Source organism: Brassica napus, chromosome C7 (genome assembly GCF_020379485.1).
Source record: "Brassica napus cultivar Da-Ae chromosome C7, Da-Ae, whole genome shotgun sequence".
Classification (NCBI taxonomy): Eukaryota; Viridiplantae; Streptophyta; class Magnoliopsida; order Brassicales; family Brassicaceae; genus Brassica; species Brassica napus.
The window spans coordinates 17,607,284-17,895,641 of NC_063450.1; the positions used below are offsets into that span (position 1 = coordinate 17,607,284).

A 288,358-nucleotide genomic window follows, 5' to 3' on the forward strand; every position below is an offset into this window, starting at 1 on the left:
CAAGGAATGTCCAGTTGAGTTCAAGAGTATTTTATAACTTAGCCTGGATGGCAGAGCATGTCGTGCCATTTGTCAAAGGCTTCTTTGAACTCTTTGGAAAAGTGAGTTGGGGTATTAATCCTCAATCATATTTATCTTGGCACAATAAAGGCATATAAATATAGTTTCTTATCAAACAACAGTTTGAATAAGATAATGATCATGAACTCAAAGCAATTCATTTTATTAATGATGTCGTGTATAAAGCAAAGTATCAAAGCAATTCATGAAACATAAACTCAGGAAACATGAAAATGAGAATGTCAAAAGACAATTATATAATATGGCCTTCACAATGCATGTGTTGCCATATGGCGCTCAACTTCAGCTTCATCAGCTATAGGAGGCCTCATCTCATTATTCTTTAGCTCAATGTATCTTTTCTGAAGCTTGTCAAATCTGTTGATGGTATCTTTGATTTTCTGCTTTCTTTGTTCAGAAGCCAAAAGATATGACAAAAGGTCATTATAAGTGGTGAACTTCTTAGCCGTGTGTAACAACAGCACATCCTTTGGATGGAATGTGGAGTAGGTCTTATATAATAAAGAATAATGTGTTATCCTTTCACCACATAGTTCAAGACTATAAACAATATCCATCAGAGCAGAATTATTTTTGTCCACGGATTCAAAATCCTGGAATCTGAGGATCTTCCATTCATGGTTGGCCTTTTGCCACGATACCGGTTTGAACCTTTTCCTTAACTGTAACCAAAGGTCACAAGGATCCTCAACATGGAGATACATGTCTCTTAGTTCCTCAGTGAGATGATAACGAATAATCGTTATAGCTCTATGCCTTTCACTGTCAATGATATCATTGTACTCATTGATGCATTGTCCGAGTCCTCTGGATCTCAGGGCAACAAGAGTATTCTTTACCCATTGTAGGTAATTATCTCCAGAGAGATTTAGGGCAGAGTAATCTGAGGGTTCAAATCTCGACATCTGAATATTTAACGAGTAATTCAAGCACTCAGAATTCTATGTAAGCAATAGAATAAATCAATGTATATGATTTCAATAAGGCTTTCCCCCAAATCATATAATCTATTTGCTTAAGCAATCTTAGTATGAGAATGATCAATTGATCATTTCATCTAGTAATCCTTTTAATTATAATTCAAATTAGATTGATTATATATATAGGGTATTAAGGCTCTTTAGAATTTGAATAAGGATCAATCATCATTTTATTAAATGAGATCAAGCAAGATGGATGACATCAAGCAAATGCATTGATCAAGAAATAGCTGAATGCATGTTCAGAACTAAGCATTGGACTTGAACAATCTATATGTGATTCCTAATGCATGAGGATATTTGGTTTTCAAAGATCATAAAGCAAAAACCGATTCCTTCCCCCTTTTACAGGGTAAACCAAGACAATTTTTTTTTTATAATTTTCAGGATATGTCTAGAACAAATTCAATTAAATTTTCAATCAATTTGGTTTCAAGGCAGATTTATTATTTCAATTAAAGCAAACATGCTTAGTTTAAACAATAACCGATTTAATCTAATTAGATGCAAGCAATATGAATCAATTAGATGCAAGCAATATGAATCAATTAAATTTTAATTTAAATGCACCATGATCAGAATAGTCAATGATATGCAAGCATGCATGATCGGTTTTAACAAAATGACAATCGGATGCATGGAAAAAGGTTGGTTCAAAATAATCCAAGTTTGATCTAATGATTTACTAATCTAATAGATGCTATCAGGTATGCATATAAGACCAGTATATAATTCAATCATCACAAAATCAGTCTTCAAGGATGGTTTTAGATCAAGATTAATTTAACAAGCAACTATGTGATCAATGTTCAGTATATGATTTAATCATCACAAAATCCGGTTTTAAGGTTGGTATTAGATCAAGATAAATTTATATCATTTGTTCAAACTATAATGAACCGATTTCAAGGCCGGTTAAGATATAGATAAATTTTGACAAACAATAATGTGATCAAATGATATCAAACCAGAATTTATTTTATCTTATGACATATTAATTTAAATCAAGACTATAAGTTATAATATTTAAAATACTACCTAGTCAAAGATATGCATTTATTAAAATCAAATATGCATTTATAAAAATTAAATATGCATTTATAAAATCAGAAAAGTTTTTAAAATTTTATCAGTTACAAAAACAAACATCAATGGTCAAAGATATGCATTGATTAAGATTTATTTCGATTTTATTTGGTTTGACTGATTTTCAAAGAATCTGGCCGAATATGGCTCAGGATGTTTTTGATTGTTTTGAATTTTGGATTTGCTGGTTGAGAAAACCAAGCAAGAAGGATTTAGGGGATTCATATGTATAATGACCATCAAGATACATATTTAGATTTAAGGATTTTGATGGTGAGGTTTTTGATGGCCGGCTTATTCATCCTGCTAGAATAGCTGGTGATGCGGATGATCAAAGGGTTTGATTATGGGTTTTGATCCTTTAGACAATCCGGATTTAAGGTCGGATCAAATAGGAGAAAAAGGGAGAGCCGATTTAAAGGCTTATGATTTATGATTTTCTCTAATATTTTTTATGATTCAAATAGTTCTTAGAAACAAGATTCATATAGATCTTAGATTATTAATAAGTTTTATAAGTTTTTAGAGATTCTTAGATCTTTAGAGATTCAAATAATTTTAGAATAAAAATTCATATAGATCTTAGATTCAAGATTAATATTTGAGATAATTTTAGATCTATAGATTTTTATAAGTTTTAGGATTCATATAGATCCAAGATTCAGATATATGATGTTCTTAGATCTTTAGGTTTTGATTAGTTTACTTTTTACACTACAAGGATTCTGAATGGACCACCGTGAGAGAGAGAGAGTGATCCGCGGATTGAGGTGGTTGAGAGAGAGGTGGAGGAGCTGGCCGGAAAACCGTGAGAGGGATAGACTTGGCCGGCGGAGCAAGGCTGAGGGCCGGAAGAGATGGCCGGAAAAGAGATGATCGCCAGCGGATGAGATTGCTCAGGTGGAGAGAGTCTCGTGCTGATAACGTGTTAAGATTTGAGAGAAAATTTGTGAGAATGTGTTGTATATTTCTTATTGCTTACACCACTATATATAGTGGTTCATACAAGGTGGAGTCAAAGGGAGAATTGATTACAAAGATACTCTACATAGTGACATGGTCAAACTCATAAAGACTAAGGTTGAATGGGTCTTCAATGTGGCTGGATGTAAACCCCTAATGAACTCTAGTCTTGAACTTGTATGGTCTAGGTTATGGACCATCCACTTCATGATTCGTAACATTTTTTTATATTGTTTTCAATAGTTCAAAATTATATTTACCATTTTCATTTACTCAGTTTTATTTGTTATTTATTTCGGTGGTTACAAGTAAAAGTGTTTTACTACTACTTTCTGAATAAGTCGACGTCTCACTTTGGATTTGACAACTAGGTGTGATTGTGTGATCTGATCGCATTCGACTTCGCTCCACACTTATCCACTTGAGTGATATCGTTTACATTGTTTCCAGTATCGGAATTTCATTTTTCACTGATACTTAGGTTTTGGGGCATATTTAAAAGCAACAACTGAAACATACTAACAAACATCCAACCATACGATTACAAAGATATTAATCATACTTTTACAAACATCATTAACCACAAACATTACTAACCATACAATTACAAACATCATCAACCATAGTTATACAAACATCATTACCCATACCATCACAGTATTTTACTTTATTAAAATACGAGAAAGCAATATAAGGATTCAAATAACTATTGCATATATGTATCGATCTCTTTGAAATATTTCTCACCGCTCTAGGTTTCAGTCCGTTCGGGTCCGATCTGATTATCGTGATCGTTACCGGCTCTGATTCTTCCCTCGCCTTCGCTATGCATTTCCATATAATCCCACTAAGAATCTCGAACACATCTCCGTTCGCCGGAAAGTTTGTTTTTATATTATTGACCGTTACATTGAAGGAGTGTGTTGTCATTTTGCAGTTATTTGGAGCGACCCAGAGATCTCCAACCGGGCCAACCCGTTTGACGGAAACTGGTTCCTTGCCCGAAGAATTCGGGTTTCGAAAAACTCTTTCCCAGTCAGAGGTTTTTGGGGCAGTGATCTCTTCACCAGCTAAAGCCCGAGTCCATAAGTTGAAGATGTGAGAAAGAGACAATGGATCTCCCATGATATGAGCCCAGCTCAAGCCTAATGCTACTCCACCGCACTTAAATCGGGTTATCTACGGCAAGAAAACCGGATTAATATTAAGCCAATGTTTCTTTTCTTATTTTTCTTATCGAAGGAGATAAGACAATGTTTTCGATGTTTTACTAGGTGGTTGGTCCGCACACCCCTGTGCGGGCAAAAAAATGTATCCAAAACTTGAAAAGAAATTATTAGTGTTTAATTTTAGAATTTTCAAATTTTAATATAGTCACTATGTTAAATTTTGTTGTATATGTTGTAATTGTATATTTTTGGTGACATGTTATAATTAATATATTTATGTTTTTGTGAAAAAACAATGACATTTAAAAACTATAAGATAACATTTGAAATATAATCCATAACAAATATATATAAAAATGCAGAATTCATGATAGGAAAAATATCCAATAGAAACTGCAAAAAATGATTGAATTTTGTAAATAATGGTATAAAACAGTTAGAAATATTTTTTCCCAAAATTTTATTGAATAAAAAATGAAATTTACGTACCATTATCGAAATATTTTGAAAACCAGTTTGTAGTTGCCATTCATTGTCTTTGCCTGTGATATTTACATGTTAATAGAAGCAAATATCAATATCAATTAATGTTTTTTAGAAATTATTGAATAAAATTTGTATATTAAATATTTTTTTTTATAATTTCATTTAACATATTATAAAATATTTAAATAACACAAAACTTATGTGTATTATCACTACAAGAAAACATATTTTTTACTAGGGCAGTATTCGTTGTAAATTCGTCGTAAACGGGGTGTTACGACGAATTAATGTTGATAGACGTTTCGTTGTTAAACGTCCGTCGTAACGGAGGTTTCGTCGTAAACGACTCGTTACGTTTACGACGAAATATATTCCTCGTAAAGCGCAGGGAAAGGATTCGTCGTAAACGCCACGTAAGACTTCGTCGTAAAGCCCACGTAATTATTTCGATGTAAAGCACACGTAAATACTTTCGTTGTAAATCACTCGTAAACATTTCGATGTAAAATCCTCGTAAATATTTCGATGTTAATCACTCGTAAACATTCGATGTAAACTCCATGTAATGTTTACGAGGAGTTTACATCGTTTCTTATTATATTATTATTAATTAGTATATAATAGATTTTAATTTATATTTAATATTCAGAATTTAAAATAATTTAAATTTTAAAACAAAATATGAAATTGGAAAACATATTTTAAAAAGTCATATAATAATATTTAAATTCATAATACAAACAGAAAAAAAAACTACATATTGTCGAAGTAGTTGGTGGGGTTGCTCGGCTGTTGACGGGTTGGATCGGACTCTTGGGGATCTCGTGGTGGCATTCCAAGAGCGGCTCGTCTCTCACTCAACATTCTCTGCATAACCGGGTTTCCCACGGCCATCACGTCTAGCAAATCCTCAAGAGAGTCTAAACGAACCTGCTGGCTATCCATTTGAGCCTTCATCTGAGCAGTCTCTTCATCCCGTCTCGAAGTGTATGACGAAGTTGCCCTTGCAACTTCGTTAACAGAGCCTATACCGACTATCCGTCCCTTCTTTTTAGGAGCCACCTATAAAATCAAAACATATATTAATATAGTTAATTATGTTAAAATATTTAAAATAATGTAAACTAAAATTTTAAGTTACCTCTTCGAAGATTCTGTCGACCTCTTGGGTGGACAATGTGACTGGTAATCCATCGGGAGACTCCTGGGTTAGTTGCGTCTCCCGTTCTTCAATCCGACCAGCCACTGTTCGGAAGAGTTTCTCAGATGCAGGATCCACAAAAACTCCGTCGGATGTGGCGTGAGCCATCTTGAATAGGTCAGACAGAGAAGGTAAGACTCCTGTCTTCTCGAACTACAAAAAAAATTAAATTAAATATTATAAATTATATTAATTGAATATTTTAAAATATATATTTAAAACAAAACTTACAGCTTCTAGACGGACTCCTGCATGAGGTTTTTGTCCGGTTCTGTGAAGCATGGGCAAATGACCATCTTTATCCTTCGTCCTTCGAGAAGCCGAGCACGAATTGGCCTTTCTGATCGAAGAGTGGTGCTCCCAATAGGCGATGAGGCCATCCCACACATCCGTCGTGAGCTCAGTGGGCTTTCCCTCATACCCGTAGATCTCCCACTTGTCCTTCCAATCAGAGACTGTGTTGCAGAGGCGTATCTTTGCCTTTGCAACGAATTCCGCCTTCACCCTCTCGGTGATTCCCAAAGACCAATGTCAATTTTGCTGAAACATAAAAATTTTGAAAAAATTACAATTAATAATAAATATTAAAAATATATATATATATATATTAAAAGTGAAAATTTAATTAAATTTAAAAATCTTACCGCAAAACATTTAAACCACGTGATCTTAACGTGATTTGGTGTCTTGCTCCAGTTCGGGTATGCCCCGTCGTAGTAACCCTTAATCGTCGCCGAAACGCTCCGGCTAACACGGTTGTTAGCCCCAAACCTGGAAAAAAACAATTTAACCGTTACAAAATAAAAATTAATTAAATTTTAAAGTAATAAAAATTAATAACTTACCAATAAGTTCCTCGGGGTCTATCGTGGTCTAGAACATCCAAACCCTCCCGTCCAGGCTGGGCCAGCAAATCCTCCACCGTATATCTCGCGAAGGGAGCATATGAAGGCACACGCAAATCCGGATGAACTGCACCTTCTGGGACAGGCTCAGGTGCAACCGCTGGAGGAGGAGGTGGAGGCATCTGCGGTGGAAGAGGAGGACTCGAAAAAACTCTCTGAGAAGTCTGAGAGTCTGGAACTGCATCGGAAGACGATGGACCAGAAGAAGATGTACCGGAACCATCGCCAAACAACTGGGTATAAGTAGGTGCTGCTGGTTTCCTTCTAGGAGCCATCTAAAAAAAATTTAAATAAATTTAATCAATTATGACGACATAATTAAAAAATTATTCCGTAACCTAACTAATCACCTAAACTATAGGATTCCGTCATCTAACTAATCACCTAAACTAATTATCTAAATAATCACCTAAACTAATTACCTAACTAATTAATAACCTAAACTAACTTTAAAAAAAAAAAAAAAAAAAAAGGAGGGAAGAGAATGTACCTTAGGGAGAGGAGAGGAGTTTGGGAGGAATGGACGAGGCAGCCTCGTCTCGGCGTCCCAATATGTAGAAAATGATTCGTCGTAAACGCGACGTAACATTACGACGAAGTTACCAGGCCCGCGTCTTTTCATTTACGACGAAGTTACCAGGCCCGCGTTTTTCGATTTATAACGAAATTACGTCGAAACATCGGTTTACGACGAATTTACAAGGCCCACGTTTACGACGAAGTTACCAGGCCCGCGTTTTACGATGAATTTACAAGGCCCACGATTTACGACGAAATTACGTGGAATAGATAAACATTTACGACGATTTTACAACGCTTAACCCTAAACACCGAGAATGAAATCCCTAAACCCCAAAGTCACATATCATCTAACATCATATCTCTTCTTCTCTACTACTTTGTGCTCTTTCTCCAACTTAAACTCTAAAACCCTAAAACTACAAATCTTTCTCCAACTTAAACTCTAAAACCCTAAAACTCCAAATAATTTTTTTAAAATTAACACAAATACATATTATATAAAACAACATTTGTTACACATACATTAGGATGGTAAAAAAACAATATTTCTTTAAACATACGTTACAATAGAGAAATACAACATCAGAGACATATAGTACATCACTCTAAATCGTTTTCGTTCTCATCAATATTACATCACTCTAAATCGTTTTCGTTCTCATCACTATCATTACAATCATCATCGTCGCTTCTCTCGAACTCGTCTTCACGTGCTTCATCTGTCGCATCTTCGGGAATATCTTCATATTGAAAGTTTTGCGGGTCGATCAAAAGGATTTCATCAGTTGGTTGTTCTGGTACCTCAACTTCATTGATAGCGTCTTCTTCTTGCAAGGGCGGTTCTTCTCCAGCGACAATGCGTCCACGAGGTGTAATTTTGATAGCAGCTAACCAGTTTATCCCGGAAGTTCGAAGCCGAGGATAAGGAAGGAAGCTTACTTGTTCGGCTTGTGAAGCTAAAATGAAAGGCTCAAATTTGTTGTATCTTCTCCCAAAATTGACATCCACAACACCAAATTTGTTATACCGAATCCCTCGGTTCACAACAGGATCGAACCATTCACATTTGAAGAGGACGCATTTTAGCTTCAATAACCCCGGAAATTTCACTTCAATAATCTCCTGCAAGATCCCGTAAAAGTCCGTTTCACCTTTCACACATATTCCGTAGTTACTCGTTGCCAGATGTCTCCCATACTCGTATGTGTGAAAGGTAAATCCTCGTGTGAAATACATAGGTGATGTGGTGACCTTTGCAACTGGACCTTGAACCAATTCGTGAAACCATACGAGATAATAAGGATCATCATAATCAACCTGCAAAAAGCAGTTATTCTTAATTAATATTGAAGTATCAAAACACTTACTTAATTAATCAATGTATGAGATATATTACGTACCTGTGATTTTAACCACTTGACAAAGTGCTTATCTTTACGTGTGTCCACATCAGTTGCAGATATTCCTGGTATTGCTTCTTCAACTTGAGATACAAACATGCTGCAAATTAAACAAATAATCAAGTCATACATAATTAACTGCAATTCATATAATTAACATTCACAAAAATATTTACCACATCCTTTGGTACGGTACCCTATTCTTGCGTCTGATGGATGTGCAACCTCACCATCTCTCTGGACATGTTCCGCATGCCACCTCATCGATGCAGCAGTCCTCTCAGATTGATATAATCTTTTCAATCTGTCTGTAATTAGTAGGTACCACATCCTTTGGTATGGTACCCTATTCCTCCCACGGCCTTGCGGTTTGAATCGTGGTTTTTTGCAGAATCGACACTCTTCTAACTAGTCATCTTCTTTCCAGTAGATCATGCAGTTGTCGATGCAAACATCAATCATCTCCGAAGGCAACCCAAGTCTATAAACCAATTTCTGAATCTCATAATAAGATTCAGCAGGCACGTTGTCTTCTGGCAAATCCTCTTTAAACAACTCCGCCCATGCATCCATGCAATTCTCAGGTAAATTATGATCCGTTTTAATATTCATCATCCTAGCTGCTAGAGACAATTTAGAGAGACCTTCTCTACAACCAGTGTAGATTGGTTGATTTGCAGCATCTAGCATTTCATAAAACCTTTTGCATCCAAATTAGGTTCTTCTACATTTCCAGTTCCATCAGCTATTGTTGTAGTTGTTTCTAAAAATGCATCACTAATCATATCTTGAACCCTATCATGATCTACCATTTGCTCATGATCTTGATGATAATTATATTCATTATGCAAATGATTCGGTTCTTCACTATGATGACCATCCTCAAAATTATTATTACTACTACTAGCTTCATTTCCCCCATAACCCTCTCCATGTTGATACCAAATGTATTACTGTGGTGTAAATCCTCTGTTTACTAAATGCTTCCATACAGTTTCACTACGTGCAAATTTTGAATTCTTGCATTTCCGACAGGGGCAGAACATCTTACCGCTTTCCTGTGTGATCGGTGTACAGCCCGCCTGGTGCATGAATGTCTCTAGCCCGCTCAGAAATGCGTTCGTCACCCTCCCGTCGGAATCTTTGTGCAAATACATCCAACTCCGTAACTCGTAAATACTACCGCCACCGGCCATTTTTTTCTTAGATTTTTTTTTGAAATCTTTTTTTTTCTGATTTTTTTTTCGGATTTTTTTTCTCCCGTTTGTGTGTTGTGAGGAAGAGAGTTGTGGGAAATGACATATATATAGAGAAATTTTCGAGTTGGGTAGTTGAAATATAACAACGATTTTACAAGGAATATTTTACATGGTTTTAACATATTATTTACAACGACTTTACGACGAAATTAGGTAAGTTAAAGCACATTGAATACACGTTTTCACCTAAATATAGCGGTAACATGCTTCGTTGTAATGTCGATGTAATGATTACGACGTATTTCTCATTCCACGTACATTCGTCGTAAACTTACATGGAGTTTACGACGAAATCAGTTCGTCGTAAATTTACATGACGTTTACGACGAAAGTTAGATTCTTCGTAATTTCATTGTAAAGACCATGTAAATTTACGACGAAATATTTTCGTCGTAAATGTTCGTTGTTATGGGCACGTTTTCTTGTAGTGTATATACCTTTCCACTCCCTGATAGAAGCAAACCTGATAACACAAATGATCATTGTGGACTTGTTACTCGTAGTGCAATCATATACTTGTTTAGCATGATGATCCCACAAAATATACATCATCTTGAAATTACCTTGTAAACAAAATTTAAGTTGATAAACATTATATACATGTTTTGCTCGCTAAAATGTTTGATACATTACATAAGTTTACTTCTGGCCACGTAACTCAATCATGAGCTTTGTGTTATCTTTTCATTTGAATAAGAGTTTGCTATTTGGCTAATAATATCTACATAACAATAAAGAGAAGTCAAACAAACACAAATAAAAAACCTGAAAGAATAGACGGACATTACAATTGGAAGTTAAAATCTAACTCCGTATATTCTAATCTATGAAAACTGATTTTTCAATCATTTTATGAAAATTATTATTGCATGCTAAATGGAACATAAATTGAGTTACCAACCAACCAAGTAGGTCTTATCTGTGGCGGACGCAGGTAATAACGTACGTGCCCCCATCTAATTTTTATTTTTCCTTCAATAATTAGTACCAGCTTAAGAAATGCCCTGCAACTCTAGAACTAGACATACCGAAAAAAATGTCATGTGCCCCCATCTAATTATGATGCTGCGTCGGCCCCTGGGTCTTATCAAGCTTTCTTCGGATGGAAAATCATCAGCGTTTCAAAGAAATGTTGTTTGAAAGAATTCGATTTTGTAACTATGTGTGTTTGTGCGATAATCTCCAACAACATGATTCACTTTGAAAAAGTGTGCGACCTTTGCAGCCAGATGGTCTTCATATTTCATTTTTTTTGTAAAAAAATTGTCTTCATATTTCTTGATGAGGTTTAAGTCAACTAAAGTATGAATTCTTGTTCCCTAATTGAGAATTCAAAAAATATATATGAGTTAGTCGAAACATGATAGAATACCATGAAATGTCTAGTAGAATTAATAGCTATGAAAAATAACAATTTTGATTATATTTCATTAAAAACAAAAATCAAACGAAACTGAGTAAAACAAAATGACACACTATTAACAAACAAACGAAAGTAGTAATAATCATTACTTGATTTTTTGACGTAATCATTCGTAAGCGAATGATCCTAACTTCCACACGCCATGTATTTTACACGGTCTAACAACGTGGTCTTGGCCTAGTGATAAATGAGTTCCAGCTGTAGCTTCTGTCCTGTGTTCAATTTTTCTTGGCCACCTATAGACTTCTTAAGTGGTAAGAAAATCCGGATTTCTGTGGACCTCTTGGTGAATATTCATTTGGCCTAAAATGCTTTTGAGATCACACCAAGGTTATAAAAAAAGTATTTTACATGGTTTTAAATCTTTACAAAAGACACACATGTTCTTGAGGGTTGAAGCATTGCCATTGGTTTTTATAAAATAGATATATCGATCGTAAGTGTAAACTCACATTATGAGTAACACCCTTATATACGCAAACCAATACGTGGGAAAGTTATTAGGAGAATATGTATATGACTTATACGTTAACTTGGAAATATTTTTCATAATAAATCATGAAACAATTTAAAGAAAGATATTTTGGTTGGGCTGAACTGTAAAAATTTAGCTTTAAAATTAGGGTTGTAGGTGTTTTGATTGTAGCTGTAAATTTGATGCTGTAGATTTTTTGCACAGATTTTTGCTGTAATTATGGTGAATGTAACTGGCTGTAATTTTATCAAAATAAAACACGATTGGCAATATATTAGATAAGATGTATCTGTAAATTTCTGGCTATAGTATTTTAATGTAATATATAAAAAACTTTTATGTTATTAAAAACCCCAAAACTTAATAATTTATAATTAAAAACCATTTAATGATAATTAATAATAAAATTACTATCTAAATAATAATAAATTTTACTTATGAAAATTAAAAACTTTAGACCAATCAAATTATAAGAAATTTTTCCAAATCTATTGTATGAATGACACGTCAGCAGAAATCAATTAAGTGACTTCTCAATTAATATATAGGAGGATTCTTACTCTTTTTACTTCTTTCACTGAATGAGCATCGTTTTTTTTCATGCAACTATAGATTTTGTAAATATTATTTTTTTCATGCAACTATATTTTTGTAAATATTTATTAAAATTCATATGTTATATTTAAATTAGTAAGTTTCACTCTGATTTATAAATTTTATATCGATTTTCAAATCAATTATATAAAAGAATAAGACTATCTATGTATTGGTTTCTGTTCGAGACCTACATTGATTACCCAATACCCATAAAAATTCTTTAAAAGTATGTCTACCAAAATCCATGATAGACTGATATAAAATAAAAACTCATTTACAATATTTTAGGGTTAATATTACAAATCTATAAATTTTCATTCGAATTTGAATTTTTGTATTTTTAAAAATAAATAATTATAAATTTAATTAGTACATAAATTAGTGATTACTTCCATTTTTATTCGAGATATGCAGAAAGTTGGATAATTTTGGAAAGAAAATGTCTATATTGATCAAGTGCTAGGCTATTTCCGGAGGTCGATAGTGGGTGGGAAGGCTTTGAATGTTAAAACACTATTAACCGTAGACTACAAGAAAACATGTGCACATTGAGGAAAGTTTACGACAATTTGGGTCATGAGTTACAATGAAAAAACCGTAATCGTCTAAATCCGAAGTAACTTTAAAAGAAAAGTATTTTGACGTAAAATGGTTGTAAAGTAACTACCATTGTACGACAAGAGTGTTTACAATTCATTATTGATGAATGTACGAGTGAAAGAAATATTTTAGGTGGAAATATGTTTGTAGTAGGCTATACTAAAAAAATTGTCGTAAATTAGTTGTTATAAAGATGTAAAATACTTATTAAACTATTCGTTGTTAATCATTTGTTAAATTCTTACCTACCAGAGCCGCTATTGGACCACCCCACTCGGTACAGTGTTCCACTTCCCGTATGACGAGGGATGAGGACTGTCATTTGTCGATGATTCACACTTTCGGTCAGACACCCCACACCAGTTTTCGTCTACATATTGTAACTGATTTCAATAGATTTGTATACGTTGTTTTAACTTTATTTTAACTTTCAATCTATTTTAGGCTGCAAAGGAAGGAGAACTACTATATATTTTCCTCACTTTTTGAGGCTGCACACAAGGCATACACCCATGTTTTCATGGATCCTAGGTTAGAAAATATCCACAACGACAACATTGCTCAGATTGAAGCGAGTCAGACTCAGTTGACGCAATAGTTTCCGGACAGATTATCCGTCCATTTCTCCACACAATAGATGGACAAGATTTTTGAGGAGGCAATATACTAATTATATTCTATATATATTTATTTAAATTAAATTTTTTTTATTTAATTTAAACTAATATTTTATTTTTGTTTTTTTTTGAAAAAGAAAGACATTGGGAATAGGATCCGTTAATGATGTCTCGAGGGAGACATCATCTTATTCCTAGAAATGGGATGAGGAATCCTCTCAGATGCAGGCTGATTTGGATGCTACTAAAGCTTGCTTGAAATCCGTCAAGGCCTCTTTGACATGTTGCCCTCGGAAACCCAGTTTTCCAGCGAATGTTCCTGCTTAGGTGGCCCAAATTTGGGATTCCAGATCCACCACCCTTGGGACTACAGATCCACCACCCTGTACCATGGAGGTGGCGGATTTAGAGAAAAGAGTCGACGTTAGCTGCTTAGAGCTATTTGACGAGCTCAACCTTAGCTTATTTTGCATTCCAGATTCTTATAAATATTTTTGTTTTTTTTAATTATAAATTTAAATATTATTTATAAATGTTTTAGTTTTTATAAATTTTATTTGATTTTAGAATTTTATAAATATTTTAAATTTAGTAAAATTTTAAAATAAATTTGGATAACCTAAGTAAAGTTGTAGGTAGGTTTACAACTAATTTACGAGGTCAATCATGTTAATTACTCATAACCATTTTAGAGAAATTGTTAAAAATACCACATTCATAGTACTATTTTTCATGTTTATACTAACAAAGAACGGGAAGTGGAGAGTCTGCATAGACTTCACGGACCTCAATAAGTCCTGTCCAAAGGACCCCTTCCCGCTACCTCATATCGACAAGCTGGTGGACGCCACCGCGGGGCATCAGCTGATGACTTTCATGGACGCGTTTGTGGGAACCGAAATTCGCACTGTCAATTTCCGTTTAAATTAGGAAACTAGGAAAACACTAATTTCTTAGCGGTCCCGGATCTCTGCGGGGCCAACGACAAGTGACCAAATAGATGCGGAAAATATGAAAAGATAACAAAACGAATTTAGAGAAAATAGTAGATCTTATTTCGAATCCGCGTAAGAGCGTTACGATCATTACAAGAGATTATAAAAGCTTTGGCCGCGAAGGCTGTCAGCGAGTTACCTAGTTCCGGCGACCTAAAACCTTAAACCTAGTTGAGTCGCAGCTCGATAACAAAAGACGAAAAAGATACAAAAATGGTTTTTGATTGATTTCAGACTGGACCTTATTAAAGGCTGCCTACGTACCCATTTCGAGGATCAAGCCGAACGTAGTTCAATTGATAGAGCTGGAAAAGAGATCGAACTGCCTGGGCGAGTTCGTCTAATAATTGAGTGCCAGTCATAGAAACCGAACTTGTCGAGAAGATAGCCTAAAGTTTCTAAGTGCAGAGAATTCTGAGTCTAAAAGAGTTTCCCCTCATGCATCTCGTCTAGGACTCCTTATATACTCCTCCAGGGTCGGTTTATGCTTTACCCCTTCTACCCTTAAGCCATCATAGCTCAAAAATGGAGATATTCAATTTTTCTCGATCTTCATGATTATCTTCGGAAACTTGACATTTATCCGCAGAAACTTGACATTTATCTTGTCTTACGAACCAAGCATAAACCGTCATAGGGTTTATGGGCTTTTGGTTAGGAAATCGTAAGTGGGCTTCGAGTCGCGTTTTAAGTCTCTTTGGGCCGTCTTTCGACTCGAAACGTTTATTACGGTTTCTTCGATAAAAACAAACTTCCCGCGGTTTTTATCGTAAAGTTTGACTGATGACTCCGATCGATAAGGAACAAGGAATGGTTAAACTGTGGCCTACGGGAGATATCATTAGACGAGAATGCATGGATTCGTGTCGTATCGACGTTTTGGGAGAGTTCGGTCGCTAGCTTGGCTTGTGGGTGGTCCGATGACCATACTTGAGCTTGTCTGTGGCTGATTTGGATACGTGTCCGTTGCCTTCAGAAAATCAGTATTTAGTGGTTCGATTGAGATTGGAACAAGATTTTACCGCAAGGCTCTTTGTAAAGATTCTTTTTACGAAGAATAACTTTCGCAAAAAATGTTCACGTTGATTTTTACGGAGATTTGGACATTAACTTCGTCGTATCCGTTTTGACCCTAACAATAAGCCCCCCAGCCCGTTAGAATCGTGGATCGTTGATGAGATTCTAGCGTGCGGTTAGGCGAGTTAGGCAAGATAGGTATGTTGGACGAAGTTCGTATCCGAAGATTCGCAGACAAACATTGACGAAGTGCATATAAAGAAACATTTTTTTTTTTTTTTAATTGTGGCTGCGCCTTATAAAGGCTGCCTACGTACCCTTGTCGAAGGGATCAAGCCTTTCGTAGTTCGTCTTGGAGTTAAGATGCTTACGATCTGTTTTCCAATGAGACATTTACGGTTTAGTTATGTGTCATGTAGAGATTATCAGGCATGTTGCTGTTGATGGCATTTTATATCGGACCTTTGTCGGCCTTGAAAATACCCTTGTTGGCTGTTTGCTTTGGCCAAGTGTGGCCGTATTTATGTTTTCAGGACTGAAAGCGTGTGGTTTCGAATCCCAGCCGCTTTGCGACTTTTTTAATAAATTGTGTTTCGCGTTTTAAGAACATGTTTGTATTCGTTCGATTGTAGAGGGAAGATTATGATTTGTCATCTCATATCTAACTCTTTGTAGATCGTTATATTCACTGTTCGTTTTAGATGAGAATGTACGAAAAGTTTGCTTTTCGGAACTTCATGAACATTGGAATACAAGTGAAGAGAAATATTTTGGGATCTCGTATCTTTTGATATCATGCCTAGAGATGTTAGAGACCAGTGTGCTGGGTTTAGGGCAAGACCTAGGCTTACTTCTGGTTTTAGGGGGTGCGATGACTAATTCGGCTTACGTATCCCGTTACAGTTTCAACCTGATTCCATACCAATTTAAAGTCCGCAATAGGTTCTCGGCTTTTACGACTTGTATGGTTGGAACTGAGCATCTCTCCAAGGACAATTTCTAAGTCTCCTGGAAGTACTGACCAAAATTTTAGATTTCTTTTATAGCGCTATTACCCTTGTGTCGGGTGTATGAGAGATATCTCTACGAGATGGCTAAGTCTGTTTAGAACTGTTAAGAGTTTGTTGTGATCAGCAACAAACTTATTGGTAGATATTACCGTTTTTTAATCTTCACAAAGGATACATGTTTTAAGAGGGTGTTAGTGCATATAATTGTTTGGTCCTCCAAGATGGTGTTTTTATCGAGGAAGGTATTTTTGTCGAAAAATGTTTTTTCAAGCGTCTGCGACGTCTCGCAATGCTGAAGATTGGTTTCTCTTTCGTATGCCGTCGTGCTCGAAATGTTAGCGGGCTTGAAAATGTTATGCGGTATTGTAAGGGTTAAGTCTTAACCCTGCGTTTGAGAAACATTTTGGTTTGTCTACGGATGTTCGCAGCCAAAATTGTTGTTCCTGTTTGGATTTGATTTGCGATCGAGGAGTTAAGACCAAGGGGTCGCGTAAATTTGTCCCCGGAAAGAGGCATCCTCCTATATTGTGCTTTACGAGGTGTTGGCCTTCCGAGATTTCTTTTGTGTATATTTGAGGATGTTTCGTATAGCTATAGGAGCTCTGTTACGAGTTTTCCTTACATGCCGCATTTTACGAGTAAAACACAGCGGGCTTAAAGTGAATCGTAGTATATGGAACTTGGTCGATTTTTGACAAGTTTAACCTTTCCGTTAACTGTTTGGTTGTTAGAACTGAGTTTTGTTATGACGAATTTACCGTATGATTCCCGTTTCTGGGTCATACGATAATTGTTTGTGTAATCGTTACTTGGCGTTTCAAGACAAATTGCGGATTACCATTTAGCCGTCAAGTTATTGGAGCGGTGGTCGCTCAATTGTTTTGGTTTTGCATGAAGGCCGTGCTCAGATTTATAGCCAAGGACGTTGTTGGTAAAGGATTAAACCATGGCACTTTTGTGTTAACACCAAAGCCGTGTTAGTTTACGATTTTTCCTTAAAGGGATGCCAAATTCTGGTTCGGGCTTTACGGGAAGGCGTAGTTAGTCGAGGGCCAAAGGGCGTTTGTCGAGATTGATAGGCCAAGTAAGCCAGAGCTTTCATGTTTTAAGATGGCCCATGGGTGTAGAAAACGATCTTTGCTTTAGGTTTCAGTTATACGACGAATATTTCGTATAAGGTTTCCTTTAGTCAAATGAAAATTGTTTCCTTTTTATCCGAGGGAGACGAAGCCAAAGAGTCTCGACCCAGAACCCCTGCAGAGTCAGTTTCGAGGTTATTTCCTGCTTGGATATATCTGAGGGAAGTGAAACGTAGAAGTCAACGCTCTACGTTGATAGTAAATCGGATATGTCAAAGTAGTGATGTTTCCGCAGATTTTACGGGACGCGTTTCTGCTTTGTTTTCGATATTTGGTGAGATTTCCTTGGAATCACTCATGGAGTTTTACCAAAGGTTATTTTTTTATGATCTAGTTGTGAGAAATTTTTTCGATGCTTTTCCGTGACTTACCAGGTTCAACAGAAACTGAAAGTAATGCTGGTGGTTGAAGATTTTCTCGTATAATTTTTGACTTTTATACGAAACTCATTTTATTTAAGTCGAAAGGGTCTTCCAGACTTTGGCTAATCGTCGAGTTTTAGTTTGATATTGGTACAGGTTTTCTAAACGCATGATCGCGATAAGAGGTGCTGTATAGTCCTCGAGATTATTTTTGTGATGTTTTAGATATGTTGTTGGCGTTTAGACAAATCGTAGATTGTCGTTTGCCTATTGGGACGATTTTATTGAGGCATCCGATTACCTAAGTGTTTTCTGCCTATCGCTGCGAGAATTTACTTTGTCAAAAGCATTTTTTTTTATGCCGAGGCAAAAAGTTTTTTGAAGTAAGGGAGTATGCGAGTATAGTATATGTACCTACTCCCTCCCTTTTTTTCAAGGAATAGAATGACCGACAATCCGGGTCGGCTTGAAGACGACACTAGGATTGCGACTTGGTGGTTTTCAGGTTGACAACTTGGAATATGTCAGTTTTTAAGAAAGTTGCTAGGAACGAATCGATTTTCAGACGATGTGCGTGTCTCTAGTTCTTTTTTTTTGGGAAGCGAGCTAAGTATGCGTGGCAATCATTTCTCGTTTTTGCGAGAGTTTAGATCGGTTAGCAAGATCTGCCAGAGAAATTAAAGAGAAATAGGAAAAATTGCCTATGACTTAGTTCACTAGACTATCCACCTAAGTTTTAAGTTCCCTAAAATTCTATGGCAGTCTCAAAAGCATTTTATTGCTTAGTACCTTCCTAAGAAAATTCCAAGTTTGATCTTAAAACAAGTCGGACATACCTTAGTGTTCTCGGAGATGCAGTTTTGTCTCTTCTCAGTTTTGCTTGCTTATTTCCCCTTCCTCTTCTCGTGTATGTTCGCCATTTTCGATATTGGTGTTTATCCTTTGAAACTTGACATTTATCTTCCGAACTTGACTGTTATTTTCTCCTTAGATACGATGTCAATTTTCAAAAAAGATTCAACGTAATCGTATAGTTGAGGCGGCTAAGGTGTTAAGTTAACCGTTGCCGTTTTATACGTTTAATTTGAATTCATGCGAGAAAACAAGTCTTTGCAGTTTTTTATCGTAAAGTTTCAGTGGTAACTCCAATCGATACGACACAAGAGACGTTTCGATCGAGATTGGAAGGAGAACGCAAAGATGGAGGTAAGGGCGAGTAGGAGCAAGCCAAGGAGTTTAGACGAGTCTTACTTGTTTTCGTTGTAAAATCTCAACGGAAAATCTGATTGAGACGAAACCAAAAGCGTTTCGATCGGGATTCAAAAGAGAACGCAAAGGAGGATCTTTTTGAGGCCTGACAGGTCGCTATGTAGCGAGTTGGAGGTCTGACAGGTCACTATGTAGCGAGTAGGAGCAAGCCAAGAAGTTTAGATGAGTTTAACTTGTTTTCGTCGTAAAATCTCAACAGAAATTCCAATTGAGACGAAACAAAAAGCGTTTCGATGAGGATTCAAAAGAGAACGCAAAGGAGGACCTTTTTGAGGCCTTACAGGTTGCTATGTAGCGACCTGGTTTGGGCACTGGCAGGTCTAACTCGAGTTTTGATGATACGTTGATGCGGTCATTTCGTAAATGCTGCCAATTTTTCTACGAAAGTCTCATCATAAATATTGACTCTTTTCACTTTGCAAATGACGTTCCATTAAACATTTTCGAGTTTAATTTTACAAAAGCTGTTTCGGAAAATATTGTCAAACTTTTATGAAAGTTATTCCGCAAAATGTCATTATTTTATTTTTACGAAAGCTGTATAAAAAATGTTCTTGAGTTTAATTTTATGAATGATGTTTCGTAAAATGTTATCGAGTTCAGATTGACAAAAGCAGTCTCGTAAAATGTTGTCAAGATTAATTTTACGAAAGTTATTCCGCAAAACTATTATGAGTTTAATTTTATGAAAGCTGTTTCGTTAACATGTTTTCGAGTTCAGATTGACGAAAGCTGTCTCGTAAAATGTTGTCAAGCTTAATTTAGAAAAAGGTATTCCACAAAACTAATATGAGTTTAATTTTACGAAAGCTGTTTCGTAAACATGTTTTCGAGTTCGGCTGTGGAAGAGCCCATTTTTGGAAAAGTAATGTTTTGCGGCTCTTCTGCAACTTTAGTTTCTGGGTTCAAGTACCATAAACTTTGGCTGTGACGACCTTAATTTATTGCGACTCAACTTAATCAGAAATTTTCTCGTTTTCTGCAGGATTGATCCGAGGAAGTTCTGAGTAATTTTTCCGTAATAAGCTCGAATTCGACGATTTATGTTACCATGGAAGCGACTCTTAAGTATTTTATGAAACCTTAGGTTTCAGAAAATGTTTTAGCAGTGAGGGAAACGATCTCGCGTTTTGCTTTGTTTCGTCTCCGTCAACCGTTTTCAGGTTTCGAATGATTTTTAAGAAATCAACTTTGTTTCTCCGAAAGTTATCAAGAAGAAGTACAGCCATGGGGGTTGCGTACTCGATTTCATGTTATTCTTCTTTCTGCGAGTAATCTAAGGTTTTTCCGCGAGTAACCTAGGGTTTTTCCGCAGTTTTTGGGAGAACAAGTTTTATTTTTCCGAAAAGTTTTTGGAAAATGTATTTTGGTCAAACCCTAACATGCTGAGATTTCTCCCACTCGGTAATAAGAAGAACTTTACGGGGTTGTATAGATTTTAGTGTTGCCCTTTGTGTTTAGAGGGAGAAATCGCTAGCTCGTTTTAGTGCTCTTCTTTTGGCGGAAGGTCGCCACTAAGTTTTCAATTTTGTTGAACACTACGGCGTTTCCGTAAGCGTTGGCCATAGGATCAGGCAGTGCTGCGTGTTTGTCTTTCATATATCCAGACACCGTTTCGATCAAGCCTTTTGTCGCCATGAGTAAGAGTAATCCGTAACCCCCCCTCCTTCTAGCGCCAAACTGTGGGAACCGAAATTCGCACTGTTGATTTCCATTTAAATTAGGAAACTAAGAAAACCCTAATTTCCCAGAGATCCGGAGCTAACGACAAGTGACCAAATAGATGCGGAAAATATGAAAAGATAACAAAACGAATTTAGAGAAAACAGTAGATCTTATTTCGAATCCGCGTAAGAGCGTTACGATCATTACAAGAGATTATAAAAGCTTTGGCCGCAAAGGCTGTCAGCGAGTTACCTAGTTCCGACGACCTAAAACCTTAAACCTAGTTGAATCGCAGCTCGATAACAAAAGACGAAAAAGATACAAAAAAGGTTTTTGATTGATTTCAAACTGAACCTTATTAAAGGCTGCCTACGTACACCTTTCGAGGATCAGCCGAACGTAGTTCAATTGATAGAGCTGGACAAGAGATAGAACTGCCTGGGCGAGTGATAGACCATGGATTTTACAAACTTTTTGCGATGGTTTGTAAGTGTTTTAATATATATTTACTACTATATAGAGTCTATTTAGAGTGTTTACAGGTTCAGGTACGTTCTAGGGAAATATGGTGATTTTGGAGCCTTTTGAGGTGTAGAACTGCACAGACGCATCAGATGTTTAGCTATGGATGGAGACCTTCCCCCCGTTTGACATAAGATAGAGATTTGAGTTAGCTTTCCAATGCCACCGGTTTGAGGCCAGTCAGCATCATGTAGCAGAAGTTATGCCCGTTTTACTGAAGAGTTGTCAGTCTGTCACGCAAGAGGAAGCTGTCGAGGAGATGAATGACTGTCGATCGATGTTGCAGCATTGGTGTCGATCGACAGTGATGCTAGAATATGGGCTGAGCATATTTTATGACCACTGAAGCCCATAATCAACCCCAAATTACCAGAATACCCTTGAACGACCAGAAACCCTATTTTACTATTTCTAAGCCATTGTTGACGGCTATGCTTCATACTATTCTAGAGAGAGAGAGCTTAGGATTGGAGAGAGAGATCTGTACACCTTGAGAGAGGGAAGATCTTCAACTCCCGTTGTTTTTACTCTATTTTGTTTTCATTTATCTATTGAGTATTATTCAGACCATCATAACTATGTGCTTTATGAATATGTCAGAGTAGTCCTTGCTGTTAGGTTTAGGTTTCTCAATAGGTTGATACATGTAATACTGAATTAAACTGTTGCTAGGGTGTTTAGAAATATAGTTCTTCATCTAGTTGCTCTTAAAGCTAAGTTTAGGATTGATCACCCTTAAAACTTAGATCTTAAGATCAATTGAGATATTGCTTGACTCAATCCCTGAAAAATAACTAGTATGATCTAACTGACTAGATACAGACGAGAGTTAATCAAGTGAGTTAGAGAATACAAATCAAACCTGTCCGTAAAGATTTCTGGAAGAAGTATCGATCGACGCAGTGATAGCCCTGTCGATCGATATTTTGAAAGGTGTATCGATCGATATTCTTTAAGTGTTTTAATATATATTTACGACTATATAGAGTCTATTTAGAGTATTTACAGGTTCATGTACGTTCTGGAGAAATATAGTGATTTTGGAGCCTTTTGAGTGCAGAGCTGCACAGACGCATCATATGTTTAGCTATGGATGGAGACCTTCCCACCGTTAGATTGAGTCCATCTTTTGACACAAGATAGAGCTTTGAGATAGCTTTCCATCACCACCGGTTTGAGGTCAATCAACATCCTGTAGCAGAAGTTGTGTTCATGAGTCTTATAAAAATGTTTATAAAAGAGTTTTATTGAGTCAAGAAGGAGATAATGAACTTATTAGATTTTTGCTTGTTATCTAACCACTCTTTAGCACCATTCTAGATATACTGATTTCAGATAGTACTAAAGATACTAAAGTGGATCAACCTGTCAACTATTCACACTTGCTAAGATTGTTGAAGGAACCAAAGCTGACCTCCAATACTAAACCTGACACAACTGTTTGTGTCATGTCCCCGATCCTAGATAGGATCGGCTGGACGGGCCATGGTGCGGGGAGACGCACCAGTCAGGTCATTGGACCTTGAGACAAGCGTATCATGGCCCTAAATGAAGGTTAAGGGCATCAGTCAGCTGAGACTTAACCAGGATAGGATGGAAACAAGGTTAAAGGAGTTGAGTGAGTGTTTAGGCAGCTGGACGAGTGTTGGTTTGAGTTCAATCAGCTCGGTTCAGCTGGTATTCAGTTCACTAAGATCTATTCAGCTCACGGGAGCTGGTAGACTAGCTCACTCAGCTGGGAACAACTGGAGGTCAGCTCAATCCGGTGAACGGTGCATTTTGGTTCGGATCAGTGTGGACGAGTCTGGGACGGTTACTGGGCGAGCCGATGGTCCGGGTATGGGATGGTTCGACCAAATTGGTCTTAGGCTTGGGACAGGGAGTGGACAAGTTTCCAGAGTGTGAGCTGGGGCTCAGTGATCGAATTGTCAAAGGAAGAAAGGGGGAGAAACCGCCAATGGGCGGTTATGGTACGGTTATGGGGCGGTTTTGGGAAGAAGGGGATCTGATTCTTGGTAACTGCTACCCCAGGCGGTTGGGGACAGTTTAACTCGTCCTCTCTCTCTCTTTTCTACCATTCTGGTCGATTTTATTCATCTGGACACAGAGAAAAACACAGTAAAAATTCAAGAGAGAAAGAGAGACACAAACCTTGGATTGACCGATTTGATCCAAGTGATTGTTCTTGAGTGTTCGTGGTGTGTTTGGGCGTGTGATCAAGAGGATGGATTTGAGACAGAAAGACAAGGAGAAGGCAAAGGAGAAAGAGAAGGAAGTCGCCCCTGGAGACCGAACTCCTAAGGTGAGAGGTGTGGCCAAGAGTAACCGGACAAGGCCGCGGATGATAGCCGTGTGAGTCTGGCCGGTTTGGATCGATTGGTCACTCCTTACTCTGACTTCTTCTACTCTGTTTTCTTCATGTATATTGTATTAGGAATTGTTTTATGATGTTACAGGGAAGAATCTATTGATCTTAAGGCCTTGGCCTGATCAAATCCCCATGAAAGTCCCTTGTTCTTGTGTGGGCTGATCATGGCCGAGATCACTATGATCTGAGCCGGTTCTTTTGAATCTGATTATGGGAATATTTTTCTTCTGAATTGTCATGAATTATCATGAATTTTATTTGGTATTTGGATCTCTTTTTAAAGGGGTCAGATTTGATGATTGTTCTTGTCTAGATTGGATCCGACCATGCAATGTGAACTGATTCTTGTTTTTGTAATCTAACTTTGTGATTGTGTGTTTGTCTGTGTTGGATCCAGGACCAGAAATGAACCGTGGTAAGGGAAAAGCACCATGAGGACCGCGGCCATGGGAAGATGTGTGGTGATTGGGTTGATTCGGAAAATTGTATAATTATTGTAGTCTATTGTGCAACTTGTGAACTTATGCGATTCTAGTGTGTGATCTATTTATTAGGATGATGAATGATGTATGAACCTTGGTTATTATCTATGAAATATCTATTTGCCTTAGTAGAATGTTGGAACCTCAAAACTCTGAAAAAGACTTAGAATTATTTAACACTGGAACTTGAATATGTACATGAAACTGGTTGCATTGTTTGGTGAGGCCGCGGTCTGGTTGGATTGGAGAATCCATGATCGGGTCTTACAAGTTGGTATCAGAGCTGGGGATCAGCTCAACTCAGCTGGACTGAGTGTTCAAGTCATGGGCAGTTGGGCCGGGTCTGGACAGTGGTCGGGCCATATGGGTGACCCGTGTGTGCCGATGGGCTGGTGGGCTCTTGGGATTGACCAGAAGCATGGGCAATCCGTGTGGGCTTGCTTTGGACATGTCCAGGAGTGGTTTGACAGTTCCAGGACGTCTGGTAACTGCCAGAGACGAAAGGGTGTGATCTGGACCATTGATTAAATCAATGGCCAGGATTGAAACCGAAGGGATGCAATGGTTAAAAAGTAACCACCCCTTCTCCTATATAAGGAAGGCAAGTCCGTGCCTTTGCAGGCACGCCAGGGATTACTTCTACACCCTGAAACACAAAGAAACACAGAGAAAAGATAGAGAGTTGGTCGGATTCCCAATCCAAGACCCATGGTTGTGTGAAGGCCATAAAGAGGCAGTTTTGGGAGATATCAAGAGGGGAAATTATGAACGACTTTCTGGTGGCTTTGATCCGTGATGTTATCACCCAAAGCATCCTCCAGGGCCTGAGAACACACGCAAATGGTGAGGAAAGAAGGTAGATGACCGGAACTCATTCCCAAAGGCCAAGACAGCCTTAAGGGCAGATGTGTGTAGAAAGGCAGTTTCATGGGCACTGAAGGGGGAAGTGATGGACGACCCTGTGATGATGTTTGATCATGGATGATCACATCCTGGGCTTCCTCTGTGTCTTGGAAACACACGCATATAACCAGGAGAGAAGGGAGAAGGCCAGACTCCACTCTTACAGGCCAAGACAGCCTTGAAGGTAGATGCAGTGTAGAAAGTGGTTTCATGGGAGTTCCATGGAAGGGAGGATGGGTGCGACCCATGAATGGAACTTATCAATACTGGAAGTATATGATAAGGATTGATAGAGGCGTGCACTGGAGGAGCATGGCCGAACATAACAAGGAATGGCACATGATCTAATCAGATCATGTATAAGGTAACCAGTTTTATGATTACCTTTTGAATTACAATTCTGTTGACTGTGGAATTGATCATGGCCAAGTATGGCACATCCTTGAGGAATATATATATTATGAATGATTATGGTGTAGTCTGTTGGATCAGACTTGATGACACTGAACCATGGCTTGGCCGGTTCAGAAGAACCCTCCATGGCCTTGGTTTGGCAGCTAAGTCCGGATCTCCTACTTCCTGATGGATTTATGGAGATCTGACTTTGGAATCCTATTAGTGGTGAATTATCATGAATTATCATGGTATTTGGGGATTTTTATCTGATTGAGTTCGAGATGGTCAAGGTGGCCGGTGGGGCTGTTCTAGGTCAAGATCCATAGGATCGAGATCGGTTCTTGGAATTCTGACTTGACCATTCTCTTAGTTAAGATTTATCATGAATTATCATGAATCCTAATGAGTTTTTAGGGATTGATTTAGAGATGGTCCCTTGGACCGGTTTGGCTGATTTTGGCCGAGATCTATGGGATGGAGGCCGGTTTTGGGAAATCTGTTTGGACCATTCTCTTAGTTATGATTTATCATGAATTGTCATGAATTTTAATTGATTTTTGGAGCAAGTTTGCTTGGGGTCGAAATTGCACCTGAGGGCATATTGGGGTCAGATCCTTGTGTTAGGATATCTGATCATATGTTTGTGTGCTGGAACATATTGTCACTTATGATATTGATCATAAGGAATTGCTGGTTATCAACCTTGGTGTTGGTAAGGCAGGCCGTGTGTGATCTGATCATGGGCAAGGATGGACGACCTGATCCTTGGATGATGGATCAAGGTGTCTGATCTGATTGATCAAAGGATGCACCGGTGGTAAGAGCGACACTAATCAGGTTCAGTGGGACATGGTTCCATGACTGATTAGGAAGTATGAAGACTCATCAGTTCTGAGTAATGTGGGGTGGTTGGTTGATTGACTCAGGATCTGATGGGCATTGTTAGTCCATGAGCTGGACTTGGTATCGTAAGTTGATAAGGCAAAAAGGATGTGGGACAGTGCATGAGCCGGTAAGGGCCAGATGCATGTCCTTAGCTGTTTGAAGACTTCTCAAGGGTTATTTATGTCTGTGGGGATGGTTGGCTGAATGACTAAGTACCCAAGGGAAGAGTTTATGCAGGTGTAAAGGAGCTGGACGCAGTATATGGCAGCTGGCCATAGCTCGGTCCTAGCTCAGTTCGAGTGTGACAGCTCGATCAGCTGGTTTATTAGTTCATTCAGCTAGAGTAGCTGGGCCGATGAGCTAACAAGCTCCGTGGATGTGGCAAAGGCATGATCTAGCAATGTTGCATAGATCTAGATAGAATGGCTTAGGGGAACGGAACCTTTGATTGTATGACTTGGTCTAGGTTCAGGATCGACCTTGGAGCTAGCTGGCAGTTGTGTTTACTGACCAGTAGCTGAGGTGATCTGACCAGACAAGTGTTAGATTGGATTTAGTCCAACGGATGATAGATGTTATTCCGCTGTGCATAAGTTGAAATGATCTAAGCTAGGGAATGACTAAGGTAGTCTTGAGCTAAGATCTGAGTTAGCCCTCGCCTATGGGCGATATTTTTAAATAAAGGGCAAAATTTTTAGAGGTTCGGTCCGGGTATGGAATGAGCGACGTGAGGCATCGACCGCGGCCTAGTAGGCCGGGATCGGGTCTTACAGTTTGTCTTGGGGCTTGGTATACATGGGATCAGATTCTTCAAACAAGTCTGGAAGGTAAAGCTTTGTGTAGATTTATCATCTTTTCTCTCTCTATTTCGACCCTAGATTTACAGGTAGAGATATTTATTTTCAAAAAAAAAAAAAAAAGAAGAAGGAAAGAAAAAGAAAAAAAAAAAATATATATATATATATTTAATAGGTGTTAGTTAGGTGGAATTCGAACATGACTTGGTGGCTACAACCATTAAGGCTTGCTTCATAAGGATTCCAACAAAAAGAATTCGAACGGGACTTGGTGGCGGCAATCATCAAGGTTCGATTCATATGACTTCTTGGATATAGGTCAAAAAGAAGTGAACATGACTTGGTGGCAACCACCATTAAGGCTTGATTCATGGAAGCCTGTCCAATCTTGGTCAATGATCCTGCGATGGAAGCAGACTTTGACTAAAGAGAGAAATTAGTAGAGAGAAAAGATAAGAACTAACTTTTACCTGCAGATCCAGATACTTGTTTGAAAATTCTTGCATCCTGTGATCGATACTCCCAAAGTAAAGCCTGCACTTTTATTTATGCTAAGAAATGAGGTTGGTAGAGGGGAATGTCAGACATGATTTGCTAAGTTGTTGGCTAGGTGAATTTGGTTGCTAAGCTAGAATATTGTATAATGTGCTTTTGTGATTAGGACCTCTTAGATGTGGATTGCAATATTGTAGAGGTGATGATTCTAAGTTTTAAATCATGTGAGTCCCTGTTGAGGACAAGCAAAAGGGTAAGTCTGGGGGAGTTGATATACCATGGATTTTACCCACTTTTAGCCATTATATATAAGTGTTTTAATATATATTAACGATTATATAGAGTCTATTTAGAGTATTTACAGGTTCAAGTACGTTCTGGAGAAATATGGTGATTTTGAAGTCTTTTGAGTGCAGAGCTGCACAGACGAATCATATGTTTAGCTATGGATGGAGACTTTTCCACCGTTAGATTGAGCCCATATTTTTACACACGATAGAACGTTAAGTTAGCTTTCCATCGCCACCGGTTTGAGGTCAATCAGCATCCTGTAGCAGAAGTTGTGCCTGTTTTACTGAAGAGTGGTCAGTCTGCCTCGCGAGAGGAAGCTGTCGAGGAATTCAAGCACTGTCGATCGATATTGCATCACTGGTGTCGGTCGAAAGTGATCCCAGGAAACAGGACAAGCCTGATTCGTGACCAGTTTAGGCCCAGAAGTCACCACATATTACCAATATACCCCTGGACGACCTGAAACCCTATTTTACTGTTTTCTAAGCCATTGTTGATGGCTATGCTTCATACTATTCTTGAGAGAGAGAGCTTAGGATTGGAGAGAGATATCTGTACACCTTGAGAGAGGGAATATCTTGAACTCTTTTGTTTCTTACTCTATTCTATTTTTATTTATCTATTGAGTATTATTAGACCATCATAACCATGTCTTTTATAAATATGTCTGAGTAATCTTACTGTTAGATTTAGGTTTCTCATAAGGTTTATATATGTATTGCTATTTGAATTTTTGTTAGGGTGATTTAGTTAGTTTTTCATCTAGTTGTTCTTACCACTAAGCTTAGGGTTGATAAACCCTAAAACTTAGATCTTAGGATTAATTGAGATCAAACCATTGCTTGACTCAATACCTGAAATTAACTAGTATGATCTAGCTGACTAGATACAAACGAGAGTTGGTCTAGTGAGTTAGATAATATAAATCAAACCCATCCGTAAAGCTTTCTGGAAGAAGTATCGATCGACACAGCGATAGCCGTGTCGATCGATATTGTGAAAGGTGTATCGATCGATATTCATAAAGAATTATCAATCGACACTTTCTCGTGATTAACATACGAGAGTTGAAATCCGAGATCCAGATCAGATAATCAGATTGATTATATCTTAAGTTTGAATTCAAGAATAATTAATATCAATAAACCCCTAAAAACCCAAATTAAGTTTTACTTATCATACCTGAGAATATACATGAATCTAGCTATTTCTCCCAATTGTTAACAACCTCAAAACAAATCAATCGAGCAATAAACTTGCTCACCACTCCATTTACTGCTTTAAAACTTATAAACCATTTAATATAGATTTATTTCAAGACCATAATCTATTGTGTAATCCTAGAGTCTCTGTGGATTCGATCCTTAAGTACTACATCCGAACCTCTTATTTGAGAGAGTAATTCACTTCTTAGGGTAATTTGTGTGATATCAAATTTGGCGCCGTTGCCGGGGACTCTTTCTTATTACCATTAGATTAAGTTTAGAATTTAGTCTAGATTTTGTTACTGAATATGCTTAAGTTTTTCATCTTTCCCTGCTGACACAGGTACTTGAGATGGAAGACATGAATTTCGGCCCGGAATCGATCAACTCTCAGACAACAACATCGAGCGACGGGTCGACACCAAAATCGATCGACGCTCAGACAACAACATCGAGCGACGGGTGGACCGAAAAGTCGATCGACACTCCGCTACCAATATCGGTCGACGCCATCCTGCCGGAAGCAAGTAAGTATGTTCTTACCTGTTTCAATAATGAAAAAGTAGTTCTAGGAGATCAAAAAGGTCGAGTATGCATGCATCAAACCAAATTAATTATAGACATATGGCTCCAATTCCAATCGGAGTAGCTGTTGTTTTGAATGCTCTAATTCCTATTGGAGATTTCAACAGACCTGATCGGTTCTACACTAACAGGTCTGTTATCCATCCTCCAGAAATTCAAAGAGAAGACTTTGAACTGAAACCTAAATATTTCTCTCTAGTAAGTCAGCACCCCTTTCATGATCTTCCTCATGAAAACCCCATACACTATATCAAAGCACTTAAGGACTTTGTGTCTAACATCAACGTGCCTGGAGTCTCTGAAGACTACCTATTTTGCAAACTCTTCCGGCACTCACTTGCTGGAGATGCGAGGCACTGGCTGAAACAATTGCAGCCAGGATCTTTGACTTGCTGGAGTGACATCAAAAGCGTCTTCCTCAACAACTTCTTCGATGATGCACGAACCGAGGAATTTAGGAATAAGATCCATAATTTTTCTCAAGGCACCACTGAAGCTTTTAAGGCTTCTTGGTTGAGATTCAGAGCCTACCAGCGAGACTGCCCACACCATGGTTTTCCCAAAATCCAGCTACTTAATATTTTCTTCAGAGGCCTCGTCTGGACATACCAGGCGACTTTGGACGCTGCGAGTCAAGGGAACTTCAAAACCAAGACACCTGAAGAAGCTACGAGGCTCATTGAAAATGTGGCGTCTAGCACTAGTACCGAGAAGACTAATCTCGAGAGGAGGAAGATGGCCGAGAATTTGAATGGAGATCGGATATCTGAGGTGAAAGAAACATCAGATTCAGCTCATGTTTTTGTGATTGGAGATGAGCAAGTTCGGTTTACCAATGAGAGTCAGGCCTTGCTACGTGAAGGAGATGGAGAAGAGCATGTGACCTCATCGATGAAACTGGCTTTCGCAAACAAAGACTTGCCGATCAGCAGCGAAATATGAGCTTCACAAGGACCTACGAGGCAGGACAGACTAATAGGAGCAAGCTGGAATCTATGATTGGCCAAGTTCTAAAACGCCAGCAGAAAATGAGTGCAGTTCTCGATGAAAGATTCGATTCCGTATATTCTAATTTACATGATAAGTTTGAAACTTTGAGTGACCATGTCAAGAAATTGGATGGACAAGTTGCGCATAACGCTGGGTTTGTCAAAAGGGATGAAGGATTCCTTCCTGGAAAAACTGACACCAACCCGAGTCGCCAAGTTTGCACTGTGTTACTAAGAAGCGGAAAACGCCTTTCCCCGAGACCTGTAGAAATTACTTCTGCAGGAAAACCCCCTGAAACTGAAAAGGAAACGGTTAACCTCGATGAAGAAGAGGAGGAGTCGGAAGAAGATGTGGAAATCAATCGACAAGAAGGGAATAATGTCGATCGATCGACTACGGTAAATATCGATCGACAAGAAGGGAATAATGCCGATCGACCGACTACGGTAAATATCGATCGACAGAATGAAAAAAATGTCGATCGACACTCGACTCCTGCCACGCCGGCGTTAGAGAGAGTGTATAGGACTTTGCCACCCTTTCCTCCTAACAAGATGCAAACTGAGCGAGAACTGGATAAAACGATCTGCAAGAAAGCGTTCGATAAAATCATGTTGGAAATGCCACTCAGTGATGCCATAAAAATATTATCTTCGATTAAGAAATATGTAAAAGACATGGTATCCAACAACTTCCCAGCTGCTGAACACAGCGTCATGATGGTTTCAGAGGAAGTAAGTGCAATAATCCAAGGCGAAACCACAATCAAGAGACCTGATCCGGGTGGTTTTGTTCTAGATTGCAACATACGAGATAAGAGTTTTCCTCGATCCCTTTGTGACCTAGGATCCAGCGTGAATCTCATGCCACACTCTGTCGCGATATCCCTGGGATACGATGAATTCAAACCCACCAAAATAACTTTGGTTCTTGCTGATAGATCCGTTAGAGTACCTGAGGGAGTACCAGATGACGTGCCGATAAGAATTAACGACTGTCACGTACCAACGGATTTCATTGTGCTGAAATACCAGAATGAACCAAAAGATCCCCTCATCTTAGGTAGACCATTTCTAGCTACCGCTGGTGCAATCATCGACGTCAAGGAAGGTCAGATATGTTTAAACATTGGAAACATTTCAATGACCTTCGATATGGAAAAACTGATAAAACAACTTTTAATCGATAAACAAGCCTCTTACGTGGACGATATCTCTGAGTTGGCTGGAGAATCCTTCATAGACCTATGCTCAGATGATCCCCTGAAAAAAATGCTCACATCTACCAAAGAGGAAACATTTAGCATCGACATCAGAGCTGATGAATACACGCGATTAATGGATGCAAATATAGAAATAGCAAACGTCGATGACTTAGAGGATGACGCTTCGGAAATCAACGTCGATCGATATTTAACGAAAGCTGTCGATCGACAACCATCCTCCTTAGGAATGGGAACCTGAAAAAACACCAAAGATTGAGTTAAAGCAACTACCCGCTGGACTCAAATATGCTTTTCTCTATAAAAATTCATACCCCGTAATCGTAAACTCCAACCTGACAAATGGAGAACTTGCGTTGTTATTAAATAAACTGCGCAAATATGGGAAAGCCCTCGGATACTCTCTCGAGGATATTCCTGGCATCTCACCAGATCTGTGCATGCATCAGATCCACCTAGAGGACGATTCCAAATCGTCAGTGGAACATCAAAGAAGGCTAAACCTGAACTTGAAAGAAGTTGTTAAGAAGGAAATTATCAAACTTCGTGATGCTGGAATCATCTACCGAATTTCGGATAGCAATTGGGTGAGCCCCGTGCATGTTGTACCTAAGAAAGGCGGAATTACAGTGGTTAAGAGTGATAATGACGAACTCATTCCCACGCGAACTGTCACTGGACATCGAATGTGTATCGATTATAGGAAGCTAAATGCTGCCACCAGAAAAGATCACTTTCCCTTACCCTTCATTGATCAAATGTTGGAAAGATTGGCAAATCACCAATACTACTGTTTTCTTGACGGATACTCTAGATTTTTCCAAATCCTTATACATCCTGACGATCAAGAAAAGACAAACTTTACATGCCCTTACGGAACATTCGCATACCGCAGAATGCCATTCGGTCTTTGTAATGCCCCCGCCACTTTCCAACGATGCATGATATCAATCTTTACTGGTATGATAGAAGATTTCATGGAAGTCTTCATGGACGATTTCTCAGTATATGGATCCAGTTTCAAAAACTGTCTCGATAGCCTGTGTAAAGTTTTGGCAAGATGTGAAGAAAAGAACCTCCTTCTAAATTGGAAAAAATGCCACTTCATGGTTAACGATGGAATCGTCCTAGGACATAAAGTGTCCGCTGCTGGTATAGAAGTAGATCGAGCAAAAATTGAAGTATCGATCGGTCTGCCGGCACCCACAAACGTAAAAGACGTGATAAGTTTTCTCAGACATGCCAAATTTTACAGGAGGTTCATACAAGACTTTAGCAAAATCGCTAGACCTCTCACCTCCCTCCTCTGTAAAGAAGTTAAATTCGACTTCACACCAGAATGCGTAAAGTCTTTTGAGGAAATAAAGAAAGCCTTGATAACCGCCCCCATCGTACAAGCTCCTAACTGGAATCTTCCTTTCGAAATCATGTGCTATGCGAGCGATTTCGCTGTAGGAGCAGTTCTGGGCCAAAGGAAAGACAAAAAGCTACATACAGTTTATTATGCCAGTCGAACTCTCGACGAAGCACAAAGAAATTACACAACAACAGAAAAAGAACTGCTCGCCGTGGTTTATGCATTCGAAAAATTCCGCCAATACCTGGTCGGTTCGCGAGTCATCGTCCATACTGACCACACTGCAATTAAATATCTGATGCAAAAGAAAGATGCGAAACCGCGCCTCATGCGATGGATCCTTATACTTCAAGAATTCGACATTGAGATTAAAGATAAAAGAGGAGTAGAAAACGGAGTTGCAGGTCATATTTCCCGGATAAGAATAGAAAACGACGTCCCTATCGATGACTTCTTACCAACTGAAAACGTTTATCAAACGGATTCATTCATCGGGAATGTATGTCTCGCTTCCGAGGACCTGTCGATCGACGACAACGATGCTATGTCGATCGATTACGACAGTACCAGGTCGATCGATGACGACGACAGTACCAGGTCGATCGATGATGACGACAGTATGTCGATCGATGATGACGACAGTATGTCGATCGACACTTCAGATGATCTAAGCAAAGACACAAATTCCAAAACCCTCACTTTAGATATAAGAGTTAATGTCGCGTACAAATAGCTACACCCTCACCATGATTCCCCCGTAGATGAAAGTCTGCATCGGGAAGGGCACACATTCGAAAAAGGTTTAAAGAATAGACCTTGGTACGCTGATATAGTAAACTATCTAGCTGCTGACGTAGAACCCGAAGAGCTAAGAGGTTATACAAGGAAGAAGTTTTTAAGAGAAGTTAGGTGATATCACTGGGACGAGCCATATCTCTAAAACAATTGCTCTGACGGGATATATAGACGTTGCGTCGCCGAAACTGAAATCCCTGATATCTTATTCCAATGCCATGGATCCGACTACGCTGGATATTTTGCAACCTTTAAAACGGTGTCAAAAATCCTTCAGGCTGGATTCTGGTGGCCGCCCATGTTTCGCGATGCTCATGCATTCATAGCACAATGCGACAGATGCCAACGAAGGGGAAAAATCCGTAAAAGACATGAAATGGAACATAAGTCTATTCTAGAGGTTGAAGTCTTTGATTATTGGGGAATAGATTTCATGGGTCCTTTCCCTTCTTCGTACGGGAACAAATACATACTAGTCGCTGTTGATTATGTATCAAAATGGGTCGAAGCAGTAGCTTCCCCGACAAATGACGCATCTGTAGTTATCAAGCTTTTCAAGAGCATTATTTTTCCAAGATTTGGAGTTCCTAGAATAGTCATAAGCAACAGTGGCTCCCATTTTATTAACAAGGTTTTTGACGGATTACTCCGGAAGAATTGAGTTCACCACAGAGTTGCTACGCCCTACCATCCGCAGACGAGTGGACAAGTAGAAGTCTCAAATCGACAGATCAAAGAAATCTTAGAAAAGACCGAGGGAACTTCTAGGAAAGATTGGTCTAGAAAATTGGACAATGCACTTTGGGCCTACCGAACTGCATACAAAACCCCACTAGGAACAACCCCATATTACCTACTCTATGGAAAATCCTGTCACTTACCGGTTGAGCTAGAATATAAGGCAGCTTGGGCTATAAAATTATTAAATTTCGACATCAAACCAGCTGTCGAAAGGTGACTAATGCAGCTTAACGAGCTGGATGAAATAAGACACTTAGCCTATGAGAGTTCAAAGATCTATAAAGAGAAAATGAAAGCATGTCATGATAAAAAGATCATCTCCAGGCACTTCGAACCAAATGATCAAGTGCTGTTATATAACTCTCGGCTTACGCTGTTTCCCGGAAAACTATGATCTTGTTGGTCAGGTCCTTTCACTATTGTGGATGTCAAACATTATGGAGCCATCACACTTATAAACAATAAAGGAGAAGAATTTACAGTGAATGGTCAACGAGTGAAACACTATTGGGCTAAACCACCAATTAGCAGGCCTTTAAACTTAGGCCTTCTTCCTGATAATAACACATATCGGACCTCGAGTCGAGCTCAAGACTTAAAATAAGCGCTGAATGGGAGGCAACCCATTTCTAGTTTTAGGATATTTAGGATTTAGTAAAAAAAAAAACAAAAAAAAAAACCAAGTATACAATTATAAAATCGACCGATGAGAGCATGTTGATATCGATCGACAGTACATCACCTGCAGCGACCGATGATAACTCCTTTCCATCGATCGACACTTAAGCCGGTCAGGTATATCGTTCTAACTTGTTAAATTGTGTATTTATGATTATTTCTCACCATAACTCCGACTAGATATACACTGGGGACAGTGTAATTTAAGTCTGGGGGGATGTTTACTGATATTAGTGTGTTCATGAGTCTTATAAAAATGTTTATAAAAGAGTTTTATTGAGTCAAGAAGGAGATAATGAACTTATTAGATTTTTGCTTGTTATCTAACCACTCTTTAGCACCATTCTAGACTTACTGATTTCAGATAGTACTAAAGATACTAAAGTGGATCAACCTGTCAACTATTCACACTTGCTAAGATTGTTTGAAGGAACCAAAGCTGACCTCCAACACTAAACCTGACACAACTGCTTGTCTTGGGGCTTGGTATACATGGGATCGGCTCTTCAAACAAGTATGGAAGGTAAAGCCTTGTGTAGATTTATCATTTTTTCTCTCTCTATTTTGACCCTAGATTTATATGTAGAGATATTTATTTAAAAAAAAAAAAAAAAAAAGAAGAAAGAAAGAAAGAAAAAGAAAAAAAAAAAAAAAAATATATATATATATATATATAATAGGTGTTAGTTAGGTGGAATCCGAACAGGACTTGGTGGCTACAACCATTAAGGCTTGCTTCATAAGGATTCCAACAAAAAGAATTTGAACGGGACTTGGTGGCGGCAATCATCAAGATTCGATTCATATGAATTCTTGGATATAGGTCAAAAAGAAGTGAACATGACTTGGTGGCAACCACCATTAAGGCTTGATTCATGGAAGTCTATCCAATCTTGGTCAATGATCCTGTGATGGAACCAGACTTTGACTAAAGAGAGAAATTAGTAGAGAGAAAAAATAAGAACTAACTTTTACCTGCAGATCCAGATACTTGTTTGAAAATTCTTGCATCCTGTGATCGATACTCCCAAGGTAAAACCTGCACTTTTATTTATGCTAAGAAACGAGGTTGGTAGAGGGGAATGTCAGACAGGATTTGCTAAGTTGTTGGCTAGGTGAATTTGGTTGCTAAGCTAGGATATTGTATAATGTGCTTTTGTGATTAAGACCTTTTTGATGTGGATTAAAATATTGTAGAGGTGATGATCTAAGTTTTAAATAATGTGAGTCCCTGCTATTTTCAAACTTCTTTCAGAGAGACTGCCCATTTGTTTTGCTTGAGGACAAGCAAAAGGGTAAGTCTGGGGGAGTTGATATACCATGAATTTCACCCACTTTTATCCATGGTATATAAGTTTTTTAATATATATTTACGACTATATAGAGTCTATTTAGAGTATTTACAGGTTCATGTACGTTCTGGAGAAATATGGTGATTTTGGAGCCTTTTGAGTGCAGAGCTGCACATACGCATCATATGTTTAGCTATGGATGGAGACTTTCCCACCGTTAGATTGAGCCCATATTTTGACACCAGATAAAACTTTGAGTTAGCTTTGCATCTCCACTGGTTTTCTGTCAATGAGCATCCTGTAGCAGAATTTGTGCCTGTTTTACTGAAGAGTGGACAGTCTGCCTCGCGAGAGGAAGCTGTCGAGAAATTGAAGGACATGTAACTGGCATATCTCCTAAACCATTACTCCTTTTGGTATGAAACCAATTCTCTGGGTGCTCTGGTTTGGTTGAGAATCTATAGCAACTGGTTTCACGGTTAAATTCCTCATGGTTGCAAAGATATCCTTCTTTGAGTGCACCTATGTCGCTGCTGGCTCCAATGTAGCTTGTATGGTTGATATCATGAGATGGTGGTTCAGATACTGACTTGAGGTCCTCATCATTATTGTAGTCCTAAGCTAACAAAGGCTAGATCACAAGGAAACAAGATTTGTCAAGATTGAATGGGTCGATTGTCGCCACAAAGGGTTGCGGAAGTATCCCTTTGATAAGACCAGAAGCCTGCGCCTATGTGAATCCACACTAAGACAGAGACCTACACTTGTATCCTAGAATGAATCCACAAACTAAGGAGACAAGCAAACGAACAAGAAATCTAAAGGAATCCACCTAAAGACTAATTGAACAAAACAAAGACAAACTTTGTAAACTGAATAATACTTTATTAATTTCGTGCAAGGGTAATTTACAAATGAGACTTAGCTCAGTTTAAATAGAAAAGAACACAAATGCCTAAAATAATAACTTGGAAAGAAATAATAAGTGAAAAACTAGCCGTTGGACTAAGTTGGTGCAGAATCTATCCATGTATGGAAGTTTTCTTCTCTCCTTGTATCTTGTGAGTTTGGGCAGAAAGAAATGCATCCTTGGGATCTGCTTTGATGTCTGGATAGTCTCTAAGTCGTGCCTGAACAGAAGGGGAAAGAGCCGTTGGTCTTCAATAACTCCAAGTGTGAATGCATCCATGTAAGGTAAGTTGACAAATAAGGGATTCACCTTGATTCTGTAGCTGCCGGTGCATGTTAGAAACTCTCCAACTGCTCTTAGATGTAAAGAATAATCTCCTGGTTTCCACACATGAGTTTGAATTGCACACTCCTTAAGCAAAGAATTACTTTCCTTAATTAGAACCAGTTCGGATGCAGTGTAGATAGTCTGACTTGTAACTGGCATATCTCCTAAACCATTACTCCTTTTGGTATGAAACCAATTCTCTGCGTGCTCTGGTTGGGTTGAGAATCTATAGCAACTGGTTTCACGGTTAAATTCCTCATGGTTGCAAAGATATCCTTCTTTGAGTGCACCTATGTCGCTGCTGGCTCCAATGTAGCTTGTATGGTTGATCTCATGAGTTGGTGGTCCAGCTACTGACTTGAGGTCCTCATCAATGAGGTCCCAAAAACAGTTTGTTCGCGTGAACGTGTTAATCACTGCCACCTCCCTACGCTCGTCTGAAATCTCATATATCTCGTTGAGCTTGTCAAGCGAGAGGGAGCAGAACTTGCCGTCGGCCATGAACGAGAAGAAACATTTCTCATATCTTGGCTTGGAAGGGTCGTCGTACCCGATTTCAGCTGTAGCAAGCACTTGCCGGACAAGGTCGGGTTAGAGCTCGTGTGTTCGGTAGCCGAGAGGAGAAATCCCCATGGTGTGGAGTGTTTCGAACACATCGGTGTCGAGCCCAAGGGAGACAAGGGTGTCCGCATGACCGAAAAGAATGGGCAGGATCTCGATGTGGAGGAGTGAGTTGTACCGTTTCGCCGATTCCTTATCTCATCCCTCACAGTTGAAATCGAGGAGCATCGGGTCGTCGATATTGATCGGCTGACCCTGTTGGCCCTGACGCGTCCATGGGTATGAAGCCGGAGCATTGTGGTTTTGAGGTGGTACGTAGTTCTCGCGGGTGATCTTCGGGATTTTAACCGACTTTTGGTTGGTCCGTGGAGGCATCTGCAAAACATAACAAGCGGTTGTGGATTAGTACAGTACGTGGGTTGTCTAGAAAAGGATGGAATCGTACCCATTCGCAATTAAACTCAAGTCAATTCAATTTCCAAACAACCCAACTATAACATTAAGAATAATGACCCGCGATTCACCATAAACTTAAACCATTCAGCGAATCAATCAACAAACTCAAGTGAAACCTCATTATCTAGGCGGGCGAACAGTCGGATTATATTTCCAATTCAAAGTCAAATCTAAAAACAAGGCGGTTCATATTCCTTTCAGTTTTGATTTTTCTACCTTTCACGCAACCTAGGATGTGTTCATTCAAGGATGTTGCTAACAAATAGCGATTGAGAGTGCAAGAAGAAGAAAAAAGAGAGAACCACAAATCGCGATTTGCATGCGCGATTGTGGGAAATGTCGATTTGTTTCCTTGGTCGGTTGAGAGAGATGACTGCAAAAACAGAATAAACTCGAAATTCCAGGGAGTTAGAACCAAAAAGTGTGACAATTGAGTGAGAGGTTAAAGAGTTTGGCCTAGGGTTCTTTCCTTAAGGGAGAGGAGTTTGCGGCGAGTGGGGAAGTGGGGTGGGTTAGCCTTAAATAGGCAAACCCTAACCGCTTCCTCTTCTTCTTTTTTCTATATTTTTTGGGTCCAAAGACTTACCTGGGGGAACAGCTGTTCTCCAGCGAGAACAATCTACGGATTGTTCCTCCGGGAAACCTCAGTTTTCTTTTTCCTGAAACAAAATTTCAAAACAAACTACAGAAAAATTGAAAGGAAAAACATATTTACACTTACCAGTGGGTTGCCTCCCACCAACCGCTCGATTTAATTCACTAGCTTGACTTTGGGTAGCCAATTAGGCTGTGGAGGGATCACATAAGGGAATTTCTTCAGCTTCTGCGATTGTTGTTTCAGCAAGGTATGGCTTGAGACGCTGACCATTAACAACAAATTCTCCTCCGTTTGTGTCCAGCAACACTACTGGTCCATATGTCCGGACCTCCTTGATAGTAAACGGCCCAGACCATCTTGATTTCAGCTTCCCAGGGAACAGCTTCAGCCTGGAGTTGAAGAGCAAGACCTGATCATTCGATTCAAAGCTTCTGCTGATGATCCGCTTGTCATGATATGCCTTGGTCTTTTCCTTGTAGATCTTTGTGCTCTCATAAGCCAGGTGCCTGATCTCTTCTAGCTCGTGAATCTGGATGGAACGCCTCTCCTTGGCCAATTTGATATCGAAGTTGAGCAGTTTGACAGTCCATGCCGCCTTGTACTCCAGTTCCACAGGTAGATGACACGCCTTGCCATAGACCAGGTGATATGGAGTGGTCCCGACTGGTGTCTGGTAGGCTGTTCTGTAAGCACATAGTGCATCATCTAATTTGAGAGACCAATCCTTGCGTTTAGTTCCGACTGTTTTCTGCAGGATGCTCTAGATCTCTCTATTAGACACGTCCACTTCGCCACTTGTTTGAGGATGATATGTGGTCGTTACCTTATGCTTGACACCTTTCTTCTTCAAGAGGCCTTGGAAGACCTTGTTAATTAAGTGAATGCCTCCATCACTTATGACCACTCTAGGTACTCCAAACCTTGGAAAGATGATGGTTTTGAACATCTTGGTCACAACACATGCGTCATTAATGGGGCTGGCGATTGCCTCCACCCATTTTGAAACATAATCCACTGCCACTAGGATGTACTCGTTCTTATATGAGGGTGAGAATGGTCCCATGAAGTATATCCCCCAACAGTCGAATACCTCGATCTCGAGTATGAAGTTTTAAGGCATCTCGTTCCTCTTGCTGATGTTCCCTTGTCTTTGGCACGAATTGCACTCGGAGATTAAAGCTTGAGCATCACGGAACATTGTGGGCCACCAGAAACAGGGTTGCAAGACCTTGGAGACGGTCTTGAATGCTGCAAAGCGTCCGACATAAGAGGAACCATGGCAGTGATATAGGATCCCTGGAATCTCAGTTTCCAGAACACATCGTTGGAACACTCCATCCTTGTAGTGTCGATACAGGAACGGTTCATCCCAGAAGTAGAGTTTTGCATCCCTCAGAAACTTCCTCTTCTCATTACCCGTAAACTCAACTGGTTTCTTCTCCGCAGCTAAAAAAATATCTATCTCGGCAAACCAAGGTAGGTTGGAATATCTCTTCTAGATCACAGCAACGAAGTGTTCCTGGTCTGTGGAACAGTCTGCGGAACAGTCTGTGGAACACTCTACGGAACAGTCTGTGGCAAGGGTATCCAGTCTGTTCTCGACATACAAACCAATCACGTAGACTTGTTCTTCAGGGAGACTGTCGTCGAGAGCAGTCTCTTCGTCTATTTTCATTCTTGACAGATGATCCGCGACTCCATTCCCAATCCCCTTCTTATCCTTGATCTCAAGATCAAATTCCTGGAGTAGAAGGATCCATCGGAGTAGGCGTGGTTTGGCATCTTTCTTTGTCAGTAAGTACCTCAGAGCCGCGTGATATGTGTGCACTATCACTTTAGAACCTACGAGGTAGGACCTAAATTTCTCAAACGCATAGACAATGGCTAAAAGCTCCTTCTCGATCGTGGCATATCGACATTGGGTTTCATCCATTGTCCTGCTCGCGTAGTAGATCACATGCAGTTTCTTATCTTTCCACTGTCCCAGCACAGCTCCCACTGCGAAATCACTCGCATCTGTCATGATCTCGAAAGGTAAGTCCCAATCTGGAGGCTGAACGACTGGTGCACTGCTCAAGGACCCTTTTTTGTGTGGAAGGCAGTCAAGCAATCGCTATCGCTATCGAACTCGAATTTGGTGTCCTTGCAGAGCAGCCTAGTGAGTGGTCTTGCGATCATTGAGAAGTCCTTGATGAACCTGCTGTAGAAACCGGCATGCCCCAAGAAGCTTCTGATTCCCTTGACTGATGTTGGTGGTTGCATGCTCATCATCACCTCAATCTTTGCCTTGTCAACCTCGATTCCCATCTCGGAGATCTTGTGTCTGAGAACAATCCCATCCTTGACCATGTAGTGGCACTTCTCCCAGTTGAGCACCAGGTCTTTCTCCTCGCATCGTTGCAATACCCTGCAAAAATTTTTCAAACAGACAGAAAAAGAGCTTCCATAGACACTAAAGTCATCTATGAAAACCTCCATTATGTCCTCAATCAGATCAGTAAAAATGGACATCAAGCAACGTTGAAAGGTCGCAGGAGCATTGCACAAGCCAAACGGCATCCTCCTGTAGGCAAACGTGCCATATGGGCATGTGAACGTTGTCTTCTCCTGATCATCTGGGTGGATGGGAATCTGAAAGAAACCTGAATAACCATCTACAAAGCAGTAGTAGGGGTGGTTAGCCAATCTTTCAAGCATTTTATCAATGAAAGGGAATGGAAAGTGATCCTTGCGAGTCATGCAACGTTCAATTTGCGAAAATCAATTCACATGTGATGTCCAGTGACAGTTCTAGTAAGGATCAATTCATTCTTTTTGTTTGTTATAACAGTTATTCCACCTTTCTTAGGAACTACATGAATAGGGCTAACCCAGTTGCTATCAGAGATGACATAAATCACACCAGCCTCTTGAAGTTTCATTATCTTTTTCTTTACAACATCCTTTAGATTCGGATTTAACATCCTCTGATGTTCTATAGAAGTCATTGATTCATCTTCTAGATGTATCCTATACATGCATAGATCAGGTGAAATGCCATGAATGTCAGCTAGAGAATATCCTACTGCCTTACGATACTTTCTTAGCTAATACAAAAGTTTACCAGTTTCCACATTGTTCAGTTCAGAGTTCACAATAACAGGATAGGTTGAATTTGGTCCCAAGAATGCGTACATGAGCCCCGTAGGGAGGGATTTGAGCTCTCTCTTTGGAGCTTTAAGTTCGCTCCATGAATCGTCAAGTTGTGTGTTCGGCATAGTTGTTCTCTTCGGAACAGCTGCTTCGGTTATACTCCTCTAATTGCTCTCGTCATTCCCCCTACACTTAGATAAGCGACCATCTTTTCCATGCTCCTGGCAAAGTCAAGCATCTTGTCGTACTTATCCGCGTCCACACTCATGACGTTGTGCTCAGTCTCAGCTCGGGTTAGAGCCAGTTCGAGTAGGTCATCGATCAAGATTTCCTCAATCATTCCCTCTTGAGGGGATAGCGCCTGATTTTCGCCTTCAACTGTGTAGGTCTGTGCATCTATCATTGGTTTCTTCTGCAGCTTGTTCATCTCAGCAGCTTGATAAATCCTCCCTTGTCGAACATCAATAATCGCACCAGCCGTGCACAAGAAAGGTCGACCCAGGATGAGTGGATCTCTTGGTTCTTCGTCAACCTCCAGAACCACAAAAATATGTCGGAACAAAGGTGTTCCCCACTCGGACATGGAGATCTTCAAGAATACCCACCGGTGACTTTACTGATCTGTCAGCGAACACCAGAGAGATTCTTGTTGGCTTGAAGTCTGTGAATCCCAGTCGTTTTGCCACGGAGTATGGCACGAGGTTGACACTAGAACACGGTACGGAACCTCTAGCATCTTCTTTCACTTTGTCTCCTCCCGATCCTTGCGAGATGTCTTTGCTGGAACAGGGTATGGAACCTTTGGGGTGTATTTGCGCGAAGGAACAGGCTCGACAGGTGTAGCGACATGGGTTGGATCAGTCTCAGCAGGTTGTTCCTGTTCCTCGTCAGATAGAGGAACTGCTTCAGATCGTGGCTGCTCGCCCTCCTTTTGCTTGCCCTTCTCCGCCGCTGATAATTTCTTAGGGACTGCATCCGGCAGTGTTCTTCCACTCCTTAGTGCTACGGCACTGCATTCCTTAGGATTCTTATCGGTCTTTCCATGTAGAGTACCTTTCTGTCTCTTGGCGCTCTCGGCTGTCTGCGTGATCTGAACGTCCATCTGATGCATATGGCTAGCTACATTGTCGTATTTGGTACTCAGGTCATTGAACATGTGGTTCATCCTGGAGTTGATGTCTGTGGTGACCTGATTCAATGCTTTCCCTTGAATTTGTTGACCCTGGAGCAACTGCTGCATCATCGTCGCTAGACCCTTCATCTCGTCTTGTGGAGCAGTTGTTGGCGAAGGAGCGGCTTGTTGAGCAGTCTGCTGCTGTTGGTTCTGGAACTGGTTTTGCTGCGCCTGGCTCAGGACATATGTTCTTCCTTGGTATGGTTTCTGATAACCGATGTTCTGTCCTTGACTGTTATGCGCATTGTCAACCGGTTTGTCCGACTTAGGATACGCAAAGAGGTGAGGGTTGTTCCTCACGTTGGGGTTCGGGTGGTAGTTCTTGTTCTGCCATCCTTGTCCATTGACGTAGCTTACTTCTTGCTGATCTTCCATGGTATTGTCCCCTTCAGGTGTGACATCTGAAGCATTGTTCTCTGATGCGGCTTCCTCCATGATGAACACTTGGCTCTGATTACCCTTCAACAGCTGGTCAACCTTTGCCGCTATATCGTCTATGCTGTTTACGCTCTTGCAGTGATTGTTCTCCTTGTTCTTGTTGAGTGAGCTTGACGCCATATTTTCGATCAGTGCGAATGCGCCTGTTGTTGTTTGAGTCATGAAATCTCCATTGCTCGAGGAATCAAGAGCATTACGAAACTCATAACTCACTCCATCATAGAACACTTCCAGCATGTAGTCATCCTCAAACCCATGGTGAGGGCATTCCCTTCGGTACTCCTTGTAACGCTCCCAAGCATCATAGAAAGGCTCGTCGGTCTTTTGCTTGAAATTAGAGATTTTATGCCTCAGAGCTGCGGTTTTCGTCTTCGTGTAGAAGTGGCTTAAGAACGCTGCTCTGACTTATTCCCATGTAGTAAGTATACCAGTCGGGAGAGAGGCTAGCCAACGAGCTGCTTTCCCATCAAGAGAGAATGGGAACAAGGTGCATTTGACGTAGTCTGGTGGCACTCCATTCGCGCGAGAGAAGTTGCAAACTCTCTCAAAGTTCTCGATGTGGTCCAAAGGAATTTCAGCTGTGAGGCCGTTGAACACTTTTTTCTGCACCAGGCCGATCAAAGCAGGTTTGATCTCATAATCCTGTCGAGTGCAGGGAGGGGGGTTGATGGCGGAGCGAGTGGTAGGGAAGTTCCGCGGAAGGTTCCGCTCTCCGATGGGAGCGCCCTGTTGCTCAGCTTGCTGAGCAGCAACTTCAGCCGCTGCTTGGCGAGCAGCTTCTTGTGTGTTGATGGTATGTTGCATCTGATGCATCTGTTGTTGCATGAGCGCCATTGCAGCCGTGAGATCATTCTGGCCTCCTTGATCATCCATTGTGATATTAGTGGGCCGCGGTTATTGATGGTTATGTCTTTCTAATCTTGTGAGCTCTTCATTGCTTAGCGTGAATAATTGTCCTTGTGCGTTGCTCCGAATATGTCTACTGGTCATGCACCTGGATCATTTGCTGCAACAAAGAGAGGAAAGCAAGTTAGATATTTTAGACTAAGTATAGAACTGAAAAATAAAGGTAAGTATCTGGTCTCCGTCGTAACGACGCCAAAATTTGATACACTAAAACTGAACTTTTCCTACTATCAAGTTAACAGTGGTAATTGTAGCATTTAAGATTCAATCCAGAGGACCAGTTTACACTTTATTCTTATGAGTTTTCAACTTAGCTCAAACTAAAAGTGGGGTTTGAATTTAGGTGGTAACGTGCCAGTAAAGTAAATTATTGCAGAGAGGAAATTCAATATTAAAGAGAAGCCAATATAGGGTTTCTCATCGGGTGTTGATGCTGAACCAAAAATTTATTCAAGCGCAATGTAACACAATCTAGAACACGGATCACTCAAGTAGAACAGCCCACTGTCGTTGTGCTGCTCCCTTTGCGGTTCGATCTTGACGCCTAAACTATCGTTTGGATCAAGAATCGACTGCAAGCAATAGAGATCAAGTCCGATAGGTTCACCGAGCACTCTAATATCTACTTTCGCTGACTAGAGATGCGCGGCCATTCACTCAATATCAAGTAATCTACTACACGGTTGTTGGGATTCATCAGTGGCTACGTCAGAGAATCCGTCAGGGACTGCATCAGGATTTGGTGATGGAAATTAAACAAAATTGAGTAACTTAAACCAAGACAAAGACGTCATGTCAGGAAAAGGAAATGTCACTTTTATGGAGATATGGAAGTCGGCAGGATCCTGGAAATATTACTTTCATTGAGTTATGGAAGTTGCAAGTATTTTAGAATATTTCCTAATAGGTTTATGGAAAGGGGCAAATTCCCTAATCCGACTAGGTTAACCTAATAGACTCCTACTATATAAGAGGAGCTCGTGTGTACTCTTTCTCAAAGACGTCAAGAAAAGACCTAGCTTGATTTTTGAGCTTTGGTTGTGAGAGAAAGAGAGGTTCTATATTCTTTGTACTTGAGATTATAGTGGATTGCCTCTTGCCAGGCCCCAGTGGACGTAACCATTCTAGGTGAACCACTGGGTACACAATTTCTTGTGTCCATCTTCTATCTATTCCGCATTCTTCTTCCTATCTCCATTATTCTACAAACTCAACTTTCTTACTTACGTCGTCGAGTTCGTCAGAGAGTTTGTGTGTTTGATTCTAGTTCGTGAGTCAAACAGTTTTCGCCGTTGTGGTTCAACAAAGTGGTATCAGAGCCTTGGTTGGTGTCGTTTTTAATGGCGAAGTCAAGAATTGAAGTGGAGCGTTTTGATGGGAAGGGTGACTTCTCGTTGTGGAAGAAGAGGATCCTTGCGCATCTGTCTGTCCTTGGTTTAAAGGATGTGTTAGAAGAGTTTACGTCACCTTCTGAGTCACTGATGAGGAAGGATGAAGATGAAGATGTATTCAGGGAGAGGTTGCTGAAAGAGGAAGCCGAAAGGCTTGAAAGATCAGAGAAGGAGATGAATCTGATCATTCTCAATGTTGGAGATCATGTGCTAAGAAGATCGAATTGTGTATGTCAGCTGCTTCTACATGGTATACACTGGAGAGGTTATATCTTTCGAGGACTCTGCCGAATAGAATTCACTTCCAGCACAAACTCTATATCTTCAAGATGGTCGATACTCGGAGTATGGATGAGAATATCGATGACTTCTTGAAGATTGTCTCTCACTTGTCAAGCGTGAATGTAACAGTGTCAGAGGAGGTACAAGCGATTCTGCTCCTGAATTCACTTCCTTCACGGCTCAACTCTCTCAAGGAAACGCTTAAGTACGGCAAGGATACATTGTCGTTGGAAGAGGTGACAAGTGCAGCAAGGTCTAAAGATCAGGATCTGAAGTCCTCTACGGCTTCACATGATAGTGGTGAAGGATATTATGCTAGAGGAAGGACTGAGAAGAGGGATCCTGTGAGGAAAGAAAAGGGCAAGTCTAGATCGATCTCAGGGTCTAGGATAACTTGCTGGTTCTGCAAGAAGCAGGGGCACACTAAGGGGGAGTGCTACGCCTACAAGAAGAAGTATGGCGGAGGAGAAGACGAAGCTGAAGCAGCCGTTATGATAGATCGTGAATCAGCGGATGATCCACTGTTGGTAGCAGATACGTGGCATCATGATAAGTGGGTGATTGATTCTGGATGCTCCTACCACATGACGTGTAGGAGAGATTGGTTTCACATGTTTGAAGAGTTGGCTTCAGGACAAGTTCTTCTTGGTAACGTTTGCGCGATTGGAGTGCAAGGGATTGGTACAATCAACATCAAAGCTTATGGTGTTTATGTCAAGATGCTCACAAATGTCAGGTATATTTCGGAATTAAGAAGGAACCTGATATCTACTGGAACCTTGGATGTGTTAGGCTTTGTGCATACTGGTGGACATGGGAAGACTAGGTTTTACAAGCATGGTAAACTAGCTCTTCAAGGAATCTTGTCTGGGTCATTGTACATGTTAGATGATGAGACTGTGTCAGGTGAAGTAAACAGCGGTTTCAGGAAGAAACCATCTATGGATGCAGTCTTGTGGCATAGACGTCTTGGGCACATGAGTATGAAGAATCTACAGATTCTTGCCCGGAGAGGGGCGATCGATAAGAGGAAGATTGGAGTTTTGGAGTTCTGTGAGAGCTGTGTGATGGGGAAGCAGAAGAGGTTGAGCTTCAACATCGGAAGACATGATACAGGTGAAGCTCTCAAGTATGTACATGCTGATTTATGGAGATCTCCAAATGTGACGCCAAGTCTGTCAGGGAAGCAATATTTCCTATCTATTATCGATGATTATACAAGGAGAGGCCTTTAGTAAATTCTGTGAATGGAAGAAGTTGGTGGAGAATCAAGTCAAGAAGAAGGTGTGTTGTCTTAGAACAGACAATGGACTTGAATTCTGCAACACAGAGTTTGACAACTTCTGTAAGCACCATGGAATTCAGAGACATAGGACTTGTGCATATACACCACAGCAGAACGGTGCAGCTGAATGTATGAACAAGACTCTGATGGAGAAGGTGAGGTGCCTTCTGGTTGAGTCGGTCTAGAGGAACAATTATGGGCTGAAGCAGTGTCTACGTCAGCGTATGTGACAAACAAGAGTCCATCTTCTGCAATAGATGGGAACATTCCGGAGGAACTTTGTTTGGGAAAGAAGCCTAGTTATCTGCACCTAAGAAGATTTGGATCTGTGGTATACATCCATGCGGATCAAGGAAAGCTGCCAGAGCTAAAAAGAGAATCTTCATCAGCTATCCATCAGGTGTGAACGGATACAAGGTTTGGCTTCTTGAAGAGAAGAAGTGTGTTATAAGCAGGAATGTGTTATTTGCAGAAGATAAAGTCTACAAGGGTTTGAGTGTCTGTGAGGTTAAAGCAGATGTCACAGAGAAGCTAAGAAGTCAGACTGTGCCGGGAGAAACAGCAGGATCTGCGTCAGGACCGGAAGTTGAACCTTCAGGTGGAGCTGTTGACAAAAAGTTGAAGTAGCTGTTGAAGCAGATGATGAACAAGGTGAAAGTCTTGAAGGATATCAGCTAGCAAGGGATAGAGTTCGGAGAAGAATAGTGCCACCTGCACGGTACTCTGACTCGGAGGATATAGCAGCGTTTGCGCTATATGTAGCTGATGACGTATGTGCCGAGGAACCTCAAGACTATCATGGAGCGATGAAAAACAAAGAGAGAAGGCAGTGGGATGAAGCATGTAGTGAAGAGATGACTTCACTGGATAAGAACCAAACCTGGAAGCTTGTGAGAAAGCCTAGTAAGCGTAAGGTGATAGGCTGCAAGTGGGTCTTTAAGTTGAAGTCTGGTATACCTGGTGTTGAGAAGCCTAGATTCAAGGCTCGGTTAGTTGCTAAGGGATACTCTCAAAGGGAGGGTATTGACTATCAAGATGTGTTTTCACCCGTCGTGAAACATGTGTCCATAAGGTTCTTGTTGTCAATTACAGTGAATCAGGATTTGGAGCTTGAGCAACTTGATGTAAAGACTGCGTTTCTTCATGGTACACTTGAAGAAAAGATTTACATGGAGCAACCAGAGGGATTTCAGGTTAAACGGAAAGAGGATCACGTTTGTCTACTTCAGAAGGCTCTTTATGGACTAAAGCAGGGACCAAGACAATGGAACATCAGTTTGTGGTTAGTCATGGATTTGTGAAGAGTGAATATGATCACTGTGTCTTCATCAAGAAGTTAACCAATGGTACATATATCTATCTACTGTTATATGTGGATGATATGTTGGTTGGGTCAAAGGATGCGGTAGAGATCATGAAGGTGAAGCAGCTACTCAGCAGCAGATTTGAGATGAAGGACTTGGGTCCAGCAGGACGAATTTTGGGAATGGATATTGAGAGAGATCGTGTGAAGGGGATTTTGACACTATCTCAATCTGGTTATATCAGGAAGGTTCTCAAGGTATTCAACATGGATGAGTCAAAGAGTGTGTCAACGCCTGTTGGTGCACATTTCAAATTGTCTGCCTTAGACGATGCTGAAGCAGAGACATGTATGGAGGATATTCCATATGCTAATGCTATTGGAAGCATAATGTATGCTATGATAGGCACGAGGTGTGATCTGGGATATGCATTGGGGTTGGTTAGTAGGTTTATGAGTAAGCCTGGGATGGTTCATTGGACTGCGGTTAAGTGGGTATTAAGGTACCTGAAGGGAACACAAGATGTGAAACTATGCTTCAGGAAGAATGAGGTATTTAAGGTTGAAGGTTTCTGTGATTCTGATTTTGCGTCAGATCTGGACAAGAGAAGGTCGATCTCAGGTTATGTTTTCATGGCTGGTGGTAATACAATTGTGGGAACCAAAATTCGCACTGTCGATTTCCGTTTAAATAAGGAAACTAGGAAAATCCTAATTTCCCAGAGGTCCCGGATATCTGCTAATACCACACGCCAAGCAATCAGAACACAATAATAACAACGATAAAGTATAAGAAATCGAAAAGAGAGCAAAGTAGATCTTATTCCGAATTCGCGTTTGAGCGTTACAACAAGGTAAGAGCCTGGGCTACGAGAGCTGTCGGCGAGATTCCTAGTTCTAAAACCCTAAGACGGCAATAACCTAGTTGAGTCGCAGCTCGAATAACAAAAACGGAAATATGCCTAAATCGCTCTAAGTGCTAAGTTTGCTGTGAAAAGTCCTCTCCTCATGCCTCTCGCCTAGGAATCCTTATATACTGGCTCCAAGGTCGGTTTACGCTTTTCCCCTTCTGCCCTTAAGCCGCCATAGCATAAAAATGGAGATATTCCATTTTTTCCGATCTTCGTAATTATCTTCAAAATTTCATATTTATCCGCGGAAACTTGACATTTATCTTTCTTTGCGAACCAGGCGTAAACCGTCAAGCGGCTTACAGGATGTTGGTTAGGAAATCGTAAGTTGGGTTTCGATTCATGTCTTACGTCCCTTTGGGCCGTCTTCTGACTCGAAGCATTTGTTATGGCTTCTTTCGATAAAGAACGAACTTTCCGCGGTTTTTACGGTAAAGTTTGATCGATAACTTAGAATGGCGGGGAATCGTGAAATGGGTTCGCTACGGTCTTCGGGAGATAGCATCGAAGGGTAGATGAGAATGCATGGACTAATGTCGTATCGATGTTTCGGAAGAGCTCGGTCGCTACGTAGCGACCAAACTTTGGTTCGAGCTCGGTCGCTACGTAGCGACCGAGCAGAAAATGTGTTCGGTTATTGCCTAGCGACCCTCTTCGAGCTCTTGTCCGATGACTCGTGTTTCTTCCACAAAACTTTTCGTAAAGAAGAATCTATTTCGAAGAAGTATTTGTCGAAGAAGGTTTCTACGTTTTCTTCTTGGGGATTTTGACGTTAACTTTGTTGCAACCGTTTTCGACCCCAACGGTTAGCCCCCCAGCTCGTTAGAGTCGAGACTCTTGCGGGCGGTTTGACGATTTCGGCGAAGTTAGGCGTATTGAACGAAGTTTACTTCAATCTCCGCGGAAGAGAATTCTCGAGAAAATGTTTATTAAAAAATATAAAATTCCGAGCCCATACTTCTATAAGTATTGAGCTCTTGTCTTTCATTTGCTTTACACCTTCCCTTCTTCAAACCTTTAAAAACTCTCTAGCTCCAAATCTCTTGTTTTTAACATGTCTTCTTCCCATGGTGACAAGCGAAGTTCCAATGTGGAGATGGGCGAGGCTACATCTCCGGTGCCGATTCCGACTTCTCTGGTCGAAGCGCCGGCTTGCGTTGCTGATCATCACTCCTTCCGAGAGAAATTAGTTCGTCGCCAAGCCGAGAAAGAACAGGTTCGAGCTGGCGCCGAGTTACCATCCTCTTCTGCACTGGCCGTTGCTCCGGGTCATGGGACCGAGGGCGTAACTCCGCGAGATACGGGAACTCTCGCAGGCTCGGTCGTTCCGGATGCTTCGGCTTTACCTGCTGGATCGTCCACGACTCTGATTCTCGTTTAAGATAAGGAGAGGGCTGCTGACTTTATGCCACCTCCTCCGGCCAGGAAGGAGATCGTTCTAGTGCTGCACGCTCCTAGTGTTGTTCCGGTTACTCAGCCTAAGGGCCGGAAGAGGAAGTTTACCAAGGGCGGTGACGGGGAATCTTCGCAGCAAGGAGGCTCGAGCATAGCATCGTGTCGTTGTTATATATTTTTTCTAAAAGACAAAGAATCCCTAACTTTCTTCTCGTTTCGCAGTTCGTGTCGTTGATCGACGGGATGATCAGCGAGTGCGGTTCTGAGACCAGTTGTCTTTGCCGGGGAGTTGTTGGAACTTCAGGGTAGATGGTCCGAAACCGAGGCCATGCTGACGGCTGTCAAAGATTCTCACTCCGTGAAAGTGTCGAAACTTGAGGTCGCGATTGGGGAGCTCGAGAGGGACCTCGGGAAGACGGCGAGTTCATTGCTTAAGGAGAAGAAAGCCAGGAAGGCCAAATCTTCGGAGGTGCGTTGTCTTCAGCGTCAGATCGTGGACGATGCAGGAATAGTGAGCCGCGTGATTCGAGAGGCCAAGGACGCTCTTCGTTCTAAGTTCCAAGCTTGCTTGGCGAAGATCTCTGCCTTTCTAGGCTCTCTCGAATGCATTGGAACAGGGATTTAGCCTTGGCGACGATCGAGGGCGGGATGGCAGTGGTTCAATCGTTCCAAAGTGAGACTCCTCCGACCTTAGAGGCCGAAGAGGCCCGACTGTACGGCTGCAAGGGAGATTTGGCAGTCGTGGATGGAGATTTTGATCTCATCCTTGCTGACCTGAAATCCGCGTGCTTCCTTCCGACGTGTTCAGAAGGCCCAGGGGGAAGGATCCGGTACTCGGAGGTGACGCGGCTCTAGGTTTAGATGAGGCGACGGGTGAAGAGGGAGCGTGAGCTCTGAGGATGACTTTGGTTAGATCTCTTGTGGGAGATTTTTTTTATGTTTGATGTTTCAGCCTTAAATGGCCTCATTTCGTGTTTCGGGACTGGCCGTATGTGGCTTTGAATCCCCGCCGCTCTGCGGCTTTTTATGACAAGATGGTCGAGTTGCATTTTTCATAAGCTTACGTATGGCGTGGAAGAAGGGTGATGAGTTGTCATCTCATATCCTTTTTTGATGTGAAATGTTTTGTTCGAGATCTGTTTCGAGTGTTTTTCCGCGATATATCGACTTCGCGGGATATCAGAAGATGTCGAATATAAACATAGAGCCATGGTTTTGGGATCTCGTATCTTTTGGATATCATGCCTTGAGATGTTAGAGACCAGTGCGCTGGGTTTAGGGCAAGACCTAGGTTTACTTTCGGTTTAAGATTTTATGCGGTGACTAGCCGGCTATCGATTTATCTGTCGCGATTTTAACCTGATTCGTACCGGTTTAAAATCCGCGATAGGTTCTCGGCTTATATGACTTGTTAGATACGAATCGAGCATCTCTCCGGAGACAATTTTTAAGCCAACCGGAAGTGCTGGACCAAAATTTCGGGTTTCTTTTATAGCGCTATTATCCTTGTGTCGGATGTACGAGAGTCATCTTCGTGAGATGGATATGTCTGTTTAGGACGTTCAAGAGTTCGATGTGATCAGCACCGAACTTGGCGGCAAATGCCGTCGTTTAGAGTTTTTGCGCAAGATATGTGTTAAAATATTAATCATTTTTTACGGAGTGTCCGTCTTCGTCGTTCGGAAGAAGTAACCTCGAGGCATCTCTCACGACGTCTCGCGATACCAATGGCTGCTTTTCCCTAAAGGCTGATTTATTTTCGAATATCGAAAATGTTTCGCGGATAAAAGATAATTTGCTTGGTTAAGATATGCTGGAAACATCGAAGGCGTGGTCGGATGTTTTCGAGTTTGAGAGTATACGAGTATACGTGTATACGTATCCACTTCCCCCTTTTTGATTAGGGGGGACAGCTGAACTTGCCTTTCGACAAACTGCCTACGTACTCCTTATGGAGATCAAGCCGTCTCGTAGTTCGGTGATATGTAAACATATGTTAAAGTAGCATTGTTTCTGTGGGTTTCACGAGAAACGTTTCTGCTGTGATTTTGATCCTAGGTGAAAGTTGCTTGGACTTACTCATGGAGTGTTGCCGAAGTTTATTTCATTATGATCTAGTCGCAGAACGTTTTTCATAGGTTTTATGAAAGGATTCTCATGACACATTCGTTTCTGGAACGAATTGGTCGACCAGAGGTGGATCTAGCCACCATCGGGAGGAAAGCATCTCTTTGTGCACGATGCTACATCTTTTCTCGAGTTTTCTTCGTCACAAATGTTTTCGATGCTTTTCCGTGACTCACTTGGTACAACGGAAACTGAAAGAAATGCTTTGGTGATTGAAGATTTCTCGTAGAAATTTTTAAACGAAACTGGCTTTCTAAAACTGGAAAGTGCTTCAATACTTTGGCTAATCGTCGAGTTTCAGTTTGATATTGGTATATGTTTCTTGTACGCATGAGTGCGACAAGAAATGATGTATAGTCTTTGAGATTATCTTCATGATCGTCTCGATATGTTGCTAGCGTTTAGACGAATTTTAGATTGTCGTTTGCCTATTTGAGACAATTTGCTTTGACAAAATCGTTTTCTTGACGATTTGCAATAGTTTTTGAAGTTTGGGAGTATACGAGTATAGTATACGTACCTACTCCTCTTTTTTCTCTTTTTTTTTTTTTTACGAAAGAAAACAGTTGAACCGATACTTTGAAGGGTTGTGTACGTTTCTTCTTCTAAGGTTTGAAATGATCAATAATCCTGGACGATTTAAAGACGACGCTTGGACTGTGATTTGGTTTGTTTTCACTTTGATGACTTGGAATATGTCGGTTCCGAGAAAATTGCTAGAACCGAATCGGTTTTAATACGACGTTCATGTCTCTCGTTTTTTCTCTCTTTAGGAAGCGAGCTTGATATGCGTGGCGATCGTTTCTCGATTTTCGGAGAGTTTAGATCGGTTTGCAAGATCTGGCTAAACAGTTATAGAACGATATATCGAGACAAGAAAAATTGCCTAAGACTTAGTTCGCTAGACTATCCACCTAGGTTTTACGTTCCCTGAAGTTCTATGGCAGTCTCAAAGGCGTTTTTATTTCTTAGTAATTTCCTACGAAAATTCCAAGTCTGATTTCAAAAATTTCAAGTCGGAAATACCTTAGTTCTCTCGAAGACGCAGTTTTGCCTCTTCTCAGTTTTGCTTGCTTATTTCCCATTCCTCTTCTCGTGTATGTTCACCATTTTCAATATTGGTCTTTATCCTTTAAACTTGACATTTATCTTCCGAACTTGGCTGTTATCTTCTCCATAGATACGACGTTAATTTTTATAAAAAGGTTCAACGTAATCGTATAGTTGAGGCGGCTAAGGTGTTAAGTTAACCGTTGCCATTTTATACGATTAATCTGAATCCAAGCGAGAAAACAAGTCTTTGCGGGTTTTTTTTTTATCGTAAAGTTTCAATGGTAACTCCAATCAAGACGAAACAAGAGACGTTTCGATCAATAGTTTAAGGAGAACACAAAGATGGAGGTAAGAGCGAGTAGGAGCAAGCGAAAGAGTTTAGACGAGTCTTACTTGTTTTTGTCGTAAAATCTCAACTGAAACTCCGATTGAGACGAAACGAAAAGCGTTTCGATGAGGATTCAAAAGAGAACCTAAAGGAGGATCTTTCTGAGGCCTGACAGGTCGCTATGTAGCAAGTGAAGGTCTGACAGGTCGCTACGTAGCGAGTGGAAGCAAGCCAAGAAGAGTCGTACCTATTTTCGTCGTAAAATCTCAACGGAAACTCCGATTGAGACGAAACGAAAAGCGTTTCGATGAGGATTCAAAAGAGAACCCAAAGGAGGACCTTTCTGAGGCCTGACAGGTCGCTATGTAGCGAGTGAAGGTCTGACAGGTCGCTACGTAGCGAGTGGAAGCAAGCCAAGAAGAGTCCTACTTGTTTTCGTCGTCAAATCTCAACGGAAGCTCCGATTGAGACGAAACGAAAAGCGTTTCGATGAGGATTCAAAAGAGAACCCAAAGGAGGACCTTTCTGAGGCCTGACAGGTCGCTATGTAGCGAGTGAATGTCTGACATGTCGCTACGTAGCGAGTGGAAGCAAGCCAAGAAGAGTCCTACTTGTTTTCGTCGTAAAATCTCAACAGAAACTCCGATTGAGACGAAACAAAAAGCGTTTCGATGAGGATTCAAACGAGAACGCAAAGGAGGACCTTTCTGAGGCCTTGCAGGTCGCTACGTAGCGAGTGGAGAGTTGGCTTGAGCTCGGTCGCTACGTAGCGACCGAGCCGTGTGCGTGCTCGGTCGCTACGTAGCGACGAGCCGTGTGCGTGCTCGGTCGCTACGTAGCGACGAGCCGTGTGCGTGCTCGGTCGCTACGTAGCGACGAGCCGTGTGCGTGCTCGGTCGCTACGTAGCGACGAGCCGTGTGCGTGCTCGGTCGCTACGTAGCGACCGAGCTGTGTGCGTGCTCGGTCGCTACGTAGCGACCGAGCCTTGTGCGTGCTCGGTCGCTACGTAGCGACCGAGCTTGGCTAGAGCTCGATCGCGACGTAGCGACCGAGCTGTGTAATCGATTTGCTGCGCTTCCTTTTCCCACGATTAACCTAGGGGTTTTCTGCGGTTTTTGGGAGAACAAGTTTTACCTTCCAAAAAAGTTTTCGGAAAACGTATTTTGGTAAAACCCTTACGCATTGAAACTTCTTTAGCTCGGAAATGAGCCAAACTTACGGGATTTGATAAAATTTATCATTTTCCTTTATGTTTAGACAGAGAAATCGCAAGCTCGTTTCGTAGCACTTCCTGTTGGCGAAAAGTCGCGGCTAGGTTTTTTTTCTGATTTTTTTTTAGGCACTATGGCGTTTGCGTAATCGTTGGCCATAGGCGCAGTGGCGGCTGGGGTTGTCTTACCAGCGTTGTTGCGAACTGTGATTTTGTCTTTCTTGTTTCCAGACATTGTTTTGATCAAGTGGCTGAGAGTTAGATTGATCCGTACCTCCCCTCCTTCTAGCGCCGAACTGTGGGAACCAAAATTCGCACTGTCGATTTCCGTTTAAATAAGAAAACTAGGAAAACCCTAATTTTCTAGAGGTCCCGGATATCTGCTAATACCACACGCCAAGCAATCAGAACACAATAATGACAACGATAAAGTATAAGAAATCGAAAAGAGAGCAAAGTAGATCTTATTCCAAATTCGCGTTTGAGCATTACAACAAGGTAAGAGCCTGGGCTACGAGAGCTGTCGGCGAGAATCCTAGTTCTAAAACCCTAAGATGGCAATAACCTAGTTGAGTTGCAGCTCGACTAACAAAAACGGAAATATACCTAAATCGCTCTAAGTGCTAAGTTTGCTGTGAAAAGTCCTCTCCTCATGCCTCTCGCCTAGGACTCCTTATATACTGGCTCCAAGGTCGGTTTACGCTTTTCCCCTTCTGCCCTTAAGCCGCCATAGCATAAAAATGGAGATATTTCATTTTTTCCGATCTTCGTAATTATCTTCAAAATTTCGTATTTATCCGTGGAAACTTGACATTTATCTTTCTTTGCGAACTAGGCGTAAACCGTCATGCGGCTTACGGGATGTTGGTTAAGGAATCGTAAGTTGGGCTTCGAGTCATGTCTTAGGTCCCTTTGAGCCGTCTTCCGACTCGAAGCGTTTGTTATGGCTTCTTTCGATAAAAAATGAACTTTCCGCGGTTTTTACGGTAAAGTTTGATCGATAACTTAGAATGGCGGGGAATCGTGAAATGGGTTCGCTACGGTCTTCTGGAGATAGCATTGAAGGGTAGACAAGAACGCATGGACTAATGTCGTATCGATGTTTCGGAAGAGCTCGGTCGCTACGTAGCGACCGAGCGCTCGATCGCTACGTAGCGACCGAACTTTGGTTCGATCTCGGTCGCTACGTAGAGACCGAGCTCCTGCTCGAGCTCGGTCGCTACGTAGCGACCGAGCGGAACATGTGTTCGGTTGTTGCGTAGCGACCCTCTTCGAGCTCTTTTCCGATGACTCGTGTTTCTTCCGCAAAGCTTTTCGTAAAGAAGAATCTATTTCGAAGAAGTATTTGTCGAAGACGGTTTCTACGTTTTCTTCTTCGGGGATTTTGACGTTAACTTTGTTGCAACCGTTTTCGACCCCAACAACAATCAGCTGGAGATCAAGTCTACAAAGTGTAGTGGCTCTGTCAACGACTGAAACATAGTATATGGCACTGGTTGGAGAGGTCAAAGAAGGAATGTGGTTAAGGGGCTTAGCGGAGGATCTTGGATACAAGCAAGACACGGTAGAGATCTCGTGTGACTCTCAAAGTGCATTGTGTCTAGCCAAGAACAATGTGTATCATGAGAGGACTAAGCACATCAGCGGAAAGATGCACTTCATCAGGGATATTATCGCTCAAGGTGATGTAAGTGTGAAGAAGATCTGTACTTCTAAGAATCCTGCTGATATATTAACCAAGGTTGTTCCGGTTAAGAAGTTTGAGGAAGCGGTTGACTTCCTTGGGATGTCCGAACACTGAGGAGCATTCGGCATCGCCTGGGAAAGCACGATTTTGATTAACCATAGTAGTGGATCATGTTTGATGTCATCAAGGTGGAGTTTGTTGGGATTCATCAGTGGCTACATCAGAAAATCTGTCAGGGACTGCGTCAGAATTTGGTGATGGAAATCAAACAAGATTGAGTAACTAAAACCAAGACAAGGACGTCATGTTAGGAAAAGGAAATGTCACTTTTATGGAGATATGGAAGTCGGCAGGATCCTGAAAATATTACTTTCATTGAGATATGGAAGTTGCAAGTATTTTGGAATATTTCCTAATAGGTTTATGGAAAGGGGCGAATGCCCTAATCCGACTAGGTTAACCTACTAGACTCCTACTATATAAGAGGAGCTCGTGTGTACTCTTTCTCAAAGACGTCAAGAAAAGACCTAGCTTGGTTTGTGAGCTTTGGTTGTGAGAGAAAGAGAGGTTCTATATTCTTTGTACTTGAGATTATAGTGGATTGCCTCTTGCCACGCCCCAGTGGACGTAACCATTCTAGGTGAACCACTGGGTAAACAATTTCTTGTGTCCATCTTCTATCTATTCCACATTCTTCTTCTTATCTCCATTATTCTACAAACTCAACTTTCTTACTTACGTCGTCGAGTTCGTCAGAGAGTGTATCAGAGAGTTTGTGTGTTTGATTCTAGTTCGTGAGTCAAACAGTTTTCGCCGTTGTGGCTCAACAATGGTTAATGAGCAGATTCAACCTAAGATCTAGCAGTAAGTGATCAGGTTATAACTAGCATTAAGAACATAGATGAACAAAGACACAATATGGTCGCTTATTTATGTTTAGCTTTTGCGATCAACACCCTAGAATCCTATATGAGCTAGGCAACTACTCAGCTATAATACAAGATGAACCAGAGATAATAACTGAATAATACTGCATATAAATCTAAAGAGAAATCAATAGGGTTCAGGATAATCTTCTCGGTGAAGAAGAGAAGCCGTCTCCCTTACAATAGCATTATCCAATAATAGGTCTTAGTTTTCTTGCAAAACTAGCGTAATCAAAATAAAGATAGGGATGGCTTTTTTTAATGGAGGCGCCCTCGACTTCAGAGGAAAGAATAGGTGATTAGGGCAAATCTTTGAAAGATATGGAAACTTCCATAAATGTCGGGAACAATCGCTTGGCTGCTCCTAGTGGGATCAACCGTCAGATTGCTCCGCTTGATTGTTCCGCCGGGAGAGACTCCAATTCTTCCTCCTTTCTTCACGCTTCTTCCTTCAGCTCTTTAGTCTACTCCAGACCTGAAATGACTCTAAAAGGACTGGACTAACTCAATAAAACATTGAAAACAAGTTAAAAAGCATATACACAATGGTGTCAAAAACACCATATATCACGGATCCAATCGATATGACAGATCATCGGTTCACATGGATAATATGGTATATATGGAAAGGAAGAAACTATAAGTTATACAATAGTACTAGGTAGTAATCCGCGCTATGCGCGGAGTTAAATAGTTTATTAGATTATTTTTGTATGTTGTACTAAGGGACTTGTTGTAAAGTTTTTTTTCTCGGGATGAGCATTCATATATCTGTTCGGATTCAGCTAATCTACTCGGATTTCAGACTTTTAAGGTTAGAAATTTAAATCGTATTCGTATATTTACAAGTTTTGGTTTAGATTTGGTTCGAATCATTGTGGGTTTAGTTCGAAATTTAGTTCAGATACCTATTCTAATTATGTATTTTTTAACAAAAATCCAAATATACTTAATATTAAAATAAATAATAGAAAACTTAAAATTGAACAATGTAAGATTAAATATTTAAATTTACATAAAATAGTTCAATTTAAATATTTTGATGAAGAACAAATAAATATTTTTTGTATTTTGAACATTTTCTGTTATTTTTAGATATTTACTTGTGACTATATTGATGATTTTTATATATTTTCATATTTTTGAATATCTAATAGATATAATTTTTTTTTAAAATAACGTATTTAAATATATAATTGTGATTTAGATATTTTTGGTATCCAAAATATTTTAGTTTGGATTAGTTCGGATCTGGTTATCTGGATATTGAACTTTTATATTCATCTGAGTACTTAATCAGTTTTATTTTGTGTTTAGTATTGCTTTCAAATCTTGTTCAGTTTGTTTCTTTGGATCTAGATGTTTTACCGAGACTTATTTTCTTCTACTAATATAAAGCAAAATAAAATAAATGTAAAATAAATATTCTTGGTTTATTTAACATACATAATTATTGGAATATACTTTAAAAATACCAATAAAAATTGTTGAGAATTGTGTCAATATTTTTGAATATGTTGCAAAATTGACGTAGCCTAAAACAAATAAAATGTATTTTATTACAAAAAAATCTTGGTAAATATAATAAAAACACGATACAATAGAGTTAAAAATAATAGTTGCCTGGAAAATAATGTAATCTATTCACCCAACATTTGAATTTTTTTTTTTAATCGATTTCACAAATTTTCTTTTCTTTAAAACTTTTCTGATTTCTAATTTTTTTTTTGCAATCTGATTATCTTTCTAATTTTTGGTCTGATATGAAAACCCCATAAAAAAAAATAATATTTGATTTAACTAAAGATCCAACTTTGTGTGTAGTATTTTTTACCTCAATTTTCATAATTCATAACCAGTCACAATTATTTATTGTCTTTGTGTACAGAAACCTCAACCATGGGTAAGACGAAACTTTCAATTCCTAAAAATATTCTCATTCCAGCATTTTAGTTGATGTGAATCTCAATCATTTTTTTAATTTATTTCTTTGAAAATGATATTATTCAGTAGTTGTACGGAGATAACTTCAGTTCACTAATACAAATGTTAAAAATGCAAAAACAAAAAAAAATATCTGATTTAAAAAATTAGTGTGAACACATTAATTTGTCTGTGGTAGAATTAAAAAAAAATGATGTGAACGCATTAATAGTTAAATGATTGTGAGGCTGACACGCCAGCATATTCAAATTAAAATTAATGTGAGGCTGTCACGTTTCCAATGTAGTGCAAAAGCATTAAATGACAATGCTTCTATTTTACTACATAGAGGATAGATCCGGATCCAAAGGATATTTTGAATTTAGTAGAAACACATTATACTCTTTGGACATATATTCAATTATTGGTATATGACAAGGAGAACTAAAATAGAGAACTGGAGGGTGCATATAGGGCACAAGCAGAACCACATAAAGGAATATGGTGTCACATAGATGGGTTCTGGAAGGAAACCGATAAATTCACAAGTCTAGGATATTATTGTACGGTGGAAGGACTTTATGGGCTGATGGGGGCAGAGAATGTGCGCATACATTCCCAGTTACATTCAAAGATGGAAGTGCTCATCTAAACTATAGAATGTATGATTCCTTCGTCAATTTGGTGAAGATGGTTTCAGCACTAGAAAAACGGTCCATGCGTGATGTTGCAAAGAAAATTCTACTCCTTTGACATTTAACATTTACCAAGAGCAACCAATCAGGAGTGGACCCACGTTATGCCTATAGGAATCACTTGACACCACAAATATATTAAAAAAAAAAATTGTAAGTTGTTATAAATAATTGAATGCGGCTTATTTGGTTGGAGTGTATAGTGAACCCACAGAACATGGGATCGAATCTACCATGTGACCTTTTCATCTTAATTTGACCTCTCAGAAAAATTTTCCTTGGATTCGCCATTGCAACCATTACTAAAAATTAGTAAGAAGTGGTAAAAGTCGGTTGCCATATTGTGTTCACATAGACATGGAGTTGCCAGTTTGGATTTCAAAATCTATTTTGGATTTATACATGTTGGGATCCATTTTGCAATAAAACAAAAAAAGATACTCACTTGGGTGTCCTTTGAACATGGGAAAAGATTGTTGCCAAAAAAAAAAAAAGAACATGGGAAAAGTCAAGCTCTTGGCTTAAACCTAAATATCACATTAGGATTTTTTTAACTTTTTCTTTAGATCTATCACATCATGTTTTATTTTACAGTTTACACCTGATGATATCTTAGTTCTTATTCTATATGTTGAAACCGTATTTGTAAACATTAACATCAAAGCTGTACGATATGTTATATGCATGGTTATGATGATTAGTCAAGAGTATTCCTTGGGTGGTTGGCATCGAAAAGGGGAGTTGATTGTCTTTACTACACCAACCATCTTAGTACTGGAAGTTCTAGCAACTGGTAGGTAGGTAAATAAAAATTAACTATCTCATTCATATTAATTAGATAATAGATTGCGGATCTGTCTCTTGCGTCTTGGTGTGGAAAAGATCCCAGTGTATCAATAATCTCTCTGATTATCTGGATCAGGTTTGATCCTAATCTCAAGCTCTCCACCATCTGGAAGCAAAGAAGACTATGTTACACTCTCTAAGAATTATCCAAAGCATCACTTGCATTACTAGATCCGGACACATTCAGGTTGTACACACCTTAACCATACCAAATATTTAGTTTTCTTATTTTGGAAAAAATATTGATGACAGTTGCTTACGAAACTAAAAATACTAGGGGAAAGCGAAGAATGCATTAGGTGGCACAAGTGGTGTGGTAATGGAAGAAAACAGCAACTAATTTGAACACAAAACAGCGTTTAACAGATGAAAGATGAAACAACATAGAATAACCGAACAACTTATGACATAAAACAAAAATATCAAAGATAGAATGACCAATCACATGAGTAACCATCCTCCTTGTTAGTAGAGAAGGGCCTATAGGCTATCGTCCACCTAAAAACATCCACATCAGCTCGCTCTCCAACATCTCGACATAATGGCCTTTGGATTCCACCAAAAACTTTTATCGAATTCACAAGTGACTCAATAGAACTCAGTGCGGCGCTATCAGGCAGCTCAACAGAGGCCACAACGTTATTTCTCGATTTCAAACTGTCAAGAACCCTGCGCAGCTGACTTTGGGGGGTATGTTTGGCAATTACAACAAAATTTAATGGTTCACGAAACTTCAATGTTGCGATATCAATTAGCTCTATAGGAAATTTGATAGCACCAGAAATTTTACCCCTGAAAAGAGTGAGATGTAAGCAGTTACATACATATAATACGGTTATGAGGTACTCACCGTATATTCCGGCACTGCAAAGGTCATAACTTTGGTCGTCACCGTACGCCCTGATCTCAATCAACCACCAAGGAAAGCCCAACCGATGAAGAACTGATTTGATATTATCGATAACCTCAAGAGGAGCGACACCTTCAGGGATTGGGTAGTCGTCCATGTTCCAGAAGACAAATGTCTTATTCTCTGACGAACAATAGGTTAACCATTAATTTAACTATGACAGATCGATTAATAGATGAAATTTGAAGAAACAATTTCGGGAGAGAGATCTTACTGGAGAAATATTTGACCTCGAATAACTGCCCTTCCTCTTTGACCACAGTATCAAGCTCTGTGAAAAGGGACAAGGCATAAACGAATTACGAAATTAAGATACAAAAATCATTATTTAACAGATCTATTAAGAGATGGAGAGAGGTCTTACCTGATATCTTGGGTTCGCCCATGGAGAAACTTGGTGACTCTCTCGCTAAATTAGGGTTATATCGCCGATGAGAGAGAGAGATCTATCATTTGTGCCCTTGGATCTCAAAAGATGAAATTAAACGGGTTTCATCTGTGCCATATTCAACCGTTGAATCTTTGGGGATTTTTGCATCGTTCTCATCTTTTTCTTTGAAAAAATAAAAAAATAAAAAATACAATCTTTAATAATTGATACAATTTGCGCAACAATTTTGAATAAAAACAATTTGAAATCTATACTAATTGGTTGATTGTTTGTGCTGCGAAACAAAAGAATATAATCTGTATGTTTCTGTATTATTCATAATCATAAAGAGTCATTTATATATAAAAAATTACAAAGAGATAAAAGTAAATACTACAAATATGAAAAGTTTAGAATATGAAAATAGTATAAATCATAAATCAAAAGGAAAAGGGAAACTAAGATTTTCTCTCTCTAGCCGCCGACTCTCTCTCTCTAGGGCGTGGCCGTCTCTCTCTCTCTCTCTCTAGATGGGCCGGTTATGGACCGGGTGATATCTTATGTATTTGCATAGTTTTAGCAATCATTTTAGTTCTCAATTTGTCCATTTAGATGCATTTAGAGTAGATTTAGATGCATTGCATATACATTTGTCTCTATTAGGTGATGGAGATGCTATTTGGTGAGTTTGGAACCTTTGGAGATGGTTTAGAGACAAGAATGGTGATTTTGGTTCACAAGACGAGGTCCCAACTGTCCCAGCGGCCAAGCCAAACCACTGGGAAAATGCACACGCCCCTGCCCCATATGTACTTGTTGCAGCGGCCAAATGACATGTCGAAAGCCAGCTGCGACACTTAGAAAAATCTGCACTTCTGTTTTTACCAACTTTTTACCCAAATTATCTTGGGTCAGCCCAAGCTTGTTGGGTCGACCCAGCTCGTTTTTAGACCACTATAAATACTTTTTAGACTTAATTTTAGAGGTTATCTTATTTTCTACCTAATCACAAAAGAACTTTTAGGTGAAAGATCCTATCTTGATCATTTCTCTCTTGTGATTGCTTGATTATCTTGCTCTCTTATCATGTTTAACCTTGAATCATCCATGGTTTTGGGGTTATTCATGTCTATTAGTGAGTAGACTAATCTTGGATTCATGGGCTAGGGTGATTAAGGGTGATTAGAGAAGATCTAGGGTGTTTAGTGTTAGATCCACTTGTTTCCTTGCTTGTTGAGGGTTCTCAATGCTATTTTAGTCTTGATCATACTAAAATAGATCTCTAGGCATTTCCTACCCACAAGGTGTATGATGAAATGCCTAAACCAACTCTTCAATGCTTTTAGCTTGCTTTACCTAAGGGATTAGTTGCTAAAGGAGTTAAGATTGCTATTAGACTTGTTCTCCATGTTTGCTTTAGTAACATTCAACCTAAGGGATTAGATGCTTGAGTTGCTTTAGCAAAAGAACATTCATCTAGGGATAGAGCTTGTTTAGCTTAGTGTCTAGGCATAAGGAAAGTGTTTGATTGCTAGCTTGCCACCCTTAGATTGGATCTACATCACCCAAGATCAAATGCCTAGTCCCATGAGTCCTCTTGCTTCATATTGAGAAAAGAAAGATCATTACTTTATTGCATTAGCTTATTAGTTCTTAGTTCATACCATCTTTAAAACCGGATTGCACAAACCGGATTGCACTTAGCTTAAGCATGAACTTGCATTCCCTTTGCTTTAGAATCACTTAGAACTGGTTCGACAATCTTTTATACTACATTGATTTGATCTTGGACCCTTGAAAAGTCTTGCATCACCGGGCCGGTTTTGGACATCTACAATATGATTTATAACACTCCCCCTTGGATGCCATAACCATACGGAGTTTGTAATACGCTTTAGATGTTGCCTCATTAAAACCTTACCAGGAAAACCCAATGGGACAAAACCATGGTGAAGGAAAAGAGTACAACACGTATTACTCCCCCTGTTCTGAACATCACTGAATGTCTTTCAGTCTACGCATCACAATCTGATGCGTGAGCTTCCTGAATGTGTAGGTCGGAAGTGATTTGGTGAACAGGTCGGCTGAGTTGTTGCTGGAACGCCTGCTTTCTGTAGATCGTGTGTGAAGAAGAACTTAGGCAATATGTGCTTCGTCCTGTCTCCTTTGATGTAGCCGTCCTTGAGCTGAGCAATGCATGCTGCATTGTCCTCATACATCACGATTGGTTCATCTCTCCTTTCGGTCATCCCATAATCAACTCGGAAATGGTTGGTCATGGACCGTAACCATACACACTCACGGCTGGCCTCATGAATGGCCAAGATCTCCAAATGGTTAGATGATGTGGCCGCGATTCATGGAACGCCATGATATGGTCGTACCACCATGAGTAAAGACGTAGCCGGTCTGTGATCGAGCATTGTGTGGATCCTAAAGATAACCTGCATCAGCAAAGCCAACTAACCCTTTTTTGTTATGGTTAATATAAAACAAACCCAAGTCTTTCGTTCCTTGCAGGTAATGAAGAACATGTTTAATCCCGTTCCAGTGCCTTTGGGTTGGACAAGAGCTAAACCTAGCTAATAGGTTCACGGCAAAACATATATCTGGTCGTGTATGACTAGCCAGATACATCAAAGTTCCTATGGCACTGAGATATGGCACTGAGATATGGCCTAGGACATTACAAGAAAACATGACTTTAACGACTACAGTATTAGTAGCCTATTGATCGTAATATAGGCTTTACGACCAAAAAGCTTCGAAAAACGATTGGTCGTTAGAAGCTGGTCGTAAATAATTATTCGAGGCACATTGGTCGTAAAGTTACGACTAAAAACTTTAGTCATAAAGCAGACGTAAATGTACGACTAAGTAAATTGGTCGTAAGTTCAACGTAAAAGTATTAGTCGTACATGTGACGCACATTTACGTCTCGCAAATTAGATGTATATAGGTCGTAACCTTACGACCAATTTGCTTCTATGTCGATGTTTATTTGTCGTAATATACGACTACTTTACATCGACGTTAGATGTTCATTGGTCGTAAATTAAGCCTTCTATTTATTTATTTTAGAATTTTGTATTTGATTACGAATTTAATATATTAATTAAAATCAAATATTTAAATTTATTTTGATTTTAATTTTTAAAATTTGATAAAATTAAAAGAATATATCTAACATTCAGAAACATAATAGTATCCATAATATAAAACATTCATAATACTAATTAACTAAAACCGAAAAAACTAAGTGTCAAGGTTTATTTCGTCAAAGAGACCGGAGCTATGCTCATCCGCACGTCGCTCTAAATCTGCCTGCTTTGCCGGAGTGGGCTCGGGGAAAAAGCTCGGACGTAGAAACTGCCACCTAGAGGCAAGAGCCGGGTTGATGTTTGGGGTTGTCTCTATCATCAAATCGAACATAATTGCCATAAATGCAAATTTGTCCCTGTGGTCAGCTATGACTTCTTTGGCCACAGTCAAATCCCTACGGAGAGAAGATTCTTCTTCCATTCTTGCAGCGTGTTCAGCTCTTGCCCTCGGGACATCGTTGACAGACCCGATCCCGATAATATGTACCCTTTTCTTCGGGGCAAACTTCAATTAATAAATAGATATTTAATTAGTACATATGTAAAACTAACTTAAAGAATAAAAAATGTAAATAAACATATATATTTAAGAGATCAAAATTTTAACATGCTCAAAATTTTTGTCTTGTTCGACGGTGGACAGCTGGCCGGTGCACCTTCCGGATTTTGTTGCGACAACTGAGTCTGGACCTCCTGGATGCGAGCCTCAACAGTGTTGTAGATCCTCTCTGCTCGAGGATGCGAGAAGGTGACATCAGAATGCTGGTGTGTCATCTTGTAAATTCGGGCCAGAGATGGTGGTGCTCCTTCTTGGGCAGCCTGTATAAAAAAAAAATTAAATTAAACTCACGCATTAAATAAATATTCAATTAATATATATTTAATAAAAATTAAGAAAGATCGAAGACTTACAATTTGTAGTGCCCTCCCAACGTGTGGAATCTGTCCGGAAGTATGAGGTACTAGCAGGTTACCATCATCATCGCGGGTCAACCGAACCGTAGAGCAAGTGAGAGACCTCTGAACTGACTTCGGCAAATTCCAATAAGCCTTCAAGCCCTTCCAAACGTCATTGCTGAGGTATGCTTCTTTTTCGTCGTCCCCCAAAACCCTCCACTTCTCCTTCCAATCACCAACAATGTTCTTTAGGCGAGCCATCGCCTTTTTGTAGAACTCTTCCTTCACCTTTTCGTTGACAGCAATGGACCAATCCCATTTTTGCTACAATAAAAAAAATTAAATTAAATAAATAATTATTTTTAAAATAAACAATAAAAAAAGATATTTAAAACTAACCGCGAAGCACTTGAACCAAGTCCTCCAAACGTGGTCAGGTGTAAGAGACCAGTTCGGATGCGCTTCCCGGAAGTTTGTCCTGATGATATCTCCAACGCTCTCTCCCTCACAATTGTCCGTCGAAAACCTAAAAATTTTGAAATAATACATATATTTAGAGCAATTGTATAATTAGTATATTTAAATGCAATTAAAACTTTAATAAATTAAAAATTACCAGTAAGTGTGGGGTGGTCGATCTGGGTTTATGATTCGTAAACCTTCTCGTCCCGGCATCTGGAGAAGGTCTTCCACTATATATCTTGCATATGGTGCATTCGGTGGCACCATCAAATCTGGATGAACAAATGCAGGAGCCGGAGCAGCTGCGGGAGCCGGAGCTGCTGCAGGAGCCGGAGCTGCTGCAGGAGCCGGAGCTGCTGCAGGAGCCGGAGCTGCTGCAGGAGCCGGAGCTGCTGCAGGAGCCAGAGCTGCTGCAGGAGCCGGAGCAGCTTCGGGTGCGGTGGACTGCTGCTGAGGATGGTGTGGAAGATGATGCTGCTCATTCCGAGGCTGCTGTGGAGGCTCAACGTACTGGGGAAAGAATTAAGCAGGGTTATCGAACCGCGGATAGTAAGCTTCAGGGTCATATGCCTGTGGAGGCACATACAGATCGGCATATTGGCTATCAGGCACATTCTCTTGGCCGGATGCAGTGCCGGAAGTAGAAGCCGATGGATCCGACTGTGGAAGAAAGTTACTCGCGTAAGAGTTTCTAGGCGTAATGTTCCTAATTCTCTGTCTACCGCTAGCCATAGCAATATCGTCAATCTGAAAAAACAAACATAAAAGATACATGGTTATAAACAATTCAAATTTATTATATAAATATAATCTAAACCTATTCTAATTTGATCATAATCTAACTTCATCCTAATATAATTACATCCTAAACTAATTCCAAACCTAAACTAATTCCAAACCTAAACTAACTAACCACCTAAATCTTAAAAAAAAAACCTAGAGAGAGATGGGAGGTCGTTGTTAGAGAGAGGGTAATGAGCAACTAAATGGCTTCGCGAGGTCTGCGTATATATAGAGTTTTGCTGTTAGTCGTAAATTCGTTGTAAATGTATGACCAATGAGAGACGAGCAGTCGTAAATAAGTCGTAAGTTTACGACTAATGGGGGACCAAGATTAATAACGACCAATGAGAGACTACTTTCTTTCTTTTTTACGACCAATCAAATACTAGTGGTCGTAAATAAGTTGTACATTTATGACCAATAAGGGACGCACTCTTTACGACTAATTAGGGATTACCGTTGAAAATTTGAATAAAAAAAGAAGAGAAGAAAGATACCTAGAAACACAGGTGGAAAGAGACAAAGCGAAACCTACGTAAAACATACGTAAGTCTCGCCTTGTCTCCAACTACATGTTTTCTAGGATCTTTCTTCTCCTTCTTTTTTTATTCAAATCTTTATGAGGAAATTGGTTTGGAATTGTGTTTGATTTGGGGAGCAAACTGGTGAGCTTTTATAGGAAACTGCCGGAGGCTTTACGACTAATAAGCGTCGTCTCGTTTTCATTTAGTCGTAAATTAGAAGTAGGTAACGACTAATTAGCTTCGTTATCTTTTAGACTAGTTGTAACGGAGCCGTAATTTTCGACTACTTAGCTTCGATACCTTTTATATTAGTCAAATATTAGTAGTAGTTAACGACTACTTAGCTTCGTTATCTTTTAGACTAGTCGTAAGAGAGTAGTAATTTACGACTACTTAGCTTTGTTATCTTTTAGACTCGTCGTAAAAGAGTCGTAATTTACGACTAATTAGCTTCGATTTTTGTTTTAACCCTAAAACCGAAACCCCAAATCCCAAATCACAAACATCATAAGTTATACACTTCCAAACCCCAAACCCCAAACCTCAAACATCCTAATTGAACAAACATGATCGGATAAGTTATATAAATATTATATGTAATACAAAGTGTTTAATAATACAATAGAAACTCGATCACTCATCATCAGAAACATCATCCACTTCATCGTTTTTTTAAAATTCATCTTCGTGGGCTTCGTCTGTTGCATCGTCTGGAATTTCTTCATATCCCTGGTTGTATGGATCAACAAGTAAGATATCATTTGTAGCTTGCTCTGGTACTTCTACTTCATTTACGGCATCTTCTTGTAAAGGTGGTTGTTCATCAGTCAAGACTCGACCCCGAGGTGTAACATTTATAGCGGCTAACCAAGATATTCCAGATTGTCTAATCCTCAGATATGGAATAAAACAAACTTGGTCTGCCTGAGATGCCAATATGTAGGGTTCAAATTTGTTGTACCTCCGTGTAGCATTTATATCAACAACTCCAAACTTGCTATACTAAACACCTCTATTGACGGTGGGGTCAAACCAGTCACATTTGAAGAGAACGCATTTCAGCTTCACTAGGCCGGGGAACTCTACTTCGATGATCTCTTGTAAGATTCCATAGAAATCAGTTTCACCTTTCACACATACTCCATAGTTCATTGTTGCTCGCCGACTTCCATATCCGTAAGTGTGAAAAGTGTAGCCTCGTGTGAAATACATTGATGTTGTGGTGACCTTAGCGACCGGACCTTGTATCATTTCATGAAACCACTGAGGATAGAATGGATCATCATAATCAACCTAGATCATCAACATATATATATATATATAACTTCATAATCAACCTTAAATATTATATTGTGATGTGTATACCCGCGTTTTCAACCACTTCACAAAATGTGGGTCTTTCCTTTTGTTGAGATCATTGGTTGATATCCCTGGTATAGCTTCTTCGACTTGGGCAACGAAATCGCTGTTTTATGCCAATATATATATCATTAAATAGTATTATATATATATATATATATATGTGTGTGTGTGGTAAAAATATGTAACGGCCAAATTAATTTTAATTACCATTCAAATGCCTCAATCTCCTCGCAGTTAAGAAGTATATATGTGTGGGCACTATGAGCATCATCTTCATTCGACCACCAAACTTCTTTCAATTTTCCACCTAGATGTCCAATTTGACAGAATATGTCTGGAACATCTTCAACAATATATGTCGGCATAACACCACCATCATCATGTCTGCTCGTAGTCGTTTTCCGTGTTCGGACTTGGGACCCAAAGTAGTACGACGTGAAGTGAGATGTTTCCTCATTTAAACTCCCAGCAACTATTGAACCTTCCACCCTAGCCAGATTTTTGGCTTTCCCTTTCAAATATTTCATGGCTCGCTCGTGAGGATACATCCATCCGTTATGAGCAGGTCCACGAAGCAATACCTCGTACGGAAGGTGGACAACTAAATGTTCCATGATGTCAAAAAATGACGGAGGAAAAAATCTTCTCCAAGTTGCACATCAAGATCGGGATATTCTCATCAAGTTGTCTGATGACATCTACAGTTAAGGTGCTTGCGCTAAGATCTTTGAAAAAATTTCTGATGCCTGCAAATGTACAAGCCAGCGTAAGATACTTTTCATAAGTTTTTTTCCAAGAAGAAGTAATAATAACTTTATTTGTTACCTGCAAGTGCCTCGTGAACATTTTTTGGAAGCAACTCCGCAAATGCAAATGGTAGAAGTCGTTGCATAAACACATGTTAGTCATGGCTCTTCATCCCTGAAAACTTATGTCCCTGCTGTTCAACACATCTTGATAGATTTGAAACATATCCATCAGAAATTTACACATCTGATGCCACCTACTTGAACAACGCTGCTTTTGCTTCTGCTGACAATCTGAAAATGGGAACCGGAATTTTCCCATCGTTTCTAATATGCAGCTCAATCCTAGAACATAATGCAGGCAAATCCAACCTTGAGTTCTTGTTATCTTTTGTCTTCCCGGGGATGTTCAACAATGTATTGATGATGTTGTCAAATAAGTTATTCTCTATATGCATAACATCAAGATTGTGGCGTAGAAGTAGATTTTTCCAATATGGAAGTTCCCAAATTATACTCTTCTTGTGCCAATTATGCTGTGTCCCGTAACCAGCAGACATATTTGCAGTAGTTTGCCAATTACCCCATTTCTTGACTGTGTCTTGTGCACCATAGTAATCAATATCCTTCTCGATTTCCTCTCCAGATAAATATGGCGGAGCGGTGTCTCATACAACTCTTTTTGACCGAAACAATTTCTTGTTCCTTCGGTACGGATGATTAATGGGAAGAAATCTCCGATGACAATCAAACCAGGACGTCTTCCTACCATTTTTCAGCTGAAATGCGTCTGTGCTTCCCATAAAATAAGGACAAGATAGTCTTCCATGCGTCGTCCAACCTGACAACATCCCGTATGCAGGAAAGTCACTAATGGTCCACAAAAGAACTGCTCGCATTGTAAAGTTTGTTCTCGTTGAACAATCATATGTCTGCACGCCTGTTGACCATAATTCCTTCAATTCTTCTATCAAAGGCTGTAGAAAAACATCAAGGGACCACTTCGGATGCTTTGGCCCAGGTATCAATATACTCATGAAAAGCAATCCTTTCCCATACACATCACTGGTGGAAGGTTGTATGGCGTTAAGAAAACTGGCCAAAGCGAATATTGTCTTCCAGACATTCCAAATGGACTAAAGCCATCTGTGCAGAGCCCAAGATAAACGTTGCGGGGGTTGCTTGCAAAATCAGGGTACACCGAATTCAAGTGTTTCCACGCTTTTGCATCAGAGGGATGATTGATCTCGCCTTCCTTCTGAGTATGTTCTGCATGCCATCTCATCGATGCTGCCGTCTTTTTAGATTGATATAATCTCTTCAGTCTATCCTTGATAGGTAAGTACCACATCCGCTGGTACTGCCACGTCCTTGCGGTTTACATCATGGCTTCTTGCAAAATTTACACTCTAACAATGCTGCATTTTTTCCCCAGTATATCATACAGTTGTCTATACACACATCAATCATCTCCAAAGGTAAACCAAGGCTATGAACCAGTTTCTGAATCTCATAATAAGATTCAGCACGCTGATTATCTTCAGGCAAATACTCTTTAAACAACTCAGCCCATGCATCCATACAAACTTCAGGTAAGTTATGATCAGTTTTGATATTCATCATCCTAGCTGCCAATGATAATTTAGAAAGACCTACTCTACAACCTTCATAAATTGGCTCATTAGCTGCTGCTAGCATCTCATAAAATCTTTTTGCATCCAAATTAGGCCCCTCTATATTTTCTACCTCCTCTATTACTGATCTTGTTTCACGAAATGCATCTGTAACCATATCATACATCCTATCATGATCTACCATATGATCCTCTTGAAGGTTAAAACTTTCAGAAGGTAAATGTGGTTCCTCTCTATTACGAACATTTTCAACCTGATTACTACTACTAGCTTCATTCCTATTATCAGCTTCTTCGTGGTTAAACCAGATATAGTAATGTGGAGTAAATCCTCTATTTACTATATGTTTCCAAACCGTTTTACTAGCAGCAAACTTGGTATTGTTGCATTTACGACAGAGACAAAACATTTTACCCGTTTCTAGTGTGAGAGACGACTGTCCGGCGTGGTACATGAACAACTCTGCTCCGTTGAGAAATTCTTCTGTTACTCTTCCGCTTGAATCTTTATGCGCATACATCCAACTCCAAAGCTCATAGATATTTCTAGACATTTTTTTTCTTACTCTTTCCCGTTTTTTTTTGTCTATTTTAAGAATGAGGGAGAAGATCATATTTATAGGGAAATTTTGATTTTGGGTTTACAACGAATTTACGTTTGATAATAACGTAACCACCAATGTGCAACTGCATTCCTCGTAAATTGGTCGTTAATCAGATGGTACAGCGTCGATGTTTCTTAGTCATACATTTACGACTACTTTACGACTACATGAAAGTGTAGTCGTAAATGAGAAGTTAATTTACGACCAATTTGCGACGAAAACTACTAGTAGCAAAATTACGTCTAAATTACGACGAACATTCATGTAGTCGTAACTTAGTCGTAAAGTCGAAGGTAATGTACGACTACACATTTGTAGTCGTAAATCATAGTCGTTACTCCCACGTTTTCTTGTAGTGGGACATCTTCATCGTCCATCTTAAGACGGAACGGATCAGTGTCCAGGCCGAGAGACCTCACGACCATGGGGCTCGACAATGGGTGAGACTCAGTCATATTAAATCTCTTGAGTACTTTTTCTGTATATGCCATTTGATGCACAAGGATTCCATCTCTTATGTACTCAAGCCGTAATCCCAAACAGAACTTTGTTTGTCCAAGATCTTTCATCTTGAATTCTTTCTTAAGATATTCAACTGTTTGGGAGATCTCTCCAGAGGTTCATAGGATATTCAAATCATCAACATACACTGCTATAATCACAAAGCTCTGGCCGAATTTCTTTATGAATATGCAAGGGCTGATCGGATCATTCTTATATCCTTCTTTCACTAGGTACTCACTTAGTCTATTGTACCACATTCGACCTGATTGTTTCAGTCCATAAAGTGACTTATTCAACTTTATACAATGTTGTTCTCGAGAACTCGATTTGTTTTTCAACTCTATACCCTATGGTACTTTCATATAAATCTCATTATCCAGTGGCCCATATAAGTATGCAGTTACAACATCCATTAACCGCAAGTCTAATTTCTCTCTTATGGCCAGACTTATCAGGAAACTAAAAATAGTAGCATCCACCATAGGATATTATGTCTCCTCATAATCTATTCCTGGTCTCTGTGAGAATCCTTGTGCAACAAGCTGTGCTTTATATCTAACGACTTCTCCATGTTCGTTTCTCTTTCCTCACAAAGACCCACTTATAGCCGACTGGTTTAACATCATATGGTGTCCGGACTATTGGTCCAAAGACATCTCTCTTCTTTAAAGAGTTTAACTCCACATTTATAGCTTCTTTCCATTTGATCTAATCTGATCGTTGAGTGCACTCATAAATGGACGTGGGTTCTTGATCCTCGTTTAGATCCATAAGTTCAAGTGCTACCTTGTATGCAAATATATCATCAATGTCGACATTCTTTCTGTTCCATTGTATCCCAGACAAGACATAATTTATTGAGATCTCATTATTATCAGGACTTTCAGTACCTTGAATCTTGGCGTCCCAAGAATCAGTATTAGGCACATAAGGTTTAACGGCCATGTCTACGGCCTTAGGTTCGGCCACAGCCATCTCTCGTGTTTCAGGATCAGCCGCGGCCGTGTCTAGGGTTTCGGCCTCAGATGCACCTTTCTTTGTTTTCCGAGGGTTCTTATCTTTGGAACCTATTGGTCTACCACATTTCAGACGTGTTCTAGACTCTGTAGCAATTTGATTGTGTCCCTCTTAAACATCAATACTAATTGGTGCATTAGTAGCTGGTATATATGACTTAGTCACTCTTTTCGGGTCAGCAAAGGAATCTGACAATTGATTAGTTAGCTTTTGTAAATGTATAATCTTTTTGACTTCTAAATCACATTCCTGAGTCCGAGGATCTTGCCAAGATAAGGATGTTTGATTCCATGTAATTTCTTTTACCAGCTTACTATTCTCTCCCCCTGATGTTGGATGTTCGGATTCATCAAAGTGACAATCCGCATACCTGGCCTTAAACAAATCGCCCGTAGTTGGCTCAAGGTATTTTATAATCGTGGGAGAATCATATCCAACATATATCCCCATCCTCCTTTGAGGTCTCATCTTTGTTCTCTGTGGTGGTGCAATTGGCACATAGACGGCACAACCAAATGTCTTAAGATGAGATATGTCTGGCTCATGACCCGTAAGCAATTGTAATGGGGAATATCTGTGTTCACTAGACGGTCTTATACGAATCAGTTCGGCCGCGTGCAAGACCGCGTGTCTCCAAGCTGAGATCGGAAGTCTCGACCTCATAAGCAATGGTCGAGCTATTAGCTGAATTTGTTTTATGATTGATTCGGCAAGGCCGTTCTGTGTATGTAAATGTGCCACAGGGTGTTCCACACTTACCCCCATGGACATACAGTAATCATTAAACGTTTGGGACGTGAACTCACCAGCATTATCAAGACGTATAGTCTTTAAAGGAAAGTATGGAAAGTGTGCTCTCAACCGAATGATCTGAGCCAACAATCTCGCAAATGCCAAGTTACGAGTTGACAGGAGACAGACGTGCGACCATCTCGTGGATGCATCAATCAAGACCATGTAATACCTAAACGTCCCACAAGGTGGGTGTATTGGTCCACAGATGTCTCCTTGTATTCTTTCCAGAAAGTTTATTGTTTCCTTAGTCACTTTGCCTAGTGATGGCCTAACAATGAGTTTCCTTTGTGAACATGCCACACATGTTAGATTCTTAGGGACAACTCGTTTTTCTTTCAAAGGATGGTCGTTTGTATTCAAAATCAACTTTCGCATCATGGTCGAACCGGGATGACCAAGCCGGTCGTGCCAGAGAGTAAAATTCTCGGTGGCCACACGGTTTATATGGCATTGGCCTCAATCATTCTGACCTTAGCATAGTAAAGTCCAGTAGAGAGCGCATGTATAGTTTCTAGGACTTTGTTATGGCCTTGGCCGATCTCAATGATCTGAAGGAACTCTTTGTTTCCTTTGCCCTTAGTCTCAATATGAAAACCATTCATTAGAATGTCTTTAAAGCTCTATAGGCTTCTCTTAGAGCTGGGTGAATACAATGCATCAGATATCTCTAGATGCGTACCCTTGGGCAACAGGATGTTAGCCTGGCCGTAGCCCTCTATGAGACTGGCTATACCCGTAATAGTATTGATATTGGCGTTTTTTATTGTTAGGTTTAGGAAATATCTTTTGTCTCTTAAGATTGTGTGGCTTGACCCACTGTCCACAACGAGTACATCCATATCATCTTTCATTCTTCAAGAACAAGATAGAATGATACTTTAGAGACTTTTAAATCAAAAACTTTCATTCATTAAGTTATAAAATAAGTTCAAAGAAATCAAAACATAGAAAACACAAAGCAAAAAACAAAAAAACATAGATGGCCGAAATCAACATTGATCTTTTAAGCAATCAGACGTTTCATACTCCATGAGATTGTCTTGTTCATGATTGAAATCATCTTCACCATCTTGATAAGTCATATGAGCTTCAGGATTCTTCCCTTTCAAACCCTCTTGGTAGAGGTCAACGAGATGTTTGGGAGTCCTACATGTCTTAGCCCAATGATTACCCATACCACATCTATGGCACACAGATTTGGTCGAGTTTTGTGGCTTGAAAGATGTACCACGGCCTCGGCCATGACCACGGCCTCCATAAGAGTTTCCTTGGCCACAGCCATATGAGTTGCCTCGGCCTCGACCAAACGAGTTTCGGCCTCGACCAAACGAGTTTCGGCCTCGACCACCACGTCCATGCCATTTTCCACGACCACGGCCGTGTTGACTATCACTCTGGACATGGTTCGACTCTTTCTTATCCTCTACGGTCGCTTGTGCCTCAGGTAATGGGGTTGCTCCAGGAGGTCTCAATTCACTGTTCCTCATCAACAGCTCATTGTTTTGCTCACCTAGCAATAAACAAGAGATCAGATTTTCATAAGTCTCGAAGCCCTTCTCACGGTACTGTTGTTGTAACAACACATTGCTTGTGTGGAAGGTGGACAAGGTTTTCTCAAGCATATCCTTATCCGTTATATCCTCACCATACAGTTTCAACTTTGAAACTATCTTAAACAGGGCCGAGTTATACTCGTCCACGGACTTGAAGTCATAGATTCTGAGATTTCTCCAATCATATATATCCTTTGGTAATAACACCGTTCTCTGGTGATCATATCTCGTTTTCAACTCTATCCAAAGGTCTAGAAGATTCTCAATAGTCAAGTACTGATCTTTGAGACTCTCAATAAGATGATGACGTATAATTAATATCGCTCAGTTTGTAGTTTTTAAGGTAAATTTTGGTTTTTGAATTTCCACAATCTATTTTTTAACCAATTATGATTTTGGCAAAGTAACTTTCCTATTTTTTAGAGAAACTAGTTTTGATTCATTTTACCCTTTTCTACTTGGAAACAAAAAAATCTCTTTATTTTTTGTTTCTCACGAGCAAAAACCAAAAAAATATTTTTTTTTTATTTTTTAAAAATATTATTAATTTTAGATAAATAATGTAGTATATAAGACATACACTTATCATTCTACAAAGCCAACAAAACAAACGTAACACAACATCGCTTTTCTAAGCAATTGGAGTTATATCTTCACTACTTATTGAAAAAATTAAAGTTTAATTAAGATAAGTTAATTCATTAATGTTTTAATCAATATTTTTTTGTACCATAAATTTTATAGAAATTAATTTAAAGTTTAGATCATTAATTAAAGTTGTTAACTAAAGCATAATATTTTGTCACACTTTAATTACTTCTGTGTTTTAAAATATTTTCTATTAATTTTAATGTAAAATATTTTAATAAAGTTTATTTTTTGCCATTTAAAAAAATATAATTAAATTTTAGTTTATTGATAAAATAGAACTATTATTATGTACTATACCATATGTGCAGACTTATATTTGCCACAATTTTGCATCATTCTCATCTTTTTCTTTAATAAATATATTAAAAGTGAATATTTAGGGTTTAAGATTTAGGGTTTAAGATTTAGGGTTTAGTGTTTTGTTAAGGGCGCTAAAAATATTTTTTAATATTTTTTTGCAACTAGTACTATTTTTTATTTATTTCTATTTTTGTTTTTTAAAAATCATGATATAAATTGATAGTATTTTATCTTTTTTAAAAAATATACTGAATATAAAATAGCTAATTCCTATTGGTTTGTGAACGTACAGTTTATCCTAGGGAGTGAACTCAAAAATAACTATTTTCCCAATGGATTGACATCTAATAAATTATTCTTATCTTTTTTTTCAGAGTTGTTGTTAATGTGTCTCACGGATATAAATACAAAACAGATGTAGGAGGGGAGTAAGAAGAACAAAATAACAGTATTTGTGATTTTATGGACCAATAATAAATTATTTTTCGTTGTCAAAAAAAAAAAATTTATTCTTCTACACCAACCATTTTAAACCTTCGGCCATAAATGTTGGTACATACGACATTAACTGAATAAAAAAATTTAAGGGTCGAAACTTGCTCTTTAATCCATACGCTTACATATTTGATTATAAAGTTCCTACAATAATTCATATCATATAAAATAGCAAATATGTGATCAAAAATTCAGAATAAATGCCATATATAACTGACATATCTTTGAAGTGATGAGCAAGAATACATGTTAACCAAGATAAAAGTACATAACTGATATATTTGTACTTAATGAGATTTGCATTCACGGGAGTATATAAACAGTTTAATTTTTATGGTAGCAAATCTTATATTGTATAGCTTATTAGGAATAACCAAAATTTGAATACAATAGGTATTCCCTTCTGTTGCCTAACAATTTCTCTTAGATCAAGCGTGGGTAGCTACTCCTAATTGCTAGATTAAAGCGTATAGAACGTTGTACTTGGGTTGACATTGAATGTAGTATAAACGATGATTAATACTTGCGTTAACATTGAAATCTGCTTTAGAAGTTATATCAAGCCTTTTCCCACACTGATGTAGAGTACCTTCTCCGTTGGAGATCAGACCATCGCCCTGTTCTTGTTAGAATTAAATCCAAGGAGTCGACGGGTCGGAGAAGCTTTAAGTTCGATAAGAAATGGTTGGGAAATGATCACTACAAGAAAACAGCGACATACTGAGGGAAAAAATCGTCGGTATGTCGTCGAAATAACGTTATTCCGACGACATACCGACGAAACATTTCCTCGGAAATAACTCCTCGGAAATAACTCCTCAGAAATTCAATTTTCCTCGGAAATCCCTCAGAATTTTCCGACGGAATTCCGAGGAAACTCCGAGGACCACCAGTTCGTCGGAAAGCTCCTCGGAATATACAGAGGGAGAACGTCCTCGGAATTTACCTCGGAAGTTCCGACGAAATGTTCCTCGGAATTTTCATCGGGAAATTCCGAGGAACAAGTCCCTCGGTATATTCCGAGGAATGAATCCCTCGGTATATTCCGAGGAACATGTCCCTCGGTATATTCCGAGGGTTCATTTCCTCAGAATTTGAACCCTCGGAAAATTCCGAGGAACTAGTCCCTCGGTATATTCTGAGGGTTCATTTCCTCGGAATTTAAAAAAAATTAATTTTTTTTAAAAGAATAAAATTTTTGAAATTTAAATTCAAAAATATAAAATTAAAATTAAAATTGAAATCATATTAGTTAATATTCAAAGTTGTACAAATAAAAATAAAACATTTAGAGTTTTAGAAAAAAAAAAAACTACGGGTCTGGCACGTCCGGGAACACCTCATTAGGGTACATCCTCTGCATCATCTCCATCATTTGCTGGTTCAACCTCCTCTGTGCCTCATAGCCCGCCTGTTGAGCCGCCATCTGGGTCTCCAACAAAGATATGCGATCATCCTTGTCCTTCAACTGAGCCGTAAGTACTTCTGGATCAACAAAGGGCGGTGGTGCAGAAGAAGGAGGAACCGACCGGGTGCGACGACCCAAACCGACCAAACGTCCCTTCTTCTTTGGAACCGACTGAAATAGAAAATAGCCAAATTTAAATCAAGAAATTAATGAATTGAACTTAAAAAAAAAAACTTACGGATTCAACGATTTCGTTGATTCGAAACCGGGACAAGTTGGTCGAAGCCGTCTAAGCGTCATCCTCGGTTTGAAGCTGAGACACTTCGTCCTGCACCTGAGTTTGGACCAAGGTGACCACTTCCCTCACAAGACCGTCATCTATCTGGCCGGTCTTCTTGTTGGTATACGCCCTCTTCATTAGGGCGAGATCATCAACCGGCTCGCCATCATTTTCTTCCGCCTTGAAAAAAACATAAATTAAAGAAACATTAGAAATTAGAAGAATTGCACAAAAAAATAAAATTTCAAAACTTAAATAATTGAAGAAAAAACGACTGAACTTACCATGCGATCTCCCAGAGAGGCAATAGATTGAGCACCCAAGTTATGGTTGAAGACGCCCTTCCCTTTACGGTCGCTCCTGCGGTTGGTGGAGTTGGTGGAAGAAGTTTCTTTCGTCTCTTCCTTATCCCAATGCGCACACAACTCCGTCCAGACCGTGTTGTTTATCGACTTTGGGACCTTTTAATAAAAAAAAAAGAAAATAGTTAAATAATTAAAAATCGTTTAATAGATTAAAAACAAACCTTGTTGATTTCCCACTTCTTCTTCCACTCGTGGATCTGCTTCCCATAGTTGTCCATAACTTTATGGACGAAGTGGTGATAGATAAAGAGCGTCTCATCGGAATTCCAGTTGAATTCTTGCTGAAAAAAAAAACACAATTAGTAGAAAATTTATATTAAAGATTAAAAATATAAGTAAAAAATTAGAATACTTACCGCAAACTGACGAAACCACAGATGCTGCTTGTCGGTAGGGAAGTCAGTGAAAGTTGGATGTCCCTTGTCGAGGGCCGAGTACATCATACGGTTGATCCATGCGCTGATCCCGTTCCCGGATCGGTTGAACCTAATAAAAACAATAAACGGTTAATAATGAATCAAATTTTAATGAAAAAAAAATGTTTAATTACCATGTTTGACCCCGTCCATCTGGATACGGGGTGAGATAGGAAAGATGGTCACGACCGGGCTGTCGAACCAACTCCGCAACACTCATCACTTCCAGAGGACCCGGAGGAGCAGGAGCGGGAGCAGCAGCGGGAGCGAGAGGAGCAGCAGCGGGAGCGAGAGGAGCAGCAGCGGGAGCGAGAGGAGCAGGAGCGGGTGCAGCAGAGGGAGATGTATGGTAGGAGCTGTGGGTCGAAGGGGAATCCTGAAAATGGCTGGAATCCCGAGACTGGCTCCCCGTACCACCAAGACCACAACGCTGTCGAGGCCAGGTCTGATCATCATGAGACCTGTAAATTACAAAAAAAATATTTAATAAATATAGAAATATAGAAATTAATTTTTTTTAAAAAAAAAATCCCAAATAATAGTTTTTAATCACAAAAAAAGTTTTATAGATATTAAAAATAGTTTTAATAAATAAAAAATAGTTTAATAATTACAAAAATAGTTTTAATAAATAAAAAATAGTTTAATAATTACAAAAAATAGTTTTAATAATATTAAAAATGTTTAATAAATATAGAAATTTATATTACATATATATACATAAAAATGTTTTGTAAAATCCAAAAAATCAAATTTATATACAAAAAACGTTTTGTAAAATCCAAAAAATCGAATTTATATACAAAAATCGTTTTGTAAAATACAAAAATCGAATTTATATACAAAAATCGATTTTATAAATACAAAAAAAATAAAACAAATTATAAAAAAATTCTAAATCAATTCAACAAAACAAATTATTCAACCAAATCACAATTCTAAACCAATTATACAACCAAATCACAATCCTAACCAATCACCCTAACAAAAATCTATCAAATCTACACAAAAACCTAACAAATAGAACCTAAGAGAGTGGGATAGGGTCCTTACATGATTTGTGTAAGAGAAGGGGGAGATCGCCGGAGATATCGTCGGAGAGAAGGGGGAAATCGCCGGAGAGGAGAGAGGAGCCGCGCAGAGGAAGAAGAGAGAAATGGGGAAAAAGAAGCGGCTCGTGGTTACAAAACCTAGGGTCCGACGGATAGTATCCGTCGGAATTTCAATTTCAATTTTCGCGAAATATTTGCCCGGTTAAATGAAAATATTCCGAGGAAATTCCGACGGATACTTAAATATCCCTCGGAATTCCGTCGGAATATTCCGAGGAAATACCGAGGAACTAGTGTTTGGGGTTTCAAAACATCAATTTTTTTTTTTGCCGTATTTCATTTCTTATACAATTGTAATGCATACCATTGAGGATTCTTTGTATAGATGATCATAAACCATGAAATAACAAATTTCAAAACGAATTGAAAGGATTCCCTTTACTGTTCATTAAAGTGTATAAGTGTTTCTCTTATGTTGTGGGGATTTCGTTCATACAATCGGAAAAGTGTTTATTATAGGGTAAGAAACAAATATTTGACTTCATAATCAGTCTAAGACACTTAATAAGGGTTATATAAGTGTTATTCAAACCGAAAAACGTTGTTTTCGGTTTAAAAACCTATTTCCTCGGAATTTCCTCAGAATTTCCTCGGAATATTCCGAGGGAATTCTGAGGAAACCCTTATCTTCCTCGGAATTCCGTCGGAATATTCCGAGGAAATACCGAGGAACTAGTGTTTGGGGTTTCAAAACATCAATTTTTTTTGCCGTATTTCATTTCTTATACAATTGTAATGCATACCATTAAGGATTCTTTGTATAGATGATCATAAACCAAGGAATAACAAATTTCAAAACGAATTGAAAGTATTCCCTTTACCGTTCATTAAAGTGTATAAGTGTTTCTCTTATGTTGTGGGGATTTCGTTCATACAATCGGAAAAGTGTTTATTATAGGGTAAGGAACAAATTTTTGACTTCATAATCAGTCTAAGACACTAAATAAGGGTTATATAAGTGTTATTCAAACCGCAAAACGTTGTTTTTGGTTTAAAAACCCTATTTCCTCGGAATTTCCTCGGAATATTCCGAGGGAATTCCGAGGAAACCCTTATCTTCCTCGGAATTCCGTCGGAATATTCCGAGGAAATACCGAGGAACTAGTGTTTGGGGTTTCTAAACATCAATTTTTTTTGCCGTATTTCATTTCTTATACAATTGTAATGCATACCATTGAGGATTCTTTGTATAGATGATCATAAACCATGGAATAACAAATTTCAAAACGAATTGAAAGTATTTTCTTTACCGTTCATTAAAGTGTATAAGTGTTTCTCTTATGTTGTGGGGATTTCGTTCATACAATCGGAAAAGTGTTTATTATAGGGTAAGGAACAAATTTTTGACTTCATAATCAGTCTACGACACTTAATAAGGGTTATATAAGTGTTATTCAAACCGCAAAACGTTATTTTCAGTTTTAAAACCCTATTTCCTCGGAATTTCGTCGGAATATCTATTAAAAAAAAAAAAAAGTCGATGCTAGTGTGTTTTCGAGTCATCATCACCAGATGAATCTGAATCTGGATCTTGGTGAAACTCTCCAATCACTGGTTCATCCTCTACGTGAACGACGGCTTCCTCTCCGAAGTCGGTTAAATCGACTACAAGGCCAACTCCAGCTAAATCTTCTGCTGCACTTAAGTTGTCGGATGTGCTTGGTTGTAGTGGGTCTTCCAGCTCAGAACTTCCCTGAACTCGGCCTCTCGGGTTGAGTCTTGTAACAGTAACCCATGGATCATCTCTGTTCCTTACCCGGGGGTACTTGATATAACAAACCTGTAACATTTAAAAAATTATTAGTAAAATTATAAATTAATACACATGATGATGAATCATTCTAAATAATTAACATTTAATTACCTGATCGGCCTGAGAAGCAAGAATGAAAGGATCATAATATTGCAGCTTTCGCCTCAAATTTACTGATGTAACACCAAATGAATCTGTTCTCACACCTCAATCTAGAGTGTTGTCATGCCAATCACAATAGAAAACAGTACAGCGCAATCCAACCATGCCCAAATACTTGATTTCCAAAATCTAACGTATGTTTCCGTAGTATACATCATCTCCTGATGCAGAACAAACGCCAGCATCATAAGTTGTACTCGAACGTCTCCTCTTCTGAGTTATGAATGCATATCCTCGAGTACAAAATCTCGGATATGACTTCACAACAAATTTTGGTCCAACGACCATCTCGCGTATATGGGAAAAGGAGCCCTACCATTCTCATCGACATGAAGTTCTGAACGAGCACATATATCGACTAAATCCAGTCTTGACTTCAAATTATCCTTTGTTTTACCTTGAACATTAAGGATCGTGTTCATGAGATTGTCAAAAAAATTCTTCTCAATATGCATGACATCTAAATTATGCCTTAGCAGATGATCCTCCCAGTATGGCAGATCCCAGAAAATACTTTTTTTTTTGTGCCAGTTATGTAGGTCTCCAACAGCATCTACCGGAAAACGCTCATGTCCACCGACGTCTGGCGTCCTTTCTGCACCAAAATCTCTTAGTTGTGTCTTCAAATCTTTCCCACAAATTTCCGGAGGTGGACTGTCAAACACCCTCTTGTTCTTCATAAACAAATTCCTACTCCTACGATATGGATGATCAGGTGGTAGGAATCTCCTGTGACAGTCAAACCAACACGTTTTCCTTCCGTGTTTTAGTTGGAAAGCATCAGTGTTATCTTGACAATATGGACATGATAGCCTTCCATGCGTTGTCCATCCAGATAACATACCATATGCTGGAAAATCACTTATTGTCCACATTAGTACTGCCCGCATTTGAAAGTTTTCTTTACACGAAATATTGTATGTTTCAGCACCTTGAGCCCATAGTTGTTGCAACTCATATATTAGTGGCTGAAGAAACACATCAAGTGATCTCTTAGGATGCTCTTGTCCGGGAACGAGAATCGAGAGAAACAAAAACTCTCGTCGCAAGCACAAGTTTGGGGGTAGGTTGTATGGTGTAAGAATGACGGGCCATAGAGAATACTGTCTTCCACTCTTGCCAAACGGGCTGAAACCATCAGTACATAATCCAAGGTAGACATTTCTTCTCTCATACGCAAAGTCGGGATACTTTGATTGGAAATGCTTTCACGCTTTTGCATCTGAAGGATGTCTGATCTCACCATCTGTTGAGTGCTCTGCATGCCATCTCATTGGTTGCGCTGTGCGTTCAGACATATACAACCTCTGCAACTTTTCCGTCAAAGGCAAATACCACATCCTTTTATATGGCACTGGAACTCTTCCACTCGTATCTTTATAACGAAGCTTTCCACAAAATTTGCATGTAACCCGCTGTTCATCCGCACTCCAATAAATCATGCAGTTGTCGCTGCATACATCTATTACCTGATACGATAAACCAAGACCAGCTACGAGTTTCTGAACCTCGTAGTATGAACCAGGAGCTACATTATCCTCGGGTAGAATACCTTTTACAAAATCAGCAATCGCATCCACACAGTCTTCAGCCAAATTATAATCTGTTTTAATGCCCATCAATCTTGTAGCAGATGATAAAGCTGAATGACCATCTCTGCAACCTCCGTACAATGGTTGCTTTCCAGCATCCAACATATCATAAAATCTCCTAGCTTGTGCATTGGGTAAATCTTCCCCTCTAAAATGATCATTTACCATCTGCTCAGTACCTACACCATAATCTACATCCGTTCTAATTGGTTCTTCTAATCTAACCGCTGGTTGAGGTTCGCTAGTACTACCATGTTCACAATCAGTTTCCCCATGATGATACCAAATTTTGTAACTTCGTGTAAACCCACTCAAATATAGATGAGTCCAAACATCCCACTCTTTAATAGCCTTTCTATTTTTACAATTAGAGCAAGGACATCTTAACATACATGTTTTTGCTTCCGGTTGTCGGTGAACTAACCCCATGAATTCGGTAATACCTCGTTGGTATTCTTCCGTAAGCAATCTCGTGTTCGGATCCAAATGAGGTCGATCGATCCAAGAACGAAAATAATTTGAAGAATACATGTTTTTTATGAATCAAATTCGTGTGTAAAGAGAGTAAGAGGGAGGATGAAGATATGGAGTGAATGAAGAGGAAGAGGGGTGCTTGTATTTATAGTTGAAATCCTGCCGACAGACCGAAGAAATTCGGACGGAATTCCGACGGAAACGGCTAGTTCGTTGGAATTTCCTCGGAATTTTTAAAATCCTCCAACGGCTCTCTAACGGCTATAATATATCCTCGGAATTCATCGGTTTTTTCCGAGGAATACGTTTTTCCTCGGTTTTCCATAAGAATATTCTGACGGATTAGTATTTCCTCGGAATTCCGTCGGTATATTCTGAGGAAACCAAATTTTGTGTTTCCTCGGAATTTCCTCGGAAATTCCTCGGGATATTCCGAGGATTTCATTTTACGTCGGAATGTCCGTCAGAATACCGATGTTTTCTTGTAGTGGATGGCTTCTCTTCAACTGTGAAACAAGGATGGAGTCTAAACGAACCTTTGGAACCGACATACCTACATAACAAGATCTGTCGCTGTAGAAAAGCCATAGCAAGATGGAAGAATAGAAACCCGTCAAATAACCTAAAGATGATCGAAAATCTGAAGATCGAGCTAGACAGAGCCCAAAATGATGACACTATGCCAACATAAGAGGAATTGGAGTTGAAATGGAAGTTATGCGAAGCTTACCGGGAAGAAGAATTCTTCTGGAAACAAAAAAAAGTCGTACCATTTGGCTCAGGGAGGGAGATAGAAACACCAAGTATTTCCATGCCAAGACGAAGCAACACAGAGCTCGTAACCGTATAATAAAGCTTTTGGATTCGCTTGGCAATTGGGTGGAGACGGAAGATGGAATCGAAAAGGTAGCCACATATTACTTCGCAGACCTGTTCACGGCCTCAGCACCGGGTGATCTTGAGGAAGCCTTTCGGTTTATTACTGATATCACTCAAATTACCCTAAGGAGTAAATTTACTCTCTCAAATAAGAGGTTCAATTGTAGTACTTAGGGATCGAATCCACAAGGAGCTAGGGAACCTAATAAATCTAATTGGATTTGTTAAGTAAGGTGGTTTAATGATTTAAATGTAAAGTTGCAGTTGTTTGAGCAAGTAATTGCTCGATTGATTGGTTGAGGTTTTGGTGCTTAAAAGGAAATAGCTAGACTTAGGGTTTTTATTCAAGAAATTCGAAATTATAATCCTATAGATGCCTAACAAGTTGCATGCATGATATTGTAGAGCTCAACACTTATAAACGAACCATTAGGCTCTCGCTTTCTAGTTTGATCTATTAACCAGTGTCGATCGATAATTCTATATGAATATCGATCGATTCACTATTCGAAACGTCAACCGATTATTCTATTTGAATATCGATCGACGCTATTGGTCAAGCGTTAATGCGCGGGTTGAATGTGCTCACTAAGCTCACTAGATCAGCTCTCGCCTTACTATTGCAAGAAACTTAGCTCAATTATAATGGTTTCAGGATGTGATTAAAGCTATCACTTATATCCAACAATCCTAGGGCAAGTTCTAGGTAGCTAATCTAGAATTAGGCATTAATGAAAATCCTAATGATTAACATCACAACTTAACAATCTATAGTTGGGGCTAATCCCTCCTAACCTATTTAAACCCTAAAATCTAACATGAGAACTACTCAGACATTGCTAAGCAATTCATAACAGTAATAAGGTATGAAAACTTCATTAGAATAGTAAATAGATATTAATGGAGTTCTAATCACAAATATAACTTTGGATCTTCTCTCCAATCTATCAAAATCCTAGAAAACTTTTGCTGTGAAAATAGTAAAACAAGAAAGCACACTTTGCCAAGCACACTTTGCCTCTAACATGTTGGCAAAGCTTATATAATTAGGTTAAAACTCGTTAGGGGTAATCTTGTAAATTGGTGAAAACTTGGGCTTCAAGTCGGCTGTGACCAAACGGACTTTCTGCGCGCTTCGCTGTCGATCAATGTCAATATAGGAACATCGATCGATTATTCCTCTTCAATATCGACCGATGGTCGAGCTCGATGGTCATCTCGGGTGCTTGCTCCAAATATCTCCAAAATGCTCCAAAATCAACACTTATCTCCAAATCACTTCTGATCCTATAAATATACTAAATAGACTCTATAATATAATAATTAATAGTTAAAACACTTATAAACCATGAGTAAAAGTGGGTCAAATCCATGATCTATCAACTACCCCACACATACCCTTTGTCTTGTCTTCATGCAAAACAAACATGCAGTCTCTCTAAAAAGAAGTTTGAAAACAACATGTATTCACATGATTTAAAAATTAGAATCATCACCTCTGCAATATTGCAATCCACATCCAAAACGTCCTAATCACAAAAGCACATTATACCATATCCTACCTTAGCAACCAAATTCATCTAGCCAACAACTTAGTAAATCTTGTTTGACATTCTCCTCTACCAACCTCATTTTTTAGCATAAATAAAAGTGATGGCTTTACCTTGGGGGTATCGATCACATGATGCAAGGACTTTCAAACAAGTATCTGGACCTGCAGGTAAACATTTGTTCTTATCCTCTCTCTCTACTAATTTTCTCTCTCAGTCAAAGTCTGCTTATATTTGCAAGATCATTGACCAAGATTGGACAGGCTTCCATAAATCAAGCCTTAATGGTGGTTTCCACCAAGTCTTGTTCACTTCGTTTTGACTTATATCCTAAGATTATTTGTGAAGCAAGCCTTAATGGTTGTAGCCACCAAGCTCTGTTCTAATCCTTAACCTATAGAATTCTTATGAAGCAATTATTAATGGTTGTAGCCACATCCAGTTCGAATCCCTTCCTAATAAATCTCTAATAGATATATATATATATTTTAATATCTATCTATATTTCAAAAATAGAGAGAGAGAGGGTGATAAATCTATCTACACAAGGCTTTACCTTCCAGACTTGTTTGAAGAATCTGATCCCATGTATACAAAGCCGCAAGACAAATAATTGTGGCAAGTTTAGTGTTGGAGGTCAGCTTTGGTTCCTTCAAACAATCTCAGCAAGTATGAATAGTTGACAGGTTGATCAACTTTAGTATCTTTAGTACTATCTTCAAGCAGTAAGTCTAAAATGGTGCTAAAGAGTGGTTAGATAACAAGCAAAAATCTAATAAATTCATTATCCACTTCTTGCTCAATAAAATCTTTTTTTTTTTGAAAACATTTCAATAAGACTCATAAATAAACTACTATCAATAAACCTCCCCTCAGACTTAAACTACAATGTCACTAGTGTAAATTCAGTCGGAGTTATGGTGATAAGGACTCAATGTAACAAGTTAGAACAATATACCAGACCAGAATAGATGTCAACCGATGTTAGGATGTTGATATCGGACCCGGCAAGTGAAGCTATATCGATATGTCGGCAGTGTCTCGTCGGTCGATACTCACGGCAATCGTCTACTCGGATCTATTTTTTTTTTTATGTTTATGACCTGCAATAAGTAAAAACCAATTTCAATACTAGATAAATAAAAACCAATATCAATATTACCTAATAGTGGGTTGCCTCCCACTCAGCGCTTTGTTATAGTCAAGTAGCTTAACTTTGGAGGTGATTTGGCTAGTAGTGTTGAAAAATCGAACTTGTTGGAAAACAAGTGTCTATCTATTCTCTGCGCTTGTTGAACCATGTACCAGTGAAGTCTCGCATTGCTTCATCCCCTATGCGCCATTTTTCCATCATTGTTGCAGTTGTGTTTTCCATCTTCTACAATCTATCTCCAAGACTCTCAAGGTTGAACTGATGTCTTCTGGGTGTAGTGTAAGTGTCAGCTGAGATCTCCTCTCCATGGTAATGTGTGTCAGACATATCTGATGTCACCTTTGGTACTAGCCGTCCTCGGTTTGTAGCATCGTCGACCGATGTCTGTCTACAAATGTCGGTCGATTTGTTATTGCGTCTTTCGATCGATGCGGATGCTTCTCCACTATTTCCCCTTGTATAGCTTCAATCTTTGAAGTCAAAGCACTAATGCTAAGATTCATTGGGAAATAGTGTCATCACATCTCCTATCAAGCCTCTCTTCCGTAGTTTCCAGAGCTCTGTAGATCCCTTCTACCAACTGATCTATCTCTTCCTTGGTGTGAAGATCTTGCTGAGACTTCATCGTATGTGAGTATGGTGGATTTTCGTTGACCAATGCTGGTAAGAGGTGGTCGATCGATTTTGGTAAGTGAATATCGATCGATGCTTGTTGACTTATGTTGATCGATGTAGGGTGAGAAACGTCGGTCGCACGCTAAATTCTGGCTGTGTATTGCTTCATCTCTTCCATGCATGTAGTCAACCAACCGATTCTATCATTCAGTGGATGGTAGACACCATCATGCTTCATATGGAAATCACCTTCATACTTCTCTTGGGCTCCACATACTCCATAGAACATCTCATTAATCTCGTCCTTGGTGTAGATCTCTGGTACCAGCTTGGTTTGTGTGAATGAGCTAGCATGTTCTAGAAGACATATGTAGCTGTGCTCATCTCTCGAAGCTCTTTCCATTAGCTTTATGATCTCCTCCTTAGACACATTAATGATGTGTCCATCCACATCTCTTCCATATCCCTGATCATCTCTGTAGACTTCATACTCATCTTTCTCTTCCCAGTAGAATTTTTTGGTTCCAAAAAGGTCAAAAGCTCTTCTGCCGAATTTTGAATGTTTGTCGATCGACGGTGGGATGTTAACATCGAACGTTTCTACTTTGCTCTGTCGATCGAATCATATATCTCTATGTCGATCGCCGCTCGTCTGTCTGTTTCACTGATTCGGCTGGAGCTAGTTCCTTTTCCATAGGCTTCTGCAAGAAGTGAATTTGTTTCCACTTGTGCCTGAATTTCTGGTCTTAGAGGGCAAAATTTGTAGACTAGAATTCCTTTATTTTTGTACTCTTGATCATACAAATCATTGCGAGTCTCAGGTGGTGCATCGTTTACTGCCATGAAGGGATTATAGTAGTCGTTCTCCCAATCTTCTGGACTACTGTCGACCGATTATTTCTTTGGTGTGTCGCTCGATTTCTGTTGGGCACTGTCGATCGATGTTGCAGTGTGAGTTTCGCTCGACGCCGAGTATTCTGTCTCGTACTCCGCTCCACAGTGGCAAGCTGCAATGATTCCTGGATCATTAATTCTTCTGGAGGACGTTTGTGGCTTCTTGACTGGAATAGGGTTGTAATAGGTATGAGGGTGTATGAGCGTCAAGCACAACTGATTGGATTGCAGGTTACACACTGCTCCTACTGTTAACAAGAAAGCTCTCCCAAGTAATAGAGACGAGTTCCAGTTTAGCTTGATATCCAAGACATGGAAGTCAACTGGAATTAGGGCATTACAAATCTGCACCTCTATGTCTCACACAATCCCTCCTGAGTTTTTCTGAGAACAATCCACAAAAGTGAAAAATTCCTTGGAGGACTCCACCTGCAGACCCAGATGGTCTGCCATAACCCTAGGTACGATGCTGACTGATGCTCATGTGTCGCACAAGGCATGTGGGAACTCAATGCCCTTCGCCGTACATGGTATTGAAATTGCCCAGGATCACTCTTCTTCTTAAGTGTAATCCTCTTCCTCATCTTTTCTCTAGCTTCACAAAACATTCTCTTGATGTCTTCCTCAATCTCCCTTTTTTCTCTGAAGAACATCCACAATCTGTGGGTAAAATAGGCTTCCTCGAATGGTTTTTCTAAAGGAATCCTGAAAACTCTTTTTCGGAAACTTTCCTTTTCCTTTTCATTAGCCCCACTCTTCAGATGTTTCTTCACTTTTTCCTTTCTTTTCCTTAGGGTTCTTCCCGTAGGAACCCTATCAACTTCTAACGGATCTTCTCCATCATCTTAAGCTATCCTAACAAAAGATTTGGGTTTGGGTCTTAGTGCATTAAGACGTGCAACATCTATCTTTGGCATGTACACTCGGTACGTAAGAGGTGCTCGTTGATCGATGGACGCTGGAGGTTGTCGATCGATGTCGGCATCCGTTTGTCAATCGATGTCGGCATCTGTTTGTCAATCGATGGGAGTATCATCCTGGCGATCGATTCTTACGATGAGTAAACAGGGCTGGGCAGATGTTGGTGTTTTGATGCGAACTCCTCGTGAGTCAGAATCCTCATGGCATTGCAAGATGCGATTGACTCCGTAGGTGTCATCGATCGATGCTCTGGAGATCCTGTCGATCGATTTGAATTGACATCCGTCGATCGATGTTCAAAGTCTGGCGTCGATCGACACCAGTGCGATCTGCCGAAACTCATCATACTTTCTACTTCAAAATCTCCTTCTTGCAGCTTCTGTTCCTTCACCATCTTCCAGAAATCATCCCCAATGATGGCATTCACGTGGTGCTTCATCACATCATCTACTACCCCTCTTGTCAAGGCTTCATGCTTCTTAACACCTTCTCATGTCTGAACAACCTGCATCTCCAGCTTCTTCACATGAGTACTCAAAGTTTCAAACTTTGTGTTCAGGTTGGTATAGACAGAATCAATCTTCCCATTGAAGTCCACTGTCATGCGCTGTTGTCCCTCAAGAACCCTATCAAGCATCTCTTCAATCTTGCTCTCTTAAGTTGGCGGCAGTGGCGTCTGGTAGTAGGAATTTCCATAACTTCTGTTGTTGTTGTAGTTGTTGTTGTAGGGTTTCTGGTGTTGTGAACTCTGGTTGAAATTACCCTTATTTTCATAGGAGTTTCTGTTTCCACCCTGGTTTCCAGAACCTGGAATCCAGTTCCACCAATGAAGTTCACCTCTTCTTCTTCCTCTGCTCTACCATCTGTGTGTACAGCCTCTGCATCTTCAACCAAATAGACCTGCTTCCTGAGAAGCTTGTGAACACTGTCTAGCTTTGCCTTCACTTCATCCATCTGATCATTCCCAAGGATGGTGGCAGACCTCTTCCTCTCAAAGTCAGTGTTCTTGGTGCTGCTGCTAGATGCTAAGTTCTCAATGACTTTCACAGGCTCCTCTGGATTTCTGGTGTTGAAGTTCCCATTGCTGGAAGCATCAAGAGCCATTTGGTACTGCACCGCGATGCCTCTGTAGAAAGTACTGAGCAGTTGTACTTCATTGAATCCATGGTGTGGACAGTCTCTCTGATAAGACTTGAATCTGATCCGAGAGCTTCTGAATGATTCTGCAGGCTCCTGAATGAATGTAGCAATCTTGCTCCTCAAGTCTTCAGCAAGTGCTTCATCAAAGAAATTGCATAAGAATGCATTTTTTATGTCGCTCCAAGATGTGAGAGATCCTGGTGCTAACTGATAGACCATGGATTTGACCTACTTTTACCCATGGTTTATATGTGTTTTTACTAATAATTATTATATTATAGAGTATACTTACTATATTTATAAGATCATGAGTGATTTGGAGATATGTGACGATTTTGGAGCATTTTGGAGATATTTAGAGCAAGCACCCGAGATGACCACCGAGCTCGACAATCGGTCGATATTGAAGAGAAGTAATCGATCGATGTTAACATTGTGATGTCGATCGATAGCGAAGCCGGCAGAAAGCCCGTTTTGTCACAAACGACATGAAGCCCAAGTCTTCACCAATTTACAAGATTACCCCTGACGAGTTTTAACCTAACTATATAAGCTTTGCCACCATGTTAGAGGCAAATTGTGCTTTATTATTTTACTAGTTTTACAGCAAAGGTTTTCTAGGATTTTGATAGATTGGAGAGAAGATCCAAAGTTATGTTTGTGATTGGAACTCCATTGATATCTATTTACTATTCTAATGCAATTTTTATACCTAATTGATGTCATGAATTGCTTAGGCATGTCTGAGTAGTTCTTCTGTTAGATTTTAGGGTTTAAATAGGTTAGGAGGGATTAGCCCCAACTAAAGATTGCTGAGTTGTGATAATCATCTTTATGATTGTTATTTAATGCTCGTATCTAGATTAGCTACCTAGAACCTGCCCTTGGATTCAATTGATAAAAGCAAGAGCTTTAATCTTATCCTGAAAACATTCTAATAGAGCTTTGTTTCTTGCTATGAGCAAGGCGAGAGCTGATCTAGTGAGCTTAGTAAGCTATTATTCAACCCACGCATAAAGCTTAACTAGAGCACGTCGATCGATATCACACTTGAATAATCAATCGACAGGGCAAAAGGTGCATCGATCGATATCCCTATAGGATTATCTATCGACACTTTCTATTGATCAAAATACGACTGTTGAGATCAATAGATCTAGTTAATAGACGAGACCAAACATTGCGAACGCTGATGGACTTTTTGATCAAGTAGTTAAGCTTTACATTATCATGCAAGCAACTCATTAGGCATCTGTAGGATTATAATCCCAACTTTCCTGAATAAAATCCCTAAGTCTAGTTATTTCTTTAATAAGCACCAAAACCTCAACCAATGAATTCAGCAAATACTTTGCTTGATTTCTAAATTCCTATTTACATTTAAAACCGTTAAAACATCCGACTTGACAAATCATATTAGATTTCATAGGTTTCCTAGCTCCATGTGAATTTTATCCCTGAGTACTACAACTCAACCTCTTATTTGAGAGAGTATAAATCACTCATTAGGGTAATTTGAGTGGTATCAAATTTGGCGCCGTTGCCGGGGAGCTTTGATCCCCTGTTTAATTTAATATTTGTTGAGTTTTGACATAAAAATTTTTCTTGGATTTTCAGGTACATGCCCAGCAGTACCAGAAGCAACATGGAAACCCAACTACTATTCTCACCAGATCCTGCAAGTTTGGAGCGTACAATTCGCAAAGAAGCACGCTCCTCATCGATCGACAACAACACCAGTTCGTCGCTCGATTTCGCTCAACCACCGTCGACCCAGACACAAGTCCCGTCGACCGATACTCGCTCACCACCATCGACCGAAGACACTCATCTTCCATCGACCGACATCCTCCATCCGATATCGATTGATAATCCTGACACGACATCGATTGATACTGAACCGCGAGACATGGTTGCTACTCTGATACTTGTACGAGACAAAAATGGGGACCTGGATGACCAGGAAGGTCATCTGCGTAATGCAGCAGGTAAGAGGATAGACGCTCAGGGGGCTGCAATCCTTGAGTCTGATGAAGCTGCACAACCTAAGACGTTGGCGGACTACAACCGTCCAGATCAGTTCTACACCAACAGATCAGCCATTCGTCCTCCCACTATTTAGAGGGATTATGAGCTGAAGGCGCAATACTACACCCTCGTGGGACAGATACCCTACCATGAATTATCTCACGAGCATCCTGTGGACCATCTAGAGAGGTTCGAGGATCTGATTTCTGCTATTAAAGTCAAGGGAGTCCCTGAAGATTACCTTTTATGCAAACTCTTCAAGTTCTCACTTTCTGGAGAAGCTTTGCACTGGTTTAAGCAGCTACCACCAGGATCTCTCACATCCTGGAGCGATATCAAGAATGCATTCCTATGCAATTACTTTGATGAAGCACGCGCTGAAGACTTGAGGAGCAAGATTGCTACATTCACTCAGAAGCCTGCAGAATCATTCAAAGGCTCTTGGATCAGATTCAAGTCTTATGAGAGAGACTGTCCACACCATGGATTCAATGAAGTACATCTGCTCAGTACTTTCTACAGAGGCATCATGGTGCAGTACCAGATGGCTCTTAATGCTTCCAGCAATGGGAACTTCAACACCAGGAATCCAGGAGAGGCAGTAAAGGTCATTGAAAACCTAGCATCTAGCAACAGCACCAAGAACACTGATTTTGAGAGGAGGAAGTCTGCCACCATTCTTGGGAATGATCAGATGGATGAGGTAAAGGCAAAGCTGGACAGTGTTCACAAGCTTCTCAGAAAGTAAGTCTGCTTGGTCGAAGATGCAGAAGCTGTAGAGATAGAGGGTAGAGAAGAAGAAGAAGAAGTGAACTTCATTTGTGGAACAGGTTTCCAAGGGTCTGGAAACCAGTGTGGAAACAGAAATTCCTATGGAAATAGGGGAAATTTCAACCAGAGTTCGCAGTACCAGAAACCCTACAACAACAATAGGAATTTTTGAAGTTTCTACTACCAGAAGCCACCGCCGCCTACTCAGGAGAGCAAGATTGAGGAGATGCTTGAGAGGGTTCTTGAGACACAGCAGCGCATGATAGTGGACTTCAATGGAAAGATTGACTCCATCTACACCAACCTGTACACAAAGTTTGACAATTTGAGCACTCATGTGAAGAAGTTGGAGACACAAGTTGTTCAGACAGGAGAAGCTCTTAAGAGGCAGAAAGCCTTAACAAGAGGGGTAGGAGATGATGTGATGAAACACCACGTGAATGCCATCATTGAGGATGATTTCTGGCAAGTGGTGAAGAAGGAGAAGCTGCAGGAAGGAGATTTCGAAGTAGACAGCCTGATGAGCTTCGGCGGATCGCACTGGTGTCGATCAACGTCCGACCATGCAAATTGATCGACAAACCCCAGTCCGAATCGATCGACAGGATCTCCAGAGAATCGATCGATGACACTAACGGAGTCATCCGCATCTTGCAATGCCGTGAGGATTCTGACTCACGAGGAGTTCGCAGCAAAACACCCACATCCGCCCAGCCCTGACAATGTATGAATCGCTCGACAAGCTGACACCTCCATCGATCGACATGGAGAACCAACTTTCGATCGACAAATGGATGTCGACATCGATCGACAACCTCCAGCTCCCACCGATCGATGAGCACCTATTACGTACCGAATGCAGATGCCGAAGATAGATGTGGCACGTCTGAATGCACTCAGGCCCAAACCTAAACCTTCAGAAAACCCACAAAAGACCGTCAGTACACCTTCAGATGATGGAGAGGATTCGATGGAAATCGATAGAGTTCCTATGGGAAAAAACCCTATGGAAAAGAAAAGGAAAAGTGGAGAAGCATCTGAGGAAGGGGGGCCAATGATAAGGAAAAGGAAAGTTTTCAGAAGAGAATTTTCAGGATTCCTATAGATAAGACATTCTAGGATGCTTATTACACTCACAAATTGTGGATGTTCTTCAGAGAGACAAGGGAGAAAGAAGAAGACATCAGAAGAATGTTCTGTGAAGCTAGAGAAAAGATGAGGAAGAGGATTACACTGAAGAAGAAGAGCGATCATGGGCAGTTTGCAATACCATGCACAATGAAGGGTATTGAATTCCAATATGCTTTGTGCGACACAGGAGCAATCAGTCAGCATCCTACCTAGGGTTATGGCAGACCATCTGGTTCTGCAGGTGGAGCTTTCCAACGAGCTGTTCACTTTTGTGGACTGCTCTCAGAAGAATTCAGGAGGGATTGTGAAAGACCTAGAGGAGCAGATAGGTAATGCCCTAGTTCCAGTTGATTTCCATGTCCTAGACATCAAGTTAAACTGGAACTCTTCTCTATTGCTTGTGAGAGCCTTCTTGTCAACAGTAGGAGCAGTGTGCAACTTGCAAACCAACCAGTTGTGTCTAACATTCATAGATCCTGATACCCAGTATGACCCCATTCCAGTCAAGAAGTCACAGACGCTCTCCAGATGAATCAATGATCCAGGAATCATTGCAGCTTACCACTGTGGAGTGGAATACGAGACAGATTACTCGGCATCGATCGAAACTCACACAACAACGTCGATCGAAACTCACACAGCAACATCGATCGACAATAGCCATCATATATCGACCGACAGACGACATAAAGAATCGATCGACAGTAGTCCAGACGATAGGGATAACGACTACTACAACCCAATTATGGTAGTAAATGATGCACCAGCAGAAATCCCCAATGATCTGTATGATGAAAAGCAACTCAACATGCAGAAACACAATGAAATCTGTCACGGAGATGCTACTTGGGGAAGAACACGAACAAGCCATTCGATCGACAGAGTAATCCGCCCATCGATCGACACTCATCACCAACAATCGATCGACATCAGCAATGCAACATCAATCGACAACCGTCCAATACCAAAAGCCACTGTAAGAGTAAAAGATAAACTTGATGACGAGTATCTAATTCCAGACGAATTTGGTATTTTCAGGGACCCAGATGGCTATGCAAGAGCAATAAACGGCCGCACCCTACACGTATCTTGAGAAGACATCACAGATATACTTCAGACAGCCAATGGCGCAGACAATCTGTTCATGCATCACCGCAGCAATCCAGAACAGAAGGTTACAAAGGATTTTTATGACACAGCTGGTGGCATAGACAACATCTTTACACATAAATCTCGCCATCCTAGTCGACCATCGATCGACGTTACCGTCCCAGTATCGGTCGACAGACATCACGAGTTCGACAGAAGAGCTTTTGATCTCTATGGTAACTGAAAGTTCTCCTGGGAAGAAATGACGAGTATGGAATCTAAAGAGATGATCAGGGATGTGCAAGAGGCATGGATGGTCACATAATCGGTATATCTAAGGTGAACATCAGAAAACTTTTGGCAAGAGCTTCGGAAGATGAGCCAAGCTAGATATGTCTTCCTGAGCATGCTACTTTTTTCACACAGACCAAGCTGGTACCAGAGATCTACACCAAGGATGAGATCAATGAGATGTTCTATGGAGTCTGTGGAGAACAAGAGAACAACAAAGAAGCCTTTCAGATGAAGCTTGATGGTGTCTACCATCCACTAAACGATACCATCGGTTGGTTAACCACTTGCATGGAGGAGATGAGGCAAGACATAGCCAGAATTCAGAAAGCAACCGAAGCTTCTCGCTAGACATCGATCGACAGACGTCATCATGCATCGATCGATTGTCGCTCACCAACATCGATCGACCCACGCTTACCGGCATTGATCGACATCATTCCTCCACACACACATCCGATGCAGCCACCACGGAACTTTCACACTAGAGAAGAGATAGATCAGTTGGTAGAAGAGATCTGCAGAGTTCTGGAAACTACAGACGAGAGGCTTGATAGGAGATGTGATGACGTCTACTTCCCAATGGATCTTAGCATTAGTGCTTTAACCTCCAAGATTGAAGAGATGAAAAGGGAATTAGTGGAGATTCAGAGTTACATTGCCCGTCGACCAGAAGCATCCGCATCGATCGACAGATGCAACAACAAATCAACTGACATTCATCAACGGACATCAGTCGATGAAGCTACAAACCGAGGCCGACTAGTACCAAAGGTGAAATCAGACATGTCTGACACACATCACCATGGAGAGGAGATCTCAGCTGACACGTAGGCCACACTTAGAAGACTTCAGTTTAACATTGAGAATCTTGAAGAGAAATTGCAGAGAATGGAAAACACAACTGCAACAATGAAGGAAAAATGACGCAGAGGAGATGAAGCAACTGGTACATGGTTCAACAAGCGCAAGGAAGAGATGGACACTTGTTTTCCAACAAGTTCCAGTTTTCAACATTACTAGCCCAATCACCTCCAAAGTCAAGCTATACGACTATAACAAAGCGCTGAGTGGGAGGCAACCTAGTATTAGGTAATATTTATCTAGTTTTTATTGATATACTATTTAAGTTGGTTTTTCATTATTGCAGGTTAAAAAAAGATCTAAGTAGACGATTGCTGTGCGTATCGACCGACGAGACACTGTCGACATCGATCGACATTGACGAACCTGCCTCGACCGACATCAACAACCCTACATCGGTCGACATCCATTCCGGTCTGGTATATCGTTCTAACTTGTTAAATTGAGTCCATATGATTTATTTCTCACCATAACTCCTATTGAATTTACACTGGGAACAGTATAGTTTAAGTCTGGGGGGAGGTCTAGTGATAGTTATCTATTTATGAGTCTTATTAAAAAAAATGTTTTTCAAAAAGTTTTATTGAGTCAAGAAGGGGATAATGAACTTATAGATTTTGCTTGTTATCTAACCACTCTTTAGCACCATTCTAGATTTACTGATTGCAAATAGTACTAAAGATACTAAAGTGGATCAACCTATCAACTATTCACACTTGCTGAGATTGTCTGAAGGAACCAAAGCTGACCTCCAACACTAAACTTGACACAACTGCTTGTCTTGGGGCTTGGTATACATGGGATCGGATTCTTCAAACAAGTCTGGAAGGTAAAGCCTTGTGTAGATAGATTAATCACCCTTTCTCTCTCCATTTTCGAAATTATAGATAGATATAAAAAAAATAGTTTCTATAATATTAGATCTATTAGAGATTTATTAGGTGGAATCCGAACATGACTAGGTGGCTACAACCATTAAGGCTTGCTTCATAAGGATTCCAACAGAAAAAGAATTCGAACGAGACTTGGTGGCGGCAATTTTCAAGGCTCGATTCATATGAATTCTTGGATATAGGTCAAAAAGAAGTGAACAGGACTTAGTGGCAACCACCATTAAGTCTTGATTCATGGAAGCCTGTCCAATCTAAGTCAATAATCTTGCAAATAAAAGCAGATTTTGACTAAGAGAAAAAATTAGTACAGAGAGAGGATAGGAATAATATTTACCTGCAGGTCCAGCTACTTGTTTGAAAATTCTTGCATCCTGTGATCGATACCCCCAAGGTAAAGCCTGCACTTTTATTTATGCTAAGAATGAGGTTGGTAGAGGGGAATGTCAAATAAGATTTGCTAAGTTGTTGGCTAGATGAAATTGGTTGCTAAGCTAGGATATGGTATGATGTGCTTTTGTGATTATGACTATTTAGATGTGGATGCAATATTGTAGAGGTTAAAGATTCTAAGTTTTAAATCATGCGAGTCCCTGCTGTTTTCAAACCTCTCTAAGAGAGACTACCTGTCTGTTTTGCTTGAGGACAAGAAAAAGGGTAAGTCTGGGGGAGTTAATAGACCATGGATTTGACCTACTTTTACCCATGGTTTTATAGGTGTTTTTACTAATAATGATTATATTATAGAGTCTATTTACTATATTTATAAGATCATGAGTGATTTGGAAAGAAGTGATGATTTTGGAGCATTTTGGAGATATTTAGAGCAAGCACCCGAGATGACCATCGAGCTCGACAATCGGTCTATATTGAAGAGAAGTAATCGGTCGATTTTAACATTGTGATGTCGATCTATAGCGAAGCGCGCAGAAAGTCCGTTTTTTCACAGCTGACTTGAAACCCAAGTCTTCACCAATTTACAAGATTACCCCTGACGAGTGTTAACCTAACTATATAAGCTTTGCCACCATGTTAGAGGCAAAGTGTGCTTTATTATTTTACTAGTTTTACAGCAAAGGTTTTCTAGGATTTTGACAGATTGGAGAGAAGATCCAAAGTTATATTTGTGATTGAAACTCCATTGATATCTATTTACTATTCTAATGCAGTTTTTATACCTAATTGCTGTCATGAATTGCTTAGCCATGTCTGATTAGTTCTTCTGTTAGATTTTAGGGTTTAAATAAGTTAGGAGGGATTAGCCCCAACTATAGATTGCTGAGTTGTGATAATCATCTTTAGGATTGTGATTTAATTCCCGTATCTAGACTAGCTACCTAGAACCTGCCCTTGGATTCGATTGATAAAAGCGAGAGCTTTAATCTCATCCTGAAAACATTCTAATAGAGCTATGTTTCTTGCTATGAGCAAGGCGAGAGCTGATCTAGTGAGCTTAGTAAGCTATTATTCAACCCGCGCATAAAGCTTGACTAGAGCGCGTCGATCGATATCATACTTGAATAATCGATCGACGGGGCGAAAGGTGCATCGATCGATATGCATTGATCGATATCCCTATAGGATTATCGATCGACACTTTCTATTGATCAAAATACGATAGTTGAGATTAATAGATCTAGTTAATAGACGAGTCCAAACATTGTGAACGCTGATGGACTTGTTGATCAAGTAGTTGAGCTTTACATTATTACGCAAGCAACTCATTAGGCATCTGTAAGATTGTAATCCCAACTTTCCTGAATAAAAACCCTAAGTCTAGCTATTTCCTTAATAAGCACCAAAACCTCAACCAATCAATTGAGCAAATACTTTGCTTGATTTCTAAATTGCTATTTACATTTAAAACCGTTAAAACATCCAACTTGACAAATCATATTAGATTTCTTAGGTTCCCTAGCTCCATGTGAATTCGATCCCTAAGTACTACAACTCGACCTCTTATTTGAGAGAGTATAAATCACTACTTAGAGTGATTTGAGTGGTATCACTAACTGCTTAAGCCAATGCAAAGCATCTCTAGGAAGTGAGTACTTGAAGAGCTTGCATAGGAGGTAGTCTTCAGAGACTCCCTCAACTTTAATAGGAGATATCAGATCCTCGAACCTCTCCAGATGGTATCTGGTCCATAGGATGCTCGTGAGATAACCCATAGTAGGGTGTCTGTCCCACGAGTGTGTAGTACTGCGGATTCAACTCGAAATCCCTCTGAATAATTGGAGGACAAATGGCTGATCTGTTGGCGTAGAAATGATATGTACGGTTGTAGTCCGCCAACGTTTTGGGTCGAGCAGCCTCTACAGGTAGAGTAGTGCCTTTAGCATTAGTAGCAAACTCAAAGATTGCAGCCCCCTGAGCATATATCCTCTGACCTGCTGCATTACGCAGATGACCTTCCTGGTCATGCAGGTCTCCTCTCTCATCACGTACAAGAATCAATGTCGCAACCATGTCTTCCGGCTCAGTATCGATCAATGTTTGGACTGAAGAATCGATCGATGTTGGTCGACGGAAGACGAGTGTCTTCGGTCGATGGTGGTGAGCGAGTATCGGTCGACGAGACTAGTGCCTGGGTCAACGGTGATTGACGGAAATCGAGCGGCGAACAAGTGTTGCTGTCGATCGATGAGGAACGTGCTTCTTTGCGGATTGAACGCTCCAAACTTGCAGGATCTGGTGAGAACATCAGTTGAGTTTCCTTGTTGCTTCTGATACTGCTGGGCATGTACCTGAAAAACCAAGAAAACATTTTATGTCAGAAACTTAACAAAATTAGATCGAATAGGTGATCAAATCTCCCCGGCAACGGCGCCAAATTTGATACCACTCAAATTACCATAAGGAGTGAATTTAGTCTCTCAAATAAAAGGTTCAATTGTAGAACTTAGGGATCGAATCCACAAGGAGCTAGGAAACCTAATAAATCTAATTGGATTTGTTAAGTAAGGTGGTTTTATGATTTAAATGTAAAGTTGCAATTGTTTGAGCAACTAATTGCTCGATTGATTGGTTGAAGTTTTGGTGCTTAAAAGGAAATATCTAGACTTATGGTTTTTATTCAAGAAATTCGGAATTATAATCCTATAGATGCCTAACAAGTTGCATGAATGATATTGTAGAGCTCAACACTTATAAACGAACCACTAGGCTCTCGCTTTCTAGGTTCATCTATTGACCAGTGTTGATCGATGATACACTAAAATTGGATCTTTTTACTATCAAGTTAACAGTGTAGTTGTAATATGTTTATACTACAAAAAATATGGGTATTGGCAGCAGTTCGCGGTAGCACGAATTCACTAACTGTTACTAAAAGTGTAAAAAATCAGAGCACAACTCTATCGTAGCATTAAAATCGTGCTACGGAAGATTTTCATTAAGCAAAAACCGAAAAATCACTATTCTGTATAGCTAGAATGTCATTTTGGAGGCGAAAACACTTGGCAAATTTTCATTCTGGCACCGAAATATTTCATTTTGATAAAAATAATAATTTTTTTTGCCTAAGTCAGGGTATTCTTTCAAAAAAAAAAAAAATAATAATTCATTTTCTTTGTCTTCTTCTTCGTTGTTTACTTCAATCTCTCTGTTCATCCTCCATCTTCTACTTCAGTTTGGTTTTTTCTTTTCATCTTATTCATCCCAATCGAAGAAACCACATAAGGATGGGATCTCGTCTTTCCCAAACTCCTCCATTTTGCACTCTGTATATCAATCATCATCGTCTCCACCAAACCCTAAACCACGATCTCTCCTTGAACGACGATTACGTCTCATAATCATCTCCGCAAGACCTCGCAAACCCCTCAATTTCACTCCTTCGTGCGTCTCCTCAGATCCCAACGCCTCTGATTCGATAAAGAGAGACGAATGCACCAGTAGCCATGGCTGAACAGGTTCTGTTTCTTCTTTCTCTGTCTCTTTGTTTATATACTTCTTACAAATATTCTCATCCTCTTCTCTCTCTTGCAGGCTGAGACAGCTTTTCTTAAGCAACCCAAGGTCGTCTTAAGGTAAGAAGAAGAAAAAAGAATGAAGCTTTATCATTTTGCTTTACGAATTGGTCCTTCTGATGACGATTATGTGTGTGTTTCAGCTAGAAGATATCTGGGAAAGGAAAGAAACATGTTAGAGGTGGAAACCGTTTCTGGAAGAACATTGGTTTGGGTTTCCAGACTCCCCGTGACGCCATTGAAGGTTTGATGTAGATTTACCTCTGTTCGTTTCTCTCCGCTCTTCTATATTTCATTCATGTGCATGCACAATTGTGTTTGTGTGACTAGGTCGTCAATGAGGTATTTCAGAATAGGCGTAAAATTCTCTACTTTCAGTTTTGATGAGTAAGACTGAGACTCCAGGAACTGATGTTCAAAGAAGAGGTCACAGTTAAGCTTGTGAGTGATTCGATAGATAAAGACTCCAACTTTTCTTTTTTGTTCAACTGCATTGCTTCCTGCAACTTTTGCGTCCAGTGTAAGAACCTTCGCTGATGTTGCAATGTTGTTCCCTTCTTTCTTAGTTTTCAATTCTGCTAGGTAGTTAAAAGTCTCTGCCTTTGCTCTGTTCTTGGCTAAAGTTTGTCTTTTTGCCTTGTTCTTGGCTAAAGTTATACTTTTTTCCCTGTTTTTGTTACCATCTCTATGCTCTATGTTACAATTTTAAGTCTGACTTTGGCAATCACAGGAAGAAAAAAGAAGTTTAGTTTGATCAAGATGAAGCCTCTCATTCTTAGCTAAAGTTAACTTAATGATCATTCTTCTGTTCCAAACTAGGTTCCGCTAGTTGTTATTGTTTTTGTCTCAGTTTTTAACCAAGCATGTGTTCTTATAGACAGATGAGCTTAAAGCAGTTGGAGTTGATGAAGTGGTTCTGGCCATCAATTACCAACCAGAAGTGATGCTTAACTTTTTGAAAGACTTTGAAGCAAAGCTTGAAATCAAAATCACTTGCTCACAAGAGACTGAGCGTATGGGTACGATTGAGTCCAGCTTGGGAAATATTAAGGAAGTTATTAGTCTTTATATATGTTGGTATATTTGTTAACTTATGAATTATTTTGGCCGTATGTATATTTCGCGGATGGTAGTTAGTGAATGTAGTGGTTGCCTTGGAGATGCAGGGGAAGTCCGATTGCCATTGATATTATTATGGCATTTGTAGTTTTTATATGTTGGAGCACTTCTGGTTTCTAATGAGTAATGAGCAAGATTATGTTTAAAATGGTCAATGAAAATTTATTTTAGTTATTTACTTACTGATAATAATTAACCATAAAATCCAAAGATAACACAAAAGTAATATCGTAAAAAAGAAAATCCAACACTAATAATAAATCTAACAAAAATAATAATTTTTTTACTTCATGTTCTAAACCCTAAACATTCCCTAAACCCTGAATTTATCTTTTAACTCCAACCTCTATTTTTAAACATTAAAATCATTGTTTACATAAAATATGATATTTTAAAATGTATAGTCTATGAAAATAATTAAGTTTTAAGAGTTGTGATTAAAGTTTTAGGTTTCAACCCTAGCCCCTACGCTAAACCTTAAAACTTCAATATTTTGATAGTATAACTTAAATCTTAAATTTAAACTAAAATTAAATCTTTTTCAATGTACGGTCTCAAATTTAAATTAAATCTTAAATCTACACCCTAAATCTAATAACCTAAACCCTAAACCACACACCTCAAAACACTATATTCCAAACCATACACTCATTAATCATCTTGTTAATTTTATATCATTAGTTTTATTTAGCTTAAATTTGTTTATTTAAATTTCAAATCTAATCATTTTGTTAATCTTATATCATTAAATGAAACCTAAATTTCAAACACTAATCTTAAATCTACAACCTAAATTTAATACCCTAAACTCCAAACTTAAACCTTACATACAGAGTCATAAATCTAAAATTTTCAAATTTATAATATAAATTTTACACTTAAACTCCATTATATTCTAAAACTCAAAATATAAAATTAATTATAAATCTTAACCCTTAACCCTAAATCACTTACCTCATATTAACATATATCATAAAACATCAAATTTTAAATTTTAAATAGATTATAATTCCTATAAGATAAATATATCACTCCAAATTATACATAATATTTCAAATTATAAATTTGCAAAATAAAGTCAAATCACCAAGTAATAAATAACAAAATACAAAATAAAATAAATATTCTCATTTAAATTTTATTATTTAAATATTTTAATCAATCACAAATCCAAAAATTCAAATACTAAATTTATATTTATATTTATAATTTTAAATTATGATATCAAATTATTTAAAGTTTAAATAAGTTTTATAACAACTATAAATTAATAGAGAGATAATTGGTATTGGTTTTTGGGAAAATTGCCAAATATGACTCACAACTTGATTTCAAACACAAAAGTAAATCCAAACTTGAATCAAATGCAAAAGTAACTTAAAAGGCTATTGAAATTACAACCAACCCCTTGTGAACAAACAAAAAACCGAAATTTTTTTACGTTTCTAACCCCGTAAGTCGTCTGGACTAGTTCTACTTAGAAATAATTTAAAATTTTTGTAAAAAATATTTTGATAAGTGAAAAATTGAAATCATGTAATTAACATATGTTTTAAGAGATATAAATTAAGATATAACAAAAGTTAATTGTTTTCAACATAGATGAGTGAAAGTAGTGAGTCATGATATTCTTTGGTTTAGGTTTTGCCAACATATGTTGTAGTATTGTATGTGTTCTTAGAGTTAGATTTTGGAATGCATAAATGTTTTTTTGAAAACTTTTAAATTTACCTAAGTGTGTTTATTCCTGTGTATAGTAAACACTATTTAAGTATAACTACGGGTTTATAACGTGGTTAGTTAGTTAATTTAGTCAATTTAGTTTAGGGGTTAAATTTAGGGTCTGGGACGACTTACTAGTAAGTCGTCTGATGTACAGTATTCAACAGACGACTTACTAGTAAGTCGTCCAAACCGGACCAAACCTTTAATTTTACAATGTACTTTTAAATATAACCGGATTATTTACCGGCCATATATAAGGTGTTTTTTTTTCACTGTTTATCGAAAATCAGAAAACCCTAAAGCCGTTTCTCTCAAAGGCGATTTCCGTTGATTCTCTCTAATCCATCGTTCTCATCGTTCTCACCGCCGGTTATCTCTCCGCCGTTATCACCGTCGTTCTCACCACCGTTCTCACAGCTGCTTCCTCTATTTAAGATCCGAGAGGAAACCCTAGCGCGCATTATCTCAGAGGCGTCTCGTTGAACTCCGCCGCCGGTAAGTTATATCTCTTACTGTCGAGTCATTGATTGAAGAACAGATGAACATAAAACTGGAAGTCTTGGAAGACTTATATTTAAGTCGTCTGGAAAGTCATCCAGTTGGAAGACTTTCCAGACGACTTAAATATAAGTCTTTCAGCTGGAAAACTTGCCAGACGACTTAATTATAAGTCTTTGATTGTTTGAGATGGTTGTCTTTGATTGTTTTGCAGGCAAAAAAATGGAGATGCCAGAACTCCCCCGTAGGATATATACATTAGGGGAAGAGCCCCCCCCGCAGTGCATAGCATTTCGTATCATACTTGTTGGACGTTGCATGCTGCTTTAAAGAAAGCTCTTCATGATGACGAATATGAAGAGCTGAAGGAGTCGAAGTTGGGAGTTTTCATCAAGTTCCAAGAACTGGGATTTGATTGGGCTTCAAGGCTGGTTCACTACATGCTCGGTTTCCAGCTGGACATAAAGAAGAAGTATGAGCTGTGGAGTCTCGTTGGTCCAGAACCTACAAGGTTTTCACTGTTAGAGTTTGAAAACCTCACTGGTCTAAACTGCGAGTACATCGAGGACCTTGAGAGACCTCACTCTGTTGTTACAAAGGAGTTGACTTCTTTTTGGGAGATGCTGGGCCATCTACTCAGGAGATAATAGCAGCACTTGAGAGATGCGAAGGGTGGTCTCGGTATGATCGCAAGCGGCTCGCGTACCTTGTCATCTTCACTGGATACATTGAAGGGAGAAAGTATTCAACCCCTACACGGGTTAGTCTGGCAAGGCTAGTGATGGAGCTAGAACGGTTTGAGAATTATCCATGGGGGAGAGTTGCGTTTAAGGTGCTGATGGACTCTGTGAAGGGCAGAGATATTTCGGGTTGTTACACTATTAATGGGTTTGCGCAAGCTCTCCAGGTCTGGGTGTACACAGCTCTTCCAGAATTGGGTGCTACTTTTGGTAATCCTCTCCCAAACAATCCGTCTCCACCGATACTGGCTTACAAGGGTCGCAAAGGACGCAGACAGTTTAAAGAGGCTATCCTCAGTCAGGTATTTACTTCAATTTGGACGACTTCGCAGAAGACTTATAATTAAGCCGTCTGATAAGTCTTCCAATTAGACGACTTAGTAGAAGACTTATAATTAAGTCGTCTGGAAAGTCTTCCAGCTGGATGACTTAGTAGAAGCCTTATAATTAAGTCGTCTGGGAAGACTATCCAGACTACTTAATTATAAGTCTTCTACTAAGTCTTCCAGCTGGAAGACTTTCCAGACGACTTAATTATAAGTCGTCTACTAAGTCGTCTGGTTAAGTCGTCTACTAAGTCGTCCAGCTGGAAGACTTTCCAGACGACTTAATTATAAGTCGTCTGTGAAGTCTTTTCTTTCCATCTTTTTTAATCCGTCAAATATCTAAGTTCGTATCTTCTATTTACTGCAGACTAGGGTGATCAACTTTGTTCAGAAGGACACGGGTGAAATGTTTCCAGAATGGGAGTTTGATGTTGAGGACACGCTCGCGGAGAACATAATTAAACTCATGTTTGTGAAGAAACCGTGGAAGTGGACCATGGATTGCTGGGAAGTCACCGGTACTTGGGTCAATACAAAGCCGGCGGTTGTGAGTCCAGCGAAGAAAAAGGTAGTGAAGGAAGACAGTCCAAGACCTCAGAACAAAGCTCGTAAAGAGGCACCTGCAGAAGCTAGTGAAGAGGCAGCTGCAGAGGCTAGTGAAGAGGCAGCTGCAGAGGCTAGTGAAGAGGTGACTACGACTGTTGGTGGGTTGACCAAAGAGGATATTAAAACCTTGTTCAAGGACATAGCTGATGCCATGAGGGAAGGGTTTGAGACGTGCCTTAAGGAGATCAAGTATCTGTCGGAAAGGGTGGAAGCTATGGAAAAGAAGGTTGGTATCACCACAAAACGGAAAAGGACATCACCTCAAACACTACCTCTCCACCTAAACCGACGCTCGAACCCGGGGTTAGTAACGAATCCTCTCCCAACAAGAGATTGACTAGACAAAGTCTTAAGAATAAGAACTGAAAAGTTGCATTTGCTTTGTTTCTTGTATGTCAGAACATGTGTGCTTTGTTTATAGTGTATGGATTTTATATATGTATTTTGTTTCATGTTTGAAGACACTCATTGGTTATTATTGTTTGAAATGGATCTTTGGTTATTATTGTATAAACACATCTTGTATATTGCAGAGTGAAAGTGTTAATGGGACGAACGCGGGAAGGAAGAGCTTGGCGGAGGATAAAGGTCCAGATGTGCCCGCAGCTGTGCCCGCAGATGCTAGTTCCTCGAAAGATAAAGCTCCAGAACCGAGCCTTGTTCTATTGGAAAAAAATCAACCCACTGTTTCGGATTTACAGAAGAGGGATGCTAGATATCAGGAAAAGAGGGATGCTGCTTTGGCACTTTGCCGTGCAAAGATTGATCGAACAAGGAAACTTGCTGCTTCACAGCAATCTCCTTATACGACAAACAGCACGGCCAGAGTGATCATTTCAAACAGAAAGCTTTATCCAGGCTATAATCCTTTTGCACCAATTGACAAGAAGAAGTTGAAGGAGCTCGCTGATTGGTTGAAAACTTGTCCGTAAGTGTTTGCTTTTCTCATAATAGCTTGTTTTTCCCATAATAGCTTGCTTTAGTCTACCAAAACTGATTGCTTTTCAACATTTTGTGTTTACAATCATTATAGAACAGCTCTCGATAAAAAACCACGTAAAAGTAGAACTTGGTGGTATCAAATCCTTCGAACCTCCTTAGAGTGGCTGGAGGACTATGTAAGTCTTCTGCTATGACTTAGATGACTTACTGATAAGTCGCCTACGTAGAAGACTTACCAGTAAGTCGTCTGATATCTTCTGACTTGTACTCTATTTTATATGCAGCATATTGATGCTTGGATTAATGTGCTGAGGAGGAGGTACGACGCTAACCCACAACATTTCAGGAGCGAGAGAATGTGCTTCCTTGATCATCTCTTTGCTCAGCAATGGAGATTCTACTTCAAAGATTTTAAGGACTCGGAGCCCGATCAGAACGGTTTAGGAAGAAGACTCCCTGGTGGGGCGTTGAATTATTATGCAGGCACTATACCATCATTTTGCCAATCAAACAAGGTTTGGGGGACGGATATTGATGATATGTATACGCCAGTGAACTTCGCCGACACTCATTGGATTGCTATGTGGATATCGATCCCTAAGAGGCACATAGTCGTCTTTGACAGCATTTGTTCCAGTATCTCCCCAGAAGAACTCGATGTGGTAATGGAGCCTTTTCTCTACATGGTTCCTTATCTGCTTGTTGAGTGCGCTTCCTCAGACGAACAACGTGCCCAATACAGCCTGGAGCCATTCACATATGAGAGACCGACCAATATACCTCCGGCCCGAGCTGGTGATTGTGGCGTGTACACTCTAAAGTACATTGAATGTCATGCTCTTGGGATAGAGTTTATTAAAAAAGAATTTGCTAAGGCCAACGGGAAGAGTATGAGGGATAAGATGGCAGTGGATATATTTCAAGAGCTTCCTGACGCGCATGAGTTCGAAAACAAGGACATGGATGACAACCTGGATGCGTATGACGGGTGATTAACATGCCACGTTAGATTATTTTGTATGATAGATTAGGCTGATGTGTGTATTTGAACTTGATACCTATTTTGTATTTGAGCTTGATCCCTATTTTGTAACTATATGCTGTGAAGTCTTCTGAGCAATGACCTTTTGTAACTATATTTCGGATAATATAAAGGGCAAGACCATCTCAAATTTGTTTGGTAGTGCAATTTGACAAAGAAGTTGACACAGATAAGTTCATAACACAAATGTTTAGTACATAGACTGAACATTGGACGACTTAATTGAAGGTCTTCTGGACGACTTAATTGAAGGTCTTCTGGAAGACTAAACACTGAACGACTAACTTGAAGGTCTTCTGGAAGAAAAAACCTTGGACGACTAACTGGACGACCTTCTGGACGACTAACTTGAAGGTCTTCTGGAAGAAAAAACTCTGGACGACTAACTGGACGACCTTCTGGACGACTTAATTGAATGTCTTCTAGAAGACTAATCACTGGACGACTAACTTGAAGGTCTTCTGGAAGAAAAAACCCTGGACGACTAACTGGACGACCTTCTGGACGACTTAATTGAAGGTCTTCTGGAAGACTAATCACTGGATGACTTACATTGTGGTTTCGTATAGCTAGTTTCCTTGCATTTTGAGCATATATAAACCCTGTGTTGCTTCCGGGGTTTGCGTCCTCTCATCCTGGATAGCTCCAACCAAGATTGCCATCTTGATTTCTTCTGTCTTCCCAGACCACGCTTTACATCCGGAGGAAAGCATGTGCGTTCCTCAACTTGTTGTCCAACACAAGGATATATATTCTCTGAGTATCCTGCAAACAGAAAATCCATTGAGTACACTGGACATACAAGTGTGGAGATATGCAAACCAGCAGATGTTCCAGCAGCTATAGCATGAGAGCAAGGTATTTTTTTCCACTGCATAGACACCACAATCACACTTTCCATGTTCCAAATCAACCACACAGTCCATTTTCCCACCTTTCACAAAGAATCGCCATCCATCAATTGGTTGTACCGTCATCGTATCCGCTATCTCCGATCGAACAGCAAGCAAGTACTCAACACCTCGACTATGTTGAGTAGGGAGACTCAAAGCATCTTCTCTCCTTTTCCAAAACCACTTTCCTAGCTTCTCCCTTATGAACTCCAACAGGAACTGAACCAGAAATCCTTTAGCTCGCTTCAGAGCGGAATTAATAGATTCAGCGATGTTGCTTGTCTTTAGGTTGTACCTGTCCCCCTGACAATAAACCCTTGACCATAGGCTGACGTCGGCATTCTCCAAATACGTTGCAAGGTCCGGGTTTGTACTCCGTATCTCAGCCATGTACCAGTCAAAATCTGAAACGTATGAGCATAAGCAGGGCCTTTCATCAAGTACAAGAGATGTTTCCCTTTATACTTTTTGACAATGTTATCTTGAAGGTGATAATAACATATTCCTCGGGTTGCCCAAGGAAACACCTTATCACACGCACTTTTAATGGCCGCGTGCCGGTCAGAGACTATCACCAGAGGCTGCTCATAAGATACACAACTAGCCAATTTTGTGAAAAACCATTCCCAAGAAGGTTCATCTTCAGCATCTACGATCCCAAAAGCCAATGGAAATATATGAAAATTCCCATCTTGTGCGGCTGCAACTAACATAACACTGTGGGAATCGAAATTCGCACTGTCGATTTCCGTTTAAATAAGGAAAGTAGGAGAACCCTAATTTCCCAAAGGTCCCGGATATATGCTAATACCACACGCCAAGCAATTAGAACACGAAACGAGAACAGTAATAAAATAAGAAATCGAAAAAGAGAGCAAGATAGTTCTTATTCCGAATCTGCGTTTGAGCGTTTACAACAAGGTAAGTGCCTGGGCTACGAGAGCTGTCGGCGAGATTCCTAGTTCTAAAACCCTAAGACGGTAAAAACCTAATTGAGTCGCAGCTCGAAAAACAAAAACGGAAAATTGCCTAAAATCGCTCTAAGTGCTAAGTTTGTTGTGTCAAAAAATCCTCCTCCATGCCTCTCGCCTAGGACCCCTTATATACTGGCTCCAAGGTCGGTTTACGCTTTTCCTCTTCTGCCCTTAAGCCGCCATAGCATAAAAATGGAGGTATTCCATTTTGTCCGATCTTCGTAATTATCTTCAAAATTTCGTATTTATCCGCGGAAACTTGACATTTATCTTCCCTTGCGAACCAAACGTAAACCGACATGCGGTTTATAGGCTGTTGGTTAAGAAAATCGTAAGTTGGGCCTCGAGTCATGTCTTAGGTCCCTTTGGGCCGTCTTTCGACTCGAAGCGTTTATTTCGGCTTCTTTCGATAAAGAATCAACTTCCGTAGTTTTTACGGTAAAGTTTGATTGATAACTTAGAAATGGCGGGGAATGTGAGATGGGTTCGCTACGGTATTCGGGAGATAGCATCGAAGGGTAGACGAGAATGATGTCGTATCGACGTTTCGGAAGAGCTCGGCCGCTACGTAGCGACCGATCTTTGGTACATAGCGACCGAGCGGAGCACGTGTTTGGTCGCTGCGTAACGATCCTTCTCGAGCTCTTGTCCGATGATTCGCGTTTCTTCCACAAAGGTTTTTGTAAAGAAGAATCTATTTCGAAAAAGTATTTGTCGAAGAAGTTTTCTACGTTTTTCTTCTTCGGGGATTTGGACGTTAACTTCGTCGTAACCATTTTTGACCCCAACAAACACCTCCATACTTCCCATTTAGGTGAATCCCATCCACCACAATGACCCTTCTCTGATACTTAAAACCTTTGATAGAATCTCCAAAAGAGAGAAATATATACTTAAATCTATTGATAGAATCAAGTTCTATAGCCGTGATAGAATCGAGATTTGCTAAGGAGATTTGCTCGAGATATGATGGCAGACGCGAATACCCATCTTCTGCTGATCCTCTCACCAATGTTTGTGCATATAAAAGTGCTCTGTATGAAGTGGTGTAATCAAGCGTCATGCCAAACATGTTCTTCATTGCATCAGTAATATGCTGTGGATTTAACCCATCAATGATTCCAACACGATCAATGAAAAGCCTACCAACATACTTCAGAGTACAGTGTCTCTGTTGAGCAAGTCGGTCTCCCACTGAGCATGTATGTTTTCCCACATACTTTGTTACCCAAAACGTGTTTGTCCCATGTTTCACACTTGCTCTGACCTTCCATTGACAACCACTAACCGGACATGTTGTCACAAGGAGAGTTTTCGTTGACTTGTATATTCTGAAGGAGAACCTAAACTTCACTGCTGTCAACCGCAGCTCTGAAAGTAGTGCATCCTTGCTAACAAAACTCTGGTTGACATAGATACTGTTACCATTCAATCTTCCTCCTTCAATCTTTTTGACATCTTCAAAATACATATCATCATCTTCCTCATCCTCATCTTCAACCTTTCCATAAACACTGTAATCCTCACCATTCTCGTCTGCTCCAGCAACAATAGAGATACCAGCATCCTCTTCCCCATCGTCCTCCTCCCCATCATGATTTTCATCTTCAACCAAATCATCATCATCATCTTCAAAACATTCATCAGCTTCATCAGCTTCATCATCTTCTTCCCTGAACTCTGAAACCGTTTCCACCTTGCTACGACTTGATACACAAAGCCGTACTCCATGCGTTTTGGTTATCTCGAGCAAGTTTCGAACTTGTCTATCACTTGTAACATGAATAGGAGGGGTGTCTGGAGCCTGCATCATTTCTGCTGGTAATGAGTAGGTTATCTCCACAGATTATGTGCTCATGTCCAGGTTATAATCTTCTTGAGCCATTGCAAGAAGTTCAGCATGTGTCGAACCTTCCCCCAAGAAAATGATTCTCGCACCTTTGAAATTATCAACCACAAAATCCCAACGGCAATCTTTCAACAACCATTCTCCATACACTGCATGTAACTGACGCATCATCTACAAAAATTCAAAATAAAACACATAAGTAAACATAGAGAAAATGAAAGTTTACTAAACATTGATGCAGACGACATACCAGTAAGTCGTCAGACTTACCAGTAAGTCGTCCAAACAGGTCGTTTTTGCAATTGAATTTTAAATAGGACGACTTATAAGTAAGTCGTCCAGCTTTGTTTGTTAAAAAAAAAAACCTAGACGACTTACCAGTAAGCCGTCTAGGATAAACAAGTTAGTTTTGCATTTGACCCAATTGTGTCAGATTTGACTTTTTCTGGACGACTTATCAGTAAGCCGTCTCCGGGAAAACAAAAATTTCAATATTTTATTAAAGCTAGACGACTTATTTGTAAGTCTTCTCAGGTTAGTTTGCAATTCAAAAAAGAAACTTAAATATTTAACTTTACCCAGACGACTTACTTGAAAGTCGTCCAGGCAGACGACGTACGAGAAAGTCGTCAAAGATAAGCAAGGTTTGACCATAATCTAGGAAATAAATCTGGACGACTTTGCTTATCCTGGACGACTTTCAAGTAAGTTGTCCAGATTTAATAAAATATTGAAATTTTTGTTTTCCCAGAGACGACTTACTGGTAAGCCGTCCAGGAAAATTCAAATATCTGACACAATTCGGTCAAATGCAAAACTAACTCATTTATCCTAGACGACTTATCAGTAAGTTGTCTAGGATATTAACTAAATTTTTTTTAACAAACAAAGATTACGACTTAAAAGTAAGTCGTCCGTTTGACCAGAAGACTTACCCGTAAGTCTTCTACAGCCAGACTACTTACAGGTAAGTCTTCTACACGAACAGATCTGGAAAAAATTTCAATTTCATACCTTAAACTAGTGAGATGACTTCCTTAGCACATAGAGTCTTCTCCAACCAGCCATAATCTCAAACGAAAGTAACCCACCAAGAATAGTATGCTTGAATGGCTCTATCAACTTTAAAAAATTTTGAATCAAAGCTTGAGTTTTTTGGATGAATATGGAGGCAAAGTGAAAGAGATGTTGTTTTTAGTTCATAACAAGTGAGAAAGAGAGAGTGTAAATCGATTTTAGGTGCATTAAGAGCTTCAAATTGGTTGTTCATGGTGGTTGGGGTATTGATGACAATGGCAATCTTGTAATTACTTGAAGATGACGAGGGTGAGAGAGTGAAAATGTCATTTTCGTAAAAAAAATAAAAAAAATTTGATGGCATGTTCGTGAATATTATGAACTTGTGGGGTGAATAGGACAAAAGAAAAATCCAAGAAAAGCATGGGTTTGTTTTAGGTTTGACTTTGAGTTTTGAGTCAATATTGCAAAAAGCCCTTGTTTTTTTAGAGCCATTGATTTTGATTTAGATCAAAAGCCCAAAATCATTTTGTCTATCTATCCTCGCACTTTCTTCCTATTCGTCAATTTGTTTATGGCATGGACCATTGTTCACAACCATTCATTAACTTCTATCCAACGGATAAAATTAAACATATTTAATATTATTTTTGTTTTTTTCTTCTTCCTCCTTTTCTCGTTTCTGGTTTCTCAGATCTCTCTCCTCTTCTCTTCTCTCTCACGACATTGCATCTATACACTTGGATCAGATGCCGAGACCACACCATGTACGTTTGAGGAAATCGAAAGCCCTGATTTCAGAGACTTGAAGGTGATATGGCTAAACTTTTAGTCCGTGATTTGATGATTCTTCATCAGAATTTCCTGTTTTTTTTAAGGGGTTTCTCTGAATCTGTCTTGTAGTTATGATGTGAAGTGCCAAATTTGGATTGTCTCCCTGTCTGAAACTGTTGATGAAAGTTTGAATCTTTTTCTGTTTTTGTTTTGAAAACTGGGTTTCAAGGAAGAACGAGATGATGAAGATGAAGAACAGCCGGAGATGGAGAGAAGAGGCGGAGGCAGAGGAATAAGCAACGGCGGATGTGGTCGAGCCGAGCAAGAAGAAGAAGAAAAAAGGCGGAGAAGGAGAGCAGACAGAGACGCAAGGAGGAGGAGGATGAAGTAGGAAGATGACGAGCAGATCGAACGGTGGTGGTCTCGGCGTCAACGACGAGTGCGGCGGAGATTGAAGAAGAACGTGGTTTAGTTAGGTTTAGTTAGGTTTGGTTAGGGTTAGTTAATAAACCAGATTTGTATGTAAACCGGTTTTTGTAATAAACCAATACATTTGTAAACCAAAATTTTAATAATAAATAATTTTATTCACAAACCAATTATATTAGAATTTTATTTTATTTTTAAACGTGGTTTAGTTAGGTTTGGTTAGGGTTAGTTAATAAACCGGATTTGTATGTAAACTGGTTTTTGTTATAAACCAATACATTTGTAAACCAAAATTTTAATAATAAATAATTTTATTTACAAACCAATTATATTAGAATTTTATTTTATTTTTAAACATAGCTTTATATTTATGTCATTATAACATATTTTACAGCTTTATAAAAACGTCATGAAAAAATACATTGTAGCACTAAACAAATGCTATAAAAGGACTAATCAAGAGCAGACGTTAAATGCTATAATATGTCTATTTATTATAGCACATGATAAAACGCTGCAATAAGTGGGAGGTCTATTGTAGCTGCGGCTGTCACGGCGTTGTTCTAAACGCTACGAAAACCCTATAATAGCATATTTCAGGTGCTACTAATATCGATTTTTCTTGTAGTGTTAGGTTCAATTCTATAGGACCAGTTCACACTTTATCTTTATGGGATCAGAATTAAGCTAAAACGAATTAGGGGTTTGAAAAGATGTAAATAACGTAAGGAACAAGTAACAAGATTAGGTTGTTTTCGAATTGATTAAAAGCGGTAGTCTAGGGTTTCTTTTCAGGCAAGGAGTTCGCGAACCAGGCAATTATTCAAGTTCAGTTTATAACTAGTCTAAACTCGGATCACTCAAGTTAAATCAACCCAGTCTCGTGGTATCGATTCCTTTGCAGGTCGGTCTTGATGCCTAAACTCTCGTTTGAATCAAGACGCGACAGCAAGCCTTAGAGATCAAGTCCGATGTGTTCACAATACACCCTAATATCTACTCTCGCTGACTAGGGATGCAAAGCTCATTCAAATCATATCAGATTATCAATCAACGATTAGCTAAATCGATTAACCCTAATTCATGCACTAAGTGATCGGTTCAATGCAAGCAATAAGAACTGATATGAATGTAGACAATTTTAAGATGACTTATCTATGCTCAGTTTACGAATCCAACACCCTAGAACCCTAAACTAACTCGGTGATTACTCAGACATAACACAAGAACAGAGAAGCATGATTTTTGAATAATACTGCATATAATATATCAAAAAAATCAGAGGGTTCAGGATAATCTTCTCTATGAGATAGATGAGGCCTTCTCCCTTACAAGTAGCAATCGCTAAAATCAAAGCTCTCAGGTCTTTTCTTGCGTAAAAAACTAAGGTAGGTCTAAAATAATAAATAGGAAACTATATATATAGGAGCCACATGCGGCTATAGGAAAGAAATAGGAAATCTAGGGAAAATCCCGAAATAATTGGAAACTTCCTTTTTATTCTATGTCGCTGGAATATGCACTCAGGCTGCTCCGCTTGGCTGTTCCGCGCAAAAGACTTCAAATCATACTTTTCTCTCTTCTTTTCCTCTAGCTGGTCCATTTCCCATCCAATGCAATTCTAGACATGTTATGACTCGAAGGAGACTAAAAAGACTCGATAAAACCTTGAAAACTATTAGTAAAACATACATATAATGTGCCAAAAACACAATATATCAACTCCCCCAGACTTAGATCCTTGTTTGTCTTAAAAAAAAATCAAGTACCAAAAACCGAGAGAAAGGTTTGAAAGTGTGGGAACTCGCCTATTCTCAGCAACCATACAATAACCACGAATCTCTGAACCATATAAGCAGTTTAGCTAAAACGATACATCCTTACCAAGAACCCCACTGACTGCTGTTCAAAATCGGCTCCATACTCTGTATCTCATACCTGCCAAAGTTAAAACCTTCCAGACAAAACTCCTTATATTCAATTAAGAGTAGTGTGAGCTTCTCATCATAGGCATTAGGTAGGGTAACGGTCTAGGTATGAAACAGGCTTTTTGTGTTTAAGTGGAGCTAATCAGTGTTTAGTGGTTACCAAATTTCGTAGAGGATGCAGGATATCGCGCAAAATTGCAAGAGGATAGATCCATTGATGTCCACAGCCTCTACACGTTTTTGCATGTTCTTCTTTAGGAACAGTCGCTCTGATCTGCATGGTTCTCATCTCTTCTCTTTATGATCCTTCTATTTTACCAGTTGCGTCTATCTTTCCTTTGGAATCTTCTCCTTCTTCATCACCTTATTCTCAAGTACAATAAGCTAAAGTTTTTTTTCCCTGATACATAGGTGATGGTGACGAAGCAGGATGTAACAATTGTGATAACGTCATGCCACTAGAGTTCTTGACCTCACATTCATTCTTGTCTCTCTCCTTTTCATAGTTAGATCATCGGCGGCGGAGCGGCTGCTCCATGTGCTTCCGCCTATTCTTCAGCAGAAACTTCGGTTGCATCAACGAGTGAGAGACTGTGTCGATACCTTCCTCTCCGACCCTTTTGTACATATCTGCACATAAGATACTGAATAACAAATGCACGAGTGCGGAACAAAGGCTTTAGGGTTTTAAGGTGGGTACTAGCTAAAGATGAGCTATGTGGGAACCGAAATTCGCACTGTCGATTTATGTTTAAATTAGGAAATTAGGAGAACCCTAGTTCCCCAGAGGTCCCGGATATCTGCTAATACCACACGCTAAGCAATCAGAACAAGAGATAACGACGATAAATTATATGAAATCGTAAAAAGAGAGCAAAGAGAAGTCTTATTCCGAATTTGCGTATGAGTGTATACGACAAGGTATAAGCCTGGGCTCGAGAGCTGTCGGCGAGATTCCTAGTTCTAACAACCCTAAGACGGCTAAACCAAATTGAGTCGCAGCTCGAATAACAAAAACGGAAAGTTGCCTAATTGTCCTAAGTGCTAAGTTTGCTCTGAAAAAAGTCCTCCCCATGCTTCTCGCCTAGGACTCCTTATATACTGGCTCCAAGGTCGGTTTACGCTTTTCCCTTCTGCCCTTAAGCCACCATAGCATAAAAATAGACATATTCCATTTTTTCCGATCTTCGTAATTATCTTCAAAATTTCATATTTATCCGCGGAAACTTGACATTTATCTTTCCTCGCGAACCAAGCATAAACCGTCATGCGGCTTACAGGCTGTTGGTTAAGAAATCGTAAGTTGGGCCTCGAGTCATGTCTTAGGTCCCTTTGGGCCGTCTTCCGACTCGAAGCGTTTATTACGGCTTCTTTCGATAAAGAACAAACTTTCCGCGGTTTTTACGGTTAAGTTTGATCGATAACTTAGAATGGCGGGGAATCGTGAAATGGGTTCGCTACGGTCTTCGGGAGATAGCATCAAAGGGTAGACGAGAATGAATGGACTAATGTCGTATCGACGTTTCGGAAGAGTTCGGTCGCTACGTAGCGACCGAGCGGAATGGACGTTCGGTCGCTACGTAGCGACCGAGCGGAATGGACGTTCGGTCGCTACGTAGTGACCGAGCCTTGGCTAGCGACCGAGCGGAGCACGTGTTCGGTCGCTGCGTAGCGATCCTTTTCGAGCTCTTGTCCGATGACTCGCGTTTCCTCCGCAAAGCTTTTCGTAAAGAAGAATCTATTTCGAAAAAGTATTTGTCAAAGAAGGTTTCTACGTTTTCTTCTTCGGGGATTTGGACGTTAACTTCGTCGCAACCGTTTTCGACCCCAACAGTTAGCCCCCCTGCTCGTTAGAGTCGAGACACTAGCGGGCGGTTTGACGATTTTGGCAAAACTAGGCGTATTGAATGAAGTTTACTTCAAACTCCGCGGAAAAGAATTCTCGAGAAAGTGTTTATTAAAAAATATCAAATTCCAAGCCCATACTTCTATAAGTAGTGAGCTCTTGTCATTCATTTGCTCCACACCTTCCTTTCTTCAAACCTCCAAAACCTCTCTAGCTCCAAATCTCTTGTTTTTAACATGTCTTCTTCCCATTGTGACAAGCGAGGTACCGGTGTGGAGATGGGCGAGGCCACCTCTCCGGCGCCGATTCCGACTTCTCTGGTCAAAGCGCCGGCTTGCGTTGCCGACCATCTCTCCTTTCGAGAGAAATTAGTTTGTCGCCAAGCCGAGAAAGAACAGGTTCGAGCTGGCGCCGAGTTACCGTCCTCTTCTGCACTGGCCGTTGCTCCGGGTCATGGGACCGAGGGCGTAACTCCGCGATATACGGGAACTCTCGCAGGCTCGGTCATTCCGGATGCTTTGGCTTTACCTGCTGGATCGTCCATGACTCCGATTCTCGTCAAAGATAAGGAGAGGGCTGCTGACTCTATGCCTCCTCCTCCGGCCAGGAAGGAGATCATTCTAGCGCTGCATGCTCCTAGTGTTGTTCCGGTTGCTCAGCCTAAGGGCCGGAAGAGGAAGTTTACCAAGGGCGGTGACGGGGAATCTTCGCAGCAAGTGTTGGGGTCAAAAACGGTTGCAACAAAGTTAACGTCAAAATCCCCGAAGGAGAAAACGTAGAAACCTTCTTCGACAAATACTTCTTCGAAATAGATTCTTCTTTACGAAAAGCTTTGCGGAAGAAACACGAGTCATCGGACAAGAGCTCGAAGAGGGTCGCTACGCAACAACCGAACACATGTTCCTAGCGACCGAGCTCGAACCAAAGTTCGGTCGCTACATAGCGATCGAGCGCTCGGTCGCTACGTACCGACCGAGCTCTTCCGAAACATCGATACGACATTAGTCCATGCGTTCTCGTCTACCCTTCGATGCTATCTCCCGAAGACCGTAGCGAACCCATTTCACGATTCCCCGCCATTCTAAGTTCTCGATCAAACTTTACCGTAAAAACCGCGGAAAGTTCGTTCTTTATCGAAAGAAGCCATAACAAACGCTTAGAGTCGGAAGACGGCCCAAAGGGACCTAAGACATGACTCGAAGCCCAACTTACGATTTCTTAACCAACATCCCGTAAGCCGCATGACGGTTTACGCCTGGTTCGCAAAGAAACATAAATGTCAAGTTTCCGCGGATAAATACAAAATTTTGAAGATAATTACGAAGATCAGAAAAAATGGAATATCTCCATTTTTATGCAATGGCGGCTTAAGGGCAGAAGGGGGAAAGCGTAAACCGACCTTGGAGCCAGTATATAAGGAGTCCTAGACGAGAGGCATGAGGTGAGGACTTTTCACAGCAAACTTAGCACTTAGAGCGATTTAGGCATATTTCCGTTTTTATTATTCGAGCTGTGACTCATTCAGGTTATTACCGTCTTAGGGTTTTAGAACTAGGAATCTCGCCGACAGCTCTCGTAGCCCAGGCTCTTACCTTGTTGTAACGCTCAAACGCGAATTCGGAATAAGATCTACTTTGCTCTCTTTTCGATTTCTTATACTTTATCGTTGTCATTATTATGTTCTGATTGCTTGGCGTGTGGTATTAGCATATATCCGGGACCTCTGGGAAATTAGGGTTTTCCTAGTTTCTTTATTTAAACGGAAATCGACTGTGCGAATTTCGGTTCCTACAGTTTGGCGCTAGAAGGAGGGGAGGTACGGATCAATCTAACTCTCAGCCAGTTGATCAAAACAATGTCTGGAAACACGAAAGACAAAATCGCAGTTCGTAACAACGCTGGTAAAACAACCCCAGCGGCCACTGTGCCTATGGCCAACGATTACGCAAACGCCATAGTTCCAAAAATAAAAAAATCAAAAAAAAACCTAGCCGCGACTTTTCGCCAATAGGAAGTGCTACGAAACGAGCTTGCGATTTCTCTGTCTAAACATAAAGGAAAATGATAAATTTTATCAAATCCCGTAAGTTTGGTTCATTTCCGAGCTAAAGAAGTTTCAATGCGTAAGGGTTTTACCAAAACACGTTTTCCGAAAACTTTTTGGAAGGGTAAAACTTGTTCTCCCAAAAACCGCAGAAAACGCCTAGGTTAATCGTGGAAAAAGGAAGCGCAGCAAATCGATTACACAGCTCGGTCGCTACATAGCGATCGAGCTCTAGCCAAGCTCGGTCGCTACGTAGCGACCGAGCACGCACAAGGTTCGGTCGCTACGTAGCGACCGAGCTCAAGCCAACTCTCCACTCGCTACGTAGTGACCTGAAAGGCCTCAGAAAGGTCCTCCTTTGCGTTCTCGTTTGAATCCTCATCGAAACGCTTTTCGTTTCGTCTCAATCGGAGTTTCCGTTGAGATTTTACGACGAAAACAAGTAGGACTCTTCTTGGCTTGCTTCCACTCGCTACGTAGCGAGCTGTCAGACCTTCACTCGCTACATAGCAACCTTTCAGGCCTCAGAAAGGTCCTCCTTTGGGTTCTCTTTTGAATCCTCATCGAAACGCTTTTCGTTTCGTCTCAATCGGAGTTTCCGTTGAGATTTGACGACGAAAACAAGTAGGACTCTTCTTGACTTGCTTCCACTCGCTACGTAGCGACCTGTCAGACCTTCACTCGCTACATAGCGACCTGTCAGGCCTCAGAAAGGTCCTCCTTTAGGTTCTCTTTTGAATCCTCATCGAAACGCTTTTCGTTTCGTCTCAATCGGAGTTTCCGTTGAGATTTTACGACGAAAACAAGTAGGACTCTTCTTGGCTTGCTTCCACTCGCTACGTAGCGACCTGTCAGACCTTCACTCTCTACATAGCGACCTGTCAGGCCTCAGAAAGGTCCTCCTTTGGGTTCTCTTTTGAATCCTCATCGAAACGCTTTTCGTTTCGTCTCAATCGGAATTTCCGTTGAGATTTTACGACGAAAATAAGTAGGACTCTTCTTGGCTTGCTTCCACTCGGTACGTAGCTACCTGCCAGACCTTCACTCGCTACATAGCGACCTGTCAGGCCTCAGAAAGGTCCTCCTTTAGGTTCTCTTTTGAATCCTCATCGAAACCCTTTTCTTTTCATCTCAATCGGAGTTTCCGTTGAGATTTTACGACAAAAACAAGTAAGACTCGTCTAAACTCTTTCGCTTGCTCCTACTCGCCCTTACCTCCATCTTTGTGTTCTCCTTCAAATCTTGATCGAAACATCTCTTGTTTCGTCTTGATTGGAGTTACCATTGAAACTTTACGATAAAAAAAAACCCCGCAAAGATTTGTTTTCTCGCTTGGATTCAGATTAATCGTATAAAACGGCAACGGTTAACTTAACACCTTAGCCGCCTCAACTATACGATTACGTTGAACCGTTTTATAAAAATTGATGTCGTATCTATGGAGAAGATAACAGCCAAGTTCGGAAGATAAATGACAAGTTTAAAGGATAAAGACCAATATTGAAAATGGCGAACATACACGAGAAGAGGAAGGGGAAATAAGCAAGCAAAACTGAGAAGAGACAAAACTGCGTCTTCGAGAGAACTAAGGTATTTCCGACTTGAAATTTTTGAAATCAGACTTGGAATTTTCGTAGGAAATTACTAAGAAATAAAAACGCCTTTGAGACTGCTATAGAACTTCAGGGAACGTAAAACCTAGGTGGATAGTCTAGCGAACTAAGTCTTAGGCGATTTTTCTTGTCTCGATATATCGTTCCATAACTGTTCAGCCAGATCTTGCAAACCGATCTAAAATCTCCGAAAATTGAGAAACGATCGCCACGCATATCAAGCTCGCTTCCTAAAGAGAGAAAAAACGAGAGACATGAACGTCGTCTTAAAACCGATTCGTTTCTAGCAATTTTCTCGGAACCGACATATTCCAAGTCGTCAAAGTGGAAACAAACCAAATCACAGTCCAAGCGTCGTCTTTAAATCGTCCAGGATTATTGATCATTTCAAACCTTAGAAGAAGAAACGTACACAACCCTTCAAAGTATCAGTTCAACTGTTTTCTTTCATAAAAAAAAAAAAAAAAAAAAAAAAAAAAGGGGGAGTAGGTACGTATACTATACTCGTATACTCCCAAACATCAAAAACATTTGCAAATCGTCAAGAAAACGATTTTGTCAAAGCAAATCGTCTCAAATAGGCAAACGACAATCTAAAATTCGTCTAAACGCTAGCAACATATCGAGACGATCATGAAGATAATCTCAAAGACTATACATCATTTCTTGTCGCAATCATGCGTACATAAAACATATACAAATATCAAACTGAAACTCGACGATTAGCAAAAGTATTGAAGCCCTTTCCAGTTTTAGAAAGCCAGTTTCGTTTAAAAATTTCTACGAGAAATCTTCAATCACCAAAGCATTTCTTTCAGTATCGAAAACATTTGTGACGAAGAAAACTCGAGAAAAGATGTAGCATCGTGCAAAAAGAGATGCTTTCCTCCCGATGGTGGCTAGATCCACCTCTAGTCGACCAATTCGTTCCAGAAACGAATGTGTCATGATAATCCTTTCATAAAACCTATGAAAAATGTTCTGCTACTAGATCGTAATGAAATAAACTTCGGTAACACTCCATGAGTAAGTCCAAGCAACTTTCACCTAGGATCAAACTACGAGACGGCTTGATCTACGTAGCCACCGAGCTCGAGCCAAAGCTCGGTCGCTACGTAGCGATCGAGCGCTCGGTCGCAACGTAGCGACCGAGCTCTTCCAAAACATCGATACGACATTAGTCCATGCGTTCTCGTCTACCCTTCGATGCTATCTCCCGAAGACCGTAGCGAACCCATTTCACGATTCCCCGCCATTCTAAGTTATCGATCAAACTTTACCGTAAAAATCGCGAAAAGTTCGTTCTTTATCGAAAGAAGCCATAACAAACGCTTAGAGTCGGAAGACGGCCCAAAGGGACCTAAGACATGACTCGAAGCCCAACTTACGATTTCTTAACCAACATCCTGTAAGCCGCATGACGGTTTACGCCTGGTTCGCAAAGAAAGATAAATGTCAAGTTTCCGCGGATAAATACGAAATTTTGAAGATAATTACGAAGATTGGAAAAAAATGGAATATCTCCATTTTTATGCTATGGCGGCTTAGGGGCAGAAGGGGAAAAGCGTAAACCGACCTTGGAGCCAGTATATAAGGAGTCCTAGGCGAGAGGCATGAGGAGAGGACTTTTCACAGCAAACTTAGCACTTAGTGCAATTTAGGCATATTTCCGTTTTTGTTATTCGAGCTGCGACTCAACTAGGTTATTGCCTTCTTAGGGTTTTAGAACTAGGAATCTCGCCGACAGCTCTCGTAGCCCAGGCTCATACCTTGTTGTAACGCTCAAACGCGAATTCGGAATAAGATCTACTTTGCTCTCTTTTCGATTTCTTATACTTTATCGTTGTCATTATTGTGTTCTGATTGCTTGGCGTGTGGTATTAGCAGATATCCGGGACCTCTGGGAAATTAGGGTTTTCCTAGTTTCCTTATTTAAACGGAAATCGACAGTGCGAATTTCGGTTCCCAGAGCAAGGAGACTCGAGCATAGCGTCGGGGCTTCGCGGAAAGGTTTGTCACTCACTTACTTTCTTGATTGCTACATATTTTTCTAAAAGACATGGAATCCCTAACTTTCTTCTCTTTTCGCAGTTCATGTCGTTGATCGACGGGAGTTGTTGGAGCTGCAGGGTAGATGGTCTGAAACAGAGGCCATGCTGACGGCTGTCAAGGATTCTCACTCAGTGAAAATGTTGAAACTTGAGGTCGCGATAGGGGAGCTCGAGAGGGATCTCGGGAAGACGGCGAGTTCATTGCTTAAGGAGAAGAAAGCCAGGAAGGCCAAATCTTCGAAGGTGCGTCGTCTTCAGCGTCAGATCGAGGGCGATGCAGGATTAGCGAGCCGTGGGATTCGAGAGGCCAAGGACGCTCTTTGTTCTGAGTTTCAAGCTTGCTTGTCGAAGATTTCCGCCTTTCTGGGCTCTCTCGAATGCATCCGAAACAGGGATTTAGCCTTGGCGACGATTGAGGGCGGGATGGCTGTGGTTCAGTCATTCCAAAGCGAGACTCCTCCGACCTTAGAGGCCGAAGAGGCCCGACTGTCCGGCTGCAAGGGAGATTTGGAAGTCGTGGATGGAGATTTGGATCTCAACCTAGCTGACCTGAAATCCGCGTGCTTTCTTCCGACGTGTTCAGAAGGCCCGGAGGGGAAAGATCCGGTGCTCGGAGAAGGCGGAGGTGATGCGGCTCCAGGTTTGAATGAAGTGACGGGTGAAGAGGGAGCGTGAGCTCTGAGGATGACATTGGTTAGATCTCTTGCGGGAGATTTTTTTTTATGTTTGATGTTTCGGCCATAAATGGCCTCATTTCATGTTTCGGGACTGGCCGTATGTGGCTTTGAATCCCTGCCGTTCTGCGGCTTTTTTTTTTTATGACAAGATGATCGAGTTGCATTTTTCATAAGCTTACGTATGGCGTGGAAGAAGGGTGATGAGTTGTCGTCTCATATCCTTCTTCGATGTGAAATGTTTTGTTCGAGATCTGTTTGGAGAGTTTTTCTGCGAGATATCGACTTCGCGGGATATCTGGACCGAACTTTAGTTCGAGCTCGGTCGCTACGTAGCGACCAAGCTCTGGCTCGAGCTCGGTCGCTACGTAGCGACCAAGCTCCTGCTCGAGCTCGGTCGCTACATAGCCACCGAGTTTCGACTCGAGCTCGGTTGCTACGTAGCGACCGAGCGGAATGGATGTTCGGTCGCTACGTAGCGACCGAGCATTGGCTCGAATTCGGTCGCTACGTAGCAACCGAGCAGAGCACGTGTTCGGTCTCTGCGTAGCGATCCTTTTCGAGCTTTTGTCCGATGACTCGTGTTTCCTCCGCAAAGCTTTTCGTAAAGAAGAATCTATTTCGAAAAAGTATTTGTCAAAGAAGGTTTCTACATTTTCTTCTTCGGGGATTTGGACGTTAACTTCGTCGCAACCGTTTTCGACCCTAACAAGCTAGCCACTCAGGATCACCAAGATGGGTAATAAGAATAAGAAGTCCTGAGTGTTTGATCACCTTAAACCCTAATCTAAGGCCATAACAAGAAGAATTGCAGTCAAGATTAAGTTCAAGTTAGATGGAGTTAAGTCTTTTCAGAGTAACCTCGACATGCTGAAAGCTTCTGGAGAACAAGATGATGTAACGTCAGGGTGTTCTGGATCCACATGTGCGTCTGTCGCTTCTACTAAGGTCACTGAATAAGATGAATTAAAGCATGAGGGTGGTTAATACACATCATAGAATAAGGTCCTGATTCCCACAAAGTTTGGACTGACTCGATAAAAACATCAAAGCGGACTGAATCTAAACATAAAAACCAAAGGTAAACGATTAGTAGTAGATAATCGCCTCCCCCAGACTTACTTCTCACCATCTCAGGTGAGAAAATAATTCAAGGAAAAACTAAAATAATAAACAAGTGCAGGAAACAGAAACATAAATAGAATAGTTCAAACGGATATACCAATGGATATAGAACTAGGAGACTGCCTAGTCAGTATCATCACTCTCGCACTGGCCCGCGGAACGCCTGTTCCTTCTGCGTGGAGTGGCCCATGGAGTCTCTTCGTCGCTCCTTGCAGTTCCTGCTGGCTCCTTCCCTGGACGATGTCTGCGCGGCGTAGGCTGGTCTTGACAAGGTTCAGCTGTGCTCGGAGCTCCCATGCATCCTCCAGTGATCGCCTTCAGTATCCTCTTCATGAGGCTGTTGTTCTTGCACTGAGAATCTACCATCCAGCGACGGTACGCGGCGTCATCTGCGTTGTCATCAAGTGGGCCCAGGTCATATTCATTGTCGCCTACATCTGTGCGGACAAACTCAACATCATCCATGGTGTCGTCACAGTATGATGCCCTTGGGTCGGCGCAGAAATTCTTAGCATCAGGAACGAAACAGATGTTGGTCACTTCGTTCAGCGAAGTGATGATCGGTTGAGGAAGCTTGCAGTAGAGGTTTCGCCCATCCTGACTGAGGAAGCTATAGGTGTTCTCGTCGCAGAGAATCTGGCAGTTGATCAGGTAAGGGATGTCAATGAACGCCGCTGTCTCGTTACACTGATAGACACAGAGATCGATCTCTAAGTGGCGGAAGAGAGGAGTAAGCAAACTCCCAGAACGGTCTTTCTTCAAAGAACCCTTAACTACTCTGGCTTTCTTGTCCACAAACATCTGAACAAGCACACAACCGGGACTGGTTGTCATCGGTGCAGTCAGAATCCCGATGTCGGAGGATTTAAGCTTGTCCTCAACACCGGCACACAGCATCTGTAACTCTCCACGTGTCACCTTTGAAGTCTGGTCCTTTGTGAAGAGCAGATTGCTAAGGACCTTAGCAGTAATGCGCAGAACAGGGTTACGGATGTGAGACTGACTGGCTGATCGGGATTTGAAATCCCCTGAAGCGATGAATTTCCAGAATGCCTGCTCTGGAATAAACTTCCTAGGGAAGGAAGTCTGAGTGTACTCCTCGGACATCTCGTAGACCTCAGTCAGTGCTTCCAAGCTGATGGAGTGCTTGACACCGCTCGCAAAGAAAGTGAAGGAGGCCTCCTCAAAGATTGGGAAACCGGGCCTTTTGAAAGTTAGCTCCGCGGTGGCGAGGACTTGCCTCACCAAAATTAGGGTACATCGGGTGAGTTCGGTGACAGAGATAAGCTATTCCCAACATTTGGAGAACCGCATGTAAGTCCTTATGGAGGCCTAAATCACTCAAGGCCCCGGCGTCGACGAAATGGGTCGGGAAGATGTTGGTGTTGAGCAGAGTGTTGTAGCGGCGTGAGGCTTCTTTATCCCATCTTGTCTCCGATTTCTTAGGGATGTTCTCGTCTGTGATGGAGATCTCGGTTCCCTCTTCCCATGTCGATGGGTAAGAAAAGGGAACAGTGTAATCCTCTGGTTCACCCTGAGTGTATGGTGGCTTGATTCTAGATGCTGCTTTGTGCGTTTGGGAGTCATCTGTAAAACAAAACCAAAGGAAAGAGTTAGTACCATTCGATTGGGCTTTGTAGAAAAAGTGGGAAGCTTTTGCGATTTTTAGTTGCTCTTTCCAAACTATTCCATAGCCCAATGTGGTGATAACAACCGATTGACAATGGCAAACCAGATACAATCACTTTAGAAGATTACATACGTTCATTCAACTTGCCAATCGATTCAATAGATCCCAAAATCATATCTTAGAAATCGATGCATGTGTAATTTAAGAACATTGGCCCAAAGGTTATGAATTTCCACCTAATCATTTTAAATATTCTCATCTCATCTTCTATTAACCATCCCAACAGAAAAAGGAGAGGTCGATTTTAATTTTGATAAACCCTAGAATCGATCTATTCAAGCGCAAAGAAGAGAAGATAAAGAGATTTGTAGGCCGACAATCACAATGTGATTTCGCCTCTTACCGTTCGATTGGAGATGGTAGAGTCCTGCAAATAAGCCAAATAGTTCGAAATCCAACCAAATAGAAACCGAAAAACTCAAAATAAGTTGAAGAAGTTGAAAGAGTTTAAGGTTTTAAAAAGGAGAGGGGTGAGAGGTGATGGAGGAGGCAAGTTTTGTGGAAGTGGGAAAGAGATAGGGAAATTTCCCCTTTTATAGGTCCACTTCGTGCCCCACTTCCCACTTCCTAGGGTTTCCCTCTATTTTACAAAATAATTCAAATCTAATTAAAACTGTTTTTTTTTTGTCCCGAGAGACTTACCTTCGCGGAGCAGCTGCTCCGAAAAAATCGGAGACTGTTCCGGTTTTTAGTAACTTGGGATTTTTGATTTTTATCCTGCAAAGAAGAAACAAAAATGAAATCTAAAAGAAATATTTACACTCACCAGTGGGTTTCCTCCCACCAAGCGCTTGGTTTAAGTCACTAGTTGACTTGGTTGGCCTATTAGGCTAAGGAGGGGATCGCTTAGGGGAATTTCTTTACCCTCTTCGATTGTTGTCTCAGCAAGGTATGGATTTATGTGTTGGCCATTGACAACAAATTCTTCCCCTTTCATGTTCAGCAACACAACAGCTCCGTGGGGGCGGACCTCTTTAATGGTGAATGGTCCGGACCACCTAGATCGCAGCTTTCCAGGGAAAAATCGTAACCTTGAGTTGAAAAGGAGCACCTGATCCTTAGGTTGAAAGTTGCGGCTGATGATCCTCTTGTCATGGTAAGCCTTAGTTTGCTCCTTGTAGATCTTAGAGCTTTCGTAGGCTAGATGCCTAATTTCCTCCAGCTCGTGAATCTGCATGGATCGTCTCTCTGCTGCTGGTTTGATGTTAAAATTGAGTAGTTTCACAGCCCAATCTGCCTTATATTCCAACTCAACCGGCAGGTGACAAGCCTTACCGTACACCAGATTGTAAGGAGTATTCCCGATTGGTGTTTTATAGGCTGTTCTGTAGGCCCAGAGAGCGTTGTCTAGCTTGAGCGACCAATCCTTGCGGCATGTGCTGACTGTTTTCTGCAGGCTGCTCTTGATCTCTCTGTTTGAAACTTCCACTTGCCCACTAGTTTGAGGGTGATATGGCGTGGCTACCTTGTGTTGCACGCCGTTATTCTTCAATAGTCCTGCAAAGATCTTGTTGATGAAGTGACTACCCCCATCACTGATGACCACGCGTGGTACTCCAAATCTTGGAAAGATTATGGTTTTGAATATCTTAGTTACCACCCTTGCGTCGTTTGTGGGACTGGTAATCGCTTCCACCCACTTAGAAACATAGTCAACTGCTACCAAGATGTACTCATTCCTGAAGGATGGTGGGAATGGTCCCATGAAGTCGATTCCCCAACAATCGAATACTTCAACCTCCAAGATGAAGTTCTGAGGCATCTCATTCTGTTTATTGATATTCCCTTGTAGCTGGCATGAGTCGCATCTAGAGATGTAGGAGTGGGCGTCTTGGAACATTGCTTGTCACCAAAAACCAGCGTGAAGGATCTTAGACACGGTTTTAAATGTCGCAAAGTGCCCTGCATAAGAAGAACCATGACATTGATAGAGGATTCCTTGAATCTCAGATTCAGATACACATCGTCGGAATACTCCATCATTACAGCTACGGTACAGATAGGGTTCGTCCCAATAATAATGTCTTGCTCCTGTTAGGAATTTCCTTTTATCATTGCCAGTGAATTTGACAGGTTCTTTCTCAGCAGCCATATAGTTGGCGATCTCAGCAAACCATGGAAGATTGGGATGTTGCTTTTTGATCGCGCATACAAGGTGTTCCAGGTCGCTGGAACAAACTGGATGGAGCGGTTGTTCTGTGACGCTTCCCAGACTGATCGAGTAGACATGCTCGACTGGAAGGCTGTCATCAAGTGCTGTATTTTCATCTATTTTCATTCTGGAGAGGTGATCTGCAACGTCATTCTCAATGCCCTTTTTGTCTTTGATCTCCAGGTCAAATTCCTGGAGCAATAGGATCCATCGGAGTAGCCTTGGTTTCGCATCCTTTTTCGTCAGCAAATACCTCAATGCTGCATGATTAGTGTGCACTATCACCTTAGATCCAACTAAGTAGGATCTGAACTTTTCAAAGGCGTAGACAATTGCTAGAAGTTCCTTTTCTGTAGTTGCATAGCGGCACTGAGCTTAATCTAATGTCCTACTTGTGTAATAGATCACGTGAAGCTTCTTGTCTTTTCGTTGTCCAAGCACATCGCCAACTGCAAAATCGCTTGCATCTGTCCTGATCTCGAATGGGAGATCCCAGTCTGGTGGTTGCACGATGGGTGCGCTGACTAGAGCTCCTTTGATCGTGTGGAAGGCTGACAAACAATCTCTATCAAACTCAAATCTTGTCTCCTTGCAGAGCAGGCGAGTGAGTGGTCTTGCGATATTGGAGAAGTCCTTGATGAATCTTCTGTAAAAGCCAGCATGTCCGAGGAAACTCCTGATTCCTTTGACCGAGTTTGGAGGTTGTAAGCTCATCATCACTTCTATCTTTGCCTTCTCCACTTCGATCCACTTTTCTGAGATTTTGTGACCGAGAACAATCCCATCTCGCACCATGAAGTGATACTTCTCCCAATTTAAAACGAGATGCTTTTCCTCGCAGCGCTGAAGGACCCTGCACAAGTTTGACAAACACACAGAAAAAGAGTTTCCATAGACGCTAAAATCGTCCATGAAAACTTCCATTATATCCTTAATTAGGTCAGTGAAAATAGACATATGCAACGCTGGAATGTCGAAGGAGCATTGCACAAACCAAACGGCATTCTCCTGTAGGCGAACGTTCCGTAAGGACACGTGGAGGTTGTCTTCTCCTGATCGTCTGGATGAATGGTAATCTAAAAGAAACCTGAATAGCCATCTAAAAAGCAGCAATATGGGTGGTTAGCCAATCTCTCAAGCATTTGATCAATAAATGGGAGCGGGAAGTGATCCTTTCGTGTGGCTGTGTTTAGTTTTCGAAAATCAATATACATACGGTGACCGGTTACTGTCCTAGTAGGTATCAATTCATTCTTTTCATTAGCAACCACAGTGATCCCCCCTTTCTTAGGAACTACATGAACAGGGCTAACCCACTTACTATCAGAAATCGCATAAATTACACCACCTTCTAGAAGTTTCATTATCTCTTTCTCAACAACATCATTTAGATTTGGGTTTAACCACCTCTGATGCTCTACAGAAGTCATCGATTCATCTTCTAGGTGTATTCTATGCATGCATAAATCAGGTGAAATACCAGGAATATCATCTAACGAATATCCTATTGCCTTCCGGTATTTTCTCAATTCACACAATAGTTTAGCAGTTTCCACATTATTAAGCTCAGAGTTCACGATGACAGGGTATGTTGAATTAGGTCCAAGAAATGCATACCTGAGTCCCGCTGGAAGGGACTTTAATTCGATCTTTGGAGCCTTGAATTCGCTCCACGAATCATCAAGCTGGCTGGTTGGTTTGGTCGGCTTTTTAGGAGCAGTTGCTCCTTCTGGTGAAATTTGATTGCTTGTTTCCCCCAGTCTTAGAAAAGCGACCGTCTTCTAGATGATTTCACACGATTCAAGCATTTTTTCGTACCCGTCTGCATCAACGTTGCACGTGTTCTGCTCAGACTCTACTCGTATCAGAGCTACTTCCAAAGGATCATCTGCGAGGATTTCTTCGATCATCCCTTGTTGAGGGGTCAAGGCGGCATTCGTGTCGCTATTCGTGAAGTTCTGACCATCTAGCATAGGTCGTTTGAGAAGCTCATCCATCTCGAACTTCATCACGATATCTCCCAGTTGGAGATCAATCGTCCCGTTGCAGACATCAATGATTGCAGCAGATGTGCACAGGAAAGGACGGCCCAGAATGAAAGGGTCTTTTGGTTCATCTTCGAGCTCCAGAACCACGAAGTCTGCCGGAACAGTGGTGTCACCAATTTGAACTTGTAGATCGTCAAGAACACCTACTGGCAACTTGACTGATCTGTCTGCGAACAACAAAGAAATCCTGGTTGGCTTGAAGTTGGTTAGTCCCATGTGTTTTGCAACTGAGTAGGGCATGAGATTCACACTGGAACCCAAATCGCACAAAGAACAAGCGAAGACTGTTTTTCCAATCTGAACAGATAGGACAAATTTTCCAGGATCTTCCAATTTCCTGACTGTTCTGTTTTGAAGGACTGTGCTGCATTCTTTCGAGACCATCATGATGTCGCTGTCTGCAGAGGTCTTCTCGGAGATCAGCCCTCTCACAAGATTGCGCATTGAAGGAATCATCTGAATAGCATCCATGAGAGAGAACTTAACATTTAACTCTTCAAGCATCTTCTTGCACTTCATCTCTTCGCAATCCTTGCGTGATTTCTTAGCAGGGACTGGATAGGGAACTTTTGGAATGTAGACACGAGTGGGAACAGGTTGATCTTGCGTCGTGGGGGCTACTGGTTATGCGGCTGTTGGATGTTCCGGTTCTTGATTGTCGTGTGGACATCCTCAAGCAGAGGTTGTTCACCCTCTTTCTGTTTTCCCTTCTCTTGGGAAGTGAGCTTCTTGGGGACATGATCTGATAGATGTCTTCCACTTCTCAGCTCGACTGCGTTACAGTCTTTGGGATTCTTGTATGTTTTCCCTGGGAGTGTTCCCTGTTGCCTTTTTATTGTTTCAGCAGTTTGAGCAATCTGAACGTCCATCTGCCTTATGTGGCTCGCTACAGCATCGTATTTCGAATTCAATTCCGTGAACATGTTGTCCATCCGAGTGTTTATCTCAGTTGTAACCTGGTTCAGTGCTTTTCCTTGAATCTGTTGACCTTGCAGAAGTTGTTGCATCATTCCCTTCAGCTCATCTGGCGGACCGCTCGCGGTTGCGGGAGCAGCCTACGGATTATTCTACCGGTTCTGAAATTGATTTTGAGCCTGACTGAGGATGAACATCTTCCCATTCTCATTCTGATTCTGATCTGATTCTGGAAGTATGGCTTCTGATATCCAGTGTTTTGGATTTGGTTTCTGTTGGGATCAAAATCGGTCACGACAGAATCGATGTCCGAAAGTCCTTAGAAAAACTGAATCTCGGTCAAAACTTCAAAAGCCGAGAAAACGAACAGCCGAAACGGATCGCCCGGCAAGCTTGGCCGCGACACGAGCCAGCTCGCCCAGCGAGCACGGCCGTGTTGCCGGACGAGTCGCCGGTGAGCTCGGCCGTGACACGGACCAGCTAGCCCGGCGAGCACGGCCGTGTCGCCGGTTGACTCGCCGGCGAGCATGCCCGTGTCGCCGGTCGACTCGCCGGCGAGCTCGGTCGTGACACGGGCCAGGTGGCCCGGCGAGCACGGCTGTGTCGCCGGTCGACTCGCCGGCGAGCCGGCCGTGTCGCCGGTCGACTCGCCGGCGTGCTCGGTCGTGACACGGGCCAGCTCGCCCGGCGAGCACGGCTGTGTTGCCGATCGGCTCTCTCGATCGTGCCACGGATCGGCTTGCCTGGCGAGTGTGGCCAATTCTCCGTGGACCATTCCGAACCGGGTCCCATCCCATAACCATGCATCTTCGTTCGAAGTTTCGTAACTCAGTCTTCGGGTCCGTGGATACGACACCAATGTTCCGTCTAAAAAACATCGTCGAAAGTATTCGGGAAATTGGGAAGGTTATGTCTCTCGAACAGTTTCCTATTCATCGTAGTAGAGCAGGTTACGGTTAACTTAACACCAACTGCCTCGGCTATGCGAAGAAACAGGGTTCCGTTGGAAGAACCATGCCTATACCAATGGCTACTTCGCGAGTAAAATCGTAAAAATGCTTAAGTCTCGATACGGCCCAAAGAGGGTCCGAATTGCGGATAATGGCCCATCTTTGGTCCCAAAAGACTTCAACCCAAAAAACTGGTATGACGGTTTATCGCATCCGCGGGAAGAGATAAATGTCAAATTTCCGAAGATAATCACAAAGAAAAAGTAAATATGGAAAAGCCCGCTTCGCGACAAATCCGGCCCGAGAAGAGGTAAACCGACCTAAGGAGGATTATATAAGGAGGACCTAGGACGAAGAGAAGAGAGAGAGAGCATTCTAAGAGCAAACTTAATACTTAGAGCAATTTAGGCTTTTTCCGTTTTTATTACCGAGCTGCGACTCGACTAGGTTAGAACTTAGTTGGCTAGACTAGCGAACATACCGACAACTCTCGTGGCCTAGGATCTTACCTGTTGTTCACGCTCAAACGCGAATTCGGAAATAAGACCTCTTTGTTCCCTTTTTTGCTCTTTTACGATTTATTACTTTCGAATCTTTCATATTGATTGTGTTGTGTGTGGCCCAGTAGATAACCGGGACCTTCAGGAAAGGCTAGGTTAACTTGGCTTTCCTCCGATTAACAAAACCCGACGGTGTGAATTTCGGTTCCCACAGTTTGGCGCTAGAAGGAGGGGGGTACGGATCTATCTCTCTCGCAACCACACACGCTCAGTCCGATATGACGACCAACGCTGACACAGACCCGCAAACGCACGACGGGACTCCCGTTGATGCCAACGCTGATAAGACTCCAGCTGGAAACGTAGCAACGGTCACTACCGACGCCGCGATACTAGACCAGATGAAGGAAATGTTCGCCTCCGCTCAGAAAAAGACGGACGAACAAGGAAAACTCGTGGCCTCTCTCGCAAAACAGGTGGAAACCTTAACAGCGAAGGCCGGGAGCAAAGCCCCGCGCGGAACCACAAGAGCCCGCAGCGGCAGAAGACTTGATTTCGAAACTCCGGGCAATCGAGCTGCACACGCGGACAAGGCTTCCTCAGGCCAAAACCCTGATGAAACGCTCCAGCCAGGTGCACAGCCAACTGCGGAGAACCTTCTACCTCCTACCGGGAGAAACGAAGGAGAAGAAATCGAGCGCATCGACCTGGATATAAGCGACCAGTCCGAGTACTCGGACGACGGTGCTGACATCCACCGAAGAAGAACGCGAAGCCAGTCCGCTCGGCAGGACGCGTCCTTCGAAAAACCCATGACCGAGGAAGAAGAAAACCTCTATTGGGTAGAACAGGAGGAGCTGGCCGAGAAGCAGTCTAGGATCCACCGCGGCCAACACAGACAAGCTCGCAAGGCTGCCAGAAATCCTGATGAGATCCACGATCTCCGCGAGTACATCGCGAAAACCGCAGCGGAGGTGAAAGCAGTGAAATCACAAATCCACCACGCGACAAGCGCAGCGCCCGAGATCGACAGACTTCTCGAGGAAGCACGCAAAACCCCGTTCACTACCCGGATTACTGAGACCAACGTCTCGGACCCGGGGAAGATCAAAATTCCCATCTTTGATGGCACCACCGACCCGAAAGCGCACCTGCAGTCTTTCCAGACCGCGATGGGGAGGTGCAAACTCAAGGAACGCGAACAAGACGCTGGCTACTGCCTCCTCTTCGTCGAAAACCTCAAAGGAGCCGCCCTCGAATGGTTTTCTCGCTTAAAACGAAATTCCGTCGGAAGTTTCTGCCAACTTGCTTCAGAGTTTCTCAAGCAGTATTCCATGTTCATGGACAGAGAAACCTCGGACGTCGATCTCTGGAGCCTATCTCAAAGAGAAGACGAGCCACTTTGCGAGTTCATGAACAGATTCAAGCTCGAGCAGGAGCTCGGTCGCTACGTAGCGACCGAGCTCTTCCGAAACGTCGATACGACATTAGTCCATGCGTTCTCGTCTACCCTTCGATGCTATCTCCCGAAGACCGTAGCAAACCCATTTCATGATTCCCCGCCATTCTAAGTTATCGATCAAACTTTGCCGTAAAAATCGCGGAAAGTTCGTTCTTTATCGAAAGAAGCCGTAATAAACGCTTCGAGTCGGAAGACGGCCCAAAGGGACCTAAGACATGACTCGAGGCCCAACTTACGATTTCTTAACCAACAGCCCGTAAGCCGCATGATGGTTTACGCTTGGTTCGCAAGGAAAGATATATGTCAAGTTTCCGCGGATAAATACTAAATTTTGAAGATAATTACGAAGATCGGAATAAATGGAATATCTCCATTTTTATGCTAGGGCGGCTTAAGGGCAGAAGGGAAAAAGCGCAAACTGACCTTGGAGCCAGTATATAAGGAGTCCTAGGCGAGAGGCATGGAGGAAGACCTTTCACAGCAAACTTAGCACTTGGAGCAATTTTAGGCAATTTTCCGTTTTTGTTATTCGAGCTGCGACTCAATTAGGTTTTTGCCGACATATCTCGTAGCCCAGGCACTTACCTTGTTGTAAACGCTCAAACGCAGATTCAGAATAAGAACTATCTTGCTCTCTTTTTTGATTTCTTATTTTATTACTTTTCTCGTTTCGTGTTCTGATTGCTTGGCGTGTAGTATTACCAGATATCCAGAACCTCTGGGAAATTAGGGTTTTCCTAGTTTCCTTATGTAAACGGAAATCGACAGTGCAAATTTCGGTTCCCACAGTTTGGCGCTAGAAGGAGGGGCGATACGGATCAATCTAACCCGCAAAAGCCACTCAACGATCAGGAACGATATGCAAGACTCAACGTGCGCGAACGTCATTTCGTTCAAGGGGGGAGCACCGGTCGATCGAGCCAAACCTTGAAATGATCTCCTTGTTATCGAACTGACGATCCGAGATATCAACGTCGCTAGGGTGCTAATCGACACCGGAAGTTCGGCCGATATCATCTTCAAAGATACTCTCGAGAAAATGGGGATCGATCAATCCGAAATCGTGAAATACCCTAGCCCACTACTGGGACTTTTGGGAGAAACGACCATGGCCTACGGGTCGATTAATCTTGCAGTCAAAGCCGGAACCGTGACAAGAGTCACAGAGTTTCTAGTCGTTGACCATCCCGCATCTTACAACGTTATCATGGGAACGCCATTGTTGAACACCATGTGTGCCATCCCATCAACGTACCATCTTTGCCTCAAGTTTCCAACCCCTAACGGAGTCCAGGTAATATGGGGAAACCCAAGAGTATCACAGGTGTGTTACGCCGCATAACAAAAACGAAAAAGACCAGACCTCGAGACCACTCTAAGAAAAACGAAGAAAAAGGTCTCCGACCAGGTTTCGCGAATTCAAGATTCAACTGAACTCTTCTGGCAGTTTCGTAACTTCACGACCCTAGAGGAAAAATGCGAACCAACTTGCGAACCTGTGGTCACAGTCTATCTCGACGAAGCACCTCCGGAACGATGCGTCGAGATCGGAGCCAATCTCCGCGAGCCTTTGAGGACAGAGCTCATAACCTGTTTAAAAAAGAACCTGAATACTTTCGCATGGGCCGCAGAAGATATGCCAGGGATTGATATTAACTTAACGTGTCACGAATTAAATATCGATCCAACTTTCAAACCCGTCAAACAAAAAAGGCGGAAGCTAGGACCTGAACGGGCTTCCGCAGTCAATGATGAGGTCGAAAAATTGCTTAAAGTCGGGTCAATAACGGAAGTGAGGTATCCAGACTGGCTCGCTAACCCTGTAGCAGCCAGAAAGAAAAATGGAAAATGGCGAGTTTGCGTGCATTTTACCGACCTAAACAAGGCCTGTCCAAAAGATAGTTCCCCCTGCCACACATCGATCGATTAGTAGAAGCAACGGCGGGAAACGAACTTCTGTCTTTCATGGATGCCTTCTCAGGTTACAACCAAATTATGATGAACCTTGACGATCGCGAGAAGACTGCGTTCATCACCGATCGCGAAACTTATTGCTACAAGGTAATGCCCTTCGGCCTCAAAAACGCTGGTGCAACTTACCAACGACTCGTGAACCGTATGTTCTCTAAACAACTCGGTAAAACAATGGAGGTTTATATCGACGACATGCTCGTCAAATCCCTCCAAGCAAAGGATCACGTATCACATCTCGAGGAATGTTTCGCGCAGTTAAATTCCCATAACATGAAGCTCAACCTGACAAAATGCAGGTTTGCCGTGGCATCAGGGGAATTCCTCGGCTACCTAGTCACATTCCGCGGCATCGAAGCTAATCCAAAACAGATCAACGCGCTGATCGAGATGGCTTCGCTAAAGAATAAACGGGAAGTCCAAAGGCTGACCGGTAGAGTCGCGGCACTTAACCGGTTTATTTCATGATCAACAGACAAGTGAGAAAACGCTTTCCAACAGCTGAACCGGTATTTAGCTTCCCCTCCAGTCCTTGCAAAACCCGTGGAGGGGGAGCCTTTGTTCTTATACATCGTGTATCAGCAACAGCTGTGAGCGGCGTGCTGACCAGGGAAGAACGCGTCGAACAGAAACCTATTTTCTATATAAGTAAAACCTTGCTGGATGCCGAATCTAGGTACCCGCAAATGGAAAAATTAGCATGCGCGGTTGTAACATCAGCCCGAAAACTAAGACCGTACTTCCAATCCCACACGATCGTCGTCCTCACGACTTTTCCCCTACGAACGATTCTGCATAGCCCGAGTCAATCGGGCCGGTTGGCCAAATGGGCGGTGGAACTGAGCGAGTACGATATCGAGTACCGACCAAGAACAAGCGCAAAGTCACAAGTGCTTGCGGACTTCTTGGTCGAATTACCGACAGAGACCATAACCAACGAGGAACCAAATTCCACTTGGCTCCTTCATGTCGACGGATCCTCGTCCAAGCAGGGATCAGGCATCGGAATTCGCCTCGCATCTCTGACGAGCGAGATCTTAGAGCAATCATTCAGGCTGGAATTCCACACCTCAAACAACGAAACCGAATACGAAGCACTCGTCGCAGGACTGCATTTGGCTCACGGCTTGAAAATACGAAACGTCCACGCTTACTGCGATTCCTTGTTCGTGGCAAGTCATTTCAGTGGAGAGTATGAAGCCAGGGACGAACGGATAGACGCGTACCTCAAATTGGTCCAAAAACTAGCTCAAAAGTTTGACTGTTTTGCCCTTACGCGAATTCCCCATTCCGAAAACGTCCAGGCAGATGCCCTCGCGGCCTTTACATCAAGTTCTGACCCAGGACGTAAAAGGGTAATTCCGGTCGAGTTCATCGAACATCCGAGCATCGGACCACCAATCGTCGTCAACCTCATAGAAGGCCAAAATGACGAAGAAGAAGAGGTTACGATACAACCGCAATCAGAGCAATCTGATTACGGCTGCGATACCCCATGGCTGCAGACAATTCGAGACTACATTATAAACGGACACCTGTCCATCGAGAAATGGGCAGCCCGCAAAGTCCGAACACAGGCCGCGCGCTACGTAACAGTAGACGGCGAAATTTACAAATGGAGATTCTCCGGACCACTCATGACGTGCCTGGAAGGAGAAAAAGCGAGAAAAGTGATGGAAGAAGTACATTCCGGGTCCTGCGGCAATCATTCCGGCGGAAGATCACTGGCAGTGAAAATCAAGCGCCATGGATACTACTGGCCAACGATGATCGGAGATTGCGAGAAGTTCGCACGAAAATGCGAAAAATGCCATAGGCATGCTCCAACCATCCGACAACCAGCCGAAGTTCTCTCCTCCATCACATCGCCCTATCCTTTTATGCGCTGGGCCATGGACATCGTCGGTCTCCTTCATAATTCAAAGCAAAAGCGTTTCCTTTTAGTCCTCAGCGATTTCTTTTCAAAATGGGTAGAGGCAGATTCGTACGCAAGTATAAAAGATGTCCAAGTCGAAAGTTTCGTATGGAGAAACATCATCTGTAGGCATGGAGTTCCTTACGAAATCGTAACCGATATCGGATCCCAGTTTATCTCGACCCGGTTCGAGACTTTCTGCGAAAAATGGAAGATACGGCTTAACAAATCAACGCCCAGGTACCCGCAGTGTAACGGACAAGCTGAAACGATTAATAAAACCATTCTCGACGGACTGAAAAAAGGCTTAGAGGCCAAAAAAGGCAGGTGGGCCGACGAACTCGAGGGAGTCCTCTGGTCCCACCGTACCACCCCAAGGCGAGCAACAGGAGAAACCCCTTTCGCTCTGGTGTACGGAATGGAATGCATGATTCCCGCAGAAGTAGAGTTTCCCGGTGTTCGAAGAAGATTACTTCCCGAACGAGAGGAGCTCAACAACGCAATGCTCCTCGACGATCTCGATCTCATTAACGAACGCCGAGATCGAGCGCTCATCCGAATCTAAAATTACCAACACGCAGCCGCAAAGTACTACAATTCCAAGGAATTGCAGATTTAATCAGGGAGATCTAGTCCTTCGCAAAGTCTTCCAAAAGACCGCTGAACGAAACGCGGGAAAACTCGGAGCAAACTGGGAAGGACCCTATAAAATCGAAAAAGTCGTCCGACTGGGCTCCTACGAAATAGTCAACAAGTAAGGCATAAAAATTCAAAGGACCTGGAACGCGATGCATCTCAAAAAATACTATCACTGACCAAATCACAATCACCAAACTACGAGACGGCTTGATTTCCATAAGGAGTACATAGGCAGTTTGTCGAAAAGCAAATTCAGATGTCCCCCCTAATAAAAAAGGGGGGGAGTGGATATGTATACACGTATACTCGTATACTCTCAAACTCGAAAACATCCGACCACACCTTCGATGTTTCCGGCATATCTTAACCAAGAAAATTATCTTTTATCCGCGAAACATTTTCGATATTCAAAATAAATCAGCCGTTAGGGAGAAGCAGCCATTGGTATCGCGAGACGTCGCGAGAGATGCCTCGAGGGTTGCTTCTTCCGAACGACGAAGACAGACACTCCGTAAAAAAATGATGAACTTTTTAACACATATCTTGCGCAAAAACTCTAAACGATGGCATTTGCCGCCAAGTTCGGTGCTGATCACATCGAACTCTTGAACGTCCTAAACAGACATAGCCATCTCACGAAGATGACTCTCGTACATCCGACACAAGGATAATAGCGCTATAAAAGAAACCCAAAATTTTGGTCCAGCACTTCAGGTTGGCTTAAAAATTGTCTCCGGAGAGATGCTCGATTCGCATCTAACAAGTCATATAAGCTGAGAACCTATCGCAGACTTTAAATCGGTACGAATCAGGTTAAAATCGCGACAGATAAATCGATAGCCGGCTAGTCACCGCATAAAATCTTAAACCGAAAGTAAACCTACGTCTTGCCCTAAACCCAGCGCACTGGTCTCTAACATCTCAAGGCATGATATCCAAAAGATACGAGATCCCAAAACCATGCCTCTATGTTTATATTCGACATCTTCAGATATCCCGCGAAGTCGATATCTCGCGGAAAAACTCTCGAAACAGATCTCGAACAAAACATTTCACATCGAAAAAGGATATGAGACGACAGCTCATCACCCTTCTTCCACGCCATACGTAAGCTTATGAAAAATGCAACTCGACCATCTTGTCAAAAAAGCCGCAGAGCGGCGGGGATTCAAAGCCACATACGGCCAGTCCCGAAACACGAAATGAGGCCATTTAAGGCCGAAACATCAAACATAAAAAAAAAATCTCCCACAAGAGATCTAACCAAAATCATCCTCAGAGCTCACGCTCCCTCTTCACCCGTCGCCTCATCTAAACCTGGAGCCGAGTCACCTCCGAGTACCAGATCCCTCCCCTCCGGGCCTTCTGAACACGTCGGAAGGAAGCACGCGGATTTCAGGTCAGCAAGGATGAGATCGAAATCTCCATCCACGACTGCCAAATCTCCTTTGTAGCCAGACAGTCGGGCCTCTTCGGCCTCTAAGGTCGGAGGAGTCTCACTTTGGAACGATTGAACCACGGCCATCCCGCCCTCGATCGTCGCCAAGGCTAAATCCCTGTTCCGAATGCATTCGAGAGAGCCCAAAAAGGCGGAGATCTTCGCCAAGCAAGCTTGGAACTCATAACGAAGAGCGTCATTGGCCTCTCGAATCCCGCGGCTCACTAATCCTGCATCGCCCTCGATCTGCTGCTGAAGACGACGCACCTCCGAAGATTTGGCCTTCCTGGCTTTCTTCTCCTTAAGCAATGAACTCGCCGTCTTCCTGAGGTCCCTCTCGAGCTCCCCTATCTCGAGTGAGAATCCTTGACAGCCGTCAGCATGTCCTCGGTTTTGGACCATCTACCCTGAAGTTCCAACAACTCCCCGGCAAGACGACTGGTCTCAGAACCGCACTCGCTGATTATCCCGTCGATCAACGACACGAACTGCGAAACGAGAAGAAAGTTAGGGATTCTTTGCCTTTTAGAAAAATATACAACAATCAAGAAAGTAAGTGAGCGACAAACCTTTCTGCGAAGCCCCGACGCTATGCTCGAGCCTCCTTGCTGCGAAGATTCCTCGTCACCGCCCTTGGTAAACTTCCTCTTCCGGCCCTTAGGCTGAGTAACCGGAACAACACTAGGAGCGTGCAGCGCTAGAACGATCTCCTTCCTGGCCGGAGGAGGTGGCATAGAGTCAGCAGCCCTCTCCTTATCTTCAACGAGAATCGGAGTCATGGACGATCCAGCAGGTAAAGCCGAAGCATCCGGAAAGACCGAGCCTGCGAGAGTTACCGTATCTCACGGAGTTACGCCCTCGGTCCCATGACCCGGAGCAACGGCCAGTGCAGAAGAGGACGGTAACTCGGCGCCAGCTCGAACCTGTTCTTTCTCGGCTTGGCGACGAACTAATTTCTCTCGAAAGGAGAGATGATCGGCAACGCAAGCCGGCGCTTCGACCGGAGAAGTCAGAATCGGTGCCGGAGATGTAGCCTCGCCCATCTCCACATCGGAACTTCGTTTGTCACCATGGGAAGAAGACATGTTAAAAACAAGAGATTTGGAGCTAGAGAGTTTTTGAAGGTTTGAAGAAGGGATGGTGTGAAGCAAATGAATGACAAGAGCTCACTACTTATAGAAGAATGGGCTCGGAATTTCATATTTTTTAATAAACATTTTCTCGAGAATTCTCTTCCGCGGAGATTGAAGTAAACTTCGTTCAATACGCCTAACCTTTCCAAAATCGTCAAACCGCCCGCAAGAGTCTCGACTCTAACGAGCTGGAGGGCTAACTGTTGGGGTCGAAAACGGTTACAACGAAGTTAACGTTAAAATTCCCGAAGAAGAAAACGTAGAAACCTTCTTCGAGAAATACTTCTTCGAAATAGAATCTTCTTTACGAAAAGCTTTGCGGAAGAAACACGAGTCATCGGACAAGAGCTCGAAGAGGGTCGCTACGCAACAACCGAACACATGTTCCGCTCGGTCGCTACGTAGCGACCAAGCTCGAGCTGGAGCTCGGTCGCTACGTAGCGACCGAGCTCGACCCAAAGCTCGGTCACTACGTAGCGACCGAGCTCGAGCCAAAGCTCGGTCGCTACGTAACAACCGAGCTCGAGCGGGACCTCGGTCGCTACGCAGCGACTGAGCTCTTCCAAAACATCGATATGACATTAGTCCATGTGTTCTCGTCTACCCTTCGATGCTATCTCCCGAAGACCGTAGCGAACCCATTTCACGATTCCCCGCCATTCTAAGTTATCGATCAAACTTTACCGTAAAAACCGCGGAAAGTTCGTTCTTTATCGAAAGAAGCCATAACAAGCGCTTCGAGTTGGAAGACGGCCCAAAGGGACCTAAGACATGACTCGAAGCCCAACTTACGATTTTTTAACCAACATCCCGTAAGCCGCATGACGGTTTACGCCTGGTTCGCAAAGAAAGATAAATGTCAAGTTTCCGCGGATAAATACGAAATTTTGAAGATAATTACGAAGATCGGAAAAAATGGAATATCTCCATTTTTATGCTCTGGCAGCTTAAGGGCAGAAGGGGAAAAGCATAAACCAACCTTGGAGCCAGTATATAAGGAGTCCTAGGCGAGAGGCATGGAAGAGGACTTTTCACAGCAAACTTAGCACTTAGAGCGATTTAGACATATTTCCGTTTTTGTTATTCGATCTGCGACTCAACTAGGTTATTGCCGTCTTAGGGTTTTAGAACTAGGAATCTCGCCGACAGCTCTCGTAGCCCAGGCTCTTACCTTGTTGTAACGCTCAAACGCGAATTCGGAATAAGATCTACTTTGCTCTCTTTTCGATTTCTTATACTTTATCGTTGTCATTATTGTGTTCTGATTGCTTGGCGTGTGGTATTAGCAATATATCCGGGACCTCTGGGAAATTAGGTTTTTCCTAGTTTCCTTATTTAAACGGAAATCGACAATGCGAATTTCGGTTCCCACATCGAGCATTCATCATATATATAGAAGCCGCAAAAAACGGCTAGGACTCAAAGCCACCAAACGGCCGGTCTCAAACACATAGTTCACATAGCCTCGCAAGGCCATAACACACATAAATTAAATACGGCCACACTCGGCCTAGATAAATCAAACCTCGAAATAAAACTAAGGGAAATAATCCCAACAATCCTCAAAGCTCAAAGTTGAAGAACCCGGACAAGGAGACTCCGAACGAGCTCACAGGCTGGTCCATCTCTCCGTCCGCGACTCCGGCACCTTCATCACCGACACCGGTTCCCGCTTCCACCGTGTCCTCCAAGACCTCGATGGAATCCGAAAGCTGTCGGACCCTTCCTTCGATCGGAGGAACCTAGGATTCGGCATGGGCACACCCGTTCATAAGACCCGACATCTCGGCGACCTCGGCAGGAAAAGAGAAGTCCTCGTTCTGTGACTTGTAGAGGGTAGCAACCGAGCCACAGCACTCGTGAAAATTGCCCACGAATTCTTGAGCATCCTTAAAGCTCTCGAATTCGGTGGCAAACAAAGCAGCCCTCCGCTTCATTTCGGCGACAATCGTTTTCTTTCCTCTCCTCTCCGCACGGACAAGGGCCCGAGAATGGAGCTCAGCCTGTCTCCGGTTCTGTTCTCCGACCTCCTTCTGAAACCTTTTCTTTGAGCAAAGAGAGATCTTGGAGAAAAAATTTCTATCTTGAAGAAATCTTTTCTTAAGGGAAGAAGTGAGTAAAGAATTTGAAAAACTTACTTCCCTTACTTATACAATTTTTTTTTCTATTCACCTTCAATCTTTCGACAAACGATTACGTCTAATTCCACCTAGAACAGACCATACCGCAAGCTAGGACCTAACACCCAGGTCCACGGATCCTATCTAGCTGGGAAGCTAACTGTTGGGGTCAAAATCGGTCACGGCGGAATCGATGTCCGAAAGTCCTTAGAAAAACCGAATCTCGGTAAAAACTTCAAAAGCCGAGAAAACGAACAGTCAAAACGGATCGCCCGGCAAGCTCGGCCGTGACACGAGCCAGCTCGCCCGGCGAGCACGGCCGTGACATGGGCCAGCTCGCTCGGCGAGCACGGCCGTGTTGCCGGTCGGCTCGCTCGATCGTGCCACGGATCGGCTCACCTGGCGAGTGCGGCCAATTCTCCGTGGACCATTCCGAGCCCGGTCCCATCCCATGACCATGCATCTTCGTTCGAAGTTTCCGTAACTCAGTCTTCGGGTCCGTGGATATGACACCAATGTTCCGTCTAAAAAACATCGTCCAAAGTATTTGGGAAATTGGGAAGGTTATGTCTCTCAAACAGTTTCCTATTCTTCGTAGTAGAGCAGGTTACGGTTAACTTAACACCAACTGCCTCGGCTATGCGAAGAAACAGGGTTCCGTTGGAAGAACCATGCCTATACCAACGGCTACTTCGCGAGTAAAATCGTAAAAACGCTTAAGTCTCGATACGGCCCAAAGAGGGTCCAAATTGTGGACAACGGCCCATCTTTGGTCCCAAAAGACTTGAACCCAAAAAACTGGTATGACGGATATTGCATCCGCGGGAAGAGATAAATGTCAAATTTCCGAAGATAATCACAAAGAAGAAGGAAATATGGAAATGCCCACTTCGCGACAAATCAGGCTCGAGAAGAGGTAAACCGACCTAAGGAGGAGTATATAAGGAGGACCTAGGACGAAGAGAAGAGAGAGAGCATTCTAAGAGCAAACTTAATACTTAGAGAAATTTAGGCTTTTTTCCGTTTTTACTACCGAGCTGCAACTCGACTAGGTTAGAACTTAAGTGGCTAGACTAGCGAACATACCGACAGCTCTCGTGGCCTAGGATCTTACAAGTTGTTCATGCTCAAACGCGAATTCGGAAATAAGATCTCTTTGTTCCCTTTTTGCTCTTTTACGATTTATTACTTTCGAATTTTTCATATTGATTGTGTTGTGTGTGGCCCAGCAGATAACCGGGACCTTCAGGGAAGGCTAGGTTAACTTGGCTTTCCTCCGATTAACAAAACTCGACGGTGTGAATTTCGGTTCTCACAATTTCCCTGAGATCTGTCGTTGGGGTTGTCTGGACTGGTCTTGTATGAGAACAGATGCGGATTGTTCCAAACATTAGGATTTGGATGGTAGTTCTTGAACTGCCAGCCCTGCCCATTGACGTAACTGACCTCTTGCTGATCTTCTTTCGATGTCTCGGTTTCTGCCGCCGCATCTGTAGTACCTGGTTTCAGATTGGTTTCTTCCATGACATAGATCTGATTCTGATTGTTCTTGAGCAGCAGATCAACCTTAGCGGCGAGGTCATCAATCTTCCTAGTGTCCATGCTGTTCACCTTCTTGGAGCTGTCAGTCTGCTCGTTTTTGTTGGATGAACTAGCTGCCATGTTCTCTATTTGCGCGTGAGCTCCTTCTGTGGTTTGAGTCATGAAATCTCCATTGCTCGCTGCATTTAGAGCATTGCGGAACTCCCATTCCACTCCATCGTAGAAGATTCCTAGAACATGGTCATCGTCGAACCCATGATGAGGACACTCTCTGAGGGTATCATTGAACCGTTCCCAAGCTTCGTTGAAAGGTTCACTAGCGAGTTGCTTGAAGGAGGAAATCTTGTTCCTTAGGGCAGCTGTTTTGGCTTTCGTGTAGAAGTGTCCCAAGAAAGCTGCTCTAACCTGTTCCCAAGAAGTTAGGGAACCTGTAGGTAATGACTTAAGCCATCGTGAAGCCTTGTCTGCTAGAGAGAATGGGAAAATCATGCATTTGATGTAGTCGGGTGGAACGCCGTTTGCACAAGTGAAACTGCATATCTCTTCAAAAGCTTCAATGTGTTCCATCGGTATCTCAGCTGACAGTCCATGGAACATTTTTCTCTTGACAAGATTGATCATGCCGGGTTTTATCTCAAAGTTTGCCCTTTGACATGGTGGTGGACCGATAGCAGAGCGTGTAGCAGGGATGTTACGCGGTAGGTTTCTTTCACCAATTGGGACAGGTGGTTCCTGCTGCGCAGCCAGTTGCTGTGCTGCGATTGTTTGCTGTAACTCTTGCATCTGTTGCATCTGCTATTGCATCTGTTGCATAGACGCGGCCATTTGTTCTGGAGTGCCGAAGTCGGCCATTGTTGCAGTGATTGATTTTTGTTGACGGTTAGTTCTTTCTAAGCTTGCGAGTTCCTGGTTTGTAAGCGAAATTAAATCCCCTTGTGTATTGCTCCGAGTATGTCTACTGGTCATGTACTTGGGTCTTTAATCTGAAAAAAGGATTTAAACAAGTTAGAAGTTTTAGACTAAATTAATAACCAAAAAATAAAGGTAAAAACTTGGTACCCGTCGCAACGGCGCCAAAACTTGATACATTAAAATTGGTTCTTTATTTACTGTCAAGTTAACAGTGTAGTTGTAATATGTTTAGATTCAATTCTAGAGGACCAGTTCACACTTTATCTTTATGGGATCAGAATTAAGCTAAAACGAAGTAGGGGTTTGAAAACATGTAAATAACGTAAGGAACAAGTAACAAGATTAGGTTGTTTTCGAATTGATTAAAAGCGCTAGTCTAGGGTTTCTTTTCAGGCAAGGAGTTCGTGAACCAAGCAATTATTCAAGTTCAGTTTATAAAAAGTCTAAACTCGGATCACTCAAGTTAAATTAACCCACTCTCGTGGTATCGATTCCTTTGCAGGTCGGTCTTGATGCCTAAACTCTCGTTTGGATCAAGACGCGACAGCAAGCCTTAGAGATCAAGTCCGATGTGTTCACACTACACCCTAATATCTACTCTCGCTGACTAGGGATGCAAAGCTCATTCAAATCATATCAAGTTATCAATCAACGGTGAGCTAAATCGATTAACCCTAATTCATGCACTAAGTGATCGGTTTAATGCAAGCAATAAGAACATATATGAATGTAGACAATCTTAAGATGACTTATCTATGCTCAGTTTACGAATCCAACACCGTAGAACCCTAAACTAACTCGGTGACTACTCAAACATAACACAAAAACATAGAAGCATGATTTATGAATAATACTGCATATAATATATCAAAGAAATCAGAGGGTTCAGGATAATCTTCTCTATGAGATAGATGAGGTCTTCTCCCTTATAAGTAGCAATCGCTAAAATCAAAGCTCTCATGTCTTTTCTTGCGTAAAAAACTAAGGTAGGTCTAAAATAATAAATAGGAAACTATATATATAGGAGCCACAGGCGGCTATAGGAAAGAAATAGGAAATCTAGGGCAAATCCCGAAATAATTGGAAACTTCCTTTTTATTCTCTGTCGCTGGAACATGCACTCAGGCTGCTCTGCTTGGCTGTTCCGCGCAAAAGACTCCAAATCATACTTTTCTCTCTTCTTTTCTTCTAGCTGGTCCATTTCCCATCCAATGCAATTCTAGACCTGTTATGGCTCGAAGGGGACTAAAAAGACTCGATAAAACCTTGAAAACTATTAGTAAAACATACATATAATGTGCCAAAAACAAAATAAATCAATCGATGATTCTATATGAATATCGATCGATTCACTATTCGAAACGTCTACTGATTATTCTATTTAAATATCGATCGACGCTATTGGTCTAGCGTTAATGTGCGGGTTGAATGTGCTTACTAAGCTCACTAGATCAGCTCTCGCCATACTCTAGCAAGAAACTTAGCTCAATTAGAATGGTTTCCAGATGTGATTAAAGCTATCGCTTACATCTAACAATCCTAGGGCAAGTTCTAGGTAGCTAATTTAAAATCAGACATTAATGACAATCCTAATGATTAACATCACAACTTAACAATCTATAGTTGGGGCTAATCCCTCCTAACCTATTTAGACCCTAAAATCTAACAAGAGAACTACTAAGACATGGCTAAGCAATTCATAACAGCAATAAAGTATGAAAACTTCATTAGGAAGGTAAATAGATATTAATGGAGTTCCAATCACAAATATAACTTTGGATCTTCTCTCCAATCTATCAAAATCCTAGAAAACCTTTGCTGTGAAAATAGTAAAAAAAGAAAGCACAGTTTGCCTCTAACATGTTGGCAAAACTTATATAATTAGGTTAAAACTCGTCAGGGGTAATCTTGTAAATTGGTGAAGACTTGGGCTTAAAGTCGGCTGTGACCAAACGGGCTTTCTGCGCGCTTCGCTGTCGATCGATGTCAAGATATGAACATCGATCGATTATTCCTCTTCAATATCGACCGATGGTCGAGCTCGATTGTCATCTCGGGTGCTTGCTCCCAATATTTCCAAATGCTCCAAAATCATCACTTATCTCCAAATCACTCCTGATACTAGAAATATACTAAATATACTATAATATAATAATTAATAGTTAAAACACTCATAAACCATGGGTAAAAGTGGGTCAAATTCATGGTCTATCAATTACCGCCAAGGTTACACATGAGATGAATATATCCCTCCTAAGTGCACCATCGGAGACTGAGATTAAAGAAGCGGTCTTTGCGATCCACCCAGAAAAAGCTCCAGGACTGGATGGAATGACAAGTTTATTTTATCAAAATTTCTGGAGTGTCATTGGTAAAGATATTGTGTCTACAGTCCAAGACTTCTTTACAACAGGAGACCTAGACGAACGTATGAATCAGACTAATATATGTCTGATTCCAAAGACGGAGAGACCTAAGTCCATGGCGGAATTCCGCCCTATCAGCCTATGCAACGTAAGCTACAAAATAATCTCTAAAGACTTGTCATCTTGACTGAAGAAAGTGCTCCCCAAACTAATCTCAGAAACTCAATCGGCCTTTGTGGCTTGAAGGCTCATTACGGATAACATCCTCGTTTCAAAAGAAATGTTCCATGCCTTGAGATCCAATCCAAGCTGCCAAAACAAATATTTGGCTATCAAGACGGACATGAGCAAAGCGTACGATTGGGTGGAATGGAGCTTCCTAGAAACGTTAATGAAAAAATTGGCTTCGATGAAAGATGGTTCCAGTTGATTAGGCGCTGTATATCTTCGGTCTCATATCAAGTCTTGATCAATGGAGAAGCAAAGGGAAAAATTATCCCATCTCGAGGCCTGCGACAAGGTGACCCGCTGTCACCGTTTCTCTTCATCCTTTGTACTGAAGTTCTTATTTCCCAAACTCAGCATGCGGAAAGAGAAAAGAATATTATTGGACTTAAGATCGCGAGATCGTTCAAAGCAGAGCAAGGAGAAAGCCGAGAATTAATGTGAATCATTGACGTCTACGGAAGCGTCTCAGGACAACAACTGAATAAATCAAAATCTTCAGTGATGTTTGGTTCTAAGGTGGTAGCGTCCTCAAAAACTGACCTCAAAAGGTCGCTGGATATTACTCTAGAGGGTGGAATAGGTATGTACCTTGGTCTACCAGAGAAGATTTGTGGTTCGAAAAAACAGGTGTTTAGCTTCGTCCGAGAGCGTTTGAATGCCCGCGCTAATACGTGGTTGACGAAACTACTATCGAAAGGGGGGAAAGAAGTTCAGATTAAATCGGTAGCACAGGCGGTCCCATCATATGTTATGTCTTGTTACCTTTTGCCGCAAGGAATAACAAAGAACCTAATGAGCGCTGTCTCGTGGTTCTGGTGGAGCACTAAACTCAATAATAGAGGTCTGCATTCGGTCGCTTGGGATAAAATCTGCTTGCCGATGAACAATGGCGGACTAGGGTTCCGGGACTTTCATGATTTTAACCTCACTCTCCTAGCGAAACAGTTGTGGAGGCTGCTCAAGTACCCTCACTCTCTCTTGGCAAGCGTACTTAAAGGATGCTATTACAGACACTCTAGCCCCATGAAGGTCGAGAGAGCCAACAACCCTTCTTATGGATGGTGTACCATCCTAGCCTCAAAACAGGTTCTTCAGCAAGGCCTTCGAAAGAGGATTGGGAACGAACATGATACTTAAGTGTGGGATGAGCCATGGCTCCTCCCGAAACCAGCACGACCTGCCAAAAACATTGATATCCCTCGTGATGGGGAGCTACGGGTTCACCACCTTATTGATGAAGATACAAAGACATGAAACCTAGACTTGTTGAAAGAGTTAATTGCAGAAGAGGACATCTCCCATATAGTTTCGCTCCGGGTGAGTAGAACATGTCGACCCGACGGCTTTAGTTGGGATTTCACAAAGTATGGATTATACACAGTCAAGTCTGGCTACTCGGGTTCACAGGACCTGCGTGTTAGTGTCGAAACTCTCGTAGTCTCAGAACCAAATACCACGGCTCTCAAAGAAGCAGTGTGGAAAATAAAAGGCTCGAGAAAGCTAAAGCACTTCTTATGCCAAGCCATATCAGGTTATATAGCGACAACAGATCAACTCCATGGAAGACATTGCTCCAGAGAATCTACTTGAATCCGTTGTGGTGCCGAGCGCGAAACTATAAACCATACTGTCTTTGAATGTCCTCCCGTATTACAGTGTTGGGCCTTGTCCCCCATAACGACTTCTCCGGGGGCTTTCCCGTGTACGTCACTATATGCAAACATCGATTTCCTTCTGTCGCGTGCAAAGAAGGGAGGTGTGAGCTCAGATGTGATGGCCACTTTCCCATGGATTGTACGGTATATTTGGAAAGCGAGAAATGAGAAGGTCTTCAACAACAAAGACATCTCGCCTCTAGACACAATGCACCAAGCAATAAAGCAAGCGGAGAGCTGGACAGTTGCTCAACAATTTACAGAGATTCTAGAATCTGAGGAGCAGCAGACGGAAGAAGTAATTTTAAATCGGTGGAGGTGTCAAACTAACGCTTCATGGATAAATGACATTGACAAAGCTGGCGTACGCTTCGTTTTGCTGGATGAAGGGCCGTCTCTGTTCGGTGCACAAGGTATACCAGCTGCTGCTTCACCCCTACACGCCGAAGCTGAAGGCCTGATATGGGCGATGCAAGAACTGGTGAAAGCCGGGGAAACTGCGGTACGTTTCGAGTCCGATTGTGAGCAGCTTGTTAAACTGATTCAACATGAAGAAGATTGGCCGGCATTGGCATCAGAGTTGGACGAAATTAAAGCACTATCTACTGATTTCAGTGACTTCTCTATAACTTATATCCCTAGATCTTTGAATGTCCGTGCTGACTGCCTTGCCAAAGGTGGACGATCGCGCGTAGAAAGCTCACCGTACATCAACGCTCTTGCTCCTCCGAGTTGGCTAGCTGTTTCGGCTGGTCAAGCGGGTATCTAGTTTCTTAAAATTGTTATTTCGATGTCAAAATTAGAAAAAAAAAACTTAATATTAGAGGCTTTATGTAACGCCCCGACCGCCCACGGCTAATAGGCCACCCACGTCCGCTCTCTCGGTCTGTGGGCTCCATCCCGTTCCAACGATCGGTCCGTTAGTTTTTCGAAAGGCTCGAAATCATTGTTTACTGATCATGCAATCACCACCCGACATTTCCCTGTGTTCTGGCCTCACTCGCACGGTATCGTGAATCACTTCCTGATAGGTCACCCATCCTTTCACTACTCCAGCCCAAGCACACTTAACTCTGGAGTTCTAACGGAGGTGTGATAGAAAATGTAAGTCAATTTTGATGACATATGTAGCCAAATCAATTATGTTAAGTCTTTTCCATATGTCACCATTTGGGATGTTACGCTTTAATCATCGTTTGTTTTGATCCGATTAAAGTTAATGTCGTGACAATGATATTATCAGTTTCATAGATGCATACACTGCTTGTGTTTATTTTGAAAAGTACATAATATGATTTTTCCACAATATCTCAATGTATAAGCGCCAAGAAGAACATATAAAATGATTTTTTTTAAAGTACACAGAACATAGTATATACCAATTTATATGATAGTGCTTTGCTTCACATTTATATACCAGAATGTTTTATGTAGTCTGGTAAGATATTTTGAATTTTTTAATTTTCTAATGCAAAGTTAAAAGAAAGATTATATACTGTATATAAATATATGTATAACAGTAGAAGGATTTATATACTGTATATAAATATATGTATAACAGTATGCGAAGGCTTTGCTTCACACTATAAAAAATATATGATAGTGCTTTGATTTGATAAAAAAAAAAATGATAGTGCTTTGCTTCACACTATAAAAATGAACCCAAAATTGTTATAAGTAGTATGCTATGAAATTTGATATTTGTTATGTTGTTTTATAAGGTGAAGCTCAGCGTACGATGACTTTTCAATTTACTCTATGAATTATCTAATTCTTGAGTATAATTTGGTACGATGTTTCTTCTTTATTTCTCAGCCCTTGATCCGATGAAAGCTAAGAAATTTATTTTATTTTTTTGACAGCAAACATTTACAGACTCATATTGACTCTGTAAACCAAATCGGTAACTCCGCATCCATGTGAACGACGAAAGACGGTTGTGTGCGAGCACTGCGTGCTAAGCTATCCGCCCGTAGGTTCTCCGTCTGTGGTACATGAACGATGTCTGAGTTGATAAAGCTTCTTTTTAAAAGCTTAATGTCATCCAGGTAACTCTCAAATGCTGGTCATTCTTCTGGTTTCGAAACCATCTTCACCAATTGAGAACAATCTGTTGCAAACGTAACCTGAAACTGTCTTAAATTCTTCATACATTCTATAACCCAAATTAATGCCTCCACCTCCGAATGAAAAGGTGAAAAATATGCCCTTAAATTCCTTGCCCCTAATAAACCATCAAAACTCGGTAAAGTGTTGTACCAGCCTTGCCCTGAAAACAAATCCTTATCTTTCCATGAACCATCTATGAAGCACCATCGTCCTGAGGTTACTGTTGTGGATCTGGTTTGTGCCGGATGCCCCCTCGTTTGATCATTGACTACCTGTGCCTCAGCCCAAAGTGCTGATTCCAATTCTGCTATTTTAAGTGTGTCACTTGGTTCAATATCCAGATTGCTAAACACTTTGTTATTCCGACCTTTCCATATATACCATAATATCCATGCAAATTGGTGGCCATCCATCTTTGGATTGACTCTCCAAAAGAGATGATCCATGTTAGCAAACAAAGAACTAATAGGAAACATATTAGGATTCGATGGTATCTTAGATAATGCCCACACTTGACATGCTGGAGGACATTCAAAAAACACATGATTTATTGATTCCTCTGGATCGCCACATCGAGCACAACATATATCCCCTTGTATTCCTCTCGCTTGAAGGTTTTTCATTACCGCTATACATCCTGAAAGGATTTGCCATAAAAAGTGTTTTATCTTCGGGGGACACCGCACTTTCTAGCATAATGCTTTTAGTATATCCACGGTGGGACCATAAAAATCTGGCGGTTTTTCCTTATCTGGATAGACGGATAGACCCGTTCCACTTGATAACCTGATTGGACCGAGTATTTCCCATTGTTAGTGAAATGCCATTCATTCCTATCTTCCATCGGATTTCAACTTAATGGAATACTTTCAATAATTTTTACATCAATAGGATCCTCCAAAGCCCTGATTGCCTGTAAATTCCATGTTCGGGATTCCGAGTTAATGAGGGAATCCACTGTAAGGTCCGGGTAATTGTTTTGAAGGTTTTTGTTTGCTGGTCTCGGTCGAGTGGCCGGGATCCAAGGATCATTCCTGTTGGGGGTGGATTTACATCCTCCCTCCAGGCCCATTAGACAATAAATTAGACCCATTTTACTATGAAGCCCTAGCTTCTTCCTTGTATAAATAGAGATACACCTCTCTTTATCAAGGGATTTTCTCTTCTCTATTTTAGACTAAGAACACTTCTTACAAATAGTTTCTGAATTCTTAGATTTAATTTACACTTGTAATCATACATGTAATACAATCTTTGATCAATAAAATCTTTTTGATGTTCATTTTCCATTTGATTTCTATGTTGATTTCTCTTAAGCCCAAAAAATCTAAGAAATCTATTTTTTAAATTCTTCATTGTATGAATCCGACAAACACACCGTTTTCGGTTCAAACAGTTGGCAATAGATGAGGCCTTCTCCCTTACAAGTAGCAATCGCCAAAATCACAAAGCTCTCTAGGTCTTTCTTGCGTAAAAACTAAGTTTGGTCATAAAGTAAATAAAAGAAAACTATGTATAGGAGTCACATGCCGGCTAGAGGGAAAAATAGGAAAACTGGGGCAAATCCCGAATTATTTGGAAATTTCCTTAAAAATCTCTACCGCTGGAACATGCACTCAGGTTGCTCCCCTCAACTGTTCTGCGCGACAAACTCCAAATCACACTCTTTTTCTCCTCTTTCCCTCCAACTGGTCCATCTCTAATCCAATGCAACTCCAGATCTGTAATGACTCAAAGGGACTAAAAAGACTCGATAAAACCTTGAAAACTATTAGTAAGACATACATATAATGTGCAAAAAACACAATATATCAACTCCCCCAGACTTAGATCCTTGTTTGTCCTCAAACAAAATCAAGTACCAAGAACCGAGAGAAAGGTTTGAAAGAGTGGGAACTCGCCTATTCTCATCAACCATACAATAACCACGAATCTTTGAACCATACAAGCAGTTTAGCTAAAACAACACATCCTTTCCAAGAACCCCACTGGCTGCTGTTCAAAACGGCTCCATACTCTGTATCTCAGACCTGCAAAAGTTAAAACTTTCCAGAAAAAACTCCTTACATTCAATTAAGAGTGGCGTGAGCTTCTTATCACATGAATTACATACGGTGACGGTCTAGGTATGAAACGTGCATTTTTGTGTTTAAGTGGAGCAAATCAGTGTTTAGGGGTTACCAATTTTCGTAGAGGATGCAGGATATCGCGCAAAATTGCAAGAGATGATAGATCCATTGATGTCCACAGCCTCTACTCGTTTTTGCTTGTTATTCTTTAGGAACAGTAGCTCTGATCCGCATGGTTCTCATCTCTTCACTTTACACTCCCTTCTATTTTACCAGTGGCGTCTGTCTTTCTTAGGAATCTTCTCCTCCTTCATCACCTCATTCTGAAGTACATAAAGCTAATTTTTTTTATTTTTTTGAATACATAGTTGATGGTGACGAAGCAAGAGGTAACATTTGTACTTTCGACATGCCACTGGAGTTCTTGACTTCACATTCATTCTTGTTTCTCTTTTTCTCTTCTCTTTTGTTAGATCAATGGCGGCGGAGCGGTTGCTCTGTGTGCTTCCGCCTACTTTTCAGCAGAAAATTATGTTGCATCAACGAGTAAGAGACTGCGTCGATCCTTTCCTCTCCGGTCCTTTTCCACATATATGTACATAAGATACTGAATAACAAATGCATGAGGGCGGAACAAAGGATTTAGGGTTTCAAGGTGGGTACAAACTAAAGAGGAGCTAGCCACTCAGGATCAGCAAGATGGATAGAAAGAATAAGAAGTCCTGAGTGTTAATCACGTTAAACCCTAATCCAATGCCCATAACAAGAAGAATTGCAGTCAAGAATAAGTTCAAGTTAGATGGAGTAAGTCTTTCCAGAGTAACCTCGACAAGCTGAGAGCTTTTGGAGAACAAGATGATGTAATGTCAGGGTGTTCTGGGTCCACATGTGCGTCTGTCGCTTCTGCTAAGGTCACTGAATAAGATGAATTAAAGCACAAGGGTGGTTAATACACATCATAGAATAAGGTCCTGATTCCCACAAAGTTTGGACTGACTCGATAATGACATCAAAACGACTCAAAGCGGACTGACACTAAACATAAAAACAAATGGTAAACGATTAGTAGCAGATAAGCAGATAAGCGCCTCCCCCAGACTTACTTCTCACCATCCCTGGTGAGAAAATAATTCAAGAAAAGGCCAAAATAATAAACAAGTGCAGGAAACATAAATAGTTCAAACGGATATAACAATGGAGATAGAACTAGGAGACTGCCTTGTCAGTATCATCGCTCTCGGACTGGCCAGCGGAACGCCTGTTCCTTCTGCGTGGAGTGTCCCATGGAGTCTTTTCCTCTCCGCCCGCAGTTCCTGCCGGCTCCTTCCCTGGTCGATGATTGCTCGGTGTAGGCTGCTCTCGACGAGGTTCAGCTGTGCTCGGAGTTCCCAAGCATCCTCTAGTGATCGCCTTCAGGATCCTCTTCATGAGACCATTATTCTTGCGCTGAGAATCCACCATCAATCGACGGTAAGTGGCATCATCAGCGTCGTCATCAAGTGGGCCTAGGTCATACGCAGTGTCGCCTCCAACAGTGCCTACAATCTCTGGCTCATCCATAGTATCATCCTGGTAAGATGATTTTGGTTCGGCGCAGAGATACTGAGGCTCAGGGACGAAACAGATGTTGACCACATCCCCAAGCAAGGTGATGTTCGGTTGAGGCAGCTTGCAGTAGAGGTAGTTCCTGTCCTTACCAATGAAACTGCAGGTCGTTTCGCCGTGGAGAATCTGGCAGTTGATCAGGTATGGAACATCAATGAACTGCGTGGTTTTGTTACACTGATAGGGGCTTAGATCAAGATCCAAGTGGCGGATTTGAGGAGTGAACAAACTCCCATAATGGTCCTTCTTCAGAGAACCCTTAATCACCCTTGCCTTCTTGTCCACAAACATCTGAACAAGCACACATCCTGGACTGGTCTTCATCTCAGAGGTCGGAATCGCAATGTCTGCGGATTTGATCTCGTCCTCAACTCCTGCAAATATCATCTGCAGTTCCCCTCGTGTCACCTTTGACGTCTGGTCCTTTGAGATGAGCAGGTTGCTCAGGACCTTCGCAGCTATCCGCAGAACAGGGTTGCGGATGAGAGATTGACTGGCTGATCGGGATTTGAAGTCCCCTGAAGCGATGAACTTCCAGAATGCTTGCTCTTGGGGGAACTTCCTTGGAAAGGAAGTCTTAGTGTACTCCTCAAATATCTCATAGATCTCGGTCAGCTTCTCCAAACTTATGGAATGCTTGACGCCGCTCACAAAGAAAGTGAAGGAGGCCTCTTCAAAGATTGTGAAGCCGGGCCTCTTGAAGGTTAGCTCTACGGTGGCTAGGACTTGTCTCACCAAATCTGGGTACAGCGGGTGAGTAATGTGGCAGAGATCAGCTATTCCCAGCACCTGGAGAACAGCATACAAATACTCATGGAGGCCCAAGTCATTCAAAGCCCCAGCGTCAACGAATCGTGTTGGGAGGATGTTGATCTTGAGCAAGGAGTTGTAGCGACGCGAGGCTTCCTTATCCCATCATTTCTCTGAAGAGGCAGGGATGTATGGGTCTGTGAGGGAGATCTCGGTCCCCTCCTCTCGTGGCCACGGGTAAGTCGGGGAGACGATGTCGTCCTCCGGTTCTCCTCGGGCGTGTGGTGGTTTGATCCTTGAAGCCATCTTGGTTCGTCTGGGACTCATCTGCAAAACAAAACCAAAGGAAAGTGCTTAGTACCATTCGATTGGGTTTAGTAGGAAAAGATGGAAGCTTTTACGATTGTAGTTGCTCTTTCCAAACTATTCCATAACCCAATGTAGAGAGAACAAGCGATTGATAATGGTAAACCAGATACAATCACTTAGAAGAATAGGTACTTAAATCAACTCGCCAATCAACAGAAATCGATTCAATAGATCACAAGATACATATCTAAACAATCGATGCATGTGTAATTTAAGAACAGTGGCGCAAAGGTTATAACTTTCCATCTATCCTAATCGATTTAGCCATTCTCAACTCAACTTCTATTAACCATCCTAGCAGCAAAAGGAGAGGTCGATTTTGATTTAGAAAAACCCTAAAATTGATCTATTCAAGCGCAAAAGAAAAGAAGAGGAGAAGATTTTTGGCCGAAAATCACATTGTTATTTCGCCTCTTACCGTTCGATTGGTGGTGGAAGAGTCCTGCAGTTTAACCAAACAACTCGAAATCTAAGCAAGTATAAACCGAAAATCTCAAAACAAGTTGAAGAAGTTTAAAGAGTTGAAGGTTTTAAAGGGGAATGGAGAGAGGCGATGAAGGAGGCGGTTTTGGTGGAAGTGGGAGAGAGATGGAGAAAGTTCCCTTTTTATAGGCCCCCACTTCGTGCCCCACTTCCCACTTGCTAGGGTTTTCCTCAATTTTACAAAATTAATTCAAATCTAATTAATTTTTTTTTTTTTGGTCCCGAGGAACTTACCTTGCGGAGCAGCTGCTCCGAATCAGGAACAGCCGGAGACTGTTCCGGTTGAGTAACTCGGGGTTTTTCTGATTTTTATCCTGCAAATAAATTAAAAGAAACACAAAACAAAAATCAAAAAGAAATATTTACACTCACCAGTGGGTTGCCTCCCACCAAGCGCTTGGTTTAAGTCACTAGCTTGACTTGGTTAGCCTGTTAGGCTAAAGAAGGGTCGCTTAGGGGAATTTCTTCACCCTCCGCGATTGTTTTCTCCGCAAGATATAGCTTTAGGCGTTGACCATTGACAACAAATTCCTCACCTTTTCTGTTTAGCAACACAACAGCTCCGTAGGAGCGGACCTTTTTGATGGTGAATGGTCCGGACCATCTTGATCGCAGCTTTCCAGGGAACAATCATAACCTAGAGTTGAAAAGGAGCACCTGATCCTTATGCTTAAAGTTTCGGCTGATGATCCTCTTGTCAAGATAGGCCTTAGTTCGCTCCTTGTAGATTTTGAGCTTTCATAGGCGAGATGCCTAATTTCTTCCAGCTCGTGGATTTGCATGGATCGTCTTTCTGCTGCTTGTTTGATGTCGAAGTTGAGTAGCTTCACAGCCCATGCTGCCTTGTACTCCAACTCAACCGGCAGGTGACAAGCTTTACCGTACACCAGGTTGTAGGGAGTGGTCCCGATTGGTGTTTTGTAGGCTGTTCTGTAAGCCCAGAGAGCGTTGTCTAACTTGAGTGACCAATCCTTACAACTGGTGTTGACTATTTTCTGCAGGATGCTCTTGATCTCTCTATTTGAAACTTCCACTTGACCACTTATTTGAGGGTGATATGGCGTGGCTACCTTGTGTTTCACGCCATTCTTCTTCAATAGACCTGCAAAGATCTTGTTGATGAAGTGACTACCCCCGTCACTGATGACCACTCGTGGTACCCCAAATCTTGGAAAGATTATGGTTTTGAACATCTTAGTCACCACCTTTGCGTCATTTGTGGGACTGGCTATTGCTTCCACCCACTTAGAAACATAGTCAACTGCTACCAATATGTATTCGTTCTTGAAGGATGGTGGGAATGGTCCCATGAAATCAATCCCCCAACAATCGAATACTTCTATTTCCAAGATGAATTTCTGAGGCAACTCATTCCGTTTACTGATGTTCCCTTGGCGCTGACATGAGTCGCACCTAGAGATGTAAGAGTGGGCATCTTGGAACATTTTTGGCCACCAAAAACCGGCTTGGAGGATCTTGGACACGGTTTTAAATGTTGCAAAGTGCCCTGCAAAAGAGGAGCCATGACAGTGAAAGAGGATTCCTGGAATTTCACTCTGATACACACCGTCGGAATACTCCATCCTTGCAGTTTTGGTACAAGTATTGCTCATCCCAATAGTAATGTTTGGCGCCTCTTAGGAATTTCCGTTTATCATTGCAAGTGAATTTGACTGCTTCTTTCTCGGCGGCCAAATAGTTAGCAATCTCAGCAAACCATGGAAGATTGGGGTATTGCTTTTTGATCGCACAAACAAGGTGTTCCAGTACGCTGGAGCAATCTACGCTGGAGCAATCTGGACGGATTGGTTGTTCTGTGATGCTTCCGAGACTGATCGAATATATACGTGCTCGACTGGAAGGCTGTCATCGAGGGATGTGTCTTCATCTATCTTCATTCTGGAGAGGTGATCTGCGAAGCCGTTCTCGATGCCCTTTTTGTCCTTGATTTCTAGGTCAAATTCTTGGAGCAATAAGATCCATCGGAGCAGCCTTGGTTTCACATCCTTCTTTGTTAGCAAGTATCTCAACGCTGCATGGTCCGTGTGCACTATCACCATTGAGCCAACGAGGTAAGATCTGAATTTTTCAAAAGCAAAGACAATTGCCAGAAGTTCCTTCTCTGTAGTTTCGTAGCGACATTGAGCCTCGTCTAGTGTTCTACTCGCATAATAGATCACGTGAAGCTTCCTTTCTTTTCGTTGGCCGAGCACTGCTCCAACCGCAAAGTCACTTGCCTCAGTCATTATTTCGAAAGGGAGCTCCCAGTCTGCTGGTTGCACAATGGGTGCGCTGACTAGAGCTCCTTTGATTGTGTGGAAAGCGGCCAAACCATCGCCATCGAACTCAAATTTTGTCTCCTTGCAGAGCAGTCTAGTGAGTGGTCTTGCGATTTTGGAGAAGTCCTTGATGAATCTTCTGGATGTATTCTATGCATGCATAAATCAGGTGAAATACCAGGAATATCTTCTAACGAATACCCTATTGCCTTACGGTATTTTATCAATTCACACAAGAGTTTAGCAGTTTCCGCATTATTGAGGCCAGAGTTCACAATGACAGGAGATGTGGAATTAGGTCCAAGAAACGCATACATGAGTCCCGCTGGGAGGGACTTTAATTCGATCTTTGGAGCCTTGAGTTCGGTCCAGGAATCGTCGAGCAGGCTGGACGGTTTGTTCCCTCATTTAGGAGCAGTTGCTCCTTCTGGTGGAACATGATTGCTCGTCTCCCCCAGACTTAGGAAAGCGACCATCTTCTCAACGCTTTTACCCGAATCAAGCATCTTCTCGTACCCATCAGCATCAACGTTGCACGTGTTCTGCTCAGACTCGGCTCGTATCAGAGCCACTTCTAAAGGATCATCCGCTAGGATTTCTTCAATCATCCCTTGTTGAGGGGTCAATGCGGCGTTCTCGTCGTCAATCAAGAAGTTTTGACCATCTAGCATAGGTCGTTTGAGCAGCTCGTCCATCTCAGACTTCATCACAATATCTCCTAGTTGGAGATCGATCCTCCCATTGCGCACATCAATGATTGCACCAGCTGTGCATAAGAAGGGTCGACCCAGAATGAGATGGTCTTTTGGTTCATCTTCGAGCTCCAGAACCACGAAATCCGCCAGAACAGTGTTGTTGCCTATTTGAACTTGCAGGTCTTCGAGAACACCTACTGGCAACTTGACTAATCTGTCTGCGAACACCAATAAAATCCTGGTTGGCTTGAAGTTGGTTAGTCCCATGCGTTTTACAACTGAGTAGGGCATGAGATTCACACTAGAACCTAAATCACATAATGAACAAGCGAAAACTGTTTTTCCAATCTGAACCGAGAGGACAAATTTTCCAGGATCTTCCAATTTCCTGACTGTCATGTTTTGAAGGACTGCGCTGCATTCTTTTGAGACCATCATGATATCGCTATCTGCAGAGGTCTTCCCAGAGATCAGTCTCTTCACAAGACTGCACATTGAAGGAATCATCTGAATTGCGTCCATGAGAGATAGCTTGACATTCAACTCCTCTAGCATCTTCTTGCACTTCATCTCTTCGCAATCCTTGCGTGAGTTCTTAGCAGGGACTGGGTAGGTGATAGACTATGGATTTTACCCACTTTTAGCCATGGTCTATAGGTGTTTTATATATATTTACTACTATATAGAGTTTATTTCGATTATTTACAGGTTCAGGTACGTTCTGGAGAAATATGGTGATTTTGGAGTCTTTTGAGGTGCAGAACTGCACAGACTTGTCAGATGTCTAGCTATGGATGGAGACCTTCCCACCGTCAGATTGAGTCCATACTTTGATACAAGATAGCGCTTTGATTTATCTTTCAAATGCCACCGGTTTGAGGTCAATCAGCATCCTTTAGCATAAGTTATGTCCGTTTTACTGAAGAGTGGTCAGTCTGCCTCGCAAGAGGAAGCTGTCGAGGAGATGAAGGACTGTCGATCGATGACACAGCATTGGTGTCGATCGACAGTGATGCCAGAACGTGGGCCAAGCATATTTCAAGACCATTTGAAGCCCAGAAGCCACACCAAGTTACCAAAATACCCATGGACGACCAGAAACCCTATTTATGTATTTCTAAGCCATTGTTGACGGCAACAAGCTTTTTGTTATCCTATTCTATAGTTTTCTCTTAGGTTTGGAGAGAATATCAATTCTCTTTCAGAGATTGATTGGAACTCCATTGGTTTTACCATTGATTTCTTATTTATTATATTATTCAGACTATGATTTGTGTTATTGCTTGCATGTCTGAGTAATTCATCTTGTTAGGTTTAGGGATTTCATGAGCTTAATGTCAACTGATAATCAATTAGGATTGCTAGATTATCTATAGATCTCTACACCAGGGTGATTTGTAATACTAGGATCTGGAATAGTTAGAATAGCACGACAGTGTGACTAATTGTTTGAACCTAGAATCATAGGATAGTTGAGAGGCACGAAAGTGCAATCAATTAACGGAACCCGAACTCTGCTGGATTAGATACCTAGGTGCATACGAGAGTTGGTCTAGGAATCTAGTTGAACTAAATCGATTAAGTCGTTAATGCTTGTCTGAGGAAGTATCGATCGACGCTCAGGCCATAGCATCGATCGACACTCGCTCCAAGTCAACAAGCGACAGCTGAGACTGGACTTAGACATCTAATTAGCAATTGCATGTGAAAGCTGGATTGCTTACTTATTAAAATCGAGTTCTAGAATTGAATCTATAAACCATTAGCATCCTTGAATTTTAGTTTTGAATCTCTTGATTGATAAATCCTTAGGTCTAGCTATTTCTCCTAACTGTTTACAACCTCAATCAACCAATCGAACAAATACTTTATTCACCTTGCTTTCATTTATTTACTGCATTATAAACTGTTTGCCTAACTTAATCTTGATTTCTAGTCTATCGTGTGCCCTAGCTCTCTGAGGATTCGATCCCTAAGTACTACAATTGAACCTCTTATTTGAGAGAGTAAAATCACTCCTTAGGGTAATTTGAGTGATATCAAATTTGGCGCCGTTGCCGGGGAGCTTTGATCGCCATTAGACTTGATTAATAGGTTTAGTCTAGGTTTTATTTACTGTCATAGTTACTTACATAATTTTTTTTCTTTTCTTTTAGGTACATGCCTATCAGTACCAGAAGCAGCAAGGAGGAATTACTTTTCTTCTCAGACCCAGCACGTTTGGAACGCTCGATCCGCAAAGAGAAACACACATTATCGATCGACACTACCTCTACTTCATCGATCGACACCACCTCTACTACGTCGATCGACACTACCTCTACTACGTCGATCGACATTTGTGACAGAGCGACGATCGACAGTTCAACTCGAACATCGGTCGATACCAATCCGAAAGCAGACATGGTCGTGACACTTGTGCTACAGAGAGATGAGAATGGAGACCTGCATGACCCTGGAGGTCATCTGTATAATGCAGCAGGTCAGAAGATAGATGGACAAGGGACTGCAATCCTTGAGCCATCTGCTGCCACCGAGGATAAAGTTCCTCTTCAGAGATCGTTAGCAGATTTGACCAGGCCTAGTCAGTTCTACACCAATAGGTCTGCGATTCGACCTCTAGAAATCCAGGGATTTCAGATACACCACACACACTTCTCTCATGTGGGGCAGCACCCTTATCGTGGTCTTCCTGATGAAAATCCCTCTGATCATATTGAGACACTCGAGGACTTTGTGTATGGCATCCAGAAGGATGAAGCAACCAAAGACTACATCATCTGCAAGCTGTTCAAATATTCTCTCTCTGGGAATGCTAAAAATTGGCTGAGAAGCCTACCACCAGGATCTCTCACTACATGGAATAATGTCAAGACTACGTTTATGACTGAATTCTTAGACGATGCAAGGGCTGAAGAGATGAGAGATAAAATTTGGACATTCTCTCAGGGACCTACAGAAGCTTTCAAAATCTCTTACGAAAGGTTTAGGAGATACCAAAGGGACTGTCCACATCATGGTTTTACGGAGATTCAGCTGTTGAAGAAATTCTGCAAGGGTATTGATGTGCGATATCATGTGATGCTGGATACTGAAAGCGAAGAAAACTTCGAGACAAGGACCCCAGAGGAAGCTAAGCGACTGATTGAGAACTTGATGTCTTGCACGAGTTCCAAAAATCTGGATATGCACATGATAAAATCAGCGGCAATGGATAGTGACAAGATCGTTGAGGCTGAGATTGGTTTTGTACATGAAGTCTCGTTGGTAGAACATGCTGTAGAGAAGGATGAGGATCAAGGCTATATAGAAAAGATAGAATCTATGATAGAGAAGGTCCTGAAAATTCAGCAGAAGACGAGTGCATACTTAAATCTGAGGTTGGATGTTCTCTACAAAGAGCTGAATGGAAAACTTGAAACCTTAGATGCCCATGTCATGATGCTAGACGCCCATGTTTCTCAGACTGTAGAAGCTGTGAAGAAGCAAGAAGCTCTGGTCAAAGGGAAAGCTGTGGAAAGTGAGAGGCACCAGGTTAATGCCATCTCAGATGATGACATTGGGGAAGTGCTCGAGCAGGAAAACTGGAAGAAGATGCTTTCCTAGTCGAAAGCTGCATGTCCATAGGCAGCTCGTACTGGTGTCGACCGACACCAACAACTGAGCATCGATCGACATCATCAGCCGAGCATCGATCGACACCACTTTTGGGATTGGACAAAACTTTTCGAATTCAGAGCAACTCAGATTTTTCCGCTCGACACCCGCATCCTCCCACCCTAGCTCGCGTTAAAAAGGACAACATCGATCGACAACAACATGGGAACATCGATCGACAACAAGAGAAGAGCAGCGATCGACAACCGCCAATACCATACCGAGTACGTTTACCAGATCTTGATGCATACCGCTTGGAGGCCTCTCGAAATCCATCTCAGACATTAGTTTGCTTGAAGACAACAGAGAAGATAAGCCAGCAATCTGCAGAAGCACCAGAGCAAAAGCAAACCCTAGCTGAAACCTCTTTCGTTGAGAGTGTCGATTGACGACATCTACCAGGTATCGATCGACGACATCTACCAGGTATCGATCGACACCAAACAGACGGATATGAACCTGCCATGGGAAAGCAGACAACGAAAGAAGAAATTCCAGTTGAGAAGAGAGTGAAATCTAGGAAACCCTATATTCCCAAACACCTCAGGCGAGAAGTTAACAAAGAGGAACTTGAAGGATTTCACAAGAGGGTGAAGAGGGTTCCTAAGGAAATGTATTTCGAGGATGCATATCATAAGTATAGACTAGGTAATTTCTTCATAAGGAGAGCAGAGAGACTGATAAGGATATTGAGCTCCTATTCAACAAGGTCAGCCGTAAATCCAAGAGGACACTAAAGAAGGAACAAGATCCTGGAAAGTTCCTGATTCCATGCTCTATACATACCCACCATTTACCAAGCGCCCTATGTGATACTGGATCTACGGTCAGCATCATGGCCATAGACACTGCTGAGCTATTAGGACTGAAGATGGAACCTTCTAAAGATAGTTTCACTTTCGTGGATAGCTCCCGAGTAAACTCAGCAGGCATGATCAAGAATGTTAAGGTGGAGATAGGGGAATACATTATCCTTGTGGACTTTCATGCTATGGTTATCAAATCAGGCAAGACATCTCCACTTCTTTTTGGAAGAGCCTTCATGGCTACAGTGGGGGCAGTTTGTGATCTTAAGAGAAATAAGATATGTCTGACTAATGTTGATGAAACTGTCTTCTATGATCCCATGGAAAAGAAGAAAAGTGAGGAGGTTATTTCATGCATAGAGATGATTGAAGATCCAGGACCTACAACTGATTTCAATCGCGAGCCCGCAATACTAGAATCAGTGTCGGTCGACATTAGAATTGCAGCATCGGTCGACTTCCAGTCCTCAGAATCGACCGACAATCAGACTTCAGCATCAGACGACTCTCAGTCTTCAAAATTGATCGACACGAAGCTTTCAGCATCGGTCAACAACCTCCGACTTTCCGAACACCCGAGACTGAAAAGTCTAAGTGTGGGGGAAGGACCAAGAAAAGAAAGAAGAAAAAGAAAACGAATGTAGATGCAGATTTCTTGCCACTAGTCCCTTTGCAATGTCAAGAGGGAAGTCTTGAGTATAGAGTGCATGCAGAGGAAGTTCTGAACCTTTTACCAAAGTTAGAGTGCCATGTGATCCAGAGCTGAGAGAAAAAGGAGAAGTTTCTGCAAGAGATTTTCTCAATTGCATCAACAAAATGAGGAAGAGAGACACTGAGAATGTTCTGGAGCAAGTCCACATCGTCATCCGGACTAAATCACATCTCCAAAGTCAAGCTAAATGACCATAACAAAGTGCTGAGTGGGAGGCAACCCACTATTAGGTAATTTCTTTCAGTTTAGTTTAGATTGTTACTGATTAAAGTTTTTATTTATTGCAGGTCAAAAAAAAAAAACCTAGGAAGACGAGTTTGCAAAGGATCGACGATGGCTGCGCAGCATCGATCGACAGAGCATCACTAGCATCGATCGATCACCACTTAACTGTGTCGATCGACAGAGCTTCAAGAGTATTGATCGCCACTTAACTGTGTTGGTCAACACTCACATCAAAGTCAGGTATACCGTTTTTCCTTGTTAAATATTGTCCTTATTATTTATTTCCCCACCAATCTTAGACTGTATAACACTAGAGATAGTGTTGTTTAAGTCTGGAGGAGGTTTACTAATATTGTGTGTTTAGTTAGCTATTTAGAATATATATATATTTAAAAAAAAAAAGAGATCCGAGTAGACGATTGCCTAGCATATCGACCGATGAGAGCATGTCGATATCGATCGACAGTACATTACCTGTAGCGACCGATGGTAACTCCTTTCCATCGATCGACACTTAATCCGATCAGGTATATCGTTCTAACTTGTTAAATTGAATAATTATGATTTATTTATTACCATAACTCCGACTAGATGTACACTGGGGACAGTGTAATTTAAGTCCGGGGAGAGGTTTACTGATACTATTGTGTTCGTGAGTCTTATCAAAATGTTTTTAAAATAGTTTTATTGAGTCAAGAAGGGGATAATGAACTTATTAGATTTTTGCTTGTTATCTAACCACTCTTTAGCACCATTCTAGACTTACTGATTGCAGATAGTACTAAAGATACTAAAGTGGATCAACCTGTCAACTATTCACACTTGCTGAGATTGTTTGAAAGACAAAAGCTGACCTCCAACACTAAACTTGATACAACTGCTTGTCTTGGGGCTTGGTATACATGGGATCGGATTCTTCAAACAAGTCTGGAAGGTAAAGCCTTGTGTAGATAGATTTATCACCCTCTCCCTCTCTCTCTATTTTTGAAATATAGATAGATAAAAAAATAAAAAATAAAAAATAAAAATAAATAAAAATAAAAATAAATAATATATTTATTAATATATATATATATATCTATTAGAGATTTATTAGGAAGGGATTCGAACATGACTTGGTGGCAACAACCATTGAGGCTTGCTTCATAAGAATTCTATAGGTAAAGGATGTTGGGGTCGAAAACGGTTACGACGAAGTTAACGTCTAAATCCCCGAAGAAGAAAAACGTAGAAAAATTCTTCAACAAATACTTTTTCGAAATAGATTCTTCTTTACGAAAAGCTTTGCGGAAGAAACGCGAATCATCGGGCAAGAGCTCGAGAAGGATCGCTACGCAGCGACCAAACACGTGCTCCGCTCGGTCACTACGTAGCGACCGAGTTCGATCCAAAGCTCAGTCGCTACGTAGCGACCAAACGTCCATTCCGCTCGGTCACTACGTAGCGACCGAGCTCTTCCGAAACGTCGATACGACATCAGTCCATGCATTCTCGTCTACCCTTCGATGCTATCTCCCGAATACCGTAGCGAACCCATCTCACGTTCCCCGCCATTTCTAAGTTATCAATCAAACTTAACCGTAAAAACCACGGATAGTTCATTCTTTATCGAAAGAAGCCGTAATAAACGCTTCGAGTCAGAAGACGGCCCAAAGAGACCTAAGACATAACTCGAGGCCCAACTTACGATTTCTTAACCAATAGCCCGTAAACCGCATGTCGGTTTACGCTTGGTTCGCAAGGGAAGATAAATGTCAAGTTTCCGCGGATAAATACGAAATTTTGAAGATAATTACGAAGATCGGAAAAAATGGAATATCTCCATTTTTATGCTATGATGGCTTAAGGGCAGAAGAGGAAAAGCGTAAACCGACCTTGGAGCCAGTATATAAGGGGTCCTTGGCGAGAGGAATGGGGGGAAACTTTTTCAGAGAAAACTTAGCACTTAGAGCAATTAGGCAACTTTCCATTTTTGTTATTTCGAGCTGCGACTCAATTAGGTTTAGCCGTCTTAGGGTTGCTAGAACTAGGAATCTCGCCGACAGCTCTCGAGCCCAGGCTTATACCTTGTTGTAAACGCTCATACGCAAATTCAGAGTAAGACTTCTCGTTGCTCTCTTCTTACGATTTTTATACTTCTTCGTTGTCATTATTGTGTTCTGATATGCTTGGCGTGTGGTATTAGCAGATATCCGGGACCTCTGGGAAATTAGGGTTTTCCTAGTTTCCTTATTTAAACGGAAATCGACAGTGCGAATTTCGGTTCTCACAGTTTGGCGCTAGAAGGAGGGGGATACGGATCAATCTAACTCTCAACCACATCACGCTCAACCAGACATGTCAACTGACGACACGGATAACGTGCAGACTCCTCTTAACGGAGGCAGTGGCACTGATCTCCAGCCAACGCCGCGGCGCTCGAGGAGTTTAAAAAGATGTTCGCCACCTATGAAAAAAGGTCGGAAGAACAGGATAAGCTCGTGAGCACCTTGACCAAACAAGTTGAAACTTTAACAGCAAGGACTCGAGCAATCCGCCCCCGTAGAACCACTAAAGTCCGCAGGAAAAGACTCGACTTTGCGACCCCACTCAACAGGCCTGGAGCCGCCCAGGAACTACCTTCGGGTCAAAACCCTAGCGAGAAGTCTCCCATCGAAAGGGGAATCTCCGAAAGCCCTCCGCCTCCCGCGAAGGCTTTGGAGGACAACGGAGTCGAGCAAGTCGACTTTGATCCTAGCGATGTCTCCAACAATACCGATGAGGACGCCGACAGACATCCAAGAAGGACCAGAAGCCGATTCACTCGGGAAAGCTCTCCGTTCGACAAACCAATGACACAAGAGGAGGAAATCCTCTATTGGAACGAACAGGAAGACCTGGCTGAAAAACAAACCGAGCTCACTCGCAGTAAACGCCGACAAGTGCGGAAATCTGCTGACGAGACGTCGGATATACGCGATCTTTGCGACTATATCACCAAGACTGCGGCAGAAGTAAGAGCCGTAAAATCTCAAATCCATCACGCCATGAGCGCGGCCCCCGAGATCGACAGGTTGCTGGAAGGGGCTCGGGAGACCCCTTTCACCGCTCGCATCTCAGATACAAGGGTATCCGATCCAGGAAAAATCAAAGTGCCGAAGTATGATGGTACGACCGATCCGAGAGCGCACCTTCAGGCTTTCCACATCACGATGGGAAGAGCGAGGCTGAAGGACGGCGAGAGAGATGCCGGCTACTGCCGCCTGTTCGTCGATAATCTGGAAGGAGCAGCCCTCGAATGGTTCGCGCGCCTTAAGCGAAACTCTATCGGGAGTTTCCGACAGCTCGCAACGGAATTTCTCAAGCAATACTCTATGTTCATAGATAGAGAAACTTCCGATGTCGATCTCTGGAGTCTGTCCCAGAGGGAATAGGAACCCCTCCGCGAGTTCATCAGCCGATTCAAGTTGGTAATGTCCAGGGTCAGCGGGATAAGCGACAAGGTGGCCATCGATGTGCTCAGAAAGGCGCTCTGGTACAAGTCGAAATTCAGAAAATGGATATCCCTCGAAAAACCGCGGACGATCCAAGACGCCCTCCACAAAGCAACGGACTACATCATGATCGAGGAAGAAACGAAAATCTTATCGCAAAAACATAAGTCGGCGAGATCGTCCTCAAAAGATGTAGACCCAAAAACGAGGAAGAAGAACCCTCGTAACGACAAGTATGTCCATCACGAGGGGAAAGAACTCCAAGGAGCGCATAATTACGCGATCGTCTCAGACCAGGGCCGAACCACGGGTAATACGTGGACTCGCAACCAAGGATATGATGAAAACACCTTCTGCGAGTTCCACCAGTCCCGAGGACACTCCACGACTAACTGCAAGGTCTTGGGAGCAAGGCTGGCCACGAAGCTACTAGCCGGAGAACTCTCGGAAGTGACCAGCGTGAAAGATCTCATCCTCGAGACCGATCGCCCCGCAAAGCCGGACAGAAATCTTCCCGTGGAGAGATCTCCCCAAAGAAACCAATCTGGGGATAAACGCGGCAGGAGGCCAGACGACAAAGGGAACGATAACAATCGTCGTAGAGACAACATGATCATCGGAGGATCGCAATTCTGCAACGATACGGTTTCGGCCATCAAGGCTTACCAGCGGAAGGCGGAGTCAAGCGCGAACTGGGCTACATGGTCTCCTACCCGAGACGATCAGAATTGCTCAATCACCTTCACAAAGGAGGAAGCCGGCGGGATCGATCAGCCTCACTGCGATCCGCTCGTCATAGACCTCGTCATACGAGATCTGGAAGTCGGAAGAGTACTCACTGACACGGGAAGCACGGTCAATCTAATCTTCCGCGACACTCTCAATCGGATGAGCATCGAACTCGGAGAACTAACTCCAACTCCGAAACCGCTCACAGGCTTTTCTGGCGAAGTATCGAAGACCCTCGGATCGATTCAGCTACCTGTCATGGCCAAGGAGGTCACAAAAGTCGTAGAGTTCGCGGTAGTCGATCATCCTGCCATCTACAACGTGATCATGGGAACCCCGTGGCTCAACGCTATGCAAGCCGTTCCATCGACATACCACCTGGGCGTCAAATTCCTGACCCCAAACGGAGTCGCAGCTATCTGGGGATGTCAGAAACAGTCGCGACTGTGCTTCCTCGCAGAACACAAGTTAAGACAGATGACAACCTCTGCAACGGCAAATCGCAAACGTACAAAGATCGATAAATCTTCGACCAACAATGTTTCGAGAAAAGACGATTTCACATCGTCTGCCGACGCAGATGCTTCGGGTGTCGAAACTCAACATGAGTCCGAAGCCGACACTACAACTCAACCGGAACATCCGGAAGAGAACACTGACCCTGCCACGATCATCTCGATCAAGGCGGTCAGCACGGCGACAACCGCCGAGTGAAAACGCTCGCGGCGTAAAACAGAACTACGAGATGGCTTGATCCTCGAAAGGGGTACGTAGGCAGCTCGTCGAAGGACGAGTTCAGCTATCCCCCTCTCCAAAAAAGGGGGGAGTGGGTGTGTATACTCGTATACTCCCACATAGGAAAAGATGCGTTATTGTAATCGAATTCTATAGAGATTTTGAAATTTTTTACGAAATATGCGTTGCTCTTTTTAAAAGACAAAATCGCAAAACAATCTCACTTCAGCACCAAAAATATACGTATAGTCTTCGAAATAACTGCGAGACGTCGCCAAGTTAAAAATCGAGATGATGCGAACAAATTGTCTGAACGCGACCACTACAAATCTTACACTCCGTTCGTCGATTGGCCCCGATGAACACATCAGCTGTCTTAAACAAACGCAACCTGATCACTCTTTTGATCTTCAAACGTCCAACACAAGGACGAAAGCGCGCTACAAAAAAAATCCGAAATTTTGGTCTAGCACTTCCAGTTGGCTTAAAAATTGTCTCTGGAAAGATGCTCGATTCGTACCATACAAGTCGTATAAGCCGAGAACCTATCGTAGACTTTAAATCGGTACGAATCAGGTAGAAATCGTAACAGAAAAACCGATAGCCGGCTAGTCACCGCACAAACCTTAAAGTCGGTAGTAAACCTAGGTCTTGTCCTAAACCAATCGCATTGGTCTCAAACATCTCAAAGACATGATATCTAAACGATACGAGATTCCTAAAACATGTCTCTTCGTTCATATCTCAACGTTCCCAAAAAATCGTAAATAATTTTTACGAAAACTCACGTCTCGAACGAACTAACAGATTGAACGCCTCAACGAAGATAAATATGAGGCGACAACTCATGTTCACTTCAAACCCACTCTAAACAAAGTAACTCTAACAAACATCCATTACATAAACCGCATAGCGGTAGGGGTTCAAAGCCACCAACGGCCAATCCCGACAAAAACGGCCAAAATAAGCCCGTACAAAGTTCGAAAGCCATGCTCGGCCAGACATACATGAACAAAGGCCACACTCGACCGCTAAATACTAGATAAAGGGAAAAAATTCATTAAAACCCTCACAAATCAAAGTTAAAACTCCCGGACAAGGAGGCTCCGAATGCATCCGCGGGAAAGTTCACTTCCTCGTCGTCACCGGCAAAATCAGTCGTATGTTTCTACGGTATCAGGGGAAACCAGAATTGGATCCCAGAATCTCTGAATCTTCCCATCGATCGGAAGAATGGTCGCCTCAGCGTGAGCATGATCCTTCATGCCACCCTTCATTAACTCCATCTCCCTTTCGAAAACGTAGTCATCTTCCTGCGTCTTCCAGAGACTCCCGACGGAGCCGCGGCACTCACGGAAGTCGCCCAGCGAGTTGAAAGCGCCCTTGAGATTCCCGTACTCAATCTGGAATTGAGAAGCGCGACTCTTCATCACCTCGACTCAATCTGGAATTGAGAAGCGCGACTCTTCATCACCTTCCGTTCCGTCCTACGAACAGCCCTGGCATGATCACGAGCAAGTTGAGCGTCTCGCGCCAGCATCTCGTCTCGCATGCGAGCAAGATCCTTTTCCGCCTTCTCTGCCTTAAAGCGATAGGTCATGGCCTCTCTATGGCTCGCCTCGATGGCCGATCCAAGCAAGTTCAAACCCTATAAAACTGATTGATACGTTATAAGAAAATAATAATAATAAACGATCGTCAGAATTCTTAAAGTTTATACCCCGTTAATGATACGAGATCCTTCCGCAACAACTTTCGGCCTCCCTGACTCGCTCGTGGCCTGAGGAGCGTCAAAACCCGATGGAAGACCAGCGAAGAAATCATCGAAGTCCGGAATAGGGACCTCACTCGTACCGCTTCCATCGCCGAAAGCAAGGTTCGGATCCCATCCTGGAAGCATGCAGTCGTCCACCGAAAACTCCAGGTCGCCGAGATCAATATCTTTCCCCTTCGAAGAATTTGGCCCCATCACAATCGTGGGAACAGCGTTGGGACCTTGGTCTTCAGGTTCAGAATCACTCCTTGCTTCTCCGCCCAAAGCAGGACCAGGATACGCAAACCTCAGCGCCTTTTGAACTCTCTTCGGCGTAAAGGAAGTCCAGAAAAAAGGACCATTCCTGAGCAGATCCCTCATCGCAATAATGTCCTCAGGAAACAGAGCAAGAGGGTTGATAAAAGGACAATCGTTCGGCAACCTCCGAAACAGTGAGATACAACTCTCCTCAACAGACGCCGCGTCTACACAGACGAAGAAGAAAAACTTCCTCCACGAGTTGAAGTTAGAAGCGAACCACTTTACCACTGACATGAAGCTCTGAAGAACTAGCCTACACCTGTCCGTGTACCGGATGATCTGTAATCGAAGAAGCGCTTCAAAATGATCAACGGTGAGAGAGAGACCATGCTCGTAGCTCAGGACCAAGATCCCTATGAGGTGCTGGATGCTAAGAGGATCCAGTTGGTTTATCGCCACCCCGAAACGACCCAACACACGGACGATGATCTCGGGGATCGGGAACCACAAACGGCAACGCACTACGAATGCCTCGTAACAAGTAAAGACGCCCTCCGGGGGATTACTAGCGCATTCTCCTTAACGAAGAACCCTGAATTCCACCGCGTCTGAAATGTGGTAGAACGACCGCATGACCTCGAGGAATTCACTAGTACTCCTACTCGGCGCACCTGCCTCCACCGGGCGATGGTTCATTACCGGGAACGATTTTTCTTTGGGAGGCGTGATCAAACCGTAACACGCCACCAACCATGCCTCGTTCTCGGCTGGGTCTACCGAATGAGGAACGAATTCCATCTTCGGCACTCGAAGCTCTTCAGAAACGTTCGCGGGCAAGGATCCTTTCTTCGAACTCCTCTTCTTACTCGACATCTCGTGTTTTTCTTTTAAAATCAGGAAGGAAATGATAAAGAAAAAAGAGAAAGAACTTTTCAAGAAAAACATCTCTATGAGAATGAGTAAGTGTGAAGATTGTTAAGAAATTATCTCCCTTCTTATAGGCATGAGAAATTACTATTTCCTTGCGGGTTTTTGGACACGAACTTCGCCCAAATACACCAATCTCGTTCGAACTCGCCATACTGCGCATTGGGACCTCGCTAGAAAACCACGCTCCCAATGAGCTGGGGGGCTAACTGTTGGGGTCAAAAACGGTTAAGATGAAGTTAACGTCCAAATCCCCGAAGAAGAAAAACGTAGAAAAATTCTTCGACAAATAATTTTCGAAATAGATTCTTCTTTACGAAAACCTTTGCGGAAGAAACGTGAATCATCGGACAAGAGCTCGAAAAGGATCGCTACGCAGCGACCAAACACGTGCTCCGCTCGGTCGCTACGTAGCGACCGAGTTCGATCCAATACTCAGTCGCTACGTAGCGACCGAGTTCGATCCAATGCTCATTCGCTACGTAGCGACCAAACGTCCATTCCACTCGGTCGCTACGTAGCGACCGAGCTCGAGCCGGAGCTCGGTCGCTACGTAGTGACCGAGCTCGAACCAAAGTTCGGTCGCTACATAGCGACTGAGCGCTCGGTCACTACGTAGCGACCGAGCTCTTCCGAAACATCGATACGACATCAGTCCATGCATTCTCGTCTACACTTCGATGCTATCTTCTGAATACCATAGCGAACCCATCTCACGTTCCCCGCCATTTCTAAGTTATCAATCAAACTTAACCGTAAAAACCACGGAAAGTTCATTCTTTATCGAAAGAAGGCGTAATAAACGCTTTGAGTCAGAAGACGGCCCAAAGGGACCTAAGACATGACTCGAGGCCCAACTTACGATTTCTTAACCAACAGCCTGTAAACCGCATGTCAGTTTACGCTTGGTTCGCAAGAGAAGATAAATGTCAAGTTTCCGCAGATAAATACGAAATTTTGAAGATAATTACGAAGATCGAAAAAATTAGAATATCTCCATTTTTATTCTATGACGGCTTAAGGGCAGGAGAGGGAAAGCGTAAACCGACCTTGGAGCCAGTATATAAGGGGTCCTAGGCGAGAGGCATGGGGGAGAAACTTTTTCAGAGAAAACTTAGCACTTAGAGCAATTAGGCAACTTTCCGTTTTTTTTATTTCGAGCTGCGACTCAATTAGGTTTAGCCGTCTTAGGGTTGGTAGAACTAGGAATCTCGCCGACAGCTCTCGAGCCCAGGCTTATACCTTGTTGTAAACGCTCATACGCAAATTCGGAATAAGACTTCTCTTTGCTCTCTTCTTACGATTTTTATACTTCTTCGTTGTCATTATTGTGTTCTGATTTGCTTGGCGTGTGGTATTAGCATATATCTGGGACCTCTGGAAAATTAGGGTTTTCCTAGTTTTCTTATTTAAATGGAAATCGACAGTGCGAATTTCGGTTCCCACAAAGGATTAGAACAGGACTTGGTGGCTATAACCAATAAGACTTGCTTCACAAATAATCCTTGGATATAGGTCAAAAGGAAGTGAACAGGTCTTGGTGGCAACCACCATTAAGGCCTGATTCATGGAAGCCTGTCCAATCTTGGTCAATGATCTTGCAAATATAAGCAGACTTTGACTAAGAGAGAAAACTAGTAGAGAGAGAGGATGGGAACTGATGTTTACCTGCAGGTCCAGATACTTGTTTGAAAGTCCTTGCATCCTGTGATCGATACCCCCAAGGTAAAGCCTACACTTTTATTTATGCTAAGAAACGAGGTTGGTAAATGAGGTTGGTAGGGGGAATGTCAGCCAAGATTTGCTAAGTTGTTGGCTAGATGAATTTGGTTGCTTAGCTAGGATATGGTGTAATGTGCTTTTGTGATTAAGAATTTTTAGATGTGGATTGCAATATTGTAGAGGTGATGATTCTAAGTTTTAAATCATCTGAGTCCCTGAATTTTTCACACCTCTTTCAGAGAGACTGTTTGTTTGTTTTGCTTGAGGACAAGCAAAATTGTAAGTTTGGGGGAGTTGATAGACCATGGATTTTACCTAGTTTTACCCATGGTGTATAAGTGTTTTAACTTTTAATTATTATATTATAGAGTCTATTTAGTATATTTATAGGACCAGGAGTGATTTGGAGATAAGTGATGATTTTGGAGCATTTTGGAGATATTTGGAGCAAGCACCCGAGATGACCAACGAGCTCGACCATCGGTCGATATTGAAGAGGAATAATCGATCGATGTTCATATCTTGACATCGATCGACAGCGAAGCGCGTAGAAAGTTCGTTTGGTCACAGCCGACTTGAAGCTTAAGTCTTCACCAATTTACAAGATTACCCCTGACGAGTTTTAACCTAATTATATAAGTTTGCCAACATGTTAGAGGCAAAGTGTGCTTTCTTGTTTTACTATTTTCATAGCAAAGGTTTTCTAGAATTTTGATAAATTGGAGAGAAGATCCAAAGTTATATTTGTGATTGGAACTCTATTAATATCTATTTACAATTCTAATGAAGTTTTCGTACCTTATTGCTGTTATGAATTGTTTAGTCATGTCTGAGTAGTTCTCTTGTTATATTTTAGGGTTTAAATAGGTTAGGAGGGATTAGCCCCAACTATAGATTGTTAAGTTGTGATGTTAATCATTAGTGGATTTGACCCACTTTCATCCATAGTTTATAGGTGTTTGTACTAATAATTAATAGATTATAGAGTATATTTATTATATTTATAAGATCATGAGTGTTTTGGAGATAAGTGATGGTTTTGGAGCATTTTGGAGATATTTGGAGCAAGCACCCGAGAGACCATCGAGCTCGACAATCGGTCGATATTGGAGAGTAAGAATCGATCGATACGCATGTCTTGATATCGATCGACAGCGAAGCGCGCAGAGAGTCCGTTTGGTCACAGCCGACTTGAAGCCCAAGACTTCACCATTTTACAATATTACCCCTGACGCGTTTTAACCTAATGATATAAGCTTTGCCTTCATGTTAGAGGCAAAGTGTGATTTCATTGTTTTACTATTTTCACAGCAAAGGTTTATAGGATTTTGATAGATTGGAGAGAAGATCCAAATTATAATTTGTGATTGGAACTCCATTAATATCTATTTAATATTCTAATGATGTTTTTACACTTAACTGCTGTTATGAATTTCTTAACCATGTCTGAGTAGTTCCATTGTTAGATTTTAGGGTTGAAATAGTTTAGGAGGGATTAACCCCAACTATAGATTGCTGAGTAATCATCTTTAGGATTGTTCATTAATGCATGTGTCTAAATTAGCTACCTAGAACCTTCCCTTGGATTGATTGATAAAAGCGAGAGCTTTATTCTCATCCTGAAAACATTCTAATAGAACTATGTTTCTTGCTATGAGCAAGGCGAGAGCTGATCTAGTGAGCTTAGTAAGGCTTCATTCAACATGCGCATAAAGCTTGACAAGAGCGCGTCGATCGATATCACACTTGAATAATTGATCGACGGTGCAAAAGATATATCGATCGATATCCCTATAGGATTATCGATCGACATTTTCTATTGATCAAAATACGACAGTTGAGATCAATAGATCTAGTTAATAGATGAGTCCAAACATTACGAATGCTGATGGGCTTGTTGATCAAGTAGTTTCGCTTTACATTATCATGCATGCAACTCATTAGGCATCTGTAGGATTATAATCCCAATTTTCCTGAATAAAAACCCTAAGTCTAGCTATTTTCTTTTTAAGCACCAAAACCTCAAAGATGCTATGGAACAAATACTTGTTCAATATAAAACTGCAATTTACATTTAAAAACTCTAAAAAAAAACATTATTGCCTAACAAATCATATTAGATTCCTTAGGTTCCCTAGCTCCATCTGAATTCGATCCCTAAGTACTACAACTCGACCTCTTATTTGAGAGAGTATAAATCACTCCTTAGGGTAATTTGAGTGGTATCAAATTTGGCACCGTTGCCGGGGAGCATTGATCGCTTATTTTGTCTAATCTTTGTTAAGTTTCTCACATAAATTTTTTTCTTGAATTTTCAGTTACATGCCCAGCAGTACTAGAAGCAACAAGGAAACTCAACTGATATTCTCACCAAATCCTGCAAGTTTGGAATGCTCGATCCGCAAGGAAGCGCGCTCTTTATCGACTGACAGCAACACTTCTGTGTAGCTCGATTCTGCTCAACCACCGTCGACCCAGACACCAGTCCCGTCGACCGATACTCGCTCACCACTGTCGACCGACAACACTCACCTTCCGTCGACCGACATCCTTCATCCGACATCGATCGACATTGCATCTCGGACATCGATCGATACTGAGCCGCGAGGTATGGTTGCGCCTTTTATACTTGTATGCGACAACAATAGAGGCGTTCATGACCAGGAGGGTCATCTGCGTAATGCAGCAGGTCAGAGAATAGATGCTCAGGGGGCTGCAATCCCTGAGCCTGATGCTACTACTACAAGTACTACCTTACATGTGGATGAGGCTGCGCAACCCAAGACGTTGGCTGACTACAATCGTCCAGATCGATACTACACCAACAGATCAGCCATCCTTCCTCCTACCATTGAGAGGGATTTTGAGTTGAAAGCGCAGTACTACACGCTTGTGGGACAGGTACCCTACCATGGATTATCCCACGAGCATCCTATGGACCATCTGGAGAGGTTCGAGGATTTGATTTCTGCTATTAGAATCGATGAAGTCTCTGAGGACTACATGTTATGCAAGCTCTCCAGGTATTCACTTGCCGGAGAAGCTCTGCATTGGCTCAAGCAGTTACAACCAGGATCTCGTAAATCTTGGAGCGACATCAAGAATGCCTTCTTATGCAATTTCTTTGATGAAGCGCGTGCTGAAGATTAGAGGAGCAAGATTGCTACATTCACTCAGGAGCCTGCAGAATCATTCAGAGGCTCTTGGATCAGATTCAAGTCTTACCAGAGAGACTGTTCACACCATGGATTCAATGAAGTACAACTGCTCAGTACTTTCTACAGAGGCATCGCGGTGAAGTACTAGATGGCTCTTGATGCTTTCAGCAATGGAAACTTCAACACCAGGAATCCAGAGGAGGCAGTCAAGGTGATCGAAAACCTAGCATCCAGCAACATCACCAAGAACACTAATTTTCAGAGGAAAAGATCTGCCACCATCCTTGGGAATGATCAGATGGACGAGGTGAAGGCAAAACTGGACAGTGTTCACAAGCTTCTCAGGAAGCAGGTTAGCTTTGTTGAAGATGCAGAAGCTGTAGAGGGTAAAGCAGAGGAAGAAGAGGTGAACTACATTGGTGAAACTGGATTCCAAGGTTCTGGAAACCAGGGTGGAAACAGAAACTCCTATGGAAATAAGAGTAACTTCAACCAAAACTCACAGTACCAGAAAACCTACAACAACTACAGCAACAACATGAATTATGGAAGTTCCTACTACCAGAAGCCACCGCCGCCTACTCAAGAGAGCGAGATTGAAGAGATGCTCGATAGGGTTCTTGAGGCACGGCAGCGAATGACAGTGGACTTCAATGGGAAAATAGATTCTGTCTACACAGACCTGAACACAAAGTTTGTGACTTTGAGCACTTATGTGAAGAAGATGGAGATGAAGGTTGTTCAAACAAGAGATGCTGTTAGGAGGCAGGAAGCCTCAACAAGAGGAGTAGGGGATGATATGATGAAACACCACGTGAATGCCATCATTGAAGATTACTTTTGGCAAGTGGTGAAGGAAGAGAATCTGCAAGAAGGCGATTTCGAGGTAAAGAGTTTGATGAGTTTCGGCAGATCGCATTGGTGTCGATCGGCGCCAGACCTCGAACATCGATCGACATACACCAACCCAAATCGATCGTCAGGAATACCTGAGCATCGATCGACAACACCTACGGAGTCAGACGCGTCTTGCAATCCCGTGAAGATTCTTACTCACGAGGAGTTCGCAGCAAAACATCCACATTCGCCCAGCCCTGATAACGTCTGAATCGATCGACATGCCAACAATGACAATATCGATCGACATTAGAGGACAATATCGATTGACAACCTTCACCGCCTATCGATCGACGAGCTCCTATTACCTACCGACTGCAGATGCCAAAGATAGATGTTGCACGACTTAACGCACTCAGGCCCAAACCCAAACCTTCAGAATACCCACCAGAACCTGTCAGGACACCTTCAGGTGATGGAGAAGATCCTATGGAAGAGGATAGGGTTTCTACTAGAAGAACCCTAAGGAGAAGAAAGGAAAAAGTGGCGAAACATCTGAAGAGGGGGGCTAATGAAAAAGAAAAGGAAAATTTCCGAAAGAGAGTCTTCGGGATTCCTCTACATAAGCCATTCGAAGAAGCTTACTATACCCACAGATTGTGGATGTTCTTCAGAGAAACCAGAGAGAAAGAAGAAGACATCAGGAGAATGTTCTGTGAAACTAGAGAAAAGATGAGGATGAGGATTACATTGAAAAAGAAGAGTGATCCTGGGCAATTTGCAATACCATGCACAGTGAAGGGTATTGAATTCCCACATGCCTTGTGCGACACATGAGCATCAGTCAGCATCCTACCTAGGGTTATGGTTGACCATCTGGGTCTGCATGTGGAGCCTTCGCAGGAATTGTTCACTTTTGTGGATTGTTCCCAGAGGAATTCCAGAGGAATTGTGAGAGGCCTAGAGGTGCAGATTAGTAATGCACTAGTTCCAGTTGATTTCCATGTCTAGGACATCAAGTTAAACTGGAACTCTTTTCTACAACTTGGGAGAGCTTTCTTATCAACAGTGGGAGCAGTGTGCAACTTGCAAACCAACCAGTTGTGTCTACACTCATCGATCCCAATGCCCACTATGACCCTATCCCAGTCAAGAAGCCACAGACGATCTCCAGAAGAATCAATGATCCAGGAATCATTGCAGCTTGCCACTGTGAAGTGGAATACGAGACAGATTACTCGGCGCCGATCGAAACTCACACTGCAACATCGATCGACAGTTGCCATCAGAAATCGACCAATGCACGCAAAGAAGGATCGGTCGACACTCATCCAGATGAGTGGGAGAACGACTACTACAACCCCACTATTGCTGCTTACACAAGACAAAATATGCATACAGACGAGTATGATGAAGACTATGAGGAGGAACGAGCTACTGAGTACAAAGCTATCATTGATGAGGAAAATAAACTTCTACATCATTCCTCTTGGAAAAGGAATGCACCATCGATCGACATGACGAGCTGGCCATCAATCGACACTCAACCTCAACAACGATGCCAAAAGCGAGCATCTACCGACACTGCCTACTACAAATCGGTCGACACTGACGTCAACCGTGCGCGAGAAGGAGACTACTCGATTGGCAGTTGGGCAGATGAACACCACCATGAAAGCTTTGCATTCGAAACAGTAGTTTATGCCGAAGATGAACTACACGAAGGTTTAACATATGAGGAGCTGCTGAACATGCAAAGACGCGATGAAACAGATCAGATTCAAGCAGAAGCTGCTTAGGAAAGAATTTGTTTCAGCCATCCGGTCGACGCTCGTCATCAACAATCAATCGACACTCGTAATCAACAATCGATCGACATACATCACCAACAATCGATCGATAACAACATTGCAACATCAATCGATAACAATCCAATACCAAAAACCACTGTAAGCGGAAAAGATAAACTTGATAACGAGTATCTAATTCCCGACGAATTTGGTATTTTCAGGGACCCTGATGGCTATGCAAAAGCAATAGACGGACGCACACTACATGTATCTCGAGAAGATATCGTAGATATCCTTCAGACAGTCAATGGAGCAGACAATATGTTCATGCATCAACGCAACAATCCAGAACAGAAGGCTACAAAGGAGTTCTATGACACAACTGGTGGCATAGACAGAAGTTTCCAACAAAGATCTTGCCGTCCCACTCGACCATCGACCGACGTTGACGTCCCAACATCGGTCGACAGACGTCACAAATACGGCAGAAGGGCTTTTGACCTCTATTGAGCCAGAACATTCTACTGGGAAGAGAAAAACATGTATGTTTCTTACAGAGATGATCATGGATACGCCAGAGATCAAGAAGGATACACCATTCGTGTTCACGACAGAGACATCAGAAGACTTCTGGAAAGAGCTTCGAAAGATGAGCCAAGCTACATATGTCTTCCTGAACATGCTACCTTTTTCACACAGACCAAGCTGGTACCAGAGATCTACACCAAAGATGAGATCAATGAGATGTTCTATGGAGTCTGTGGAGAACATGAGAAGAGCAAAGAGACTTTCCAGATTAAGCTTGATGATGTCTACTATCCATTGAATGATAGTATCAATTGGCTAACTACTTGCATGGAGGAGATGAAGCAAGACATAGCCAGAATTCAACACGCGACCGACGTTGCTAGACCTCCATCGATCGACAGAAGACACCCACCATCGTTCAATATCAGACCACCTCCATCGATCGACATGCACCATCACACATCGATCGACAACCGCTTGCCAGCATCGATCGACAACAGTCCGCCACGCCCACAGACGATAAAGTCTCAACCAGATTTTCACACCAGAGAAGAGATAGATCAGTTGATAGAAGGGATCTATAGAGCTCTGGAAACTACAAAAGAGAGGCTTGATAGGAGATGTGATAACATCTATTTCCCAATGGATCTTAGCATTAGTGCTTTGACCTCCAAGGTTGAAGCTATACAAAGGGAGTTGGTGGAGATTCATAGTTACATTGCCCGTCGACCAGAAGCATTATCGATTCATACGCAACAACATATCGACCGACATTCACAAACGAACATCGGTCGACAACGCTAAACAGAGGCCGCCTTGTACAAAAGACGACATCCGACATGTCCAACACACCTTACCATGGAGAGGAGATCTCAGCTGACACTTACGCCGCACTTACCAGACATCAGTTCGACCTTGAGAGTCTTGGTGAAAGACTGCAGAGGATTGAAAACACAACTGCAGCAATGAAAGATAAATGGCGCAGAGGGGATGAAGCAATGAGAAACTTCACTGGTACATGGTTCAACAAGCGCAAAGAAGAGATGGATACTAGTTTTCCAACAAGTCCCAGTTCTCAACACAACTAGCCCAATCACCTCCAAAGTCAAGCTAAATGACTATAATAAAGCACTGAGTGAGAAGCAACCCACTATTAGGTAATATTTATTAAGTTTTTATTTGATATACTATTTATGTTGGTTTTAAATTATTGCAGATCATAAAAAAAAACAAAAAAAAAACACAGAACCGAGTAGACGATTTCCATCTGTATCGACCGCTGCGAACCTGTCGACATCGATCGACATTGCCTTACTTGCGTCTACCGATATCAACAAGCGCAAAGAAAAGATGGATACTTGTTTTCCAACAAGTCTCAGTTCTCAACACAACTAGCCCAGTTCTCAACACAATAAGCAAGATCATTGACAGAAGTATCAAGAGCAAGAGCAAGTCCAGTCTTTTAAGTACAGAGGAGAGGAATTGGAAAGTTCTCCAATACAATAGTTTATATTTTTTAGTGACTAATGAACTTTAAATACTAAAACATATTAACAAAGTTTCCTGCTCTTGCTCCTTTTGCAAGCAAGAAGAGAGTTAGATACGTTCTTTTAATCGAACTTGAAGAGAGTAGTGTGGATATAGATAATATTATTGGTTGTGCCATCTATTTATCTTATTATATGTGTGATCTGTCAAGGATTCTAACTTGTGTTCGTCATTCACTGACAAAAAAAAACGCAATTGTATTCGTAGACAAGTCACGCTCTAGTTGATCATGAATATTGATATACATACATGATCAAGCTCACTGAAACATACACACACATAATCAAGTATGCAAACACACAAACTTGTCTTGAATGGACAAACAAACTCACCTTCTTGGTAATGAAAAGCACGACAAAGAAAATACAACGTTTCAAATAAACAAACATGAAACGCTTAAAAACAAAAGAAACAAACGATACATCAACGGCAGATAACATATCGCTTTCATTCTCCGTTAATTAAGGCCTTGATTAAACCACACTTCTTGAGTTCCCATTTAACCTTCTCAATCTCATCCTCCGGCAACGTCACAGTCACAACCATCTCCTCCTCCACAGCCGCCGGCAAAACCACCACCTCTCCATCATCCCCTATCCCCTGAACATTACAATAAACCGACCTTGGCGACGTATCCTTCACTTTCGCGTCGTAGAAACCAACTTCGCTCATATCCACAAACGTCAGTTTCGCACCGTAGACGACGAAATCCAAAGCACCATCATCACTCTCTCCAATCTTATTGATCTCAGACCTTTCATCGGTTGCTTTTCCGATTGCTTTCACGATCTCCTCCAACTTCGCTTCCGCCACCGAAAAGTCGACGTGAACGGAGCTAATCATCTGACTGTTTCTCACCGCTCTAGGTTTTAGTCCGTTCGGATCCGATCTGATGATCGTGATCGTAACCGGCTCAGGTTCTCCCCTCGACTTCGCTATGCATTTCCATATAATCCCACTGAGAATCTCGAACACATTTCCGTTTGCCGGAAAGTTTGTTTTTATATTCGTGACCGTTACATTGAAGGAGTATGTTGTCATTTTGCTATTACTCGGAGCGACCCAGAGGTCTCCAACCGGGTCAACCCGTTTGATGGAAACCGGTTCTTTGCCCGTAGAATTCGGGTTTTGGAAACATCTTTCCAGGTCAGAGGTTTTCGGGAAGTAGATCTGTTCACCAGCTAAGGCCCGAGTCCATAAGTTGAAAAAGTGAGAAAGAGAGTGTGGGTCTCCAATGATATGTGCCCAGCTAAAGCCAATAGCTAATCCACCGCACTTAAACCGGGTCATCTACAGCAACAAAACCAAACTAAACCGTTATTTTTCTTTGCATTGGCATGAAAATATGTCCTTTTTTTTTGTTAAATACGAGTACCTACGTTTCATGCAGCTACATGCTCTGATCAGTGATCACTCAGTAATAGACCTTTGAAACATATGTTGTATTGAAATCTGAAACACGTGTCTTATTTAAATCTGAAACATATGTTTTATCTGAATATGATTCATATGTTTTATTTAAATCTGAAACATATGTTTTATTTATTACATAAAAAATCTATAATATGAATCAGATTTATATATTCTAGTTCTTCTTCTAATTCTTCCGTTTGTATAATTGGGTTTAATGGACCCAAAACCATACTAATGATCACATGTTTACATGCTTTACAACGTAATGAAATTTGACAATCGTCAAGGTGTTTCAGATGGAAATCGATCCTTATGATGATACGTTTTTTCTGTTACTCTCTTTTCATCAAAGTTTTTATCTTTTGATGTTATTTTAATTGATTTTGCGTAAATTAATAGAGACATACATACACGTACCTGAATATATATCAAAGGAGAGTATGCCAACTCCGGTCCAATTGGTTGATGATAAACCAAAGACTCATCAACGGACCGGTCCGGTGCACATAGCCACTCATCCACTGTGAGATCGCACTGACTTTCAACGACACGCGTGCCACAGTCGTTACACTTTATGAACGGACGTCCCGAGTCACGCCGCCTTAACCTGCCAGTGATCCATGAGATTTGGTCGAGTACTGTGAAAAAGGTCTCTTTCACGTGCATCACGGTTAAATCACGTGTCGTCTCGGCTGAGTAAATATAAACCGACTTTATGTAGTGGAGTTTCATGGCTAGGTCTAAACCGGTGGGTTGGTGAACTGTACCAGTTTCTGTCGGTCGGGCTGAACCCACTGTCGACATCCAGAAGCCATGAACTGGACCGCTTCCCTCTTCTTGAAGTCGAGGCATGTGTATAAGATAAGAGAATACAGATGTAAGAAATATTGGCAAAGATGATTATGAGTAATCTCTCGGACTAAGCCAATATGAGTATATATATATATTTTTTTTTTTCTTACAGATTTTTGTGCTCAAATTTTACAATATTTTGCTACGTGTCTCCTTTCATCCTTTTAATATTGATTGTGACTGTGATCTACTCACGTATATATTTTTTTTTGGGAAACTGCTCTCGTATATATGAATAGTGTTATATTGATCATATAAAAAATATTATAGTAGAGACGATAAAATTGCGTTACGATCGAGTAGGTGAATGTGACCCCATATTTAATGATTTTTAAATTGCGGAACCCCCTTCTTAATTGCTTTCCTTTGGAGAAGAATGCTATATCACCAAAGGCATGTGTGAATTTTTTTTTGGGCAGGGTATAACCTATCGTTGTATATCCCTTATATATTAATTGAAAAACATTATAACCTTTAAGTGTAGTCACGTGTCGTCACCAGAATGAAATTCAGAATTCTTAGAAAATATGTTGGTCTAATTAAGTATATATTATAATTTTCATTAAACTAATCATAAAATTAATTAAAGTGTACAATTACTATTTTCTTTTCTTTTCTTAAATAAAAGATACAGAATTACCAAATATGACTAATATATATATGACAATTAATGATTCTAATAATAAAGATTTGATAACAATTTATATTTCATCCATCGTTTTTGTTTAATTTTATATTATTAAAATAAATTAAACAATCAAATTAGCTATAAAATTAAAATATAGATTTTTTCGTCTACGTTATATTTTAAATTTTTTAAAATGACAAAATTACTAAAACTGTTAAAATTATTATGTTAAAAATTAATGATCAATGGTTTAACATTCCCTATATACTAATAGAGAAACATTTGAAAAGAATAGAACATGTAGTTTGTACTAGTTAAAAAAAATGTCATGCTAAGTTGTCACTTAATTGGAATGTTAATTTGTTTACGTGGCGGCTTGAAAATTGTGATCCAATACGAGAAAAAAAATGAGACCCTTAAATAATACATAAAAATTTAATCCATAAAAACCTTAAGGTAAAAACAAAAATTACAATATCACTGAAATAAAAAATTACAAACTGTGTTACTCATTAGAAATAGGTTTTACAAGATCCCACCACCTCATTAAACTTCAGGACAAATAACAATAGTTTAAACAAAAAATAGGCCTAAATTTTTTAATAAATCAGAGGCCCCTTTCAATTGTTTCATGCAGATGTGTTCAACGCCGGCACTGTCTTCATGTTTCCCGTTACTGGTCCCAAGAACTTTAGGTGTGTTTCCTTCGGTACAATCGATACTTCTACTTACGGTTCAGTGAAAGGAAGAGGGAAATGAAGGGTGAGTAAAGAATACTCAGTGAAGCGATTCTAGACCAGTCTCTCACATGAGCCTATATACTGCTCAATGCGAAACGAGAACCGACTAGTCACTACACTCAATTTAATGCAACTTACATAACTAGCTGCAACAGTTTCATTTCACGTAATCAAGCAATGCAATGATCTCAGTCATCACTCAATACACATAATTCGATCTAAGACTTCAATCATTTCAAAACTTTAGGACCTACACTGCTCAAGCGGTCCATACCACTCATTTCTTGCTGCATCCCTATGGAGCCGCCTGCCCTGGTATTCTCAACCTCCGGTTTCTTGGATGCGGTCCGCCCCTGCAGTGTATTACGACCCCTTCCCACCAAAACTAGGCATGACTCAATCTTACCGGCGCCTCTAACTTAATCCACCGTTTTTGAACGCTACGGCCCCACGTTTCATGTCTACCCACCCTTTCCGGATGGCTTACATTTCATTCATTCATCTTTCCATTTCCTTTTTTCTTTCTTTTTTCCTTTCATTCCCTTTTTCCTCTTTCCTTAGATTCATTCATTCTTAGATGCCACCTGTTCTCGGTGCCACACTCAATTCAATAAACAACCATTCACATAGGTCTTACCATTCATCTAACCGGACCGGTTAACAATATTCTATGATCCTAGGTGTAATTCTTTCTATACATCCAAGCTTTCACAAACACACAAGTCAAGCAATCAGATCAAAGAATCACATCACACAACCACATCATCACAAGGCAGTCCATTAAGGTCATTTAATAGTATGAGCATTCTTATGCAATATGTACTGTGCAGCTATCATCCTAAAGTTTCATCATGATTTAATCAACCTAAGATCAATCATGATCTAATCAATCCTAGCTCCTCATTCAACAATATAAAGAAGCATGAGAAGAGATCTGGGTAGAACACATCACCTTAGCTTGATCTAGATCTGGATCTGGAAACAAGAGACAAGAGAGATGAGATCCGGGAACAACAGCACCACACGGCCACCATCACCACTCGCGCTTGCTCACGGCGAGGAGAGAGAGAGTCGGCCGGGAGAGAGAGAGATAGCGATCGCGAGGAGAGAGAGAGATAGCGATCGCGAGGAGAGAGAGAGATAGCGATCGCGAGGAGAGAGAGAAGAGAGAGAAGAGAGAGAAGAGAGAGAGTTGGCGCCGAAGAGAGAGAGTCGACGGCTAGGGCGTCCTGTCTCCGGGGTTTCTTTGCAGAGCTTCGCTTCTAGGTTTCTGATGAGAGACAAGAGGGTGGAGGCTTGCTTTTATAAGGAAAATGGAAGGTGAGCCTTAAGGTTTTCTTAATGGGCTGTAGAGAACCCACTTCCCTTAAAAAACTTAAATGGGTCAGTTTTGGGGTGTTATATTATTAATCATTCATCTGTATATTAGAAATCGCATGGAACGTAATGATCAGGTTAATGAGTATATTATTGTACATGCGAGAATGGGGCGTCTCGAGTAGGAGATGCCGTGGAGTTGACCTTATTTTTACAGACAAGAGTGGGGCGTCACGAGTGGGTGAAGCCGAGAAGGTGACCCCATTTTTACTTGTTTTACCTAGTAAGTCTAGATATACCAGTGAAAGTAAGGTTGGGCAAAAAACACTCCTCTACGGGCACCTCTCTCTCTCTATACAAACCTCTCAAAAAAAGAAAGAAAGAAAACCCTAGCATCTTCCTTTGCTCCGGCGGTTCCCTGCCGTCGGAGGCGCCTCCACCTATGTTTTCTCTTCCCCTTGCTTCTCCTTGGTTCTCCCTACCTCTCCGATATGTTTTGTGGCCCTGACACCGATGATGTTGAGCGGATCTGGGAGTCTCTGACGTAGGCTTTCCGGCGAAGCTAGACGGAGGTTGGAGTCACGATGAGGTCTAGACGGTAGAGCTTGGTGGGGAGTCGGCGTTTTGGGTTTCGTTGAGGAGTGGGTCGCGTTTTCCAGTTTCTAGATATACTTCTCCTCGGTGGTGTGAGCGCGTGGCTGAGAGTGGATGTTTCCTCTCTCCAGATCCGGTGGCTTGGCATCAGGCTGCTGGTCCATGGAGGAGCAGACCGGTGGTGTGATGCTTTCACTTGCTCGGCGTCGAGTTTTGTGCGATCTTTGTTCTCTCTCCGGTCAAGTTGGGTCCGGAATTTTTCTCCGGAGCACGTGCGTGGTGTTAGCCGTTGCTGCGTGGTAACTGCTGTCGCTGTGATGGTTCGTGTGTTGCTGCTGGTTTCTGTTCTGAGGTGGGGCCGTCTATGACCTTTGCCTTGAACTTCTCTGACAGTCGCTCCAGCTATGTTCTCTCAGTTCTCGCCGCTTTTGTTGTCGGCCACTTTGTTGTGATAGTGGTGTGTCCTTCTTTCCGTCTTGCCATGTTTCTCTCCGAATTCTCCTCTGTAGTGTTGAATTGGAGAGGCACTGTGGAGCTAGCCTCGGTTCTCGGTGTTAGCGCGAGGCGGTTTACTCGGAGCTCCCTTTGGTCATTGGAGTGACGGTACTCCGTGGGAGGCCCATGTGAAGATTGATCATCCCAGCACCGCTGTTGGACCCCATGGCTCACATCAGTGGGTTAATCTTCGGTCTGTGCTGGAGGTTAGAAGGAACGACAACAAGATGTGGCTCTCACCGCACCCAATTTTTGATGTGGTTCGCATTACTTTCCGAAGTTGAGCCGAATAAGTGTGGCTTCCTGAGGTCTAGGCGGGTCTTTCCAGTTGGCGCTTGTGGAGCTACTAGTTGGAGCGGAGGTGTGTGGTTCTCAAAGATTAGGGTCTCCTACTGCCGGTGGTAGTTGGGAGGCGTGGTTTTCATCGACTGAGTTTGCAAAGCTGTCCTGGAGTGGTAACAATCAATTGGAACAGCGTTGAGGGTAAGCCAAAATTACCAAGACGTGGTCTCATGTTATATCAAAGATATCACCACCATTTGACAATGCTCTATTTGGTCAAGCCTCAACTTCAGTTTTTCGGCTAGTAGTTTCGGGTTTCATTGTTCATATGACTCCTAGATGTTAGGAGTTACTTCTTATTTTCCAATCTTGTTGTTTCTTAGTTTATTTTTCCGCTACTTGTATTTGTGTAACTTATGTCAAAAATTCTGAAAATTGATATAAAATCTTAACATTTTTACCAAAAAAAAAGATTAGGGTTGGGCAAATCCGTTAATTTTGATTGGATTCAATTGGATCCAAAAATCCAGATATACGTAAGTCTTTGGAGCAAGGTAAATATGAAAAATCAAAATCTGTTAAAAATGAAGGAAATCAAAAATACTAAAAAAATTAGAATCGGATATCCGCTCCACTCTGATGTAAATATATATTTCAATATATAATTTTATATAATTATTATTTTAACATATAATTTTATTTATAAAATTACTTATAAAATTATTAAATTAAGAAAGGAATATAAAATCTCTATAAATTTTATATGTTTTATAAGAAAATTGATTAACTTTTAAATTTATGAAACATATAGTTTCACTAATCTTTGGTTTTTTTGTTATGTAAGAGATATATTTTGAAAACAAAACTGTATATTTTTTTTTTCTAAATTTACTTGTATTGAACAAAGCGAACGAAATATTCGTAAATATCCGTAAATATTGATAAATATTTGTAAATTTTCGGCATATTTAGAAAACTGAATCTGTATACTTTTCCGAAACAAAGTAAAAAAAAAAACTTATATATCCGTAAAATACGAAATAAATCTCAAATATTAAAAATTATGGTAGTATTCGATCCGGGTCCCCATATTGCTGCATATATTTAAATTCTCACCCATCATAATATACCGTACATATAATATGTATAGCATGTACACAAAATGGTGCATATAGTTACATATCGTATGCATTGTTTGGGAACAATAGAGTTTATAATAAACACATAAATTAAATAAAGTCTTATAATATTTTTTAAGTCTTATAGAATTTTGGGATACATACTTTAACTATACTAAAATAACTTACAAACTAGTGTAAAAATAATTTTCAATCAAAATAAGCAACTTTTGTTTTATATTTCTTAAATCTACATTGATGTTTCTATTTACATATATATGTCACAGTAAATTTCTAAAGTAAATATTTGTACAACTTCTTTACTAAATTAAAATATATAGCCAAAAGTTTTAGTCCAAGCTCTTTTCAAAAAAAAAAAAAAAAAAATTAGTCCAAGCACATCCATAGGGATCGAGTATTATATTAGATTTTTCTATTATATAAGATTTTCATATGTATTATACTAACAAAAAACAGTATCCTATAGTATTATCAAGTTTCTACACAAAATTTTAATATTATTTAGTATTTGTGACTGTTTGTGTGATACAGTATGATTTTTTTATTGGTTGAGTTAGCTGTAATCCATATTGGTTTATGTAAAACAAGTAAAATAAAATTTGTAATTATTTAATGGATGTGTAAAAACTTTAAATATCATTTATACTGAAACATATGAAGTATTTAAATTTAGTTGTTTGGAATATATATTGTCTTTTACACAGACTATTCGAGGTACTCCTTAACATTTATTTATAAATCTTGTTTTCTTTTAGTTTTACGATATATAAATGTCTTACATAGATATCTAAATAGTTATCTAATATAATTCCTTAAAATGCTTAGAGGATGCGATCACTTTTGTATAATGTTTGTAGAGAAGTTCTAATTTTTATTTAATTGTGGATTTGTTAATAATTAGATTATAAACCTTAATCAAGTGTCTCTCAAATTCAAATTTAACTAGATTACAACCCGCGTTCAAACGCGGATTACGTTTTTTAATTACAAAATAATTAAAATATAATTATCTTTTTATTAACTTATTAGATAATATGTTTGGTTACATTGATTTTTTGTTTTTTATTTTCTTAAAATTTATTTGTAATCATGTTTTAATTGGTGAGAAAAACAATATGTTTCGAGTAAATGATATGGGAAATAGTTTTAATTTTTTTTATAATTAGATGTTCTGCCCGTACATGCAGGCATAATGTTCTAATAGATATTTATCTGTTTATAACTATTAAATCAAAACCAACATGATAAATTATTAATTATGTTTTTAAAAAGATAAATCAAACATTAAACTATATATTTTATAATAAAAAATATTATTTCAGATAAAAACCCAATGTGTTTAAGAATTATCTTATGTTTTAAAAATATATTTTATTTTGAGAATTTTATTATATTTACTTATAGTGAATTATCAAATATAACATATAAATAAAATATTATTAATATATAAGACAATTTTCTTAAATAGACCTTTTTAAGTTTTTGTCACAAAAATAGACCTCAAAAACTAAAATGACCAAAATAGAATTTTTTGTTTTGAAAATTTTAACTTTTTTTTTGTTTTTTAAACCCTAAACCCTAAACCCCACCCCCTTAACTCTAAACCCTAATGTCTAGATTAATTAACCCTAGGAGTATAAGTATATATTTACTTCTTTTGATAAAATATTTAAGTCTATTTTGGTCATTTTTATTTTTAAGGTCTATATTTATGACAAAAACTTTTTTAGGTCTATCCTAGGAAATTTCTCTAATATATATTCATTAGTTTTTATCAAAATATACATATGCTAATTGTTGTGTTAAATTTTAAAAACATTCACATATATTTTTAAAATATATTTATTTGTTTGATTAGCATTTAATTATAAATTTTTTTATATCTAACTATAAATTTTATAATAAAATATTATTTTCAGATAACAACAGAATATATCTAAGAATTATCTTATGTTTTAAAACATGTTTTTATTTTTGAAACTTTTTCTATATTTAATTATAGTCAATTATCTAATATAATATAATAAATATAATAGTATTAATAGAAATTCGTTTTTAATTATTTATATTTTAGATAATTTATTATTATTATTAATGTTAATCACTTATTTAATCAGATATATTTTAAATATCACGTTAAAAGTTAGACTGGTTAATATCATTGTTACCCTTAATGAATTTATATATATATATATATATATATATATATATATATATATATATATATATTATTTAATTAAAAGCGAATTTATATTAATAATATATTTTTAAGGAAGATAATTCATATATTGTGTTGTTATCTTAATGAATTGATATATATATATATATATATACATATATATATATATATATATTATAATTAACAAAGAATTTTTTATTTATAGTATATATAGTGTTGTTATCTTGAAATAATATTTTTATATTATAAATTTTTAAATTAAGATATACAACAAATTATAATCAAATATTAATCATGTAGAAAAATTGCATACATATATTTTCTAAAATATTTTTAATATTTGAGTGTTTTTAATTAAAATATATATTAAACAAAAATAATTTTATGTTTGACTTAATTTTTGAAGCGATAAATAATAACTTATCGTACCGATTTGATTTAAACAAATAAATATTCGTAAGAAGATTATGCCCGCATTTGAATAATTTTTAACGTGAGAGTTCTGTTGCAAAAATTTACTTCACAAATAATAATATAGATTTTTTTGAGTAATTTATATAATTATTCATTAAGGGTATAAACGATTTAACCGCTCTAACTTTTAACGTGAGAGCTCCATTGCAAAAATTTACTTCGCAAATAATAGTATAATTTTAAATTAGTTTTTATTTTTTGAGTAATTTATATAATTATTTATTAAGGGTATAAACGATATTAACCGCTCTAACTTTTAACGTGAGAGCTCCGTTGCAAAAATTTACTGTGCAAATAATAGTATAGATTAATAACTATGTTATATAATGTTTAATATTATATATTGTGTAGGATAATAATATTATTAATTTATATAGTTCAAAACTAATATACAACATTTAAATTTTTTATACATACTATATTATTATCACAATTAATAAATCATAACGTAAATGGATTGGGCAAATTGGATTTATATGGTTTAGTTTGTTTGCTTTATATTATAAGATTTATTCCTCTTATATATTTAACGGATTCACTCAGATAATGGATTTTAGAAATATAAAATATTTTTTTGGGATATAGGATCGCAGGTTAGTTAGGAATAAATAATGGATATTTTCAAATTTGCTTCTTTAACATTAGCTACAATATGAATATTTTGTAATCTTTAAAATTTAAAATTGCAAAAACATGACTGATCCAAAAATGCAAAAAAGAAATAATATAATCTTACGGCATATATGATTACTTTTTTTCTAAGTAACAACAGAAAAACTCAAAAAAATTCATGAATACACATAATATATATATATATATATATATATCTAAAGTATGACAATTTGAATCCACTCATATGAAAATTATATAAAGGATACCATTTTTTCATATATGAACGACTGAATGTATTTCACACTTCATGTTTGGCATAGGTACAATTGTGTCATCCATGTTTGGGTAAGCCATATTTTTATGTTCTAACAAAGCCATAAATTATAATGATGATGGTTTAATTGTTATCTTATGATATAAAGAAACATAAATCTAATCTTTGGCGAAACTAACAGATAACATGGCCATATATGAGTAATTGGACTATTCTTAAATTGGTGAGGTATGAAAGTGCATATTTTTTATATTTATTTTTTTAATTAAATATAAGAACTGATTTCCCAGTTTTATTCATTAAACTTAATATAACTAGGGGGATTTGTTCAGGTTCTTATTGGTGTGTGGTTAGTATCGTACCACCGGTCCTTCCATCTGACGTTGTAAGCGTTCCTTTCTATTGTTATTGGAGGAGGCGGTTGACGAGGAAAGTGTAAGCTTCTTCTGGTCTGAGGAGTCTTCGTTCTTTTTTGGATCAACCGGCAATGTGGCATATTCCAGTGACGTACATTGCGTTCGATCATGGCAATGTTACATTGCATTTGCTTTTGCAGGTTTATAGAGCAAGTTTCTGGTTCATTTCATGGCGGTCGTCCCGTACCGCTTTTATGCATCTCTGCTCATTGGTTTGTAGTCTTCGGTCTACTCTCCTTGGACAGCTCGGTGCTGTAGGAGGCTGTGCAGTCGGGTTGGAGCGATTTTCAAAGGTTTGTGTTCTTTATCTTCCTTTTATGGCATTTGTACGTTCATCGACAAAGACGATAACAAGTTTAGAGGCGTTCATCGGGAACTAGCTATTTCAGAAGATAAGGATAGTCCCGGCATCCAAGGTAGCGACAAAAACTTTATCCGTCTGTGGTCATTGTCGAAAGTTGAGAATAGCAACCGATTCCTACCGATTTTTGAGAATCTTAAAAACGGATTAGTGGTACGTGCCGGATTTGTGGGTGGGTGAATCTAGTTTTAATGATACATAGACTTAAGAAATTTTGTTCATATCAAGTTTATAATCGAATCTTGTATCCCCGTTCTCGGGTTGTTTTAATATAAAAAAAAACTAGGGGGATTTGTTGGTTTATATACCTAATTACGACTAATTTATTAAAATATCTCAACTACCCGGAAGTCGAGAATTCAAAATTTTTGCGTTATTGAATAATTGAAAGAATCTGGTTTCAGTCAGAGTCTGAACCTTAGAGCAACATTATTGGAAGGACATAATTTTATGTTCTTAGCTTATTTTATTAATTTTTTTTTGTCATCAAATACAGACTCATACTGACTCTGTGAACCACTCCGGTAAATTTTGATCCATGTGAACGACAAACGACGGTTGTTTCCTTGCACTGCGTGCTAGGCTATCCGCTCTTGAATTTTGCGTCCTTGGTACATAGATAATATCCGAACGTGTGAAAACCTCTTTCAGGGACTTAATATCTTCCAAATAACTTGCAAATGCGGGTCATTCTTCTGGTTCCGAAACCATCTTCACCAACTGAGAACAATCCGTTGCAAATGTAACCTGAAACTGGCGTAAAGTTTTCATACATTCCATTGCCCAAAGTAGTGCTTCTATCTCCGCATGTAGAGGGGATAGACAAGCTCGGACATTCTTTGCTCCTAACAACTCATCAAAGCCTTCTAAAGTACTTAGCCAACCTTGCCCAGAGAAAACTTCATTCTCCTTCCAAGAACCATCTGTAAAACACCATCTCCCCGGAATTGATGGGAGAGTCGTAACCTCAGCATGGGACCCTATCCTGGTCTCGGTCAATACATGTGCATCAGCCCAAAGTGTTGACTCTGTTTCTGCCAATTTGAGCGTGTCTCTTGGATCCATGTCCATATTACTGAACACTTTATTGTTCCTTCCTTTCCAAATATACCAAAGTATCCATGCAAATTGATGGTCCTCCATCGGTGGAGAGACTCTCCAGAAGAGATGATCCATATTTGTAAAAAGGGAGCTCGTTGGGAACATAGTTGTATTTGATGGTATCTTGGAGAGAGCCCAAACCTGAAGTGTAGGAGGACATTCAAAAAACACATGATTGATCGATTCCTCTTCCGCTCCGCAACGTGCACAGCAGGTGTCACCTTGTATTCCTCTCGCTTTCAGATTCTTCTTGACTGCTATACAACCTGTAACCAATTGCCATAGGAAATGTTTTAACTTTGGGGGGCACCGTATTTTCCAGCAGAAAGCCTTCAAAACATCAACTGTGGGTCCAAACATTAAAAGTGGTCTTTCCCTGTCTGGATAAACCCGTTCGATCTGATATCCTGATTTAACCGTATACTTCCCATTGTTTGTGAAATGCCATTCATCCCTGTCCACCATCTGGGTTTTACTCAGTGGTATACTTTCTATAATTTTTACATCCTGGGGATCCATCATAGCCCTGAGTGCATGCGAATTCCATGTCCGCGAAGTAGAGTCAATAAGAGAATCCACTGTGAGGTTTGGATCGAAAATATGTTGATTTTTATTTGCTGGCCTCGGGCGAGTGGTTGGGAGCCATGGATCGTTCCTTACAGATATAGATGATCTTGATCCCACCCTTTTGATTAGTCATTTTCTTACCAGAGATCTAGCAGAAACTATACTCCGCCAACCATATGACGGAGAATAAGAGCGAATCGGTACCAGGGGTGATGCATTCCTGTAATACCGTCCCTTAAAAACCTGGGAAAATAATGTATTTGGCTTCTCGATCAAGTGCCACAATTGTTTACCAAGCATTGCTGTATTAAAATCTGTAATATCCTTAAAACCTAAACCCCCAGCTTCCTTATCAAGACACACTTTATCCCATGATTTCCAGTGCATACCTCTTGTCCTTCCCCCTGGGCTCCACCAGAATTGTGCGACCGCGTTCGTCAGTTTTTTAGTTGTTGCCTTAGGTAGACGGTAAACAGACATCACATGGTTGGTAATGCCATTACCACATATTTAATAATCACTTCCTTTCCTCCCTTTGTGAAGAACTTAAAAGTCCAACCATTAACCCTATTATTTAGCCGGTCCTGCACAAAGCTAAAAACCTGTATATCGGATCCTCCCAAATTTTCTGGAAGACCTAGATAAGATCCCATACCTCCAAGATTCTGAATTCCCAATATATCTCTTAAGTCTTGTCTAGTTGATTCCTCAATATTGTGCCCGAATTGGATAGAGGACTTATCAAAGTTTATAAGCTGACCTGATACAACCTCATATTCCTTTAAGATCCTAAGGATAGTATGGCATTCCTCTTTCAGAGCTTTACAGAAAAAAAGACTATCATCCGCAAAAAGCAGATGAGATATCAATGGACATGCTCTAGCTACCTTCATTCCCGTCAAAAGTTTCCCTCTTTCCGCCTTTTTTAATATTTACAATTAGAGCCTCAGTACACAGGATAAATAAATAAGGTGATAAAGGATCCCCTTGTCGTAAACCCCTATGTGGAACGATAAGGCCCCGTGGTTGTCCATTAAGTAGGACCCGATATTGAACCGATGATATACAGTCCATCATTAATGTAATCCAATGAAAATCAAAACCCATCTTCTGTAGGAGAGCCTTTATAAAATCCCATTCCACTCTATCATAAGCTTTGCTCATGTCCGTTTTAATTGCCATATATTTTCCTTTGCACGCCTTATTCGTCCGTAATCCATGAAATATTTCCTGAGCAATAAGAATATTATCAGAAATTAACCTTCCTGGCACAAAAGTTGACTGAGTTTCTGAAATAAGAGAAGGTAGACATATCTTCAATCTATGACACAGAACCTTCGAAATAATTTTATACCCAACATTACACAGACTAATCGGCCTCAGTTCTGTCATCCTTGTAGGCCTCTCCGTTTTTGGAATCATACAAATATTAGTAATATTTAACCTCGGATCCAATGTTCTAGTAACCAAAAAATTATTCACCATGTCCACCAAGTCCTTCTTAATAATATGCCAGGAGTGTTGAAAGAAAAGAGTTGTTATACCATCCGGTCCTGGTGCCTTCTCTGGATGCATCATAAAAAGGGCTTCTCTGACCTCATCCTCTGATGCTACTCTTAACAGACGTTAGTTCATCTGAGGAGTAATACCCGGTGATACCTCTGTGAGAAAGTCATCAAACTCCGTTGGAGAAGTGGTAGTGAAAAGCTCTTCGAAATAGTCCACTGCCACTTTTTCCACACCCATATCTTCCGTAATCCAATTTCCCAAAGCATCATATAAACCCACAATCCGATTACGTACCCGTCGTTGCTTAGTCAAAGCATGATAGAATTTTGTATTGAGATCCCCCGATGTGTACCACGTATTCCTACTCTTTTGGTGCCAATACCCCTCTTCATCTTTATATGCATCTTGCAACTTCTTTGAGACCTCGATAATATCCTCCTGAGATCTAGAATTATCTGTTTGTACCTCTTCAAGAGCTTTTTGTAATTCATTAATTTTGTCCTTCCCATAAGGAGGATTATTTTTTCGCCATTTGGCAATTTCATGTCGACAATTACTATTTTTTCCACTATTCCAGTTTCCCTTGTTGCACTATAATCTGACCAGCCCATTGTAATTGATTCCAAAAGACCTTCTTGTCCAATCCATCTTTTATCAAACCGAAATTGCCCTTTTCTCCTAGTGACTTTATCATCCAGATAAGCCACAACTGGGCGATGATCAGAAGCCACCATCCCTAAGTATTCTGTATAAGAACATGGAAACAAAGTATGCCACTCCTCATTTGCTAAAGCTCGATCTAGACGACATCTTACCGTAACTGCCCCTTTTCTTTTTCCCCTTCTCCCTTGCCATGACATTTTATTTCCCCGTGCCGGAAATTCCAATAACCCAGTATTCCTTATCATATTATTAAAAGGAATAAAAGAATCCGCACTCCGCAGTGATCCTCCATCCTTTTCATGATTTCCAGTAATCTCATTTAAATCCCCAATGATGAACCAGGGTTCTGAACGCGCAAGCCCATATCTCGTCAAACGTTCCCACACTTGTTCTCTTAATTTTGGAACAGGATCACCATACACAAACGAAAGATAAACCGTCTTTCCGTGGGTCACCGCTTCCACATCGATCATTCTATTACTAGAATATAAGACTTGGACCTGAGAATCATTGTTGTAAAAAAGCGCTAAACCACCACTCCTTCCCAATGGATCAACCGTGAACAAATTATCAAATCCAATATGTGCTTGGAAATCTTGAACAAATTTTGAGTCTTGTTTTGTTTCAAATAAAAATAAAAATCCGGTTTATGTTTATACCATATCTCTCTTAGATAGCTCATAGTCCACTTGCTTCCCATGCCTCTACAATTCCAACTAAGCACTCTCATTTAAAAATATAAATAAAAACTCCCAAGAGTTTAGCGAAATTAGGTTTGAGGATACCCTGAAATCCCAACCACCAAGAAGCAATAAGCCACCGAACTCCCAAATTAACCGCCATAGTAAACAGCTTCAATATGAAAAAAAATAGATCCTTGCTCCATTCCAAGTATATACATTATGTCCAGCTTATTTTATTAATATTTTTATGTTAAGAGACAAATGTAAGGGACAAACCCAAAAATGTAGATTATTGGTAGGACTTTTTAATGTCTCTTAGTAAATTAATTATTTATTTTAATAATTAATGACAAATAAAAGATAAGTTTAAAATAAAACATATAACATTTAAATTGAAAACATTAGAAAATTAAAAAGTAGAAAAAAAACAAGAAAAAAAATTACAAACATCATAAATAAAAGCAAACAAACATTTTATTGAATTCATAGAAACTTAAACATTATATGTTATTCGGAAGATGTTCAAATTTATCCCATATATTTTCAATCAAATCTTCTTTTAATTGTTGATGGATTTGTGGATCCCGAACTTCTTTGCGACGACCAATTGTGTTGCCGTGTTTTGTAGTCGATTTCGATGTGGACTGAGTTTTCAATTTGCGGGATTTCGAAGTGGACTGAGCTTTGGCTTTCTGTTTGGGGAATTCGAGAGCTTTCGATTTTCGGGATTTCGATGTGGAGTGAGGTTTGGCTTTCGGTTTGGTGAATTGGAGATGTGGCTTTCGATTTCGATGTGGAGTGAGTTTCGATTTGGGGGATTTTGATGTGGAGTGAACTTTCGATTTCGTATAGGGGATGAATCCTCTCGCCGTCTCAAGCTATGGTTTCAGACGAAATGAAAGAGAGCAGAGCCAACCGCAATACGAGTTTCGCGACTTCGATATCATCTTCCAATCATCTTCCGCCACGTTGACTTAAGGACGAAGCCGGATGTCCCTTAGTTAAGGCCCGTTTGCAATGTTTTAACTGGATTTTCATTTATTTTTCGACCCAATAATGCTAAGGGACGGACCTATCATACGGTGATAATGTTGCTCTTAAAGAAACGGAGAATATCATCACCGGTTTTATCCATTATTTTAGCTAAGAAATTAAATAAAGCAGCCCCAAGCCAAACAAGTGTAAAGTGTACCACAACAAACAACACCGACCATAATTCTGTCACTTATATGACTTCAACATTTATTACGGTTCCACCTATAATGGTGTGCGCTCGCCAGATTCCTTTTATATATTATGGCTTATCTTTGTAAGTTCATTTATCAAAAGGTCATCATCTGAAATGCTTTAAGATTGTGGAGTTTCAGTTTAGAATGATATGGTCTTCCTTTTTATATGTTACATATTGAAAAATAGAGCAAGTTGGAAAAGGAAATGAGATTTAACGAGTTTGAAACTAGCAGTGACTATATCTACCTCTTGCAAAAAAATTAACCAAAAATCCACCAATATAATTGTAACATTCCTATTTATTACATTAATGTATGTTAATAAACATAAAATAATTGATTTGATTATTTATATTATTAAAGTACATTAATTTTTATCACATTTGTTTATAAAAATCTTAGAGCTAAGTGTGATTCAAAATCTTAGTGCTAGGAGATGAAAACTGAAAATATGTATAGTCTATCACAAAATCATTGTCAATACCGTGAAAAAAATCATTTTTGAGTTTTACAAAAATAAGCGGTGAGTCGGTGATAACTCATGATTTTAATAGTATTTAGCATCTCATTTAGTTCATTTTAATCATTTTACGTTGCATTTAGGTCTTAATATTGCATTTACATGCATAATTGCATAAATAGGGGTTAATATGCACATTTGAGAAGTTTGGGACGAAATTGTAAAGTTATCTTTGCAATTTACAAAGTTTATGGCCAAATTGAGAACTATCAAGAGATGGGGGACCATTCTGCAAATGTGAGGGGTCTAATATGATCAATTGAAAGATTCTGGGTCAATTCGAGAGGTCCTTTGTGTAAATCCGAAAGCGTTGGGGCCAATGCGAAAAGAACCAAAACTATGAGGACCAGATGTGCAAAATAGCCAAAGTGGCCATTGATGCTTCACGATTCTCTCAGAAGCGACGATGGAGCTTCGATCTGCGACGGCGAAGCTTGAGGCCACGCGGAGAGCAGAGCACGGCGGACTCTTGTCGAGGAAGAAGTTTGACTCGCGGCTGAGCACGGCGGAGACGAGAGCATGGCGCAGAGAGTAAACTCAGAAACTCGAGATGCAAAGCGGAGATGAACACGAGGAAGAAGAGTGCGACATTGACGACGGAGCTGAGCATGACGACCACGAGATCCGGAGAGCTTAACCACGGACCATCAACGCGGACCCGAGGACTCCGCGGATTCATGCCCGAGACTCGAAGATTGGAGAGCTTCACTGCGGGTTACGGACGCGGCTTAGAGCAACCCGCGGGCTACGACGCGGACCGCAGACGCGGGCTGAGCATGACCGCAGATTCGTGGCAGAGAGCTCCAGGGAGAACCGCGGCCAGACGTCCGGTGAGCAGTCCGCGGTTCAGTCAAGCTGAAGGAGACAAGCCGAGATTTGATTTAATTCCGGTTTAGTCTGGTTTGTGAGGTTAAACCAATTCGAGTTTTACCTCTCTATAAATAGATTTAGATCTAAAAACCTTATTTGTATCTCATTTTCTTTCCAGACTTTGTCTAAACTTGTAAAACCTCGAGTTTTTTGTAATCTAAAGAAATACTTCATCTTATATTTGTGTTTCTCTTGCTCATTAACATGATTAGCATTGATCCTTACATGGGTTTAAAGTTTTTCATGAAGATTAATGAGTAGTCACTTTGTGATTCATGGGTTAGATAGATTAGGGTGATTAAGTGAATATTTAGAATGTTTATTGTTTGATTAACATTATTCTATGCTTGTTTGATTAGACTTTAAGCTATTTTACGCCCGGAAGGTGTTTGTTAAAATGCTTGAATGAATTTATCATTGTCTTTTACATATTTGGCCAACGGCAGTTGATGTCCGAGATGTTTAAGTGGTTAGTAGACTTGTGATTTATGCATGCATGAATGTGTTAGCCAACGGGAGTTGATGTTTGATGCATGACTAGAATAGGGATTATTATCACGGGAGTGGATTAATCTATTTTGAATGAGATCTAGACCTATAGACTTGTTGATTGTTTTGTTTGAACATCCTAGATTGAACCTTGATCACCTTATATCAATTATCTTTGACCATGGATCCATCCTTAGCATTTGATTGAATTCTTGCACTTATTTCTGGATTGAATTTGAGATCACCTTGTTTATATTCCTAGGACATTAGCTTGTTACAAAATCATACATATTCTTGCTTGCTTAGATTAGGAAAATTTGTGTATTCTTGGTGTTATAGATCTCTAGTTCTTTGTGGATTCAATCCTAAAATGCTACAATGACATGTCATTCGATTGTAGTATTGTTGGCACATTAGGTTAATCTTAAACGCTTAATCAGTCGGTGACAGTATAAACACTAATACACTGATACTTACAAGATTGAAGCCTCATTCATTAGAACTTACAAATTAATCCGAGCTTTCTCTCATACGTGGTTTCAAATTCCAAAGATCTCGTCTAGACACACAGCTCAGTTATATATAAGTATAACATGGTTAACATATAAAACACAATATCCAAATTAAAACATGCAGTTCAAACTCAAAAGAATTCTCTAATAAATACTCTGATACTGATACTTACAAGATTCAAGCCTCATTCATTAAAACTTACAAATTAATCCGACCTTTCTCTCACACGTGGTTTAAAATTCCAAAGATCTTGTCTAGACACACAGCTCAGTTATATATAAGTATAACATGGTTAACATATAAAACACAATATCCAAATTAAAACATGCAGTTCAAACTCAAAAGAATTATCTAATAAATACTCTTTCAGATCGCTCTTTATTTGATTTGGTGATATTTTTTGAAGATAATTTTATTTGAATAACAATTTTTTAGTTGACATACAATATGTTATATACAATTTTTTTGAAGATAATTTTAGTTGACATACATGTCGGCATGTGGTTTGTTTTTGTTAACAAAACTAACACACACGTAATTTTAACAAAGATAATATTTGTCTTTTAGATGAACGAGTAACATTGTTAAAATATTATTAATTTTTAGGTGTTGGTAAAAAGGGGCAGACGCAAAGCCACAGGGTCACATGCCCACAGATTTATAATTTTCAAAATCAAAGGAATGCTCAATTTAGAAATTATACATAATGAAAAGAGTCATATGCACCCATCTAAATATAATCTTACATCCGCCCTTAGTTGGTCACCACGGCCTATAGGCCCTTGTTTCCCACGAAAAGTTGTTTATATTCTTAGAAGTAATTACATTAACAGTGTGAATTTACACATTGTAAAAAAATTCTAAATATACGGTAAGCATCACTAGGTTTCATTATGATGTACGTGTAAATTGTAAGAAGGTATTCTATCTTATTCATTTATAAATGAATACACTGGTATTTATAAATACATGGCATATATGATTGGCATATATGATTCTAGAGTATTAAACATTGACGACTGTATGTTATACTAGAGAAGGGATGTTGATCGTACTAGTTGTCTATTTTGTCGCAAATCACGGTTTCAAAAAACAAATGAAAAGACTAGAATCCCATATACGAAAAATGTGGTATTTGCCAATAACAGACAGACTGAAGAAGTTATACCAATTCGAACATACATTGGAGAATGTGATAATCCCTTGTTATAGAATGTGATAATTTCCAACATGTATTTTGGTTGGAAATTTTGGACCAAATAGTCTCCTCGGTTAACGGTTGAAAATTCTCAACGAAAATTTCTGTTAATTTATGTTGAATATATCTGACAGTAAAAGTTCATCGGTTAACGATAGGAAATTTTCAATGATTTCCAATGGATATATAATTTATGACGATACGGAGATGATTACCTTATCCGTCGGAAATTAGTACGACTTTTGACGGGTTTCCAACGGTTATTGCCGTTTGTAGTGTTACTCTCATTTTTACTCATCCAATTCTAACAAAGAGTAAACTTATTCCATACCAAATATGTCAGAATTAATATCAAGGATATGTTTACCCTTAATATAAATACCATTGAGGGTGTATTCAACTTAGATTTTGAGGTGACATGTATTAAAATGACAAATCCATTGTTATTCAAAAAAGAATTTTAAAGACTCATTTAAAATCCAATGTTATTGAATTTTACATTTCATAAAATACTCTAAAATTTGATGTCACTGAAAAAAATTTAAATTGCAGAGTTTTCAAATTTTTAGTAATTTTAGAATGTTTCTGTCGTGTTTTTTAGTTTAAAAAAAAAAATCTCATGATTTTAAGTGTGATACTCTAGATTGGTTTAACAAAAATCACTTTAAAAACTATAATTCATGTAAAATCATCTAAAAATGCATTAAAATCAAATGAACTCAAACTTTAAAATTAAATTGAATACACCCCCTATTTATATTTTAAAATTAAAATTAAACCGCTTCTTTTTGTACCAAAAGACACAACCCTTCCAAAAGAAAACTTCTTAACAAATTTATATATTGTTTCTTTATCACTTTTTCATGCTATTGTTCTTACTCCCTTTCATTTTTAATGTCCTACAGTTTTCGTTATGGAAACAAGTGTTTAAAAATGCAGCCGAGTTGACGCAAAATCGGCCGAGTCAGCGCTGCAAGAGAAGGTGATGATCGGTCATTCGGTTGGCCTAGGCGGTGCTTCGAGTTATAACCATGTCAACCCAAGAGATATGAAAGGGCGGCGTGTAACTGTGAAAAACGAGTTGAAGAAAAAAAAATTAAAATCCAACAATCATATGATAGTCATGGGTTGATCAAACGATGTGTCTCTCGGTTGGAGAGTGTTATTCTGGTGGTGTTTCTTTTCGGTGGCCATGGTTTTCCATTGGAATATTTAAGTCGGCATAGGTATCACGTTTTAAACTCAGAAAACTCCCATGGCATCATAATTGGAATAGTTAAGAATTGTGAATTTACATTGTTTTCTTCATGCCTATTTGCAACTGCCTGTTTTGGATACATGCTTAAATTTCCAAGAGGATATAAAAACATTCATAAGAGATTTTATGTATATTATCCCACACAAACATATTTAATTGTTGGTTAGAGACAAACAAAAATGTTATAGAAACCTAAAATTTATGTATGTTCAATATTCTTAACGAAATATGTATGAAAGAAAAGTCAAAAACACACAAAAAAAACACATCATACAGTTTCTTTTCTTTGATTTAAGTCAGTTGCATCTATTTTTTGTTAACAACCACTTATTCATCAAAATTAGCAACTTTTGACACTTATGTCTTTTCAAAGGTGTCGTCGCTGGCCGTGAAATGAAAATCAGTATTCGTCGTACAAACGAAATTTAGATTATCTCACATTTCAAATTTGAATGGATATTTCTTGGTTTACACATTTCTTGCTTTGATCTTGAAATTACATATTTTAACAATTTATTTCTTTGTTTAGCAGCACAAAATATATTTAATATTTAATTTTAAATTTGTAATGTTTTATGTTTTCTATCCAACCAGCTTTCTTTTATAAACCTCCTTTGTTTAAATCGAATATTGGTTTCATTTCTATAGCACTTAAAATAAGTGCAGTGAAATTAGCATGGTTTTATGTATTAAAATTTTCTTTAACGGTATGTATTGATAAACAACATTTCATGTAAGATTAAAGTTTCCGGTGCACAAGAAAAGATTAAAGTATCCAGCAACATATACGATATCTTCTTTGTGTTTAGAAAGTGTGAAAATTATCTTAAATATACTACTTTATTTTGTTTGTTTTTCCAAATCCATAGTTTATATTTAAGCAGGTACATTATGTAAGTGAACAAACTTTTTAATGAAATAAGTTACGATTTTAAAAATAAATGATTAGATCTTAATTTTCCTCTAAATTCAGAAATGGGTTTTCTATAATTTTATTTTTCTACATTTTACATTCACAATTTAAGTTATCAAAATTTATTGTTTTAACTATATTATTCATTATGAAATGAAAAATATTAGACACAAAATATATTTTATAATAATTTTAAGATCAAAGTACTTTTATTAAATTACTGTTCTCAAGTTTTTTATAATATAATTGTTCTACATTTTTAAAAAAATTAATATATAATACTTTTCCATGATTTCGAGAGAATTTGGCTGGTTGGGATTGTGTAGGAGGAGGTGAATTGAAATGCATCTTTTTGGTGACGAACTCTCTCTCCTCTCGTGTTATTCGTTTTTTGTAAATTTTAATATCTTACTTTATCATCTAAAATATTTGTAACAATCCAATAAAAATGGTGTCAGTAAAAATCAAGCAAAAAAAACACTAATGAGCGGTGAAGATTGTATTACATATCTTAAATGTATTGAATTATGTTGAAAAGGTATATTCTAATACGCGTCACATTGTTTTCACTAAAAATAATGAAAAAAGAAAAAGTCAATATCTTATGAATCGGTATAGAAAAATATATTTGTAGTCAATCAACATTTAGATGAACATTGCTATTAAACCTTTCATTCAGTTTTGCCAATACTATTTTTTTAAACGTAAAAAATTGATAGATATTAATTCCTACACAAGCTTTTTTATCATAAGATCTTTCTTAATCATATAATCATTATAAATGACTTTAACGATGCAATTTTCATTATAATTTCTTTCATTACCATTAATTATAAAGATTATATACTCCAATTATACATTAGCTTTGTAACAGATTCTTACAAGAAATATTGTAATTATTTTATCTTTTCAACTCTATTTTTTTTTCAATTTGAATGACATATTCTCATTTAAATATTATAATGTCCAGTTATTTGAAAATTTTACCAAAAAAAAATGTTGAGAAAGTATTAATCTCATTTTTACCCGATTGTTGCTATTGTGTGTTTCAGAAAAGCATATTTACTAGATGGTTATATATGAAAAAAAAAAATTGTTAATAGATGTATAAGATATGATTTACATTCTACTTTCAACAAATATGTTTAAGACAATTCAGTCATTAGCAATGTACAATTTTTTTTTGACATCCACTCATGCACAATTCAGTCATTATCAATGTTTGTATTTTATACCAATATTGACTGCTCACTAAATTAATATGTTCATCCTTATGTTGGTATGTTATGTAAAATTTGAACTTTAAGTATTACTGTAAAATGCCTTAAAAATTATAAGATAATATTTTTACAGTTGATCGTAAAATTCTTAATTATTTCAAAATTGCATATATTCATTTAGTCTTATTTACAATTATTTTTGGATACACCAGAATCCAGATCAATTGTGTAGTTTTTCTCTATGATGTTAGTTCATTACGAAATTACAAATCCACTAAAATTTTATACTTGAAACATCTTATTAAAGGCACCATATTCTAGCAAAATTATTATTTTAATTTTGGTGCCCAAATTTATAATAAATTAGTGGTTCTTTTCAAACATCGCAATAGAACAAATTAATTTCATCTTATTTGGCTATTATGTATCCTTTAATATATATTAGGTTTAACAGTAATTACAAAGATTAAATATAAACTAAACCTTTTTATGTGTCATCATTTTCATTTCAAATATTTTATACTTTTTATTTTTAATTGTATTTAAAATTTTGAAGTCTTTCCTCCGTAACTGCGGGGGTCCTTATCCTAGTACTTATAATAGGAATATATGTTATATGTAATTATAACAGGTACACATGTTATTATAAATTTGCATGTAAATAATTACCTAGTGTTGGTACATACTACATATGATCACTTATATAATCCGTATATTGGTAACCAAGAAATTCCGAGCTTTTGACCTACATGCGAAGCTGACTTTTAATGATAATTGTAGGTGATACATATTAGACACGAAGTGTCCCACATCGGTTGTTGGAACGGATCTTAAGCAATATATAAAATAGATGGACCACTCCACTTATCACCAATTGGTTTTAGGTTGGAAGCTCATCTAGCTTAACATGGTATCAGAGTCCGATTCATGCAAACCAATCCGATCCATTATCGATCTAGCCCAAAGTCGGCCCATCGATCCTTACCCGTACATTTCGAGATTGACGCTCAAAGAGCCATCATCTCGAGGGGGCATATTAGGGATAAATGTCCCACATCGGATATTGGAAGGGATCATTAGTAATATATAAGATGGATGGATCATTCCACTTATCATCAATTGGTTTTAGGTTGGAAGAACATCTAGCTTAACAATACATTCATATAAATGCTCTCTTTCTAAGTGTAGAAAGCCTCTAGGAATTGAAATAGGATCAGATGGCAGTCAAACATCATCTTTTCAAAACGGTTGAACCAAACCGTATTAGATATGGTCGTTTTATATTTCTTTTCCGCAAAGATCATCACATATTTTTATCAAAAAAAAAAAAAAAAAAGATCATCACATATTATCCAAACATATGAATATTTCAATTTCAGTTTACGAAACAAGATGACTAAAACAACACCCAATAAGCACAAAGAATGATAATTTGTTCAACCGCAAGGATGTGAATATTAGTGGTCAATAAATATTAGCATAAGGTTGTGACTTATGACTTGTCAGCTGCTTTAGATTAGGTTGGGTCCATATTCAGTTACAACTTAACTGCAGTGAATGATTCACCTACTTTTCATGTACGGTAGGTTTGTGTGTTACAGAGTTACAGTTCACATAAATTTATCGTCCAATATCTATAAAAAATCAAAATATGTGGTAGTTTAAGTTAACAAGCTAATAATAAGTTTGAATTTGCTTTACTTCAGAGAAATCAATATAAACCTGTGTTGCTAAATGACATTTATAAATCAATACAATGGGCTTTCGGCCGATATACTGGTTATGGGTTCTGGTCCATTTTGGTAAATGGTGGAGCCGTTGATGTGAACAATAATAAACAGAATGATAAACAACCCGACGTGGCTAGTAAAAGAGTTGGATAAATTCAGAACAGTTCAAGCAGAACTTGATTCTCTACACAACATGTATTCAATATTCAGTAGACCTACGGTTTTTCATTTGTACTTTGACTTAGTTACTCACTTACTCTCGCACCTTTTGATTATGGTTAAAACTACCACAGTGCATAATATACAATAAACTTAACCACACGTAATTTATTTGAGCAAAACGAAAGATCTTTTTAAGAAAAATGAGAGTGTTTTAAGTTTTGTACATAAATCTAGAGGCTGTATTGTATTATGTATTTTAGAAAATTTCAAAAGTTTTGGTTTCAATGAATTTTAGATGATTTTGGAAGAATTATTAAACCTATAATTTTAATTAAATCACTCTAAAGTCTTATCTAAAAGAATGAATAATTTAGATAGATGATGAATTTTCGTGAGATTGTATTAGTATTTAGGTTTGTACTGCCTAGGGACCTAGTAATGTTCATTGGAATGTTGTGGCTTTACAAACATAACAACATGTAGGTCGAGGGATTTGGCAGCTTCAACTGTGAAAATTCTGAAATAATGTCTTCACATAAATAGATATGGGAAGGTTAGAAATTAAAGAACATTTATGATGTGTAGTGTTACTGATTATTCTATTTTTTAAAAAAAATCTGATTTTTGTTTTGTTTTGGGTTTGTTCAAGAGTTAAATGGTAGGAACATCCATGTGAACCTTGCAAAAGCGAGACCAAGTGCCCTAAGATCATCATATGATGATGGTGCTGGTTATGGTGGTGAAGTTGGTTGTGACTATTAAGTATTAACATCAAAAAGAATTGAGAGAGAGAGCGAGAGAGTAATTATAAACTCTGCTCCTCGTTTACTCTCTTTTTTTTTGCTCACAATTTTTTTTGTCGTTGTCGTTTCATGATCTGGCATATGGTAGTGGTAGTCTCCTCTTGTTGCTGGTCGTCATTCCCTTTTCTTCTTCCACCTATTTTTTCGTACTTTATCACCTTTGTTTTATCTTCTTACTTGACTCTGTAGATTTTATGTGAATCTAAACTGAAATCAGTGATCCATGCTTTCTATGAAGCTCTAGTGGGATAAGGCTGGTTAGGGCGGCTAAAGAGCCTTCATCTCTATCTTTGTGACTTGCCGAAGCTCAGATATGAGTCAGAATTGAGGGCTTCAGCGTTACGGTTAGTTAATTGATTTTTTTGAATCTATGGCATCCAAAATCATCTCCATCATCACTCTATAATTTACTGATAAATAGAGTGAGAAATCTTCATCCTCACTCTATAATTTACTGATAAATGGAGTGAGAAATGAAACATGAAGAAAAATAAAAGATTAGTCCACTCCATTTATAGAGTAAACTATGGAGCGAAGATGGAGATGCCCTAAGTGTTTCATCGAATACAAAACAATGATTATTTTCATATGAGATTTGTATTGTAGCCCATAAATAGAATACTCTACTTATGCTTTTTATATGAACCAACTTAATCTTACTTTATTAGATTTTTTTATTACAATATTTGTTCTTCAGGTAGATTTTTACTGTGCAAGATTTTTATAGTTGTGGAAGAAATTTTTTATTACTGCTGAAATTTAGTAAATTTTTTTTTGAAGAAAATATCAATTGAAATAAATGTAGAAATTCCTTTACAATTAAAATGCTATTGGATTTTCAATAAGCGTATCTCATAAAACATTTGTAAACATATTAAAATAAAAATATCAATATTTAAAATTTGATAAAACCATTTCTGTATTTAAAATTTGATAAAACCATTTCTGAGAGATTTTGATATGTGTTTTTATATTTAAGATATATACAATTAAATATAATTATATTTTGTGTTTACATATACTGAGAAAACCATGTTGTGAAATCTATTAGAAGTGCTATTGGCAAGGCATGGCACCTTCAAAAGGGAATATCTTAATAATTACCGAAGCTTATATTATCGATACAGAAAATAAAAGCTAAAGTTCATAAAAGAAAGCATAAAAAATAAAGATGATAATAACATTCAAACCAAAATAGTTGATGACGAAAAAGGAGGTCCTATGCCAATGGTCCTCTTCTTTTCTCTCTTTTTTGGTTTACTAGAAGTTTTCCTTCGTCATGTGCAGTGATCAATTTTTTAAAAGTTAAATTATATTTAAAATAAAATTTATTAATATTATATATTTTATTATTTTTGACTAACATTTAATATAAAGTTGATTATTTAAGCATAAAATTAAGAAAAAACTAATTTTGTTATTTTAAATTACATTTAATAATATATATGTAATATATTTAAAATTTGAATTTTAGATAAATTTTTTATCTATTTATTTTGGTTAAATGTATTAAATCAACTTGTATAAAATTACTAAAAATCATATAAAAATTGTATAGCTATTAAAAATTATAACTAAACAATATTTATAAAATTTGTAGATATCTAAAAGAAACTAATGAAATTACGATTAACAATTTATTATTTTTTTTAAAAAGATGTAGAAAATTTTGAAGATATTACTAATAAAAATTGTATAATTATAAAATTACAATTAAATAATATATTTCGAAATTTATAATGCATATTTCAATATATTTATTTTAGTGATGATTTATGAATTATTACCATATTTTAAGAAGTTTAACAAAAATATAAATCAACATTAAATGTAATGTATTAGTTATTGTCATATTCTATAAAGTGTACCAAAAATGTATGTTAGTAATAAATGTGATTGTCCATGTCATATTAACTATAAGCCATGTCATCAATCTTGTTAGCCATGTCATCATTTTTTTGTAAAAATGATTGTAGATAGGACATGTGGCAAAATCACTTCGAAAATATAGTCTAGGGGATAGATATCTAAAAGAAACTAATGAAATTACGATTAACAATTTATTAATTTTTAAAAAAAGATGTAGAAAATATTGAAAATATTAGTAATAAAAATTGTATAATTATAAAAATACAATTAAATAATGTATTTCGAAATTTATAATGCATATTTCAATATATTTATTTTAGTGATGATTTATAAATTATTACCATATTTTAAGAAGTTTAACAAAAATATAAATCAACATTAAATGTAATGTATTAGTTATTGTCATATTCTATAAAGTGTACCAAAAATATATGTTAGTAATAAATGTGATTGTCCATGTCATATTAACTATAAGCCATGTCATCAATCTTGTTAGTCATGTCATCATTTTTTTTGTAAAAATGATTGTAGATAGGACATGTGGCAAAATCACTTCGCAAATATAGTCTAGAGGATAGATATCTAAAAGAAACTAAGGAAATTACGATTAACAATTTATTAATTTTTTAAAAAAGATGTAGAAAATTTTGAAAATATTAGTAATAAAAACTGTATAATTATAAAAATACAATTAAATAATGTATTTCGAAATTTATAATGCATATTTCAATATATTTATTTTAGTGATGATTTATGAATTATTACCGTATTTTAAAAAGTTTAACAAAAATATAAATCAATATTAAATGTAATGTATTAGTTATTGTCAAATTGTACCCTCTCTTTTTTTTTGTTCTTCCATTATAACATACAGCTGTAACAATATAATTCCCCACTTTGATCCCCTAAAAAAGGACCACCATAAAAAAATTTTTAAAAAAGGAAAAGTACAGAAATCTGTCCCTGTAAATATATTTTTTTTGAAAAAAAAGAAAAATAAACAGGCATGTGATGATGATGAAGCAGAGAGATTATTAAGCGGATTCGTCGGCGTGAGAGTTTTCCTTTTTCACCCTCGGCTGTATCCCATAATAACTAACGTACCACTTGACGAACTTCCTCAACCCCGCCGCAAGATCCGTCGTCGGTTTATACCCGAAATCTCTATACGCTAAGCTGACATTCGCATGCGTGTAAGGCACGTCACCGTTTCTAGGCATTTTGATCAGATGCTTCTTCGCTTTCGTCCCCAACAACCCTTCCAATATCGAAACCAATCTCCCGACCGGAACCGGAGAAGTGTTCCCGAGATTGTAGACACGTAGCTGAGCCGGTCCTCGCTTCTTTCCGCCACTTCCCGTGCTCTTCTCCGCCGTATCTAACGCACCGACACATCCTTTAACGATGTCGTCGATGTAGGTGAAGTCACGCGCCACTTCTTGATTGTCCTGAGTCCGGTAGATGTCGATAGACTTCCCGTGTAGTATGTCCTTAGTGAAGAAGAAGTAAGCCATGTCTGGTCTTCCCCAAGGACCGTAAACCGTAAAGAACCGGAGTCCGGTTAAAGAAAGACCGTAGATGTGGTTGTAAGTGTGAGCTATCTCCTCACCTGCTTTCTTCGTCGCCGCGTAAAGACTCGCCGGCTGATCCGTTCTGTGTTCTTCAGAGAAGGGATTCTCGGTGTTGAGTCCGTACACGGAGCTAGACGAAGCCCAGACGATCGCAGGCTGAGGGTTAGCTGCTTTGGCTACTTCGAGGAGGTTAACCAGACCAGCGATGTTTGAGCTGATATAAGACTGAGGGTTCTTCATGGCGTAACGAACTCCGGCTTGAGCTGCTAAGTGGAGGACGTGAGTGAAAGGGACGATGTCGAAGAGCTTACGCAGGAGAGGCCCGTCGTTGAGATCTCCTTCGACGATGAACACTTGGTTCTTCTCTAGGAGGTGTTGTCTCGCTCTTTTGAGTGATGGATCGTAGTAGTCGTTGAAGTTGTCGAATCCTAAAACTCCGTCGCCGCGTTTCCTAAGCGCGATTGAGCAGTGAGATCCGACGAATCCGGCAGCTCCGGTGACGAGGACGGAGAGGCCGTGTTGTCGTTTTGCTGTTGAGGATTGTCTCACGCGCTTCTCCCAAGCGGCTCCTCCGCCTAGAGAGGAGGAGGCGGAGGAGGAAGAGAAGAGTCCGGTGGATAAGAAGCTGCGTCGGTGGAGATGGTGGCTGTCGGAGTGTGGATGGTAGTTGACTGCGAAGAGTAGGACAAGGACTAGAGCGATGAGGAGTGTTGCTCGGAAAAGAACTTTAGAAGAAGCTTTGAGAACTTTTGTGCTGTGGATCTTCCGGAGGTAGCTGTTGTACCTCTCCAGCTTCACCGTCTTGCTTGTATCCCCCGTCGCCGACAGTGGCATTTTCGTCTTTTTGATGTGAAAAACTCGAACTGGTTTAGATTTTTCAGTGGATTCTTCTCTCAGGATCGAAGAAGAGGCTTGAGAAAATGTTATATTTTCGAAGATTTTTTTAGGGACTTGAGGGGTTTCAGAGAGTTTTTCTTTCTATCCCTGAGAAACCAAGTGAAGAACGATCTTATGATTATAAAGACAAAGAGTGAAATTTAGCTGGTCGGTCGGAACCCACTTTTCTGTAATAAAGATATTATATAAATCCACGAGTTAATCTCTAGCTACAATATAATAAAATAAATAAAAGTGCTGTTGTCTTTTACCCGAAGAAAAACAAAAAAGTACTGTTGTAGTTGTGATGGCGACGTTAGTTATTTTTAACACGAGTGTGATTTTACCAGAAATATAAGTTCATTTGCATCATTGAACCCCATGGAAAGGTTTCACAAAATATATTTTTTTTTTTTCTGTTTTATTTTTGTTTAAAAAAAAAAATATTAATTAACCGGATCAATCGCGGACCCCCGTGGGACTCGCGCTACAGTGATGACCTGGGTTTAGTGCAGTGACTCTGCAGGAGACATGTTCACTTCTTTTGTTTATTTTAATTTATTTTTTTTTCGAAAACTGTGTGAACTCCCCATAGAGTTCACTTATTCAGATGCTAGAGTTCACTTATGCAGATGCTCTAAGGATGTGGAAGTGGAAGTTAGGGCTTAAGCCACATTGGAGAGAGTTAGATTCTTCACCACTAGTATACAATATGGGAAGCTTCTTCTTACAGAGTTTGTTTTTGCAATCTTTAAAAAGTCTCTGAGTTGTTTACTTATTTAATAGTCAAGATCTGTTTATTAACTATGCAGTTTTTGTTCATTACTACTAGGTATAGAAATTTGTCGTTTTCTTAACCTTTTATGGTTTTCATCGGTTTCAGTATGTTAAGATTAAGAAAATGTTGCAAGTAGTCAATCAAATTTTCATTTGGCATATAAAATATATAGTTTTCATCTGGAATTTCTAGAGTAACCTAGCTAATTCACTCATTAAATGTGATAAATTTAAGATTTAAGTTATTTCAAGTTATTATGTGGTTATACTAAAGTAAGTAGCTTTTAATATGCTTAAATATGTTCTTAGTTTATGTAAAAGAAGTCAAAACGACATTGTTCATGAAGTATTTGAAAGACGTTAAAAGTAGTTAAGATAATATTCGATTTGATTGAAAATAGATAGTAGACTGAAGGTTCTTTTGAAAACGCGTAGACTATCAAACATGATGTAGTTAACTGGGTTATAATAAAATAGCAGTGATCCTGTCTATTACTTGAGAGTACAGTGTGTATACTTTTATATGGATTTTTTTGGTAAGAAGAAATAATAATATGAGTAAATTTTGGACCTTCGTTGTCAAAAAGTATATAACAAAACGATTCAAATAACTAAGGAATTTTAGCACATTGGTTCAGCGAGAGGCCAGCCCCACTTCGGTTTGTCTTGTGGTGCGAGGGAGTGAAAGGAGAGTGCCCCATGTGACTTCCTCCACATGGTCTTATGTGTGAACATTTGGACCAAATTTATTTGCTGATTTTTTAATTCTCACCACACTATGTTTTATAATTTTAAATTGTGAAATGTTTTGTAATCGTATTTGTGAATCGGGGTGGGTTCAACTTGATATTAAAAAAGTACATGTCGAAAATAAATGAAGCCCTTTAGGAAAAAGCAAGAAAATGGTCAAATAGTCGATTTTTTTTTTATAGTCTACGCGTTTTCAAAAGATGCTTACATTCTACGGGAAAAAAAAAATTAAATAGCAGACTGAGAAGCTGAAAATTTAGTTAGAGATCTGAACAGATTACCATGACTTATCGACTTATCCTAGTAACACGAATGAATCGATGATTTCAAACAAACTAGACTTGCATATTATTTCTTCAGTTTGTTTCCTGACTTGTAATTTAGATTTATAAGCTATAACATCGATTTTAGTGTAAAGAGCTACAAACGATCAATTCTTTGCAAGTACTCTTAGCTAAAAGGGAAAATTTCTTAAAAAATACGCTGACTAATTTTTATTTGCTAATAAAATACATGAACTATTTTGGATCCCCGTTTAATACACGAACTAATTTTTATTGCCTATTAAATACACAAACTTTTGAAATTCGCAGATTTTACACATCGTTTTAGACGGCATTAACTATATTTAACGGAAGTGTTAACGACGTTAGTGTTTAATTAAACACGTGTTTAAATTGTGAAAATAAAATTCTTTAAAAATACACAAACTAATTTTCATTTGTTAATAAAATACACAAACTATTTTGAATATTCGTTTAATACACAAACTAATTTTTGTTTTCCATTAAATATACAAACTTTTGAAATTTGCATATTTTACACATTGATTTAGATGACGTCGACTATGTTTAACAGAAGATGACATTAGTTTTAATTAAACACGGAATTAAACTGTGAAAAGTACGCTCACCCTTAGCCAAAACCTCTCAAATTGATTGAGCCCTAATTCAAGTTAGTTTCAATTCGAGTTTGGCACCCTAATTTGTTCTAACCTCTTTTGTTCTCCAAACTATGTTCATTTTCTTCTTATTCACTTTAATTTCCCTTTATATCTCTTCGAAGTAGAGTCGATTCGGCTTTTAGAATTAGTTTAGTGTTATGTATTTCTAATTCTTATTATTCGCTTTGATTATAGTGATAATGATTCAATCAAGGTTAATTTACACTATGATAAATAAGTTTAGTGCTATGAATTAAGTTGTATATATATTCTTTCTACTACGATCGGTATATTTGAAATTTTATCCAAAAAAAAATTACACTATGGAAGCGTAATGAAAAGAAGCTAAAAATCTAATCTATCAGGAGGATTTTTAAGAAATTTTCCTTCGCGGTTTAACCACATGTTTAATTAAACACTAACATCATCTTCATTTCTGTTAAACATAGTTGATATCGTCTAAATCATGTTAAACGTAATTGATGTCGTTTAAATCGATGTGTAAAATCTATAATTTTAAAAGTTTGTGTATTTAATGGGAAACAAAAATTAGTTTGTGTATTAAAAGGGTATCCAAAATAATTCGCGTATTTTATTAGCAAATGAAAATTAGTTCGTGTTTTTTTAAGGAATTTCATTTTCACAATCTAAACACGTTTTTAATTAAACGCTAACGTCTTCATCACTTCCGTTAAATATAGTTAACGCCGTCTAAAACGATGTGTAAAATCTACGAATTTCAAAAGTTTGTGTATTTAATAGACAATGAAAATATGTTCGTTTATTAAATGGGGATCCAAAATAGTTCGTGTATTTTATTAGCAAATGAAAATTAGTCTGTGTATTTTAAAGGAATTTTCCCTAGCTAAAATTATGTTTTCAAGAAAAATATAAATACTATCAATGTAGACAAACTACCTAATGTTAATATGAATTTTATAGACACGAAAAATGATAATAAATCTTGTCAATTAATTAAATGAACCAGAATTTACGTATAATATTATGTATATTGGTTTAGAAAATTCAACATCCTATTTTATACTTTTTACACTTCACATTATCTTCTCTCTTCCGGTTAACAATTTAACATTTATTCATTTTTGTATAGAGATGGACATCATTACTCGTTACTCGGCTTAAACTCGCTATTTGACTTGTACTCGCTTTAATAAGTCGATAAATTTCAAAACTTGCAAGACCGAGCTAAGTATCAAGTATCATTATTTATTTTGTACTTGGCTCATTACTTGTCTCTCTCTGCTTGCCATTTATTACATGATTTATTAAATACTTTTTACTTACTAATAATATTTGTATTTTCTTTTGCTTGCATTTAGGGTTGGACAAAATACTCATTATTCTTTTTATACTTGTTATTTGATTCATATTCGTCTTGATTTTTTAAATACTCGTCGCTGTCATATAGTCGAATATTAAATAATAAAAAATATTAAAGATTTAGTTATCTGGATTGCTACTACCTGTTACTTACTTAAATAAAACTTTTTGTCATCTTGTGAATTATACAATTCTTCTATATCGAAATATTCATATTTTCTTTATTTTATTTTTATTATAATATGCACAAATATTTTTTTTAAGTAATTCTCATGTTCATTTTAGTAGAATAGAACAAACAAAAAATTCATTTCCATTTCTAATAGAGTATTATTTAGTAAGTAATTCTTAAATATTCAGAAATATTTGTAAATAATTCACAAATACTCGTAAGCGGCATGTAATAGAATGGGACAAGCAACTTGCAAGTAATTCATTTTTGATCAAGTACTCAAGATAGCAAGTACTCGTTTTTAACAAGTCAAGTACAAATCGAAAATTTTATTATTCGTGAAAGACAAGTCAAGTATCAAGTACCAGTAAAATATCGAGTAATCGCCTTGTGCATGACACTATTTTTTATACTCTACAATAGTTTTGTTTAATAAAATTCAACATCCTATCCCGCATTTTTATATTAATAAAAGTTCTTAATTAATTTAATTAAAATCTTGAATAATAAGTAATTTGAAAATGGCATCATCGATCCATAATATGGACGATAGTTTAGAACAGATGGTGGCATGAAAAATTTCTTCAAAAAACATAATTGAGTATATTATGAAGTTGGTTAAAAGAGTGATTTTGAAATTTATAGTTGTTAGGATTGGATAGTTAAAAGAGTAATTAGTTGAATTTTGGGTATTGGAAGGATCACTGTTATGATCCATTTCAGAGAATAAAACAATTACGGGAATAAATAAGAGTTTAAGAATAAGATGATAAAAAAATATAGTAGAAATAAAGAGGGTTTTTGTATCCGGTTTAGTTGTAGATAACTATTGTTGAATAATTGAGATAATAATTTTTTTTTTCCAAAATCTATATAATTCAATAGAAAAGAGATACCTCATAAAATTGGGGCCCATTTTTATATTTATTTACCGGTTAAAAATATTCAACCGATTGAATACTGATCACCATTCAACATCTTCATTGTTTTGTGATTTATTTTTGAGAAATTGCCACAAATATCACATTCATATTATTATTTTTTATGTTTATACTAATCATTTTTATCTTCATTTTTAATGAATGGTAAAAAACACGTATATCCCTAGGTTTAACTAATCTAGACTTAGAACATCTCCAACCCCTAGTTATTTTCACATCCCCTATATATTAATTGAGGAACATTTGAAAAGATGTAACTTCAATTTTGTATTAATTAAAATAGGCCCCAATGCATAGGTGGCACTCAATTAGGTAGTCAATTACATTCAATTGAAAAATAAGTAGGTCCACATTCGATTTTTATATGTTGTTAGATACATAAGTTGGTAAAACTATATGATATAATTATATGATATGTTATTTTCTTTCCTTAAATCAAACCTACGGAATTACCATAAATGACTAATATATATATGACAATTAATGATTTTAATAATAAAGATTTGATAACAATTTATATCTCCTCCATCATTTTTTGTTTAATTTTATATTATTAAAATAAATTAAACAATCAAATTAGCTATAAAAGTAAAATTTAGATTTTTTCGTATATGTTATATTTTGAATTTTTAAAAATGACAATAAATGACTAAAACTATTAAAATTATTATGTTAAAAATTAATGATCAATGGTTTAACATTTTTATTATAAGAAGATACACATGATTTTAAAACCATATGAGTAAAAAATATCATTTAATAATAAAATAAATATATATATATATAGATTAAACACTATATACCATAGGATTACATAAATATTTTAATATTAAAAGTTTCAATCAATTTTCAAGAACATTTATAAATTATAAACTTATTAAAGATTTCAGATTGAAAATTTAGTTATCGATGATTTAAATATTTTGTTATAAAATGATATGAATGATCATAGAACCGTATGATTATAAATTCTTATTTAATAACTAACTATATAAAATATACTATTCTTAGAAAAATAGGTTGGTCCATCTTAACTTATATTACACTTTTTATTAAACTAACTATCGAATTGATAAATAACGTACCAAAAAATGTTTTGCACTTTCCTTAAATAAAAGCTACGAAATTACCTAATATGATTAACATATATGTGAAAATTAATTATTATGAATAATAAATATTTGATAACAATTTTTGTATCTTAGTTCTTTTTAAAAATTTTATATTATTAAAAGATATTAAAAATCACATTAAATATATAATAAAAAACATTTATATTTTTTTATATGTTATATTTTGAATTTTTCAAAACGTCTATAAATTATTAGAAATTTGAAGATCACCACTCTTAAAATTTTGTGATCAATAGATTATTTTTTTTGTCATAATAAGTTACAAATGATCATAAAATTGTATTAATATGAACTTTTATTTAATATTATAAGAAGATACACATGATTTTAAAACCATATGAGTAAAAAATATCATTTAATAATAAAACATATATATATATATATAGATTAAACTATATACCATAAGATTACATAAATATTTTAATATTAAAACTTTCAATGAATTTTCAAAAACATTTATAAATTATAAACTTATTAAAGATTTCACATTGAAAATTTTGTTATCGATGATTTAAATATTCAGTTATAAAACGATATGAATGATCATAGAAGTGTATGATTATAAATTCTCATTTAATAAATGACTATATAAAATATACTATTCTTAAAAAAAATAGGTTGGTCCATCTTAACTTACATTATATTTTTTATTAAACTAACTATCGAATATTCAAATTGATAAATAATCTACCAAATATTGTTTTTGCACTTTCCTTAATTAGAAGCTACGAAATTACCTAATATGATTAACGTATATATGAAAATTAATTATTATGAATAATAAATATTTGATAACAATTTTGGTATCTTAGTTCTTTTTTTAATTTTATATTATTAAAAGATATTAAAAAAATCACGTTAAATTTATAATAAAAACATTTATATTTTTTCTTATATGTTATATTTTGAATTTTTCAAAACGTCTATATATTATTAGAAATTTGAAGATTCTCACTCTGAAAATTTTGTGATCAATAGATTATTTTTTTGTTATAATAAGTTACAAATGATCATAAAATATAACGCATATGAATTTTTATTTAATAAATATTCAAACTAAATAATATATATATATATATACTAATGATTTAAAGCAACAAGATTGGCTGATCAATTTAGTTGTCCAGTTGAAATCTTTAAAAAGTATGTGAAAGACTAAAGTCAAAGTAAATATGGATTTAGAATAGTAGTTATATTTTACTAACCAAAATACCGAAAAAAACCGAACCGAATCGAAACCAACCCGATATCTGAATTGAACACCCCTAATCCAAATGAAGACAAACTATTGTTTCATTCTCCAAAATATAATAAAAATAATAACTTAATTCCGCGCAAGGCGCGGATCTTATCCTAGTCTATATGCTATAATAGAGTTAAAAGTGCTTCATCCCATCTCTATTTCCACCTCTAAAATAGAGATTGCTATTTTTTTCCTTTATAAATAGAGGAAAAAATAGCATTCCTCTATTATAGAATCATACTTTTTTATTTTCAAAATAGTCCTGTAACTTTCAAATTTTTATATTTGTAACCAAAATAATTATATTTATAGAGAAATACAGCTTTTGTAGGAGTATAATAACATTTTTTATTTGCATAATAGTCTTTTAACAAAACTTTAGTTTAAAAAAATTCATAAGTTTATGAAAATATTTTAAAATTTAAAAATAAATAGGGTTAGTTATCAACTTTTATAAACAAAATGTATCTTTTGTAAAATTAAAATAGAATCTTTTGAGAATATTCCTTTATAGAGGCAAAAATAGAGAAATACATTAGAGAGAAATTCATCTCTATTTTAGAGATGCTCTATTTTAGAGGTAAAAATAGGGGAATACATTGGAGATGGTCTTAGAGTTTAGAGTTGAGGGGTGGGATAGAGTTTTTGGAATGTGAAATTTAGGATTCTAATAAATATATAAATAAATACTTAAAAATATATTAAAATTTTTGAAAAATAGCTTCAATCATAATTTTCGATTTTTAAAAAGAAATTTGAAAAAAAAAATCGAAAAAATTCAAAAAAAAATTTATGAAAAAAAAATCGAATTTGAAAAAATATAATTTGAAAAAATATAATTTGAAAACATAAAAAATATTTTTTTTAATTTTTTATTTAAATAATAATATAACAAGGGTATAAGTAGGCCTGGAACTTTTATCCGAGATCCGGATTCGATCTGTGATCCGATCCGGATCCGATCCGAAAATCCGGATATCCGGAGAGGCCGAATCCGGATCCGGATAGTAAAATGTTGGATCCGTCAAAGCCGAATCCTGATCCGGATATCTTGATTTTTTAGTCCGGATATCCGGATCCGTAAATTTTATTAATAACTATTTCAAAAATAGTAATATCTATATATAAAACTAATTTTATTTAATATATTTTCATTTTTATAATAGTATATATATATTTAATGTAAATTTTGTAATATTATACATAGAAATAATTAAAAACATTATATATATTTTTATTTTTGAATTATTGTTAATATTTTTTTATATATTAATTTATTTTTTAATTTATTTTAAGGATCCAAATCCGGATCCGGATATCCGCCGGATATTATAATTTTTAGAAGGATATCCGACACCCGGATATCCGCGAACCCCGGATCCGGATAAGGATAGTAAAATTATGGATCCGCCGGATAAGGATCCGGATCCGGATATCTTAAAATTGTCCGGATACCCGATCCGTCCCAGGCCTAGGTATAAAAGTCTTTTGACACTTAATAAATAAGGTATTTTTGAAAATGTCTCTTTAATGGTGATAAAGATGAAAAGTGGTACCATGAAAGTGGTAAACATAAAATTTTCCCATATTTTTTCCAACCGTTGAAATTAATGTTTCAACAAGCCCATTGTTAATAATCTAAGATCTAGTTAGTGTAAAATAGTCTTAGTACTAGGATAATACAAGCGTCTTGCGCAGGGTGAGTTTATTTCTATATATTATCGATAATTTTTTTTTATATATTTGATCATTTTATTTATATATATACAATATTTTTTGTTGTTATTATATAATTTCTTTCGGATGGATCAAATCATTTTTTATTAAAAATGATGGGACAAAACTATAATTAATACATCATGGGTTGATCAGATTGGACATTAAACAAATTATGACATAAGAACCTTATTTTTTCCATCGAACACATTCTTGAAAAAAGTGAACAATATTGTTTTCACAGTTGAATTATTTTGACTTTTATGTTCCATATGGTTTTGAAAGCTTTCAAATCAACCATCGAATTGATACATGACATTTTAATGTTTTTAGTCGTATACTTAAGGAAAACTTACATTTTTGTAATTTAAAGTCGTTTTAAAAAATTCAAAATATAACATATAATAAAAATTCTAACATATAAGAAAAATATAACATATAAGGTGTCCTCATTTTTGTATTTTAAAATCGTTTTAAAAAAAAATATAACATATAAGGTTTCCTCATTTTTGTAATTTAATGTCATTTTAAAAAATTCTAAATATAACATATAAGAAAAAAAATCTAATTTTTTTATTATATGGTTAATGTGATTGTTTATTTTTTTTAATAATATAAAATTAAACAAAATGAAGAAGGATGCAAAATTGTTATTAAATCTTTATTATTCATAATCATTAATTGTCATATATATATAAATCATATTAGGTAATTTCATAGCTTTTATTTAGGGAAAAAATACACACTTCTTATATTTTAGGTTAATATAATGTTCTTTAGTGGACATTAAACAAATTATGACATAAAAATATTATTTTTTTCCCTCGAACAAATTCTTGAAAAAGTGAACAATATTATTTTGATAGTTGAATTATTTTGACTTTTATCTTACATATGGTTTTGAAAGGTTTCAAATCAGCCATCGAACAGATACATGTCATTTTAATGTTTTTAGTCATATACTTAAGGAAAACTTACATTTTTATAATTTAAAATCGTTTAAAAAATTCAAAATATAACATATAAAAAAAATCTAACATATAAGAAAAATATAACATATAAGGTGTACTCATTTTTTTTTTATTTTAAAGTCGTTTTAAAAAAAAATATAACATATGAGGTTTCCTCATTTTTTTAATTTAATGTCATTTTAAAAAATTCCAAATATAACATATAAGAAAAAATCTAATTTTTTTATTATATGGTTAATGTGATTGTTTATTGTTTTTAATAATATAAAATTACACAAAATGAAGAAGGATGCAAAAATTGTTATCAAATCTTTATTATTCATAATCATTAATTGCCATATATATGTAAATCATATTAGGTAATTCCGTAGCTTTTATTTAAGGAAAGAATACACATTTCTTATATTTTAGGTTAATATAATGTTCTCTAGTTTTATATAATTATAGAATAATGTGACACCATTAGATTAAACTATACTTTATATTAGATGCTCTAGAATTCTTTGAAATGAAATTTATAAGACATTTAGAGTGCCACCTAGGATTTGGAGTTTTTTTTAATTAATACAAAATTAAAGTTCTAATTTTTCAAATGCTTCTCAATGTGGCCTCGTGGTCGATAGCATACCAAGTCTTTCTCAAGTCTGCAGTTCAAAGTAAGAGGGTGTATTTACTATTAAGTCTAGGGAAAATTACATATTTATCACTTTCATTTTTACCACAACTAAAAGTATATTTTCAAAAATAGCTTCTTTATTAAGCAGCAAAAGACTCTTATGCACTTATTCTTTATATATATAATAAATAAATATTTAAATAAATAAAAATCTAAAAAAATAAAAAATAATTTTTTAATTTTTTTTCGAATTATACTATTTCGAAATTCAAACCCTAAACCCTAAAACTCAACTCTAAACCCTAAACCATCAATCCTAAACTTATTTTTTTTTTATATACGAAGCCTAAACCCTAACCAATCAATCATAAACCCTTTTTTTTTTAAATACGATCCCTAAACCCTGAATCATCAACTCTATACCCTAAACCCCGAAACATTAACTCTAAACCCTAAACCCTAAACCTTCAACTCTAAACCCTAAACATCAACTCTAAACCCTAAACCCTAAACTTCAACTCTAACCCTAAACCATCAACACTAAACCCTAAACTATCAACACTAAACCCTAAACCCTAAAAAGTAAACTCTGAACCCTAAACCCTAAAAAAATTAACCCTAAACCCTAAAACATCAACTCTAAACCCTAAACCCTAAACCTTCAACTCTAAACCCTAAACCCTAAATCCTAAACCCTAAAACCCTAGAGTTGATGTTTTAGGGTTTCGATTCGAAGGTTTAGGTTTTTAGGGTTTACGTTTAGGGTTTAGAGTTGATGTTTTAGGGTTTAGATTTGAAGGTTTCTGGTTTTAGGGTTTAAGGTTCGAATTTCAGAAAAATATAGAGTTTAGGGTTTAGGGTTTAGAGTTGATGTTTTAAGGTTTAGATTTGAAAGGTTTAGGGTTTAGAGTTTAGAGTTGATTTTTTGGGGTTTAAGGTTTAGAGTTGATGTTTTATGGTTTAGGGTTTAGAGTTGATGATTTAGGGTTTAAAGTTGATGTTTTAAGTTTAGATTTAGGGTTTAGGGTTTACGTTTAGGGTTTAGAGTTGATGTTTTAGGGTTTAGATTTTTAGGTTTAGGGTTTAGAGTTTATGTTTCGGGGTTTAGAGTTTAGAGTTGATCTTTCATGTTTTAGGGTTTAGGGTTAATGATTTAGGATTTAGAGTTGATGTTTTAAGTTTAGATTAGTTAACCATATGTTTTTTTTGTCAAAGTTAATGAAAAGGTTATAAATGTCTTTTACCTCTCATTAATGATGAGGGTAAAAGTGGTTAATGCAAACATGAAAAGTGGTATTTTGAAAATGGCATTTTTGGCAATTTCCCTTAAGTCTATCTTTAAATTTTCTAACATTTCGAAATATTTTAATGTCATTTTTCCATTTCACATCTAAAAATATATCAACATTTATCTTAAAAAAACATTTACTATACATCAAATAATCGAATAAGACAACATAAAATTTGTATATATAACGTCAATATTATTAATTTATAGAACTTTTAATGTGATTGCTGATAAATTAAATTGCAAATCTATGTAAATAGCAGACCTGTAAGCTGTTAAATTTTAAAAATCAGTATAAATATGTACTAATTCCATTTATTTTCGTTGTATATTCAAATTTTTCGTTTCACAATAAGTGTCGTTTTAGAATTTTAATGCAAAAAATATTAACTTTATATGATATATGATTATTTATATTATTTAGTTTAATATATTGTAATGATGTTTTTATTTAGAAAATATATAAAATTAAATATTTTTAATATATGTATACAATTTTAAATTAATAATTAAAATAAAATGGATAGAGTATTATGTCTCGAGATTCTACCGTTATTGTTAAGTAAGTATATATATTTTTTAGTTCAAAAAAAAAAGTATATATATTTTAATTTAAAGCGTGACTTCAATTTGAGTTGGTCTCTGAAAATGAGCCCAAAACCTCGTTCGTTGCTTCGTAGAAGATTCACAGTTTCACACCATGTTCTTCATTTATTGCTGAATCTCGTGCGAGGCTGGACTCATAACAATAAAGTATTTTTATCAAACAACTTCGTTTACGTTAAAGATCGGTATGTATTTTACTATTTAACAATTAGTGGATGTAAGGGCATGTCACCGACAGAACCTTCCAGAATTATATATTCTCCGAGATCACTTTAAATCTACTTTCTTTTAAGCTATATATGGAGTGATAGAAGCTATCTTTGTTTATGTGATGTCTCACAGAACCTGAAATCTAAATTTCTAAAAAAATGAAATCTAAATTACGCTTAGTTTTTTTTTTGAAAAAAATATTGAATACGTCGTGGCCTACTATTCACATTAATTCTGAAAACGATAAGAAAATAAAAAGAAACTGTTAGAGCATCAACATTGGTTGAAGCTCTATAGTGTTTTCAAATAATATTTTAAATTGTTATAACACTTTTCTCTTCTCTTTCTTATTTTTCTTAATTTTACATTTATTTTATTTATTTTAATTTACGAAAATACTCTCGAGAGCTTACCAATGCAAATGCTCTTAGTCTCAAATTACGCTTAGTCACTACTCCACTTACAAGACTATACTTAGAACGGACACCGATCTTCGATATAGGCATGTATGTCAACTTGAGATGGGTTTTAGTGTGTGCAAGATAAATATTCTAAGGCTTCGAATGTTTATAACAGCTCTGCCCCGCACCACAGTTAACAGTAACAAAAATCTTTATATATATCATATATCTATACGTTTTTATAACTGTTAAAACCGCACCGCAGTTGAACTGTTTGTCCCGCATCGCTTAAACCGCAGTCACCATTCGGAGCCTTAATATCAGACTAAGGCTGTACGACTTATTACGCATGAACAACCAAATTTGTAGATGAACAATGGGTTCCAAGTTCCAAGTCCACGTCACTGAAACAAATATTTCTGAGTTTTTATAAATTGTGAGGAGATGGAGACCAGAAAAAAGCTATATTGAAAATCTGTATCTAATTTCATGCTAATTGCAATATCAAAATAAAAATGGAGATTTTGTTTCGAAAATGGTTTATAAAAAAGTGTCGGTGGACTCAGCCAGATTTCAAGAATTAAAATTGAAATGAATTACCAATAATTTGAAAGCGAATTAGGAAAGCCGTAGAGTCCCCTATCTTTGTCCATTCGAAGGCTTTTCATTTGAAAACGGAACTCTTTGTCGGTACGGTTATATACTTTTTCCATAAAATTGTAAAAAATATTGAATATGTCGTAGCCTATTGTTCAATCGAAGAATATTCTTTTTTTTTTGGTCAAACATCGAAGAATATTCTTGGGTTTGAATTTCTAGATAGCAAATTAATTCTGAAATTGGTAGTCTCGCAAACAATAACGGGTGTGATTGGTTGAGGAAGTGGCTTTCTGTTTTTTTGCTCTAAGATTTAAGTTTTAGATTTTTAGCTTTAACTTTAATTTATTTTGCTGTATAAAATTTTCAGAGCATTGTATAAAATCTCTAGAGAAAGTGTTTTCTAAAGTTAACATATTTATTTTTATAATGTTTTGGCTTTAGATTCAATTTTTAAAATAAAAGCATGATTGCTTTAAAAAATGGAAATAGAAATTAAAAAGACTGTGCACAACTCCTACACCCTCAACCAATCATATTTTTCCAAATAAAACCCAACGCGTAAATTTTCAAACTGACGATAAATACTAGAATGTAGAAATAGACTCAAATAGTAGTTCCACTCTGCTACCGTTGCATGGAAACATTCTATGATTTTTTTTTTATTAACCAAGTGTCCAGTAGACAGAAACCTAATCAACTAATTTTTTAGAGGTCTCTATCCACATGTAACAGGTAAGTCCAGTTGATTTATGTGGGAGTTAGAAATCCACGCCACTAAACCACATGAGAAACTAAGAATTCCGTGAGAAACTAAAAATCACTAGACCACACAACGTGGTTTGCATGGATTTTTGGTCATTTGAATTGATATTTTTCCTTTTGCATGAAATTTCTTATATTTAAAATCTATCGATTATGGTGAAAGTAGAGGAAAACAATATGGCACTGATCATTAGCCCTGTGACGGATCCGGATATCCGGAAAATTTAGGATATCCGGATCCGGATATCCGGGAAATTTAGGGTATCCGGATCCGGATTCGTTGTTTTCGGATATCCGGGTTTCGGATATCCGGGTTTCGGATATCCGTCTCGATATTCTATTATCCACGGATATCCGGATCCGGATCCGTCAAAATAATTAAAAATAATTTTTTTTAACAAAAAATACTAATTTTTTTAATATAATACATAAATTAAATATTTATATATGTTTATAATATTGTAAAAACTAAAATATAATATTATAAGATTAATTCATGTATAAATATTAATATATCAAATATAAATATTAATAAAATTTAAAAATTTAATGTATTTTAAAAATACGGATCCGGATCCGGATATCCGGACCTAAGAATTAAGATATCCGGATCCGGATTCGGTTTGCACGGATCCAAGATTTTATTATCCGGATTCGGATCCGGGCACCCTAGATATCCTATTTTCGGAGCGGATCCGGAGCGGATCTTGGATCGAATCCGGATCTCGGATAATAAATCCCAGGCCTACTGATCATGATATGAATACTACTATAATTTTTATATATACTATTATTTGTGAAAAATATTTTTTTGCATTCGAGTTCTCATGTTAAAAGTTAGAGCGGTTAAAATCAAAAATACCCTTAATAAAATTTTATATATAATTAAAATTGAATTTTAATTAATAATATTTGATTCAAAAAGTAAGATAATTCTTATATATTATGTTGTTATCTTAAAACAATACTTTTCAGCTAAAAAAAATTAAGAGACAAAATCATTTATAGTTAAATTTATTAAGCAAACACATTTATATAAAGATATTTTCCAAAATATTTTAATATGTGGTGTTTTTAAAAATTCAGCACAATAATAAATATATATGTTTTCATGAAATTCTTGTCATATATAAATAACTTAATGTTTTATTTTAATTTTTTTGAAAATATACATTATAAATTATCATGTTGATTTTTGAATTAATAAAATATAAAATAAATAAATATTCGTAAGAAAATTATATCCGCATGTGCGGACAAAACGCATAATTATTAAATAATTCAAATACAATGCATACTATTAAAAATATGAGAAGCCAATAAATTATAGGGCTTGAAAGTTAAAAGTTAATTTAAGATGGATTCTTCCAGGTCCACATGAGCCGCGCGTGGATATGAGAAACAAATTTCAACAGTCTGGACGAGTAGAGAGAGTGAAAGAATGTAAGTGTAATTTTTTTTTTTTTTTTTGGCTCAACTTCAACTTATCATTCACCAATTCGTGGTAACGAGATTAAAACCATACAAGATTTTCACCCCACATACAATATCGAGATCTAGTAACACCCATGAACACTTAGAAGGATCCTACGCTACCCGAATCAATCCGATATTGCATATTTCACCACTACGAGAACAAGATCATTCCACTACCGGAATGAACCGTCTCTTAACCCCTAAATTAGACCACACGATAGAAAGCAGTGAAAACAACAGATGGACAATGAAACTTAAGCATGATTATAGTATAAAGAGTACGCAATTGATCTTCCAATAATCTGAGTTCAGTTCGAGTATCAATCACCACAACACCTAACAGGTGCATTCCAGCCTCGGTTCATACCCGTCGTCTTCCACTACCTCCATCCTTAGCCAAAAACCGGACAGCTACATCCGGATTGAAAAAGACGGACCTTGACGAACGGTTGGCATGGCCAGTACCTCAAATCACAGCTTCAGGAGGTGCTAACTCGTACCACCGGGATGACCTCGGGCCGAACACCGGCGCAGGGAAGTAGAGCTTCGCCACGTTTCCCGACCAAAACCAAACCTCCGGTTGACTACTCCATCGGCTTGAATCTTGGAGCGTGATGTCCCTGAGGACCAGAGAACAATCCTCCATCCACCGCACTGTGAAAACTCTTCTCCGCCTGACTTACCTCCACGCTAGGATGTATATCTGTGATAAAGAAAGGTGCCAGACTGGTTCACGCGCCGTCGTCATAAAGCACTCGTCGAAGATCTGAAAAGTAGAAAACTAGATCTGACAGGTACTTCGATCCTAAACGCCGACTCATCTCTTCTCGGTCGCACGGAAAGCCTCACCGTCTCTCCAACGAAACGTCGGGGACCGTCACCGTCGAGCGAACCGCGTCTTCACGAGGGCTCGAGCTGGCTCAGAGAGACAAGCATATCTACTAGGGTTGACCGAAGAGGAGAAGAGCAAAGAGAAAAGAAGCAAAGAGGAAGAGATTCGCCTCCGGCACCACCGCAACGGCAGGCCGGAGCTAGGGTTTCAGATTAAGAGAGGCGGCTTCTGTGCTACGATGGAGAGAGAAGTTATTTTTTTGTGACCCTAGGAATGTAAGAGCATCCGCATCAGTGAACCCCCTCTTGGGGTTCATAAGAATTTTTTAATATTTTTTTGGTGGGACCACAAATAGTGTTGAACCTCTATTTATTGTGTTCTTGCATTAGTGAATCTCAAGCAAGGATTCATAAAAATAAAATATTATTATTTATATTTTTTTAAACTTTCAATTAATTAACAATACATGAATAAAATATAATAATCTTTTATAATTTTTTTAAAAAAATTTATTCAATACATTAAGAATAGATAACATAAAAATGACATAAAAATTTTATTCAATACATTGAGAATTCAAGAACATACAAAGATTATTCATACAATAATTGGCATTATTAAAAATTAAAAAAAATATAAAATATAAAAATACAAATTTATATTAATTTTTTTATATATTGAAATTGGTTACATAGTTATGACAGGTATATCAAACTTAACTAATTTTTTTAAAAACAATTAAACCTACACCTAAAATTCTCAAAGTTCTATCTCCAACGTCACCGTCTTCTAGTCACATACCGGAGCTTGGACCTTCTCCACTCTAAACACCTAATGTCCTCGCCACTAAAGACTCACCCCTTTTGCCACCTTCTCCTCCATCAAGCTTCTCTGCCTTGTCTACCTTCCTGTAACACAATACACAAACTACAGAATATGTATTATATAGAACGCAAAGAGTCAGAGGCAGATGTGCATGGTAAATCGGACGAATTGTCTCAGGCATTAAACATCATCTCCAACAATGGAAGACAAAAAAGACAGCATATTACCTTGTGTAGTTGCATGATTCTATCTCTCCCAACCGTAAGTGCACGCCTTGACACTTCGATCAAATGAACCAGAGTAGAGCTCTGCAGTTCTGTGTCTGAAACATAGGGAAAAAACAGTGTTCCTGTGACCTGTAAATGCCTGTAGACACATAATCATAAAAGCTGAGACAAATTGGACCTTATGAACATGGCGATCAACTCCTCTAGTCGTCAAGTAACGACCATCAGAGTTAACAGCTAAAGCATCTACAACTACAACAAACAGCAATCATGAATACAAAATGAAACCTTAAGAACGTTCGAGAATTTGGAAGTACCACTCTGAGCAATGGTTCCAAGACAGACAGTCTATAAGTTCTTCCTTTGTCACCACCATCTCCAAGCAAAGCAGGCTCTGTCACACTCAAGAACCTCAGCTTATCAAAGCATCACTTGCATTACTGTAAACATATACAAAATACACATTCAATCAATTCTTGTGACTATATAAGCTATGAACTATGAAATCCAACAATCTGCTCACCTGCCAGTGATAAAGTCTCAAACTTTCACATTCAAATCAAGTTCCCATGACTAAAAATCAAAACTTTAGTAGAAACGAACCTCAGCTTGGCACTCGAACTTCTCACCGGACCCTTCACCGCGAACAAATTACATATCTTCTCGAGGTCCCAACTACATGAAGCGCCGGTTCTCAGACCACCACCACTGCGAGGAAGAAACACACAAGTAGATATATTGATTTCAATAAACATACACAAGAAATAAGGTCCAATTTGTCAGACCACCACCATTCTCCTCTGATTGTTACAAAAGAGAAATAAAAAACAGAGAAGAATTGAGATGAAAGGAGAAAGAATTGAATCTGATAAAATGAGGAGAGAGGAGAGAAGGGGACGAACAATGGAAAGAGATGGAGAGAGAGTGGAGGAAGCTAAAGCTAGACTTATTACCGAACTCCAGCTTCTGTAAGAGACGAGGAGAGGATGTGGAGAAGGAAAGAGAAGGCAGTGACTGATTGACACGTGGTCTGAACCGCTTAATACGAGTTCACTACTAAGGATCGGTTCAATGAATTAAAGTCATTTTTCATTTTTTTAAATCAATTCGGGCCTAGGAACTTGAGCCCATGAACCCCATTACATCCTCTAATGTGCCTGCTCTAAGTGTAATAAGTAGTTAATAGAAGCTGGATAATTATAATCAATCTTCGGGTTATGTTTTCTTCGGTTGATATTGGGACTGGATGGTCGCAGTTTTAGCTAGCAGCTGCGAAGATGTCTCCCTTTATCACGCAGTAAGCTCCACAACGTTGCAGTTAAGGCTATACACGTTGAGCATTAAATGTGGCAATAAATTCTTCACTAGCTACTTCTATTTTCTTTTTCCCTTGTTTTCAGAATCCTAAGATGTGAAACTGAATAAAGTAATAAAAATAATAAATACTACTATGTAATAATCCACGTCCTATTACAAATAATGAGATATTTTATAAATTATTGATTAAATATAACAAAAGATGAAAATATATTCTAATGATTTAATCAAGTTAAAATTGTAAAAATATTTAAATATCAATCAAGTCAAGTATACTATATATTTCTAAAAGGTTAAAATTATTTTTTTTATAAATTTATATAGTATATAATTAAATTTAAATGACACTAAAATTAGTATATATTAGATTTTTAGTATGAATATGTAATATCTATTAAATGATGCTACCTAATTGTATAGTTTTACGATCACTTGTATTTTTTATAACAAAATATTTTAAACTATTATTCAAAAAAATTCAAAGTGAGATTTTTAAGAGTTTTAGTAATTTATAATTATTTTCAAAATTCAAAAATATAATATATACGAAAACTCTATTTTATCATATACTCTCTCTGTTTTTAAAAGATGCATATTCTAGACTTTTCACATATATTAAGAAAACTCATTAAATTGTTTTTTGTGAATAACAATTTTTCATAACTTTTAGCCAATAAAAATTCAATAAACACCATTAATTTTTTTGAAACTTACAATTTTTCATAAACTCATACATTGAAAAAGTAAAAAATGTATCTTTTTGAAACAATTTTTTTTCCAGAACATACATCTTTTAGGAACGGAGGGAGTAGTAAATATGATGGTTTTATTTATTTCGATAATATAAAATTAAACAAAAATAATATATGATATAGAAATTGTTATCAAATATTTGTTATTCAATATAATTTATTATCAAACTTATTTTAAAGGGGGATTTGCGAAAAGTGACTCAAAACTTGATTTTGAATACAAAAGTGTACCCCAAATTCAATCAAATGCAAAAGTAACCTAAAAGCCTAGTGACTTCTTTGTAAGTCTTCTCGTTCAGTAGATCTTAAAAATAATTTTATAATTTTATAAAAAATATTTTGATGGGTAAAAAATTGAAATCATGTAATAATAGACATTTCTCAATGATGTAAATTTAGTTTATCTGAAACTGAATTATTTTCAACATAGATGAGTGAATGTATATTGGCTCATGAGTCATTGGTTTAGGGTTTGATAACATATGTTATAGTATTGTATGTATCTTTAAGGTTAGATTATGAAATCTTTCCTTCATTTTTTTTTTCAAATTGACCCATATATGTTTAATAACTATCTAATAACTTGATTTAAACACTTTCTAAGTTTTTTTTTTATGTTTAAGAAAGTGTTTTTTGCATAGTTAATTGATTTTAGGGTCTAGAAGACTCACGAAAGACTTAAAAATAAGTCTTCAGACACATCCCGCCTAAATTTTAGTAGAATTTATGGTTCCCGCCTAAATTTTGGAATGATTTAGGTTTCCCGCCTAAATCAAAGTCTTCCGTAAGTCTTACAGGAGTCTTCCATAAGTCTTCCAGGAGTCTTCCATAAGTCTTACAGAAGTCTTCTGATGGATTAGATCTTAAAAATAATTTAAATTTTTTATAAAAAATATTTTCATGGGTTAAAATTTGAAATCATGTAATAATAAACATTTTTCAATGATGTAAATTTAGTTTATCTGAAATTGAATTATTTTCAACATAGATGAGTGAATGTAGATTGGTTCGTGAGTCATTGGTTTAGGGTTTGGTAACATATGTTATAGTATTGTTGGTATCTTTAGGGTTAAATTTGAAATCTTATCTTCATTTTTTTTTCCTTTTTCAAATTGACCTATACATTTTTAGTAACTATCTAATAATTTGATTTAAACACTTTCTAAGTTTTTTTAGGTTTAAGAAAGTGTTTTTGCATAGTTAATTGATTTTAGGGCCTGGAAGACTCACAAAAGACTTAAAAAGAAGTCTTCCGACACACCCCGCCTAAATTTAAGTAAAATTTAGGGTTCCCGCCTAAATTTTGGAATAATTTAGGTTTCCGCCTAAATCAAAGTCTTCCATAAGTCTTCCATGAGTCTTACATAAGTCTTCCATGAGTCTTAAATAAGTCTTCCATGAGTCTTCCATAAGTCTTCCAGAAGTCTTCTGAGTCGAAAATATTTAACCTAATTGGAATTTTTGTCTCCATATATAAAGAAAATTTACACATTCTCTTTCTCCCTCTCAAATGACTGCAACAAAATGTAATGTTTCTCACTCTAAAACTCTCTAACCTCTCTCTAATCTTTGAACATCAAAACACCAAACTTTATATCTATTTCCCACTTTTTCTTATGTCTTCTCACTAATTTATCTTTTTTTTGCAGGTTTTTCATTACATGATTCTCATCTTTCACTTTTTCGAAGGCAAATCTCTAAATTTTGGATATGAATTTATGTGTGTGTTTATATGTTATATTCTAAAAAGCTATAGATTCAACATAGTGTGACTGTTTTGTTTATTTTGTAAGCATAAAATTTTCATTTTTGAAGTTTTTCTCTGTTTTGAAGTCATTTGAATGTTTTTGAATTTGCAGGTTTTTCAAGATTTGAGAGACTTTGAAAGACTTCTCAGAAGACTCTTAGAAGACTCTCGGAAGACTTCTCAGAAGCCTTCTCAGAAAGTCTTCTAATGCATTTTATGCTAGAAGACTTCTCACGAAGTCTTCAGGAAGTCTTCCGAAGTCTTCTGCCTAAAGTGATATAAATTTTGGATATGTATTTTGTGTGTTTCATATATTAGATTCTAAAAAATTATAGATCCAACCTACTGTGACTGTTTTATTTATTATCTAAAATTTTATTTTTGAAGTCTTCTCTCTTTTGAAGTCATTTGAATGCTTTTGAATATCCAGATTTTTCAAATCTGAGACAGATTTTGGAAGACTTCTGGGATAATTCTTAGAAGACTCTCGGAAGACTTTCAGAAGACTTCTTGTTAAATATTCTGATGTATTTTATGCTAGAAGACTTCCCACGAAGTCTTCAGAAAGTCTTCCAAAGTCTTCTGCCCAAAGTGGTACAAAGAGATGATGTGAAGTGGAGTCCAAACTTATCTATTTTGAGAAATAATATCTAACTGTGTAATAATTTTGTTTATTGTCTTTTTATGATTTGTATGTGTAATATTTTAGTTGTAAACTATTTTGTAAACTTTAAGAGATGTTAATCAAAAGAATGGTAAATATGTTCATGTTTTGCCAAAAGTACTTGACTTCATTAAAGTTATTGATGCAACATACCAAAATTTTTTTTTAATCATTCTACCCACACATAACAAAACACAACAACACAAAAACTTATTAAAATTTGCTAAAACTAAGAGAGAAGACTTCTCAAGAAACCTTAGTCAAATTCACAAAAGATCAAAATTGAATGTTAAGTGAAAGTTGAAATTTTAAACCTCATGGAAGTTAAAAATTGTATCTTATGAGAAAGACAACACAAACACAAAACATCAACTTAATAAAACAAAATCATCGGAGAAGACTTCTTATGAAGTCTTCTACAAGTCTTCTATGAGGAAGACTTACAGAAGACTTCTCCGTTTAGCTAGAAACATTATTAACCATCAATTTTTGTAACTTCATAATGATCACCAATTAAGTTATAAATTCGAGTCAGTAGTCCCAATATTGACTAATAAATATGAATTAGCAAGAAGATATTAAAAATTCAATTTAATTTTGGATAAATTTGAAGTTTAATAAAGATTTACGTAAAAGACTTTTTTTGATGTCATCCACGGTAGACTTCAAAAGAAGTCTACTCTGTGTAGACTTCAAAAGAAGTTTTCTATTTAGGTCATTTTTGCAATTGCAAATTTAAGAAGGAAGACTTCTTAAGAAGTCTACTCTACATAAGACATCTTCGGAAGTCTTCCTTTGTAAATATTGGCTTAATTTTGAAACCGAATTTTTTTCGAAATTCCCAGAGAAGACTTCTAAAAGAAGTCTTCTCGGATAAACAGGTTACTTTTGAATTTGACCGAAGTTAGTCAGAATTTTGACTTTTTGTAGAAGACTTCTAGGGAAGTCTACCTGAAGAATACTTCAAAAGAAGTCTTTTATAAGTCTTCCGGAAGTCTTCTCAATGTGTCAAGAAGTCTGCTGGGTTACTTTTGCAATTGACTATATTTGCCTTTTTTAGAGAAGATTTCTTTAGAAGTCTTCCGTCGGATGATTTCTCTAGAAGTCTTCTCTCGCGGGCAAATGTTTGACCAAAACCCATAATTAAACTCGAGAAGACTTCTAAAGAAGTCTTCTTATGGAAGACTTCTTTAGAAGTCTTCTCATTAATATTAAATGTTTTACTATTATTTTTCAATTGCAAAAGTAACACACGCAGACATCTTCCGACATTGAGATGACTTAGAGAAGACTTTCAGAAGACTTCTGTAGAATTTTTCTCTAGGAAGACTTCTGTAGAAGTTTTCGCTAGGAAGACTTCTAAGGAAGTCTTCTACAAAAAGTCAAATTTATGACCAACATCGGTCAAATTTAAAAGTAACATGTTTATCCGAGAAGACTTCTAAAGAAGTCTCCTAGGGGAATTTCGAAATTTTTTGTTTACAAAGAAAAGTTAGAAGACTTTTAGAAGTCTTCTATTAAAAACACACAAAAGGTCAATTGCAAAACTAACCTATGCATTGACCAGAAGACTTCTAAAATAAAATGTAGTTCGCGATTTCATATCTTGAACTCGTGAGATGACTTGTGTGGTTTCTCCAATCACCCAGAACTTCACCACAACAGCTACTTACTCGTTAATCACCAAAAATCATGAGCTTATGAACCTTACATAATTTGTAATCAAAATTTTCAGTTTTTTTGATGAATTTTGAGAGAAAGTGTAAGATATGTGGTTTGTGTGGATAGGAAATGAGAAAGGATAAGAAAAAATCAAAACTTTAGGGCAATAACACTCTCAATTTGGTAGTTCATGGTGATTGAGGTATTGATGTCAATGGTAAAGTTGTAAATATTTGGTGGAAGATGAAGATGGTAAGGTAAAATCATTATTTTCAAAAAAATAAAAAATAAAAATATAATGGCATTTTCGTGAATAACTAGAACTTCTAGGGTGAATAAAACAAAACAAAGTTTCAAAAAAAGTATAGGTTATTTTTGGGGTTGACTTGAAATTTTGAGTTATTTTTGAAAGAATCCCTATTTTAAAATGTATTAAATTATTTTGTAGATTTTATTTAAGTAAAGAAAGAGAGAATTTTTTTTTGAACGTTTGATTAATGGTGATATACTTTATTGTTAGGGATGAGCCAAAAAAACCGATCCAAACTAAACCGACCCAAAACAAACCAAAGTATATGTCTAAACCATTTTGTTCAAGACTTTAGCAACCCAAATGGTTCAATTTGGTTTGGTTTTAAACAGAACAAAAAAACTGAAGTTCGTTAATTAGATTAATTAAATATACCAATAATCTTAAAATTTAATATATATATATAACCATTTAACCTAAACAAATAAATATAATTTATACATTTTACTTCTAAATAATAGAAAAACACAACTAAAATAAAATAAAGGAATATGAATTTCATATATTAACATCAAAACCGAAAATTACCTATGATATTTATAATGGATTTGAAGATGATAACATAAAATTATTGGATTATATCTTCTATATTTTTATTGTTATTTGATTATACACTTAAATATAAATAAAATAATGATTTTGCGTCAAATGATTGGTTTGCTTATGTTCTTATAAATTATACTTTTGTAGTAGAGCTAGAACAAAATTAAAAAAAAATCAATCGAAACAAAAACCAAGCCGAAACAAACTAAAACCAAACTGAACACAAACCAAAACAAACAGCACACAATGAAACAGATTACTCTCTGGGTCATTGTGTCACTGGATCGACCGTGGTTGAACCGCAAATAGTTAAATTAATAAATGGCAATATATATATATATATATATATATATATTATTTTTTTTTGTCATCAACTTTACAGACTCATATTGACTCTGTAAACCACACTGGGAGATCTTGATCTATGTGAACTACAATAGACGTTTCCTTCCTAGAACTGCGGGCTAAGCTATCCGCCTTCTTGTTCTGCGTTCTTGGTACATAGATAATCCCTGCTCGGAAAAAACTCTCTTTCAGACTGTTTATATCTTCCAAATAACTTGCAAACGCTGGCCATTCTTCTGGTTCTGAAACCATCTTCACCAATTGAGAACAATCCGTTGCAAACGTAACTTGAAATTGTCGTAATTTTTTCATGCATTCCATTGCCCATAGTAACGCTTCCATCTCTGCATGAAGAGGGAAGCCCGTACATTCCTTGCTCCCATCAAGCCCTCAAATCCTTCTAAGGTACTGTACCTTCCTTGACCTGAAAAAATATCCTTGACCATAGTATCCATGCAAACTGATGATCCTCCATCTGTGGAACAACTCTCCAAAAGAGATGATCCATGTTCACAAAGAGAGAGCTTGTTGGAAACATAGTTGGATTTGTTGGAATCTTTGAAAGAGCCCATACCTGAAGTGCAGGAGGGCATTCAAAAAAAAACATGGTTGATCGATTCTTCCTCAGCTCCACATCTTGCACAATAAATATCTCCGGGTATCCCTCGCATATGCAAATTCTTCTTAACTGCTATGCACCCTGTCACCAATTGCCATATAAAATGCTTAATTTTCGGTGGACACCGTATTTTCCAACAATATGCCTTCAAAATATCCACCGTGGGTCCAAACACTAATGGTGGTTTTTCCTTATCTGGATATATCCTTTCAACCTGATATCTAGATTTAACCGTATATTTTCCATTATTTTTGAAATGCCATCCTTCTTGATCTGCCATCCGAGTTCTACTCAGTGGTATACTTTCTATCAATTTCACATCCTGTGGGTCCACCAAAGCCCGAAGCACCAGCGAATTCCATCTTCGCAAATGAGGATCAATAAGAGAATCCACTGTAAGGTCTGGGTAAAGATTGTGTTGATTTTTATTAGCTGGTCTCGGGCGAGTGGTTGGAAGCCAAGGATCATTCCATACGGATATAGAGGATCATGTTCCCACCCTTTTGATTAGTCCTTTGCTTATCAGAGATCTAGCAGATACAATACTCCGCCAGCCATATGACGGAGAATATGAACGAATCGGATCCAGAGGTGATGCATTCCTGTAATACCGACCTTTAAAAACTCGAGAAAATAAAGTATTTGGCTTCTCTATCAGCCGCCATAATTGTTTACCAAGCATAACTGTGTTGAAATCAGTGATATCTTTAAACCCTAAACCTCCATCGTCCTTACTAATACATACTTTATCCCATGATTTCCAATGCCTTCCTCTTGTATTACCGCCAGGGCTCCACCAAAATTGTGCTACCGCACTCGTCAGTTTTTTTGCAGTAGCCTTGGGTAAACAATAGCAAGACATCACATGATTTGGCAAAGCCGTAATCACTGATTTGATGATCACTTCCTTTCCTCCTTTCGTAAAGAACTTAAAAGTCCAGCCATTGACCCTATTATTTAGCCGATCTTGTACGAAGACAAAAACTTGTATCTTAGAACCCGCAAGACTTTCTGGCAGGCCTAGATAAGTTCCCATCCCTCCCAAATTCTGTATGCCCAGAATATCTCTTAGCTCATGTCTGACAGATTCTTCGATCTTGTGCCCAAATTGAATTGAAGACTTATCAAAGTTTATTAGTTGATCTGAAGCTATCTCACATTCCTTTAAAATCCTGAGAATGGTGTGACACTCTTCCTTTTGAGCTTTACAAAAAAGAGACTATCGTCCGCAAAAAGCAAATGTGATATTGAAGGGCATGCTCTGGCCACCTTTATTCCTGTTAATTGTTTCTCCCTTTCTGCCTTCTTAATATTTGCTATCAAAGCCTCGGTGCACATAATAAATAAATAGGGAGATAAAGGATCTCCTTGACGTAAACCCCTTTGTGTCACAATGAGGCCCCAAGGTTGGCCATTTAAAAGGACCCGATATTGAACCGATGATATACACTCCACCATTAGTTTAATCCAATGATCATGAAACCCCATTTTCTGTAGTAATGCCTTAATAAACTCCCATTCTACCCTATCGTAGGCCTTACTCATATCCGTTTTGACTGCCATATACTTTCCTTTACACGCCTCATTAGTCCGTAATCTATGAAATATTTCCTGTGCTATAAGAATATTATCAGAAATCAGCCGTCCTGCCACAAATGCCAATTGCGTTTCTGATACGAGAGAGGGTAGCAACAACTTCAAACGTTGACACAAAACCTTCGAAATAATTTTATACCCTACATTACATAAACTGATAGGTCGCAACTCCGTCATCCTTGTAGGTCTCTCTGTCTTTGGAATCATACATATATTAGTAATATTTAACCTTGAATCCATTTCTCCAGAAACCAAAAAATCAGTCACCGTCTCCACCAAATCTCTCTTAATAATATGCCATGAGTGTTGAAAAAAGAGAGCTGTCATGCCATCCGGTCCTGGTGCCTTCTCTGGATGCATCATAAACAGAGCCTCTCTGACCTCATCCTCTGTCGCTATCCTCAATAATCGTTGATTCATTTGTGGAGTTATGCCCGGTTTTACCTCTGAGAGAAAATCGTCAAACTCCGATGGAGAAGTTGTAGTAAATAATTCTTCAAAATAGTCAACCGCAACTTTCTCTACTCCATTATCCTCTGTAATCTAATTTCCCTCAACATCATATAGCCCTACGATCCTATTACGGACCCTTCGTTGCTTGGTTAAAGCGTGATAGAATTTTGTATTGAGATCTCCAGATGTATACCACATATTTCTACTTTTCTGATGCCAGTACTCCTCTTCGTCCTTGTATGCCTCTTGCAACTTCCTAGACACCTCCATAATATCCTCCTGAGATCTAGTATCATCTGTTTGTACCTCTTCAAGAGCTTTCTGTAAGTCTGATATTTTTTCCTTCCCATAAGGTGGATTATTTTTCCTCCATTTGGCTATTTCATGGCGGCAATTACTAATTTTTGCCACTATACCAGTTCCTGTTCCTTCACTATTATCGGACCATCCCATTGTAATTGATTCCATAAGGCCTTCTCGTCCAACCCATCTCTTATCAAATCTAAACTGCCCTTTTCTCCTGAGAACTTTATCTTCTAAGTAAGCCACCACTGGGCGGTGATCCGATGCCACCATCCCTAAATATTCTGTATAAGAATAGGGGAATAGCGTGTGCTAGTCCTCATTCGCTAATGCACGATCTAAACGACATCTAACCATTACTGCCCCTTTGCCTTTGCCTCTTCTTCCTTGCCATGACAACTTATTTCCTTTGGCAGGAAACTCCAGTAAACCACAATTCCTTATCATATTGTTAAAAAGAACAAATGAGTTCGCACTTCTCAAAGCTCCACCTTCTTTTTCATGATTTCATGTGATCTCATTTAAATCACCAATAATAAACCAAGGTTTGGATCGCGAAATTCCATATCTAGTTAAACGTTCCCACACTTGTTCTCGTAGGTCTTGAACTGGATCTCCATACACAAACGTCATATATACCGTTTTCCCAAGAGCCACTGCTTCCACATCTATCATTCGATTACTTGAATATAAAACATCAACCTGATACTCATTATTGTAATAAAGTGCTAGTCCACCACTTCGTCCCACTGGATCCACTGTGACCAGATTATCAAATCCGAAATGAGATTGAAATTTCCGGACAAACTCAAACTCTTGCTTTGTCTCCGATAAAAATAAAAAATCTGACTTATGTTTATGTCATATCTCTGTTAAATAACTTATAGTCCACTTACTTCCAATTCTTCGGCAATTCCAACTTAGTGCTCTCATTTAAAAAATATATAGAAAGGCTCCTTTGAGATGACTAACAACTTAGTGCTCTCATTTAAAAAATATATAGAAAGGCACCTTTGAGCTGACTAAATTGGGTGTAATGATACCCTGAATTCTCCAACCCCCATAGTAAGTAGGCTCTCCAACACGTTAATGCCTTCAAACTTATTAACTTTACTATCTCCCCATCCCATAAGAATTTTCCTTGAAACATCCAAAGAAAACACCAACTTTCAAGTTTCTCACAAATTTTCCAACATATGACCAAACACCAATATAGAACGACATTAAATAAGATGTAACAATCACCATAATGATTTATCAAGACTAGAAGCAAGAAGAAATAACCAACAATTCCATTTTTTCTCCAATCCGTAAACATGTGTGGACCACCAAACCTCATAGCAATCACAACAAGGATGCACACATAAAAATCATAATATCTGTTTGGTTGAGCCCTTTGTTGACCACTATAGACACCAATAATTGGCATATTTCCGTAGAACTTAGAATAGGTGTAAGGTGATCTTACTTGTGTTTGGTTTGATGAGACCAAACACATCCACTTCTCAGACACTGAGAACAACCCCAAAATAAAACCTACGAAGTCTAATAACAAAATTATTATCCATTGGTGCCAATCCTCAATCCTCAAACTTAACCATCTGGAAATTCTTTTTATGTCATTCCTTTCCAAAAAACACCATACCAAACAATCCAAAACATAAATTTTATTCCATTGCATACGTAAAACATGACTTATTGGATACCAACAAGCATAACAGAATAAGAATGAAACCATACCAACTCCTAAAACAGAAGAAACCAAGGTGCTCATAGAGCTTATTAGAAATATTAAAAGCTTGAAAACAGAAACCATGCCCATAACCTGCTGGCATAACCACTCAAGTAGATTGACTTGATTCATAAAACTAGGTTTTTGGTGGCCCTTGTTTGGGGTTTGATGTACCCTTCTCCTCCAACTGTTTAGAACAACTGGAAACATACCCCTGCGGATCTGTGATATTGCCTTGATGGTGACCAATATCCAGATCCAAATCCAATTGGAGAGTATTGATGATTTCCTCCATCTTCCGGATCCCTTCCTTCCTTTATCCAAACCAGAACCGTGTAAATCCTCTGAACTCGATCTTGTCAGATCTCGATCTCGTTTTCCTTTCTTCCCCACATCAACCTTTTGAGAACAGACCACAGGTATCGGAGATTCCGAATCAGTTCCCGGATCCCATCCACGAAAAATCATAGAAACCCTAAATCGCCGTTTCAATCGCCATTCGCCATTCGCCAGAGAGCTTTTTTTTTTTTAAATGTATTTCATATATAATTTTTAGTAAATGGCAATATATAGTTATATATAAATATAATATTTTGACTATTGAATATATATAATTTAATATCACATTTTTTTTATTTACAAAATATTAGTAAATGTTTTGTAATTTATATTTCAATTTTCATCCGCCATAAAAACAGTTATTAGACTAATTTTAAATATTTAATTAAAACTGTGGGTGAAATTTAATATAATAAATAAAAAAATTATTATAAATATTTATTTTAAATCTATAATAAACAAAAATACAAACTTATAATAGACTATCTGTAACAAAAATAAAATAATACTTTCATATTAACAAATTTTAGTTGTCTTTACTATCATTATCTTTAAATAACATAATAATATTTATGAAAGTTCATAAAATCACAAATCAAAGAGTTTATTTATATTTATGTAATATTAAAAAGTATATAATAAGTTTAATCCAAAATTTTAGAAAAATTATCAGATTTTTTTTTTTTGAGTTTTTATCGGGTCATAGGCTAATAGCGATTTTTAAGATTTTTATCAGATTTTTAATTAACATTTTTTTCATTAAATCCAAGAAAAAATAGATAATAGTCACCTGGTTTACTGGTTTCACCTGGTTTACTGAAAACACTAGTTATGAAAAAATTTTACGGTGTTGACATCTAAACATTATAATTGATGATACAATTTAAAAAATATTTCCCAAATAACATATCATTGATAAGTCAAAGTTACAAGGGATAGCAGAGGAAAAGTTATAATGCATAGCAGGAGATCCTATTCTTTTGTGCAGACTAGAGAACTAGCAGAGCTTTTAGCTATCTACTGGGCTATCGAGAGCATGAAATCCATGCACAAGGATAAGGTCATCTTTGAATCCTCATGCAAGCGCACAAGATCATGTATCCTAAATCCAAACTCGGCCGTGGAGCCTTGGAACTTGTGTGAAAATTTGTGATATGGTACAAAGGTTTCAACTCTGATCTTTGGACCATAGGAATGTGATAGCACAGCGAATAGCCAATAGTGTAACTTCTCAACGCATATATCAGTCCTACATAGCTATTGGTGGCCCTAACTGGTTGAAAGATCTGATTGCGTATGAAGCAAGGAACACAGCTTCTCTTCCTTAAATGGGAACACCCCTGTCTCACCTCCATCATTGAAGTGAGTGGTTTGTTATGGTGTTTTGTCTCTTGAGACAACCATTTTATCTTTCATTTGTTTTCACCTAACTACTGGTATGGTTTTTGTTATCTATACATAGTGTGGAATTCTGTTTCGAACGTTTGCCGTGATGGCTCAATAATACCCAGCGTCATAAAAAAAAAGATAAGTCAAAGTATGCGGTGTCTCTAATTTAAAAAAAAAAAAAATTGATAGAAAACCAAATTTTTATAACTTTTGAGAAATCTTGTATTGCTCTTTTTTGTTTCTACGTTGAGCATAACCTGTGGTTACATTAAGCCAATTCAAAGGATGTACGTTCAACCAGGATTAGACGATCATATTCTTCCACTAGCACGTAGATAAATATAATTGTCTGAACGTTTGTTTCTGATCTTCCGTTGCAAATTTGCAATACCTTTGACTTATGAGACTAATGTTATGATTATAATTTTCTACTTTTACTTTATTAACTTACATGAGTCATTTCGTTTTTCTAGCAGTTTTGGCTTGACACAAAAGTTCTTTTTCCTTTTTTTTTCCTGATCGCGGGAAAGAGTTGTAAAAATTAATCTAAAAAGTTAAAATTATTAGTATAAACAGTTTGAATTTAAATATTATAGACAAAAATAAAAGGAAACTTCATCTGCTCAGAATCACTGGTATAAAAGGAAACTTCATTAGTATGACATCGTCTTCATTTCTTTCTACTTCTAGTTATAATTACAGTTGATCGTTTTAGTTTGAGTATTTTAGTTTATAAGTTTCAATATATCGATGAGAAAAAAAGTCTCACTAATCAGTATATCATAATAACTTGGCTTCTAAATCGAACTTGGATGTGTCATTTTTCTTTTCCGAAAACAGTGATATTTTCAAATTGCATTTCAAGCGACTATATATGGACGTTTTTGATTCTAATTAAAATTCTGAGACGAAAATTAGACTTCACTTGGACCTTTTAGCTATTTAATACATGGTTTGTCTCATATTCCGAGAATTTCCATTGACATTTGCCAGTAAACTCTTTTAACATACTGCTAAATAGTACTCTTTTAAAAATAATTTATTATTCTACTGCAAATTATGAAAATATTATTGCTATAACCAAGTTTATATGTTTTATGAAAAATCACATCTAACAAGTTTTATTCGTACCACTCTAATTTGCCTTGTGAATTTGGTTAAAATTTTCCTTTGTAAATCTAAATAGTTGTTTTTTTCTTTTTCTGATAACCATAGTGTAATCACTACGAGACCCGCAAGATCCGCGTTTTCTTACCATTTAAAGTGTCCCGGGTGGCCAAGGGGAATTGAACCCAGGGCGGTACTCACAGCTGTGAGCTCTTTACCACTAGGCCAAGACCACTTGATTAAATCTAAATAGTTGTTGATAAATTATTTCTTTCGGATTCAAATCTTAAACTTTTTAGTGTAAAAATATTAATGAACACTATATCATAACCCGCCCGACTGGGCGGGTCTTTGTTTTTTTTTTTGATATATATATATATATATATATAAACATTAAAAAAATTACAATCTAATGGCTACAGTTTTACTAATTAAGTATATTGTTTAAACATTGCATTTCATCACTGCATTGTGTAACAGGGGCGTGTAACAGGGGCGTCGGTGAAATGTTGTGAGCCGTAAACACAATTTAGTAAGAGTTTACAAATTTATATACCTTAAGCAATTTAGTCATATTTTGAGTTAATTTTTTAATGAAGAATTGGGAGGCTAGTATATCACTGTTAAGAACTCTTAACAATAGTCAATATAAATAAGGTATATATTATTCTTGATTTATTCTAAATACATTTAAAACATGAGTATATATATATGTATAAATAATGTTCATAAAAGAAGTAATATCAATGATACAAAACCCAAAAACTAAAAATAATGTTCATTTGGGCCGTAGTAATCTTTAGTTTAATAAAAGTAAGGCCATTAGGTTTCTGTTAGGTTTTTTTTTTCCGGGAAAAACACAAACTGTTGTCGTAACAAAAAAGATGATTTGTTTCTATCAAAACAGAGTAAATCTTCAACAACTTTCTCTTCACCTCAGGGAACCGTCAGACATAGAGATCGACAAAGCTTATGTATAGAAGCCTAAACTGGAGCAATATTTGAAGATCATCCGTCAATATAGCTTCAATCTCAAGGTTTGGAGTTTAGGCTTCTATACATAAGCATCAACAGATTTCTACATCGAAATTAGGGTTTTGTTTTGCTACTGAGATTGATTAGATATCTAAATCATGTAGATCATCTCTATGTTGAAGGATATATATTTCAAATCAGAGATGTAAAAGAATTTCTATAGAAGGTGTTGATTAAACATGCAAGATCATCAATTGCTGTCAAGCTCTACTCGTAACAAAAGTTAAGCGAAGAAGTCGAATAGATTTCCAACATATATGATTCGAGATAGTTAGAATCAACATACAAAGGTAACAGAGCGTCTATTTTATGTTAGTTCTACCAGTTCCTCTAACTTAATATGGTCACAATCATAGAATTTGAATAAAGCTCTGGAGTTCTTTATACAGTAGCAACTGATACGAAACAGTGAAGACAAAGAGGAAGAAAGGTAGAGAGATAATAAGACTATGTAGATCGAATCTCTATAGATGATAAGCAGGTTAGTTAATCATTTTTTTCCTGCAATTTTCACTGGAATATTGCAAATCTCCATTGAACTAATGCTTTGTTTTGAATTTTTTTAACAGTGGCAAAATAGACACCATATTGGATTAACTGGGCAGATCTCCACCAAGATGATGCCTAAGCTCACATAGACATTGAACAACAAACTGTTTGATCATATATTGGACTAACTGTGCAGGTTATTTGATCTAGTTAATTATATTTCAGACTTTCTTTTTACTCTTTGGGTATGAACTAACATATTAGTAATCTTCACAATATCTGTGTCTTTTTTTAGCCGGAAAGATATATGTTGGAAAAGAGAGAATGTACATCCGTGTGTGTTGAAGATCATACACACATATTCCAAACATCATCACAGAAAAAAATGTTAGAAATATACTTTCGCCTTGGTAGTACTAAAATTAAAATAAAGTTAGTAATAAAAAGAAATCAATTTCGAAACATCATCGGTTAGAACTAAGATTGAACATTTGCCTTATAATTTCTGCTTGGCTTATCACTGATTATTGCTTGCGTAATGGTACTTGAATTTCGGTGTTTGATATAATATTGGATGGTAATTTTTAGTTTATCTAAAAAATGAATACTTAGAAAAATAAAATATTTCAATAAAATATAAATGTTGCTAAAACGAAAGATTGAAATCAGTCCGAGTTCCTCCTAAAAATACAATCCAGATCCTTGCTTTTGGGAAATCTGCAATAATCAAATAATTTATTAGATAAAAAGACACGAGATTTCATTCATATAACCTACTCGTATCTACTAAGATCATACAAAACGATTAGTTATAAGAAATTAAGTAGTTCACTGCTTAAGATTGTACTTAGAATGGCATACCTTGTCACTCCTTCTCTTCAAGGTTGTTGAAAACCTCCTTAAACACAACATTCATGGTTTTGTTCGTTGGCTTTCCATCTTTGCCAACAATCAAAATTTTCAAACCATTTTTAGAGGTGACCCTAGAAATTGCAACGTAGAGCTGTCCATGCGAAAACACAGGTCTTGGTAAGAAGAGACCAACTTCAGCAAGTGATTGTCCTTGGCTTTTGTTTATTGTTATAGCAAAAGCTACAGCCAAAGGTAATTGCCTTCTCCGTATCTTAAAAGGCAACATGGTGTCTGATGGTGTTATCAACAATCTGGGAATATAAACTATCTTCCCAACCTTTTCTCCAGTAATTTTTCTAGCCTCAACCATATGATCCATTAGCTGTGTGATCTGTAGCCTGATTCCATTCATTAGCTCTTCTGTAGAATGAATATTCCTTAGAACCATAACAGGACAACCAACCTTGAGCCGAAGACTATGGTTTGGTAATCCAGACACTTTAATAGTGTTGAGAAAATCGGGACCAAGACCTTCGTCATTAACTGAACCTTTATCAGAAGGATCGATACTGTCTGCACTGATATAAATCTTCTCTTCACCTGAAATAATAAAAAAAAATATCTAGTTTTAAAATTTGTAACAAAATATTTGTAATATTAAAAATAAGAATAGATACTTACCATCAAGCTTATCTAACATGTAATCATTAATCATGTTGACATCTTCATTAGTAGGACATAGAATAGCTCTTTCTTGAAAAAACTTTGCTTCTTTGTTTTGTTGAAGTGATGAAACATCTCCATAAATAGCTTTGCTGATGGCTTCAATAGGATCATCAGTGCTGGTAATCAAAAACTCAGCAGGAATCTCGATCTCAGCTTCCCCATCATTAGGCTCTGCCACTTTTCCTTTCCCAACCTATAATATCCACTCCGAAAATTCCTTAAGATCAGGAGCCTCTTCGATTGTCAAACCAGCAGACAACAACCGCATGTTCTTTGTGAGTTTTAGCACTTTACAGTGCTCCCAAAGATATTAAGAATTCAGCGAGGCCAAGACAATTTCGGTCCTACCTTCCACTTTTCCTTCCCCAACCTTTAATATCCACTCCGAAAATTCCTTAAGATCATGAGCCTCTTCGATTATCAAACCAGCAGCAACAACCGCATGTTCTTTGTGAGTTATAGCACTTTACAGTGCTCCCAAAGATATTAAGAATTCAGCGAGGCCAAGACAATTTCGGCCCTACCAGCTCCATTAATTACTGGTAGAATCTGTCAAAAGCCACCTCCAAACACAACCACTTTTCCCCCAAAGGGTTTAGTTTTGTGCTTTCCGATAATATCAGACATGCTTCTATCTAGAGCTTCAAAACAATACTTGCTCATCATTGGCGCTTCATCCCAGATAATAAGTGATGCTTCTTTTACTAAATTAGCTTGATCTGATCCATGAGTCATAGTACATGAAGAAAACTCATCAGGGTTAAGCGGTATACCAAATCGTGAATGAGCAGTCCGACCACCTTGTAACAATAAAGAAGCGATTCCACTTGATGCAACATTAAGAACAATATCTCCTTTACACCGGATGGCTGCGGATATTAACTTCCAAAGGAAAGTTTTTCCAGTACCACCAAAACCATAAACAAAAAACATCCCTCCTCTTCCTTCATTTACAGCATCAAGAATCTCATCATATATTTTTTTTTGTTCATCCGTCATCTTCTGAACATCTCTATCAAGAGTTTCTAACAAAGCATCACGTGAATAACTCCGCTCATCTAATATCAGGACGTTTGAATCATCACTATATGTTTCGGGAGGTTGAGGCATAGAAGTAAATCTTTCAAGAGAAGTACCATTACGCCTCAAATGTTTCTCAGTCTCTTGTAAAGCAAACTTCCTTTTCTCTTCATCGTCTAACAATAATTCTGCACAAAGAAAAAGAGCCAATTTTAGATGCAGAAAAGGGGTCATAATCACTAAATACGAAACTCATATGCTTTATAAAATATTCATAAACCAAGATAAATTCTACCTGGCCTGTTGAAAAAATTCCTGCGATTATACTCAATATCTTCAGATAACAGCTCCCATGTATTTTCCCATACTGTTTCTGGCATAGCCAAGCTATTATTAATCAGCATCATAACAAATACATGCGTAGATCACTTGCGGTGCTTGCATAACTTCTCCTTACCAGATCATCAATATACTCCTGATCATCATCTAATAACCCACGAGCAAAACATGCTTTTTGGTAGGATTTATGAACAATGCCTTCAAAAGTTTTTATGTCTTCATAACTGGTAGGGCCTTTGACAATGTTCAACGACACACGCAAATAATAAGAATCTTATTGCGAACGGGGAGCATAGTTAATCCTGCCAAGACTAAATCCCCTTTTCCGCCTCTTAAACTTCTTCTGCCTCTTGTCATAGGTAAAGAAGTTGGGAATTTGTGCATACGTGACTGGTTTTGCAAGGTCATCAACTTTACACAACTCAAACCATGCTACGAAGATTGTATTCTCAATGAACTTACGTTGCACCACTGCTTCCATCTTATCTTTACCTCTGAAAATTACATGTTGTTTTCCGGGTAGATGAAAATTAAGCTTCTCAACAGCCGTAGATCGATAGTGAATGGGAAACTGGAAAATCCTCCAACCAGATTCACATGAGGAAACATATCTACATGAAATAATTATTATTAGATTATTTAAAAATCAAACATAACTACTGCAAAATTATTAGAATACACAAATGGCTGACAATGTTAATATGAATATACAGGAAATCATATTACCTGCAATCGAAAAAATCTTTTATTTCATTCTTTTTCTCTCCAGTCCCTCCTATATTTTCCATCTCTTTAGCTGCGATGTGTTCAGGTAGTTCCACAACCACTGTCACATGGTCTTGGCCTTTATTTAAGTACTTAAATAAGTACTTAATAGACCCAGATTGGTTGCACCATTCCACATTAATGTGAGCTCGATAACGAAGAGAGAGTTTCTTATTATATGGAATTACCCATCGATTGTCACATTTCAAGCCATTCTTCAGCACAAAACATTCTGATTGGTTGCGCCTTCTATAAATCGGAAACCCTTCTTTATTAACCGTAGTCTTTGTAGCATAGGATTTGGGAAATAATTTTGAACATCGTCCATTCTCTATGCATGGTGAATTCATATTAGCAGGTCCGCAAGGACCATGCATCATCATAGCCTTAACGACCTCATAAAGATCTGGTTCTTCAGATTTAATAGGGATCTCCGCAGATATTATCTTATCGATGTCATCTGTTGTAGGAAGCTTGAATGAAGGATGCATGAATAGGAGGATGTGTGCATGTGGTAGACCACATTTCTGAAACTCTATTGTGTACATGGCTGAAAAACAAAACACTTAGTAACCATAATGATAATATGCGATTTGTAGTAAACCAAAAATAAAGCTAAATTTAATAGGTTAAACGCATAAACTTACATGCAACAGTGTTCCCAAGGATGTGCTTTTGGTTAAATCATCCATTAATGCCTCAAGTTTCATTTTGAAGATCCGACAAACAATTTCTGATCTATCCTCTGCCTTTAATCTTCTCTTTTTAAGAAATCGAGTAAGCTCTGGCCATTTAGAATTGCATGTAAAGGTGATAAAAAGATCCGGAAAGCCAAAATGCTTACATATGGTCATAGCATCCAAATAATTGTTCTTCATATATCGTGGACCACCGGTGAAAGTAGCAGGCAACAAAAATTCAGACCCTTGGTCATGCATATCGGTCTTGCCAGCCCTTTCTGACTCTTTGATAGAGTCATAACTGTCAGATCGCAAAGTAGACTGGTTAAACTTGAGATAACGTAGACGGTTAGACTCTATAGTAGTGTAGGCATCCACCAAAAACTGCTGAAATAGACGTCTAGCATGGAGAAGACTATGAGACTCATTCTTCTGCTCCTGAAGGCGAAAGGCATAAAATTGCCTCATACTAATGGTAGTCTTCTTGTGTCTTTTAGTAACTTCAGTGACACCTTTCTGAATCCCAAGCCTGAAACCATCTTCTTCATATGCAAATAACAAAGGACACTGGAGTGCAAGGTATGAGACATGTATCTCATTAATTCTCATCAACTTTCCTGAATGTTTCTGAAGAACAATATCCCTTTTATTCATATCAAGATTGAAATCTCCAGGAATTAATGCCGCAACTTCAGATGCTGTTGGTGTGTTATATGTTCTGCCATCCTTTAGACTATCACTAATAATCCTCATATGAAATGCATCTGCTGGATTTGTATCAAATCTCTCTTTTGCTGATCTGAAATTTTTAACGTAAGGATTGACTTCATTTAACATCTTCATCAAAATTTCAATGATATCTGTCCTCAACTTGTCCTTCTTCTTGCCTTGGAAACGCGCTTTACCTTGGCTGGAAAACACATACATGATCACATTTCATTAGAAATCAACGGTTGATGTAATGATAACATATCAAAGTCGAGTAAGTGACTCGTAAGACACCATATACAGAGCAATCTGTAATAAATAGTTAATAGTTTCCTATATAAAGTATTGCTGATCGTGATTCAAATATTATATAAAATAGCTGCCACAGAGACTCATAAACACACTTCATTTTCTATATCTTGGTTAAACATGTTACCTCAAACAGTTGGCTCTATTCTCTGCCTCATTTTCAGTATCACAAATGTACATCTGACCAAACTTGGCATCAGTACCATCTGGTGGTTTTAAACTAACCAAAAGATGGTAATTTTCTCCATGAAGTTGAAACATATCTGGACCGATTCTTTTTTTGCAAGATCTTTCAACTTTACCACCAAGTGAAGTAAATTAGAATACCATATTATAGGGTCTCATATTTTTCTGAAAATGCTTGCTTAATTTATCATCGCCTTCCATCAATCGTTTCAGTTCAGATTGGTGTTCCTTTAATAAAGGCAATTGAACCTGACCTTGCATGCAGCATAGATTAAATGTAGGTTTAAGTGAATTCCTACGCCTGTTAATTCTTTCGCCATACCACATAATAGCGCCACAGTAAAAACATGACCAAGTTGGATCACCTTCATCTGTGTAATCTGTACAAATTTAAAGAACATCACGTTATTTTTTATAATGTTTATTTACAAAATATTAGAGAATAATACTTATATATTATATATCTTTTAGAGGTCTTACCATCTTCGTTTTGAACCAATTTAGTTTTACGATTTTTTGGTGGTCGGTTTGACTGTTTTGCAAGACCAGACTGGATATTGAATTCTTTGTCTTGCGGATCTCTCTCTGGCTCTACGCAGGCATGAAACTCATGTTCCTCAGACTCAGAATCGGTACTCTCTTGAGAACTACAATCAAATTCTAGTGAATCATCAATTTCTTCAACTATCCTACAAAGGTAAACAACAGAGAAAAATCTTATTGAGAACACCATCAAATCCAATATAAATCAATATTAAGAAAATGTCAACTATAACACCTTCATAATCGATATTTAGGTCATTCAGCTATGTTTCATCATCTTCATTATTCTGATCTTCGTATGTAGCATTGAATGTATTTGATGGTGTAGCTTCCTTGTCATTTGCTAAAGACTCTGTGATATTCGTAATGTCATTTAAAACCTTACGTGGATTCTTTTTTGGTTTTTTTGGGAGTTGCAAATGAGATGACCGTACTCTTGAACTGTTCAAATCTCCAGCTATTTTTATCCAAATCATGATCAAACACATTAGGCATATACATATACTTAATTATTAATTTAACATTCAATCTTTAACACTACTGTTTACGATCATGAACTTACATCCTAATGAGAATGAGAGACAACTCATTTGTTCTGGAGTTTTGAAAGTTTGGTGGTTTGCAAAATCCACACCTTGAAAAACGAAGAAAGTAAGAAATATTATTATTCATAATCGATAACACCAATTAGCTCATAATCGGGTAAAATAGTATTCAAAATTTTGCATGATACCTTCTCTGAATATTTGATTGTTTGCTGGTCTATTGGATGGTGTAGCTTCACTGTCATTTGATAAGGAATGGGATATATTGGTAATGTCATTTAAAACCTTACGTGGATTATTCCTTCGTTTCTTTGTGATTTGTAAAGAAGAAGAGTGTACTCCAGAACTGTTCAAATCTCCAACTATTTATGTGAAAAGAAAAACAACCAACATTATACATATACATATCAGGAAATTTGTTTTAAAAAACTCATATATAATAGCATGCAACAATCATGAACTTACATGCTAATGCTGTGAGACAACTTCCCTGTTCTTGTGTTTTGAAAGTTTGGTTGCTTGACAAATCCACACCTTGTGAAGTAACATATATTGTTAATCAAAAGCATCTTCATTGCTTAGATACTGCTCGAACATGTTTTATCCAAAAGCAAATTACCTAACATCAATTTGCGTTTGTGTGATGGCGTTTTTGGGGTGTTGGGTTTTGTTTTCTCCAGGGAAGGAATAGAGGTAGCCTCAGGACTTGTAGAAACACCGGTCAAAAGTCGTTTATAAATCGAGCTAACAGGTACACATGAAAGCACACTATCAAGCCTATTATCTTGATTTCCTTTCCGATTGATTATTCTTACAGCAAAGTTGGGGATTAAACTTTCTTTTGGTCTCTCACTCTCATAGCTTCCACCACCTTTGTTGTTTATACGTTTTCATTTCATCTTTGGCGTGTGACTCATCACGAATCAGGGGGTATAACGAAACCTTTATGAATTTCTATTAATTTCTGGATACAAAAGGTTGAAGAAGATTGTTTAAATTAAAAGTTAAGGGTTGTAGTCGACATACTACTCAAAAGAGGAAATTAGGATTTTTGATATTACATCCATAAATATAGGTGTTTAGTTTCTTTTATAGTTAAGAAAATATTGTTTAATAAATTCTCCTAATAATTAAAGCTGAGATATTTAGTGCTCGTTTTTTTTTTGATAATAAACCTCGTAATTTCTAGTATATCAAATATTTATATTTGCTAAACGTTTTTAATCATATCTGATACGTTGACTGGATATGATGTTATGTGCACGGATCCGTCACCCTACAAAGAGGTATGTCTTGGACTTTTTTAACTTATACATATAGAACTATGGAAATAGATGTTGTTAAGGTGAATGGTAGCATATATGTTTTATTCGGAATAATTCAAGATTTAGTAGTGGAGTTCAAGTTATATGTGGGGTTCAAGTTATATGGTATGCATTCTTGAAAATCATTTTTTTTAATATAGAATTATCTATATTAATGTTTCTGAATTAGTCAAAAGTATATTTCACTTGTCCCATCAAGTATATTTTATAAGCAAAAATAAAATGACTAAATTTATCAGATGAAGATCTATTATATTAAAAAAATTAAGAGCAAATGAAAACACCAGCAAAATAACATTCTAAAATACCAAACAGAAAAATAGAAAACATAAAATGAAAACAAAAATTCATCAAACAACCCAAGCATAACTAATCATTCTTAGCCTTCTCCAACTTTATGCTTTTAGTGCACAATTTCTTTGAGGTCGAGGTGATATCTTTTAGTTCGGCATCGTCTTCCTTACGCTTCGAGAAGGGGGTTGATACTCCTTCCGATGAATTCCGAGAGTTAGGGTTGAACATGGAAACCTAGCAATAGTGTATTGGTCAATTACAGTTAGAATAACCTAGCAGAAATACAACATGAAAGTGTAATCAAGGTTTGATATGAATTAACTTAGTATAAGTAATAATCACAAACCTCTCCACCAGAAAAAGTGGACGAAGTGGTACCAATATTTGAAACTGGTTCAGCAGCAGACTCGATATGATACATGGTATCATTAGTCCAGACTTTAGAAGCGAAGAAAGTATCAGCTCCATTTGTTACATTATCAGAACTTATTGAAACTCCAAAACAAAATGATTTTTCACATATATTATGGACAGGTTCTGGCAATAATTCTGGATCATCTATCTGTGAAATTAAAAATTTGTTAATACACATCAATTAGCATACTGAATATATAGGAAATCTAGTTAATAAAATCACCTCATCATATGAACCATTCCAAAGTTCTTCAGCAGTGTTACCAACAATGGTTTTAGCAACAGTGTCAAGCAACATGATTTTACATGACTCACTATCATCTTTGACAAACAAATGCAGCTTGTACCTGACAGAATAAATTATAATTCAGTTATATAAATAAGATAGATAAACAGCAAATAAAAGTCGCCAATACAAAAAAATATGTCTGGCTTACTTTGGTGAAACATTTGTCACATTAGCATGACACGCTTCGCAACGAAATAATGGCTTTTCAGTTCCAGGATTGCTTCTACCAATTTTGATAGCACGTGTGTTGTGTATGTTACATCCAAAGTAGAACCAACTCCAGTCTGTGTCAATTGATTCAATTGAACAGATGATTTTGCAGCTCCTAGGCTTTGTTTTCAAACAGAAAATAGGAAGTTAAACGTTTTTTTTAGATTAAAATAACCATGAATATCACAGAAATCAATAATATTACCTCATATGCAGCCAAAATTTCAGAGATGGACCTAACTTCAATCTCATTCCAATCTTCTTCTTGCTTCTTAATCATCTTCATATCATTTTTTTTTTCTTATAAATAGCAAGAGGAAGTTCATCTTGTAACAATCTGATAAAAAAATCCTCATAGATGTTAACAACAACATCTATTACGTTGAGTATAAATATGAAAAAATATTGTGTACTAACTTTTGCTTAAAATCAATAGCCTCCCTGCATGGTTGGACTGAGAGTGACAATGGAAGCATCAAATCAATTGGTGATTTGTATAGATCCTATTTGGCACAAATCAATCAACGTTTTGTATATTAATATAAAACAATTAGCAGTATACAAAATGACTTTTAATAGCAGTATAGTACCTCTGAAAATGTTGATTTTAGCAAATCTAATCAAACAAATCAACATTTGATCATTTCCTCTTTCGATATATTCTTCAAATTGTTCAGCGTATTTCCCCCATAGGCAACCCGCAACATCAAGACCACTGCATATAATCATAAGTAAATAGTTATAATAGTCAGTGTTTCACATAACAACTATGCGGGAGCAAGAAATTAACAGACAAAACTCACTTGGTATCACGCATCCGAAACTGAAGTCTCTTTCTGTCCTTGTCATGAACTTGCACAGTTTGAATTCGTCCAAGTTCAAACACTTCACCTATGATATCTATATAAAACGTACACAATATCAAAGAACTACCAAATATAATATTGGTACCAATACTTACGCAAGTTTCTGTGATAAAAAAATGTATAATATCAAATCATACCAATTAGGAACACAGTTTTCAGTTTGGGATCTTGCAAAATTGAATAACTCGCAAGAGACAGGAAGGGATTGTCATCACTAAAATCTGATTCCGAGAAAACCGTCTCGCCAGTGATAGTCATTTGGTATTGAGACCTTGATGTTCGATATTGACCTCCAGCAGCGGAAACCGTAAACATCTCAATAAATCTCCATTCTCCAATAGGAAGATTTCTTTGTGCACGATACATCTGATTCCTTTTGGCAGTAGAGTGAAGTTTTCCACCCTAAAATAACGGAATAGGTGATATCAATAGTCATTTAGATAGTAACTCATGTAAAAAGTTACTTGTTGATCTGTGAGGATGCACTCAAGAGATTCGCCAAATTTGGTGTTTGATTTCCACGAGTGAAGGACCTTGACGTGTACTCTCCAATTATTTTTGTAGGGTTTCACTTCGTTGAGAAAAACAAAACTTTGCTTGTTAGACATTTTTTTTCTCGGTTTAAATTTATGAGTATGACGAATAAGAGCTGAAAGGTGATTTATATAGATTGGTAATGCGTGCCTATTCGGAATAGTATTAATTACAAATTTAATACCTAGATTTTGTGAAAACTATCACACAAAAAATCTTCATAAGAATTATATTGTAGGCGAATTTAGGACAATTAGTTATGATACTTGAGAATATTCTATATTTTTAGTAACAAATATTTTGGGGTAGATAATAAAAAAAAATTGTATTATACGTGCGTATCTTTAGGGTTTGAAAATGAGTAGATTTTGTCAAGTAGTTAAGTAATATATTTGGTGCAATTAATTCAAACTTGGTGAGCAATTCACGTGGTATACAGAAATAGATCGTATTATGAATCCGGTTTATTAGATTTTGGTCTTCTATTTATGGTTTGATCATCAATAATATGCAAATAAAACTTCACTATAATCAGTAGATAATTTGTGTAAATATCATCTCAACAATTATAGATTTGTAAAAATCTTTATTAATAATTATACATTGCGGATTACTGATGTCTGTTGATGCACAATGACTATCAAATTTGTTCATCTTTAATTAGTTATGGTTGACATGTCATTTCCCTGATCAAACATGATTGTTCAAGCAAAATGCGTTTTTGAGGATTCATTATCAAACACTGCATATTATTGTTGCACTGCCATGATCAAATAATGTTGTTTTTCTAAAATGAAATTCAGATTTCGATAGAAGCATTGTGTAGGGATAAGCTGGATAAAGATCGAGTGACAAATCATATATAAAACACAAAAAATGTATTTGAAACAGCACGTTAATGACAAACATAATTGATATGAAGTTCTGCTATGAAGCTGATCTCTTTTTTTTTTATAGGGAAGACAATCAAGTGGAGTGAGATATTGAAGTCAAGTTTTGTATATGAAACGCAGGAATTTAATTAGATTAGTTTGTTTATAAATTATTTGCGTACATTTTTTTGTTTAATTAAAAAAGTAATAATATCAATTTGTATACTATCCATGTTTCCAATCAAAACTTTTTTTTCCTATTCATGTTTCCAAACACTTCATTTTTGTACTTCAGCTTTAACAGTATAGATGGTTGACATGACATTTCTCTGATCAAACAGGATTGTTCAAGCAAAATGCGTTTTTGAGGATTCATTATCAAACGCTGCATATTATTGTCGCACTGCCATGATCAAATAATGTTGTTTTTCTAAAATGAAATTCAGATTTCGATAGAAGCATTGTGCAGGGATAAGCTGGATAAAGATCGAGTGACAAATCATATATAAAACACAAAAAAAATGTATTTGAAACAGCACGTTAATGACAAACATAATTGATATGAAGTTCTGTTATGAAGCTCTCTTTTTTTTATAGGGAAGACAATCAATTGGAGTGAGATATTGAAGTCAAGTTTTGTATATGGAACGCATGAATTTAATTAGATTAGTTTGTTTATAAATTATTTGCGTACATTTTTTTGTTTAATTAAAAGAGTAATAATATCAATTTGTATGCTATCCATGTTTCCAATCAAAACTTTTTTTTTTCCTATTCATGTTTCCAAACACTTCATTTTTGTACTTCAGCTTTAATAGTATAGATAGATGGTTGACATGCCATTTTCCTGATCAAACAGGATTGTTCAAGCAAAATGCGTTTTTGAGGATTCATTATCAAAAGCTGCATATTATTGTTGCACTGCCATGATCAAATAATGTTGTTTTTCTAAAATGAAATTCAGATTTCGATAGAAGAATTGTGCAGGGATGAGCTGGATAAAGATCGAGTGACAAATCATATATAAAACACAAAAAAATGTATTTGAAACAGCACGTTAATGACAAACAGAATTGATATGAAGTTCTGTTATGAAGCTCTCTTTTTTTTATAGGGAAGACAATCAGTTGGAGTGAGATATTGAAGTCAAGTTTTGTATATGGAACGCAGGAGTTTAATTAGATTAGTTTGTTTATAAATTATTTGCGTACATTTTTTTTTGTTTAATTAAAAGAGTAATAATATCAATTTGTATGCTATCCATGTTTCCAATCAAAACTTTTTTTTTTCCTATTCATGTTTCCAAACACTTCATTTTTGTACTTCAACTTTAATAGTATATATAATTGGTTGACATGCCATTTCCCTGATCAAACAGGATTGTTCAAGCAAAATGCGTTTTTGAGGATTCATTATCAAACGCTGCATATTATTGTTGCACTGCCATGATCAAATAATGTTGTTTTTCTAAAATGAAATTCAGATTTCGATAGAAGCATTGTGCAGGGATAAGCTGGATAAAGATCGAGTGACAAATCATATATAAAACACAAAAAAATGTATTTGAAACAGCACGTTAATGACAAACATAATTGATATGAAGTTCTGTTATGAAGCTCTCTTTTTTTTATAGGGAAGACAATCAATTGGAGTGAGATATTGAAGTCAAATTTTGTATATGAAACGCAGGAATTTAATTAGATTAGTTTGTTTATAAATTATTTGCGTACTTTTTTTTGTTTAATTAAAAGAGTAATAATATCAATTTGTATGCTATCCATATTTCCAATCAAAACTTTTTTTTTTCCTATTCATGTTTTCAAACTCTTCATTTTTGTACTTCAGCTTTAATAGTATAAATAGATGGTTGACATGCCATTTCCCTGATCAAACAGGATTTTTCAAGCAAAATGCGTTTTTGAGGATTCATTATCAAACGCTGCATATTATTGTTGCACTGCCATGATCAAATAATGTTGTTTTTCTAAAATGAAATTCAGATTTCGATAGAAGCATTGTGCATAGATAAGCTGGATAAAGATCGAGTGACAAATCATATATAAAAAAATGTATTTGAAACAACACGTTAATCACAAACAGAATTGATATGAAGTTCTGTTATGAAGCTCTCTTTTTTTTATAGGGAAGACAATCAATTGGAGTGAGATATTGAAGTCAAGTTTTGTATATGGAACGCAAGAATTTAATTAGATTAGTTTGTTTATAAATTATTTGCGTACATTTTTTTGTTTAATTAAAAGAGTAATAATATCAATTTGTATGCTATCCATGTTTCTAATCAAATTTTTTTTTTTCCTATTCATGTTTCCAAACACTTCATTTTTGTACTTCGGCTTTAATAGTATATATGTAGTCAAAATATTTTACTAGAAACCATGGCTAAATATTGCTCCATGAATGGGACCGGATGTCACAAATAAACTTTAATATTTTAGCTATAGCCTTATTACTCTAGTTTCAGACGATAAGTAGCGAAATGGCAAAAACAAATTTTTATTTTTATTATTCTTACTATTTAAGTGTAGTAAAATATCTTTTATAAAAACTAGCTACACTAGATTTTTGAAAATTTATTTTAATATTTCATTTTTTCTTTTAAGGAGAATTTGGCTTTTAACTCATTCTTGTAGAACTATTCATATTTACCTTTATTAGAGGAACATTTTCACATATACCTCAAAAATGGGTTTCATAAAGAGGCAAAACACCTTTCTACTTTTACTTTATAGATATACAAATATAAATAATTATTTTAAAAATAATTTTTTTAAAGTTTCTGAATTATAATAGTTTTTTTAAATTCGAGCATTTTAATTAAATAAATTCGAAATCTATACTATTAAAAGGGAAAAAATCCTAGAAAATCTACTTACAAAAGGTTGTTGGACCTACTTATTAACTATTTATTATTTTTGGTCTTATATTTATTTTCTCTAACTAAATAAATACTTTACATAATTTAAATGAACTCATTTATTACTTTCCATAATCTATTATATAATTACTCAAAATCCCCATAAATATAGGACATACGACTCTAACATGTTTAACATGTATAACATATTTACGTCAATCTATATTATTAAAAATGAATGAGTCCTAAAAAATCTACTTACAAAAGGTTGTTGGACCTACTTATTAATTATTTATTATATTTTGGTCATATCTTTATTTTCTCTAAGTAAATAAATACTTTACATAGTTTAAATGAACTCATTTATTATTTTCCATAATCTATTATATAATTACTCAAAATCCCCATAAATATAGGACATATGACTCTAACATGTTTAACATGTATAACATCTTTACGTCAATTAGAAGTTAAAAGCCTTAATGTCAACTATTCAACTATGAAACATTGATTTAATTAATTACATGCAATCAATTCTTAAGATTTGATCTTATATTCTTATACATGAATTAAATGATTACTCTTATTATAAAAAAAAATCCAATGGGTCTAAAAGGGTTAGAAATTTAAATGGAATTAGTCAAAAGACATGTTTAAATAGGATATGTTTCTTTATTTTACAAATTCTAACAATGCATATGATACGTTTTTATTGAATTTTTACAAATGTAAAATATTCCGCTCTTTAAATATCGGATAATTTGGGTTGTTTGAATAAAAATATAGGATAATTTTCTCGGTTCGGTTTCTATTCTTCAGTTCCAAAGATATAAGATATGCTTGGTTATTTATGAAATTCAGTTTAAATTTTTTTTTTAGTTTGGTAAAGTTCGGTTCACCTGGTTAAATGTGTCCAAAGCTATACATTATTTTATATAAGAATCTATTTAAAAGAATTAATTTAATTTTGAAAATAAGCATGTGCTTTCCAAGCACGGGTCAACATCTAGTTTTATTTTTAAATTCGAAACAAAAACTTTGAAATTATTTGTAAAACTTTATTTAAAATTTTTAGTATTTATTTATTTATAAAAATCCTAAACTCTACCCTGTAAAACTCCACCTCTCAAATATAAACCTTAAGTCTCAATAAAAGATATAAATGTCTATTTACTTCTTTAAAATTAAAAGAGATTAAAGATATAAATGTCTGTTTAAGCAACTTTTCTTCTTTTAATTAGAACACTTTAGTTATTCTCACTTACTCTAGTCTTTGTTATTCACACACTATATTTTAAAAAAATTCCAAATCATATCTGAAGTTTTGTTTCCTAAATTAACATGCAAATTCAAACATATCACAAATTTAAAATTCAGAAAGAGTTAATAAAGCATATTGACTGAATTAGAAATATCTCTTTATCCTTTATATATTACTTGAAAACTATTATAATACGTGAGCCATGCTGATGTTTCATCATTAAAATAATTCTTAAAATTATCATAGAATCGGCTTAAATTATTAGAATAATTACAATGCATGTCATTCATTATTTGGTTCACCTAAACATATATTACATTTCTCATTAAAGTAAAAATAAAATAATTAGTAATGTAGAAAAAAAAAACTTCCACCTTCTTTCATAAAATAAAATCTGCTAATTATCTAATTTGATGTAAAATATATATGTCAACTAATGAACTGAATAATAAAAATTTGATAACAAATTTTATATCATCTATCATTTTGAAATATATATTATTAAAAGAAACTAAAAATCACAATAACTCTATATTAGTTTTTTGTATATTTACAAATATAAAGTACTAAAATGGTTAAAAGTCCTACATTTCAAATTGTGTGATAACATTTTGTTGTAAAAAGATATAAATTATCATAAATTATGACTATAAATATTTATTTAACAGAAATCTCAACCAATATATATATATGTATATACAATATTGTTTAATTAAATTATATACCATATAAAATCTATAAATAGTTTAATTTAACAAATGTTGAAATATGTATCATATTTTATTAATAATTTTTTTATTTTTTTAAAAAAAATTTAATTTAATAAAATCATGAAATCTACTTTACATATATTTTTTATTTTAAAATAATATTAAAGAAAAATCTATTTTTAATTGAAATATTTTATAAATAGCTCATTGTGTGCATGACGTAGATTATTAACTAATGATTCTTTACAAACTAGAAGAAAAGTAAGTGATTGATGTAAGTCTATTATACAAATAATATCGATTACTTTAAAGTCTTAAACAAATTCAGTAGCTTTGAAATTATCTAGAAATTATCTCGATCATTGGCTTTTTTGCAAGTTGAAAAGATGATTTACATCTTACTACACGGTTTCCTTCTTCACTTCACAAATCTCTCATCTTTATTTATTTTGGTGGCAGAGGTTTGTTTCTCCTTTTATCCTCTTTTAGGTGTTTTTTCCATCATCTCTTCAATTATTAATTTTAACTTTATCTCTTTAATTATTTTTGCATGAAAATATTTGTAACTATCTTAATGCAATCATATGTGTGAATGTGTCATATGTTTATTGGTCTTATCTGGTTGCTCGATGTGGAAGACCAAATCCCACTTCATCGTTCCAAATTTTATACGACACTATTCTATCAAACGAAAATCACTATTTTTATCTACGTTGATAAGTCACAATTAAACTATTTAATTAATTATTTAATATGACATATCTGATTATTTATACTAATCAATAAATTATATAACATTTTTAAATCTTAATAATCAATAAAGAAATTAATAACAAATTAATTTTAACTATAATTAAATTTGAATTTTATTTTCAGTTAGAACATAATATGTTGAGAAAAAATCTAATTAAATTCTAAATAAAGTTTAAGTAATTTTTATCAAACAATGCATTAATTATCATCAAATTTAGTAATATAATATTATTATAAATTAATATTATTTAAAATGTTATTATAAAAAGATTATATGCTATTTTTGAAATATTATAACTATAGTATATATTATATTAACATAGAAGGACTATATAAACTATATGAAATTATATTAAATTATTAAATTGGCCTATTTTCTTGCAATTTTATATTAAATAAATATTCATCAATCACTGTTAAAATGGTTAAAATTGGTAAACTACGTAAACTTTTATACGTAAAATAATAAGAAATATTTTAAAGAAAATTTCTACAACTATATATATATATATATTTTATTTTTTTATTATTTTGAAACTCACAACAATATATTATTTATAAATGGTTATATACAATAGTATATAACTAACATTTAGTTCATGTGTTATTTATAAAATATACTATTAGAAAACTTTGAAATTTTAATAATTCATTAAATATATTAATGTCAAACAAATTTTAATTTTAATTTTAATATTTATTTTAATTATAACAAAATATGTTAGAATATAAAAAATCTTACCAACAATTCGAATATGTTTTATAAAATAATCAATTAATTTAGTAACAAGAAAATAAAAAATAGTATAATATTCCAAACCCAAAAATAGTTCTGTAATTTTCAAAACATTTCTTGACCAAATATAGAATTTTGAAAATAAATATTCCAAACGCAAAATGATAATATTCCAAATTTTACAAAATATAAAATCATCTAAAGTATAATTTTTGAAATGCAGTATAAAACAAATTATGTACTTCCAGGTCAAATTCTAATATTTTATTAAAAGCAGGAGGTACTTCCAATTCCACTAAGATAATCCAACTTCATATATTAATTTCTTTTACATTTGCAGTTAATTATTTCAGATACTAGAGATAATATGATATATGATTTGCATATTGATTTCAAATAATTCTATCGATGTTGCATGGACACGAAATGTTTTGATGGCTAAGATTATGTAGTTATTTTGTATAAAAGTATAAAAGTAGCATGTATTATCGATGTGAATTAACCTAGATACGATGATGGATTAATCGAAGTCTTTACAGAGAAACTTTTTTTTTTCTTTTGATTTGTGAAATGCGATCATTGTCACATGATCTCTTATAGAAGTGAACATTATCTTCCTTTGCTTAGAATTTGTGGGGTTTTATTTAGTTTTATATCTTAAGTTGTTTATATCCATGCTTTACACGGTTCATAGATTTTAGTTATATGTCTGCAGCATTATGATGAGAAAATGACATGTGGACTATTCAATATTTCGTTTCTTGTCAGATGATCACTATTCAACATTTTATTATAAGAAATTTTTTTTGGGCAACTATAAGAAATATATAACAAAATGTAGATATACATCGCTGTTGTAAAATAAAGAGTGGGAGATATAAATATATTTGTGATAATATTTATTATATATATGTATGCAATCGATGGAACAAAGAGAGAGGAAAGAGATGTTAATTGCGTAGAGAGTGAGAGAAAGATTCTGATTATTATTGCTTTCTCATTCATATGTTACAAGAGATGGGAGTGAGTATTTATAGATGTACATGTCGGCAAATGTTAAGAGAAAGACAAACTAAAAATCTGACACATGTACTGATGATGGTGAAAGATTTCTTGGACAAGTGGACACATGTCCTAGATGGATAATCATCATTTTCTGATATTATCTTTAACAGTCCATCTTGATTATCCATCTTGTATTACGTAGTGCCTCGTTAAAAACCTAGTCATGGAAAAATCCATTGGGACAAAAACTATGGCAAGGAAAAAAGAGTACACTGCCGTAATCTCCCCCTGAGAATAATGGACATAGCTTTTTCTTCAGAGGTCACGCAAATGCCGCATTCCGATACCGTAGACATGTTTTCGGAATATTGTAGTCGGAAGAGCTTTGCTGAACAAGTCAGCTGGATTATCGCATGACCGTACATACTCAATGTCCACTTCTTTATTTTTCTCGAGCTCCCTTACGTACGAGAAAAATCTTGGAGGGATGTGCTTTGTTCTGTCGCTCTTAATGTAGCCTTCCTTGAGTTGAGCAACACAAGCCGAATTATCTTCAAATATTTCGTCGGCTCTTTCTCATTGACTATTCCGCTTGATTCTTGTATGTGGTGACTCATTGATTGAAGCCACACACATTCTCGACATGCTTCGTGAAGCGCAATAGTTTCTGCATGATTCGAAGAAGTCGCAACCAGAGTTTGTTTCTGGGACCGCCAAGAGATCGCGGTTCCACCAATTGTAAGAACATAGCCGGTTTGCGATCGAGCCTTATGAGGATCTGATAAGTATCTTGCATCTGCAAAACCTACCATACCCAACTCGGGTTTTCTAAAATACATTAACCCTAAATCAACTGTACCTTGAAGGTAACGGAATAAGTGCTTTATTCCGTCCCAATGCATGCGAGTAGGAGCAGAACTATATCCCGCCAGTAGATTAGTAGCAAAAGCTATATCTGGTCTGGTACAGTTTGCAAGATATAACAGCCCACCGATAGCACTCATATAAGGTACTTCTAGACCTAATATTTTCTCGCTATCTTCGCAGGGCCTAAAAGGATCACTCTCAATATTGAGAGATCTACCAATCATTGGAGTACTCAAAGGAGTCGCTTTGTCCATACGAAAACGTTTCAATAACCTTTTCGTATAGTTTGATTGATGCACAAATATTCCTTCTCGGAGATGCTCTATCTGGAGCCCAAGACAAAACTTTGTCTTGCCGAGATCTTTCATTTCGAACTCCTCTTTCATATGAGTTCGAGCATCATCAACCTCCTTTTGAGTTCCAATTACGTTCAGGTCATCTACATATATAGAAATGATCACAAAGCCACATGACGATTTCTTTATAAAAACGCATGGACATATCGCATTATTCACATATCCTTTACTCAAAAGATATTCACTTAAGCGATTGTACCACATGCGTCTGGATTGCTTTAATCCGTAAAGTGATCGCTGTAACTTGACTGAACAAATCTCCTTGGATTTTTCTTTTAATGCCCCTGGCATTTTCAATCCCTCAGGGAGTTTCATATATATATCGTTATCCAACGATCCATATAAATATGCAGTCACAACGTCTATGAGATGCATCTCAAGATTTTTAGACGCCGTTAGGCTCATCAAAAATCTAAACGTAATTGCATCCATTACCGGGGAATACGTTTCCTCAAAATCAATTCCCGGTCTCTGAGAAAAATCTTGGGCAACTAATCGGGCTTTATATCGTGTTACTTCATTTTTCTCATTTACTTTTCTCATGAATACCCACTTATACCCAACAAGATTTATGTTCTCAGGCGTTATGACTATAGGTCCAACGACATTTCTTTTATTTAGGGAGAGTAATTCAATTTGAATGGCCTTCTTCCACTCCTCCCAATCATGTCTTTTCTGACATTCCAAAATGGACCTTAGATCGGGATCATCATTTTCATGATCGATCTCTTTGGACACAGAAAAGGAGAACATTCCATCAACATCTTTTATCTTATTTCTGATCCATAACTTTTCATCTCGGGCGTAGTTGATGGAAATCTCATACTTTTCTGTTCCCTTCTCGTCATCTGGATCATCTTTATCTATGCCTTCTTTCAGACATTTTTCATTAACAGGTTCTTCTAGAACCTTTCCATTTATGTCTTCTTTCAGACATCTTTCAATATCAAGTTCTTCTAGAACCTTACTATTTTGCTCATCCAATTTCTTTTTTCTTTCGGGGATTTTTATCTTTAGAACCCGCTGGCCTCCTCCCCCTCTTTAACTGAACCCTAGGTTCATTCATTTTATTTTCATCGGTTTGTTCTTTAGGAACATCAACTCTTGATGGAACATTTTCAGCGGGTATACATGAATTCATCACCCTTCTCGTATCTGTGAACGCATCAGATAACTGGTTTGCCAAATTATGCAAATGCACAATTTTCTGAACTTCCAACTCTCTTTGATTCGTAGGGGGATCAAGGTGTAACAACGACGGTGTACACCAAGTAATCTCTTTAGGAATTCTATTAATTCCACCCCCTAACACTGGAAATTCATTCTCATTAAAATGGCAATCGGCAAATCGTGCCGTAAACATATCACCAGTTACTGGTTCCAGATATCTTATTATACTTGGTGACGTATAACCCACATATATTCCCAATCTCCTTTGTGGGCCCATTTTTGTTCTTTGTGGCGGTGCTATCGGAACATAGACCGCACACCCAAAGACACGGAGATGGGATATATCTGGCTCTTGTCCAGATGCCAATTGTAATGGGGAGTACTTATGATATGCACTCGGTCTTAACCGAACCAGTGCAGCTGCATGCAATATAGCATGACCCCATACAGAAATTTGGAGCTTCATTCTCAAGACTAACAGTCTTGCAATCAACTGCAACCGTTTTATCAATGACTCGGCCATGCCATTTTGTGTATGCACGTGGGGAACTGGATGCTCCACATCAATCCCCATTGACATACAATAATCATCAAAGGCTTGCGATGTAAATCACCAGCATTATCAAGCCTTACTTTCTTAATGGCATACTCTTAGAACTGAGTTCTCAGCTTTATTATCTGGGCAGTGAACTTTGCAAAAGCCGTATTTCGTGTCGTCAAAAGAGACACACTTAACCATCTACTAGATGCGTCAATCAATACCATGAAATACTTAAACGGCCCGCACGGTGGGTGGATCGGCCCACATATATCACCATGTATCCTTTCTAAAAACATTGGTGATTCATTGTCTACTTTTGCTGGTGATGGCCAAATTATAAGTTTTCCTTGAGAACATGCATTACATGTAAATTCGCCCGTTTGCATAATTTTTTCGTTTTTCAACGGAAGGTCATTCGAATTTTTCACTATCTTTCTCATCATGACTGAACCAGGATGTCCTAGCCTCTCATGCCAAATTTTAAATGTATCAGTAAACTTCATGTTTACCACGGCATAGGACTCAGTCATGGTTATTTTCGTACAATATAGTCCAGAGGATAACATTCTTAATTCTTCCAATATATGTTTCCTCTCGGACTTAATGCAAAGAAATTCAATGCCATCTTTACTCATAGTCTCAATATGATATCCATTTCCTCAGATATCCTTAAAACTTAACAAGTTTCTATGAGACTTGGGGGAATACAATGCATCACTTATTTCAAATATTGTTCCCCCTGGCATTGAAAATTTCACTCTTCCAGAGCCCATAATAATCTTTACATTACCAGATATTGTACTTACGCTTCCAGTGTAATCTTTTATTTTGAGACTGGAGAAATATTTCTTATCTTTAATTATCGTATGCGTTGACGCACTATCTGCCAAACACAAATCTCCATCTATAGTCTCAAAGTTTGGCATTTTCTGAATATAAAACATATATTATTAAATATTAAACATGAAACATAACATATATCTTACAACAAAAGATATAGATACTATAATACAGTCTACTTATATCACATCGATTTATATCACTCATCGATACTCTTTGGCTCAACCAGAAAGTCTGATACGTCGAGATGAGTATCATCATTTAAACCATGAAAGGATGGCCCAGGTTCATCAGAGATGAAGTTTGTTTCACCTCTTCCTTTCACTTTTCTCTTTTGGGATTCTCTATACAGATCGGCTAACTGTTTTGGCGTACGACAGTTACGTACCCAATGACCTTTCATGCCGCATCTGTAGCAAACCTTTCCCGTTTGCCTTTTATCATCCTGGCCCTTTTCATTCATTTCATTTTCGTGGAAGTCTTTATTATTTCTTTCATCATAGGGACGGAATCTTCTTCCTCGTCCTCTTCCACGACCATGATAACGGTTTCCACCACGTCCACGACCTCGTCCTCTTCTATTATCATAACTGGATGATGCAACATTCGCTTCAGGGAATGGAGCAGATCCAGTGGGACGAGCTTGATGGTTTAAAGTCACGAGTTGATTATTCTGCTCCGCTACAAGAAGGACTTGCATCAACTCCGAGTAACGGGTATATCCATTCACCCGTTACTGTTGCTGCAGGATTACATTTTCAGGATGGAACGAAGAGAGAGTTTTTTCGATCATATCATAATCACTTATTTTCTCTCCACATAACATCATCCTCGAAGTAATTCCGAACATCGCGGAATTAAATTCACTAACACTTTTGTAATCCTGGAACCAGAGATGGATCCACTCGTGTTTAGATTTCGGTACGATCACATATTTCTGGTGATCAAACCTCTCTTTTAAAGATTTCCAGAGGTCACAAGGATCCTCTTTCGTAATATATTCATCCTTTAAACCATCATGGATGTGGTGTCGTAAAAATATCATGGCTTTTGCCTTTTTCTCATCCGACACCGTTTTTTGAACTATCGATGGTTTCCAAAAGCCCGTTTCCTCTCAGGTGCATTTTTACATCCACTGCCGAGGTCATATAATTATTATCCAGGGCATTAATTTCGAGTTTTGTCAAATTCGACTTGATAACTGTATTCATAGAACAATATATAAATATAGTAAATACGAGAATTTAAATGCATAATTTAAATGCAAAAATTAAAGGCGTAAAATAAAATCATAAACTTAAATTGCAGAAATTTAAATTGCAGAAATTTAAATAGCATAAATAAAATCGGGAGGCTCAGCCTACCACATGATTCGAGGAGTCATAGACTACCATATTGATCATTTTTCAAAGTCCGAGGAGACATGGTCTACCATTTTGATTTTTACTTATTTCAAGGTCCGAGGAGACTTAGTCTACCATTTTTGACCTTTTATTTTTATTCACGGAGGCAAAGCCTACCACGTGTTTCTCTGATCGTGAAGGCATAGCCTACCATAACGATCATTCAGGAAAGGCAACGCCTATCATCCCGAAAAATAAACGGAGAAGGCCTAGCCTCTCAATCCGGAACAATAATAAAATTTAAATAAATTAAATATATTGGAATACATAAATTTAAACATTACCTCTGCTGGTTTAAGAATTTTCGGATTAATAAGCCTCAGTTGGTCAGAGCCTCGTGCTGATAACGTGTTGTAAAATAAGGAGTGAGAGATATAAATATATTTGTGATAATATTTATTATATATATGTATGCAATCGATGGAACAAAGAGAGAGAAAGGAGATGTTAATTGTGTAGAGAGTGAGAGAAAGATTCTGATTATTATTGCTTTCTCATTCATATGTTACAAGAGATGGGAGTGAGTATTTATAGATATACATGTCGGCAAATGTTAAGAGAAAGACAAACTAAAAATCTGACACATGTACTGATGATAGTGAAAGATTTCTTGGACAAATGGACACATGTCTTAGATGGATAATCATCATTTTCTGATATTATCTTTAACAATCGCGAATTTATGAGTGATTTTTGATTTTGAAGAACCTTAAAAGTTAATGGACGATAGGTAAAAGTTTACTATAACAAAGTTTTTTTGTGCTGCTTACATGGACCAACATATACTTCTTCCGGCACTTCTCGACCCAGTTATTGGTTCAGTGCTTTTTTAACCAATTTAATCAATGCACGGAATAGTCTAGACGAACTGATATCATGATCCAGTTCATATGTGATATTATATTGGGAAGATTACCAAAAGAGAATAAAAAAATAACATAGTTGTCCCTATGGTATAAATCGAACCTAAAGTTGTCCCTATAGTATAATGTTTTCCATAATGCCAAAAGTAACCTTTGATTAATCCCATTAAACATGATTAATTGTATTTAAAAAAAATATAATGAAAATCGGTTGGTTTAACTTTAAACCGGGAATAAATGAAAAAAGGATCTAAACGTCGAAATTTCCCCAACTCCCCCTAACCCTAAATCGATCTCTCCGCCTCTCTCTTTCACGTCGAACAAGAAGGCGATTGTGTCTTCTACGTGGTCTTTTCTCCGGTGAAATCAACGTCGAGTGTAATCACCGGTGGAACCCCTGTCTCTTCTCCTACCGGTGGAACCCCTTTGTCTTCTCCTACATACCGAAGGTAAACACGAAAATTCTCCATCCAATTTCAGTTATAAAGTTTGTTCCTTTCTCCTTCTTGTTCTAATACTTCTCTGGATCTCTTACAAACACAAAGGCGATTTCGGAGCTTCTCTTGGTGGTTGGTAAAATTGAGTTTGTCTTCAACCTCTCCGCCTCTCTCTTTCTCCGACATTACTTTATACGGTTCTTTGTTGCATTTATCTCCGTGTTTGAGTTCTTCATTCGGGTTACTTTTTTTATGTTCATTTATTAGGATTTTTAGTGTTGTTAACTGATTATATGAACCAATTTTGATTATGAATTGTGTTACTTTGATTAACTGATTTATTTTGTGAATTGATTTCGTTTATCATGGGCTGGTTAATTGATTTCGTCTCTGTACAGAATGATAGTCTTTGTGTTTCTGATTTTATAATTTGTTTGATTTTTCTCTAGTGATTGTCTCTGTTTCACTGTGAAGTTAGGTTCTTTGCCTTCAAACAATATCTTATGCCTTAATTTGAATATGTTTGATTTTTGTGAATTGATTTCGTTTGACATGGTTTTTTAAATTGATTTTGTTAATGAACATTATGATAGTCTTTGTGTTTCTGACTTGCGAATTTGGTTATTTGTTTTTTGTTTGTCTCTGTTTCACTGCAAAGTTTGTTTATTTGACTTGAATCAATATGTTCTGTAAAACTGAAAGAGACGAGCTTACCTGGTTATGTGAAACTGATTTCGTTTCTGAATTGTCTTAGTTTGCTTAACTAATTATATGAACTGATTATGTTTCTGACTTATGGTTTTGGTTCATTTCGTACTTCGTTTCACTAAAATCATTTCTTTGTCTTTTGTAGATATGGAGTTAGAGATACCTAAGCGACTATATGCAGAGGGTTTGGAACCTCAGGTCAAGAAGATCAACAATTGCTGCCGCATGGAACTTATCAGGGATCTGAAGAAAGCTATGTCTGCAGAGTACAATGATGTGAAGATAGATCCGACTTTTAAACACATCATGGCTATTGCGGAAAATAAGCTCAAGTTTTCAGGGAAATTGGTGGATAGTTTCTTGTGTAAGCAGCTGATTACCTCGAAGATGCATGAGAAGTGGTTTGTCTTTGCGAGGACACCTCTCCGGTTTTCCCTTCAGGAGTACCATGCTGTGACAGGCCTCAAAGTTTCTCGGGAAAGCAGCAGTGACGTTGTAACATGGAAAAATGACGGGGAGTTTTAGAGTAACCTACTAAGGACAGGTGATAAGATCACGTTGAAGTCGATCAGAAAGGTGCATCTAAAAGAAGTTCACAAGTGGACTCGGATTGATAGGATGAGGTTGATCTACCTGTGTGTTGATAATGGGTGTGGTGATGGGGAGAGATGAGAAGGTGAACATCCCTGATATGTACATCAAATTGGTGATGGACCTTGACAAGCTCCGGAAGTTCCATTGGGGTCTTCACTCCTATGACTTCCTGCTGAGTTCCATTGAGAAGGCTAGGAAGAAGTTGGGTAAGAAGGCCAGTTACATTTTCAAGGGTTTCTCATATGCTCTCCAGATTTGGATTATGGAAGCAATTCCTGGAGAAATATGTGGGAGTCAAGTCTCTAGCAGCTTCGTCGGTCCAAGGTGTGGCAATTGGAAAGGAGTTGCAAAAGTGTCTTATGAAGACATCATTGAGCTTGAGGACTCCTTAACTAAGAAGGTAACTATCTCACATTGTTTTCTTATATATGGTTGTTGTATATAATTTGTATGGCTTTTAATGTTTTAACTTTCTTACAGGGTGTCTTGTTCTCGGTTATTTCAGTGTCTGGTAATGGTGATATGTTTTTGCATGTTGACTATACGAGGAAGGGTGAGATGGAAGATGCATGAGTGGACCTTCTTCTAGATAGGATCAAAGAGAATTTTGATTGGAGCAACACAGAATGACCAGTTTTAGAGCCTGAAGAGACTGAAATGGAGGAAGCCGACAACAAGGATAGAGGGTCAGAAGCTGATAAGGCTGTGGATTATACTGATGTTTTAGCAGACGAGGAGACCTCTTCAGTTACGGTTGCAAGAAAAGGCAAGAGAAAGATTCTTGGTGAAGGAGCAGAGACAAGAAAGAAGAAGTTGTTGTGTAAACGATCTGCAGAAAAAAAAACTAACTTTTGGTCCTGAAACTAAGAGCTTCATTGAGGGCCTCATCCAGACATCCGTCACTTCCTTGGGGGATATGCTCAGTTCCAGAATGGCGAATATGGAGAGGATGTTTGCAGAGAATATGGGGAAGATGGAGATTGAGGTTTCACAGCTCAGGGACGCCATCAGTTTGACTGGTGAAGGAAGCTATCCTAGCAAGAAAGCATCTGAAGAAGCTCCACTAAACAGCAAAGCCAAGCAAGCTCCACCTAAGGGGATAGCCAATTAAGCTCCACCAAAGAGTAAAGCCAATCAAGATCCACCTAAGAGCAAAGGCGCTCAAGCTCCACCTAAGCGCAAAGGCGATCAACCTACACCAACAAAAAAGGTACTACCTAAGAGAAAGTGTAGAACTTGATGAACTTGGAACTAGGATGCTTGAGTTAGGGTGCTGGAGCTAGGCTTTTGGAGCTAGGTCGTATTTGGAACTTCATTTTCACGGTGTAATATTATGTAACGGTTTAGTACTTTGTAATATGGAATGGGAAACTTTGTGTAATAGGAACTTAATGTGTAATATGCTTGAATGTTTGTGTATGAAACTCTATGAATGTACTGCTTTGTTTGTGTTATGAATGTAATATTTTGTTTGTTTGATGAATAAATGGCTTCTTATATGCATTGGTTTTTTATTTTAATGAATAGGATGGGAAAAAGATTGCTACAGAAACTAATGATTTTGATTTTGGATTGAGTACACAAGACTTGAGGGATCTGTCCCAAGATACATATGTTGAGGGATTTGATCTTTCTCAAGTTAAAGTTGAGACCTCAAGGAAATCAAAACCTTTGAACATGGCTCCACTGCTGTGGAATGATGAGCAACTAGATCAAACCAAAGAAGATTCACCAGATGCCGCGTTGGTGTTTTTCCGTGAAGAGGAATGGGAAAAAGTTAGAACTTGGTCAACTTCCTCCACGTAAGTACTCTATTCTCATTTATCTGTCATTTCTTGTTATATTTTAAATAAAACGTATAATTGTTTTAAACTTTTATCATTATATTTGGTTTCAGACGTCTACGGATTGGACCTGCCACTTTAGATTTTGAGATTGCTAATCGTCTTATGGATAAATCTGAGTGGGTTGATAGCTTGGTAAACCTTAGAGACTATTATCTTCCATTTGTGTCTTTTAAATACATTGTGTGTGCTAAGAGCATCAAAATATGCAGGAGATTGACGCTGCAATGTACGTATTCCGGGAGAGAACATCTTTGAAATGATGGAGACCTCATCGTGTCGCCTTCATGACTGTCGTCTTCAGCAATATGATTAAGAAAGAGTATGGTCTTTTAGAAGCTCAGGGTAGAAAGAACTACACGCTTCATAATTTTCTACTGCAGTACGGTAAAGGGGTCCTTCCACCACATGGCAGAACAGAAGAGATATGGAATGTAGATGTGGATCAGCTGTATGTCCCTGTTCATGTCAGTGGGAATCATTGGATCGCCTTGTGCATCAGTTTCGTGACGAGGAGCATTGATGTGTTCGACTGCTCGGGTAGGAAAAGGTACAAGGAGTTGGATGGGTTCGCAAACCTTATTCCGCGTATTGTCAAGGCAGTTCAGCCTACGAGACACCAGAAGGATTTCACAGTCGGTGCATATACTGTTTCCTATGTCCCCGTTGGGAAACTGAATAAAAGCGCATGTGACTGTGGCGTCTATGCAGTGAAGTTCATTGAGTGCCATGCGCTTGGATTGGAGTTGTCGTTGTTGCATGATGGTAACATTATCGAAGCTCGCCACAGAGTTTTATGGGATCTTTGGGAAGCAGCTAATGAACAGGAATTGATTGAGAGGATGTCAAAGTATCAATCCCCAGAGTGTCTCTCTTCGACTGTAGAGGAGATTCTGTGAGAGAGCTTGGTTTCTAGTTCTAATGTAATGAACAAGACTGCTTAATCTAATGTTCAACTTCTAGTGTTTTATTCTCATTTTTAGGAACAAGACTGCTTAATCTATTGTACAACTTCTAGTGTTTTATTATGATTTTTTGGAACAAGACTGCTTAATCTAATGTACATCTTGTGGTTTTATTATTAAGAGTTTTTAGCTGAAGAATGCTAGAATGCTTAATCTCTTGTATAGGTTATGATCTTTATGTGTTAACACTGTTTTAAATTAGAACCCTAACCTAAACCCTAAACATACCCTAAACGAAACCAAAACACGGAACGAGACCACAGTCAACCCTAACCTAAACCCTAAATATACTCTAAACGAGACTCTAGAAAAAAACACCAAATGAGAACCTAATCATACCCTAAACACAGAACAAGACCACAAGGTAAGACAATACACTAAACTATAGACAATGACTTATCAAAACTGTTTTACTAGATCTTCATCCCGTCAGAGTAAATAAATTGAATCAAATGTAATACATTTAACTTGATTTCTTGTAAACCAGACTTTTGATCCAACTCAGCAATCAAACCCGACCAGAACTAGATCCACAATAAACCTAAACCCCGACATATTTAAGACCAACTCAGCAACGAAACCCGACTTTTCCCATTTTTCAGATCTTCTTTTCCGTCAATCTCCTTTTTCTCTCTGAATCAGTTTCTCACACACATGAATACTTCAAGGCGACATTCGTACGGGGTGCCATCTAGGTGCTGGTGCGGGAAAGGGGTTGTGATATTCTGTTTGAGAACTGATGACAATCCTTACCGACGGTTCTATAGATGTGAAATAGGGGCACAGGTTCATAGTCTTGATTTGTTTTTCGATTCAATTACCGATTTGTTATGTTCTTTTTTTTGTCTGATTCGATTTTCGATTGTGTAGGACAAACATGTTGTTTTTTCATTCCATTTTATTTCTCCTAACTTGATTTTCGTTTCTATGTAGCGAAAGAAGTAAAATCATTTATTTAAGTGGGTTGATGACGCCTTGCTTGATGACATTCGAAGGGTAGAGGCTGAGCAAGGGAGAATTATAGAAGAGATTGAAGATCTGAAAAGTAGTATAACACAGACAATAGAAGAAGAAGTTAGGAAGCAGAAAAATTCACTCGAATTAGGTTGCTTAGGAAGCGTTCTATGGGTTTTTGGAAGATTAAGAAGCCAAGAATGAGTGAAATCAGTCTACTGGTTCTAAGTATTTTCTTTTTAGTGTTTTCTTGTCGTCTTTACCAGTCTACTGGTTCTTAATATTGGCTTCAATTTGTGTTTTGTTGTTACAATGTTTGTGTCGACTTTACCAGTCAAGTGGTTCTTAATATTTTGTGCTCAGTGTTCTGTTCTTACAATCCACCTTTCTTGTTGAAAACTCGGACATCAGCTATTGTATAACAAACTCAAACTCAAAATCAAAAGCATAGCTGAACAAAACATAACTAAACAAACAGAGAGATAGATAGAGAAGTGAGGAGAAAATAATGCCAATGTATAACAATGAAACTGAGAAAATAACCATACGAGAATTATCCAAAGTATAACAATCAAAATGAAAACAAAGTTGATAGTTTTTAGAAGAAAAAACCATACGAGACAATGCAATACTGCACTTTCAAACACCACAACTTGCATACTTGAACAGACCAACCTGTAACACAAACAACCATACATGAAACACAGTTAAATCGAGCTTGAAAAACATATAAACGAACTGGCTATATAAGCTGACCCTTACCATATGTGACTGGCTATATTGGTATTTTACAAGTTGCTCTGTTGTGCCCACTAATACCACATCTACTACACTTGCAAGGCTGCCTCTTTTGTAATGTTTGCGATGACCGAATTTTATCTTCAACAGTTTAATATCTGCGTTTTCTATTCCTTCCAACTGATTTTCTTGACTCTGGTGGTAGCACATTGACTTGGACAACATTTTCTGGTATGGACCAAGCATCCTCAGGAACAGCAATAGGATTGATGCTATCATGATAAGCTTCTCGCCAAGCTTCTATAGTGTACATCAAATTAGTCAATGTGTGTGGCTGTGTGCCAACATGAAAACCAGCTTTAATTGCGTGTCGACAAGGTATCTTCATCAAGTTGTACTTCCCACATGAGCAAGTCCGTCTATCCAAATCAACTAAGCAGTCGATTTTATCACCTCTAACAAGCAATCGACCATCGCTGACAGGGTAAACTGCAAATGTTTTGCCTTTCTCGGTCCTCCTTTCAATCTTTTTCTCCACATCTTTGGTGAGAGGATGATTATGCTTTGAAATCTTTTTCTTACGGTTATAAAACCACCGAGTCAACATTTCCCTGATACTGTCCAACAAGGGAATGATTGGATACTCTCTCGGCGAACACAAAGCAGAGTTGATGGATTCGGCAGGGTTGGTTGTCCTTATGTCATATCTATATCCAGAGAATTGACATCTTGCCCACTTTTTTACTTCAGCATCCCTTAGGTATTTTCCAATTGCCGAACTGATATTACACACATTAGCAAATGTCTTTTCAAACTCAGGAACTCTATAAACCTTGGACGCCTTTGCAACCAACCCAACAAGTCCTTTCCCATGGTAATATGTTACCACATTATTCAACAAATGATGAATGCAAATACCATGTTTGGCTGTTGGATACACAGTCTCAAGCGCCTTAGCAATAGCCGCATGTCTGTCCGAAATAAAAGCCAAATGATGATCATCAGCAATGACAACATTTAGTTGTCTCATAAACCATTCCCAAGAATTTTCATTCTCTGAGTCGACTACTCCGAATGCAAGAGGATACAAATTAGAATTTCCGTCTACAGCAGTTGCAACCAATATAACTCCTTTGTATTTGTTCTTTAGAAAAGTGCCATCAACCACAATAACCCTCCTTATGACTCTGTTAAATCCTCGTATCGATTGCCCAAATGCAATAAACAGGTACCAAAATCTCCCTTTGCTGTCAATCTCATATGATGAATGTGTACCCGGATTAGCCTCTCTCAGCATGTGCAAGTATTTCGGTATTTTTCCATAACTTCTCTCCAGAATACCTCTAACTGCATTAACCGCATATTCACGAGCATCTCATGCTAAAGATTTCGTGAGCTCACAGCCATGATCCATACGCATAATCTGTATTATATCATTGCATTTCGGCCCTTCCTTAACGCCTTCATACCTATGCATAATCAGACTGCCTATAGTTTTGGCCGAAGCAGTCTTACCCGTTTTGGTTTTGCTTGAAGGTGCGCATGTATGTTCACCGACATACTTTTTGATAATGAAATATGCTGAATCCTTCAAACACTCTGCTCGAACACACCAATTGCATGCATTATCCTCACACCTAACATACCAAAGTTGTCTATCCGTTTTGATAACCTCGTAGTGAAAGTTATACTTCATTGCACATATCTCGAAAGTCGCCTTCATCAAAGTTTTGTTCTCAAACAATTGTCCCTTCTTAACAACATTGAGCAGAGAAAACTTTGACATATTATGTATATCCTCTTTGGCCGAGATCATGGTATCAGCATCATAGGCATCCTCATCAACTTTGACTCTTCTAATCTTTTCTTTCTTTTTCTCGCACTGCCTCTCAACAAACACAGGAGCTGGTTCGTTCCCCCTATCAACCGAGTTTCCCTCCTCTTCAGCAGTACTTGAATCAGCTGACGACTTGTTAAGATCAAAGTCTGGTTCATTCAGATTCTCAACTTTGGCTTTAGATGTTACACACAATCGAGTAGAAACACACTTTTGAACAAAACCGACAAAATTCTGAAGCTGTCGATTATTTGCAATGATCACAGGTGGACATGTTGATGTATTGATCAACTCAGTAAGTAGATAACTCAACTTCAAATCGGGTAAGCTATCTTCTTCCATATCAAAATCCTCCAAAACCATTCTTTTAAAAACCTATAAGGTAGAACTTGATTCCAATAACAGTAGCCTAGCCCCTTTCTCATCAGCCGAAAAAACTCATCCCGTGGTTGCGCCAAACTCCCAAACACCACATGTTGTATAGATATGCATCATAGAACAAGAGTTTGTGAAAATCACAAGACAAACTATAGAGAAATCATGGGGAAAGCATAGATTGGTGAAGAAGAACATTCAAAATCGTTTTTTTTATTTTTCACGAAGCAAATCAATGAAAACACGTATTAGGAAGTTAGAATATTTTTAGAATATTTTTAAAACTGCAACTTCCTTAATTTTCGAAAAAACAGTTTTTTTATCCGTAGAAGGCTTCTACACTGTGTAGAACATAACAAAATTCCAGAATGTAATTTCTACACTCTGTAGACATTCGTGTATGATTTAGATTTTGCATTCCTGATAACTTAGAATACTCCATAAAAGTAGAAACATCTTTCTAAATAAAAGTAGCGATCATTACAAATAGTAGAATTCATATTCCCCATATTTAGAATTATAGTAAAAAGTAGGTTGTACGTTCTAAAAAAAGTAGATGGATATGTTCATTCTAGAATTCATTTTCTACTCACCCGTTTTGTGTAGAAGAGGAATTCTACTTTTAGTAGAACGTAATTTGAAAAAATTATTTATTATGTTTTTCAACCCAAAAAAAAAT

The 288,358-nt window shown here is 38.3% G+C and overlaps 7 protein-coding genes, 3 long non-coding RNA genes, 2 other non-coding genes and 1 pseudogene across 16 annotated transcripts; 5 read left to right on the forward strand and 8 right to left on the reverse strand.

The window, feature by feature from the left end:
* Positions 1–40,909: 40,909 nt before the first annotated feature.
* Positions 40,910–165,029, reverse strand: LOC125590458 (annotated as a pseudogene).
* On the forward strand, positions 45,072–45,178 carry LOC125590861. The gene has a single exon (XR_007326863.1). It is a non-coding gene; the product is annotated as a small nucleolar RNA R71 (small nucleolar RNA).
* LOC106402437 lies at positions 63,123–64,688 on the reverse strand. Of its 4 annotated transcripts, none has more exons than XM_048763529.1 (4): positions 64,365–64,621; positions 64,215–64,271; positions 63,941–64,123; positions 63,123–63,196 (listed from the first exon to the last, which is right to left on the reverse strand). In XM_048763529.1, the coding sequence occupies exons 1-4, from the start codon at positions 64,384–64,386 to the stop codon at positions 63,138–63,140; spliced, it is 321 nt and encodes a 106-aa protein (XP_048619486.1). In that variant the 5' UTR covers positions 64,387–64,621; the 3' UTR covers positions 63,123–63,137. The 4 variants fall into 4 exon arrangements, with proteins under 4 accessions (XP_048619486.1, XP_013698626.1, XP_013698627.1 ...); XM_013843172.3 differs by lacking the exon at positions 63,123–63,196 and adding an exon at positions 63,405–63,847 and having other exon boundaries at positions 64,365–64,612; XM_013843173.3 differs by lacking the exon at positions 63,123–63,196 and adding an exon at positions 63,405–63,882 and having other exon boundaries at positions 64,365–64,612.
* Positions 105,110–106,840, forward strand: LOC106402586. 2 transcript variants are annotated; one of them, XR_001280741.3, is made up of 4 exons: positions 105,110–105,490; positions 105,567–105,607; positions 105,691–105,988; positions 106,425–106,840. It is a non-coding gene; the product is annotated as an uncharacterized LOC106402586 (long non-coding RNA). The 2 variants fall into 2 exon arrangements; XR_001280742.3 differs by having other exon boundaries at positions 105,124–105,490; positions 105,691–106,067.
* Positions 117,675–118,651, forward strand: LOC111202963. The gene is made up of 2 exons (XR_002655937.2): positions 117,675–118,089; positions 118,282–118,651. It is a non-coding gene; the product is annotated as an uncharacterized LOC111202963 (long non-coding RNA).
* Positions 150,488–150,594, forward strand: LOC125590896. Its single transcript, XR_007326898.1, has one exon. It is a non-coding gene; the product is annotated as a small nucleolar RNA R71 (small nucleolar RNA).
* Positions 165,030–165,466: 437 nt separating the features above from the next.
* LOC106407746 lies at positions 165,467–166,327 on the reverse strand. The gene has a single exon (XM_013848615.1). The coding sequence runs from the start codon at positions 166,325–166,327 to the stop codon at positions 165,467–165,469; it is 861 nt and encodes a 286-aa protein (XP_013704069.1).
* Positions 166,328–170,249: 3,922 nt separating this feature from the next.
* LOC106407748 lies at positions 170,250–170,864 on the forward strand. The gene has a single exon (XM_013848617.1). The coding sequence runs from the start codon at positions 170,250–170,252 to the stop codon at positions 170,862–170,864; it is 615 nt and encodes a 204-aa protein (XP_013704071.1).
* Positions 170,865–188,822: 17,958 nt separating this feature from the next.
* LOC106409830 (protein ECERIFERUM 26-like) lies at positions 188,823–190,943 on the reverse strand. The gene is made up of 2 exons (XM_013850384.3): positions 190,449–190,943; positions 188,823–189,908 (listed from the first exon to the last, which is right to left on the reverse strand). Exons 1-2 carry the CDS (start codon positions 190,881–190,883, stop codon positions 189,066–189,068), a joined length of 1,278 nt encoding a protein of 425 aa, XP_013705838.2. The 5' UTR covers positions 190,884–190,943; the 3' UTR covers positions 188,823–189,065.
* Positions 190,944–218,491: 27,548 nt separating this feature from the next.
* On the reverse strand, positions 218,492–220,315 carry LOC106410293 (UDP-glucuronate 4-epimerase 6-like). Its single transcript, XM_013850788.3, has one exon. The coding sequence runs from the start codon at positions 220,094–220,096 to the stop codon at positions 218,726–218,728; it is 1,371 nt and encodes a 456-aa protein (XP_013706242.2). The 5' UTR covers positions 220,097–220,315; the 3' UTR covers positions 218,492–218,725.
* Positions 220,316–237,557: 17,242 nt separating this feature from the next.
* Positions 237,558–240,700, reverse strand: LOC106409470. Its single transcript, XR_007326632.1, has 2 exons — positions 237,969–240,700; positions 237,558–237,824 (listed from the first exon to the last, which is right to left on the reverse strand). It is a non-coding gene; the product is annotated as an uncharacterized LOC106409470 (long non-coding RNA).
* A 21,833-nt stretch (positions 240,701–262,533) lies between these two features.
* Positions 262,534–263,719, reverse strand: LOC106409778. The gene is made up of 4 exons (XM_048764464.1): positions 263,514–263,719; positions 263,300–263,423; positions 263,009–263,224; positions 262,534–262,896 (listed from the first exon to the last, which is right to left on the reverse strand). The coding sequence occupies exons 2-4, from the start codon at positions 263,372–263,374 to the stop codon at positions 262,738–262,740; spliced, it is 450 nt and encodes a 149-aa protein (XP_048620421.1). The 5' UTR covers positions 263,375–263,423; positions 263,514–263,719; the 3' UTR covers positions 262,534–262,737.
* A 21,899-nt stretch (positions 263,720–285,618) lies between these two features.
* On the reverse strand, positions 285,619–287,667 carry LOC111206120. Its single transcript, XM_048764032.1, has 2 exons — positions 286,869–287,667; positions 285,619–286,814 (listed from the first exon to the last, which is right to left on the reverse strand). Exons 1-2 carry the CDS (start codon positions 287,665–287,667, stop codon positions 285,619–285,621), a joined length of 1,995 nt encoding a protein of 664 aa, XP_048619989.1.
* Between the last annotated feature and the right edge of the window lie 691 nt (positions 287,668–288,358).

Bases quoted from the DNA above. Each gene is read 5' to 3' on its own strand.
- LOC106402437 (XM_013843171.3), bottom strand. From the start codon at position 64,386: ATGGGCGAACCCAAGATATCAG. The intron at 64,272-64,364 runs GTAAGACCTCTC...CCCTTTTCACAG, and splicing joins GGGCGAACCCAAGATATCAG to AGCTTGATACTGTGGTCAAA. The intron at 64,124-64,214 runs GTAAGATCTCTC...ATTGTTCGTCAG, and splicing joins CGAGGTCAAATATTTCTCCA to AGAATAAGACATTTGTCTTC.
- LOC106407746 (XM_013848615.1), bottom strand. From the start codon at position 166,327: ATGAAGTGCAAGAAGATGCTAGAGGAGTTGAATGTCAAGCTATCTCTC.
- LOC106407748 (XM_013848617.1), top strand. From the start codon at position 170,250: ATGGCCATAGACACTGCTGAGCTATTAGGACTGAAGATGGAACCTTCT.
- LOC106409830 (XM_013850384.3), bottom strand. From the start codon at position 190,883: ATGCCTCGACTTCAAGAAGAGGGAAGCGGTCCAGTTCATGGCTTCTGG. The intron at 189,909-190,448 runs GTACGTGTATGT...TTGTTGCTGTAG, and splicing joins CTCCTTTGATATATATTCAG to ATGACCCGGTTTAAGTGCGG.
- LOC106410293 (XM_013850788.3), bottom strand. From the start codon at position 220,096: ATGCCACTGTCGGCGACGGGGGATACAAGCAAGACGGTGAAGCTGGAG.
- LOC106409778 (XM_048764464.1), bottom strand. From the start codon at position 263,374: ATGTTGCTTGACACTGTTGCTAAAACCATTGTTGGTAACACTGCTGAA. The intron at 263,225-263,299 runs GTGATTTTATTA...TTAATTTCACAG, and splicing joins GGAATGGTTCATATGATGAG to ATAGATGATCCAGAATTATT. The intron at 262,897-263,008 runs GTTTGTGATTAT...CACTATTGCTAG, and splicing joins CCACTTTTTCTGGTGGAGAG to GTTTCCATGTTCAACCCTAA.
- LOC111206120 (XM_048764032.1), bottom strand. From the start codon at position 287,667: ATGGTTTTGGAGGATTTTGATATGGAAGAAGATAGCTTACCCGATTTG. The intron at 286,815-286,868 runs GTGAGCTCACGA...CGGTTAATGCAG, and splicing joins TATGCGTATGGATCATGGCT to TTAGAGGTATTCTGGAGAGA.